The 288,358-nt window shown below is 36.8% G+C and overlaps 1 protein-coding gene and 2 long non-coding RNA genes across 3 annotated transcripts in view; 2 read left to right on the forward strand and 1 right to left on the reverse strand.

Moving 5' to 3' along the window:
• The window catches only part of LOC126828504 (uncharacterized), an 8,347-nt gene extending 5,497 nt beyond the window's left edge, over positions 1-2,850 (forward strand). The window contains exons 8-9 of the mRNA XM_050558295.2: positions 948-1,044; positions 1,522-2,850. Of these exons, the coding sequence (XP_050414252.2) occupies positions 948-1,044; positions 1,522-2,074 (650 nt within the window). The 3' untranslated portion in view covers positions 2,075-2,850. The remainder of the gene's footprint in view (positions 1-947; positions 1,045-1,521) is intronic.
• Positions 2,851-51,360: 48,510 nt separating this feature from the next.
• On the forward strand, positions 51,361-179,081 carry LOC126828533 (uncharacterized). Its single transcript, XR_008787460.1, has 6 exons — positions 51,361-51,544; positions 91,164-91,277; positions 98,683-98,802; positions 112,298-112,417; positions 133,802-133,938; positions 179,000-179,081. It is a non-coding gene; the product is annotated as an uncharacterized LOC126828533 (long non-coding RNA).
• Positions 179,082-222,829: 43,748 nt separating this feature from the next.
• Positions 222,830-278,836, reverse strand: LOC130012144 (uncharacterized). The gene is made up of 3 exons (XR_008787474.1): positions 278,714-278,836; positions 235,039-235,197; positions 222,830-222,951 (listed from the first exon to the last, which is right to left on the reverse strand). It is a non-coding gene; the product is annotated as an uncharacterized LOC130012144 (long non-coding RNA).
• Between the last annotated feature and the right edge of the window lie 9,522 nt (positions 278,837-288,358).

Below are 288,358 nucleotides of genomic sequence, written 5' to 3' on the forward strand. Positions count from 1 at the left end.
TATATCACAAACTGAAATCATCAGTAATATATCCCATTGGCATCAAATTCGACAGTGCATCAGGTAGGCCTACATCATACAGCTTGTGATCCCTTTGCCTTCAAAATACAGAAGTGCTTCAAGGAGAAAATCCTCTAACCCAATATTTTTCATCGAATTGGAAATCAATATTGGCCCATTTCAATCAATATTAATGTTGTTATTTTGACGCGAATTAATATGGGATCCTAATATCAAATATTTAAGACACAATGAACATGTTATAATCAGTGCACGAGTCGGTCGTGTATTCTATGATCATTCGTAATGAACAAAGAAACACATATCCTACAAGGCAATGCAGAAATAATTAGTAATGTCCGATTCACTGACGAGAGAATAATAACAATTCAAAAAACGAGTAAAATAGACTCAGCAGGCGAAAACGACTGTCGTTCAATTTGGACTGTGCACGTATTTCACCGAACATAATTGGTTAGGAAATATAACAATTATTTCAAATAAATTAATATAAATCACTTTACATACATTTATATTACATGAATAATATGCGCTTTTAGACCCATTCCATTGAGGTTTGGTTACATTTATTTTCTTGTTAAAAGTGATTTACCTTTAAACTGGATCTTGTCTTTGGGATATCTTATATACAACATTGATCATTCATATAGTTTTCTTTCAAATTCTAACAAATCTGCGGTCGATCTCAGAAGAGCTATGCCCCCTTTTACGTTATCTAATACTCAAGCATCTCATGTCTGTTAATTCCGAGGATGTCTTTCATTTTTGATACTATTTGCTAATAGTATTTGAATATGTGGGGTGCTATGCGCGAGGTAGCGTATATGTATTGTTAATTGAAGTGGGTTAATCTATTCTCATTTTAACTTATTAATGGGGTTTGGTAAAGGGTTTTTACTTGCCATCTATATATCATTAAATTTCAGGTGTCTCGCAAAAAATAGAACAGTTTCGTAATGGTACAAAAATAAGGAATATTATCAATGATATGAGATATAATTATGATAATCCCATAGTTTACAAGTAAGTTGTTAGATGAACCATTTAAATACTTAGGTTCGGCATAGATTGTTGGCTATGTGAGCAGTGGAAGGCGTTCCATACATTTGGAACACCAACATAGTACCAAAATAAATGTTATATATATAGAGATGAAGACTATACACAAACAAAAGTACAGTTATCTAAAACATACTTTAATCTGAGCGAAGTTATGAATGTTTAAAGATATGACGTAGATCGTTTATTGCAACCTTTCTTGGCAACCGATACTTAGCCTCGATGGTCGATTAATTATGGTTAAAATATTCTCGCGTATATTTAAACCATTTAAATCTCGGCCATCCGATGGACTAGGGAGTTGATTATGGGCTTCATGTGTCCATCAATGTCTAAATAATAACTTATGTAACATTTAAAACCAAACGAAAGACCTTCATTAGGCAGATTTAACTATCCATAATGTATCTTTAACCTTCGGGTGTTTCTGGTCTATTTCAGATTTCAGGAGCCATTGGAACTATTGCCAGGAGATACCATATCCACCACCTGTATCTACAATTCAGTTCACAAAATTGAGGCTACACATTTTGGTGATTCAACAAGTGACGAAATGTGTTTCGGCTTTCTGACATATTATCCTAAAGAACACATAATGTTTTCCTCTTGTACGTCGTGGAAGTCAGTTCCATCCTGTGTCGTTAGCAAAGGAATGACCTACAAAGGGTGCAATTTGTCGAACTTTCTTCGTTTAAGGAATTTTGAATTCATATTACTCTTCCATAAATTCAGAAAATTGTGTGACATTTCTTGTTCAGATACATGTCTTGAGGTCGTCGATGCATTAAGGCTTGTTCCCTGTATGCAAGGTGACTTTCGTGAGTATATCGCTGATCTTACTAAACATATTGAACAGTTTCGTCAGTTTTTCACAATATTAAAACTTTGCTCCAAGGAGTCTCGGGTAGGCGCCTCTATTAGCCATTCCGTGAACTTTTCGTGCAATTCAATATTGATAATCAATTGTTTATTAGTTTGGATTATGACTATCTGAAATTAATTGTGATATATTATTTATCCGCTATGCATATGTCACTCAAAACAACCATTACTTAAAGATACCTTCCCGCATACAAACGGGGTGAGTTGATGATATTTGGACTAAAAGCATATTCAAACTAATTAACCTAAAAAAATTTTGCTTCAAATCCTTCTCAAAACATTGTTTTCGCGAGGGAATACCCCTGCTATTAAAAGTCTTATGAAAAGAAGTCATGTTTGTGTCACGTGACTTAGCTGACGCGCTACCTAGCAACGGGTGCAAAGCCGGAGAAGAATTCATTGCATAGACAAGACGATGCTGTCTTTCTTTAATCGCTGTCCATTTATCATAAATATCGAAGCCTAGTTAAATTCACTGCCCACGTCTTTTTCCGTGGGTTTTATCTCAGAAACTGTTGTACGCTCAAGGTCTTCATCAAGTTTATCAACATAAACATTAAGCGCTTACTAACGCTGGGAGATCAGACGCGACCAGACATTCATAATCGTCGAGCTGCCGGTTACGGAAACCCTTACATTTCTGTTCTGTATGCACTCCATGGGTGTTTTTCAGGGAATCCAGTATTTTTCTAGTATGTTTCTACTTACCTTATATACCAAAACTACCATGCTTTTATTGGAAATAACCACCCGATAAATACCTTATCGGAAAGTATCTTTAAACGTATGTTGTTTGATAAATGCACCTTTATAAGTATGCTTTAATATACGCCTTTTACGTACATTGTTTGATATATCTGCTAAATAATATTTTTTTTTCAAGACTTCTGTTCAGAACTTTACCGTCACTAATACCTGAAACCTCATTGTAACAAGCAAATACATTTATCACCCAATAACACATTCTATAGTAGATATCATAAGGTCTGTCATTGAGTCAACTGGCATGGTTTCGATTCTCCAGTTGTAAGTGACAAAGAGTAGGGTCGCCTGTCCATCCTCGTGGGTTTTCTCCGGGTTTCCCGGTTTGCTCCCATTGCTAAAGACCCCTACACGCAAGCGAATTATTGAAATAAAATTGAACCATATGTTAGTCCCGAAATGATCTGGTTTGTGTCGAGTGTTCGTTAAACCCCATCTCTCTCTCTGTCACTATTCTTAATAGATCTTTTTCAAATTTAATGTTAAGCATTGATGTCTTGAGAGGACAAAAAACAGCGTTCTTATACCATCTGTTCCGGAGTTACCCCCCCACCCCACCTTCCCCATTGCGGCAAAACCTGTGAACGCTATAGAGGTGAAATTTTTATCGGATTTGTTTCAAAGTTGGCGTGGAGCATTGGGACCATAAGAGGGTAAACCCTATCGATATTGAATATTCCTCAAATTTCCTTTTCAGAGACTATAGTTTTTATCAAATTTGGTCAACATCACAGGTTTCCTTTCGGATATGCTACGGACCGTTTGGGCGTATTTAACTTTTTCTCTAAAAGTTGTTTTCTAATATTTCACCAACTCAGTGCTGTGGATATAATCTATTAAAATTTAAATGTCTGCCTTGTATTTTATTACATTATAATTTGTCTTTTAAATAAAGTATAGATACTTTTGTGCTAGACTTCTGAATGGTTATGGGTAGAGAGAGAGAGAGAGAGAGAGAGAGAGAGAGGGGTTTAATGTACACTAGACTCAAACTAGGTAATTTATGGATTAACATATGGTTCAATTTTATTTCAATAATTCGCTTGCACGTAGGGATCTTTAGCAGTGTCAGGCCCCAGAGAAAACCCACTTTCAAGTTTGGTATCGAGACCAAGCCACTTGAGTCAATGGCAGACCTTATGATTTTAAGTGCACGCGTTGGACCATACAGCCCCTCTTATGGTTAATGGACAATTGGTTATTGCTTGACTGAATTTCACATTCACCACCGCATAGATATTTTAAAGGTTTTAATTGTTGGTTATATTTTCATAACTTTGCTCATCAAAATTTGACATTAGAATTGCGCCCGAAAATGGTGTTTATTTAATGTTAGATTTACAGGCGCCATTTTGGGTCCCAAGTATGACGCCATAAAATCTATGACGTCATGGCGTCATATAGCTTTACTTAACAAAACGTTTTATGTTTTTTCTTGGTAGGCCTATATAACGTTTTACGGGCTACAATTTATCCTTAACAAATTGCAAAAGAAACCAATGCAGTTTGGTTCAATGATAAATATGTCAGACGAAATTATACTCAAAATCGGTCAAAAATGACATGATTAACAGAATTCAATTTAGCGTTCTTCAGGAATTATCGGAGACCGATATCTCGTAATCAGTGTCTTTCAGTGGTGTGGGGGGGGGGGGAAATTATTTCTTTTTAAATTCCTCAAACACAGAGTGGTTATGCAAGCGAAATCTGTGGGGAAAATCGAATTTGACAAACATCAATTAAAAAAATGTATTTGTCATTTGGTGGCGGGCATTTCTTTCAATATGACTGCCAAATTTGGTAAAAGAGCACCATTTTAAAAAAAACTAAAAACGAAAAAAAAAAACAACAACATTAATTTGGTAATAAAAGGGCAGCGATAACCTCAAAAATTTAATTTCGAGAAATCTTGATGGTAGAAATTTACAATGGCCGGCAAAATGAAATCCAAAATGGTGGAATTTTAATTAATCGTCATTTCTTTCCGTTGAGTATGACTTGTAATATGTGGTATATTAATCCCGAAATGACATAGTTGCTCTTAAAGCGGAAATTGCAAATTTTTAAGTTATTTTTTTAAAATTTATTAAAATAAAGCCTGAAAATAGATGGTATCCATAAACAGTCCTACCTTGTTAAAGAATAATCCTATTAATCCTATATTTCACTATTGCCAGCTGAGAAATTGGCAAAAATATCATTTTCCTCTTCATTTTTAAACGTTGAAAAAAGCTACTCCATGGTGGAGAATAGAAAACAAGGGAGGTAATTGTGTTATTATTTCCTGTGTAAATGAGTTGTGAGTGTGAGAATGACACCTATGATCGTATAATTGTGAGTTGACAACCTATTGAGCAAAAGACATAGAAATAATTACGTTTTGACTTTCTTAGAAAATTTGCAATTTCCGCTTTAAATGAATATATTGTTAACGCACTTTAAACATCTAGATGCAATAGACTTGGTGTAGAAAATTCTAGGTACATGTACATTGAAATGTTGGCAATAAAGATAATATTATCATAGTTTTTAGTTACACATTGTTAACCAACCACCCATAGATCCTTTAATGATAATAAATCATATCTTTTATTCAGCTCGACGCAATACTTAAAATGAATAGAAGCAGATGCAGTACGTTTAACTGTAGATATTATATATATGTGTTGAATATATAGTACCTTTCGGTTGAATCATATCATAAAAGTATCTTATTTCATAGTTTTACGTATTTGTCGACAAGGTGTACTTTCTATTGTTCCATTTAGCCTATGCATTTTCTTGTTTCACTTGACTAAACAAAACATTTTGTAGGAATGTAGGCTTTTATAGATTGAACAAAAAGCTGATAAATGTTGAGATGTGTGGAACATGTTCGAGCCGATTTGTAATAAATCTCAGACACGATATATATTTGATACTATATAGTTGAGCATCAGAGCAACGTGATTATTTCATTGGAAATGGGGCGCAAATACCCCAAAGAGTCGGACAAAGTCTAAACCAACCGCGTCTCCTTCACTGGGCCCCTTCAATGTCTGTCTACCTGTGGAATAACATGTACATTATTTGTATCTGTTAAATTTGTGCGGTTTATATATTAGATCAATATTATTATTTACACATGGGCTGGGAGTGATAACGTCTTACCCCAAACAAATTGCAAAAGAAACCAGAAAGTTTCGGAGAGCTATATCTCGTATCACATGTCACTGATGAAACATAACATGCCCGAAACACATGTCACGCTAGACACCTTTTATTTATATTACACCGATTTTACACTGATTTTGAGTAAAACTGATTTTAAATGTTTTATCCATTAGTAAATTTTCGAAAAATTGTTGATACAATTAATGATCGATGACCGAAAACTGACACACAATCCGGAATGGCTCCAGACCAAAAAATCATTGAATTTCAGGCATTTATTTTGCCGGCAAGAAGGCAAAAAGGTTAAGTATCTCTCAAATTACTATTTAAATTTTCATTTTTCATTTTACCCGTCTGTACAAAAAATCTGATTTTTAAAGGGTATGCAAGTTAAATATATTGATAGCGCTTTTATCTGGTGTATCTTTTATTTCACTTTCTTATGAATTAGACTATATTTTTATAACAATAATGTGCGCTTTTTGTATAATAATAATAATAATAGTTTGTTCAGCTATACTTTTCGTTTAAAAAATGTATGTTTTATCTCTTTTTCGCGGAATTCTATGACATATCTATATATATAGTACATCCCTGTCGGGGGCAGCCAACTTCGACACAACAATGTGATAGGACATAAAATAGTAAGTAGGTACAAAATTTGTACTACAAATACTTTGGACCCAAGATGGCGTATTTGTACACTTGACGTCATATTTTCATGACGTCATACGCAAAATTTAACGTCATGATGTTATGTAGGAACGGTTCACAGACCATACACAGAGCCTGTAGATCATGTTGTCCGAACCAGGTTTATTGCCGAAAAGTAGAAGTGCAATGTTCTGCCAGGCTAGACACCAAATTGATAAGAATATTGAAGAGTATTGGGAGTTGTTCTAAAATCCCACTGTTTTGAATCGGATTCCTTTGATGAGTCTATTTGACATGTAGATATGATAAAAAGTATATTTTGAAGAATAACTTGTATTTGACTGGACTTCCGTCCGAACCTCAGAAGGTGACACCTGTTAGGTCTCATGGACAACCCCTAGATGGTAACCAGACATTTAAGTTTTCATAGACATACTTCATATACACAGTTCAACAACCTTATTAGCCTAGCGATCCAATCCTAACAGCTAAATGAAAAAAGGGAGGGATATGCACCCTACACTCAGTTATTTGAAATAAATTCGCAGTATCATATATTTGTATTACTTTTTGTCATTTTGTTCGCAAAATGAGGTCATTCTTTAGTAAGCAGCCTTAGGCCTAACAGTACCTTTAATCCGGACCTGCTGGCATGCAACTCCCTTAATTTCTAATTAAATTGTCCCCAAAACTGTAATAAACAATTTACTTTTTTACTTGGCTTTTAACTTCTTTATTAGAACATGAATAATTATGAACAGATTTTCTTCAATGTACTTCAGCATTTATTATTTGAGATACATGATTATATGTTGATTGTATACTATGTTGAAAATTATGTGTTTGAGTTTGGGGTTATTACCTGTACAACTCCTTAGTTTTTCGGCTAGCAGGTACCCCCTCACCCCAACCGGCTGAATTGCTATAAACACGATACCGTGTTGGACGATCAAATATACACATATTATGCATGGTATGTTAGATTCGATTTTCCGAATTAAGTTAAGGTGATCTAAGTAAAAACAAAAATGTCTGTTCTTGCCCTTCATTCGATTAATTCATGCAGTCTCCTTTTATATTATAATGATAGTTACTACTGTTAAATGCTAACATCCATCCAAAACGAGACACATTAACAATCTCTCTCTCTCTCTCTCTCTTTCTCTCTCTCCATTTGTATGGACAGTTTATTTAACGGTTTGGCATAGAATCGAAGAAGAGGGTTTGAATTGAATTTTTTCTGCCAGGTTAAGGTGGGTGATGTTACATGTTTATAGTATACTACTTCAAGTTTGTTTATCTAAAAGAATATGTGGTCAACTGCATAAATATTTGAGCAAGCCCATGCACAACTAAATTATTGAAGAAGTTGGCTAATAGACCAGAATCACCATTAAAGTCAATGGGGAAATTAACACTGGCTGTTCTTCCTCTGGTATAAGCCTAGGATTTCTCTGAAATAATTATGACGGTTATAACAATGCAGCATTAATATATGAACCGCTCTAGGCCTTTACAGGAGCTAAACTTCTCAATTAATATTCAAAACAAAAAAAAACCCCAAACCAATTAGAATTGCCGTTTGGTCAATTTCAATCAATAATGATGTTGTTAACTTACTGTGAAAATATGGGATCCTAACATCAACTATTTAAAATCAGTACACGGGTCGTGTAGTCAATGGATATAATGATTTCGAGTGCCATCTGTAATTGTAATAAACAATGGTAAACATATTTCAGAAGACAATGCGGACGTAGTTAAAAGTGACACGGATACGACAGAACGTATCGAACAGCTTTCATACGGAAAAGATCCGTATAACATCCTCGTCTTTTTACCGTCCTATTTGCTACTTTTAGACGCTGAAATGTTGTGCCATAGCGTTTTTATAAATCTATGTGTATCCTAGAACACGAAGGTGTATAGTTGGTGTGATTTAAACCATGATAAAGACTTGAATTTAATCATTATTTTTCATGAATTCTTCTCTGAATTTTCATATTTCCTGTCTGCCTGCCTGTCTGCATGCTGGTTGATGTACTTTCTAATGAAGTGTCCAGCAAGAGAACTGCGCCTTCTATCATCACAATTAATTAAAATAATTATTCAATATTCTAATATATATATTTTGCATATTAATATAAATCAAACCAAATTATAAAATAGATGCCAATTGATATGTATAATAATTGATTTTTGTAATATGTTGTTATGTTAATTTAATGTCATTGTATATGTTTTTGAACTGCCATGTAGTTCCCCCCATTTTGTTTTGTTACTATGATTTTGACTAGTTGTTTCATGTACATTGGTTAGAGTCATCGTTTTCACTTGCGATCTGGATCGGGCTAAACGTCCGCTACTGATTGCTTGATAGGTATCTAAAACGGTTTAAAAGTATCCGTGTATCAGAAATGAACAGTACTCTTTCTGTACATTGCTGATACACGTATACTTTTAAGCATGTATTGCGATTAAACAGGACAGTTTTATCAAAGGTTACCGGTGGCAACGAGTAGAAGTGGGATGTAAGAGTTATTACACCCATTGTTTTCTATTTTAAGGTTCGAAAGAATAAAGAAAGCTACACGCTTTTAAACGGTACATATTGACTTACATGTAATATAATGATGGAGGACATTGAGGAGAGAGTATGTCGTCTTAAACTTATGGCGACTTGACTTCACGGACTAGAGAAAGAGAAAGAGAGAGAGAGATTAATATCCACTCAACACTATATAGGTCATTTCGGGACTAACATATGGTTCAGTTTTATTACACTAATTCGCTTGCGCGTAGGGGTCTTTAGCAACAAGAGGTGTCACGTATTACAATATCGTTATTAGGCTAAATATAGATAGTTTACAAAAATAGTTTGCCGTTGGTGTACCAAATAACCGCTGTATATTCACGGTGGTATTGCTATGTTTCGAGGTCACATGTATTTGTGCATTAATAAATATAGTATATATGTTATTATTGTTTATTACAGTTTATGACAACTGGTGAGAATGTTTTCGGAATATGGTAATAAAGTTTGATTTATAAACAGTAGTTTATTATTATAAGATGCATGATAGTTAATATTTGCCAAATGTGAGTAATTTACATGTATGGTTGCAGGTATGATTGCTTTGAGTGCACGTGGACTGCCTGTTCTGTTGTCGTTGTTTGATTGGTTGCGAGTGAAACTGTAGTTTACGTGGTGGAAATGAAATAAAATGAAATGTGGTTTAACGGCCTACAGTTCTGCTCCAAACTGGGCTAATGAAGACGGATACAGTGTGCTATGAGGGAAATTTTGCTCGGACAGCGGCACTACGGCCTACTCTTATATCGAATTCCAACTGTCAAGGGATCTTTTACGTGCACGCCAATGTGTACACGGGACCTCGGTCCTTCGTCACATCCGAACGACTAGACAGCTGCCCTTGTCAGGCCCTCCGTCCTGCATCACTGACAAGGGGGAACCACGCCGGAAAATATGGATGAACTTTCTCGGTTTTACGTGGTGGGAGGTATGAATTTATATAGTCACTCTAATGATGGATTTGGGGAGAAACACGCGTATTCATTGATCATATCATTCATGAATCATTCGTATAGATATTTCAACTAAATGGGTCTCGTTAGTTTGGACTGTGTGTTTTATAATGGTAATCTGTCTGATTAATGAGGACTCGGAGAAAGCATACGAGGTTAGACAGGTGACCCTACTTCTTGTCAACCACAATCGAAACCACACCAGTTGACTCAATGGCAGACCTTATGATGCAACGCGCACGCGCTAACTATTCGGCCATCCAACCCCCCATTCACGAACAAGACTTTTAGTGTGTATTTCTATAATTATTAGAAAAAAATCTCGTCACAAAACCCAATTTGGTTGGTCATTAAAAATCTGCTTACAGCTTTGATGCATTAATATGTATAAATCAGCATTGTGTGGCAATCGGATAGAAACATAAAACAAAACTTTTTGTTGTGATCTCAAAAATTCTTTTAAACTTGATGTACTTGATGTATGTAGTTCCATCAAAAACATCCTTTGGGTTAATCTTTTTAGGGCTTATACGGAAAATAGTACAAATGACCTGAACAGAAAGAAAGACACATTGTTATAACTTATCAATTCTCTCTAGAAAACTCTATGTCCGAAATCAAAAACATAGACATAATATCTTCTCTGGAAGGGATGCTTAAGTAAAGAAATTCATTCACGATTTATTTTTGAATGTTACAAAACATGTCAATGACACATTATATGAAATGTGGTGTGGATCAATTGAATTCCACGGTTGTTTTAAATGATTCTTCAAAGTTTCCATTTGAAACTAAAGCTTTGGGAGATCATAACTAAAGAGGTTAATAATTAAAATGTACTACCTATAACGGGCTAGGCATAGTAATTGGATGAGCTAGAAATTGAATTAATGGACGGGGGTGGTACTTGTGATCAAAGTTTTAAGGTCGGATCGGGAGCATACAATAGCAAATTCTGGCATTTTCCAATCTCATCTTATTTGATACCAAATTGTGGTTAGAAGAACTAAAGGTAATTTAGATTAACCGTGAGATGAGTTTTATGGGAGTTTAGTCCGAAGTTTTGAGAAACGCATTCTCATCCATTCTTGAAGGGTTGTTGACATTGCTCCCAACAAGTAAAAGGTCATCCGAACTGGATCGGAATTGGTGTAAATGTGTTTATATTGACACTGTGCGTATGTGTTAGTTATGTGGTAAATATGACATAAAATTAACCAAGCAAGATTGATATGTGTATAAATACGTGTATATTGAGGTATTGTATGTATTATAAAATACGACGCCCGTCAGTTACAAGACTTTTTATTTTACTATTGTTTGGTTGAATACGAAGTATGCGGGTACTTTATATGGGGCTTAGTTCAACTCGATTGATAGTTTCATAACCACTGAGGCGTGAGTTAAAGGGCCATTCATGTACAATTACTGGGATGGCTGATTGTCTTTTTGGAAAAGGCCACAAATTATTTTATTTCAGCAGCCATTTTATGTAGACCATATAACTAAACATAGTGATTTGACGTCATATAACTAGAAAGAAAGTGTTTGGTGAGATGTTTGATCCTACAGTCGAGTCTTGTTTTAGTGTAGTGTTAGTAAAAGGGATAAACTGTACCTAAACGTTCTTAATATTGAACTCGCATCGTTTCTAGATCACGTTTGTATATAGAAGATGGCGTATGAAACTATTTCTGAGACACAAGCATAACCGAACATAACGAGGGAAGGATAATGGAAAAACTCGCAGTTGGAGTATATTACATGTCAAACAGTGCGTGACTTACCCAAGAAATATGGTGATATAATATATTTATTCATACCACTATTTAATAGGTGTGCTTAAATCGGGGGCATAATAATTTAACACCGAGGCATACAGACTGCATATATATAATCCGTCTTCATTAACGTAGAACAGTAGGACGTTAAAACCCCATTTCATTTCAAGGATACTATATATTAGGTCTAAATATGTCAGGAGTCTTCGTCGTGTTTAACATGGGACTTGAATATCTATGTTTGCCCTGAGTTAACCCATATGAAATAACATAAACAAACGGATGTGACTAAATATAATTATTTATTAAAATAAACCTATTATCTAAGTATGTATGTTAGTCTTCGAATATTTTTATGGATTTCAATTTTATCAAGTGGATACGTTTCAGACGATCTTCATCCTGAAGATCCAATTTTATTTGCATGTCGTTTTTTCGAAGACATGTTTGATGAGAAGTGCCAAATCGCACAGGAAAGTAGAAACATGCGTTTGGCTAATCAAGCAATAAGTTCAGACGCTACGACTGAAGAAACTACTTTGGCGGAAACTACAACTCAAGAAATAACTTCAGATGCTACGACTGAAGAAACTACTTTGGCGGAAACTACAACTCAAGAAGTAACTTCAGATGCCACAATTACAGAAACTGCAACCCAAGAAGTCACAACAGGTTTGTTTTTTAAATCCCTATTATCATTTTCTCTGATAACAAGAGATATTCTCGGATATTTTAATAAATAATATCGATTTATAATCATCTATGATAGTTCTTCATTTTTACATTACTTGCTGAAATTTTGAACAACACATGCACATGCTTTATATGCACACTTTTTAAAACTATCCCCATACAGACAGAATTTCTAATAATTGGAACCAGGTAACCACATGAAATAGCTCATACATACAAATCATCCATATCTACAGTTAGATAACGGGATCATAAAGTCAGTATCATGTATCAAAACCAACCTGTTTGTTCGTTAGCATTCGCGTTATCCCTACCTTACTACGATAACACGGAACGCGTTATCCATGCTTACCAACTTAACTTACCAATATCCGTAAACACGATCATGTTTCACTTTCACCTGTTCTTGAAACACTCCATCGGCTTCAATTCAACAGAGAATACACTTTAAGATACCTTTTCAGACCAGCATGATGAATCGCCTGCATAAAAACTTTTCAATCACCATTTACCAAGTAGAACACTTTGATATTCAGACAGGAAACTCCCCAAAATACCAACTCATAAGCTACATCATTTTTTTTATGGAATCCACTACCTCTAGAATTAAGACAATCAAAATCAAAGAAAATCTACAAATTCCACGCCAAAACATATCTGTTTCGAAATCCACTGTGAAAAAATAACCAGTGATAACTCTGGAACCAGTAACGTATGAGAAGTTTTATAATTATTGTGTTTATACGCTTTATAAATATTGATATGTTATTACTATTAACTCTCTTTTGGGGGAATTGTCGAATTAATTAATCCTGGATAATTACAATTCTAAATGATTCGAAGTCCTTATAATTTCCTGTAAATGCGAGAGAGAGAGAGAGAGAGAGAGAGAGAGAGAGAGAAGAGATGGGGTTTAACGTCCACTCGACACAAACTAGGTCATTTCGAGACTAACATATGGTTTAATTTTATTTCAATAATTCGCTTGCGAGTAGGGGGTCTTTAGCAGTGGGAGGAAACCGGAGGACCCGGAGAAAACCCACGAGGTTGGACAGGCAACTCTACTCCTTGTCACGTACAACCGAGGATTAGAAACCACGCCAGTTGACTCAATGACAGACTTTATGATACAGCGCGCACGTGCTAACCATTCGGCCACCCCCCCCCCCCTTCTTGTAAATGCGTTGGCTTTGTTAGTTTGAATAAGAAGTGAGTACAATGTATGTCTATTGATATACTTTGTACCGAGTTAATTTAAACGCGTGAATTCACTTGAAAACAACCGTACCCATGCGGAACCTAATAAAAGAGATGGATATTCAAGATATGTTAAATGAACTATATATAAGACAGAGTTGTGTTTCGTTTTGTTTATCATTTGAATTCTATACGGCATATAACATAACTTACATCTGAAATGGTATTCGGGTTTAATTTAATACTTCAATCATTTTAGACAAACATTCGGTGATTTTATTTGCTAAGATCAAATTTATATAAATTTATTGTTTTTTACATCTTATACATGTTTGATGACATAAAACCCAACTTTATTCATTCATAAATTAAGGTGGGGAAAATTGCAAGGTTAGTGACGTTCAGGACCATCCTTCTTCGATTTCTAAATTCCACTTCTAATTCCACATCAACTTTATTTCCAGTTCATAGTAAACACCCTTTTGTTTTTTATCGGCAGAATATATTTTAAAATAAAATTTGAAATACGTGAGATGCAAGAGATTTTTTTTAAAAACTGTATATTAAATAGGCCTTCCCGCGTACAAACTCTGTGATTTAATGATGCATTTGTACTAAAAACATATTCAAAGGAATTTATCTATCAGAAATATCACTCAAAACATTTTAACCAAGAAACCTACCCAATGCCGCCTTGACCTAAACTATTGGTTGTTTCCCATATCAATACACTCCAGCTTGCATTTGACCTTAATCGCTATCTATTTACTATCAATGTCGAAACCAGAGTAAATTCTTGGATTATCCTGTGTCAACTTAATTTTCCATCGTTTAGTCTACATGGTGCGTAATCTCTCAATCTTCCCACAATGGTTATCCATTAGATCAGCACATATGAAGCATTCCATACGTCACCCGAGCAGACGGGTTGCCGGTTAGTGACACGAGAGACTTTTGGCAATCGTAAAGTCCTAGCCCCTATCGCGTATCTGTATTGATTTTGCGTGTCACGTCATCATTGCGTGTGTATTTCTCATACGTGATACGACACACGTATACGGCAGCACGTATCAAACAGCTTTCATACGGAAAAGGTCCGTATAACAACATCGTCGTTTTTACCGTATCTTTTGCTACTTTTAGACACTGAAATGTTGTGCCATAGCGTTTTTTTGAATCTATGTGTATATTTGATGTGATTTTAATAATGATAAAGACTGGAATTTAATCACTATTTTTGATGAGCTTTTCGCGGAATTTTCATTTTTTTCCTGTCTGTCTGTCTGCATGCTGGTTGATATGCATGTATGTGCTAAATTTATGGAGGTGGGACCGTACAATCTGTAAAAGAGGTATACTTTCTGAAATGATACATTAGTGAAAACAAAAATTGCTGTTGAAGTCGAAGATTTTTTATTAAGATTCGAGTATTCGACACTAATTTTTTTTTTACATAACACAGCGACTTTGCTCCCTTCAGGAATTTGTAGGCCAGACACTTATCCTGGTAGATAACTGCGATCATGCTGTAATGGAACTAAGCTCAGCTCAGCTACTCATACGTCCGTGCGTGAAGAATCTGCCAAAACTCTAAAACTACATTGACGCAACGTATCACGTGACGATACGGATACGTGATACGGATGGAAATAATTCCACTTGCCAAAATTCTCTACTGTCACATTTTTTTCCCGTGGGCGTCAGGTAGATGTTTTCGTGGCATTCAGTAATATTGAGAGTCCCTATACCTTCCAAGGGGCGTTGGATGACCGAAAAGTATCATACGGTCTGTCATTGAGTCAACTGGCGTGGTTTAGATTCCTCGGTTGTACGTGACAGGGAGTAGGGTCGCCTGTCCAACTTCATGGGTTTTCTCCGGGTCCTCCGGTTTCCTCCCACTGCTAAAGACCCCTGCATTTTGAGACTTAAAGGCCCACTTCTTATCCATACAAGCCGGCATCAAACCGATGACCTTCAGACTTATAGAGTTGGAGGCTTTGGTGGAGGGGATGCACCCGGGTTAGATTTTCGCTATTTTAACACATGCCTATTTGACATTTAATTCAATAGGGTGTGGGGAGGACTTTCTTGTCTAAACCTATAAAGTAACTTTGTATCTATATGTGTTGGGTGTTGGGTGGTGGGTGGTGGGGATGAGGGGTGGCCGAATGGTTAGCACGTGCGTGCTGTATCATATGGACTGTCATTGAGTCAACTGGCGTGGTTTCGATTCCCCGATTGTACGTGACAAGGAGTAAGGTCGTCTGTCCAACTTCGTGGGTTTTCTCCGGGTCCTACGGTTTCCTCACACTGCTAAAGACCCATATCCGCAAGCGAATTGTTGAAATAAAAATTGAACCGTGTGTTAGTCCCGAAATGACCTAGTTTGTGTCGAGTGGACGTCAAACCATCTCTCTCTCTCTCTCATATATATATATATATCCAAATTTATTAGCACAACCGCAAAGCTGCACTACTTTGTTTCACGGTAAATGATGAAAAGATACAAAAAGGGTATGCCGACACAAACTGATTTAAACACTGGTTTAATAACATTTTAACATTTTAAAGTACTTTTAGTCCGTCTTGGGACTATTCATAAATAATGTCATTGTATAAAGATGGACAGTATAGTATATTGATACATATTTACATAGTAACACTGTGGTTTTAATTGGCTATTATAGTTACCATTGTCTATGGTTACATAGTATATGGTTAACTAATAGAAAACATGTACACACGTGTGTTAATCTGTAGTGTATGGGTTCAATTTATGAACAATGAGTGGAAGATAATCAAGGGATAGATTTAAGAAAATTAATGAAGCTAATGGCCAATTGTTACTTATTGACTTTTTAGTCGAGGAACGTATTTTTTTAATAAAATGGTTTTCCATTAATTTCCTTTTCGTGGTGTTATCGGCTTTTACTTGTAGGTGCTGTGTACATTTATAGATATGTCTATTTACAAATAAGGGCCAATTTTCAATATTACAATCCCGTCGATGGTTGCGTACTCTATCCCGTAGATGCATAGACGTCTCCCCTATGTAAAAATTTAGACACCCATTGCGAGTCAAGACATATATGAGATTTTTTGTGTCACAATTCATGCTATCATTGACACTAAATGTAAGCTTAGGAAAATTATATATATATATATATATATATATATATATATATATATATATATATATATATATATATATATATATATCTGTGTGTTTGTGTGTGTGTGTGTGGAGGCAGACCACCATTACATTTCACAATCTCGGTACCCACAAATTGTACTTCGTCTATTTATAGCAATTCTCTCTCTGTCTCCTTTCTCCCCTTCTGCATGCCCATTTTTGTTGATTTTTTGGTCTAGAATGGACGAAGAGGGTTTGAATTAACATTTTCAGCCAGAATTTGGTAAATATTCATGATTTTGAGGCGGAAGGATAACGGAGTTATCAGGTTGGCTACGGTGATATGTACGGCAACTAGTTACATGTTTTTAGAATGCTTCTCAAAATTTTGGTGGTCAACCTCATACAAATTTTGTTCCTCTGTCTGTAGTGAAAAACATTCAGCCCAACGAAAATTTAGGGAAAAGTTGGAGGTGGGCAAAGAGGTCAGAATTAACATTGAAGTCGATGGGGAAATTAATGGTGGTCTGCATCCGTGTGTGGTGTGTTACAAAATGTAGTTATCTCCCCTATACCACAAGATTTTTTTATGTTACTTTTCACGTCAATACTATCTCGCCGATTATATCTTATCGCATATTTGGAAGCCTTCCAGTCATGCAGGGAGGTTGGGTGGTCGAATGGTCATTCTCAATACATTTTGATATGCGCAGATCCATGGATTACTTAAGTTTAAGGGAACTCCACTTTCACGTCTGGTATCGGTAGTATCGATGGCCAAATGACCAACTATCAAACCTGATGTTATAGAAAGATAGAAAGGTGGCCAACACCCTGGTTGTCTTCAGGGGCGTACATAACGATTTTGTTTGGGGGGGTGTTTAGCCAAAATGCGACCGACTGGTGCCCATACCCCTAGTACGAGTGACGCAGTCAGGAGGCGAGCACCACAGGTGCCAGTTTTGTAGGGGCCATGTGCAGTAGCGGATCTAGATAGGGGTGTGTGGGGGGGTCCAAATCTAGGGCACCACCCCAGCCACAATCCCACCCCACAATGAATATCAAAAAAATACTGGCTATAACATTAAGCGCCCCGGTAGAACATAGGTTGTATTGTATAATTATAGTTGTTTGCCGATCGTTGTCTTGCTGGAAAGCAGTTTTATTTAAGTTGAGATAAAGTTTATGTCATATATGATTGTGCCTATAAGACTGAGCAACCTGAGAAAATTTTGAAAAATTTAGTCAATATCTTGGCATTTGAGGTCATTGCTGGGAGAAATTATTGTGGACGAGAGGACCAGAAATGTGAGTAAATTAGACAAAATCTCGAGATCTGACCCTGTCAATTCCGCCTGTTTTGCAAAAGTTGACATAACTTTTGTATAGTCTGACGCCCCACGACCCACACAACAGTGTCAGTGGTACTACTAACATAACTAGGCAGTTCAGTATAACCGTGAATATGATAGTGCTGAGACAGTATAAGACAACAGAGGAGTGGAAGAATGATGTTATAATGGAATCGAGCGCCGCAGGCGCGAACAAATTTCAGATGTGTAACCGAGCTTTTAATTTTTGGGACAGGGCCTGACAATTTTAGTCAATGTCATGGCAAATGGATCCAAATTCTCGTTAACGAGAGGATAAGAAATGGGACAGAATCTTGAGGCCTATCTGTCAATGTCGCCTGTTTTGTGAGAGTAGAACTAACAATTCTACAGTCTTTTGACCCACGACTCACTCACTAGTGGTACTACTAACTGGGCGATTCACTGTAACTGTGAATATGATAGTGATGAGATATATAAGGAGTTGAAGAATGGTGGCATAATGGAATTAAGCGCCGATATGTAACTGAGCTTTTAATTTTTGAGGACTGGGCCTGAGGGCACTTTACCTGAATGGGGCGCTTACTTGGTCTCTGAAATGCCCTGGACTTTGGGGAGAGATTTTGCAGAATTCTGATGGTCAGAAAACACCCCATTAATTCATTTAGTCTGAGACCGACTGCGGTGAGCACTTTTTTTTTGAGACCGACTATTTTTTTGCCATTTGGTGAAAAACATTTTTTTCAAACATGATAAGTCGACAACGTTATTTTATACTAAAGTTTTGCGTGAGTAGAGTGGCGTGTGCAGTGAGCACTTATTTTGATACCGACTGCTCATATCTTACGACCGACTGCACTGATTTTGCGACCGACTAGTATTTGGGATCCATTCTGGCATTATTTGTTTACCCCATTAATTCATTAAGACGGCGATGCATAATTTTGAGACCGACTGCAGTGACTGCACTTATTTTGAGACCGACTATTTTTCTCCCTGGGGGAAATTTTGTTCTTAAGACCTACATACTCACAAGCACAACAGAATAAGAGTGAAACACATCATTTTTTCAAACATGATAAGTTGACAAGGTTATTTTATATTAAAGTTTTGCGTGACGTGTGCAGTGAGCACTTATTTTGATACCGACTGCTCTTATTTTGCGACCGACTGCACTGATTTTGCGACCGACTATTTTTTTTCCTTGATATATTTTTTATCCAATCAAGATTAGTATTGAAGTGTCAAGAATATCTTGGCCTACATGATTTCATTGGTAATGACTGTCTGTCTTTCTTTTTCCAACTTTCTAACATTTTGTAAAGAACTGCGACAGACAAATGATGTTTCTGATGACGTAATTGCTAGTTTAGAACAAATGTACGGCCGAAAGGCGATTTACATCAGTAGATGACACTATAAGAAAGATTTTCTTTAGGAATTTTAATTGTGATGAAAAATAACAAACCCTTCTTTCTGTATTACCATCTTGCCTAAGTAGTCTTTTGCTGCACATTAAACGCAACAATTATGTTGCAACAATATGGAGACAGGCTGTAAAACCAATGATCGAACAAGATGATCCTGTGATACAAGGCTGGAATGAAGATTGACAATGTGAATGGGTATATTAAGGATATGTGAGCTGTGATTAGCCATCCAGAACATATCTATCCCACTCATATTCATATTATGAAATTTGATTTTGAATCTTCTGATGTAGATTACGAATAAACTAATATCTAAACCTTATCTGATTTACTGTGTTTTTTTATGTACATTTCCAGATCTCTTAAAAGGTACCGTTATAATTTAATATTTGGAATGACGAAATTGGTACTGAAAGAAAAAACAATCTGATTAAAATACAGATGTATATTTCGTTTCGTTTTTTTATACTTTCGATGGCCTACACTGCCTGAATATCTAACCAGTTGTACTGGGAGGTCGCGTCAGGGGTCATACGAGCGGCTTGTAAAACGAAACATTTTTCAGGTGAATTTTGAACCAAGTGGTTTCGGTCCCCAAAATTAAATTTACGTGAATGACGTCATGTATTTTCGGAAAATTTCGGCTTGGGCTTAGCTCTTAGCACGAATTCTAATCCAACTAATATCTTATAAGCCGTGCCATGGCCTACTAGAGAGTTGATTATGGGGTTGTCATATTTATATATAACATTTGAACATTTGAAGCTTATTTTTAATGAAATCATCAATTGTAAATAACTGGAGTGTAATTATTTCAACACAATACGAATATTTGTTTATTTATTTTGTATGCGGAAAGTATGATAAGTGGTTCTGGTTCATATCTTGGCTTCTATGGGGAATATTCGCGTCCATTCTTACATATTTTTCATTAGCTTGGTTTAAGAAATATTTTATTTCGTTCCATGCAGTGTCAGTGTCGATGTCAGTGTCAGTCATAAATTATACAGTAAGACGGGAACGTTAACCAGTGCTAACCGAATTAAATGGACTATATCAATACCTACTTTCACTGAACTGGAACTATTTAGACAAGAGTCAAATACTATCAGTGAATTAGTTTTTTATATCCTACCAAGTCTTTCACTTTAAATTTACCCCCCCCCCCCCAACAATATAAGATTTTAAAGGCATGTAACTTCTAGTAAATGTAACTTTAAGAAACTAAAAAGAAAAAGAAAAAGGTTCATAAACATTTCACATTTCTACATTCAATAGTAGCAAATATAGTCGGTGATCAGTAGGATGTTAAACCTCATTTCATTTCATAGTCGGTGATGTCACAATGAAGTCGATGACCCCGACGACTCTTAAATGATCTTCATGTCAATATCTATACCCGTGCTAAATTCCACTCTTTCGACAAACTTCCCATAATTCGACCACTTTTAACACGTATCTGGAGTACTAACACAAAAGTAACAATTTTCCAAAGACCGAATTAGTTCAAATCAAACCAATCTACTAATAAATGTAACAGCTGGTGAAATTTGAACTTTCTCGAAAAAATCTAATATTCTAAACACACGTTCTATACCTCTGAATGGTGTGCATAGCCCAAGTCTAGCGGACAAAAGGTGCTCACTGTCGAGGCAAATAAAGGATTTTAAAACAAAATAGTAAAATTAAATTGCAAAGCGATTCTGCGTCGGAATATCATGTCGAATGCATGAAAGGATTTTCTCAATCTCTCTAAAATTCAGGAAAAGAAAACAACTGCTAAACTATACAAAAATAGATTCTCTAATAGGCATGAATATGTGTTGAATTTGTTCAGTTTGTGTGAAATACATGAAGTCGGTTAACTTGCTTTTCTTTTTAAAATATGTCGAACCACCCCACCCCCTAAAACATCTTAAACGACGTCACATCTCACTATGCATAATTTTAGTTGACGACCTTAAGTCCTTCCAAAGCTTAGAAAAGTTTTATATTTAATAACCGAGATATGGAAGCGTATAGGGGTCAATAGCGCGATAGATACCTCAATATTAAGTTGGTAATATGTCAACATATTGTGATTTTTCTCTTGATTTTATCTATGAAAAGACAATTTTTGCCGAGTTAATTGAATCAACGTGCTATGTTATATGTCCCCATTTCGTTTTAAATGTGCACGTGTGCGTTAAGATATCGCTATTCTGAAGCTTTGTCGACATATACCATTCCGCCGTAGTATATGTCGACTTGTTCGCGAAATATCGCCATGCTCTATGTCGACGTGTGCATTTAAAACGAAATGACGATAAACAACAATGCGAGTTATTTAGTTAACTCGGCAAAAATTGTCTTTTCAGAGATAAAATCATCAGAACAATCACAATATGTTGACATATTACCAACTTAATATTGCGGTATCCATCTCGCTATTGACCCCTATACGCTGACCCTGGACACATGCAAAAATGTCAATTAAAGGCTTAAATAGTCACACGATGTTCGAGAATTATCTCTGAGAATAGGCTGATGACGGCATAAGTTTATTTGACAATGACAAAAGAGTCGACTTGTTGCTGATTGGATACATAGTAGTGTATTGAAAGTAGAAACATATGTTGGAATGGTCGTCTAATTATAAAGTAGATGGCAGTGTATGGTGATTACTTTTTGAAAATCACAACATCGAAAATGAACAAATTTTAAATGTATAGACCGTACCCTACCGCGTCGTAAGAGGGTGAAATACATTTGTACTGTCGGGATAAATGCGTCAAAGAAAATTATTTGTGTAGATGAAGAGGACTAGGAAAACGAGGACCCCACTTACGAATGGGCTAATCAAGACGTGCATTGGCGATACAGAGTGCTATGCAATGTCGTGAATGGGACATGTTATGCTTACTCTTTCTATAACACCTGATACCATTTCGCATATGAATATTTCGTATAGCTAACCACGTTTGGTGCATGTGTGTTGTGATTCAATAATACGTTATTGATGTTAATATATATAAGCTGTGTGTAGAAGGTGGGTGTGGCTGACCTGGGCAATGCCCCACTATCTTTAGTTTGATTTTCAAACATACTCTTTCCATGCATGAATATTTATTTCTGAATAAATGATGGCCATATAATATGTTTGATTTTTAGGGCGTTGTCAAGTAGACTTTAGAGTGAACTGACTTGGGGAAGGACCCATCATTTTTGGTTAGATTTGCGAGGGAAAAACATTCATCTTTATTCCAATTAAGCCATGTAACTGGTGACCATATTATACATAGTTTACGATAATGTTTTAGGGCGTGGTCAGGTGGACTTTAGGGTTATTTGACAAGGTGAAAGACTCAACATGTTTGATTCAATTTTAGAAAAATATATTTTCCAAGTATGGATCTTTGTTTCTGTTAAATTTCAGCCATGTCACTGGTGATCATACTATAAGGGCAAGTGTTGGGGCGTGGCAAGATGGATTTTGGGATTATCTGACTTTGGAAAGCCCGAACATATTTGATTAGATGTTTGAAAATTATGTTTTAAAGGTATGGACTTTTGTATTGTTAAGTCAATGATGGTCATATAAGCCCCGAGAGGGGGATAGGGCGTGATCTGGCTTGGGGAACTACTGTATAGTCCATGTCCTGTCGTCAAGGCGATTATGGTTGTAATCAAAAACTTCAAACGTTTGTTTAAAACGTCTGATAACCTAAACGGTAATATATCGTATAATTTTAATTAGACTGACACAAAATCGATGTAAAATATATATAATCATACTGGTCCAAAGTTCATACAACTTTATATGTAGTGATACTTAATGGAAATCACTTAATATAACACCCCATTCCGAAAAATGCCGAAAATCAGACTCACTCTCACCATCCCCTCCACACCACATCATTCAGCTTACACATCCTCATAATGAAAGGTGACCGAATTTTTAAGAAACTGACAGAAATTGTTTTGTAGTTTAAAGCTTGTGAGTTATGCATTAAGAATGCGAAGGCATAACGTGTGCAATTTATGTTATCGTTGCAAGTATCTTGATTTCTATTTCAAGAGAGGGTGGGGTCTCGGGCATTATATCACTGCTAAAAAACTATGAGCAACTGGAATACTAAAATTAACACTCATATACATTCTAGTCGCGAAATGACCTAGTTTGTATTTAGTAGACATATGTCACGCATAACGATTTACTGGTTTGATAAGCGTATATTCATTTTACTCATTTGACTCTATATAGGATCGCACAGCCTGGCGCTTAGCATGACAACTGTGGCGTGTTTTTTCATGTTTACTTATAAGCAAGGAGATAAGATCTTCAATGTCGAAAAATATGTCTGCCTAGTTTTATCTTTATATCGCTTGTATAATAAGGGCAACAATTTAATTGAACGCCAGGGATCTATTCTTTTATATAGATCGGTACATGTACTCCAATTTCTGTAGTTATTTACATGTATTAGTTTAAATATGAATTGGGATTGAGAAGAGAGAAGTAACTTGTAGCTTTGAATTTATTTAGAAAGTTTATTCAACTTATAAACGTTTATAAACCTATAACGGTAAATCCCTTTGATCTTTGGGGTATATTCTATGCCCGGAATAACTTGCTGTCTGAATATATCGAGAGGAATTTTTCTTTAAACCTGTAACAGGTAATTCTTCCAGGGTAGGTTTTTTTCCATAAGAAAACATGATATAAGGTTTTTCTTACGGGAATTCTGGGATATTCTCATTTTACGCACATCTAAACATAGACGGTTTGTAAGCAAGATAAAGTCCTCGACTTCGGTTATGCTGGGGAAGAAAGACTTCAGAGAGAGAGAGAGAAAAAAATAGGGTTTAACGTCCACTCGACACAAACTAGGCCATTTCGGGACTAACATATGGTTTAATTTTATTTCAATAATTCGCTTGCGCGCAGGGGTCTTTAGCAGTGGGAGGAAACCGGAGGACCCAGAGAAAACCCACGAGGTTGGACAGGCGACCCTACTCCTTGTCACGTACAACCGGGGATTCGAAACCACGCCAGTCGACTCAATGACAGACTTTATGATACAGCGCGCGCACGCTAACCATTCAGCCGTCCAACCCCACGAAAGACTTCAGAAAAAACCCTCGAAGAAAAACCTTGGCCTACCGGCCTCGGTTTTTCTTTTTCTCGGGGTTTTTTTCTGAAGTTTTTCTTTCCCCAGCATAACCTCAGTCTCGTGCTTTATCCTACACAGAATATGAAATAGAAGTTGGTTAAGTATTGATAATCCCATTTAACCACAGGAGGGATATTTTTAAGGAATATTTTTATTTGGATATATTTTGTACAAGGATTTGGGAACAGGCAAATGCCCTACTAAACTTATCTCGTTCCTTTTCATTGTGGGTGGCTAATGTTGGGTCATAAGGTTACCACTAATTCAAACGTCGTTTCTATCCCTGGCTTCTGGGCAACAAGGAGTTTTGTCGCATGTCCTAGAGTCTTCTGACTATAAGAAACGCTCAGCAACTATACGCGTCGGGGTGCGCGTACGGCTGCTTAGCAATTGTGTGTGTGTGCGGGGGTGGGGGGGGGTCGGATGACATGAAAAAACCCCAACAAGGTTGGTACTGATAACCCTACTCATTGTAGCCCGGCCTCCAAACCCCATTTTAAGCATTGACATAGTAATATAGCCAACCTAATGTGTTCCAGTGGATTACATTTCTTCAATTTATTATGTGTATATTCGGGTCACAACGCCAAATTCGTGACCATTTCTCGGTGAACAAAGTTTACGATGGTTTCTGATAGAAGTGAACCCAGTGAAGATATTTGTAGTTTGCTACCTCTGAAATCTACAGGCTAATTTTAGGAGAGCCGAAATCCAAGATGGTAGCCCCAAATGGTCTGAAATTGACCATGACAAACATCGTTGGCGAAATGGCTCATGTAATATATCATTTTATAGGTTTTGTTGATCACCCGAGTCATTGTGGACAGTTTCCGATTCATTTCACGAACAGTTAGGGGTTAGATGGTCGAATGGTTAGCGCGTATGCGCTGTATCATAAGGTCTGTCATTGAGTCAACTGGCGTGGTTTCAATTCCCCGATTCTACGTGACAAGGAGTAGGGTCGCCTGTCCAACCTTGTGGGTTTCCTCGGGTCCTCCGTCCCTCCCCCTCCACTGCCAGAGACCCCTACGCGCATGCGAATTATTGAAATAATATCGAACCATATGTTAGTGTCGAAATGATCTACTTTGTGTCGAGTGGACGTTAAACCCATGCTAGTTACGCCTAACCGAAGACACGCATGGTGTAAGTTGGGAACGCCGCCAAGCGAGGTCATTTGTTCTATACTACCATACTGTGGACTTGGCACTTATTGTGGTCTTTAACCTGCAAATAACTACGTTTTTGTCCCCCCCCCCCTTTGACCACACATGGGGAAAAAAAATACAATATAACTGTTTAAAATTGATGTATGGCACAATATCGCGATACAACAGTCATTTATTAATGTGATCATCCGAGGACGAATATTATGTTTTAATACCGACAATTGGTGACTTTGTGTATGTTGAACACCAACAACCGAGTACACACACACTCACATCCGAGGACGTTACAAGTGTATATCAATAATATAAATTGAGTGGGTTCAACATTCTATATCCGAGAACAGGTCACCTTTGACCGCATGATCAGCCCACTGAAAGAACATTTTTTTTTTTGATTCAGCCACTTAAAACTTTTAATTTTCTAAACCAGTCTGACTGAGGTCGTACAGACTGTATGTGAACAATCGAGGACCTGTGTTCTTGACACTTATTGTGGTCTTTAACCCGTAAATAACTACGTTTTTGTTCGCCCTTTGACCACACATGGGAAAAAAGACAACATAACCGTTATAATTCATTTGCGGTGCAATATCGCGATAGAAGAGGGTTTTTTTATTAACGTGACCAACCGAGGACGTACATTATGTTTTAATACGGACAAATGGGGACTTTGTGTATGGTGAACACCAACAACCGAGTACACAGACACTCACATCCGAGGATTTTTGAAGTGTATATCAATAATAAAAATTGGGTGGGTTCTATATCCGAGAACAGGCCCCCTTTGTCCACAGGAGTAGCTCATTGAAAGAATACTGAAACTTCTAATTTTCCGAACCAATATAAGTGAGGTCTTACAGTCTGTATGTGAACAATCGATGACTCGCACACAATCGAATACATGGGAAAATTATTCATGGGAATCTGGATCTCTAATGTGTAATTCCAAAATTTACATTGCGGCAGTAACATAATTCATCATCAGCATCACCATTAACATTATCATCGTCATTATCAGTTTGTAATGGTCTGAAAATGATTGGAGAAGTAGAAGAAAGGCTGGGGCGGTGGGTGAGGGTACACGAGAAAATTATAATCTCTAGTTAACTCCATATTATTAATTAAGGAATTATTTGGTAAATGAGACCAGAAGGACACTGAACTGAAACGGAGGGGAAACGGAAGGAAGACTGGGGAGTGCAGCGAGTGTAGATGGGGGAAATTTAAAGTTAATATCTTAAAATATAACCGTTTAAGATATTAACTTGAGCTTTTAAATTACTAACATTTTCAAATTTCAACTTGAACTTAATCTTTTAAGATATTAACGTAAACTTTTAAGATATGAACGATACATTCTCACGAAAGTATTTATAGGGTAGTTATTTCAAATAGAAGTATGGCAAATTTGGTATATACGCCCAATCTTACTAGAAAAATACTGCATGGGTCAGGCACTGTACAAGAATGTCGGGGTATTACTTACTGTTAGCCCGACGGCTTATTGTCTGCCAGATTAACTTAGGAAGCTGTTATTATTTCTTAATCAAACAGTTAAGTGGTATTTGCAACATTGAGTGGGTTAAACGTACGGAAGGCCCTACAATCAAACGGCGGAAAAATAATTTGGCAGAGAATAATCAAAGAATTTACTTATGTTATCCATTTTGGCCAAAATGGCGGACATATTGAATCCAAGATGGCCGCCATTTCTCGAAACACGTCGGAGTATAATTTTTGGAACTCGGCATACTCGAAAACATATTAAAAGAAATATTGTTACACATATCTGGCCCATTCGAGGATAAAACTCTCGAAAAAGACATTTTTGGTCGCCATTTTGGTCGCAATTTTGAAAAATGCCAATTACCCGACCGAAAAATCAAGATAGAACAAAACTTTTGCCAAAATTGTTTTTTTTTCAATCATTTTCGCCTGAGAAACACCCCTGCAGAATTTTTAGATGGTACAAACGTACACTTGGTCCCATCCCTAATTCTATCGTATATTTATTTTATTATCACCATTGGTTTGGCTTATTTCACAGTTAAGTTATATACATGTAGTAAGAACCTTAGAAAGACATAGTGGGGAATAACATTCATCTTAACCATCTCAATACACACTCTGCCAGCGGCATGTTTGATCTACACTCACTTAACTTTAACCCAAACTTTAAATCTTTCAACGGTTAGTAGGTGCTATATAAATGATTACAGTCACCAGTTGTATGGTTGTGTAGGCCTCCAAGACGTGCAGTAGAACGGACATGAGCAAATCGAGTTTCGGGACTATTTTCCTAATCGAATACCGTGCCGGTTTACGCCAGAATAAATTGACCCGTTATATTCATTACGATAAAATAATCACTTTATAGACGTAGGACTAACTTGATTAATATTGGTTTATTTGAACCAGTTTTTATTTCAATATATCTGATAAATATAAGACGATGCAGGCTCTGTTTCTAATCACGCGTGTTTATAAAGTACGTTAATAAAAATAGAATACAAACGCAGAATAGTATAGTCAAAAGTTAAAGAAATGTAACGAGTTTTTATTGTCAGTTTAAAATACGGAGCTATTCGGATATAACTGCCGACTTGTCATGAGCACGCGGGTTTTTCAGACAAAAGTATAAGCAGAAAATTTATTGTCCTTGCACAATAAAAGTTATATTAATGTTCGTGGCCATCATGATGAGATGGCAACGTTATATGTTTTATATTTATGTTCAAACGAACACGTCATGTGATCAGTTATTTGTGTATAAAACAAATGATAACCTCCCATGTTCAATACTCTAATTGTGGAAAGTATCCTTGCGTTAAAAAGAAATAATTATTGGGAGGTTCTCGCTGCAAATAGTATGCATCAATTGTGTTTGGAAATAAAATCAGTAACTTTTATGTGGTCGTTAATTTTAGATCTAAAGGTTTTAGCTATCAACTTCTTGTCGTAGAATTACTCTTCTGGTCGTGTTTACTATGCATTAACAAGTATGTACATGCACTTCACTCTCGACTCTGTACTAGCAAAGATAACATTTCATAGTTCAAATCCTTGCAGCATTCAATGCGAATTCCGGAGACCGGCCTCCGGAATTCAGATTGGTTTGTCTCGGATTAAAAACTGTCGGTCACATTACAGCTTATTCGGATTGAATTCAAATTAAATCGTGCCACACTGAATGCACGTAACTAGCAGAAGTGAAGGTCATTCATATGCAAGATGGATACGCCAGTCATTCGTATTCGTGATCTTCTGTTGCTAATATTTAATCTTGTCATTGAGCGTCGGGCACGATTTGTCTGCAAGAATTAAAAGCGAATGAGGATGATTACTCTTCTGGTCGTGTTTACTATGCATTAACAAGTATGTACATGCACTTCACTCTCGACTCTGTACTAGCAAAGATAACATTTCATAGTTCAAATCCTTGCAGCACTAAACATGCACAATGCAAAGCAATTGAATTTTGTTGTCATTGTAATCGAACTACATACAATACATGCTAGAGACTGGATTCTACTAGACTCAAGATGTCTGGAACTGGAATGCCCTGCCCTGCCCTGCCCTGCCCTGCCTCAAATGTCTAGACCTTAAAATAAACAGCCGTGACCTGAACACACCATATATTTGTATTTGGATTTTGAACTGGTTATGTTATCTCAGTATATGTTTTAGTGAGGTAGGGCTACGGTTATGTAGGCTATACACCAACTGATTTATTATGTTTGCAATATTAATTTTTATTTATTTGCAGACTATTGGCCCGGAAAATACACACGTTTCCATACAAGCCATAAAATTGAATTAGAATTGAATTAGATCTGAATCAAACACGCCACACTCAAAATTTGACTGCGAATAACCCGATCTGGAATAATTTTGACGCCTAAATCCGGAATAAGACTTTATTCTGAGTTCAATTCAGATTAAACCCCCAGTGTGAACGCGCCTTTATACTCCACATCAACGCTACCCCGTAAAATACTATACTTAAATCCATATATTCTGTGACACTCGGACTATTATTTATGGTAGAGAGATATATAAAAACTAACTATGATCTAAAGCTGTAAAAACGTTTATTGCCTAATTTAAAAATTGGCACTCTATATAAAATAAATATTATGTATATCTTGTTACACACGAAGAACCAAATTAAATTTGAAAAAGCAAAGATAACCAAATGGTGAAATGGAATTAATAAAGTTAGTAAACTTTAATAATGAACCATAACATGTCCCAAATAAATAATCTAATTTGTAGATCTGCAATTTGTCACGTGATGGTCGAAAAATAATTTGTTTGGCTCTGTTTGTTGATAGCAAATACAGCTAATGAGGCATTTTTTACCCTGCCTCGTTCTGGACGAAATACCTGGTTCCAAAAACATGGCAACTACGTTTTGAAACTCCAGATTAACGTGGCATTGTTTTTACCACGTTACAACGTGGCAAAATTGTGGCAAATATTATAACACATTTTTGCCACGTTTGGACAAAATTGCCGAACGAGGCATTCTGAGGTTTACAGTGTTAATTTAAACTTTTAAGAACTTAACTTTTTAAGATATTAAATTTTCTCCCGATGGGTCCCGATGTTTTTGCCCAAAGAAACGAAGTAGTCCCGTGAGAAATAGAACTTATTAAGCATCGGGAGTGGTCTAGTGAATGTGCACTGATGCTAGGGAATGCCCCCACCCCGAGCAATTGCCATGAATCATCGGGGATGGCTCCCAATAATCGGGGGGAAAGCTCCGGGGTACCTTCCCCGGTGTGAAGGGGAAGTCTCTGGGTCATCATGAGCCATGTTGAACCATCAGGAGGACTCAGGAGAACTGCAAAAAATTTAAAAGCTGGCATTGAAATTTTTTCCGATGTGTTCCCGACGTTTTCTCTGGAAAACAGACCGGGAGGGCATGCCGGCAGCTTTCCATATCGACGGGGAAGCTCCGGAGATGCTTCCCTGGAGCAATGAAGCTTCAGCGAAATATTTTGCTTCAAATATACTCAAAGGTCGCCTGATAAGTCAGCAAGACATCGCCGATGCTTCGGAGTCGTCGCGGGCCATATGCAACCATCGGGTGGCCTGGGGATAACTGCGATAAATTTCAAAGCTAGTATTAAAAATTTGGCCGATGTTTACCCGACGGGGAAGCTCCGAGATTCTTCCTTGAAGCTTCCGCGAAATACTTTTTCCCCGAGGCATCCCCGATTTAAATATCCTCAAAGGTCCTCTGATACATCAGCAAGACATCGCTGATGCTTCAGTCATGCCCCGGGGCATATTTCGCGGAAGCTTCCGGGAAACATCCCGGGAATTTCCTTGTGAATCTGGGAAGCTCTGGGGATGCCTCTCGGTCTATTTTCCTGACAATGCAAGCATTGAAACTTTTCGCAGTTCTTCCGTGACCTCTGTAGCACCATGGGCCTTCTGTCAGACTCGGAGAGTGGGAGATCCTAATCGGTCGCCACATCCTACGTACAACCCATGCATCTTTTCTTACTACATATCTTAGTAGCCGTGTGATCGTCTAGAATTTGCCTCTAGCTGTCTTTACTTCTGCTTCACGTTGTGTATTTACTTCTTACTGTTTTCTTAAGACGTTTGTCTTCTCAGTAGTTATAACAACTGTCCGTGTTTACATTTTATATATCAAGCTTGATACATATAAGCATTAGTATAGATTACAATACTAAAGTCAATCCCAAACCCGCCAGCCAGACTGGATATGGGCGAGTCTGCTGAATAGAAACTTCTACATCTTTTCCCTTCTAGAACCAAGCTGCCGTCTAACGAATTCTCACAAATATGATAGTTTTGTAGCTTTTGGCTTTGGGTCTTCAATTATCTAATTGGTCAAATATAATGTAAATAATTACAGAGATTGGTCAAATAAGCCAAATGATGCAATCGTAAATTTCCGTCACATGTTTTTCGACACAATCTATCCTTGAACTTTAAACCCCTTTCCTGTTATTCTCACGCTATTTCACAAACAATTAATTTGCGTTTTAAATAACTCATACTATAGCTACTATTCTGACAATAGAGAATAATTTGTAAAGATAAAAAAAATGTTGTTTAACCGATTTTATTTTTCTATTCCTTGTCTATAAATTTAAAAACAATGTCGCAACGATGATAGTGCTACACCTCCCGATGGGTCCACATGGCTCGCGATGCCCCAGGAGCTCCCTAGGACACCTGAAAACCTGTTCCCGACGCCTTCCATCTTTAGTACATCGGCAAGGCAAAAATTGCCCAGTGGTATCTACGCATTATATAAGACAATTGTAACTAGCTTAATATACTTGAAATTGCGCGACTTATTAATATTTCAACTGTTGATTACTCATTATTTTATCTTTATCATTTCGGCAATAATCTTATACTGGCTTATTACGCCCTAACAAGTGCCACTACTATAAATTGCGCGACATATTAATATTTCAATTGTTGATATTTTATTATTTTATCCTTATTATTTCGGCAATAATCTTATATGTTACGCCAGGTAAAAATCTCGAAATTTCAGTCAGAAGTAATATAATGACTAGATGGCTAGATTTTTAATATGTACGGGTTTAAAACGGTTAAGTTTAGATATGGCATAAATAATAACTTATTTCTCCCACGTGACCACATATGGTGTGTATGGTAGACATCGGTTAACTGAGGATTTGATACACTCGCTGTCCAATAAACACTCACCGCGGACTTGATACACATAATCATATTTTTCCCTTTTCAGATCACACACACGAAAGATACACCCCAACTGTAGAATACCGCCTAACGCGGAAAACCTCAGATCGACCTTAAAATCAAATGGGATATTAAATCCGGGCGTCTGAACACCGTTGCAGTCCTAGATTTAGTTCAAAAAGTCCTGGGTTGAACCGACTAGAAGGTGTGTATTCAGATGTGTGTCCTCGGTATACACCATATACAAACGCATATACCCACACACACGCGACAGAAATTGGCCTGAAAATTTTTCTTTGAGAAGTATTGTTATTTTGGGAGATATCGACTGAGACGTCGTTTTAAACCCTTAGACATAGAGCACCCGATGTGTATCTTATAGACAAACACTTCCTATTCACTACTTTCCATCCATTCCAAAATAGGGCCGGTGGATTCTGAAGTCTGTAATGCAGCATAATGTACATGTACGTTGATAGCTTTTGCATAAAACTATCGCGATGTAGTTGCATACTACACACACAACTAATTGTATGCTTCCAAGTCATTGAATAGATAAGAGTTTATCTGAAAGTTATTGGAGAATTTTGATAACTATTATTTGCATGAATGTTATTTATCGAATGCATTTACTCTACCCCCTAGTTTTGTTGAAACAGCACCTTGATAGGGCAACTTTTCGACCCGTATAAACCTTTTAAATTATGTGATGTTTTGCCAGGACTTTTAAATTGGGCAGGAAATGAACCAGGGGCATGGAATTGGTGGAGGCGAGCAAAGTCATAAAGGATTGACGATAAATTGTTAACCTATGGCTAGAATTATGCAGGAGCAGTTTTAAAGAGAAATTTGTATTGACATATTTAAAATCAAAATGTTCCGTTAAAAGCTGTTCCTGCATAATCCTGGCAATAGGTTCTGAATTTAACCTCAAAACTTGAAACGATATATCACATTACGTGTTTAAACATAGTTTGTGATTTCGTTAAATTTCACTTAATTTGAAAGAAAACACACACTCATTGCTACTCTTACTACACTCATGACGTGTCATACGCATAAACACGTTGCCTGCTATAAAATCAATCCAGTATATCAACGTTAACATGTTTCAAAGTTATATTGTCCATGTAAAAATAATAATAATAAAAAAAACAACAAAAAAACCCAATCGATTATTGCTATAAATCAAGTTGTTTGAAGTATTAAAATACCACAAATAAAACATTTACATGGAATTATTGTTATGTGTACGGCAACAGATTGCCGTATCAATATGAACGACTGATAAATTTTAAAATATTAACTTTCAATAGACATTCCACAATATGTTTGACTTGTATTACATTTTATTATGTTATGAGGCCCAAAAGGGTTCAAAAGAACAGAAAACGTTAGCCAAAAACACGTATTTATCTATTTTTTTTTCAACGTAATTTTCTATATATTTCTCTGGGAGTAGTTCAGAGGAATTCTTTTTGTATGTATATATACATGTACATGTATATATTCAAAATTATTAGCACAGCCGTAAAGCTGCACTTCCTTGTTTCACGATAAACGATTTAAAGACAGAAGGTATGCCGACACAAACTGATTTGAACACTGGTTTAATAACATTTTAAACATTTTAAAGTACTTTTCGTCGTCTTGGGACTATTGTTAAATAATGTTACTGCACAGAGATGGACACCATAGTATATTTATATACTCTTAAAAAAGTAGGGGATGTTAAATGCAAATACCTATGCAGGTTGTGATATGATAAATTTTCATGGACACTTGACATGCTTTGGGAGTATGTTCACAAATGAAACACTTATCGCCCCAACAGAACCACTGAGCTGCATTTGCGACACGCAATAGTGCCATACACGTGGGATGAGTTCGGTGTCAAATATGACACTTCAAGAAAGGGTCAATGAAAACTGCCGCGTGCTGGTTTGCTTTCCAATCGGTTCCTACATTAGATTTACTTGCGTATCTTTTTGCTTTAGTGTGTTCCGATTACTTTGCAATGAGACATCTCCAAATTGATGAACGTCTACGGGCTACTGGCATGCTTTAAATGGGTTCTACATAGCGAAGAGTAGCCAACATGCTTATTGTGTCACAGTTTGTGATCTGCAGACTGTGGAACCGGTACCAACAAACACACAATGTTGATGTAGACCTCGTTCAGGTCGTCCTAGAGCCACTACTCAAGCCCAAGATCGATACATTCGTACACAGGTCCTGCGAAATCGAGGACAAACGGCTAACCAGCTTTCTGTAAACTTGTACCAAGTTACAGGAATTCGGGTTACACCCCAAACGATTAGAAATCGGTTACATGCAGCCCATTTGCATGCGCGACAACCGGGTGTTGAGCCTCCAATAATTCGCGAGCACATGGCAAACAGGCGTCAATGGTGTAGGGAGCGTAGAAATTGGAGTCATCGTCGGTGGGTGCGTGTAATGTTCCCAGATGAGACCAGATTTACTCTGGATTACATCGATAGGCTTGCTCGCGTTTGGAGGCGGGTAAATGAGCGTCATGCTAACGTTAACGTCAGACAGCATGATAGATTCGGGCGTGAGTCAGTTATGGTGTGGGGAGGAATCACCATGACTGACAGAACGGACTTGCATATTGTTCAAGGAAGGGTCACTTGGGTGTACTACCGTGACCACATCCTGCCACCGATAGTTCTCAACGTGCAGGTCGACGTTTCATCTTTCAAGATGATAATGGCCGTACCCACAGCGCTCGTGTCTTGAATAACTACCTCCAGCGTCATCATATTGTCCATATGCCTTGGCCAGACCTTTCCCCTATAGAGCATGTCTGGGACATGATCGGGAGACGTGTTCGTCGACGTCAACCGACAACACTGCAAGAATTGGCCGTGGCACTGCAAGAGTGGGTCAGATTGCCCCAACTCGTGATTGGACGGTTGATTAGGAGCATGCCACGATCAATTGCTGAATATCTGAGGATTGGTGAAGCAATTACTCATTATTACACGACGACCCCGAAGCTCCCCCTGCACACCGGGAGTTCCTTTTCCCGGCGCCTCCCGAGGATCATCAATTTCCATCGGTAGTATATAGGCGATGCAAAAATGCCTAGTAGGACGTGGGCATAAGTGCCGCTGATATGCCACCACGCAAGAGACTGAGATCTCCCGACATGAATATTCACCCGATGATGTTGATTATTGGCGAAGGTTCCCCTGAGCTTTCCCGATTATTGGGAGCCATCTTCGATGGTTCACGGCAATAGCCCGGGGGCATTCCCAGAAGTTTTATGACGATAGCCTAAGCATCAGTGCACATTCACCAGACCAGGGCCGATGCTTAATAATTTCTATTTCTCATGGGACTGCTCCGTTTCTTTGGGTAAAATCATCGGGAGCCATCGGGACAAAATTTGTTTATTTCTATATCGCCGATGATTTTTTCCCAGTGGGACCTAGGCATTTATTCGTGAAATATAGTTAGTGATCCGCCATTTTCCAAATTGTAGAAAAGAACTCAATATGAAAGACTGGGTTTTGTTATTAACATTTTGATCCACACATCTTAAGTTATACTAGATCCTGCTGTATGCCCTTTGCATACTGCAGGAAATGGCTGCTCGTTAAGGACGATCCCACGCTTAACTTAAACAGTGTATTTCATACAAGTAGTATGTCGAATAATCATACATAATAATAAAACTCGTCTTATTATGAACATCCTTTTACCATTTAGATTGATGAATTGTCGTAAAGAGATTTGATCTCAATGTGTTATAAACAAATGTTCCATAAACGGTAATTTTAGTCCAAAAATATTTCGTTTTTATATGAAAGACTACAGGGGTCTTTCTTTTCAAGTAAACACATGAGAATGTAACTTGAAAATTCAAGTTAGTATCTTGAAAATTCAAGTTAGTATCTTGAAAATTCAAGTTAGTATCTTGAAATTCACATTAGTATCTTAGTGTCTTGAAATTCAAGTTAGTATCTTGAAATTCAAGTTAGTATCTTAGTATCTCGAAATTCAAGTTAGTATCTTGAAATTCAAGTTAGTATCTTGAAATTCAAGTTTCTTAGTATCTTGAAATTCAAGTTAGTATCTTGAAAATTAATTTTAGTATCTTGAAAATTCAAGATAATATCAAGTTAGTATCTTGAAAACTCAAGTGAGTATTTTAAAAGTTTAAGTTAATATCTTAAAAGTTTAAGTTAATATATTAAAAATTTTAAGTTCTTAAAACATAATAACTTAAAAATTAAGTTTAAATTTTAAATGTTTAAGTTAGAAATGCCTTCTCATGTATAAACTGTATGATGTGATGATATATTTGGGCTAAAAACGTATTCAAACTAATTAATCAGTTAAAACTTTGCTTCACATGCCTCAGAAAACATTGTATTCGGGATGAACCTCAAGATGTAAAAATCTAATTTTAAAAGCAGCCATGTTTGTCATGTTACTTGATTGAGGGAGGGTCTATTTCAGAATGTATTTGACGTTACTTGCTGTCCATTTACCGTACATATTGAAACCTAAATAAATTCTTTGATTATCATCTGCCAAATTATTTTTCCTCCGATTGATTGCTTGGTCTGTTGTACGTCCAATCCCCTCAATCTTCCCGAAACCACTTAAGTATTCGATTAAGAAATAATAACCGCTTCCTCAGTTTATCTGGATGAAAATAAGCCATCGGGCCGACAGTAAGTAATAGCGTGACATCTTTGTCCAGTGCGTGCCCCATCCAGTATTTTTCTAGTAAGATTGGGCGTCTCTACTTTCCATATATACAACATTTGCAATACTTTTAATGGAAATAACAAGCTTATAAATACCTTCGTGGGAATGTATCTTTCATATTTTAAAAGTTGAAGTTAATATCTTAAAAGATTGAGTTCAAGATGAAATTTAAAAATGTTAGTTAAAAAAGCTCAAGTTACTGAGCGCCATGGAAAACGCATCACTTAGTTTTTCGTATAACAAAATGATCCTGTAAACATATCTTATTTATTTTGCTTCTTATTGTGAACAATATTCAAATGGGAACACATCAATATCAACACAATTGGAAACGGTACAAAGTCAGAGGGGTCAAAACCAAAAGTACGACACAGATGTCAGTAGCGCGTGTGTCCTCCACAGGCTCTTACGCACGCTGTGCAGCGATGTCGCATGGAATTAACCAATGTTTCAAAGAAGAAATGGGGCAAATTGTTCCATTCTTGGACAAGAGCAGCTTCTAAAGCAGCAATGGTGTGCATATGTGGTCTCCGATACAGACTGTGTCCAATCTCATCCCAGACATGTTCTATCGGTGCCATGTCCCTTGACATGGCTTGCCAGTCCAAGACATTGATGCTGTTAGCAGCCAGGTAGTCCATACTAAAACGGGCGGTATGCGGACGTGCATTATCCTGTTGGAACAACAATTGGTTGCAAGACTACAGCATTAACGCGACCCCTGCAAATGTGTAGGGCGGTCCGGTGATGAAATGTGAAACTTCCTCACACCATTACACTTCCCCCACCCCATCGATTCGTTTCGAAGACGCAGCAGTCTGCAAGACGTTCCCCAAGACGTCTCCACACACGTTGACGGCCATCAGCGTGATAAAGATGAAAGCGACTCTTAACACTGAAGAGTACACTTTGCCAGTCTACTCTTCTCCATGTCTGGTTTCCTTGAGCCCATATCAAACGCCGCTGACGGTGATGATCCCCGAGGATAGCTCCAACCTAAGGCCGTCGTGCACGGAGTCCTACTTCCGACGACTGCTGCACCTGTTCGAGTCGCTGGGCGGAATCTGTCACGCATATGAGTGACCCGGATGTAGCGGTCTTGAGCCAGGGTTGTAACGCGTTGTGGACCAGGAGGTTGACGGCCAAGTGTTGGTCCAGTAACTCGAACACGTTCCACCAACCTTACAATAGTGGACTGATGACAATTGAAGTGTCTGGCAATAGCACGTGTAGACATGCCATTCCTTTGATTTTCAGTAAGTCTCGGCATCTCTAGCTCGATTCCTTCACACGTCCAACAACAAATTACGACAGATTGACGTTTCACAGACATGTAATGCACATTAAGTTGAAAACATGCTTTTACAGCGCTCACACACAATGCTGCACGTGAATATTGTGTTTTTCATGTGCATCTCGTGCAATTTTTTTTAGGCACACGGGCCGATATTTTTTGCGTTTGGGAGCATTGTGTGAAACAATAGTTCATAGTATTGCATTATATACATAGAAAACCACCTAGTAATAAAATATTTGGGAAAAAAAGTGATGCGTTTTCCATGGCGCTCAGTATATATTAAACGGTTTTATTGTAAGATATTAACATGAAATTTAAAGATATTAGCTTGACTTTTCAAGATCTCAGATTGGCTTTTAAAGATGTCAACTAGACTTTTCAACAAAAATTAGTTTTATCTACATGCCACAATTCTTAATGAATTGTCTTGGAATTTGATATATGTATTCCTTTTATGGTCGCAACATTCACATCGAAGATCCGGGCATTTGGATACATAAAAACCGGTCCTTGTTGTATGTGGAATGAATTTTGCTTTGGTTAGGAGAACTTTTAGATTCGGTTGCTATCTTTGTAATTTAATGAATTAAATATTGTCAAATCCCCTTCTCTGGTTGCCGTTTGACGCCAGGATTATCCTGCTCTCGTGCATTGTTTTAAAGAAGTTGGGATATTGGCGGCGACGAAGGTGATAAAATTATCAGAACTGTATTTTACTTTAATATCCCTCACAGTTTGGATGTCAATTGCCAAAGCCATATTTATCAAAAATTCTATTACCTCGAGGGTGGGAGGGCGGGGGAATGCTTTTTAGCTCACCTAATCTGACAATCCGGAGGTCTTCATCTATCACAATTGTGCATATTTGTCTAGCTAAGGAAAATAGTATATTATTTTTAGTATAGCGTGGGTGACATGATTTATACGAGAGGTAGTTTTGGGTATCTGTTTCTTTCGTCGGTAGGGGGTCAAAGGGTCGTATCTTGATTTTGCAAAATTTTCCAGGAGAGCCAAAGGTTAAGAATTAAAATGTCTTTTAAAATCGTCACGTCAAAATGTCGTATGTAAAATGTATTTCTGAAGCTTTTCTCAAATATTTATGTACAAAATGTATATGTAGCCATTTAAACAGATGTAACTATCTGTACATAGCAAGCACAACATCTAGTGAAGAAATAAGGAGTGAAAGCTATTTATTTGTAATTTTATACAGCAAAGACTATCTCAGGAAAATATTCACCTTTACCTGCTTCAATTTCACATAGTAGAGGCTCAACAATAATTTCAATAATACGTATTTAACCATATTTCGTTTGATTGCAATGCTTTGGTTAGACACAAAGTTGATTTTTTCAAGGAAATACGACATTTTCGCTCTTAATAAATTTTGTTTGGAACACCCCATATACGACATTTTGAAACAGTATCTATAAAACCTCTTTTTACGACATTTTCGCTCTTAGTAATTTTTTGGGGGGAACACCCCATATACGACATTTTGAAACAGTATATTATTATATAAAACCTCTTTTTATTGGCTTAGAAATATGACAACTAGATCCAAAGATGCGCAAGAAAATTCTCATTCAGAAGAAGCAAAAAAATAATAATTTCGCAAAATATGCCAGATACGACCTTTTGACTCCCCACCGGCGATATTATTTTTAGTATGGCGTCGGTGGCATGATTTATACTAGAGATAGTTTTTGGTATCTAAATCATTCAATATTTATTGCAAATCTGCAATGTTGCCAAGTCATTCATTCCAAATACAGAATACATCGTCTAGGAATCGTTTCAACTGGTTTTATAAATACAATCTGTAATCCACGCCATAGAAATAAAAAAATACGTCCAGGTAACAAATTCACAACTTTACTTCCTTCTGACATATAAAATCTGGCTATAAAACTTAACCTTTCATTAATTTTCATAGTCTTCTTGGTATAATCCGACAATAATACAATACAGGAGTAATGAGATGGAATAAATGTCCATAGATCAATTATGTAATCTGGCAATAAACTTAACCTTTTATTATCATTTCAATTCCATTATCTAATAAACCGATAATTAAAACAAATAATGAATTACAGGGTTTAAGATCTCCTTACTGTCGAGGTAACAAATGTAAAAACATATATTAAGATTTAATTAAATATTATTAGAACATTAACAGGGTGGGGTGGTGGCAAATTAAACATTTATGTCTGGTAAGAACCGCCCGATAAAGTATGATTCCATATTCCGTCTTTTGATAGTATTGTTAATTTTGACTTTATAAAAAGAAAAACATACTAAATTCTTACAAGTATTTAAATGTTTAGAGACTTTCAAAAGAGGATTAGTTTGTATACACTGTTGCTTATGTACTCAGATGTCTGCGCGTAGTTCAGTACCACATGCCCCTATGTAAAATGAATATATTGCATTGCTTACATACAAGAACATAAATTATTTTTATAGTACTACAATTCATATAATCATTAATTCTATAATTAGTATTAGAAAAAGTGAATAATCATATGATTTCAACATTTACAAAGTGGGCTATGGCACCTAGAAGTAGAAAAGTCACATTACTAGAAGCTTAAAATTTGGCTCTAATGAGTAAATTTTTAAGACTAGGAGGCTGACGTTTACTATTAATTCATTCTATGCTATGAAATTGGTTATTATAAGATCAGCATTAGAAAGGAGAACATGCTAAGTATCATAAATATGTTGAAAAAAATTATTGTATCGAGGATTATATGGCGAAATAAATGTTATACAAGTGGAATATTCTTTCTGTTGGCGTTCTTAATGCTTCAGTATATAGTAAAGACCCCTAGCATTTAAAATACCTATATTAATAACCCCAAGTGGATAATCTTTTCTCAATAAATTGGATCTCAATTCATCAAGTGGCCAAATTGTGAGATCTTCGACTTAAATTATAGTGCATAGTTTTCTGGCAAAAGAGAAGGGTATATTATTTTTAATATGACGAGGCTGACATGATTTGTAAGATAAATATTTTTTAGTATCTGTCTCTTTTTGGGTAAATATTAGGTCTCTTAACGAGAACATCTAAATATGCAATTTCATTATAACTAGTTTCAATAGTGAATTAAATATTAATATCTAGGTCATTTAAAAGTTTGTGCTATTTGGCCAAGATTAGCTTTCCAAACGAGAAAAAAAAAACATCGTCCAAACATTTTTTAAATTTATCTTCGATGTTATTTCTATAGTTAATACCAAATGTCTTTTTTAGTTATTGTATATAATTTTTCTTCTAAAAATCCCATAACGATGTTATTAAGGTCTGGCGAACACACTGAGCCCATAGCACGTTTTTCAAATTCGAAATTATTATTCCTGAGAATAATATCGATAGCTTTTAGAATAAAAGTTTTTCAAAAACGGGGATTTTGAATGAGGTAAAATATCTATCCAATAACTGACTGCCCAAGGCACACATAATGTGAGATAATGCTATAGAGACTACAGACATGCGTGTGTGTTCACCCATCACGCTTTGTCGCCACGCTCCATCTCACATGTGGCGTCACATTAGCAAGCATGATACAGCGAATGTTTTATGACATCGTATTTTGGCCCCGAGCGAAGCCGGATACAAAAAAAGTTTTCAGTAAAGTATGTGGTATGATTCTTTCAAGTTTAATATATTTTAATCTGATTTTGAACAGGTAGTGTTTGGTGTTCGGAAGTATAACTTGGCTAGCATTCTGGAGCTCATCATTGAAAACAAAAACAATTTAAACTAGATCTGCAAGCAGCACTGAACCGGCTTTCAGGAATGAGACAGAAAGTGTGTCATACAATAGCCCATTCATCGAGCTACCAAACGATCCGGTCACACCCGACGGTGAAATCACGATTTTTGCAAGAGCACCGATTTTTACTGTTTTTTTACTTTTTTTTTTAATATCGAATATTTTTATGATTACGGTTTCACCGGTGCCACGTTACCCTAAACATATGTCACTTCCGGTACCAATGAAACCATTAAACAGGTTTCCACACAAGCATTGCACACATCAAATAAAATGGACGCCGAATCAACCAAATCCATCAATATCAATTCATTTTATACATTTGTTACATGTAAGTGTACAGTACTTCCGGTGATAATGAAAATGTTCAATTAGTTTTATGAAATCAGAAATGGCATAAGGCATCACATGGTGAAAATTTTTATGTAAATCGAATAATAATTGCCACTTTTATAGACCAAAAACCTTGAAAAGTGACTTGTAGAAAACCGTCAATTTCTCTGCAACCGTACAATTTAGAAATCATTTTCTGGTATCTGTATGATCGTGTGGGTTCAATCTATTTGTTGATTGGAATCAAATATCATAATTTTAAAAACATTACAAATCAGACTCATTTGAATAAAATATCTGTTTTGAAGGCTAAAAATACAGTTCTTGCCGAAATGACGTTACTTCCGGCGATAGTGAAAATATTATGAAAATCGAATAATATTGACACTTTTATGGACCAAAAACCTTGAAAAGTGACCTGTTGAAAATCGCCTATTTCTCCGCAACTGAACAACTTAGAAACAATTTTGTGAAATCTATATGACCTTATGAATTTTATTAATATGTGAAGATTAATATGTGAAAATCTAATAATAATTGACTATTTTACAGGCAAAATAACGAAAACAGTGACTTATGCAAAATTGCCCATTTCTAGGTAACTGCTTATATTACAAACTAATTTTAACATACATTTTCTTCGTATGGTTTATAGCTACAAGTTCATAAAAGTTATGTAGAAATATTTTAAAATCTGAAAAGCCTGAATGGGTTGTAAATAGGTCAATTTTACATTTTACACCTTTTTTCACCTCTTAATCGAATTTGCTCGAAAATGAAATCGAAATTAAAAAAAGTCGATCCCAACATTTTGTGCGTCTTTAAAGGGCACACTGTTTTAGTTATATCAATTTTTTAAAAAAATAATATTTGCTTTCGAAAAACGGTACCTAACTGTCAAAATTGTAGTTTTTGGTAATAATAAACCACCTCCGGTGCCGACAGATATCTCTATTGGTAACAAAAAAAATGACAATTGAGACAACGGAGTATATGAACTTTGTTTTATACAAATCGAGCAATACATAGTTAATCTAGGACTGAAAAACTGAATTAGCCAATGGCGGCCAAGGAAAATTACTGAGACAAAAAAATATCACATTTTTGCCCAAGTCAGATGACTCGTTAATTTTGTGTAAAACACGACTAAAAAATATTCATAAATAAAACAGTTTTTTGTAAAAATTTGAATTTTCAAATTTCGAACGACAAAAGCCATAGATAAATGTTCGAAATTAAAAAATGTGAGATAGCCATTGTCTCGGAAAAGATTCAGGGTTTCCAAAAATGTGAATTGTTTTAAAATAGGTAAAGAATAGGCGAAACCACAGCCGATTTAGCCAAAGTCAAAGAACTGGGATGCAATCAAATGGATTTTTTGAAATGACATTCTTAAATTAATTTCGTGGGCGTAAACATCTGGTTTTAAGAGGAGTTACCTCCCTTGGATAATGTAAAAGACCGGATTATCTAGTGGGAGAAAACCCATGCGTAACCGGGAGTTTGGTTTTTAATGTCGTTGATTATCCAGTCTCTTTAGCCAAAGTCAACTAAGAGTTGCGCCCCTTCCCACAATAAATCCCATAATTCTTGCAAAGATATAAACAAACATGAATCGTGAAGACGAATTAGGATTAATTTTAAAAGCATAGATATGGCCCATGAAGAGAGAACTTTTACAAAAAAAATGATTGTTAGATATTGAACTGGCATGCAATCAAATGGATTTTTTGAAATGACATTCTTAAATTAATTTCGTGGGCGTAAACATCTGGTTTTAAGAGGAGTTACCTCCCTTGGATAATGTAAAAGACCGGATTATCTAGCCAATTTTTCTCAAATATTGACAACGGATCCAGACTAATATTCGTAGAATATTTTTCTGGATGATAGAGACTAATAATTAGTAGCCGGATTCCACCGTGCTTAGAGATAGTTACCTCCCTAATACCCTTATAGTATAGATACAAATATAACGATTTTTCGACTTTTTTTTCAAAGATTGGGGCCCTTTTTGGAACATTTATACTATACTGATGTCCAAAAGAAAGTATACACACTAAAAATATGTCTAAGTTTTGTTTAGATTAAAAACAATTGATAAAACATTACTGAGCTTGTCTCTTGCATCCAAACTCAACATATCTAAGCAACAAAAGGTGAAACAAATTGAAATTGTACCCAAATACAGCATAGAATGGAAAAACGACTTTGGTTGATGCAGTATGAAATGCACAGCGTATACTTTCTTTTGGACATGAGTATATATTGAGGCTAGACCACCCTAGGACTCCAAGTAACATAAGTTTATGAAATGAATTAAAGAGTAGTTTGCGAAATAAAAGCGTCTGAATAGGCTCCAAAACGGAAAATACAAGATTTTCAGCGTCCCATAATGTATTGCCTAACCAGCAAATTTTTACCATTTAGATGTCATAAAATCGTCCATTGATCAGGATATACAATGATACTTTAGTTGTTTTGATTCGGTGAAATGTGGCATAGTAATCACATTTTCACAAGATCACCACTTATTTTACTTTTTACGTTTTTTTTTCAAAAATATCGGATATTTTTTCGTTTCGACTACTTCCGGTTTTTAGATCATTGTCGAGATAGTTTTAACAATTTGTTTAGATACTTAACTTTCTGTCACAGAAGTGTCAGAAACATCTATTCAGTAGTTTCTTGTAAAAAAGATAAATAAAAGAACATTTTCAATAATTTAACGATTTTTCAACTTTTTTCAAAGATTGAGGTCATTTTTGGACCCCTTATATTATTTCAAACCTTTTCCTTTTGGATTGACGCCACAGACTACCGATAGGACTCTGCGTTAAAAAAGTTTCGGAAAAATCGGAGTTGTCGTTTTCGAGAAAATGACGTCTAAAAAGGCTCCAAAAACGGAAAATACTAGATTTTCGGCGTACCACAATTTATTTTCTAACCATCGAAATCGTACCATTGAGATGCCATATAATAGTCCATTAATGGGGCTATCCAAGGACACTTTACTTCTTTTGGTCCGGTAATATCTGACCGAGAAATCCAGCTTTTCGCAAGAGCGACAATTTTTTAACCTTTTTTTTTTCGTTTTTTGAATACTTCCGGTATGGAGATTATTGTCGGAATAGTTTTAACGACCAGTTTGGGCAATTAAATAGCGACAGGGCTCTGTAATGGTATATTACATTATCTGATCAGATTAAATGACCCTGAGAAATCCTATGTTCAAAGGTGCCAAAAATGCAAAAATGTCAAAATATCGAAAATTAAATTTCAATAACTCAATACATATTATGCATCGTTAGAATCGTAATTAGGTCAGCTATCCGAATCTGTAATCTTTTTGTAAAAATTTGTTTAAATAATAAAGTAAATTTAAACAAAATTTTTCATTTTTCGAAAGCTAGAAGTCAGCGACGAAGTTTCGAAATTTCAAAATTTTCAACTGCTATCGTCCGAGAAAAGACTCAGGGTTTCTGAAAATGTCATTTGTATGAAAATAGGTACAGAATTGACGAAGCTACGGCCGTTTTTTAATTTTTATGCACCGCACGAAATTCGGCCACTTCCGGTCGACGCACAAGTTTCAAAAATAGTTTATCAAGTAGCCACCATATGGTTTCCGATAGGAAATTAGGTCCCATATCGGTATCTGTTACAGGCACTGAGAAATAGACTATGGCGAAAAAAAAAAATAATAATAATAAATAACATTTTGTGAAAATCTAATAATAATTGACTATTTTACAGGTAAAATTACGAAAACAGTGACTTATGCAGAATTGCCCATTTCTAGGTAACTGCTTATATTACAAACTAATTTTAACATACATTTTCTTCGTATGGTTTATAGCTACAAGTTTATAAAAGTTACGTAGAAATATTTTAAAATCTGAAAAGCCTGAATGGGTTGTAAATAGGTCAATTTTACACCTTTTTTCACCTCTTAATCGAATTTGCTCGAAAATGAAATCGAAATTAAAAAAAACGATCCCAACATTTTGTGCGCCTTTAAAGGGCACACTCTTTTAGTTATATCAATTTTTGACAAAAATAATATTTGCTTTCGAAAAATGGTACCTAACTGTCAAAATTGTAGTTTTTGGTAAAAATATACCACTTGAGACAACGGAGTATATGAACTTTGTTTTATACAAATCGAGCAATAAATAATTAATCTAGGACTGAAAAACTGAATTAGCAAATGGCGCCCAAGGAAAATTACTGAGACAAAAATATATCACATTTTTGCCCAAGTCAGATGACTCGTTAATTTTGTGTAAAACACGACTAAAAAATATTCATAAATAAAACAGTTTTTTGTAAAAATTTGAATTTTCAAATTTCGAACGACAAAAGCCATAGATGAATGTTCGAAATTAAAAAATGTGAGATAGCCATTGTCTCGAAAAAGATTCAGGGTTTCCAAAAATGTGAATTGTTTTAAAATAGGTAAAGAATAGGCGAAATCACGGTCGATTTAGCCAAAGTCAACTAAGAGTTGCACCCCTTCCCACAATAAATCCCATAATTCTTGCATTGATATAAACAAACCTGAATCGTGACGACGAATTAGGATCAATTTTAAAAGCATAGATATGGCCCATGAAGAGAGAACTTTTACCAAAAAAAATGAGTGTTAGATATTGAACTGGCATGCAATCAAATGGATTTTTTGAAATGACATTCTTAAATTAATTTCGTGGGAGTAAACATCTGGTTTTAAGAGGAGTTACCTCCCTTGGATAATGTAAAAGACCGGATTATCTAGTGGGAGAAAACCCATGCGTAACCGGGAGTTTGGTATTTAATGCGGTTGATTATCCAGTCTCTTTAGCCAAAGTCAACTAAGAGTTGCGCCCCTCCCCACAATAAATCCCATCATTCTTGCAAAGATATAAACAAACATGAATCGTGAAGACGAATTAGGATTAATTTTAAAAGCATAGATATGGCCCATGAAGAGAGAACTTTTACAAAAAAAATTGAGCGTTAGATATTGAACTGGCATGCAATCAAATGGATTTTTTGAAATGACATTCTTAAATTAATTTCGTGGGCGTAAACATCTGGTTTTAAGAGGAGTTACCTCCCTTGGATAATGTAAAAGACCGGATTATCTAGCCAATTTTTCTCAAATATTGACAACGGATCCAGACTAATATTCGTAGAATATTTTTCTGGATGATAGAGACTAATAATTAGTAGCCGGATTCCACCGTGCTTAGAGATAGTTACCTCCCTAATACCCTTATAGTATAGATACAAATATAACGATTTTTCGACTTTTTTTTCAAAGATTGGGGCCCTTTTTGGAACATTTATACTATACTGATGTCCAAAAGAAAGTATACACACTAAAAATATGTCTAAGTTTTGTTTAGATTAAAAACAATTGATAAAACATTACTGAGCTTGTCTCTTGCATCCAAACTCAACATTTCTAAGCAACAAAAGGTGAAACAAATTGAAATTGTACCCAAATACCGCATAGAATGGAAAAACGACTTTAGTTGATGCAGTATGAAATGCACAGCGTATACTTTCTTTTGGACATGAGTATATATTGAGGCTAGACCACCCTAGGACTCCAAGTAACAGAAGTTTATGAAATGAATTAAGAGTAGTTTGCGAAATAAAAGCGTCTGGATAGGCTCCAAAAAGGAAAATACAAGATTTTCAGCGTCCCATAATGTATTGCCTAACCAGCAAATTTTTACCATTTAGATGTCATAAAATCGTCCATTGATCAAGACATACAATGATACTTTAGTTGTTTTGATTCGGTGAAATGTGGCACAGTAACACTTTTTCACAAGATCACCACTTCTTTTACTTTTTACGTTTTGTTTTCAAAACAATCGGATATTTTTTCGACTACTTCCGGTTTTTGGATCATTATCGAGATAGTTTTAACAATTTGTTTAGATACTTAACTTTCTGTCACAGAAGTGTCAGAAACATCTATTCAGTAGTTTTTTGTAAAAAAGATAAATAAAAGAACATTTTCAATAATTTAACGATTTTTCAACTTTTTTCAAAGATTGAGGCCATTTTCGGACCCCTTATATTATTTCAAACCTTTTCCTTTTGGATTTCGGTGTTGTCGTTTTCGAGAAAAAGACGTCTAAAAAGGCTCCAAAAACGGAAAATACTAGATATTCGGCGTACCACAATTTATTTTCTAACCATCGAAATCGTACAATTGAGATGCCATATAATAGTCCATTAATGGGGCTATCCAACGACACTTTACTTCTTTTGGTCCGGTAATATCTGACCGAGAAATCCCGCTTTTCGCAAGAGCGACAATTTTTTAACCTTTTTTTTGGTCATTTTTTGAATACTTCCGGTATGGAGATTATTGTCGGAATAGATTTAATAACCAGTTTGGGCAATGAAATAGCGGCAGGGCTCTGTAATGATATATTACATTATCTGATCAGATAAAATGACCCTGAGAAATCATATGTTCAAAGGTGCCAAAAATGCAAAAATGTCAAAATATCGAAAATTAAATTTCAATAACTCAATACATATTATACATCGTTAGAATCGTAATTAGGTCAGCTATCCGAATCTGTAATCTTTTTGTAAAAATTTGTTTAAAGAATAAAGTAATAGAGCATTTTGCAAAATTTCACGATTTTTCGACTTTTTTCGATTTTCAGTCCCTTTTTTTATCATATTTCAGACATTTCAAAGTCTTATTGGATGGCATAATTCACAAGACTATCGAATGGACTCTCGATAGAGAAAGTTAAAAAAAAGTTGCCGTTAAAATTTCGAGATACAAGCGTCCAAAAACGCCCCAAATCAGAAAATACTTGATTTTCAGCTTGTCATTTTTTGCTGCTTGGTCATAGTATCCGTATAAATTGGGCATCATACGACAGTCCATTCCTCGGGCCACTCAACGAAAGCTTAATTCGTTTAATCCATTGATATTGGACGGAGAAATCGAGTTTTTCCCCAAAACACCCATTTTTTGCTTTTTTTTCGAAATATCTATTATTATTTCGACTACTTCCGGTTCCGGATCGTTTTTGAAATTGCTTTATGCAGCGGTCTGACTATATAGCTTTATGTTCCAGGACTTTCAAAACTATCGATTTATCCTTTCCAAAAAATATAAGGGTTGGGAAATGGGCAGAAAATTCGAAAAAAATCGAAAAATAAAGGGCAATAACTCGGAATGAAACTTATATTTCTGGAATCGGATGGTCTTCAGGTATCCAAAAATGTAGGTCAATTTTGAAAACTTTGAAAAATAACAAAAATTGTCTTTTAAACAAAATTTTTCATTTTTCGAACGCTAGAAGTCAGCGACGAAGTTTCGAAATTTCAAAATTTTCAACTGCTATCGTCCGAGGAAAAGACTCAGGGTTTCTGAAAATGTCATTTGTATGAAAATAGGTACAGAATTGACGAAGCTACGGCCGTTTTTTAATTTTTATGCACCGCACGAAATTCGGCCACTTCCGGTCGACGCAGAAGTTTCAAAAATAGTTTATCAAGCCACCACATGGTTTCCGATAGGAAATTAGGTCCCATATTGGTATCTGTTACAGGCACTGAGAAATAGGCTATGGCGAAAAAAAAAAAAATAATAATAAATAATAATAATTTTAGTAATCACAATAGGCCTTCAGACGAAAGTCTGAAAGCCTAATAATAATTTTAGTAAAAACAATAATAATTTTAGTAATCACAATAGGCTTTCAGATAAACATTAATTTTCTCATAATTAAACATGAATTATGCAAGGGCTAAATCTGCCTATTGCAGGTATTTGGTGAGGCCATAACTGTTATCTAAAATATTAATTAGGCATTAATTAACATATCAAGACTCTAATCCACTCTCGATGCCATCGTTAGCCTGCGATATTTAGTGGGTTTGAATATGTTTTGTGATGGATAATTTAACGTAATTGTGGATAATCGAGACGTTGTTTATTATCGTACCAACGGCAGCCATGAAGATCGTGGCTAATATCTCGGTTCAGACTTATCGTGTATTTCGCCAATATATAACTGATTTGAAATTAGAGTATAAACGGAAACAATTGAATTAATCAGTTTATATAAATTATATTACATTATTATATGCGTTGCGACACATTTATGTCAATTTCTAGTTCACAAATATTAGCGATTTAGCTCATTTAAAATATATCCACCACAACCGTTAACCGCGAGATTTCCTTTTTTAAGGTTTTCGTTTGTTTACTCAGAGATGCGTCGAATTTAGCACCAGTTCAAAGGTTTTGTAACGGAGTAACATATGGTTTACGATGATGTGTTAATTAAGGCACAGTTGGAATAACATACTGAAAATAACCAGAATATCATATAATCCGTATTGATCCACTATACGTCAAAATACATTATCTAACATTTTCTATGCCTTTGTGTGCTTTTTTAGACGATAAATGTTATTAATATAACAAAAGAAGTTTTACAATATGAAATAAACAACATCTGTTTCCATTTCATTCGCTTTATAAGTTATGATATCTTATTTAACAGTTAATACATTTTGATTATTTTAAAGCGTTAAGCAGCAATTTTCCAAAATGCGTCTTCTGTTGTTAGCAGCCTTCTTGGTTACCGTCTTTGTTGTATCAGATGCCCATAACGGAATCCGAAATCGAATACCATGCCGTAAAGTGAAACATTTATGTGAAAAATGTTGTACTCGTAAGTTATTTTCTTTGTGTTATAAATGTAAGCTGTTTAAATCCAGGGAGTCAATAAAGACTGTTGATCAGTGGAATTCGCCGCTGTTACACAAAAGTAATCAATTTGATCAATTAATTTCAGAAAAGAAAATTCTAACAACCATTGAATTGATATATGTTGGCTATAACAGACCCCGAATACAATCTAACTAAAAAATTGCATCTTATTATGATGGCTGAAAAGGGACATGAAAAATAATATCATTTATTTTTTTTAATATTCACCTAAGTCAATTTTAATATAATTTTTTTTTTTATAATTTTCACCCAAGTCAATTATAATATATATATATATATATATACACAAAAATATAAAAGTTTTTGAAAAAAGAACTACATTATTTGTCGATTACTAGCACTTTCGCTTATTTTATTAAGCTCTTCAGATAATCAACGAAAGTGCTAGTAATCGACAAATAATGTAGTTCTTTTTTCAAAAACTTTTATATTTTTGTGTATCTAATACCTAAGAGTAGTTATCTTTAACTTTTTATATATATACTATTCAAAAAAAGTAGGGGATATTTGATTTTGGGGGCATAATACTAAAATATGCAAATGACTACGAAAAAAGTCACTATAGAACCTAACAGAAGAAACATTTCCAGTTACATGTGACGCCCAAACGCACCAATAGCTACCGCATGGAATGCAGGTGATGCTTGGGATCATCATGGGGGTCCAACCCAAGATTTGCACGACTCTGACTTTGAATGTTACAGTCATTGTGGCATTGAATTCCAGGGTGGAAACATCAGTTTAATTGTTTTAGTGACCAGAAAACAAATTTTGATATGCGTCGGCTTACCCAAAATGAAAGGTTACGTGCCCTTGGCATGCTACAGATCGGCACAACACAGGCGGTTGTGGCGCGGACGATGAATGTTTCTCAGTCTGTCATAAGCAGGCTATGGTCCAGATACCGTGATACACAATCTGTACAGGACAGACCACGCTCAGGTCGACCAAGGGCGACAACTCAAGCCCAGGATCGATTTATCCGTACCTTGGCCTTGAGAAATCGTGTCATCACAGCAAATCAGATCAGCGCTCGTCTTCAAACAGACACTGGTGTGAGAGTGAGTGGCCAGACGATTCGGAATCGACTGCATAGGGGTCACCTTCGCGCCCGACGTCCTCGCGTGATCCCTTGTTTGAGAGATCATCACATTCAGGCAAGACGTCGTTGGTGTAGGGATCGTCAACACTGGGATAATCGACGCTGGAGCAATGTGATGTTTTCAGATGAGTCAAGGTTCACTGTTGATTTTTTGGACAGACGTAGGAGGGTGTGGCGTCGTCGAAACGAGCGCTTCCAAGACGTTAACGTCATCAGACATGATCGATTTGGGGGTGGTTCTGTTATGGTGTGGGGAGGCATCACTGTTGCTGGAAGAACCGCTTTACATGTTGTTGCAGGGCGTGTTACAGGCCAGTACTACCGGGACAACATCTTGGCAGTCCATGTTGTGCCGTTCGCACGACGTCATAGCCGCCGTTTCATCTTCCAGGATGACAACGCAAGATGTCACAGGGCCAGGATCGTTACAGGTTACCTCCAACAACAGAACATCACCACATTACCTTGGCCAGCACTGAGTCCCGACCTCTCCCCCATCGAGCATGTCTGGGACATGCTTGGACAGAGGTTATGTCAACGTCAACAACGTCCTGCCAATGTCCAAGAACTTGCTGCTGCGTTGCAACAGGAATGGGACAATCTGGACCAAAATGACCTTAGACGTCTCATTAGGATATGCCACGTCGGATCAATGCTTGTTTGGCAAACAGAGGAGGATTTACCCGTTACTGACTTGGTTGTGATGCTGTGGTAACTTTGCTGTTTGACCCCGGGTATCATTTTACCCTTATAATGGTCAGTCTGTGCCTTACTTAGTCTAACGATCATTTGGAATAAATCGATGAATGTGAACTTCATTTCATTTTGTCATTTGTTTCTTCGTCAGTTTCATTAGGTGACTTTAATAACACTTAAAAATCAAATATCCCCTACTTTTTTTGAATAGTATATATATATATACATATATATATATATATATATATTTAACTTTTACCCATTTTAAAAATTTCACCATGTCAATTTTAATTTCCACCCAAGTCATTTGTAATATAATTTGTTTTTCATAATTTCCACCCAAGTCATTGGGAATATAATTTGTTTTTGACAGTTTTTATGGAAGCGTAAAGGGGTCAGGCAAAATTTTGTAGAAGGTCTCGAGATCCTGCGATCCTGTGATACTTTCTCGAAATCCCGTGATCACCTGGTAATTTTCTCGAGAGCTCAATGTTCTCGAAATCCCGTGATAATTTTCCTGAGATATTGACATCCTGTGTAAATTTTCTTAAGAATTCGAGTTAATGTTCTCGAGATAGTGACATCTTGGGTAAATTTTCTCGAGATCCGAGTTAATATGAAACCTCATATGATAGTGTCTCCGTGTTGTGATGCAACCATTGGCTCAATACTTCGCACCAAATTTGATAAAAAAAAATACTCTAACATTTGTTGCAAAGGAAAACTGCTAACTAATGGAAGAATAAACGGACAGTCGATAGGGTACCCATGATTTACACTAAATTTGAAAAATGATTAAAATCAATACGGTTCATCGTCTAATGGCCCAAATACTTAACACCAAATCGTCCAAATATGAAATTCAAAACCCTACCACGTTAGCTTTGAATTACAGACATGCTTGTTAAATTATTTCAATTTAATGTTTAGGCGACGTTTAATAGAAAATGTCATGTTTTGCATTGTTTTCAGACCATATTTTGTTTTAGAATAAAGCTAGACACAAAGTTTATTGTCTTGTGGCACAAATGCTTCGGGGCTGGTTTTAAATCAAAAAACTTGAAAAACTCTGGGCTCTAACGCGTTCACAGGGTTTTCCGGAAAATAGGAATAACGCCATAACAAAACGCCTGGGATCGCTGCAAATCAATAAGGTTCATTGTTTCGAAGAAAATAAATAGAGTTCCTCTGCTTATGACACTAATGATTCAAAAGAAATTTGAACGATAGCAACGCAAAGTATGGAGATACGCCCACGCAACATCTATGTCTCAACAGCAGATTATTCGAAAGGAAAATAAATTGGATAAGAGTCTAGCATTCTTCAAGAAATCTAATCTCTCGTGTTCACGTGCTTGTTATATTTCTGGGACAAAAAACCTGATATTGCTGAAAATTAACAGGGGTTATCCTTGTCGCGGAACACTGGCTATCGAAAATACGTTAAAAACAAGGTTTTCAAAGAATGGAGAGTAGAACTCCGGAACGGAAGATCGCTAACCATTGAATATCAATAAAGTTCATGACCCCAAAGCTTCATACAAAATTTTAAAGTGAAGCCTCTATGGCGTGAACAATGCTTCCAGGAAACGGGCGGGGAGGGATGTATATTAAGAAACAGAAGGTCACAGAATGCTGAATATCGATAGTGTTCGTCCTCTCATCGTCACATATTTTAAGAATACAAAGTGGGTAACTCTCGAACAGAAGTTTGCGGAGTACTGAAAGGTCCTAGTGCTTCACACCAAATTTGAAAAACAAAATCGGTTAAACACTGTGGCCTCTATTGCGTTAACAAGTTTTCCGGATAAGGGGAATAACTCCAGAACGATAAGGTGCGCTAGAAGCGAAAGGGGCCGTCCTCTCATGGCCCCAGTGCTTTACACTAAATTTGAAACAAATCCGTTAAAAACTGTAGGCTCTATCGTGCTATTAAGGTTTTCGGGAAAGTGTGTGTGTGTGTTTGGGGGGAGAGGGGGCGAAACGACAAGTTGTAGGGCGCTGAAAATACGTTTAAACTACGCGCACACATAAAAATACCCGAGATCTCGAGAACATATACACAGGATGACAAGATCCCGAGAACATTATCCCGAATTCTCGAGATCGTTAACACAGGATGGGAGATTCTCGAGAAAATTATTAGGCGATTTCGAGAATATTAAATTGAGATCTCGAGAAAATATCACGGGATCGCAGGATCTCGAGGTCTTCTAGAAAATTTTGCATGACCCCTATACGCTTCCGTAAGTTTTAACCGAAGTCAATTTTAATTTCAACCTAAGTCATTGGTAATATAATTTTTTTTTTATATTTTCAACCAAGTCATTTGTAATATAATAATGGGCCTATTCTTCTTCAAAATCCCGTTGCTGGTCTTGAAAGTAACAGGGGCGGGGGCTTTCGGGTGGGAAAATAAACGAGCGCGGTCGACACAATCTTAATCGGGATCTAACAGTGAATGTATTGAAATGAAATGAAATGGGGGTTTAACGTCCTAGTGTTCTGTTCCGATTGGGCTAATGAATGCAATGTACCAGAAGTGAAATTTTGCTCTGACAGCGGCACTATGAAATCTCTTATACGAAATTTCAACTGTCAAGAGTTATTTTACTGCATGCCAATGTGTACTAGGGACCTGGGTATTGATATCAGCATGCACCCATCATAGCCAATGCTAACGAACATCCAGACATCGAATTCAGCGCACAGTGTGTTGAAAAGAGATAACAAAAACAACTTGGCCTATGTGCAGTAATGAATGATGGATCACACATATGGCACTTACTACAGGACACAAACACAGAGAGCCTTGCCATGAAGTCAAAATGCCCTTTTCTTACTGGACACAGAGGGTCCCTTTTCTTAAACGTTGGGCCCTTAAACTGGATTCGGCGCTTCCTTTCAGTTTATTTTTTGGAGATTTTCACAAAATTCGTTTATTTCACTTGAATCCAGATTTTGGGGCAAAGCAGTCACTCTACACAAACTAAGTCATTTCAGGACTATCATATGACTCTATTTCATTTCAATAGCCAGCGTGTGCGTAGATGTCTTTAGTAGTGGGAGGAAACTTGACTACCCGGAGAAAACTCACGAGGTTGGACAAACAATCATACTCCTTGTCGCATTTAACTAATTCATCAGTGTTTTATTTCCTGGTAGGCGTGGATCTTTATTTCTCTACATAATACCATTGCTGAATTTGTACGATAAACAGTATATTTTTCACAATGTGAATCCACCTGCATCTACTGATTTTTCTGGCGTTAAACGATTTGAATTATTCTGCATGCGGTAATTAACTCGCTATAGGCTGGCTTTGATAAGTTAAGTTAATTCGCTTATATTAGACATGGTAGACATTGTGTATGCGATACTCTCAAGGTACAAAAACTGAAATACACAATCTATAAAGTGTATTAAATTATTAACAAGCAATTCCAAAAGTAACACTCGAAAGCCAACTGGCACCTGTTTGTCTTCACATCATGAAAGCAATGAACCACCATTTGGCTAAGTAATCCCAGCCAGAATTTTGCTATTTACTAAATTCGCCCAAATTATTAAATACATATCTACAAACGCATTCAAGTAAAATAATGAAGAGATTCCGATAGAACAAGCAGTACATTTACCTCATCACCTGTGATGTATTGATCAAGTGATATGAGCAGTATTCCTACAGACTGTGTCAGAGTCACTTCTCTGCAGGTGGAAGGTTGCTATTGTTCAAATCGGAGCCAAGCAAGTATAAATATATGGAAGAACATAGAGTAATCCTTGTGCAGAGATGGGATTATGCATAAATTTAATTTAAAATGAACCCATTTTATTGGTGCAAATAAAGACGTGTGTACACTATCAACCTATCTGTAACATGTTGACCAATATTTCGTCAACATACCCGGTCAACATAAATTTTGACTGGCTAACCTTTCAGTAACATTGAGCAAAGTTTATTGACGTTTTTTTTTGTTTCCATCCCATCTCCCATTTTTTCTCTACCGTCACATGCTTTCAGGCTGATATCTGATCTGTTAAAGTTAGTCCACTTCTCATCACTTCGCAGCAATGATTGCATTTGCATTCATTGAGCATCGTGTTGACTGGCATGTGTATTTGCATTCTATCGGCAGCATGCTGACCGGAATGTTGACGCACCATTTGCTCTGTTTTCAAAGTCCTGGGCCCCTTCAATCCATGGGGGGTCCGTGTTACCGTGGATATTTGAGAATCTGGTGCAATCCGGAGATGCCGCTTCTTACTTTCGACTGGTATCTATTTATTTAGCAGGAAATAAATGTTTTAAGAAATCGAATTAAATACCTTTTTAGCTGCAATATTTTAGTTACAACTTGTTATGATACTTAAGACATGGAATCAGAGAACCCATTTATATTCGAGTTTGGGACGCAGATTCTGTCACAAATGTCTTTGTTAATCTCCGGTCGATATTTTTCTTTTTACTGCCGGTGCATCGAGGAACGTTGCTTCCTTGACTCGTATTCTTCGATGTTTGGCCTGTAGACTATAATTATTTGATAATTTGGTTTGTATAATATGAGTAGTTTCTGTATAGACTACATTACTTACGATATGTCGCGTATTGGTTCCAACAACACGCATTTAAATTTGAGTTCGGCTAGGGTGGGGATTTTTTGCGGCGACTGTGAACGTTATGATCCTTTTATGAGAGTGTTTGGGCGTTTTTTTTATCGTGTATCACACATCAGCGGTAACTTAGGGGTGTCCCCCGCTGGTAGAGATTATTCTATCGGCGGGGATCATCGCATAGAAGAAATGACATTGAAAGATAACTTGATTTTTAGCTTCATTTGACTCACTCTTCCTGAATATTCATGATAATTTGTACACATAATGAATATGATGTGCTCTTTCCAATAAACATATTCTCTTATCCTTATTTTGTCATAATTCAATGACGTTTAGACTCCCATCTATCATTTTGGTTGCGACAAAGTCGCCCCATTCTGAAGTGAAGAATACTTTAGAGTTGAAGACCCAAAAACAGTAACCCAGAAGTTTATTTGGATAGTGTATGATTTGTGTTCACACATCTCGTATTATCGTTTGGCTCTTACGGTGTTCGACGTATGCCAAAAATCGACTCCAGTCGGTTACTATGTCGTAACATTACGGCCTTCTAGTACATGACTCCCTGTATCAAGGTCTCTCGGTTATTTATCATTGACCAACTTCAAATTAGGTTTGATATAGTTACATTCATATGAATGGAATAATACTGCCCAAGTTATGTCATTTGTGTTAGGTTGGGGACCACCATGGTAAACCCGGCCGGCACTGCGAACATTGTGTTGAGTTTCTAATATTGGTCAACATAATATCAAGTGGTTGATTGTGTGTGTATATACCTTAGTGTTGAATAAACGTAAAATTATTCCAATTTATATTACCGGTGATCTTTTATTATTTACCCCCAAATGTATCACAAGATAGAGATTTTTGGAAATGATCAAATAAATTTCACCCAGTGACCTAACCTCAAAAAACAATTGGAGAGAAAAAACTATATATAAAAGTATATAAAAAATGCGCATCTGTTACAAGGAAATCTTAGCAAGTCAATATGAAATACACATGTTATATGTTTAAGAGACAATCTCGCTGGGGATTAATCTGAGAAAAATTAAGTTCTAATCAATCTTTTGAAAACAAATACAAGCAATAAAACGTTTGAACCAAATTCACAGCATTAAACCTAAAGGTAATTAGATTTGTAGGTTGTCTATGATTCAGTTAAAGATACATTGTGGGAGATTAAATAACGAGCTGGTAGTTCTCGCTATAATACTTAAAAACTAAATAATTTCAGTCAAATTGATCCACTCTGAACCGAGAATTTAGCGATTAAATTTTCGGCCTAACCTCGAACATCATTACTAAAGTCGGTACGATAAAAAAACATTGTCTCGATTATCCAGTTCATGATTTAAACGAAATATAAACGAAAGTATTTATTCGCGCTGACAACATATTTTCATGTAATAAATTTTTCACTTTTGTCTTTTTTCAACTCAAAAATGCAAGTTGTCGTTCAACATAATAATTGCACAAACACTTTTAAAATGTATAATAAACTGAATAAGATTTGCGAAAGATTAATACCTTTTAACATACAGAATAGCGAATAAAACATTCCCGACATTTTAAATTATGCGCATGACTCCCAAACACTCAGATAAAAAGCCAATAAGAAGTGTATATTCAGTAATTAATGCTACTTCTTAGACCAACCATTTCATATATCTACATCGATTTAGATATATGAATTGCAAATGTTTGCTTTCTTGATGAATAACTGTAAAATATTTGAATATGTGTATATTGCTCATCAAGAGTTGGCTTCAGTGTGAAATAGGTATTTCAACCTAAGGATACGTTAATTAAGATTATAAGTAGAGAAAGCAACAATTCTTTAAATGTGTAACAAATTATAACAAATATCTCAAGCGTAACATGTTATTCAAATGTGATTTCTGTACCCAATCAAACATATTAAAAGTAAAATCTTTTTTTAGCAATTGAAACTATTATACATTTCTTTATGGCATATATTTGTGAATATGCAAGTAAATATGCCTAAATGTGTCAGCTTGATTTAAAAGACATGAAAAGTCCATTATCATAAAACCCACTTAAAAACAGAAATATATGTATATAACAGCTATGCCATGGTAGGGTGGTGTATATTATCGTCCCCCGCCTTTCGAAGAACGCAGGGGGGCTATTAAAACGGATATGTCTTTCCGTCCGTCTGTTTGTCTGTCCGCCCTGTCCTTCTGTCTGTCTGTCACTCACACGTTTTGAGACACAATAACTCTGCTTCTAATTGAGCAATAATGTTCAAAATTGGTGTAGGTGTTTATTAGGTGAAGCCTTGATTGAGTTTGAAGATGAGTATTTTCTGCTTAGGGTAAGCTGGAGCTAAGGGCTGCTCAGTGCGTAGGACGTTGACTCGCTAACCTGGAGGTCCCGTGTTTGATCCCTGCGTTGGCCAAGGAAGTTCATCGGGATATTCCGGCGTGGTTCCCCCTTGAAAGTATAGTGTAGGACAACGTATAGTCGTTCGGATGGGACGAAAAACCGAGGCCCGTGTACACATTGGCGTGCACGTAAAAGCATCCTTGACAGTTGTAATTCGATATAAGAAAAGGGCATAGCGCCGCTGTCCCATAGCACACTACGTGGCCCAGTAGGAGCAGAACAGTTCGACGTTAAACCCCATTTCATTTCATTGCTTGGGTAAGCACAGATAAAGAGATAAGCAATTTGATTGGTTGTTGCTTTGGGACACGATAACTTTAGTTGTTATTAAGTGAGAGTGATGAAACTCAGTGTATAGCTTCATTACATCAATACTTTGGCTAACTTCGATTTTCTGCTTAGGGTAAGCATAGCGACAAACAGTTTGATAGGTCGAGACTTGGGAACACAATAACACTCCTTCTAATTGAGATAGATTGCTTAAACTTGGTGTAGGCGTTCATTGGTTGAATACTTAAATGCCTTGGTGGAGTTCGAAGATGAGCATTTTCTGCTCAGGTTAAGCAGAGATAAGAAATTTGATTGGTTAATGCTTTGACATGATAACTTTGGTTCTAATTCAGTGAGAGCGATGAAACTTTGCGTATAGTTTCATCACATCAATACCTTGATTAATAATGAGATTTTATTGTCTCAGGTTAAGCCGAACGATAAGCAATTTGATTGGTCGAGAATTTGGAGCTCGACATCTTTGATTCTAATTGAATGATAGTGGTGAAAATTCGGGTATATAGTTTTATTACATCAAGACCTTTCTGCTTAGGCAATGCACATACTTCAATTTGGTTGGTTGCGACTTTGGAACACCATAACCTACTTTAGTTCTAATGGTGCGAGAGCGTTGAGTGACAGCGGTGGAATTCAGAGTATAGAATCATTAAATTAAAATCTTGACTAAGTTCAATGGTGAGTATTTTCTGCTTAGGCTAAGTAGCAATTTTATTGATCAAGACTCTTGAACATAACAACTCGGCTTTTAATTGAGGTAGAATGTTTAAACTTGATGTAGATGCTCATTAAGTAAATGTCTTGACTGAGTTCAGTGATTAAAATTTCCCACTAAAGCTAAGCCCCGTCTTCATTAGCCCAGTTCGGAGCAGAACAGTAGGGCGTTAAACCCCATTTCATTTCATTTCTAAAGCTAAGCAGAGCTAAGCAGAGCTAAGCAATGCTTTGGGACTAGACAACTTTGATTCTAACTGATAGAGAGTGATGAAATTTAGTGTATCTAAATCTTTACTGGGTTTGATCGTGAGCATTTTATGGATAGACTAAGTATAGATAATAAGTTTGATTGCTCGATACTTTTGAAAACGATAAATGTACAATTAATTAATATGTGCAATTAATTAATATTTATTTTGGGATTTCGGCGGGGAAGACCAGCCTCACTGTTGGCTTGTTGATACAGGAAATGTTACATTACATGTGTAAACAGCCCGGTACATCGCTTGTCGTAACTGCCAAATATGGTGTGTAAACTGGGTTCAGCCCTGGATGTTACATGCATTGTGTAATAGCTAACTTATTACAGGTCCTTCTTTTGGTCTCAAATGTTATATAAATTATAAATTATTAGATATTTATTCTTCACATGACAAGCGCATAATCAACTCTCAATGGATTGAAACACGATCGTCATAATTTAGTAATTTAATTTGAATATGGATAATCCAGACATTGTTTAATAATCGAGACTACGATTTGAACACTTTAATAAAGTCTGATAACGTCTCTCACAAACGAGTAATTAGAAATTTTTAAACTAAAATAGCAAGCACAGTCTGAGGCCGGTTTGCCGTTACATTTAACGAAGGTGTTGAGCATCGTCATCGATTTAAGGGTGGAGTTGTATATAATTTAGCAAAAAGTCCTATATAATACCAGTATAGTTGTCTATCGCGGAAGGTGGGGAGGTGACTATCCTATTTTCTATAGGATGAAATTTTATAGTATTCAACAGAATTTTTACGGGCCCGTTGAAAATAACGACCCCGAATATTCTAGTTTCCGAAGTGCAAATACTATAGTTTTCCCCACAGATTTATGGTAAAATTCTACAAATTGTTCTTATAGTGTTTTGTGTAGGAAATTCTACAGTTATCATTTTGTCTTTAATCAAGTTCTGTGAACATATTGTACAGGTGTCCCAATCTCTTCAGTTTCTTGTTAATAGTAACTTCCATTGAATTTAAATATTTACAATTTAGCCAATGATCAAACAGTATTCTTTTGGATTACCTTTGTTCAGTTCGTTAGCAAATGGATAATAATATTGACTTTCCTGAAAAAGAAATTTAACGGACAGTTAACACAACGACACGTTTGGAAGATAACAACCCATTAAGAGTTTAACGGATCTTTAAACAACCAGCCCCAGCTCTTTATCTAAATCTTATATAATACACCTTGTATGTCAGTGACCAATACATATATTAACCAATCAAAGCTAAACACAATTTAGTATTTTCAATCGATTTGTTTGTAAATGTCCAGAGAACACAGCTGAAATTGATTTATATCTGGATTATAATATAGTTTGCAATTGGCTCTTTTGTGCGTTTTAACAATACCATTTATTTAATACTGTACATGTATGTATGCAAGACTAAATAACAATATTGCTTTAAAATATATATTATATTATAATTTTCTTCGGACCAACGGTCTACTTGGCTGTTAATTTTATTGAATCCTCAGACTAGACAGCCATCCCGAAAACTCGAAAACCAAATGACAGTTGTATTTTCATCTCGAATGCAATGAACCACTATTTGGTTCAATAATCCCAGCCATAATTTGGCTGTTTTCACGATTCGCCCAAATTATATAATACATATCGTATAACGTACAAGTAAAATAATAAAGAGACTCCACCTTTAAGCATTGAGGTGAATTATATATGTTTTGTGACACTCGACCGTAGCACAAAATAGTTCCAAGATGGCAGCCTCCATGAGCAGCGGGTTTCGGGACCCTGTAAAGATTTCCAAGTCAAAGTTAGTGATTAGATGGGTCGGATAGCACTGAAACGACGCTAGTTTTCTGGGTGTCGAGGCCATTTTACTTTGGTTTATTTGGTTAGAAACTGACGTAAATTCCAATAGAAAAATTAGTACGTTGACCTCATGATGTATTGATTAGGTCGTATAAGTGGACTGTATCATAGTCACTTTTCGGTAACATGTTGACCAATATTTCGTCAACATACCTGGTTCAACATAATTTTTGACTGGCCAACTTTTCGGTAACATATTGCGCAAAATCTATCGACGTTTATTTATGTCCATTCCAGCTCTGCCATTCTGTATCACCGACACATGCTTTCAGGCTGATATCTGATTTGTTAAAGTTAGGTAACTTCTCATCAACACGGCAACTAGGATTGTATTTGCATTCTATCGGCAACATGTTGACGAACCGTTTCACTCTGTATACACTTGATAGTGTGTATAAACCTAAATGCTAAATGAACGTAAAATCATTCAAGTTTATATTACCGATGATGTATTCTTTACTCTCAAATGTACTAATGCAATTTTTTTATGCATGTCAACGATACCTTATTGGCAGATTTAATAAAATAAATTTCATTGAATGACCTAACCTGAAAAAATACTATTAGAAAGACGGGCCATCCGAGGAAAACAGCTAGACACATGCACACAACGCCTATATTCGCATCTGTTACAAGGAAATCTTAGCAAGTCGATATAAAATAAACAGTTTATATATGTTTAGGGACAATCTCGCGGAGGATTAATCATAGAAAATCAAATTTATATTCTACCTTCAAATCTATCTTTTGAAAACAAATAAAAGCAATACAAAGGTGTGAACTAAATCCAAAGCATTAAAAATCAAATACGTATATATATTCACTTTAATATATGCACCAGCTTGGCACCCGGTTTTAGATCTATCGAAAATATACGACCGTCTAGACTATATAAGGCTTGAAATGCGACACATTCCTCTATTCGGAAACTGATTGATTTAACGATGAGGTCGTTTCTTGTTCTGTGTTTCGTCGTAATAGCCATTTCACTGGTGGTAGATGGACATTGGGGTTTCCTCAGAAGATATGGACGTGAAAGACGTTGCAAACGGTTACTCGCCCAAAAGAAAATCATTGAAAAACTGATAACCAAGAAGAACTGCAAAGGTATCTAGATGAAAATACGAATTTTCATATAATTACTATAGTTGTTTATTGCTTAAGTTTTCCTGATGCTACACAAAAATTATTGAAAAAGAACTTCTAATATCTCCTTATAACGAAAAAGGTTATTTTGTGGCAATAGCTTTATAATTCTATGCACGATTTAAAAAAAAACATTTACTATAGTAAATCTTAGTTCATGTCAAATATTTCAAGGTTTTATTTTTTATATTAATTTTTTCGGAACTACACCTGCCTAAATTTGAATTATATTAATAGTCGGCATTAGTTGAATCAATGAAACCGACTAACGGAATCTCAGCATTCCGCTGATAATTTTTTGTTAGAAATATTCTTATTTTTAAAACTGAAAAACCCGTTCTTCTATTGATAAACATTGTAATCTCTTTCGGTTTCATATTCTACAAAACGATTAGGTATTATTAAATATTTCAATTAAAAATATACAATCGTAGCTAACTAAAGTGACAGAGTTTTATTTAAAGTTTTCTTTAAGCAAAGTGCTTGACATTCACATAGTTAATTATGTGCCACTCGTGGATGAAATGCAGTGTTCAATGAAATATAATTATACTTATTATGTCTTTTCGTTGCCTTTTTATTTAATACTGTTCATGCATGTAGATTCTAAAGTGTCGCCATTCGACTCAAACAATTTAAATGATTTTTTTTTTCAATTTTCATGTTCCTATTTCTTTATTCTTTAAATTAATGAATGTTTGCTCTGAACATAATCGTTTCAAATATATTAATGTGTTATAGCGCAATGAGTGTCGAAATTTCACCACTTTGGATATGAATAAAATGTTGACAAAAACCTAGTGTATGATTCCCACGATTTTCTAAAGTACACATGTAGGACCCCGAAGTCATAAAGTACAAGGACAGTGAAACATATAATATTATATTACGTCTCATATGAGATACCCAAGTTTGAGATACGAAACTTCAGTTTTCTTCTTATCAGTTAAGGACACGGTAAAGTAATTTTGAAACTAGATTATTTTCCTTATTTTTGGGATATGTACCTTACAATATGTGGTTATTACCTTTGATTTAAAAATAGCATGCACCGCTGCATTTTGTTTATGTCATAGTGACTTTTTGATAAATAATAAAAAAAAAAATATCTTCAAAAATAAAAATGCTTGTAGGCCTATATTTGTATACGATTGGTTAAGTTATTATTTATTTATTTTTTTTTGCATACCATTTTAATCTTGGGTCGTGCAGCCGTAAACAAGCATTTATCTATGCATGTGTATTATCAAAGTAAAATACACTCAAGTGTAACAAAAAACAATATAAATATTATTTCTTTACGCCATTAAAAATATAAAGACCGAAATCTTAAAATTCAAATAAAACTCGTGAACATGCAAGTTAATTAAAATTGGCTCCCATTTGAAAAATAACCGATAAGAAATTAAAGATAGATAAATTCAGAAAATTAGTTTGCAAAATAGTAGCCTACTAAAATACTTTTACTGAACGAACCCATTTTCTTTTATCAAACAGCTTTTTGTGGATATAAAATAGATAAGAATCTAAAAAATTTGTATCAAATATGATTTCTTACAGAGGCGGAGAAAGGGGGAATTCATTAAAAGTACAGAAAGTGTACCAGTGGACGCAATAATAAAAAATAATTCAACTATACACATACTTATGGAAAACAGCTACTGATTTATTTAGGCGACGTTTCGAAGAGTATTCTCTCAACGTTTCCAAGCTAATAGCTTGAAAGCGTTGGGAGAATACTAAGCTAATAGTTTGAAAAGGTTGAGAGAATACTCTTCGAAACGTCACCTAAATACTAAATAGATCAGTAGCTATTTTCCATGAGTATGTGTATAGTTTATTTATCTACCCAGTTACTAAATGCCACTTAAAGAATAATAAAAATAATGTTACGGTTCATATTCATTAGTTGTGAAGAAACCTCCCTAAAACTAAAATTTATATGCTTTGTCTTCTTAAAAAGTAGAACAGGTTATATTAACTCAGATATTAAAAACATTACAAACACAGTGCCACATCCAGTATTACACAAACAATATGTGCTTTCCCCTCTACCCTCTTAAGTCAACACTATGATTCTAATTCTTTTGGTACCCAATACTTTCTTTGCTCAACGTTCTTTTCCATGCGATTCGTCACATATATTGAGTGAAATTCCAAGTGTTTATGGTTCTGTTCCGGTATTTATACTTTCAAAAGCAAACTTAAGACCTACTTTTAAAAATTGCTTTTTACTTCATTGAAGACTAATACTTCATGTAGTCAACGTCCTGGCAATATCAGGATCAACCTTTTTCTATTGTACATTTCATCAGGCCCGACGGGACTCTCATGTCCCATCATATAGTGAATATAATGTTGCAATGCATATGTGTATTATGGTCGTTGTTTCATTATAAGTCAGTTTTAGGTAGGTCTATGGTCGAGTTGAAGTAGTGCAGTCTTAGTGCAAAAAAATCTGTAGAGTGACATTTCAATGTCAAACACAAAATCACGGTGAACAGAGAAAGTTCAAAGTAAGAAAAATGATTGTGAATTTTTTTCATGAAACTTTATCCAAATCAAAACCTTTTTGTAAAGTTTATATATAGATCGGTAATATTTACAATTACTGTCATATTTTTTTCGGTAGGACGTATCAGTCCAGTGAGGCAGATTGTACACCCATATTGGTCCAGGGACTCTGAAGTATTAATGCGTTTTTTTCCAAATTTATGTGACTTTTCCTTTGCGAATTGATTAATATTTCTGAATTTATCCTTTATATAGATGACAAAGAGATTTTAAATTACAACTGGTCTGTGAAACGGTCGATGTGAGGTTTGTTGGGACGAAAACATCGAATCTCACCCTCAGAGTAAATATGTTACATGTAATGTATTTTTATGCTGTAATACATCAAGAGATTTTTTTCTAGATCTCCATGGTGCGGATTGAAATTAACTATGCATTTGTATTTCATGTTATATTATTACGCCTTTAGTTGAATGAATTTAACTATGGATTACTGTTTCAAATTGTTGAGAAAATATAGTTTTCTTTGTTTGAATTGTCTGTTTAGACGGATTAAAGTTATGATGAAAATACAGATTTCAAGAATAATTTAAACTTTTTGTTTTTTTCGTATTGAAAATAATTTACCCCGTTACCGTCCGTCGAGTCCCACCCCCACCCGCTTCAGCAAAATTTGTAAAACTTAAAAATAATTTTGTGGATACCCTAACCAAACCAAAAACATCTATAAAATATTATAAAACAAGAAATTATTTTAAAACTTAACCACTTGGGCCCGAAAGCTTCCGCTTATTGGTAATCTGATGAAATTCAAACCAATCTATTTAAATTCTTGCATGCGATCAAAGATCATGGAAAATTTATTTGTAAATCCATTTATATTTAGAGCATCTATTTTGTTGCGCTGTAATGAATAAAATATTACCATAGATTTAGATTTAATTTTACGATTAAAAGCATTAATAGAATTCAATTACACAATACTTATTTTTTTACAAATATTAAGTCTGTTCTTGACAAATAAGAATCCAACAAAAATTAATTATTAAATTATATATGGACTGGGTTTGTAAAATAGCATTTATCATCTGCGGATTAGCTAACTGACTGTGTTATCGAGTTGGCATACCCGAAGTTATCGGCGTTAACTTGTATTTCAATCAATATTTTAACTGGTTGTCAAATTTACAGATCCAAGATAAGAACTAAAAAATAGGAAAGCACGTACTGGCTGGCTATCGACATGACGAAACATATTATATTAGATACAACTTCACAAGGTGATATTAACTAGATGCTCCGGTTTCTTTGAAATTTATGAAATTGACCCCATTTAAATATCAACCATACGGACTATTATCTCTTTGACATCTGAAAAAGTTTCATTCATGCAATTTATAAAATTTAGAGGAGGGGTCATACATGTATTTCGTTAATTTATTTAATAAATAGCGATATTTTCGTGGAAAAATAATCAGAGTGAAAATGTCATGCTTTGTTGATCAAATTCAAAGACTAGCTGTGGTATATAAAGGCGAATTTCAAAACTATAACTTCATAATAATTTGCTTACCTACCGATAACAAGTGGCAAATATGAGGTTTGAGCTTTTTTTCATTTTTGCGTTATTCGCCATTATGGTTGATGCCCGTCGCAAGAAAATACCACAATGCAAATTGTTGAAAGACAAGGTAACATGTTTGGAAAAGAGAATGAAATCTTTGAAATGTCAAGGTAATGTTACAATTTGAATTCTTTATTGATATTGTTTACACTGGCTGTTCTGTATTATAACAATAGTTAGATAATGGTAACTGCTTCTAGAATTCACTTTTAGAAAGGGGTGGGGATGGATTGCCGAATGGTTAGCACGCGCGTGCTGTATCATAAGGTCTATCAATGAGTCAACAGTCGTGATTTCGATTCTCCGGGTGTACGTGACAAGGAGTAAGGTCGTCTGTCCAACCTCGTTGGTTTAATCCGGGGCCTACGCGCAAGCGAATTATTGAAAAAAAAAATTGAACGATATGTGAGTCCCGAAATGACCTTGATTGTGTCGAGTGGACGTTAAATAAACCCCATTTCTCTCTCACTTTCAAAAACCTTTTGGAAAATGACAGATCAAGAATGCGTTCACAAATTTAAACAAAATAAACGAATCTGACCAATTTACTAAAACCAACCAGTATTTTTAGCTTGTGGTTACAATATCTTAAGGTGGCTATTGGATGGGGCTTGAATAGTTGCACCTAGAAGTTTTCTGAAAGTAACCGTCACCAATATCTGTCTTTTGTTGGCCCGGCTCACACTGACTTTTAATTTTTTTTCCGTAAAAATGGATAATTATTTTTATATAAAAAAAGGTTCAAATTTTTTTCTCGCCAGCTGGAATATTTTTTCCGCTAGCTTGAATATTTTATCTGTCAAAAATGTATGATAACATAATTTTACTTCTCAGATACAGGTAGACATATATATTACAAAATAATTACAGCTATAAATTATACAACAGCAAAATCCGTCTTTACATAATACATTAGCCCATAACATCAGGTTTTATTTTTGGTGTCCTTCGTCTTTTCGCACCAGGGCTCACACTGTCGTTCGCCAAAGTCGCAATTTGCGATAAAAATATGAAAGTGGAGATTCGCACACCGTATTGCACAATATTTTCGGTATTTGCACGTCAAATCTCACCCAAGGATCGCCAATTTTTCTATAAATGTATGTTTTGCGTGTACAATAGGCTTGCTATTTTCAGGTACCGTAACTGTATCGGAATCGGAATCCCTGATAGAATGATAGAAATTTCATTTGTAAGAGATTCCTACAATCCGATTCGTCGTTCAATTTAGGGCATTTTGGCAACGGTAACGAAAAATGACGGACCGTATTCTCACTCGAGAATCGTGGCTATTTCACTCGTTCTGACGTTTCCGACCAATGGTGATAATATAATTGAAAATAATAATATCCGATTGATCATGCTTGTATATTTTACATGCCGTTGAAGCCAAAGTAATGGAGGCGAAACATCAAAAAAATCACCGCTTGGATTAATTATTAGGAGTAAATAATGACTTGACACGGGCTATAGTTGTATCAATGGCAATTATCAATCCAATAATCATTAATCCGAGACAGTTGGTTAGTATTACTCTGGATTATCAGCGAGTTGATTAAATTATAATATTTCGCCACATGATTGTGATTGACACTCAATGTAATTGTCAATCTTGAATATACGATTAGAATTTTACGATTTTTTCCCGCCAGTTCTGAAAAAGAATCGCCAGTATCCCGAAATACGGAAGCTCAAATACGAACTATTTTTGTTTATTTCTTTTCCTATTTTTATTTTTGAAAAAAGTAATTTCGAATTTTTATTTTTAATTTTCGATTTTGTACAATAATTTTCAATTTTGTACAATAATTTTCAATTTTGTACAATAATTTTCAATTTTGTACAATAATTTTCAATTTTGTACAATAATTTCTAATTTTGTAAATTTGTTTTCAGAACCATCAGACCGCCCCGGTTCATTTACATCTTGTCCAACTTCGTGGGTTTTCTCCAGGTCCTCCGGTTTCCTCCCACTGCAAAAGACTCCTCGCAAGCGAATTATTGAAATAAAATTAAACCGTAAGTTAGTCCCGAAATGACCTAGTTTGTGTCAAGTGGACTTTAAACCCGATGGGACAAAAAATTGAGTCCCGTGTACACATAGGAGTGCACGTCAAAGATCTCTTCGCAGTTGGAATTCGATATAAGTTTAGGCCGTAGCGTCGCTGTCGGGATAAAATTTCCTTCATAGTACACTGTACGGCGTATGTCCGTCTTCATTAGTCCAGTCGAAGCAGAACAGTAGGACGTTAAACCACACTTATTTCCCTGTCGCCATGGGACCCACGATGGCTATGCGAGTAAGACACTGTCGGCCGAGAATGTTCATCGATATTTTCAGGCGTGGTTTCCCCTTGTAAATGGTGCAGGGCGGATGACCTAACAACGACAGCTGTTGTGTCGTTTGGATGCGATGAAAACTCGTAAGCCCACACATTGTCGTGCAGGTAAAAGACCCCTTAGCAGTTGAAATTCGATACAAGAGTAGGCCGTAGCGCCGCTGCCCGGGCAAAATTTCCCTCATAGCACACTGAATGGCGTATGCCCGTCTTCATTAGCCCAGTCTTAGCAGAACAATAGGACGTCAAACCCCATTTCATTTCATTTTATTTTATTCAGTGGTCCCATTTCGTTGATAACAGACGCTTGTATATACATGTATTCGGCCTACCTCGTCTATTTGTATACCTTTATTTGACCTCGGCTGCACACCTTCCAAACGCGCTGCCTTTAAAGAAAATTGCGACTACCACGCCTTTTTAAGAACTGTTTTTGTTAAGCGACACGTGTTTATAATCAGTAAACATACGACCACAATCTCAGGCGTATAGCGGAGAGGCATATCAAGCTACGCAACATGACACGATGATGATCAAGGAATCAGTCGAGGTTTGCCGAATGGTCCTCGAGAAAAACAAAATTATAAATTATTTTACAAAATTTAAAATTAATTTACAAAATTAGAAATTAATTTACAAAATTAAAAATTAATTACAAAATTAAAATTTAATTTACAAAATTAAAAATTAATTTACAAAATTAAAAATTAATTTACAAAATTAAAAATTAATTTACAAAATTAAAAATTAATTTACAAAATTAAAAATTAATTTACAAAATTAAAAATTATTCTATAAAATTAAAAATTATTCTACAAAATTAATTTATTCTACAAAATTAAAAATTATTCTACAAAATTAAAAATAGAAATTAGAAATTATTTTTCAAAATAAAAAATTTAAAATAGAAATAGGAAATCGAGAAACAAAAAGTAGTTCGTATTTGAGCTTCCGTACCGAAACGTTATGATAATAATCTCGATTTTCATTTATCGATTTTCGATCAAACACATTTGATAAAATAAGTTTTCTAAAACGTACTAAAGATATCATACCGGTAAATGAGAATGCCTGAGCAGTGGGTCCACACGAAAACTGCACTTTCTATTTGTTTATTGATACGAGCTACTCGTTTTTCGATATTCAGACTTGAAGCTTAAAAAACCCAGATTTGATGGATGTATATCTACAGAATGTCTCCAAAACACATTGGATTAAAACAGTTTTCTAAAACGAACTAAAGATATCATAAGTGAGGATGACTGTGCAGTGGATTCACATTAAAATTGCACTTTCTCCAAGAATCTCAAAAAAGCAGATTTGATGATGTACAGGTACACAATGTCTTCAAAACACATTTGATTAAATACGTTTTCTAAAATGTGGTTTAGCATCTTACTCTTCTGCTCCTATACTGGGCCATCCAGTGTGCTATGAGGGAAATTTTGCCGGGGCAGCGACACTATGGCCTCTACTCTTATATCGAATTCCAAGGGTTTTTTTTTATGTGCACGCCAATGTATACACGGGACCTCGGATTATCATGACATCCGAACGACTACACAACTGTCCTTGTCAGGCCCCCCGTCCTTCACCACTGACAAGGGGAAACCACGTCGGAAAATTCCGATAACTTTCTCGGCCTATGCAGGGATCGAACACGCGATCTCCGGGATAGCGAGCCAGCGTCTGATCCAATTAGACACAAACTAAGATATCATAATAACAACCTGTCTTCTAAAATGAACTAAATACACCATAAATGGGGATGTCTAAGCAATGGATTCAGAATGTCTCAAAAAAACCTTTGATTAAATCAGTTTTCTAAAACTAAATAAGGATATCATAAAAGAGGATGCCTGATGAGCAGTGAATTCATATACAAATACAACTGCTAAAGATCCCTACGCTGAACCATGTTAGTCCCGAAATGACATAGTTTGTGTCCAGTGAACGTTAAACCAAATTTATCTCGCTCTCACCTTCCCTGCGACTTTCTTTTACATGCGACTTTACGGCCAACCTGAACGTATGTTATGCGTATTGATAATGCAAATCGCGATGTGGCTGCTTGGGCGAGCCGGTTTCTACAAGGCGTACGCCGATCAGGTTACCGTATCAAAGCAAATCAAGTGACCCGGCTGATAAACAATATGGTGTCGGATAATATTAAACCGGTTACATGATATGTATTATTATTATTAATACTACCGAGAAAAAATAAATGGCATATGAACATCTGGTTTTACGAAGCTCCAATTCAACTTCAAAACATATGGTTTAAATTTAAAATGTGTGTTTTATGGCATTTTTAAATAACGTGAATTTCATCTGGTTGACATGTTCACGATATTGCGCCGGTGATCGCCACTACCGCTGAAGCCTAACTTGTGTCGACTTCGGTTAAATCAAGTCACCGCGCCGCCGAAACTGCCGAACTGTGGCCAGCCGTTATGCGCCGGAATGGATAAATCAAGCAGGGCCAGTATATTTTAACATTTTTAACAGAATTCCAAAACGCATTACCTCTTATTAAATACTAAGGAAACTGTGTTAGCCAATAAAGTTGAAAAATTGGATATGTTTGGTCATCTGGTGAAAATTTATCCAAGAAAATTGAAACATAAAAACAGTCCAATTAATTGTGTTTTAACAGTTAATGTGTAGTCCATAAAACATGCATTGGAGAATTATTGATCAATTAACAAAGAAATAATATCTAAGTGAAATTGGAATATAAGAAGATATTGGAAGCGCTACTACTTATTTGATGATAATATATTGGATGAAAAACATTTTACCTCAAATTTGTTCAAACTAGACTTCGTGGATCTTTTATTTAACTACACCTTTACAGCTAATTTTTATGCCACACGAAAAGCTTTACTGGTAAACAACAAATATGTGTATGAATCTTTTTATTGCTAACAACCGAAAGACGTTGTCTTATTATCAAACAAAACTCCGAGCTAAGTTTAACTGGTATAAAATGCAAGTTGGTGTATGTCGGTTATTATTAAACGATGCGTAAAGAAAATTCATACCAAACCAAAGGGACATAGATTTGTAAGATTTCATTTTTAAAAAATAGGGTGGGGCTAACCTATTATCCAAGGCGTAGATATTGTATTAGTTTTTAGTTATTATTAAACGAGGCATAAAGAATAAGCGGAAGAATCATACCAAACCAAAGGGACATAGATTTGTAAGACCCCTTTAATTATAATCATTATTTAGTTTTCATATTGTTATCATTTTATTTGATGTTGATCATTTAAAAAAAAACATCCTTACCTTTTTTTTGTGTTCGCCATTTCTCAATAAATATGTCTTTCGAATTTTCTTTAGTCATTTTCTTCATTTACAATGTATGTACCTAATCTTTTAAAGTGTATAATTAATGTGAGAGGTCGCATGATGAGTAAAAAATATTGCTATTTTGTAATTATATGGAATGGATACAGGATTCGATTTAAAAAAATGCGTTTCAAATACAGGCAATCTCAGTAATAATATATTGTGTTAATCAGTTGTTTGCTTCTTCTATAATTCAACTTGATAATCAATCAAATGTGTGCCTCCTTCGACTATCCACCGAAACCAAGTCTAATATAACCAATTCATCAGTGTTTTATTTCCTGGTAGGCGTCGATCCCTAGTTCTCTACATAATACTAATATAATACCATTGCTCAATTTCACACATATCTACTGATTTTTATGGCGTTAAACGATTTAAATTATTGTGCTTTGGGTATTAACACGCTGTAGACTGGCTTCGGTAAGTTCCGTTAATTCGCTATATAGTTATTGGAGGTAGTGTGCATACGAAAGTCTCAAGGTACAAATACTGATGGCTCAAGGTACAAACCATCCTCGGTATCCCCACTATACCCTGGGTTAACCCATAGAGTTTCCACGATTTTAAATTATCGGCCCTGTACGGTGGCTGATTTAGGACACGCAAAAAAAATTAACTCGAGCGCTCGAGATACTAAGACGAGAGCTCGAGATACTGAGTCGAGCACTCGAGATACTACAGTCGAACACGCGTCAACCGATGTTTTAATCTGTATAATTTTGTGCATTATTTAATGATAAACTTGCAGAATAAAGATGTTCATTTGTTCGTTTTTACAGCCCATCCAAGGCTGCAGTGACGGAGCGGACCCCCCCCCCCCACACACACACGCACATACACACGCACACTCCATCCCATGCTCATCACCACTACTAAATATTTCCCGTTATATTGACCCCCTTCCAAATAGGGAGTATATCGCATGTTATTATACGAATCAATAATAGTATATATACAGAGTTTTGCTAGGAGAGACTGACATTTCCTCTTATCTAGAAGCTCAGGTCTGGTCCCCCCGCGCCAAAAATAAATAGTTGCCGCCCTTATGCCATAAGGAATACATAATAATATGCTAAGTTCCAAGCTGATTCATTCAGAATTGCGGCCTGTATACGGTAAACACAAAAATTGTTCGTGGCTCTGTCTCTGGGTGTCGGGACATGCAGTTGTAGTCTTTGGGCTACAAGGAATACATATGCCAAGTTCCAAGACGATCCATTAAGAATCCTGGCCTGTAGGCAACACTCAGATACACAAAGAAAAAATGGGTGTGGCGCTGATCCTGGGAGCCAGGCAATCACCAAAAAAAACCAATAGGGGTCATCCTTAGGGTATAAGGAATAGGTATGCAAAGCTTCAAAAGAATCTGTTAAGAATTGCGCCCTGTAGAAGAAACACACACAAACATTTGGTGTGGCTCTGTCCCAGGGGGATCGGACATGCACCAAAAATAATAGAGGTCATCTTTAGGGTATGAGGAATAAGTATGAAAAGTTTTCAAGATGATCGATTAAGAATTGCGGCCCGTAGGGCGCGGGGATTGAATGTAGAAGCCCGGCACAATCGCGCCAGGGTAAATTAGGCAAAGATCAGTTCCTACATATGAAATAAATAACCTTCGCTCAAACGGTCATCATGTTGAAGATATCTCATTGCCAATTAAACGTAACACACTAAAGCAAAGATACGCTAAACAGTAAAGATACACTAAATAGAAAATTCGGCCGAATGATTCGCCCGAATCAAACAGGTTTGATATATTCGGCCGAATTATATTCGCCTGGTGTGTCCGCTTCGCCGAAGCATTCGGTCGAATATAGAATTTATTAGCCAATCACCACTCATATCGAGAAGTCACGTGATAGATTGAAGACATAGACGCCGCCATGTTTAATCATGTGACGTGAAATGTGATGCAATCGACAGGTTGAATCGGGCGAAGCCTTCGGCTAGTGTGTCCACCCATTCGGCCGAATAAAAATTCGGCGCCGATTGATTCGGCTAATGTGTCCACTGCTTTAGCAAAAAGTCCTATAGAATAACAGTGCAGTTGTCTGTAGAAAATTCTAGTGATTTGTTTTTCTATAGGATCAAGTTCTATAGCATTCTTCAAAATTTTGATAGGCTTGTTGGAAACAACGACCCCAAATATTCTACAATTTCCGAAGTGCAGATACTAAAGGTTTTCCTACAAATTTATGGTAAAATTCTACAGATATTTTTATAGTGGTTTCAGTAGGAAATTCTACAGTTATCATTTTATCTTTTCTTTAATCAAGTTTTGTGAACATACTGCACAGTTGTCCCACTTCTTCAGTTTTTTGTTAATAGTATTGGATTACCTTTAATTAGTCCGTTAGCAAACGGATAATGACATTGACTTTCCATCAAAAGAAATTTAACGATCAATTTAACGATGAGGTCGTTTCTTGTTCTGTGTTTCGCCGTAATAGCCATTTCACTGGTGGTAGATGAACATTGGGGCGTCATCAGAAGATATGTGCGTGAAAGACGTTGCAAACGGTTACTCGACAAAAAGGCACCCATTGAAAACCAGATAACAAAGATCAAATGCAAAGGTATATAGATGAAATGTTGTCTATTGCTTGAGTTTTGTTGGTGCTGAACAAAAATATAATATCTCCTTATATCGAATAGGTTATTGTGCCATTAACTGTATTCGATGCACGATTTAAAAAGGCATTTACTATAGTTTGAAAATAAAGTAATGATATACTATATACCTGCTAAAAGATAAAATGGAAATTAAGTTCGAATAATAGAGGATGCGCCTTTGAATTGTATTGTTATCCAACATATCTTAATAAGAAAATAAACCTTAGTTCATGTCAAATATTTCAAGTTGTTTATATTTAATTACATTTATTTTTGATATTAATTTTTTCTTAAACAAACATTATACAAGAGCTATATCTGCCTATTGCAGGTCTTTCTTTAGGCCTAAAATGTTATCTAAATTATTAATAAGGCATTAATTAACTTATGCAAACCATAATCATGCTATGTTTACTGGCTTGGGATACCATTTGCTGCTCCACTTTAATTTTGATTTAATCATGAAATGGATAATCGAGACAATGTGTTTTTATCGTACCGACTTTAGTAATGATGATCGAGGCTAGGCCGAAAATTCAATCGATAAAATCTCGTTTTAGAGTGGATCAATTTGACTGAAATTTTCAGCAAATTCCCTTTACATTATCTAGTTTTTAACTATTATAGCGAGAAACCAATTGTGGTCGGCATTAGTTGAGTCAATGAAAACGTGTAGCATTCCGCTGATAATTTTTTGTTAGAAATATTGTTAATTTTGAAACTGAAAAACCCGTTCTACCATAGACATACCTTATAATCTCTTTCAGTTTCATATTCTACAACGCGTTTTGCTTATTATTAAATATTTCAATTAAAAATATACAATTGTAGCTAACTAAAATGAGAGAGTTTTATATGTTTTCTTTAAGCAAAGTGTTTGACATTCATAGTTAATTGTGTGCCACTCGTAGATGAAATGCAGTGTTCAATGAAATATAATTATAATCATTATTTTTTTCAATGCAGTTTTCTTTGATAGCGGGTACTGTTGATACATGTAGATTCTGAAGTGTTACCATTCGAGTTAAACATTTTAAATAAAAAATCTTTTCCAATTTTCTTGTACTCTTTATTAAGTTAATGAATGTTTACGTTGAACATAATCGTTTAAAATATATAGTAATTATTTGGTATGAATTAAATAGCAATTAAAATGTTAACAAAACCCAGTTGAATTGATTTGGCCGAGTTATCAAAAGTGTATGATTCCCACGATTTTCTAAAGTACACATATAGGAATCCGAAGCAATAAAGTACGAGGACAGTGAAACATATTATATTACATCTCATATGAGATACCCAAATTTGAGATACGAAAATTCAGTTTGCTTCCTATCAGTTCATGACACGGTCGAAGTAATTTCGAAACTGGATTATTTTCGTTAGACTGGGGATATGTTCCTTAAAATTTGTGTTATTACCTTAATTTCAAAATTCGCATACACCGTTGCATGTTGTTTTTGCCATAGTGATTTCTGTGTAGGCCTATATATTTATTATTGATGCAGTTATTATTTATTTGTTTGCATACTGTTTCAATATCAGCACGTGCAGACGTAAACAAGCATTTATCTATGAACGTTCCGGACTGGCAATCCAGCATCCCTTAAGTCTTTTGACGGGTTAATCCGACAATGCCCCCCCACCCCTAGCCAATCAAACGATGTTATGGCAGAGAGGTGTGAAAACTTAAGTGCGCAAAGGATTATAGCCTGTATCATTATTGTTACTGTTCATCTATTTAACGGTTAACTATGTTAATGATTAAAATATATGAGATAAGTCCATGTGTCATCCGTTGACGTGTATCTTAATATAATTGCATTCAAAATTTACCCATGAATCAAATATTTGGTTAGAATCTCACCATCACTGTAGAAGGATATTTATCACTTAAATTACAAAGCATCTTTAGAAATTGCATGCGGTCAAGTACGTGTATGATTTATTTCTAAGGAGGAAATACAGAAGACTTGAACACCGTATAATTAGTGATCTAATGGGTCTGTCACACATTGACGTATAGCATCAGCGTATGCCGACGTATGAGAAATTTAGCAAACACGCTGGTGTACGTTAAATACGTTATGGGTACGTTTTTAACAAGTATAAGTTGTTATATCTGACCTCACATGGTTGTCGAAGTACGCTCCAACACGTTATGCATGCCATAAGTTAGACTAATGTTGTGCATGAGTTCCGCATAAGTCAAGAACGCTAAAAATTCGTTGGGCACACGCTGTCATATACTTGTATAAGTTATGCCCGTTGGGGATAAGTTATGAATAAGTAACTTATGCGTTAAACATAGGTTATGTATTCGTTCAGCGCGTTAGAAATACGTTATATATGGGTCCAAAAAGAGCGTCCGCTTGATTTTTAAATTCGGCTTCAGCGTATTCCAGCGTGTTTGAACTATTATTTTATACGTCGGAATAAACTGTCTAAAACGTTATAGTGTGACAGGCCCATAAGAATCGGACAGCGGGAGTAAAAAGTCCTATTGAATATGCCGACGCTATTTCGCATTTTGTGAGGTTTTTTTATATTTGTTGTCTATTTCATTTAAATTATGACAAATGTAGTAAACTATAAAGTTGGTCTTTGTCGAGTTTCACTTTTGTTCTAAACCACATTTCCGATAATCCCTTTGCTTGACCGTTCCTACCATAAGAACATTGGCGGGGGGTCATAGCGGGATGAACCATTTTGCTTGTCAAATAACAATGTAACAACATTTAATTGTTACATTAAATATGGACTTTGTAAAATATCATTTATGATATGTGGACTAGTAAAATGGCCGTGTTTTCGAGTTGACATATCCAAAGTTATCGGCGTAACTTGTATTTCAGTCAGTATATGGCGCACTATGATAGCCCAGAACATGACATTCTTGTTTAAAGTTCTTTGTGAACCAACTAAGTGTCACTGTGAACGTCACTAAATAATGACAGCAACTTTAATTTCTACGAGGACAATATATAGGATTTGACTTTGTCAATAAACTGTTTCAGGAAATAAACGAGTAGGAAATGCCTGTAACATTAGATGTCCGTAGTCTCTATAGTAATATTTCACATAATTCGTGTCTGGAGGCAGCCAGTTGTTGGATTGATAGATTACCTCAAGTTCTAACTCCCCGTTTTTCAAAAAGTTTTATTCTAGAAGATATCGATATTATTCTCAGTAATAATACTTTCAAATTAGGAAAGCGTAATTAGGAAAGGCTGTATAATGTGCTCGTTTGTTCACCAGGCCTTAATAACCTCGTAATTGGATTTTTAGAAGAAAAAGTATATACAATAACAAGAAACAGATTTGATATTAACTATAGAAACTTCACCGGACAAAAATTTAAAAGATAATTTATACGACGTATCTCTCATTTGGAAAACTAGTCTTGGCCAAATAACAGATTTGAACAAATTATTAAATGACTTGGAAAATTAATATTAAATTCACTATTAAAACTAATTTTTAAATTACATGGAAATTGCATTTTTATGTTCTTGTCAAGAGACCTAATGATCGATTTATTACAGATATTTTCTCGAAAGAGACAGACATTTAAATATATACTAAACAGCAAAAAAAAACGTCAGTACGATTTCGAAATCAAAGAGGCACTTTAATCAAATCATTCTAGAAAACGACTTACTAAATGGATCAAACCAATTTTTGTGAACAGTATGTTGACCATTAGTGATTAATTCATCACAATTCCAAGACATTACGAGAAGGTTTAGAGTCTGTACACAGTCTATACATCAGTATCTGGCGTGTCCACCGCGAGTGTCAATGACAGCAGCGCAGCGTCTGTACATGGAGTGGACTAAACGATGGATGGACGCCATTGGCACCTAGAATCACACTTTCAGAAAAGCCTGGCACAATCCATCGGCTGTGTTTGGTCTCGGTACGATGGTATTAAGTCTCCTCTGAATTTCATCCCAAAGATGTTCAATCGGGTTTAAGTCCGACTAAGGGCTGGTCAGTGCATAACGTTGACACCGTTCTGCTGTGCTGTAACTCTGGCGATGTGGGCACGGGCGTTGTCATGCCGGAAAACGTTGTTTGGATGACGTGCAAAATGTGGTATGGCGTGGGGTCTGAGAGCTTGATCGGTGTAGCGCACTGCTGTGATGTCGCCTCCTCTCCCTTGAACAAGATTTTGGAACACCACAGGACCCACTCTCTGGCTCAGGCCTATTCCACCCCAAACCATTATGCTTGGACCCCCCCCCCCCCCAAAGTCTCGTTCCATGACACATTGATCAGACTAACGCTGGTCGGGTAGACCCAATATTCTGGTCCTAGCCATATGCAGTTGATAAGTGATACCGACCCTCATCGGTGAACAGAACAGTTCTCCATTGCCTGTGTCACCAGTCCTGGTGTTGTTGGGCAAACTGTAGACGTTCACGTCGATGGCGAGGAGTGAGGATCGGTCCGCGGTAAGGTCTACGGCAATGGATGTTCTCTCTAGTGAGACGTCGGTGCACTGTATCGGCACTGACGGGTCTTCCGTGTGTTCCCACTGCCTAACGTGCTGTCTCCAGATGTCTGTGTGAAGGGATTCTGCACGTGCTGTCGCACAACATGGCGGTCTTATCGCCTTGTGGTAACCCTTGGTCTACCAGTTCGGGGACGGTCATCCGTGGTGTTGGTGGCCCGAAAGCGGTGCTGAAGCCTGTAGATGGTTCGAACATTGACCTGGAAGTGATTGACAACGGCTTGGACAGTGTGGCCAGCGACGAGTCTTCCAAGCGCGTGGTTCCTCTAAGCTGTCGTGAGTCGTTGCATGCTGCTGACGTTGTAGTGTGAATGATTCAACCAGGTGTGGGGGTGCATTTTATAGGGCTGGTCCCGCTAAACAGCACATGCAGCATGAGTTACATGAAAATTATGGAGAGAACACATTACCATCTCAGAAGTCAGGTTGCGTTTTTTGAGAATATTTCCTGGGTTCAATTCTGTGTTTGGGTAGGAGGCTTATTGTCCAGGTAAAGTTGGAGATGTGGTCACAAATATACAATAAAAAGATTTGGCAAGTTTTATGCAATGCGTCTATTCAGAGTAACATACTATCCTGACGTTTCTTTTGCTGCTTAGTATATTTATCTTGATAACTTGATGAACTGAAATCTAACATAACGGAAACTGACTACACACTTGAAGTTATTAACATAGGGATCGACAAGGCTAAGGGTTGACGACTGAAACATTAAACATTATATCTACATGTATTAACCTTTATCTCGACACACAATCCTCGATTGAACAATGTCTTCAACCATAGGCGTAGGATTCGGGACGGGCAATGTATTTCCGTTTTTCAGGCACAGATATCAGTGAATGAGACCATATATCATGGAAATATAATTGTAAAATGAAACCACTCGCGGTGTACAGTTTGAATACTAAAATACATAAGACCTCCACAATAATATTTGTGGAAAATTCTGGTGACAAAATTTAATTTACGGACAAGCAGCCTCAGTCACCACCCCCACCCCCCGCCTTAGACTTTCCCCCACAATCTTAAAAATCAATATCATATGTGGATATTGAAAAATTCCAAAGAATTACTTGATGGTTTGCAATCTAGATCCCTTGCTTCAGTCTCATCTATTCAAACGTTTGACTTTTCTAGTAAATTAAAAGCCCGGTTGAAAGACATTATTCACAGTGTCTTTTCGTCTAAATCAGGTACTGCTAGATATCAATATTTAGTTGTAAATTACAATTCCACATATTTCGTTAAGAATCACAGTGATTCCAAAAACAAATTCACGGCCATCAAGATAATTCAGATGTTGGATTTTTTAATTGATAACATCTTTGTTGAATTTGGAGGGGAAATATATCAGCAAGTGGTTGGCATCCCCATGGGCACCAACTGTGCACCTTTGCTTGCTGATCTGTTTTTCTATTCGTACGAAGCCGATTACATACAGACGCTCGTAAAAACTAATAAACGATCAGTCAGACTTTTTAATTTCACTTATCGATATATCGATGACGTTTTATCACTTAATAATCCTAAATTTAGTGATTATGTAGAATTCATATATCCTGATGAGCTCGAAATTAAAAACACCACTGACAGTGACAATTACGCTTCCTACTTGGATCTGCGTCTCGATTTTGACAATTGCAATAAACTGAGTGTTAAATTGTACGATAAACGTGATGACTTTGACTTTCCGATTGTTAACTTTCCATTTATTAGTAGTAACATTCCAATATCACCAGCTTATGGAGTGTTTGTGTCTCAGCTAATTCGTTACGCGAGAGCTTGTTCCTTTTATTCTGATTTTTTAAGTAGATCGAGGCATTTGTCATCTAAGCTTCAACCACAAGGATACTTGCGCACTAAACTTATTAAAACCTTTAAAAAGTTTTATGGCCGTCATATTGATTTGATTGGTAAATATAACGTGTCTCTCTCGACTATTATTCTAGATATATTTAATTGACACGTATACTATTACTATATCCCTGATAATGTTTACTACATCGTTAACACAGTTCATCACGTGCATTTTGCATACCGATAGTTCATTGGCCAATCACGCTATTTTACCGACATTTCGCCTAATAGTTTGGATGCAGCTATGGCGGGTGTGGCGCCAGGCAGGGTAAGCTTACTCTTCCGGACACCTGTTACCACTGTTTGTCGTGTAGTTTGTGCACGAGGAGCAGTCCATTTGCTGATTACACTATTTTGCTTGAAACCCTATTTTGCCTATAACGTTTTTTAGGACTTCGAATTCTGTCTTATGGTTTGGATTGTTCGTACTTGGTTTTATTTTATTGAATTAATGAATAGTAAACGCCAGCCACTTCTATAGCCTTAAAAACCACAATTGTATTTTGTATATCATGTATATCAAAATTAATTAAAAAGTGGTTGATTTTTAACTGGACGTATTTTTATTATTTATATATAGATATATAGATTATATTGCATAAAGAAAGGATTGACTTTTATTGTTGAAAATTGTAAAGCTTCAACTCTTCGGGTTCATATTTTTTTTATAAAATATAAACTATTTTTAATATATCGATTTTAACTGGTTGCCAGATTTACAGATCGAATATTTTAAACTATAAAAGGGAGGCTCGCAGTGGTTATCGACGTGACTATAAATTTTACATTATACACAAGGTAACATTAACTAGAGGTACTGATCAACCATATATCTCATTCACATCTGAAAAAATGAAATGAAATGAAATGGGGTTGAACATCCTACTGTTCTGCTCCGAACTGGGCTAATGAAGATGGGCATACGCCATACAGTGTGCTATGAGGGAAATTTTTCCCGTATAGCGGCACTACGGCCTACTCTTATACCAAATTCCAACTGTCAAGGGATTTTTTTATATGCACGTCAATGTGTACACGAGACCTCGGCTTTTCGTCCCCTCCGAACGACTAACCGCTGTCCTTGTCAGGCCCTCCGTCCTGCATCACTGACAAGGGAGAACCACGCCGGAGAATCTGGATGAACTTTCTCTGCTAATGCAGTGATCGAACATCCGACCCCCAGGCTAGCGAACCAGCGTCTTACCCACTTAGCCACCGTGATCCCCCCATCTGAAAAAGTTTCATTCATGCGATTTATAAAATTTATAGGAGCGGCCATACATTTATCTAGTTAATTAATTTAATAAATAGCGATTTTAGTGGAAAAATAATCAGAGCGAAAATGTCATACTTTGTTGATTTGAATTTTTATAGATATTGTTTACACTGTTTAAGGAGATGGTCTACCTATTTCTATATTGTAAAAATAGTTAGATAATGGTGACAGCTCCTAGAATTCGCTTTCAAAAACTGTTTGGAAAACCAACCCCATATGATGATATCAAATTAAGAATGCGTTCATAACTTTAAACAAAATAAACAAATCTGATCGACTTATTATGGCTTTTGATGGTGCTTGAAAAATTGCACCTAGAAGTTTTCTGAAACTAGCCGTTACCAATATTGTGACAAAGTGCTCTATAACTTTCAGAAAATTGAACGATCATTCAGGTGCATAGACCTTATTGACACCCAGTTGGTTTTTGATAGTATATGATATTAACTTTTCATAAACATAAGAGTGATTAAATTCAGGTATGTAAATAAATATATAAAAACTAAACCACTTTTCAAAACACATATCAATTATTTACTACATGTATTTATTTCTTCAAACCAATATATATTCTAAAGAATATATGTATACATTATTAATTTGAATAAGTATAAATAGTGTTATAGCACATTGGTGTATCACCTGATGAAATAGTAGTGCTTTTAACAATATTTTGTATGTAAAGGGCCTTAATTACAAACTTTCTACTTCTGCAAGCGCATTTTTTCTTAAATGATATTTACAGAATTTTGTAGTTTGTTGATTTAATCAAATTTGTCTAATAGAATAACTATATATAGCAATCGCCTTCTAACAGAATGTTTATTTAGTAGGCGCAAGTAATAATTTTAATATAAAATAGCTAGGTAACCAATTTGCATATTTTTTATACATATATTTATAATAAAACTGTTTTAAAATGCAAACATCCATATATCTTTACCTCATTATTTAAAAACGATTTTTGGAATAAAACAAAATACATTATGTCCTTTATATGCGTGATCGAATTTAATTTTAGTAAGAAAGTCAATAATTATCTACAATAAAACGTTACTATAAAAACACAATTCAAATTCCTGTTTATAGAGTAAATTCTTTGGGTTACTGTTTATGCGTTTTTGTGATCGATATTGATACTAACAAAATAGATTTGAGTAAATATTTCGTTAAAGTATATGTACACATATGATACGTGTATGAATCGTATAGAAGGAGGCGATTTATTTCCCGATTCCTGTGTAAATTGTACTTTTGAGTTCAAATAATTCGGCTGATAAATCTATGGCTGCTTATTGTCCCTGGATTAGATATATATAAACGACATGGAAATGACAAGAAATCCAAGTATGTTTTAACTAAACTTAGTTAATTTTATAAAGTTTTCATATGTTTAAAGATGGATTCAATTCGCAATTTTAATCTTAAGTTCGTTTTATAAAATATCAAGACACACAACTTAAAAGAATAAATACGTTTACAAAAAAGTAGTTTTCACAAATTAATTAAGTTTAATCTTGGCGGAGCGATTTCATAGTTTGTCCGCCAATTTATACCAAACCGTAAAACTAACTCTTCTGCAGTCCGTCCAAACTTTACCCATTTCATATAATTTCGTATGGTTTGCCATTGTTGTTCCCTGACTTATGTTGACAAGAAACATCTGATGTAACCCTTAGAAATAAACTTGTAATTTTCCAGTAAATCTAGAAGCTGTGAAATGCAAAGGGGTGGGGAGAAGGATATTGTTCAATGCATAAAAGAACACTGAACGCCCCAGTAGAACACAGCTCGTATTGCCTATATACTTGTTCGCACCGATCATTATCTCGACGGAAAGCAGTTGTATGCAAGTTGACATAAAGTTCATGACATACTTGTTAATGATTTTGTGAACCTTAGGGGCCCTTACTTGGCGCCCCCCTTAAATCCGCGCCTGATGTCTACATACACGTTGGTATTCTACAACATAGTGTATATTTACATCCCACGAATTCAAAGATGTACAAATAAAATGAATCTACTGGTAACTAGCGCTGCCAAAGAAATAGGCACGCAGCCAGAATTTCTAGCGTAAATATTTTGCTACATGTTCCTCCTAACTACAATTTCGGATCAGTATAAAATAGATGAGAAAATTTTAAACTATTTCCGATTAATTTCAATCATAATCGGGGAACAAACCGGTGCAATTTTAATTATTTCGCAGTGTTATAAGGGGTGCGTTCGATTAGTAGCGCCGCACTACTGAGCCTTCACGGGTGTATTCTGGTGACCGATGACGTCATTTAAACGGCTTACTCGGGCGAGGCCGAAATAACCGCGATGTTATGCGGACTAGTGAATTGGCGGGTGATTTGATCCTCAAAGATGAATCGCGCCGGAATATTCCCACGGAATTGTTTCGGCCAACACCAGAAGCGACCCGAGATATCATGGTTAGTGAGCCAGAATGTTATTCACTTAGGCACTGCAGCTCCCTTAAATAATTATACATGTACAACTTATATTCCTGTTTCCATGCAAGTGCAAAGGAGCCGCGGTGACCCAGTGTGTAAGGCACTGACTATATGACCGTGTCGGTGGTGCAAGACGGGGGGCTTTGCAAGGGTAGCGACCGAATGGGGCGTAAAACCAAGGTACCGTCCACACGTAAGAGTGCACTTAACAGAAATCTTGACAGTTAGAATTCGAAATATGTCCAAATTTCTCCCATTAGCATAATGCATGCCGTATGCTTGCCTTCATTACCCGGTTTGTGCGTAATATCTGTTGTATTCAATACAATTGACTCTCCCTTTCAGTATTATTCAATTTTTGTTATGAGAACTTTAGCCCCAAATCTTATCTGAAAAAAGGTGCACAGCTATATGCGTAGAAATAATGTTTGGGGAGACTATTGTTCTAGGCCCTTGTGCGCTGTTCAATCTTATTCATTTTATTGATTGACATATTGTTTAAAGTAAATACTGTTATCAATAATTGCTGACATAAAGGAGAAACTCCTTGTACTGTTAATGGATTTCCATAATTCCTTGACTTCCCATGTTGTGGGTATTGTTGTTTAAATCAAAATGTAACCAATACACTTTTTTGTCAAGAAATGAAGGCATTTTCTCTAATATGTAATTATATGTGAAGTTCGGAATTTGGGCTATAACCATAGCATTTACTTGACATTTATGACGATTTTCATCTGGCCTTAAAAGCAGTTGTGCGAAATTGGGTTTCTAATCTGTAGGCTTAAAAAAGGCATTGTTAAAGCAACACAGCTTCATAAGTGTTTTATTAATACAAACAATATTATTTTAAAATATAATTCCGTATTTTAAAGGTCTGATAAACCACTGCTTATTTTCATTTGTCTCTATGTGAATAAAGAAAACCTAGAATTCTAATGTTTCAAGATCGCTGGCTTGCATTACGTTAACAGACGACTGACACAGCTGACCACAATATAATTCCCTATGTGCCCTTTAATGTGACTGTACACATGAGATACCACTATTAAATAAAGAAACAAGGTGCACGTCCAAGGTTTGGAGCCCGAAGTGGGGCAGAGGGGGCGACACCCCCGGTCATCCATTATGGGGTTGAATCCAAACAAAGGGTGAAATTAAAACATAGTTTATTTTTTAGTTTGAAATGCTCGCTTTTATCTCTAGTGTACGTATTGACCTACTTGATTTAAAGTACTTTGTCGTTTTCTATAGTCTTAGTGGAATACGATCAAGGGGATGGCACCGGGCAACACCAAACCTCTATATGCCATTGACAGCTCATAATTGACAGAAGCACCATACTTGCATTTTAATTTATCTACATGCTATCCGTACAAAATACGTCTACAATTTCTTGTTTCTAGCAAAAATATATTCTCGTTAATTTAGAAATAATCTCTTATAAATGTTTACATCTATGTAAATAGAACGTCGAAAAACAATATATTGAAGGCTAGTGATTATCAAAGTGATTTTTACATTTCTGAAAAACTAGTATGAGAGTTTAAATACATGAACAATATAAAATCTATATTTATTTTTACATCTCCAGTTACGCTAGTTAATCCACGGCAATACTATATACCGGAAAACACAGGAAAACACCGGAAAACAACCGGAAAACAACCGGAAAACACCATTTTATACTGAATACCGGAAAACACCAGAAAAACACTAAATACCGGAAAACATCCTAAATACCGGAAAACACCCTAAATAGGTAACCCGGAGCCTGGTCCTCTGTGTGCGGTTTTGGACCCAGTGAGCGCTGATGAAGGAAGGTCAAGGTCATGTTCGATTTACAAATAGCCCCCCCCCCCCCCAAAAAAAAAATAAAAAAAATTAAAAAAAATCCGATTTTTTTTTCTCCCAAATTTTTTTGACGAAAAAAATTTTCTGCCCCCCCCAAAAAATAGAATTTTTCCGAAAAATTGGTTTTACAAAAAAACATTCCGTAGGAAATAATTTTACAGAGAAAAATACTGGAAACAAAATTTGAATTTTTTTTGAAGAGAAATTTGGGAGAAGAAATTCTTTAAAAAAATCTGAAAAGAAATTTTTCTTTGACCGTAGGCGATCACTCGCTTGTATGTTAATGAACTTATTTCATCAGCGCTCACCTGGTCCAAAACCACACACGAGAACCAAACTCCGCATTACTAAATACCTACCGGAAAACTTAGAAGAGTAAACTGTGCCCGAGATTTTTTTTAGAGAGCGGAGGGATCATCGTCAGGGTGGGACGGGGGGTGGAATTGTCCAGTCACGTGACGAACATAGATCTTCCATTCCTCAACCAATATTTTTCCACAGTCATTGTCATTAATCACAAATTACGGGATGATATACGAAAATGCAGGTTTACTTTGAAATAGTGCAAATGATACTTTTCCATCTACAATCTTCAGATCAAAGGATGCAAGTTCTTACACAGTGTAGCATAATTTGTGCAACAGAAGACATCTCGAATATCGATTGTCGGAAAAAACATTTTCTCGGGGACATTTTTTCCCGATTACGCATTCGGTGTAAGTCTTCAGCCACCAGGAAGTGGTTAATATAGTAATGTTTATTACGATAGTAGTACATAAAACAAATTGGTTGCCTGAGGTTCTCGGGGGGAAAGTAGCCTCATCGGCTAGAGTCCTCTATTTCACAAACAAAAACAACAATTGCTTCCCTGAAAATTTATGGATCAACCCTTTTCACAGACGTCCAGCTTACCACTTCCCGTCAATGCAGTAAGATAGAATATGTAGTTTCCTCATGGACAATTGGGCGAAAGTTGGGGTTTTCTCAAGGAAAACTGGTCAACGAGTTGGGGAATAAAGCTCGAAAAGTAATCCAGAAAAAAAAATCCTGTGTGCAGCCCTCGGATTATGATGGAATATGTTGAATATTATTATGGTTCAAGTGATTATATTTGACCCTGGAATGAAAGTAAGCTCAGAAACAAGTAGATTTTTAGCCCTTCCAACGAGATGGATAGCTCTTGGAAAGGATAGACACTTTTCAGATTACAGCCTGTCCGAGAATTGCGTGGCATCCATTTCGTTTGGTGATTAGGACACATAGTGGTTAAACCTGGAACTTCAACTCGAACTATTCAGAGATTTATTAACTCGCTTTTGATGATACTTGCTGTTTTATGATGCGATTTTTTGTTACCTAGGGAGGAGTTGGCCTAATCGTGCCTTCCACTAATTCGTACCACCCTGATGCCAGCGTTACTGGTAAGAATCAGGAGACCGGCGCAACAGGCATATAACGGGGCCCTCAGAGGGCTGTGTTTAATCTACTGAAATACCGAAACACTGAAATCTACTAAAATTTACTGAAAACTAAAATTAAAATACAAAATAAAATATGGTCAATGATGGAGGTAGACTGATTGCGTCTTTTAAAACATTCAAAACATAATAGGCATCAACAAAATTTTGGAGAAAAAAAAATCGGAATTTTTTTTTTTTTTTTTTGGGGGGGGGGGGGCTATTTGTAAAACGAACATCGTAATGACCTTGACCTTCCTTCATCGGCGCTCACTTGGTCCAAAACCGCACACAGAGGACCAGGCTCCGGGTTACCTATTTAGGGTGTTTTCCGGTATTTAGGATGTTTTCCGGTATTTAGTGTTTTTCCGGTGTTTTCCGGTTTTCCGGGTGTTTTCCGGTTGTTTTCCGGTGTTTTCCTGTGTTTTCCGGTATATAGTATGGCCCGTTAATCCATGTAAACAAAATCCTTGTAAATTAAAAATGTATTTTTATATTGAGTGATAGTAGTTAGCTCTTATCCAAGTTATTTTTGCAACTATTATGACAGTTTATACACATGCATAATATTAAAAACTATATTTCTGTTTACAGCTCCTTTTAATCCATGTGACTCGGGTCCTTGTCAGAATTCTGGAACATGTAGCCAAACAGATACTGAGTTTGAGTGCGCCTGCTCAGACGGGTTCACGGGGACAACATGTGAAAGTGAGTATGAATAAAATATTATTTAATGTCTTGAAACTGCCAAACGCATATTTGCAGTTATACTGCTAAACTGAATCGATCTCGTGTCTACACTCTCACAATATCATAGGGCAACGTCAATGGGCCCGAAACTGCTGTAGCTGTTTTTGCATTTCGTAAAGGCCCAATATTTCATAATAACAGTTATTACAAAATATCAGACAATAGTCATTCATAGTAGTATTATAGAAAAAGTATATTAGATCGACACTTATTAAGATCGATCAATCTAAAGTTTACATTACTTTCTGTTCATTTCATTCCGACATTTTCCCTTTCTTGTAAATAGTCTGTCTTAACGACAATTCATTTTTATTGACAGACATCGAGGCATCTAACGCTTTTTGTTTTGTTTAACCGTCTAAATGTCACTCAGGGATTGCACCGTACGTATTACCGTACCAATCCGTATTTGAAAATTATAATGGACTATTTAAGTGAAGCATGAAAATAATGTAAATCAAGATTACGATAAAAATTTACCCAATAATAGCTTATAGATAAAATAGATAATAAAATAACAATAACGGATAACAGAAAAGAAATGTCAGTGGAATCTGATGAAAATTTCGTTAGAAATATTTTGGTTATTCGGGAAACTTTTTTTTTTTGTTATTTTGTAAACACACGTACAAAGACAACGTGTGGGTATGAATAGGCGAAGTCTGTGAGTTAACATACATGTATGGAGTAAATGGCAAGTAGGGATATAAAATTATAGTTTATTAATATTCTGGACATCATTGCTAAGCATTACGCAACAAGATCGCCAAATTCTGGTAAATATTAATATTATTGTGGAAATTTTCTGCTCTCTGCTGTTGGTAAACGTATTTAAACGTGCACAATTAGGTCGTGTTGGACCGGTTCCTATCAAGTAAACCGCACCATTTCTGAAAATCCAGAAAACAATAGAGCCGGGATTATTCAGTCAATAGAGACCTGAACTAATCAGCTAGCTCGGAGGTTGCCTTAAAGCGGTAAAATCTGGTAAATCAAAGATGGCTGACATTTGCCTAACTAATGTACAAGAAAAATCTAAACCTTTTATACCTTTTTATAGGAACCTTTTATACTTTTTGTAGAAACCTATTCCCCCTTAGATTGTTACTTCAAATCACCCGGAAAAAAGTGTTTGTAAACTTAAGATTCATAATTGCTCAAATTTAACTTGTTGTACAATATGATACATAAAAAAAAATCCATTAACATAAAAGAACAATACTATCTCATATTTAAAACTAAGTCATAAATGGAATGCCATTTGGCATGTAAACTTCCAAAACAAAAATTATTTCACCGTGGGCTTCCCATACAGTTGAATAAAATGAAACAGTCACATCCATTATTTCCATGACATTAAGTAAGCACCCCCAAGAGACAAAGTCGCCCAAGGCCTGTGACATTAACAAGAAACTGTCCAATTTTGACAAATTACTACATCGGATTACAACATTTTGAAATATATTGATGTAAAATGTGTATTTGTAATGACATTTATGTAATATGAAATAGAAATGTGAAATATAAATATGTGATGTTGTGTCTTAAAGTGTGAGGTGGCACCAATCATGTTATTATTTTATTTTTAAATTATGGCCCGTTTATAAAGCTAAGATTTGAAAACCCTTACCACTTAACTTTGTGTTACCCAAAGATCTCGGTTCCTTTCGATATTCGCGCATATCGGACAGTAACTTCCTGAATTATGGCCCCTGATTGTACGAAAAATCGCGTTTTTAGCTTGTGGACTCTATAGAGGTCATAATTTTTATCCGATTTAAAAAACCGTATTATTATATCACCGTTACCCTAAGGACGACTAAGTTCGTATTTCGTGAAAATCGACCCAAAATTGACAGACGAAATGGCCGCCGTTCGTTCTCAAATAACGTAAAAATATGGTATATCAAGGTTGTGGACCCTATAGAGGTCACAATTTTTATCCAATTTTGTTGAAACTTGAAATATAAGTTTATAACACAAAGATCTCAGTTCCTTTCGATATTCGCGCATATCGAATTGTAATTTCCTGATTTATGGCCCTTGATTGTAGGAAAAATCACTTTCTTGTTAGCTTATTCTCTATCCATCTCTCGAAAATGTGGGCGTATCCTGCCTGGCAGCGCTGGTCAGGTACCGTAACTGTATCGGAATCCGAATCCCTGATAGAATGATAGAAATTTCATTTGTAAGAGATTCCTACAATCCGACTCGTTGTTCAATTTAGGGCATTTTGGCGGCGGTAACGAAAAATGACAGACCGTTTTCTCACTCGAGAATCGTCGCTATTTCACTCGTTCTGACGTTTTCGACCAATGGTGATAATATACCTGAAAATAATAATATCCGATTGAGCATGCTTGTATATTTAGCAATAATCCATACGAAGAGAATGTATGTCAAAATTAGTTTGTAATGTGAGCGGTTGCCGAGAAATAGGCAATTTTTGCATGTGTCATGTTTTAAATTATTTTGCCTGTAAAAGAGTCAAGTATCATTCGATTTTCAATTTGTTTTTACCATTTGATGCCTTATGCCAATTTAGACTAGGTCAAGCCAATACAACATCTTTCTATCACCGGAAATGACGTCATTTGGTCAAAAACTGTATTTTTAGCCTTCAAATCAGATATTTTATTCAAATGAGTCTGATCTGTAATGTTTTTAAAATTGTGATATTTGATTCCAAAAAAAACAAATAGAATGAACCCATACGATCATACAGATACCATATAAACGTTTCTAACTTGTACGGTTGCAGAGAAATAGACGATTTTCTTCAAGTTACTTTTCAAGGTTTTTGGTCTATAAAAGTGTAAATTATTATTCGATTTTCATACAATTTTCACCATGTGACGCCTTATGCCATGATTTCATAGAACTAATTTAACATTTTCATTATCACCGGAAGTAATGTCATTTGGACAAAAACTGTATTTTTAGCTTTCAAATTTTGAAGTGAGTTATATTTATTATTGGTTTAGCATTATGATATTTGATTCCAATGGACATATAAATTGGATCAATATGATCATATAGATGTCCAAAAATAGCTTCTAGCATCTTCCCTTGTTCAGAAATAACCAATTTTGTCAGGATGACTTTTACAGATTTTTTTCCCATTTTAATTTCCTATTATAAAGTTAGCTAACTTATCGATAATTAGTAACAAATTTTGTCAGGATCACTTTTTTGACATATGTAACACATCGTAACATATGTATAGATGCAATTGATATTGCTAGATTTGCTTGATTCTGCATCTATTTGTGCAATGCTTATGTGGAAATCTGTTTAACGGTTTCATTGATACGGGAAGTGACATAAGTTCAAGGATAACGTGGCACCGGGAGTGACATAAGTTCAAGGGTAACGTGGCACCGGTGAAACCCGTCATTACTGCTTCGCAGTTCTAGTTCTTATTAGGGTTTCACACTGCGTAGCCAGTGTGAAACACTATTTTTTTCGTTCGGATTATTATTAGGGTTTCACACTGCGTAGCTTGTGTGAAACACTATTGTTTTTGTTAAGATTATTATTATTCTTATTATTATTTTTTTTTTCCACTTGAGTATATCTCAGAAACTATTTGTCGGATCAACGCGATGTCTTCGGTTTTACTGGGAAAGTGGGTGTGACTTAGACAATTAAGCTATTTCGAACTTTCTGTGACAATGCGAAATGTCCGAAATCACCGAAGTTTTCGTTTTTTGAAATATTGCCGTAATATTAACAATAATTGTCGGATTTTAACATTTGATACATTTTGACATAGCCTGAGACACGGCAAATAGCTACGATTGTTTAGATTTTTGGTTTTCGATTAATCTTCGAAGATATTAGGCGCCAAATTTTGAAAATTTTAATTTTGACAAAAGACTTGTTTATTTATTAATATTTTTTATAGCGCTTTACCTATAATTAAAGGGTCATGTAATTTGAGCAAAAATATGAAAAATTTTTGTATCGATAATTCACCTTGGCCGCTATTGGCTAATTCAGTTTATGGGTTCTAGGTTAATTATTTATTGCTCGATTTGTATAAAACAAAGTTCATATGCTCAATGGTGCAAAGTCTCAACTTTTTTTTATTACCGATAAAGTTTTCTGTCAGCAGCGGAAATGACGTAATTTTGACCAAAACTACAATTTTGGCGGTTAGGAACGTCTTTTCGAAAGTAAATATTATTTTTTTAAAAATAAGTAAAAAGTAAGAAGTTGCGCCATGTAAAGGCGTAAAAAATGTCGGAAGCCGTTTTTTTAATTTCGATTTCATTTTTGCGCCATTTCGATTTAAATGTGAAAAACGGTGTAAAATTGAGCTATTTACAACCCATTCAGGCCTTTCATATTTTAAAATATTTCTTTGTGACTTTCATAAACTTGTAGCATTAAGAACCCTTGACAGTTGGAATTTGAAATAAGTGTAGCGAGTAGTGCCACAGTCCGTCCAAACTTTCTCGATTTCATATAATTTCGTATGGTTTGCAATTGTTGTTCCCTGACTTATGTTGACAAGAAACATCTGATGTAACCCTTATAGAAATAAATTTATAATTTTCCAGTAAATCTAGAAGCTGTGAAATGCAAGGGGGTGGGGGAAGGATATTGTTCAATGCATAAAAGAACACTGAGCGCCCCAGTAGAACACAGCTCGTATTGCCTATATACTTGTTCGCGCCGATCGTTATCTCGACGCAAAGCAGTTGTATGCAAGTTGACATAAAGGTCATGACATACTTGTTAATGATTGTGTGAACCGTAGGGGCCCTTACTTGGCGCCCCCTTAAATCCGCGCCTGATGTCTACATACAAGTTGGTATTCTATAACATCGTGTATATTTACATCCCACGAAGTCAAAGATGTAAATAAAATGAATCTACTGGTAAATAGCGCTGCTAAAGAAATAGGCACGCAGCCAGAATTTCTAGCGTAAATATTTTGCTACATGTTCCACCTAACTACAATTTCGGATCAGTATAGAATAGATGAGAAAATTTTAAACTATTTCCGATTAATTTCAATCATAAACGGGACACAAACGGGTGCAATTAATTTATTATTTCGCAGTGTTATGAGGGGTGCGTTCGATTAGTAGCGCCGCACTACTGAGCCTTCACGGGTGTATTCTGGTTACCGATGACGTCATTTAAACGGCTTACTCGGGCGAGGCCGAAATAACCGCGATGTTATGCGGCCTAGTGAATTGGCGGGTGATTTGAACCTCAAAGATGAATCGCGCCGGAATATTCCCACGGAATTGTTTCGGCCAACACCAGAAGCGAACCGAGATATCATGGTTAGTGAGCCAGAATGTTATTCACTTAGGCGCTGCAGCTCCCTTAAATAATTATACATGTACAACTTATATTCCTGTTTCCATGCAAGTGCAAAGGAGCCGCGGTGACCCAGTGAGTAAGGCACTGACTATATGACCGTGTCAGTGGTGCAAGACGGGGGGCTTTGCAAGGGTAGCGACCGAATGGGGCGTAAAACCAAGGTACCGTCCACACGTTAGAGTGCACTTAACAGAAATCTTGACGGTTAGAATTCGAAATATGTCCAAATTTCTCCCATTAGCATAATGCATGCCGTATGCTTGCCTTCATTACCCGGTTTGTGCGTAACAATACGACATTACACTCCAATTGATATCTGTTGTATTCAATACAATTGACACTTCCTTTCAGTATTATTCAATTTTTGTTATGAGAACTTTAGCCCCAAATCCTATCTGAAAAAAGGAGACTATTGTTCTAGGCCCTTGTGCGCTGTTCAATCTTATTCATTTTATTGATTGACATATTGTTTAAAGTAGATTCTGTTATCAATAATTGCTGAGATAAAGGAGAAACTCCTTGTACTGTTAATGGATTTCCAAAATTCATTGCCTTCCCATGTTGTGGGTATTGTTGTTTAAATCCAAATGTAACCAATACACTTTTTTTGTCAAGAAATGAAGGCATTTTCTCTAATATGTAATTATATATGAAGTTCGGAATTTGGGCTATAACCATAGCATTTACTTGACATTTATGACGATTTCCATCTGGCCTTAAAAACAGTTGTGCGAAATTGGGTTTCTAATCTGTAGGCTTAAAAAAGACTTTGTTAAAGCAACACAGCTTCATAAGTGTTTTATTAATATAAACAATATTATTTTAAAATATTATTCCGTAATTTAAAGGCCTGATAAACCACTGCTTATTTTCATTTGTCTCTATGTGAATAAAGAAAAATTAGAATTCTAATGTTTCAAGATCGCTGGCTTGCATTACGTTAACAGACGACTGACATAGCTGACCACAATATAATTCCCTATGTGTCCTTTAATGTGACTGTACACATGAGATACCACTATTAAATAAAGAAACAAGGTGCACGTCCAAGGTTTGCAGCCCGCAGTGGGGCAGAGGGAGCGACACCCCCGGGCATCCATTATGGGGTTGAATCCAAACAAAGGGTGAAATTAAAACATAGTTTATTTTTTAGTTTGAAATGCTCGATTTTATCTCTGGTGTACGTACTGACCTACTTGATTTAAATGAAATGAAATGGGGTTTAACGTCCTACTGTTTTGCTCCGGACTGGGCTAATGAAGACGGGCATACGCCACACAGTGTGCTATGAGGGTAATTTTGCCCGGACAGCGGCACTACGGCCTACTCTTATATCGAATTCCAACTGTCAAGGGATCTTTTACGTGCACGCCAATGTGTACACGGGACCTCGGTTTTTCGTCTCATCCGAATGACTAGACAGCTATCCTTGTCAGGCCCTCCGTCCTGCATCACTGACAAGGGGGAACCACGCCGGAAAATCTGTACTTTATTTAAAGTACTTTGTCGTTTTCTATAGTCTTAGTTGAAAACGACCAAGGGGATGGCCCCGGGCAACACCAAACCTCTATATGTCATTGACAGCTCATAATTGACAGAAGCTAGGGTTAGGGTTTGCATTTTAATTTATCTACATGCTATCCGTACAAAATACGTCTACAATTTCTTGTTTCTAGCAAAAATATATTCTCGTTAATTTAGAAATAATCTCTTATAAATGTTTACATCTATGTAAATAGAACGTCGAAAAACAATATATTGAAGGCTAGTGATTATCCAAGTTATTTTTACATTTCTGAAAAACTATTATGAGAGTTTAAATACACGAACAATATAAAATCTATATTTATTTTTACAGCTCCAGTTACGTAAGTTAAACCATGTAAATGAAAATCCTTGTAAATTAAAAATGTATATTATTTATATTGAATGATAGTAGTTATCTCTTATCCAAGTTATTTTTACAACTATTATGACAGTTTATACACATGCATAATATTAAAAACTATATTTCTGTTTACAGCTCCTGTTAGTGTTAATCCATGTGACTCGGGTCCTTGTCGGAATTCGGGAACATGTAGGCAAACAGATAATGGGTTTACCTGCGACTGCTCAGAAGGGTTCACGGGGACAACATGTGAAAGTGAGTATGAATAAAATATTATTTAATGTTTTGAAACTGCCAAACGCATATTTGCAGTTATACTGCTAAACTGAATCGATCTCGTGTCTACACTCTCACAATATCATAGGGCAACGTCAACGTTAGAGTTAAAAAAAATAAATGGGCCCGAAACTGCTGTATCTGTTTTTGCATTTCGTAAAGGCCCAATATTTCATAATAACAGTTATAATAAAATATCAGACAATAGACATTCATAGTAGTATTATAGAAAAAGTATATTAGATCGACACTTATTAAGATCGATCAATCTAAAGTTTACATTACTTTCTTTTCATTTCATTCCGACATTATCCCTTTCTTGTAAATAGTCTGTCTTAAAGACAATTCATTTTTATTAACAGACATTCGGCGAGGCATCTAACGCTTTTTGTTTTGTTTAACCGTCTAAATGTCACTCAGGGATTGCAACGTACGTATTACCGTACCAATCCGTATTTGAAAATAATAATGTAAATCATGTAAATTTACCCAATAATAGTGTATAGATAAAATAGATAATAAAATAATAATAACGGATAACAGAAAATAAGTGTCAGTGGAATCTGATGAAGATTTCGTTAGAAATATTTTGGTTATTCGGGAAACTTTTTTTTTGTTATTTTGTAAACACACGTACAAAGACAACGTGTGGGTATGAATAGGCGAAGTCTGTGAGTTAAAATTGTAGTTAATTAATATTCTGGACATCATTGCTAAGCATTACGAAACAAGATCGCCAAATTCTGGTACATATTAATATTATTGTGGAAATTTTCTGCTCTCTGCTGTTGGTAAACGTATTTAAAAGTGCACAATTAGGTCGTGTTGGACCGGTTCCTATCAAGTAAACAGCACGATTTATGAAAATCCAGAAAACAATAGAGCCGGGATTATTCAGTCAATAGAGACCTGAACTAATGAGCTAGCTCGGAGGTTGCCTCAAAGCGGTAAAATCTGGTAAATCAAAGATGGCTGACATTTGCCTAACTAATGTACAAGAAAAATCTAAACCTTTTATACCTTTTTATAGGAACCGTTTATACTTTTTGTAGAAACCTATTCCCCCTTAGATTGGTACTTCAAATCACCCGAAAAAAAGTATTTGTAAATTTAAGATTCATAATTGCTCAAATTTAACTTGTTGTACAATATGATACATAAAAAAACCCATTAACATAAAAGAACAATACTATCTCATATTTAAAACTAAGCCATAAATGGAATGTCATTTGGCATGTAAACTTCCAAAACAAAAATTATTACACCGTGGGCTTCCCATACAGTTGAATAAAATGAAACTGCTACATCCATTATTTCCATGACATCAAGTAAGCATCCTCGAGAGACAAGTCACCCCAGGCCTGTCCCAAAAAATTAAAAGCTCAGTTATTATAAGTCGCTATCTAAACAGTTGTTGCATCTATGACGCTCGAGTCCATAATGTCTCCATTCTTATACTATCTTATAACTATTAGTCCGGTGGCTGAAGGAGGGGAATCGCCACCTGAGCTGTGAATTTATGAGACGAAGTTGTACTTAGATTCCAAATCTGCTTGGTGATCAAGCGTTTGAGGGGGGGGGGGGGGCGTTTTCGAGATATGTGGGTCCAATGTCTACAATTGGGGGAAAATGTGATCATGTTGACACAAATGATCATGTTTAATATTAATAAAACATATATTACTAGGTGTTTATGATGCCCCTGTTCAACTGTTTTCATTTGTGGCGAGGTGGGGTAGGTGGTTGCAGGTGTGCGTGTGTGTAAGGGGGAGGGCGGGAAATGTGTTCACGTTGATTTAAATGATGATTTTCTTAGAGCTTGATAAAAACATTACTTTTTAATTTCGCTGCACATCTCTAAATATGTGTATCAGATTCCCATTGTATTGGGGGTAAAATGTATTTTTGGGGACAGAAACCACTTAATTCAAAATTGACCTGAAAAGTGGCTTTTCGTTAGCTTTTTTTCGTTAAGTACCAGTTTCGTCATTCAAAATATTAAATTATAATGCAATCTGATTAAAACACAGATGTAGTTCAAAATTTCGTCTTCATAATACTAGGATCTGGAAGAGTTGTTATATAAGCCGCGTTCTGGTTAATGTGGAGGATTAGCCAATGAAACGGTCTGTTACGGCTAATTCTTGCCAACGCTGGTTGATTAATCAATGTCTGACGTCATAGGGTAAAAAACCGATTGTATGACCTCTGACGCCACCCCCACTACAACCGGTCAGATATTCATGTAATGTATTCCATCGAAAGTATAAAAAACGAAACGAAATATAGATCTGTATTTTAATCAGATTGATTATAACAGTACTTTTCAAAAGATCTGGAAAAAACAGTAAACAAGAGACATGTTTAGATGTTAGTTTATTCTAATATTCTTCATCAGAAGATTCAAAATCAAAAGTCATATTATAAGGGGGATAAATATCTTCTTTATGGGTGATCAATAGCTCGCATATATCCTTTGAATATGCTTCAGATACCCATTCGCATAGTAAATCTTCATTCCAGCCTTGTATTGTATCTCAAGGTGATCTTGTTCGATCATTTAATGTGCAGCAAAAGACTACCCAGGCAAGATGGTAATAAAGAAAGAAACAATTAAAATTCCTCCAGTTTTAGAAAATATATTTTTATAGGTCTGTTTTTTTACTTTTTATCTGTCAACACTCTACCTACAGGCCGCATATCTAGATGGACTTTGTTCAAATTTGGCCCAATCATTACTTTCAAAGAACGGATGACACCCTCTGACGTAAATGCATGACCGAACCACTACTGTCATATTGAAAAGTGTTGTTTTTTTTTTTAAAAAAAAGTCTTTTTTCTTCGATCGACTGACTGCTTCCCTTGTTTTCAAGTTAAATGATGATCCATTGGAAGAAACATTTTGAGTAAATGTACGTTATCATTGACACGGATTCAAAATGTAATATTTCTCATTACTACCCTATGTGGTTTAATCAATTTTAGATGTATTATTTTTCAGTGGTATCAAACATCATTGATACCATTTTATTGATTCTGAAATTATTTGTAAAACAAAAAAGAGACGTGGGTGAGGGGAACGTATAGGACTTTTAGAGTGTGTTCATAGTTGAAGGCAATACTGGACCTATTTTTAATTGGTGATGTTAAACGGATGAATATGAGATAAGGTCAATAACAGCTGCAAATCGTTTTCTGCACCTCATAAAAAACCTCTCCTGCAACTATTGGGGTGGCATGCTACATCAATGCGGTGATTTTAAAGAATGTGGCCCCATTTGAGGCTTTCAACAATCCGCTTCCCGCCATGTAATAAAACAAATGTGATATCTTCTGAAATCCCTATCACTATCGCTCTAGTCATCTATAAGTCGTGGGCTGAGGATTAACTGGTTCTATGTCCACGTTTCACTAAAAATGAGATATTTCATAAAAACTATCTTTGAATCAACAGGTGCTATGTACTTTGAGCAAGATTTAATTTAGAGGCGCCCTCTAGGTTAAATTGCCAAAAAAAACCACATAGGCTTTTGTTTAAATTTCAATCCATTCCCCCTCACAGAGTTCTATGTCCACTTTCACCAATATAATTCCTGGGTCTGGTGTCATGTGGTCTTTTAACAAAAAAGAGACACCAGCATGGCTGTATTTCTAGAGCAGAAAACTCGCCGTACGGCCCTCAGAATATTGTCCCAGAATGAAATTCTTAATCTGTTAAAAATGTATTGATTGTTAGGCAATTTAAGACAGCTTAGGCCTAATGTTTTGTTGAAACCCTATTTTTATTTTGAATGATCGTACACAGTAGTTCCGTACATAATGATGGAGATGGAACTAGTTGACATCAAGGCCCAAGGGATCTTTTACGTACATGCCAGACACGGGACCTCGGGTTTTCGTACCATTCGAACGACTAGAGAGCCGCTTCCTCCAGGCTAGCGAGCCAGCGCTTTACCCACTTGGCAACCGTGGCTCCCTACCATCATAGGCTTACAGTGTCAGTGTAATATATTTATGATCTTTATCAAATGTAGGGGAGAGCGGGGCACATTGAACCATTTTTTTCCACATACATGGTTGTCCTCCTTAGAAATAAAATGTTTTTATTAGAAGATCTCTTTACTTTATTGTATTGTTTGAAGACATATCATAGTTGCTATTGTATATCACATTTTAATCCACTTGACTGTAATTGTTCAATGTACCCCGCTGTACAAAATAGTCGGGGCAGGTTCAACCACATAATGGGGCACGTTGAACAGTGGTAAAAATTCCATGTTAAACATAGATGTGAATTTGGATCACAAACCTAGTCACTTGTTTCGTAGTGATCTAATGAATCTGCAAACAATCAGTGTTTAGTTAAGAACAAATCTCCACAGGAGTCCGGATTCCCTAGGCGCCTACAAATCGCCATAAATTGCACTTAAGTTGGCAGTTTGGGGTGATAATGGGATCCCAGTCAACTTTTGCAGTGAAACAAACCAAAATTTGTCCAATATTCTGTCTAAATTTGGACAGCCTGATTTGCTGACAAGCGACTCTTAGTCAGGGAGGCCCATTGCGCCCCTGTATGTCACAGCCATGTTTCGAACACTGCTCCCATGAAGTTTTAATTCCGTTTATATGACAGGCCTACAGAGTTGGGTCAATTGATCTTCTAATATTGTTTTTATTTTCAAAGTTTATATATAAACTATAATGCAATGGGGTACATTGAATCAGTGGTTTAACGTACCTCATTGACAGTGGTTCAATTCAATCTGTCACATCACAGTTTTATGATCAAATTTTGAAAAAATCCAAAATGGATCAAGCCCTTGTTTATCTGGATTGCAAATATGAACTGATTGTAAGTACAATAATTTCCTAGGCTGAGCAAATTATCAAATGATATATAGTCTATAATACACTGGGCTACATTGAACCATGGTTCAAAGTACCCCATTGACAGTGGTTCAATCTGCCCAATCACAGTTTCATGATCAAAATTTAAAAAAAATTAAATATGCCCTCTATGGATCAAGCCCTTTTATCTGGATTGTAGATTAGACATGTATGAACTGATTTTAAGTACAAGAATTTCCTAGACTAAACAGTTAACATGTATGGAAAATGATAAGTGGAAGTAGTGCATTTTCACTTTTAAGAGCTCTTTTGAAAAAATCATTGCCTAAAAAATAATTGACAGCATGTTGTTACTGTCTATTGACGGGGAAATAGGTTTAATAAGTTATTTCACGTCTGTGTAGTCTTGGGTTGCCTATTATTATATACTATTCAAAAAAAGTAGGGGATATTTGATTTTTAAGTGTTATTAAAGTCACCTAATGAAACTGACGAAGAAACAAATGACAAAATGAAATGAAGTTCACATTCATCGATTTATTCCAAATGATCGTTAGACTAAGTAAGGCACAGACTGACCATTATAAGGGTAAAATGATACCCGGGGTCAAACAGCAAAGTTACCACAGCATCACAACCAAGTCAGTAACGGGTAAATCCTCCTCTGTTTGCCAAACAAGCATTGATCCGACGTGGCATACTCCTAATGAGACGTCTAAGGTCATTTTGGTCCAGATTGTCCCATTCCTGTTGCAACGCAGCAGCAAGTTCTTGGACATTGGCAGGACGTTGTTGACGTTGACGTAACCTCTGTCCAAGCATGTCCCAGACATGCTCGATGGGGGAGAGGTCGGGACTCAGTGCTGGCCAAGGTAATGTGGTGATGTTCTGTTGTTGGAGGTAACCTGTAACGATCCTGGCCCTGTGACATCTTGCGTTGTCATCCTGGAAGATGAAACGGCGGCCATGACGTCGTGCGAACGGCACAACATGGACTGCCAAGATGTTGTCCCGGTAGTACTGGCCTGTAACACGCCCTGCAACAACATGTAAAGCCGTTCTTCCAGCAACAGTGATGCCTCCCCACACCATAACAGAACCACCCCCAAATCGATCATGTCTGATGACGTTAACGTCTTGGAAGCGCTCGTTTCGACGACGCCACACCCTCCTACGCCTGTCCAAAAAATCAACAGTGAACCTTGACTCATCTGAAAACATCACATTGCTCCAGCGTCGATTATCCCAGTGTTGACGATCCCTACACCAACGACGTCTTGCCTGAATGTGATGATCTCTCAAACAAGGGATCACGCGAGGACGTCGGGCGCGAAGGTGACCCCTATGCAGTCGATTCCGAATCGTCTGGCCACTCACTCTCACACCAATGTCCGTTTGAAGACGAGCGCTGATCTGATTTGCTGTGATGACACGATTTCTCAAGGCCAAGGTACGGATAAATCGATCCTGGGCTTGAGTTGTCGCCCTTGGCCGACCTGAGCGTGGTCTGTCCTGTACAGATTGTGTATCACGGTATCTGGACCATAGCCTGCTTATGACAGACTGAGAAACATTCATCGTCCGCGCCACAACCGCCTGTGTTGTGCCGATCTGTAGCATGCCAAGGGCACGTAACCTTTCATTTTGGGTAAGCCGACGCATATCAAAATTTGTTTTCTGGTCACTGTTTCCACCCTGGAATTCAATGCCACAATGACTGTAACATTCAAAGTCAGAGTCGTGCAAATCTTGGGTTGGACCCCCATGATGATCCCAAGCATCACCTGCATTCCATGCGGTAGCTATTGGTGCGTTTGGGCGTCACATGTAACTGGAAATGTTTCTTCTGTTAGGTTCTATAGTGACTTTTTTCGTAGTCATTTGCATATTTTAGTATTATGCCCCCAAAATCAAATATCCCCTAGTATATATAAAGGATATATCCGTGGTGGTTCAATGTACACATATTAGGTTCAATGTGCCCCGGTCTCCCCTACATGTGCTTGGCGGTAAGCTAAGAGTGCGGTTAACTGTCGAATCAGTGGACAATGCTTTCTCTTCGTTCAATTTTGGGCCGGAAAAGGCTTTTTGTTATGTTTAATGCTTGAGAGTGTTATGTGTTACTTTTTCCGAAATCATTTTTGTAGCTATTTAATAAATTGACACTCGTGGTTAATCTTCGTCAGGCGAAAATGTATTATGGATTTCAATAGTAATTTTCATGAATTAAACCCATTTTGTTCTCCTGTAAACCAGAGTAACTTTAGACGTAAGGGGTTACTTTGGCATACGCTAAATATGTTTTACACAAATGGAAGGATTCTGAACCTGTGACAATGTAATCCCTGGGCTAGAGTTGCCCCAGTTTACGGGTAGGTTTTTTTTAAACAATGAGGCTGGATATAGAACTATGTGATTCGGATCGTCTTGAGACACAAGGTTCTATCTCCTAGATAGAAATTTGTGCCTGATAAATTCAGAACTTTGTGCCTGATAAATTCATAAAATTTTGTAAGTCACAAAGTCCCATCTCCATTTATAGTATTTCGGTTTGACTAGATCGGATACCACTGCATTAAAAACCACCACACACCCTGTCAGCTGCTTATATTGTCAGCTTCCACAACAGTGAAAATTTGGTAAAAATTCAATGAGTTTCAAAATACAGCGATGCAAAACTTCACACCCATTTTCTCAGTTTGACAAAAAGTGGACATAGAACCAGTTAATCCTCAGCCCACGAAGTATTGTTGGGTGTCGTACACAAGGCAATGTATGCTAACTTGTTCGATACCTCCCGACACCACTTCTAATTCAAGGAAATGACATAGCTAATTTACTTTGGCCCTGCTATTGTAATTCTAGATTTTTGAATATAATAGTAATACCAAATATAATTGACTTTTGGGCGCAAAATGTTTCATTATTTGGAGAAAACAAATAATTAATCAAAGTGTTCCTATTATCTCTTTTGGACGAGTCTTGTTTATATTTATCTAATCTGCTACTTATATGATGTAATGAGTACAGTTGTATTTTTGTGACTTGGAGAAAGAGACTAAGCCGACATCTCGACGTTACGACAAAACTAACACGATGTTACGACAGAGTAAGTGTCGTATGATTGTGTCAATACTGTCGTGTTGTCGCGTTATGAAAAGGTATATCAAGGTTGTGGACCCTATAGAGGTCACAATTTTTATCCGATTTTGTTGAAACTTGAAATATAAGTTTATAACACAAAGATCTCAGTTCCTTTCGATATTCGCGCATATCGAATTGTAATTTCCTGATTTATGGCCCTTGATTGTAGGAAAAATCACTTTCTTGTTAGCTTATTCTCTATCCATCTCTCGAAAATGTGGGCGTATCCTGCCTGGCAGCGCTGGTCAGGTACCGTAACTGTATCGGAATCCGAATCCCTGATAGAATGATAGAAATTTCATTTGTAAGAGATTCCTACAATCCGACTCGTTGTTCAATTTAGGGCATTTTGGCGGCGGTAACGAAAAATGACAGACCGTTTTCTCACTCGAGAATCGTCGCTATTTCACTCGTTCTGACGTTTTCGACCAATGGTGATAATATACCTGAAAATAATAATATCCGATTGAGCATGCTTGTATATTTAGCAATAATCCATACGAAGAGAATGTATGTCAAAATTAGTTTGTAATGTGAGCGGTTGCCGAGAAATAGGCAATTTTTGCATGTGTCATGTTTTAAATTATTTTGCCTGTAAAAGAGTCAAGTATCATTCGATTTTCAATTTGTTTTTACCATTTGATGCCTTATGCCAATTTAGACTAGGTCAAGCCAATACAACATCTTTCTATCACCGGAAATGACGTCATTTGGTCAATATTTTATTCGAATGAGTCTGATCTGTAATGTTTTTAAAATTGTGATATTTGATTCCAAAAAAACAAATAGAATGAACCCATACGATCATACAGATACCATATAAACGTTTCTAACTTGTACGGTTGCAGAGAAATAGACGATTTTCTTCAAGTTACTTTTCAAGGTTTTTGGTCTATAAAAGTGTAAATTATTATTCGATTTTCATACAATTTTCACCATGTGACGCCTTATGCCATGATTTCATAGAACTAATTTAACATTTTCATTATCACCGGAAGTAATGTCATTTGGACAAAAACTGTATTTTTAGCTTTCAAATTTTGAAGTGAGTTATATTTATTATTGGTTTAGCATTATGATATTTGATTCCAATGGACATATAAATTGGATCAATATGATCATATAGATGTCCAAAAATGGCTTCTAGCATCTTCCCTTGTTCAGAAATAACCAATTTTGTCAGGATGACTTTTACAGATTTTTTTCCCATTTTAATTTCCTATTATAAAGTTAGCTAACTTATCGGTAATTAGTAACAAATTTTGTCAGGATCACTTTTTTGACATATGTAACACATCGTAACATATGTATAGATGCAATTGATATTGCTAGATTTGCTTGATTCTGCATCTATTTGTGCAATGCTTATGTGGAAATCTGTTTAACGGTTTCATTGATACGGGAAGTGACATAAGTTCAAGGATAACGTGGCACCGGGAGTGACATAAGTTCAAGGGTAACGTGGCACCGGTGAAACCCGTCATTACTGCTTCGCAGTTCTAGTTCTTATTAGGGTTTCACACTGCGTAGCCAGTGTGAAACACTATTGTTTTCGTTCGGATTATTATTAGGGTTTCACACTGCGTAGCTTGTGTGAAACACTATTGTTTTTGTTAAGATTATTAGGGTTTCACACTGCGTCAGTGTGAAACACTATTGTTTTTGTTAAGATTATTATTATTCTTATTATTATTTTTTTTTTTTCCACTTGAGTATATCTCAGAAACTATTTGTCGGATCAACGCGAAGTCTTCGGTTTGACTGGGAAAGTGGGTGTGACTTAGACATTAAAGCTATTTCGAACTTTCTGTGACAATGCGAAATGTCCGAAATCACCGAAGTTTTCGTTTTTTGAAATATTGCCGTAATATCAACAATAATTGTCGGATTTTAACATTTGATACATTTTGACATAGCCTGACTCACGGCAAATAGCTACGATTGTTTAGATTTTTGGTTTTCGATTAATCTTCGAAGATATTAGGCGCCAAATTTTGAAAATTTTAATTTTGACAAAAGACTTGTTTATTTATTAATATTTTTTATAGCGCTTTACCTATAATTAAAGGGTCATGTAATTTGAGCATGTAATTCACCTTGGCCGCTATTGGCTAATTCAGTTTATGGGTTCTAGGTTAATTATTTATTGCTCGATTTGTATAAAACAAAGTTCATATGCTCAATGGTGCAAAGTCTCAACTTTTTGTATTACCGATAAAGTTTTCTGTCAGCAGCGGAAATGACGTAATTTTGACCAAAACTACAATTTTGGCGGTTAGGAACGTCTTTTCGAAAGTAAATATTATTTTTTTAAAAATAAGTAAAAAGTAAGAAGTTGCGCCATGTAAAGGCGTAAAAAATGTCGGAAGCCGTTTTTTTAATTTCGATTTCATTTTTGCGCCATTTCGATTTAAATGTGAAAAACGGTGTAAAATTGAGCTATTTACAACCCATTCAGGCCTTTCATATTTTAAAATATTTCTTTGTGACTTTCATAAACTTGTAGCATTAAGAACCCTTGACAGTTGGAATTTGAAATAAGTGTAGCGAGTAGTGCCACAGTCCGTCCAAACTTTCTCGATTTCATATAATTTCGTATGGTTTGCAATTGTTGTTCCCTGACTTATGTTGACAAGAAACATCTGATGTAACCCTTATAGAAATAAATTTATAATTTTCCAGTAAATCTAGAAGCTGTGAAATGCAAGGGGGTGGGGGAAGGATATTGTTCAATGCATAAAAGAACACTGAGCGCCCCAGTAGAACACAGCTCGTATTGCCTATATACTTGTTCGCGCCGATCGTTATCTCGACGCAAAGCAGTTGTATGCAAGTTGACATAAAGGTCATGACATACTTGTTAATGATTGTGTGAACCGTAGGGGCCCTTACTTGGCGCCCCCTTGATTCCGCGCCTGATGTCTACATACAAGTTGGTATTCTACAACATCGTGTATATTTACATCCCACGAAGTCAAAGATGTACAAATAAAATGAATCTACTGGTAAATAGCGCTGCTAAAGAAATAGGCACGCAGCCAGAATTTCTAGCGTAAATATTTTGCTACATGTTCCACCTAACTACAATTTCGGATCAGTATAGAATAGATGAGAAAATTTTAAACTATTTCCGATTAATTTCAATCATAAACGGGACACAAACGGGTGCAATTAATTTATTATTTCGCAGTGTTATGAGGGGTGCGTTCGATTAATAGCGCCGCACTACTGAGCCTTCACGGGTGTATTCTGGTTACCGATGACGTCATTTAAACGGCTTACTCGGGCGAGGCCGAAATAACCGCGATGTTATGCGGCCTAGTGAATTGGCGGGTGATTTGAACCTCAAAGATGAATCGCGCCGGAATATTCCCACGGAATTGTTTCGGCCAACACCAGAAGCGAACCGAGATATCATGGTTAGTGAGCCAGAATGTTATTCACTTAGGCGCTGCAGCTCCCTTAAATAATTATACATGTACAACTTATATTCCTGTTTCCATGCAAGTGCAAAGGAGCCGCGGTGACCCAGTGAGTAAGGCACTGACTATATGACCGTGTCAGTGGTGCAAGACGGGGGGCTTTGCAAGGGTAGCGACCGAATGGGGCGTAAAACCAAGGTACCGTCCACACGTTAGAGTGCACTTAACAGAAATCTTGACGGTTAGAATTCGAAATATGTCCAAATTTCTCCCATTAGCATAATGCATGCCGTATGCTTGCCTTCATTACCCGGTTTGTGCGTAACAATACGACATTACACTCCAATTGATATCTGTTGTATTCAATACAATTGACACTTCCTTTCAGTATTATTCAATTTTTGTTATGAGAACTTTAGCCCCAAATCCTATCTGAAAAAAGGAGACTATTGTTCTAGGCCCTTGTGCGCTGTTCAATCTTATTCATTTTATTGATTGACATATTGTTTAAAGTAGATTCTGTTATCAATAATTGCTGAGATAAAGGAGAAACTCCTTGTACTGTTAATGGATTTCCAAAATTCATTGCCTTCCCATGTTGTGGGTATTGTTGTTTAAATCCAAATGTAACCAATACACTTTTTTTGTCAAGAAATGAAGGCATTTTCTCTAATATGTAATTATATGTGAAGTTCGGAATTTGGGCTATAACCATAGCATTTACTTGACATTTATGACGATTTCCATCTGGCCTTAAAAACAGTTGTGCGAAATTGGGTTTCTAATCTGTAGGCTTAAAAAAGACTTTGTTAAAGCAACACAGCTTCATAAGTGTTTTATTAATATAAACAATATTATTTTAAAATATTATTCCGTAATTTAAAGGCCTGATAAACCACTGCTTATTTTCATTTGTCTCTATGTGAATAAAGAAAAATTAGAATTCTAATGTTTCAAGATCGCTGGCTTGCATTACGTTAACAGACGACTGACATAGCTGACCACAATATAATTCCCTATGTGTCCTTTAATGTGACTGTACACATGAGATACCACTATTAAGTAAAGAAACAAGGTGCACGTCCAAGGTTTGCAGCCCGCAGTGGGGCAGAGGGAGCGACACCCCCGGGCATCCATTATGGGGTTGAATCCAAACAAAGGGTGAAATTAAAACATAGTTTATTTTTTAGTTTGAAATGCTCGATTTTATCTCTGGTGTACGTACTGACCTACTTGATTTAAATGAAATGAAATGGGGTTTAACGTCCTACTGTTTTGCTCCGGACTGGGCTAATGAAGACGGGCATACGCCACACAATGTGCTATGAGGGTAATTTTGCCCGGACAGCGGCACTACGGCCTACTCTTATATCGAATTCCAACTGTCAAGGGATCTTTTACGTGCACGCCAATGTGTACACGGGACCTCGGTTTTTCGTCTCATCCGAATGACTAGACAGCTATCCTTGTCAGGCCCTCCGTCCTGCATCACTGACAAGGGGGAACCACGCCGGAAAATCTGTACTTTATTTAAAGTACTTTGTCGTTTTCTATAGTCTTAGTTGAAAACGACCAAGGGGATGGCCCCGGGCAACACCAAACCTCTATATGTCATTGACAGCTCATAATTGACAGAAGCTAGGGTTAGGGTTTGCATTTTAATTTATCTACATGCTATCCGTACAAAATACGTCTACAATTTCTTGTTTCTAGCAAAAATATATTCTCGTTAATTTAGAAATAATCTCTTATAAATGTTTACATCTATGTAAATAGAACGTCGAAAAACAATATATTGAAGGCTAGTGATTATCCAAGTTATTTTTACATTTCTGAAAAACTATTATGAGAGTTTAAATACACGAACAATATAAAATCTATATTTATTTTTACAGCTCCAGTTACGTAAGTTAAACCATGTAAATGAAAATCCTTGTAAATTAAAAATGTATATTATTTATATTGAATGATAGTAGTTAGCTCTTATCCAAGTTATTTTTACAACTATTATGACAGTTTATACACATGCATAATATTAAAAACTATATTTCTGTTTACAGCTCCTGTTAGTGTTAATCCATGTGACTCGGGTCCTTGTCGGAATTCGGGAACATGTAGGCAAACAGATAATGGGTTTACCTGCGACTGCTCAGAAGGGTTCACGGGGACAACATGTGAAAGTGAGTATGAATAAAATATTATTTAATGTTTTGAAACTGCCAAACGCATATTTGCAGTTATACTGCTAAACTGAATCGATCTCGTGTCTACACTCTCACAATATCATAGGGCAACGTCAACGTTAGAGTTAAAAAAAATAAATGGGCCCGAAACTGCTGTATCTGTTTTTGCATTTCGTAAAGGCCCAATATTTCATAATAACAGTTATAATAAAATATCAGACAATAGACATTCATAGTAGTATTATAGAAAAAGTATATTAGATCGACACTTATTAAGATCGATCAATCTAAAGTTTACATTACTTTCTTTTCATTTCATTCCGACATTATCCCTTTCTTGTAAATAGTCTGTCTTAAAGACAATTCATTTTTATTAACAGACATTCGGCGAGGCATCTAACGCTTTTTGTTTTGTTTAACCGTCTAAATGTCACTCAGGGATTGCAACGTACGTATTACCGTACCAATCCGTATTTGAAAATAATAATGTAAATCATGTAAATTTACCCAATAATAGTGTATAGATAAAATAGATAATAAAATAATAATAACGGATAACAGAAAATAAGTGTCAGTGGAATCTGATGAAGATTTCGTTAGAAATATTTTGGTTATTCGGGAAACTTTTTTTTTGTTATTTTGTAAACACACGTACAAAGACAACGTGTGGGTATGAATAGGCGAAGTCTGTGAGTTAAAATTGTAGTTAATTAATATTCTGGACATCATTGCTAAGCATTACGAAACAAGATCGCCAAATTCTGGTACATATTAATATTATTGTGGAAATTTTCTGCTCTCTGCTGTTGGTAAACGTATTTAAACGTGCACAATTAGGTCGTGTTGGACCGGTTCCTATCAAGTAAACAGCACGATTTATGAAAATCCAGAAAACAATAGAGCCGGGATTATTCAGTCAATAGAGACCTGAACTAATGAGCTAGCTCGGAGGTTGCCTCAAAGCGGTAAAATCTGGTAAATCAAAGATGGCTGACATTTGCCTAACTAATGTACAAGAAAAATCTAAACCTTTTATACCTTTTTATAGGAACCGTTTATACTTTTTGTAGAAACCTATTCCCCCTTAGATTGGTACTTCAAATCACCCGAAAAAAAGTATTTGTAAATTTAAGATTCATAATTGCTCAAATTTAACTTGTTGTACAATATGATACATAAAAAAACCCATTAACATAAAAGAACAATACTATCTCATATTTAAAACTAAGCCATAAATGGAATGTCATTTGGCATGTAAACTTCCAAAACAAAAATTATTACACCGTGGGCTTCCCATACAGTTGAATAAAATGAAACTGCTACATCCATTATTTCCATGACATCAAGTAAGCATCCTCGAGAGACAAGTCACCCCAGGCCTGTCCCAAAAAATTAAAAGCTCAGTTATTATAAGTCGCTATCTAAACAGTTGTTGCATCTATGACGCTCGAGTCCATAATGTCTCCATTCTTATACTATCTTATAACTATTAGTCCGGTGGCTGAAGGAGGGGAATCGCCACCTGAGCTGTGAATTTATGAGACGAAGTTGTACTTAGATTCCAAATCTGCTTGGTGATCAAGCGTTTGAGGGGGGGGGGGGGGCGTTTTCGAGATATGTGGGTCCAATGTCTACAATTGGGGGAAAATGTGATCATGTTGACACAAATGATCATGTTAAATATTAATAAAACATATATTACTAGGACTGTCCATCTCTAAGTGTTTATGATGCCCCTGTTCAACTGTTTTCATTTGTGGCGAGGTGGGGTAGGTGGTTGCAGGTGTGCGTGTGTGTAAGGGGGAGGGCGGGAAATGTGTTCACGTTGATTTAAATGATGATTTTCTTAGAGCTTGATAAAAACATTACTTTTTAATTTCGCTGCACATCTCTAAATATGTGTATCAGATTCCCATTGTATTGGGGGTAAAATGTATTTTTGGGGACAGAAACCACTTAATTCAAAATTGACCTGAAAAGTGGCTTTTCGTTAGCTTTTTTTCGTTAAGTACCAGTTTCGTCATTCAAAATATTAAATTATAATGCAATCTGATTAAAACACAGATGTAGTTCAAAATTTCGTCTTCATAATACTAGGATCTGGAAGAGTTGTTATATAAGCCGCGTTCTGGTTAATGTGGAGGATTAGCCAATGAAACGGTCTGTTACGGCTAATTCTTGCCAACGCTGGTTGATTAATCAATGTCTGACGTCATAGGGTAAAAAACCGATTGTATGACCTCTGACGCCACCCCCACTACAACCGGTCAGATATTCATGTAATGTATTCCATCGAAAGTATAAAAAACGAAACGAAATATAGATCTGTATTTTAATCAGATTGATTATAACAGTACTTTTCAAAAGATCTGGAAAAAACAGTAAACAAGAGACATGTTTAGATGTTAGTTTATTCTTATATTCTTCATCAGAAGATTCAAAATCAAAAGTCATATTATAAGGGGGATAAATATCTTCTTTATGGGTGATCAATAGCTCGCATATATCCTTTGAATATGCTTCAGATACCCATTCGCATAGTAAATCTTCATTCCAGCCTTGTATTGTATCTCAAGGTGATCTTGTTCGATCATTTAATGTGCAGCAAAAGACTACCCAGGCAAGATGGTAATAAAGAAAGAAACAATTAAAATTCCTCCAGTTTTAGAAAATATATTTTTATAGGTCTGTTTTTTTACTTTTTATCTGTCAACACTCTACCTACAGGCCGCAAATCTAGATGGACTTTGTTCAAATTTGGCCCAATCATTACTTTCAAAGAACGGATGACACCCTCTGACGTAAATGCATGACCGAACCACTACTGTCATATTGAAAAGTGTTGGGTTTTTTTAAAAAAAAAGTCTTTTTTCTTCGATCGACTGACTGCTTCCCTTGTTTTCAAGTTAAATGATGATCCATTGGAAGAAACATTTTGAGTAAATGTACGTTATCATTGACACGGATTCAAAATGTAATATTTCTCATTACTACCCTATGTGGTTTAATCAATTTTAGATGTATTATTTTTCAGTGGTATCAAACATCATTGATACCATTTTATTGATTCTGAAATTATTTGTAAAACAAAAAAGAGACGTGGGTGAGGGGAACGTATAGGACTTTTAGAGTGTGTTCATAGTTGAAGGCAATACTGGACCTATTTTTAATTGGTGATGTTAAACGGATGAATATGAGATAAGGTCAATAACAGCTGCAAATCGTTTTCTGCACCTCATAAAAAACCTCTCCTGCAACTATTGGGGTGGCATGCTACATCAATGCGGTGATTTTAAAGAATGTGGCCCCATTTGAGGCTTTCAACAATCCGCTTCCCGCCATGTAATAAAACAAATGTGATATCTTCTGAAATCCCTATCACTATCGCTCTAGTCATCTATAAGTCGTGGGCTGAGGATTAACTGGTTCTATGTCCACGTTTCACTAAAAATGAGATATTTCATAAAAACTATCTTTGAATCAACAGGTGCTATGTACTTTGAGCAAGATTTAATTTAGAGGCGCCCTCTAGGTTAAATTGCCAAAAAAAAACACATAGGCTTTTGTTTAAATTTCAACCCATTCCCCCTCACAAAGTTCTATGTCCACTTTCACCAATATAATTCCTGGGTCTGGTGTCATGTGGTCTTTTAACAAAAAAGAGACACCAGCATGGCTGTATTTCTAGAGCAGAAAACTCGCCGTACGGCCCTCAGAATATTGTCCCAGAATGAAATTCTTAATCTGTTAAAAATGTATTGATTGTTAGGCAATTTAAGACAGCTTAGGCCTAATGTTTTGTTGAAACCCTATTTTTATTTTGAATGATCGTACACAGTAGTTCCGTACATAATGATGGAGATGGAACTAGTTGACATCAAGGCCCAAGGGATCTTTTACGTACATGCCAGACACGGGACCTCGGGTTTTCGTACCATCCGAACGACTAGAGAGCCGCTTCCTCCAGGCTAGCGAGCCAGCGCTTTACCCACTTGGCAACCGTGGCTCCCTACCATCATAGGCTTACAGTGTCAGTGTAATATATTTATGATCTTTATCAAATGTAGGGGAGAGCGGGGCACATTGAACCATTTTTTTCCACATACATGGTTGTCCTCCTTAGATATCAAATGTTTTTATTAGAAGATCTCTTTACTTTATTGTATTGTTTGAAGACATATCATAGTTGCTATTGTATATCACATTTTAATCCACTTGACTGTAATTGTTCAATGTACCCCGCTGTACAAAATAGTCGGGGCAGGTTCAACCACATAATGGGGCACGTTGAACAGTGGTAAAAATTCCATGTTAAACATAGATGTGAATTTGGATCACAAACCTAGTCACTTGTTTCGTAGTGATCTAATGAATCTGCAAACAATCAGTGTTTAGTTAAGAACAAATCTCCACAGGAGTCCGGATTCCCTAGGCGCCTACAAATCGCCATAAATTGCACTTAAGTTGGCAGTTTGGGGTGATAATGGGATCCCAGTCAACTTTTGCAGTGAAACAAACCAAAATTTGTCCAATATTCTGTCTAAATTTGGACAGCCTGATTTGCTAACAAGCGACTCTTAGTCAGGGAGGCCCATTGCGCCCCTGTATGTCACAGCCATGTTTCGAACACTGCTCCCATGAAGTTTTAATTCCGTTTATATGACAGGCCTACAGAGTTGGGTCAATTGATCTTCTAATATTGTTTTTATTTTCAAAGTTTATATATAAACTATAATGCAATGGGGTACATTGAACCAGTGGTTTAACGTACCTCATTGACAGTGGTTCAATTCAATCTGTCACATCACAGTTTTATGATCAAATTTTGAAAAAATCCAAAATGGATCAAGCCCTTGTTTATCTGGATTGCAAATATGAACTGATTGTAAGTACAATAATTTCCTAGGCTGAGCAAATTATCAAATGATATATAGTCTATAATACACTGGGCTACATTGAACCATGGTTCAAAGTACCCCATTGACAGTGGTTCAATCTGCCCAATCACAGTTTCATGATCAAAATTTAAAAAAAATTAAATATGCCCTCTATGGATCAAGCCCTTTTATCTGGATTGTAGATTAGACATGTATGAACTGATTTTAAGTACAAGAATTTCCTAGACTAAACAGTTAACATGTATGGAAAATGATAAGTGGAAGTAGTGCATTTTCACTTTTAAGAGCTCTTTTGAAAAAATCATTGCCTAAAAAATAATTGACAGCATGTTGTTACTGTCTATTGACGGGGAAATAGGTTTAATAAGTTATTTCACGTCTGTGTAGTCTTGGGTTGCCTATTATTATATACTATTCAAAAAAAGTAGGGGATATTTGATTTTTAAGTGTTATTAAAGTCACCTAATGAAACTGACGAAGAAACAAATGACAAAATGAAATGAAGTTCACATTCATCGATTTATTCCAAATGATCGTTAGACTAAGTAAGGCACAGACTGACCATTATAAGGGTAAAATGATACCCGGGGTCAAACAGCAAAGTTACCACAGCATCACAACCAAGTCAGTAACGGGTAAATCCTCCTCTGTTTGCCAAACAAGCATTGATCCGACGTGGCATACTCCTAATGAGACGTCTAAGGTCATTTTGGTCCAGATTGTCCCATTCCTGTTGCAACGCAGCAGCAAGTTCTTGGACATTGGCAGGACGTTGTTGACGTTGACGTAACCTCTGTCCAAGCATGTCCCAGACATGCTCGATGGGGGAGAGGTCGGGACTCAGTGCTGGCCAAGGTAATGTGGTGATGTTCTGTTGTTGGAGGTAACCTGTAACGATCCTGGCCCTGTGACATCTTGCGTTGTCATCCTGGAAGATGAAACGACGGCCATGACGTCGTGCGAACGGCACAACATGGACTGCCAAGACGTTGTCCCGGTAGTACTGGCCTGTAACACGCCCTGCAACAACATGTAAAGCCGTTCTTCCAGCAACAGTGATGCCTCCCCACACCATAACAGAACCACCCCCAAATCGATCATGTCTGATGACGTTAACGTCTTGGAAGCGCTCGTTTCGACGACGCCACACCCTCCTACGTCTGTCCAAAAAATCAACAGTGAACCTTGACTCATCTGAAAACATCACATTGCTCCAGCGTCGATTATCCCAGTGTTGACGATCCCTACACCAACGACTTCTTGCCTGAATGTGATGATCTCTCAAACAAGGGATCACGCGAGGACGTCGGGCGCGAAGGTGACCCCTATGCAGTCGATTCCGAATCGTCTGGCCACTCACTCTCACACCAATGTCTGTTTGAAGACGAGCGCTGATCTGATTTGCTGTGATGACACGATTTCTCAAGGCCAAGGTACGGATAAATCGATCCTGGGCTTGAGTTGTCGCCCTTGGCCGACCTGAGCGTGGTCTGTCCTGTACAGATTGTGTATCACGGTATCTGGACCATAGCCTGCTTATGACAGACTGAGAAACATTCATCGTCCGCGCCACAACCGCCTGTGTTGTGCCGATCTGTAGCATGCCAAGGGCACGTAACCTTTCATTTTGGGTAAGCCGACGCATATCAAAATTTGTTTTCTGGTCACTAAAACAATTAAACTGATGTTTCCACCCTGGAATTCAATGCCACAATGACTGTAACATTCAAAGTCAGAGTCGTGCAAATCTTGGGTTGGACCCCCATGATGATCCCAAGCATCACCTGCATTCCATGCGGTAGCTATTGGTGCGTTTGGGCGTCACATGTAACTGGAAATGTTTCTTCTGTTAGGTTCTATAGTGACTTTTTTCGTAGTCATTTGCATATTTTAGTATTATGCCCCCAAAATCAAATATCCCCTACTTTTTTTGAATAGTATATATAAAGGATATATCCGTGGTGGTTCAATGTACACATATTAGGTTCAATGTGCCCCGGTCTCCCCTACATGTGCTTGGCGGTAAGCTAAGAGTGCGGTTAACTGTCGAATCAGTGGACAATGCTTTCTCTTCGTTCAATTTTGGGCCGGAAAAGGCTTTTTGTTATGTTTAATGCTTGAGAGTGTTATGTGTTACTTTTTCCGAAATCATTTTTGTAGCTATTTAATAAATTGACACTCGTGGTTAATCTTCGTCAGGCGAAAATGTAGCATGGATTTCAATAGTAATTTTCATGAATTAAACCCATTTTGTTCTCCTGTAAACCAGAGTAACTTTAGACGTAAGGGGTTACTTTGGCATACGCTAAATATGTTTTACACAAATGGAAGGATTCTGAACCTGTGACAATGTAATCCCTGGGCTAGAGTTGCCCCAGTTTACGGGTAGGTTTTTTTTTAAACAATGAGGCTGGATATAGAACTATGAATATATTAATGTGTTATAGCGCAATGAGTGTCGAAATTTCACCACTTTGGATATGAATAAAATGTTGACAAAAACCTAGTGTATGATTCCCACGATTTTCTAAAGTACACATGTAGGACCCCGAAGTCATAAAGTACAAGGACAGTGAAACATATAATATTATATTACGTCTCATATGAGATACCCAAGTTTGAGATACGAAACTTCAGTTTTCTTCTTATCAGTTAAGGACACGGTAAAGTAATTTTGAAACTAGATTATTTTCCTTATATTTGGGATATGTACCTTACAATATGTGGTTATTACCTTTGATTTAAAAAAAGCATGCACCGCTGCATTTTGTTTATGTCATAGTGACTTTTTGATAAATAATAATAAAAAAAATATCTTCAAAAATAAAAATGCTTGTAGGCCTATATTTGTATACGATTGGTTAAGTTATTATTTATTTATTTTTTTTTGCATACTATTTTAATCTTGGGTCGTGCAGCCGTAAACAAGCATTTATCTATGCATGTGTATTATCAAAGTAAAATACACTCAAGTGTAACAAAAAACAATATAAATATTATTTCTTTACGCCATTAAAAATATAAAGACCGAAATCTTAAAATTCAAATAAAACTCGTGAACATGCAAGTTAATTAAAATTGGCTCCCATTTGAAAAATAACCGATAAGAAATTAAAGATAGATAAATTCAGAAAATTAGTTTGCAAAATAGTAGCCTACTAAAATACTTTTACTGTACGAACCCATTTTCTTTTATCAAACAGCTTTTTGTGGATATAAAATAGATAAGAATCTAAAATTTTTGTATCAAATATGATTTCTTACAGAGGCGGAGAAAGGGGGAATTCATTAAAAGTACAGAAAGTATACCAGTGGACGCAATAATAAAAATAGTTCAACTATACACATACTTATGGAAAACAGCTACTGATTTATTTAGGCGACGTTTCGAAGAGTATTCTCTCAACGTTTCCAAGCTAATAGTATGAAAACGTTGAGAGAATACTCTTCGAAACGTCGCCTAAATACTAAATAAATCAGTAGCTATTTTCCATGAGTATGTGTATAGTTTATTTATCTACCCAGTTACTAAATGCCACTTAAAGAATAATAAAAATAATGTTCGGTCCATGTTCATTAGATGTGAAGAAACCTCCCTAAAACTAAAATTTATATGCTTTGTCTTCTTAAAACGTAGAACAGGTTATATTAACTCTGATATTAAAAACATTAAAAACACAGTTCCACATCCAGTATTACACAAACGATATGTGCTTTCCCCTCTACCCTCTTAAGTCAACACTTTTGGTACCCAATACTTTCTTTGCTCAACGTTCTTTTTCATGCGATTCGTCGCATATATTGAGTGAAAATCCAAATGTTTAATGATCTGTTCCGGTATTTATACTTTCAAAAGCAAACTTAAGACCTACTTTTAAAAATTGCTTTTTACTTCATTGAAGACTAATACTTCATGTAGTCAACGTCCTGGCAATATCAGGATCAACCTTTTTCTATTGTACATTTCATCAGGCCCGACGGGACTCTCATGTCCCATCATATAGTGAATATAATGTTGCAATGCATATGTGTATTATGGTCGTTGTTTCATTATAAGTCAGTTTTAGGTAGGTCTATGGTCGAGTTGAAGTAGTGCAGTCTTAGTGCAAAAAAATCTGTAGAGTGACATTTCAATGTCAAACACAAAATCACGGTGAACAGAGAAAGTTCAAAGTAAGAAAAATGATTGTGAATTTTTTTCATGAAACTTTATCCAAATCAAAACCTTTTTGTAAAGTTTATATATAGATCGGTAATATTTACAATTACTGTCATATTTTTTTCGGTAGGACGTATCAGCCCAGTGAGGCAGATTGTACACCCATATTGGTCCAGGGACTCTGAAGTATTAATGCGTTTTTTTCCAAATTTATGTGACTTTTCCTTTGCGAATTGATTAATATTTCTGAATTTATCCTTTATATAGATGACAAAGAGATTTTAAATTACAACTGGTCTGTGAAACGGTCGATGTGAGGTTTGTTGGGACGAAAACATCGAATCTCACCCTCAGAGTAAATATGTTACATGTAATGTATTTTTATGCTGTAATACATCAAGAGATTTTTTTCTAGATCTCCATGGTGCGGATTGAAATTAACTATGCATTTGTATTTCATGTTATCTATTACGCCTTTAGTTGAATGAATTTAACTATGGATTACTGTTTCAAATTGTTGAGAAAATATAGTTTTCTTTGTTTGAATTGTCTGTTTAGACGGATTAAAGTTATGATGAAAATACAGATTTCAAGAATAATTTAAACTTTTTGTTTTTTTCGTATTGAAAATAATTTACCCCGTTACCGTCCGTCGAGTCCCACCCCCACCCGCTTCAGCAAAATTTGTAAAACTTAAAAATAATTTTGTGGATACCCTAACCAAACCAAAAACATCTATAAAATATTATAAAACAAGAAATTATTTTAAAACTTAACCACTTGGGCCCGAAAGCTTCCGCTTATTGGTAATCTGATGAAATTCAAACCAATCTATTTAAATTCTTGCATGCGATCAAAGATCATGGAAAATTTATTTGTAAATCCATTTATATTTAGAGCATCTATTTTGTTGCGCTGTAATGAATAAAATATTACCATAGATTTAGATTTAATTTTACGATTAAAAGCATTAATAGAATTCAATTACACAATACTTATTTTTTTACAAATATTAAGTCTGTTCTTGACAAATAAGAATCCAACAAAAATTAATTATTAAATTATATATGGACTGGGTTTGTAAAATAGCATTTATCATCTGCGGATTAGCTAACTGACTGTGTTATCGAGTTGGCATACCCGAAGTTATCGGCGTTAACTTGTATTTCAATCAATATTTTAACTGGTTGTCAAATTTACAGATCCAAGATAAGAACTAAAAAATAGGAAAGCACGTACTGGCTGGCTATCGACATGACGAAACATATTATATTAGATACAACTTCACAAGGTGATATTAACTAGATGCTCCGGTTTCTTTGAAATTTATGAAATTGACCCCATTTAAATATCAACCATACGGACTATTATCTCTTTGACATCTGAAAAAGTTTCATTCATGCAATTTATAAAATTTAAAGGAGGGGTCATACATGTATTTCGTTAATTTATTTAATAAATAGCGATATTTTCGTGGAAAAATAATCAGAGTGAAAATGTCATGCTTTGTTGATCAAATTCAAAGACTAGCTGTGGTATATAAAGGCGAATTTCAAAACTATAACTTCATAATAATTTGCTTACCTACCGATAACAAGTGGCAAATATGAGGTTTGAGCTTTTTTTCATTTTTGCGTTATTCGCCATTATGGTTGATGCCCGTCGCAAGAAAATACCACAATGCAAATTGTTGAAAGACAAGGTAACATGTTTGGAAAAGAGAATGAAATCTTTGAAATGTCAAGGTAATGTTACAATTTGAATTCTTTATTGATATTGTTTACACTGGCTGTTCTGTATTATAACAATAGTTAGATAATGGTAACTGCTTCTAGAATTCACTTTTAGAAAGGGGTGGGGATGGATTGCCGAATGGTTAGCACGCGCGTGCTGTATCATAAGGTCTATCAATGAGTCAACAGTCGTGATTTCGATTCTCCGGGTGTACGTGACAAGGAGTAAGGTCGTCTGTCCAACCTCGTTGGTTTAATCCGGGGCCTACGCGCAAGCGAATTATTGAAAAAAAAAATTGAACGATATGTGAGTCCCGAAATGACCTTGATTGTGTCGAGTGGACGTTAAATAAACCCCATTTCTCTCTCACTTTCAAAAACCTTTTGGAAAATGACAGATCAAGAATGCGTTCACAAATTTAAACAAAATAAACGAATCTGACCGATTTACTAAAACCAACCAGTATTTTTAGCTTGTGGTTACAATATCTTAAGGTGGCTATTGGATGGGGCTTGAATAGTTGCACCTAGAAGTTTTCTGAAAGTAACCGTCACCAATATCTGTCTTTTGTTGGCCCGGCTCACACTGACTTTTAATTTTTTTTCCGTAAAAATGGATAATTATTTTTATATAAAAAAATGTTCAAATTTTTTTCTCGCCAGCTGGAATATTTTTTCCGCTAGCTTGAATATTTTATCTGTCAAAAATGTATGATAACATAATTTTACTTCTCAGATACAGGTAGACATATATATTACAAAACAATTACAGCTATAAATTATACAACAGCAAAATCCGTCTTTACATAATACATTAGCCCATAACATCAGGTTTTATTTTTGGTGTCCTTCGTCTTTTCGCACCAGGGCTCACACTGTCGTTCGCCAAAGTCGCAATTTGCGATAAAAATATGAAAGTGGAGATTCGCACACCGTATTGCACAATATTTTCGGTATTTGCACGTCAAATCTCACCCAAGGATCGCCAATTTTTCTATAAATGTATGTTTTGCGCGTACAATAGGCTTGCTATTTTCAGGTACCGTAACTGTATCGGAATCGGAATCCCTGATAGAATGATAGAAATTTCATTTGTAAGAGATTCCTACAATCCGATTCGTCGTTCAATTTAGGGCATTTTGGCAACGGTAACGAAAAATGACGGACCGTATTCTCACTCGAGAATCGTGGCTATTTCACTCGTTCTGACGTTTCCGACCAATGGTGATAATATAATTGAAAATAATAATATCCGATTGATCATGCTTGTATATTTTACATGCCGTTGAAGCCAAAGTAATGGAATTCAACCGTTAAAGGAATTGATGGCCATTTTGATTATTTCCATTTGTTTATTTTTTTTTTTAAACAGGAGGCGAAACATCAAAAAAATCACCGCTTGGATTAATTATTAGGAGTAAATAATGACTTGACACGGGCTATAGTTGTATCAATGGCAATTATCAATCCAATAATCATTAATCCGAGACAATTGGTTAGTATTACTCCGGATTATCAGCGAGTTGATTAAATTATAATATTTCGCCACATGATTATGATTGACACTCAATGTAATTGTCAATCTTGAATATACGATTAGAATTTTACGATTTTTTCCCGCCAGTTCTGAAAAAGAATCGCCAGTATCCCGAAATACGGAAGCTCAAATACGAACTATTTTTGTTTATTTCTTTTCCTATTTTTATTTTTGAGAAAAGTAATTTCGAATTTTTATTTTTAATTTTCGATTTTGTACAATAATTTTCAATTTTGTACAATAATTTTCAATTTTGTACAATAATTTTCAATTTTGTACAATAATTTTCAATTTTGTACAATAATTTTCAATTTTGTACAATAATTTTCAATTTTGTACAATAATTTTCAATTTTGTACAATAATTTTCAATTTTGTAAATTTGTTTTCAGAACCATCAGACCGCCCCGGTTCATTTACATCTTGTCCAACTTCGTGGGTTTTCTCCAGGTCCTCCGGTTTCCTCCCACTGCAAAAGACTCCTCGCAAGCGAATTATTGAAATAAAATTAAACCGTAAGTTAGTCCCGAAATGACCTAGTTTGTGTCAAGTGGACTTTAAACCCCATATCTCTCTCTCTCTCTCTCTCTCTCTCTCTCTCTCACACTCACTTACTGGTAGTAGTTGCGATGGGACAAAAAATTGAGTCCCGTGTACACATAGGAGTGCACGTCAAAGATCTCTTCGCAGTTGGAATTCGATATAAGTTTAGGCCGTAGCGTCGCTGTCGGGATAAAATTTCCTTCATAGTACACTGTACGGCGTATGTCCGTCTTCATTAGTCCAGTCGAAGCAGAACAGTAGGACGTTAAACCACACTTATTTCCCTGTCGCCATGGGACCCACGATGGCTCTGCGAGTAAGACACTGTCGGCCGAGAATGTTCATCGATATTTTCAGGCGTGGTTTCCCCTTGTAAATGGTGCAGGGCGGAGGACCTAACAAAGACACCTGTTGAGTCGTTCGGATGCGACAAAAACTCGAAGGCCCACACATTGGCGTGCAGGTATTTTCAGGTGTGCCCCCCCCCCTTGTAAATGGTGCAGGACGGATGACCTAACAACGACAGCTGTTGTGTCGTTTGGATGCGATGAAAACTCGTAAGCCCACACATTGTCGTGCAGGTAAAAGACCCCTTAGCAGTTGAAATTCGATACAAGAGTAGGGCGTAGCGCCGCTGCCCGGGCAAAATTTCCCTCATAGCACACTGAATGGCGTATGCCCGTCTTCATTAGCCCAGTCTTAGCAGAACAATAGGACGTCAAACCCCATTTCATTTCATTTTATTTTATTCAGTGGTCCCATTTCGTTGATAACAGACGCTTGTATATACATGTATTCGGCCTTCCTCGTCTATTTGTGACCTCGGCTGCACACCTTCCAAACGCGCTGCCTTTAAAGAAAATTGCGACTACCACGCCTTTTTAAGAACTGTTTTTGTTAAGCGACACGTGTTTATAATCAGTAAACCTACGACCACAATCTCAGGCGTATAGCGGAGAGGCATATCAAGCTACGCAACATGACACGATGATGATCAAGGAATCAGTCGAGGTTTGCCGAATGGTCCTCGAGAAAAACAAAATTATAAATTATTTTACAAAATTTAAAATTAATTTACAAAATTAGAAATTAATTTACAAAATTAAAAATTAATTACAAAATTAAAAATTAATTTACAAAATTAAAAATTAATTTACAAAATTAAAAATTAATTTACAAAATTAAAAATTAATTTACAAAATTAAAAATTAATTTTCTATAAAATTAAAAATTAATTTTCTATAAAATTAAAAATTAATTTTCTATAAAATTAAAAATTAATTTTCTATAAAATTAAAAATTATTCTACAAAATTAATTTATTCTACAAAATTAAAAATTATTCTACAAAATTAAAAATAGAAATTAGAAATTATTTTTCAAAATAAAAAATTAAAAATAGAAATAGGAAATCGAAAAACAAAAAGTAGTTCGTATTTGAGCTTCCGTACCGAAACGTTATGATAATAAGCTCGATTTTCATTTATCGATTTTCGATCAAACACATTTGATAAAATAAGTTTTCTAAAACGTACTAAAGATATCATACCGGTAAATGAGAATGCCTGAGCAGTGGGTCCACACGAAAACTGCACTTTCTATTTGTTTATTGATACGAGCTACTCGTTTTTCGATATTCAGACTTGAAGCTTAAAAAAAAAACAGATTTGATGGATGTATATCTACAGAATGTCTCCAAAACACATTGGATTAAAACAGTTTTCTAAAACGAACTAAAGATATCATAAGTGAGGATGACTGTGCAGTGGATTCACATTAAAATTGCACTTTCTCCAAGAATCTCAAAAAAGCAGATTTGATGATGTACAGGTACACAATGTCTTCAAAACACATTTGATTAAATACGTTTTCTAAAATGTGGTTTAGCGTCTTACTCTTCTGCTCCTATACTGGGCCATCCAGTGTGCTATGAGGGAAATTTTGCCGGGGCAGCGACACTATGGCCTCTACTCTTATATCGAATTCCAAGGGTTTTTTTTATGTGCACGCCAATGTATACACGGGACCTCGGATTATCATGACATCCGAACGACTACACAACTGTCCTTGTCAGGCCCCCCGTCCTTCACCACTGACAAGGGGAAACCACGTCGGAAAATTCCGATAACTTTCTCGGCCTATGCAGGGATCGAACACGCGATCTCCGGGCTAGCGAGCCAGCGTCTGATCCAATTAGACACAAACTAAGATATCATAATAACAACCTGTCTTCTAAAATGAACTAAATACACCATAAATGGGGATGTCTAAGCAGTGGATTCAGAATGTCTCTAAAACACATTTGATTAAATCAGTTTTCTAAAACTAAATAAGGATATCATAAAAGAGGATGCCTGATGAGCAGTGAATTCATATACAAATACAACTGTTAAAGACCCCTACGCTGAACCATGTTAGTCCCGAAATGACATAGTTTGTGTCCAGTGAACGTTAAACCAAATTTATCTCGCTCTCACCTTCCCTGCGACTTTCTTTTACATGCGACTTTACGGCCAACCTGAACGTATGTTATGCGTATTGATAATGCAAATCGCGATGTGGCTGCTTGGGCGAGACGGTTTCTACAAGGCGTAAGCCGATCAGGTTACCGTATCAAAGCAAATCAAGTGACCCGGCTGATAAACAATATGGTGTCGGATAATATTAAACCGGTTACATGATATGTATTATTATTATTAATACTACCGAGAAAAAATAAATGGCATATGAACATCTGGTTTTACGAAGCTCCAATTCAACTTCAAAACATATGGTTTAAATTTAAAATGTGTGTTTTATGGCATTTTTAAATAACGTGAATTTCATCTGGTTGACATGTTCACGATATTGCGCCGGTGATCGCCACTACCGCTGAAGCCTAACTTGTGTCGACTTCGGTTAAATCAAGTCACCGCGCCGCCGAAACTGCCGAACTGTGGCCAGCCGTTATGCGCCGGAATGGATAAATCAAGCAGGGCCAGTATATTTTAACATTTTTAACAGAATTCCAAAACGCATTACCTCTTATTAAATACTAAGGAAACTGTGTTAGCCAATAAAGTTGAAAAATTGGATATGTTTGGTCATCTGGTGAAAATTTATCCAAGAAAATTGAAACATAAAAACAGTCCAATTAATTGTGTTTTAACAGTTAATGTGTAGTCCATAAAACATGCATTGGAGAATTATTGATCAATTAACAAAGAAATAATATCTAATATAAGAAATAATATAAGAAGATATTGGAAGCGCTACTACTTATTTGATGATAATATATTGGATGAAAAACATTTTACCTCAAAATTGTTCAAACTAGACTTCGTGGATCTTTTATTTAACTACACCTTTACAGCTAATTTTTATGCCACACGAAAAGCTTTACTGGTAAACAACAAATATGTGTATGAATCTTTTTATGGCTAACAACCGAAAGACGTTGTCTTATTATCAAAACTCCCAGCTAAGTTTAACTGGTATAAAATGCAAGTTGGTGTATGTCGGTTATTATTAAACGATGCGTAAAGAAAATTCATACCAAACCAAAGGGACATAGATTTGAAAGATTTCAATTTTAAAAAATGGGGTGGGGCTAACCTATTATCCAAAGCGTAGATATTGTATTGGTTTATAGTTATTATTAAACGAGGCATAAAGAATAAGCGGAAGAATCATACCAAGCCAAAGGGACATATATTTGTAAGATCCCTTTAATTATAACCATTATTTAGTTTTCATGTTGTTATCATTATTTGATGTTGATCATTTAAAAAGAACGTCCTTACCTTTTGTGTTCGACATTTCTCAATAAATATGTTTTTCGAATTTACTTTAGCCATTTTCTTCTATTCAAATGTATGCTACCTAATCCTTTAAAGTGTATAATAAATGTGAGAGGTCGCGTGTTGAGTAAATAATATTGCTATTTTGTAATTATATGGAATGGATACAGGGTTCGATAAAAAGAATAATGCGTTTCCAATACAGGTAATCCCAGTCATAATATATTATATTATTCAGTTGTTTGCTTTGCTTTATTTCTTCTATATAATCAACTTGATAATCAATCAAATCTCTGCCTGCTTCGACTATCCACCGAAACCAAGTCTGATATAACCAAATGATCAGTGTTTTATTTCCTAGTTGGCGTCGATCTTTATTTCTCTACATAATACTAATACCATTGCTCAATTTGTACGGTAAACAGTATATTTTTCACAATGTGAACCCACATGCCGCTACTGATTTTTATGGCGTTAAACGATTTAAATTATTCTGCGGTATTAACACGCTGTAGACTTGCTTTGGTAATATTACTTACTGGAGGAAGTACACAATCTGTAAAGTGTACTTTTAAAATTATTAACAAGCCATTCCGAAAGTTTCGCTTGAAAGCTAATTGACACCCGTTCTTCTTCGCATGAATGCAATGAACGCAGTTACCTTTTCCAAATCAAGGATATGGATTAAAGGGATTAACTGGGTTGCATAGCATTGAAACAACACCAATTTTATAAGTGTCGAGGCCATTTTACATTGGTTTATTTGTTTACAAACTAAGATTCTGGTAGAAAAAGTAGTACGTTGACCTCATGACCAGTGATAAATTTACCAGGTGGTATGAGTAGTATGCCTACGGACTTGTCAGAGTCACTTCACTGCAGGTGTAAGGTTTCTGTTGTTCAGATGGGATCCAACTAAGTACAGAACATAGTTACTTTAGTAACGAAGTCTTAGAGACCCCTAGTGCTCTCTCTTCGTTACTGGCGCGTCGTAATGACAACCAATATGAAAATAAGGCTTTTCCTCCATCTCGGTTCTAGGGCTATTTTGGAATCTTCACCGTCTATTTTTCACCGTGATCCTTCTTTGTTCGCCAAAAGGAATCAATTCTTGCCAGATCCGACACAAATTTATAATAATCCCACAGGGAAATAAATTGTCGGTCGTAAAATAAGTGCAGTCGATCTCAAAATAAGTACTCACTGAATTAATGAGGTAAACAAACAATGCCAAAATAGAAGGACAAATCCCAATTTTTATGTATTTGCGTGAATCCGTGCACCTAAATTGCATACGTCACGCTACACACATTGTCAATTTATCATGTCTGAAAAAATGTTTTTTACCCTTATTCTGCTGTGAGTTGGTCTAAGAAAAAAAATCCCCCCCCCCCCCCAGGGAGAAAAATAGTCTGTCTCAAAATATAAGTGCAGTCACTGCAGTCGGTCTCAAAATAATGCATCGGCAACTGACGAAATGAATTAAAGGACAATATTGGTGCCAGTCATTATCACATATGTGATAGAGCTGGTTAAACACATTCCAAATGTAATTTTAATACAGAGATCATTGCTACGATAGCTGAGTAATACAGGTTTCCTCAATCGGAAGTGACGAACGCCAGAGGAAAACACGAGTAATCCCTCTATATAACTGACTGATGTGACGAGTGATAACAGATACACGGCCGAATTTCTGCTCACTAATAATTCCTTCCAAGACCAAAATTTGCTATATGGGACTGTAAGAGGATACCTGACAATTCAATAAAGTAACTGAATGTCATTAGATAAGAGCACACGAGAAAAATAGAAATAGTCGATCCGTACATTCCCTTGTTTATATTCAGTCTATACCTTATAAAAACATGGTAATGCACGGACTTTTTCTGTTTTTCTTTCGTGTTCTCTTATCTAGTGGCAGTCAATTCTTTTTATGAATTGTCAGATATCCTCTCACAGTCTAACACATCAACTTTTGGTCTTCGAAGGACATTTTTTAGAGAATGATATACGGGATGATATACGAAAATGCAGATTTACTTTGAAATAGTGCAAATGATACTTTTCCATCTAAAATCTTCAGATCAAAGGATGCAAGTTCTTACACAGTGCAGCATAATTTGTGCAACAGAAGACATCTCGAATATCGATTGTCTGAAAAAACATTTTCTCGGGGACATTTATTTCCGAATACGCATTCGGTGTATGTCTTCAGCCACCAGGAAGTGGTTAACATAGTAATGTTTTATTACGATAGTAGTACATAAAACAAATTGGTTGCCTGAGGTTCTCGGGGGGAAAGTAGATTCATCGGCTAGAGTCCTCTATTTCACAAACAAAAGCAACAATTGCTTCCTTGAAAATTTATCGATCAACCCTTTTCACAGACGTCCAGCTTACCACTTCCCGTCAATGCAGTAAGATAGAATATGTAGTTTTCTCATGGACAATTGGGCGAAAGTTGGGGTTTTCTCAAGGAAAACTGGTCAACAAGTTGGGAAAAAGCTCGAAAAGTAATCCAGAAAAAAATCCTGTGTGCGGCCCTCGGAATATGATGGAATATGTTGAATATTATTATGGTTCAAGTGATTATATTTGACCCTGGAATGAAAGTAAGCTCAGAAACAAGTAGATTTTTAGCCCTTCCAACGAGATGGATAGCTCTTGGAAAGGATAGACACTTTTCAGATTACAGCCTGTCCGAGAATTTCGTGGCATCCATTTCGTTTGGTGATTAGGACACATAGCGGTTAAACCTGGAACTTCAACTGGAACTATTCAGAGATTTATTAACTCGCTTTTGATGATACTTGCTGTTTTATGATGCGATTTTTTGTTACCTAGGGAGGAGTTGGCCTAGTCGTGCCTTCCACTAATTCGTACCACCCTGATGCCAGCGTTACTGGTAAGAATCAGGAGACCGGCGCAACCGCCATATAATGGGGCCCTCCGAGGGCAGTGTTTAATCTACTGAAATACTGAAACACTGAAATCTACTGAAATTTACTGAAAACTAAAATTAAAATACAAAATAAAATATGGTCAATGATGGAGGTAGACTGATTGCGTCTTTTAAAACATTCAAAACATAATAGGCATAATAGGGGGCTATTTGTAAAACGAACATCGTAATGACCTTGACCTTCCTTCATTGGCGCTCACTTGGTCCAAAACTGCACACAGAGGACCAGGCTCCGGGTTACCTATTTATCGTGTTTTCCGGTATTTAGGATGTTTTCCGGTATTTAGTGTTTTTCCGGTGTTTTCCGGTATTCAGTATAAAATGGTGTTTTCCGGTATATAGTATGGCCCACTGGAAGATCAGAATCCGCCGGAACTTGGTCCGGAACTGTATTGCTGGGAGAAGGACATTAAATTGAAAACTGAATATTACCTAGTTTTATGGAGGTGAAGTTCCTGTTTTGCGGGTAGATTTTTTTTTAATGTTCAACAAACAACTTGTGCCTCCCTTTTCAGGACCGACCCACGTGTCCCTGGTAGGGATGTATATGATGTTATCCTATCACTCCTACGCTCCTATGTCCAGAAATATATAATTTGTCTCTAGATATAGTTTGGTTCGGTGAAATAATCGCCCCAACCGCCGCTAACGAGTTAAAGGGCCATATTGTCTGGTATGCTTGATTTTACTATCATCTAATCACCCCAGAACATAATGGACGATTTCAGTGTATTCCTTGGCCCCAAAAACATACGGTAAGACACCAAAGTGATCATTCTCGACTAAATACTCTGGGAGTTATAGGGGATTATTTGAAATGGCGGCCGTCTTAGACGCCATCTTGAATTTCTCAAAACGCTCAAGTGTGACCGAGGTTCACCCAGCAAATTCTGAAAGAGGACACCCTAGGCTACTAAAATCAATCATAAAAAAAACTTTTGTATGCAATTTCAAGGTTCAGCCATAGTTCTGCCGGACTATTCAGAAAACCCCTGAGGCCTGAGGATGAAATTTTGTCGATAATGGTTCTCCATATTGTGCACATAGAGACTATTTACATGTCCCGGTTTTACCCGAAGAAATTTTTTGTACTTATTTTGGCCTCCAGTTTTGTAATGAAGAAATATTTTCTTGTTTGGGCTGTTGGTCATAGCAGCAGTTGCGTAATTTGTGTGCTGTCGCCTTTGTATGGCGGTGAACAGGTTGGGATTTGTCGTCCTAGACCATGTTCATTAGCAATTGTGGACACAAAACATTTGGATTAATACAGTTTTTATTCCGGGTTTTCCAGACGTAGATAATTAGCTCCTATTTCTCAGAGTTAATTATATTTTAATCACCCGAAATTAATTACTTATTATTCGCTACATTTGCCGCCAGTGTACGGCAATGCAAATGTTATAAATTGCTGAATAATAGACGTGACCATAAACTGCTAATACTATATATCCGTATTAAAAGTATATACAATTTTTAAATACAATGTCGTGTTAATTATATTTGAATCACTTGAACTAATTATTCGCTACATTTGCCATCAGTGACCAGAAACTGTCAATATATATCTGCATTAAAAGTATATACAACCTTTAAGTACACTGTATTGTGTAAAATCTTTCTGGCGACAACGAGCACCCTAATAATAAAACTGAACATACAATTTTGAGTTATATTACTTATGTATATTTATAGCTAACTTGTAAAATCCTGAAACAAAATGTAAAAGCATGGGTCATGGGATTTGAAGATTTTATCTTTTTTTATTCCAGCTGAATTACCATGTAGTCTAATTCCTGCCATTTTGGCTTCATGTGTAAATCAAGGCACGTGTATAGCTTTTTCACTTGGCGTCCGTGTTAGCGATGTTGGATTGTGTGAAGATACAAAGGAATGTTGCTCTGGAGTGGTACGTGTGTTTTTTTTATTTATTAATCTGCACCATCCTTTTACTTTGAGGTTTCGAGTATAAACGACTAGTAATAATGCTAAGATGGAGAGGATTACTGTTAAACAAACGTTGTAAGCTTTGTGATATCTCCAGTGATATCAGATGTTCTGAACAGTAAGCGTGACATGTTAGATGATATACTTTACAAAGACATACTATCATCATGTTGAATCTTCTATTTTAAAAGCATTTAGTTGTAATATTTACTAGACTTGTCAAATGGACAACTTTGATAGTTTTATACGGAAATATTACACACTTATACTTGAATTAATAACAACATCTAGTAAATTAATGTATAACGTTGACCTAGGGGATGGCATAGTACCCATTATGTAATAATTAGATAAAGAGCTGACCGTTTTTTCTATAATAAACCGTAAACCTCAAAAAGCCTCGTTTACCATTTTTGTCAAATACTGGTATAATAATTCATCCAATAAAGAAAGTCGCATTTAGAAAACAAGACATCTTTAAAACAAGGTCTGATTTAGAAAATATGCGTCGTTTCAAATACCGGTGTTTGAGAAGCCTTGTTATCGGTTTGTTTAAAACGGGGTGCAACTCTTATCAGTTATTGGATCGATTCTAAAATACTTTATTCTGAGCGAAGTTATGATTCTTTGAAGTTTTGACAAAAAATAGCTTAAATAATCTCGATTGTCGAGTACCATTGCTATGATAATATACGAAATCTGAATTTTCCACTTTAACGTTTAACTAAGATATTCTCTTATACTTTTAATAGCTCAGCCAGACTTGATTTACTATGGGCTTTATGTGTAGATAAAAAATGTCTAAACAATACATTTGAAACCAGTATAAGACCTGCAATTGGCAGATTTTACTTTTACATAATACGTCTTTAATGTTTTTGTGGCTAAGTAGCCGTAAACACAGTTAGAGTCCCGTCACCTGTTAACGACAGTGGCGGTAGAGGGCACTGGGCAGCAACTTGTGCCTCGCCGACCACCTCTGGGCGACACCTGGTCGTAGCCGACCTAACGAGAAGATGCATTCAGGGTCACTTATTGACCTCTCTCACCTAGCTTAAGCTTGCTCGGGATCCCCCTAAGAAGTTGCTTCAACTCGCCCGATGTTCTCCCATGTCGCCCCGCAAGCGGGTCGAGGACGACCAAGAACCACGAGTCGACTATTTAAGAGCGAGGCCTCGCCCGTTAGCGGAATAAACCAGTCTTTTCACTTCACCAGCCACGAACGGCCATGCACCACCACCCATCGAATCGAGAAAGGACTGCACGAGCGTCTGTCAATCCTGACGATGTCCGGACCGGGTAAGTTGCCCCGTGTTGAGTCAAATTAAGCCGCAGACTCAACTCCTTGTGGTGCCCTTCCGTCAATTCCTTCAGGTTTCAGCCTTGCGACCATACTACTCCCGGAACCCGTAAACTCTCAAGTTGCCCGAAGCCGCCACGGACGGGTCCATAACCGCTGTTCTCGATCCTCGTCCGCGGCCCGGGCGGCAGCGTTTACCGTCGGCACTACGACGGTATCTGATCGTCTTTGCTCCACCCACCTTCGTTCTGGATTAAGGAAGACGTCCAGGGCCAGCGCTTTCGCTTCGAGTCGTCTCAAGCGGATCACAAAATTTCACCTCTCCCCGCCCGGTACGCTCGCCCCCCACCGTTCCTCTCGAATCCTAGCTCTCCGGCGACACCGACAGGGAGGCAACGTCAAACAAGTCGGCCGGACCGCCCTCCGGAATAGAGCTTCCCCGCTTGTTCTATGCACGAAATATCCAGGCTCGTAGTTTTAGCCTGCCTTTAGCACTCTAATTTGTTCAAGGTAGACATAAATTGTGGCGGGATCTCTCCCGCGAAGGAGAGAAGCGAGGCAGGACGGTCAAGTCCGCCTCGCCCCGCACACCAGTTAGGAGCGGCCAAGAAATCTCCGAGCCGTCTCCGAGATCCAACGACAAGCTTTTTATTTTAACAGCAGCAACTCCGATATAGGCTATTGGAGCTGGAATTACCGCGGCTGCTGGCACCAGCCTTGCCCTCCAATATATCCTCGCACACTTTTTTTAAGTTGCGCTCATTCCGCCCGGGGCGACCACGAAAGGGCCCCGCCACGTTATTTTTCGTCATTACCTCCCCGTGTCGGGATTGGGTAAGTTGCGCGTCTGCTGCCCTCCATGGAGGTGGTAGCCCGTTACCCGTCAGCACCGTGGTAGGCAGGTCGACGACCATCGCCAATTGATGGGTCAGACACTTCATGGCCAAGTCGTCGAGGACCCTGAAAGACCCCGCGATCGGCACAGTTATTCGGATTTCAACACCCGTCGCTTCGCCCCGTCGCTACTTTTGACGGTAGCTTCGCAGGCTAGGGGGATCTGGTCCAGAGAGGGGGGGGGACCACGGTGTGTCGCATGTATTAGCTCTAGAATTACTTTATCTGACTAATGAGCCGTTCGAAGTTTCGACTCGCTCCCCGAAAGGAACGAGCCTGAAATTAGACTTGCATGGCTTAAGCTTTGAGACAAGCATATGATCACTGGCAGGATCAACCAGATAGCCTTTTCACGAGCTCGAAGAGAACCACGAGGAAACGCCTCTCCCAGTCGCCGCTAAGCGAGAGAGCGAGGGTCGGCAGGGCGGCGAAGAACCTAATTCTGAACCCCGCGCGCCTGCCTCGTTTGCTGCGTAATTCCGGACGAGGAAGGAAGTCCCCGTGGCCAGCGGGGCGGCCGGCGATAGTTCCGTCGCTACTAGGCGTACGGAAGAACCGAGATGAGCCGAGACGGGCCACGCAAGAGACGAGCTCCAGCGGGTGCGCCGAATCGGGATCTCCCCGCGGCGTTTGCCGCAGGGATGGTAGTTGAGACTCGCTGATTTAACAATCGGACGAGCCAGTCTGTCCCGCCGTGTAAGCGTGCACCGGAACTCTTCGGGTCTGCCAGGCGGGCCGAGAAATAAATCTCTGCACTACCGACCGTCACGAGCTGTGACCCGCGCCGAGAAAGAACCGGCGAAGGAGAGAGAAGAAAGAGCGCGCCGCGAGAAAACAGAGCGGCCAAGAAATCTCCGAGCCGTCTCCGAGATCCAACGACAAGCTTTTTATTTTAACAGCAGCAACTCCGATATAGGCTATTGGAGCTGGAATTACCGCGGCTGCTGGCACCAGCCTTGCCCTCCAATATATCCTCGCACACTTTTTTAAAGTTGCGCTCATTCCGCCCGGGGCGACCACGAAAGGGCCCCGCCACGTTATTTTTCGTCATTACCTCCCCGTGTCGGGATTGGGTAAGTTGCGCGTCTGCTGCCCTCCATGGAGGTGGTAGCCCGTTACCCGTCAGCACCGTGGTAGGCAGGTCGGCGACCATCGCCAATTGATGGGTCAGACACTTCATGGCCAAGTCGTCGGGGACCCTGAAAGACCCCGCGATCGGCACAGTTATTCGGATTTCAACACCCGTCGCTTCGCCCCGTCGCTACTTTTGACGGTAGCTTCGCAGGCTAGGGGGATCTGGTCCAGAGAGGGGGGGGGGAACCACGGTGTGTCGCATGTATTAGCTCTAGAATTACTTTATCTGACTAATGAGCCGTTCGAAGTTTCGACTCGCTCCCCGAAAGGAACGAGCCTGAAATTAGACTTGCATGGCTTAAGCTTTGAGACAAGCATATGATCACTGGCAGGATCAACCAGATAGCCGTTTCACGAGCTCGAAGAGAACCACGAGGAAACGCCTCTCCCAGTCGCCGCTAAGCGAGAGAGCGAGGGTCGGCGGGGCGGCGGGGAACCTAATTCTGAACCCCGCGCGCCTGCCTCGTTTGCTGCGTAATTCCGGACGAGGAAGGAAGTCCCCGTGGCCAGCGGGGCGGCCGGCGATAGTTCCGTCGCTACTAGGCGTACGGAAGAACCGAGATGAGCCGAGACGGGCCACGCAAGAGACGAGCTCCAGCGGGTGCGCCGAATCGGGATCTCCCTGCGGCGTTTGCCGCAGGGATGGTAGTCGAGACTCGCTGATTTAACAATCGGACGAGCCAGTCTGTCCCGCCGTGTAAGCGTGCACCGGAACTTTTCGGGTCTGCCAGGCGGGCCGAGAAATAAATCTCTGCACTACCGACCGTCACGAGCTGTGACCCGCGCCGAGAAAGAACCGGCGAAGGAGAGAGAAGAAAGAGCGCGCCGCGAGAAAACAGAGCGGGGACGCGGTCTCGGGTGCCATCCTTCCCCTCGAGCAAGCGTCGCGACGACGTTGACGAGAAGGGTAACCGGGAGCTGCACGAACACACACTCCATAGCCTTCACACCGCGCAAGAGGAGACCGGCCAACCTTCCACCGTAAAGCGCTCGTCTCCAGAAATTCGCCCGACCAATTCTCCGCCAAAGTTCCCTGCCTCGCCGAGTACCGGCTGAGCTTCACCCTCCATGTAAGAGAAAACGCTCTCTTTGGAAAGGTATACACATGCACCGTACCAGGTTCGGTCTCTCACACCTACCTCCTATACTAGTGTTTCGCACTCGTTTGAAAGGTATACCGTCGTGCAAAAGTAGGTTTCGACTCGATTTTTTCGTTTCCATGGCGTTTCTGCCCTTCCAAATTCATCTCTTCGCATCCATTCTGGCCAGGGACCCTCGTTCCAACAACTTTCGCCGAGATATCTCAGCGCATCTCATCGCTAGGGGCGTTTGAATGTCGGGCGCGAAAAGCTCGTCAGCGCGCTAGCCAGCGCTTCTACGCGAGCGCTCACTCGGCAATGTTTGGCCGCCTCTCTCGCCCGGCGGGTAAGAGCGGGGGAGATAGTCTGCTCGCATCTCTCTAGCGAGCACCGACTCGAGCAACAGGCTGGTATCTCTCTGCCGTGCGAATAGGCCGAATTCATGCCTGTGCATCTCTTGTGACCAAGGGACCCTCGCTCAGACAACTTTGGCTGCCCTCCGCTAGCCGCTAGCCGCTAGTCAGCGCGCTAGCCAGCGCTTCTACGCCCGGCTGGTAAGAGCGGGAGAGATAGCCTGCTCGCATCTCTCTAGCGAGCGCCGACTCGGGCAAATGCCGCCTCGGCCCAACAGGCTGGTATCTCTCTGCCGTGCGAACAGTTGCTGTCCGGACTCGCCCGAATTCATGCCTGTGCATCGCTCGTGACCAAGGGACCCTCGCCCAGGCAGCGGCGCCCTGCCGACTGGCAGGGAAAAGCTCGTCAGCGCACTAGCCAGCGCTTCTACGCGAGCGCTCACTCGAGCAATGTTTGGCCGCCTCTCTAGCCCGGCGGGTAAGAGCGGGGGATACAGCCTGCTCGCATCTCTCTAGCGAGCGCCGACTCGAGCAAATGCCGCCTCGGGGGACAGGCAGGTAAGAGCGGGGAGAACGCGCTAGCCAGCCATTCCAGGCGACCGCTGGCCCGAGGAAATCTCGCTTAGCCCTCGATTGATCCTGTTCAAAAGGTGTGTGTGTGGCGTGCGCTCAACGACCAAAAAAAAAAAAAAAAATGCTCGTTAGGGAAAGGCTGTCAGCGGGCTACATCGACACACTGCCTTCGCGGCCCGATGAAAGACGAGAAAATTACGTGAACAGCTCTGCCTTTCTTGTGCAAACAGATCTGCTGTATTCTCTGCCTTTCCTTCGTTTCTCCCAGACAGGGAACCTCTGGCTAGCGCCGTCCTCGCCGGGCGAATGATCAATGTTCGGTAGAAGTTAATTATCGCACTCGGGAAACCGAGTAGCTAAAAAGTATCGGCTCAGTAACATATTATCCTATTAGGGGGGTTGACCTGCATGCAATTCCAGCTGATCCCGGCCGCTGTCAGCCGTCTCTTCGCGCGGGGCAGATGGGGAGTATATTTTCCCGTCCGAAGCGCCCTTCGACCTTCGTGTAGCGTCTCTGGGTTGCGATTTTAGCGGCGTTGCCCTAATTATTCTCTCCCTTGGCCAGATTCTCTCCATTAAATCTTCTTCAAGAGCAAGTGTTCGAACATTTGACAGGATGCTGGCGTGTCGCACAGCACGGGTATCGGGCTGGGCCCGGCCGAAGTTTCAGTCGGTCATCAGTCTCTGGTCATGACGAGGCCGCGTAGGCAGTGCTCTCTCTGTGAGGCTTCAGTCGTACGACTGGCGAGACATGTGTAGACAGAATGCCGTTGCAAAGAGCATACGTACGTACAAGTGCAACTCGGTCAGATACAAGTGCCCCGTAGAAAACTGTCAGGCGCGCGTTGCTCGAGTGGACCTTCACTTGTTAAATTTTCACAAATATCCGGGACGAAAATGCCCGTGCTATCAAAGCGCCTTGCGGCTACACAAGGAGCAAAAGTCGACATTGACCGAGGCTCTCCATCATGCTACGCCACCCCAGCCCGTTTCCACATCGCCGCCCCTGGGTGCGACCGCAAGGCGCCTCTTAGCCAATTTCCGGAAGGAGGTGGCTTTCTCCGAAGGCATCACTCGACGTGGCTATGTCGTGTTTCAGCGTGTCAAGCAGGTCTGGCGTATATGGCAAGCGATCACCAAGGACTGGGACCCCGTTGTCGACTTCGACTCGCACAGAGCGGCGCGAGACCGCTGGATGATACCCATGCTCACCTCGGAGGCGGCCGTTGGTACCGTAAATTCGTATCTGTCCTCGCTCAGACTGTTCATCGAATTTCTCCGCGAACGGTCGAACGTCGTCGATACTAGTTACGACTTGTGGCTGACCAAAATCTCTCGCTGGGGTCGATCTATGCGTAAGAGGTTTAGTGAGCGCAGGCACGCCGTGGAACAGCGCGATAACCTACTTACCGCCACCGACGTCGCTCACATTGACAGCTGCGACGTGACAACAACCGCCCGAGACTTGCTCAGGCGAATCGACACCGATGCCACGCTTCAGATCACCACCGTCCGGTTCCGTACCGTACTAGCCTACCTCTTCGGCCAGATCTTGCTCAACACGGGTCAGCGCAGCCTTGCCGTCTGTAACATGGCCACATGCGAATTTTTGGTTGCAGTACCGTCGACGGGCGCCGACGGCGAATTAATTAGGGTGGTTTCAGTCTACAAGCGCAAGACCGGCTATGCCGGGCCGGCTAAATTCCCGCTCGATGAGATCATGCGGTATTTTCAGTTCATGCGCTGTCTGGCCCAGGCCAGGCACAGCCGTGAGGACATGCTATTCATCAAGTTCAGGTCCGCCTTGCCTTACACGCCTTCCGGGATGGGTGCACTGCTAAATAGCCGCTACGGCAATTTCCTAGGGGAAAAGTTTAACAGTCGGGTCGTACGCAAGTCCATCGTGTGCTCTATGCTCGAGAGGCACCCGACCCTCGCTGCCGATCTGGCGGCACAGATGTCACATTCAGAGGGACCTCAGAAGCGGTACTACCATCTCGGTCTTCAAGTGCGGCGGTCTGCCGAGATCAGCACTGCCCTGAGGTGAGTTCTGCGAGACGAGCAGCCCGGCCCCGTCGCTCTCCAGCACCGACAGCATCTCGTCCACCGTGCCTGAGAACAGGCCCGGCGCCCCGGGTCCCGACCCTATAGAAAAAGTAAACCAGAAAAAAACTCACAAAAAATACCCCGCTGTTCTCCACTCCCGAGCTGGCAGCCACAGCGAAAAGGCGGGGCGCCTGTCCGGCTGCGATAAAATCAACTCCAAAAAAATAAATAAGGTGAACCAAGAGGGGAAGGTTTCCGCGTCGGCGTTCATCGGTAATCACGCGCAGGGCGGCCAGAGCAGCCGACCTTCGCTTGAGCCAACGTTCCCCTCTCAAGTGCCCCGTCTTCCCGAACAAGTCGGCCAACGACAGCCAGCGTCGCTTCTCCACACGGGACCCTAGCGGGAAGTGACGCAGTCAGGGGTCGAGCACCACAGATGTGAACCTTAGGGACAGTAACTATAACAATGAGCAACGTGAGAAAATTTTGAAAAATTGAATCAATATCCTGGCATTTGTGGTCATTGCTGGGAGCAAATTGTTGTGAACAAGAGAACCAGAAATATGAGTAAATGTGACCGAATCTCGAAATGTGCCCCTGTTAATTCCGCCTGTTTTGCAAGAGTTATCAGAACAATTGTACAGTCTGACGGCCCACAACCCACGCACCAGCGGTACTGCTAACTGGGCAGTTCACTATAACTGTGAATATGATAGTACTGAGGAGGCAGTATAAGACCACAGAGCAGTGGAAGAGTGATGTCATAATGAAATCTAGCGGCGCAGGCGCGAACAAATTTCAGATATGTAATTTTTGGGGACCGGGCCTGAAAATTTGTAGTCAATGTCATGACAAATGGGACCAAATTCTCCTTAACGAGAGGATAAGAAATGGGACAGCAATCTTGAGACCCGTCCATCAATTTCGCCTGTTTTGTGAGAGTAGAAATAACAATTCTACAATCTGTCGCCCCACTCACTAGTAGTACTACTAACTGGGCGATTCACTGCAACTGTGCATATGATAGTGATGAGATTGTATAAGACAGAGGAGTTGACGAATAATGATACAAAAGAACTGAGCGCCGTAGGCGCGAAAAAATTAGATTATGTAACTGAGCTTTTAATTTTTTGGGACTGAGCTTGAGGGGACTTTGTCTCACGGGGGCGCTTTCTTGATCTCTGACATGCCATTTACTGGACTTTGGGGTCTGGGGAAAGGTTTTGCAGAATTCTTATGGTCAGAAAATACTTACAACATGAGAAAAAATACGTTTTAATTTCTACTGGGATTAAATATGCAACAAGTAAAACTTCTTAAGTTCAATAGATCGCCTTAACATTTCATAATTTAAAGATTTTTTACGTATTTCTGAAACAAACTATGCTTCCGATAACTTCTTACCAACTGTTCGACTAATGTTATTCGTATGACAATCAATGATATAATTTAAGTTATCGAAATCTTCGTAACAAGCTCTCTCAATTTCTTAGACCAACATACTCATAACAGGGAAATATATATTTTTTTCAAACATGACATATTGACTAGGTTATTTTATACTCTACCGTTGCAATTTAGGTGTACGCATTCATACAAAATTTTTCCCTTCTATTTTGGCATTGTTTACCTCATTAATTCATTTAGTCTGAGACGGACTGTAGTGAGCACTTATTTTTTGAGACCGACTATGTGACGTAAGAAATTTAGGTGCACGTATATTAAGTATTTGAGATTTTTCCCTTCTATTCAGACTGGCATTGTTTGTTTATCTCATTCATTCATTTCGCCAGTCGCCGATGCATAATTTCGAGACCGACTATTTTTCTCCCTGTGGGGGAGGGTGGGGATTTTTTTCTTAGACCAACTCGCATCAGAATAGGGGTAAAAAACATTTTTTCAAACATGACAAGTTGATAATGTTATTTTATTTTATACGTTTTGGATGCGTAGCGTGACGTATGCAATTTAGGTGCACGGATTCACGCAAATACATAAAAGTTGGGATTTTTCCTTCTATTTTGGCAATGTTTGTTTACCTCATTAATTCAGTGAGCACTTATTTTGAGATCGACTGCACTTATTTTGCGACATACAATTTTTTTCGCTGTGGCATATACCCCCTCCCTCCCCCAACACGCACACATTTACACCCCTGATGATGTTGGAGTCTCAATTTTCGACATGATTGTGACAGCACCGACTTTAAAGTACATGTGTTACTTCGTGGTGTAGCGGTGAACTTTAAGCCTTTATGGAGCAATGAAATTTCCTTGTTTAACGTGACACTACCATATGTTTCTGGATCAAGGAATACACAGAAATCGTTCATTGTGTTTTAATTGTGGGATGATTAGATGATAGTAAAATCCAAAATGCCAGACAATATGGCCCGTTAACTCGTTAGCGGCCGTTGAGGTCCATTATTTCACCAAAACAAACTATATCTAGAGACGAATTATATAATTTCTTGATATAGGAGCATATGGATAACACCACATACATGCCTATCGGAAGTTCAAGGGCCACATATGCCGACCGTGAAAAGGGGACACAAACTATTTTTTGAACATTTAAATAATCAAATTCTTCCCACAAACCACAAAAATTACCCACACAAAACTAAGTAAAATTCAGTTTAATCCCTTAGTCGCGTTGCTGGCTGCAACTCGAGACAGCACAAATGCAAAATACTGTACATTCTAAGCCATCCCGAGTTCAGCTACAAACAAGCGTAATACACAGGGTGTCACTCTTGCATCCACATGTGATGAACCACATGACAGACCCCGGAGCAAGTTGGACGATTGTAATGTTCTCAATTTAGTATCCCTCTCCCAGTAATACAGTTCCGGATCAAGTTCCGATAGATTACCATCTTCCAGTAAACACCACATAATAGCTTGATGATGAGCTCTGTTTACGTTCTCTGCAAATATATCATTCGTTGAGCAAGACTACATGGTTTGGGTGGGAATAATGACGATACATTGCCAGTGTTAGATGTCCAAACCAACCAGCGTGTTTCAGACATAGATTTCTAATTCTCTGTCCAACAAGCTGGCATAAATACAGTGGCACGTGTAAGCAATGACTCTATTGGAGTGTCTATTACTCCGACGAGTAAGAAAGAATACAATGAAGCTCTCACCACTTTCAAAGCTGTGCTTTTCCCCACGACGTAGCCGCGTGTAACCGTGTCACATCCAGTAAGAGCATGAGCTGGCAAGATTTCAATGATAATTGACATATGTTTCTCCGTAGTTTGACCAATGTCAACGGTTGTTCCTTCCTCGATTGGCGATTTCACTGTAAGCTTGTTTTGGACAGAGCTCTTGCAAATCGATGCCAGAAACACACTGGGCGGTATAGACATCCCAAACCGGAAATACATCGTCGTCATCCCCACCCAAACCATGTAGTCTTGCTCCAACGAATGATGCATTTGTAGGGAACGTAAAAATATGTCATTACAAGGCTATTGTGTGGCGTTAACTGGAATATCGTAATCCTCCGGAACTCTTTTGCTGGGAGAAGGACACTAAATTGGAAACATTACAACGGGTCAGCTTGCTCCAGCGTCTGCTATGTGACTCAAGAGTGACAGCTCATGTAGTATGTGTACTTGTAGCTGCACTAGGGATGGATTGGCATATACATTTTTTTTTTTTTTTTAAAGTTCAACAAACAGCTTGTGGCTCCCATTTCAGGACCGACCAATGTGGCCATGGAGCCCCTGATAGGGATGTTTGTGCTCCTATGCCCATAAATATATTTTATTTGCCTCTAGATATAGTTTGGTTCCGTGAAATTATCGTCCCCAAGCACCGCTAACGAGTTAAAGGACCATATTCTCCGGCATGTTTTCTTTTACTATCATATAATCACCCCACAACATATTGAACGATTTACGTGTATTCCTTAACCCCCCAAAAATACGGTTAGGCACTAAAATTATCATTCTAGACCAAATGCTATGAGGTTATAGGGGATTATTTGAAATGGCGGCCGTCCTAGACGCCATCTTGAATTTCTCAAAACGCTCAAGGGTGACCGAGGTTCACCTGGCAGATTCTGAAAGAGTACTACTAGGCTACTAAAATCAATCATAAAGAAACTTTGTATACAATTTCCAGGAAGTCTTTGCGTTTTGCTTACTTTACCCGATGAGAGATACTTCCCTTTGTTAACTTTCTTTGCAATTAACGATTGAGAGGATTATTCGATAAAAATAGCACAATCATCAAGGGCAGATAACTTGAAAACGTGTCTCCCCCAAAGATTAACCCATGGGTTAGTGGAGTAGAACGGAATGAGACCACTGGGGATACCGAGGATGGGATTAATGTTACAAGTTCATGAAAGCGGAAGAAATATTTTAAAATATGATGATGTGGAAGAAATTGTTAGTACCTCAATTTTAGAACTTTTGGCACCTTTTAATCGAAGTCGCCCGCAAATGAAAGCGAAAGTTAAAAAACTGTCCCCGACACTGTGCGCCTTTAGTAGGGACATCCATTTTGATCAATTAGATTTGTAAAAATATTTCCTTCGATGCCGACAAAACTTTGTGTTGAAAAAAAAAGAAAAATTAGAAAAAAAAAGTTGATAATTGCAACGACGGAGCATATGAACTTTGTTCTATACATATGGCACAATAAATAAAATAATTCCTGGACCGACAAAATGAATTGACCAAGGCGGCTAGGGCAAATTACGGAAACATTAATTGGTGCCTAATAACTGCAAAGATATGTCGAAAATCAATATTCTAAAGTACAGAAGCTATATGTCTTCTCACCGGTTATGCCACAACTGCTAAAATCACAGCAATATTTTTTTTTAAAAAATGACAACTTCGTTCATTTAGGACATTTCGCATTGTTACAGATCATTCTGTGCACATTTAAGCTCTAAGTCAACCCTAATAAATAACTAAATTTTAAACCTTTTTCCATCTTTTAATCAAAATGGTCGGAATTGAAAGCGAAAGTTAAAAAAAAAAAAACTTAGCCTGACATATTGTGCGCCTTCCGTAGTTATTTCCACCTTGATCTATCAGATTTGTACAAATCAATAAATCAATATCTGCTTCCGAAAAGACGTTACGGCCTGTCAAAATTGTAGTTTTTGTCAACATTATGTAATCTCCGATGCCGACAGAAAACTTTATCTGTAGCAAAAAAAAAAAAAAAAAAAAAAAATGACAATTGGGATCATGGAGTATATGAACTTTCCTTTCATACAACCAGGTCAACCAATAATTATTCCAAGACCTAAAAAAATGAATTATAATAGCCAATGGCGGCTAAAGAAAATTACCGAAACAAAAATAGTTTTTTGTAAAAGTTTAAATCTTCAAAATTTTGCGCCTAATAATTTCGGAGATTTGTCGAAAATAAAAAATCGAAAGTACCGGAGCTATATGCTTTGTCTCCAGATATAGTCCGGACGCCAGGGCCGAGAACCCACTTTTGTTTGATATATAATGTTTCTCGGTGGATTATTATTGGGTAGGGTCCCCTTGATTTTTCCAGGGTGGGTGTGGTCGTGTCACCATTGGGGAAAATTAAATATTCAAGATGGCGGCCCAAAATGGTGAGAAAAATACAAAGAAATCATTTTTCACCATCCTAGGTCGTGTAATTTATCGTTTTAAATGTTTGCGGGGTCGCTAAACACGAAATCGGGCAAATTTTTAACATCCTACCTATTCGGACAAAGATATTCAAAATGGCGGCGGAAGTACAAGAATTTCATATTTCGCCCTACTAGGTCTTGTGATATATCGTTTTATATGTTTTGGGGGTCGCTTAACGCGAATTCGGACATCATATTAACAAAAGACCCGCCATCACGAAGGCGGAAAATAGAAAACAAAAAAACTTCACACAGCTAGATTTATGATAAATCATTCCAGAAATTTCAATTTTGGGTAAGGCTATAAGTAACAAAAAGATACGATATGTAAATCTTATTAATATTAATGTATCATATTGTGTCATCTTCATCATCTTCTTCGTCTTCATCATCACTGTCCTCTGTTCCAATCTCAACTGAGACGGAATTGAAGCATTTGTATGAATTGGAACAGGAACAAAAATCAAAACATGATAAATCTGACTTTTTACAGCCACTGGGTTGCGTTTTTTTCCATTGATAATTACTCCCATTCAAGTCCAATTATTTTAAATGGAAGGTGAAGTAAATATCTTTTACATAGTATATTCACTATATTCGAATTATTGGTAATCAGTAATTGTTTATTCTTAAAAACGCTCAAGGGTGACCGAGATTCATCTGCCAGATTCTAAAAGAGGACACCCATGGCTACTAAAACTAGTCATAAAAAAACCTTTGTATACAATTTTCAGGTTCAGTCATAGTTCTGCTAGACTTTGTGCACAGCGCGGTTGCAATACTGAAATCAATACACCGGATTATCTATCATGTTCTAATGATTGTATTTTCTCTTTCGTGGATCAATATCGTACCCCCCCCCCCCTGTTATTTATATGAATTTGATCAGGAACAAAAAAATCACTAGTGCCCAGATTGGTACCAGATGGTACCGGATGTTCTGATAAAAGTTATAAAATGCGGGTGTCAATCTGAGCCGCTATGTCAAAGCGGCCGTTGTGGCTGTAAAAAGTCAGATTTATCATGTTTTGATTTTTGTTCCTGTTCCCATTCATACAAATGCTTCAATTCCGTCTCAGTTGAGATTGGAACAGAGGACAGTGATGATGTAGACGAAGAAGATGATGAAGATGACACAATATGATACATTAATATTAATACTGCTTTAATCATATGATTTACATTGGAACAGAGGACAGTGATGAAGAAGACGAAGAAGATGATGAAGATGACACAATATGATACATTAATATTAATATTGCTTTAATCATATGATTTACATATCGTATCTTTTTGTTACTTATAGTTTTAGTGAAAATTGAAATTTCTGGGATGATTTATCATAAATCCAGCTGTGTGAACTTTGTATTCTATTTTCCGCCTTCATGATGGGTCTTATGTTAAAAACATGTCCGAATTCGCGTTAGTGGGGCGAAATATGGAATTCTTGTACTTCCGCCGCCATGGCCGTCATTTTAATTATATTGCTCGGAATAAGTCGGATGTTAAAAATATGCCCGATTTCATGTTCAGTGACCCCGAAAACATATAAAACGATATATTACACGACCTAGGATGGTGAAAAATACTTTTTTTGTATTTTTCCCACCATTTTTGGCCGCTATCTTGAATATTTAATTTTCCCCAAGGGTGACACGACCACACCCACCCTGGAAAAATCAAGGGGACCCTACCCAACAATAATCCACCGAGAAACATTATATATCAGGCAAAAGTGGGTTCAGTGATAATTTGGCATTTGACGTCCCGACTAATATGCCAAAATATATCAACTGCTAAAATCCGACAAGTATTTTTAAAATGATGGCGGAGTATTTTTTTTGAAAAAATGACAACATTTCTCATTGTTGCAGAGCATTGGGAATACATTTTACCTCTAAGTCACACCCAATTTCCCAATTCACTCCAAGACGTCGGAACAATCCGACAATTAGTTCCTGAGATATGAGCAAACTGGTAAAATAAAAAGAATATTAAAGGGACAATAACACTCTTGCTGGCTTGACAGCTCCAGAAAATAAAAAAATTAGCCTTATTCTAAGTACTAGATGTGTTAGTGTCCTACCTGTTGTGTAAATTATCCATTAAATCCTATTTTACTTGTCCAGAGGGTTCAAAAATATTTTTAAATCCAATTACGTCAGGCTTTTCAAATCATTTAGTTGAAATTTTCCATTTTTTTAAGCTAGGTGTGAAATTTGTATCATCAATTAATTGGAATATTGTAAAATAGTACAATTAATTTGTTGACCAGAATAAAGATTGGGACATATTATTCAGTTACAACAAGAGTGGTATTGAGCCTTTGAGAAGAATGATAGTCCGAACAAAAATAAGTTTTTCACAAGACTACGCAATGCGAAACCCTCATAATAATTGTAAATAAGAATAGAACATTCTATTTGAATTGATTTACATTGATGTTTTTAGAAAACTTCATGCAACAAATGCAAGCCATCATGGAAATATGTTAAATAGGTGAACAAATCTCGCAAAGAAACTTAAATGGCGGCCATCGTAGAAATATGTTAAATGGGTGAACTTCTGCGCCCCCGAAACATATGTATTGACATCGTTCCGATTTTCCCCGACAAAAAGTGCCGCCATCTTGGAAATATGCATAATCGGTAAATATTGATCATTTTACACAGTTGTAAATGGCAGAAATGGAATCTGCTTCCCCCAAACCCCGACAGCAATTTATATTAATCAAAATAAGTAGATCATCCTATTCTTCCGCCAAGCACAGCTGCCTTCTTTTTGGAAGTAGCTTTCTTACGCGACGGGAAAATATCTAAATTAAATTAGTGCCCAAATCTCAGTTGATATGTTCGTAATAAGTAAGTTGAAAATAAACAATCCAACAGTGGGGACTTATCGTAATTTTTTTTTTTTCAAAATTATCAAGATTATCAACTATACACTACGTTTCCTCACTCTCTATCAGATAGAATCTAAGTTATCTTGTCCTAAATCATCGACCAATGAAATTGCTTAGCTCTGCTTACCTTTAGCTCGAAATGTTAATCATTGAACTCAGTCGAGACATTCGCCTAATAAACATCTACATCAAGTTTAAACATTCTACCTCAATTAAAAGCAGAGTTGTTATGTTCCAAAGTCTTGACCAATCAAATTCCTTATCGCTCCTTAGTCTTAGCAGAAAATTCTCATCACCGAACTTGGTCAAGTTAATGATGTAATGAATCTATACTCACGAGTTTTATCACTCACTTAATTATAACCAAAGTTATCGTGCCCCAAAGCATCAACCAATCAGATTGCTTATCGCTGCTTACCGTAAGCAGACAATGTTTATCATCAAACTATATATAGATCAAGGCATTCACCTAATGAACGCTAACACCACCATGTTTGAACATTCTACCTCAATTAGAAGAAGAGTTATTGTGTTCCAAAGTATCGACCAATCAAATTGCTTATCGCTCTGCTTACCCTGAGCAGAAAGTGCTCATTATTGAACTTAAGTCAAGATATTGATGTGATAAAACAACACACCAAGTGTCCCCACTCTCACTTAATTAGAACTAAAGTTATCGTGTCCCAAAGCATCAACTAGTCAAATTGCTTATCTCTGCTTAGCCTAAGCAGAAAATTCCCATCACATCCCATTAAGGCATTCATCTAATAAACACCTACGCCAAATTTGAACATTCTAGCTCAATTAGAAGGAGAGTTATTGTGTCCCAAAAAGTGTGACGGACAGACAGGCGTCCGGACGGACCTTCGAGCCCATTTGAGTGGTGGATGCTTTGGGTAAAAATAACGCCCCTACTAGTTTAAAGATGGGATACCCTGCTTAGGTTAAGCAGAGATAAACAAAAAATGATTGATCGATGCTTAGGGACACAATAACTCTTCTAGTTGAGCTAGAATGTTCAGGCTTTAAGTGTCGGGGGGTATCCGGTGATTGGCTTGATTAAGTGCGATGATAAAAGTCTGGAAGTGGGAGTGGGGGGGGGGATCAAATGGGCATAAAACCAGACCCATTCTCTAGTATTCGTTTGCTTAGAATACGATGCCGAGTGGTTATCAGTCTTCTGTTGGGTCATTCTTGTATCATTAAATCATGCTGAAAATGATCGATACTACTCACTCTTTCAATAAACCAGCGGCTGCCAGACAGTATACGCCCACATACAAGAGATGGATAGAGAACAAACTAAAAACAAACAGGATTTTTGGTACAATCAGGGGCAATAATCCAGAAAGTTATGGTCTGAAATGCACAAATATCAAAAGGGACTGATATCTTTGTGATATAAAGAGGTTTTGAGTTTCATCAAAATCGGATAAAAATTGTGACCTCTAGAGGGTCCACATCTCTCTTCGTATTGCATCCTTTTACACAATTTGCGTACAAAAAGCTGCCATTTTGTCGGGCAGTTTCATTTCGATTTTCCCGAAATTCGGATTCAACCTTCATTATGGTGGAATGGTGATATATTTAAACGGTTTTTATAATCGGAGAAAAAAGCTGTGACCTCTAGAGAATCTGCAAGCTAAATATACGTCCACATGAAAATGTGGGCGTATAAAAAAAGTAATGTTTCGTACCTTCGGGTGCCATAATCCATGAAGTTATTGTATGAAAAATGGCAATATGGAATGGTAGGGAGATCTTTTTGCAAAAAACCTATATTTTTTGAGGAAATCCGGTATTTTAAGTTTTGTCAAAATCTAATAAAAATTGTGACACAACAAATTGTGGATGGTCGAACTGAGAGACATACGGACATGGGCAACGACAATATTTGTCCACATGAAAATTTGATTGATAAAAAGTCTGTCGGGTGTATTTGAAATAATGAACAAGAATTTATTTTAAAAAGTATGAATGTTCTAAAGATAGATGTAGGTAAAGGTAATATAAAATGGACATTGTGAATATATTAAAATTATCATGAATATCTTTAGTTATTATGTAACTCTGTAATATTTGGTAATTGGCAGTTCTGAAAGAAACAGAAACATATGTATGTAAAGATTTTAATTGGTTATTGTTGGAAATAACGTATTAATTTGATAACAATGAATCATCTGGGCATGGATAAGAAATTTAGAATTTACATGTGTTGTTAGTTTGCAACAATGTTGGTCTAGAATAGCGAAATATGTGTTAATTTGACCTTTTGGATCCATACAAGAGTATGTATCAAAGTAAAATAGATTTTTCCAACTTTATAAAACAATACTTATCTTCAAGACAAACAGTTATTATAATTTTATTTATTCATCAATATGATCTTTTATCTCCATTAATGCAACTAATTACCCATTGTTGTACAATCTGCAATGCATGAGTATAAGAAGCTTTTTTAGGCTGTATTATTATTATTAGTGTAAAAACTATGAGAGCAAAAAGTGTTTAATCTATCTTTCCTAATTGCATTTTTTTTACTGTAATACATAACGAAAACCACAGTCTTGTGGCCATTAAGGGGCACAGTGGGTGAGACGCTGGCTCGCTAGTCTGGAAGTTGCGTGTGTGATCCCTGCATTGGCCGAGAAAAGTCATCTAGATTTTCCGACATGGTTTTCCTTTGTCAGTGGTGCCGGATAGAGTGTCTGACAAGGACTGTTGTCTAGTTGTTCAGATGGGACGAAAAACCGAGTTCGTGTGTACACATTGGCATGCTCGTAAAAGATTCCTTGGCAATTGGAATTCGATATAAGAGTAGACCATAGTGTTGCTACCCGGGCCAATTTCCCTCATAAGTCATAGCACACTGCATGGCGTATGTCCGTCTTAATTAACCCAATTGGAGCAGAACAGTAGGATGTAAACCCAATTTCATTTCTTATGGCCAATGGAGGATCTATACCATATGTATTTGTAATGCTCAACAACTTAATTGCACAGTATTTCACATAGTTATCATTTCCTTCATGTGCTGGCAATAACTACCATATTTTTTCTGTTCTTCAAAAGCAAACATTGAAGGACTAGATTAGTAAACAATATTTTCAAATCAATCTTTAAATACTTATCTTCTCATCAATTAGTGAAATTTCAGCTATTACTCCATACAATTTCCATACCATTTGACCAACCATCCATGTCCAATCTGCATTTTTCGACTACATTGGCCAATAATACATTTGTATTAGGCGCAAATATTTTCTGCTTTATGTACAATGTCATAAGCTTTAGTACGACCATTTTGTACTGTACTGCCTTCATGTGCTGGAGATAAGCAATCTTCGGTATTTTCAGCGGTATCGTTCCGTTTTGCAATTAAATCATCAGCCCTTGATAATTTTGAAAGTGGGAGAAGGGAAGTAACAAGCATTTTATTGCAACTAAGACTGACGAATCAAGGTAACAAACTTTGTTACTTACTTCTTTCCATTCTTCAAAGATAAACCTAATCTGATAAAAAAAGAAGTCGTATTTCGCTTTACTTATCTTTACTACTGTAGGATTTGTATAATCCGCGTTCTGATTGATGTAAGCGATAATCCAATGAAATGGTCCATGTGATGTAGGAACTGTGGTTATCACACTAGGAATATCAATGCTGATTTGTTTATCAAATGTCTGATGCCATAGGGATAAAATCCAATACAACCGATTAGAACTTTATCTGCTGTAGTCCATTAAAGGTGTAAAAGAAAAGAATCGAAATAGAGATATCTGTATTTCAATCAGATTGAGATAAACCTTAAAGAATTAAACATACTTTTCATATAAATAAATAAATATTTATATAGGCAGGCTCCCCGACTCCCCTACACCCGCCAATCTTATACTTTCACGGTCAGTAATACAAGAGTATTAGCCGTTATTAATTGCAATTGCATAGGCAACAACATAGTTCTTGCCACTCCATTATTTCCTTTATGTGGTGGCGGTAACCAGCAGCTTTTTCCTAAACATACTTTTCATATAAATAAATATTTATATAGGCAGGCTCCCCGACTCCCTCCAATCTTACACTTTCACTGCCAGTAATACATGAGTATTAGCCTTTACTTCTTGCATATGCAACAACATAGTTCTTGCCGCTCCTTTATTTCCTTCATGTGCTGGCGATAACCAGCAGCTTTTTCCTAAACATAATCTTAATATAAATAAATAAATATTTATATAGGCAGGCTCCCCGACTCCCTTACACCCGCCAATCTTACACTTTCTTGGCCAGTAATACAGGAGTATTAACCGTTACAACTTTTTGCTTTATGTATAACATAAACTTTTGCATAACCAACAACATAGTTGCTACCATTCCATTATTTCCTTCATGTGCTAGCGATAACCAGCAGCTTTTTCCTATTTCGATTCCGCTGCAAACTACTAATTTCTTAGCCAATAATACAGGCGGCTATACCTTTTTCTGCTTTATGTATAACATAACATCATCATCACCTGGGCTGGCTCCCTTAAACCTGCCACATACTAATTACAATCTTACAAAAGCTGATATCTTACTTTTGCTTTATACACTGTAACTTGTGTATTAGAGCTTTATCTTTCAAAATTGCATTTTTCTACAATATAAAACACCAAGACAACAGCATATATATTTGAAATGACCAAGAGCATAGTTGCCACCACAGTATTTCACATCATTATTATTTCCTTCATGTGCTGGCGATAACCAGCAGCGGTTTTCCTTCTGTTCTTCAAAGATAAACCCTGAAGAATTAAATCAGCAAACATACATACATAAACACCACAGTCATAACTATTATCTTGTATAGTTATGTTTCTTTCCATTATCGTTTTCCATGTGTTTCATCGTACGGTCTCAATCTCATTAATAAAACTGAGCAGTGTGTTCAAACATACAGCAAGTCTACTAAAAATTCCAAGCGAATCAAAGTACTTTATTGTCTTTGATCTCACATATACTACCAACAAGCTCCAGTGACTTGGAGTGTACACTGGAACTAGTATCATATTATATTGTAGAATATTTCTACCTGCATTTCTTAAATTTCTTTCTATTCTGGTGTAACAGAAAATTTCTTCAGCCAATATTTGATTGCCTTCATTTCTTTCTCTTTCTTGTTGGTATTTCATATACACATTTATTACTTGATCATTAAGCCACTGTCTTGGAGCAAGGGTAGCTAGATCTCTTCTGCTTATCTGATAGCCATATTTTCTGACTATTATATTATCAACCTGCATTTCATTTTGAATATCACTTTTTCTTTTCATTTCTTTAGAAATTTGTCTTGCGGGAATATTTTCCCCAAATAGAGAAGACTTTTTATTTTCCTTAACAGTGTGGGATTTCCACATATTTTCATTCCCAACATTACAGGCAGCATTAATGTTGCTGTAAGCTTTATTCTCATCATTACTTAATTTTTCTTTACTGATCATCAAATAGATCACTTTGTGGTCCGAAAAGTAGTTCTCCTGAACACCAGACCTTATGTGAACTTTCGGTAGATCAGTGTATATCAAATCTATCACTGTATCTGAATCAGTGGTAGGTTCATCAATCAACTGGCTCATGCCCTTCAACACTTCATTGACCATCGAAGTCTTACATTTTTCAAATTTCATATTGAAGTCACCAAGAACTTTGGTGAAATCAGTTTCGTTTGACGTTTTGCTCACATCTATAAGAGCTGAACAGAACTGACTCTCTGACACTTTAGGGGGTTTATATAGCCCAAGTATCTTGCAAGATTTCTTTATATTTCCAATTTCAATATCTATCTTTATAACGTTCATCTCAACACCATTCATATTGAATGGTTCAACAACAATATTTTTCAGTTTCATTTTATCATTGACATATACAGCCATCTCAACACCATTCATATTGAATGGTTCAACAACAATATTTTCAGTTTCATTATATCATTGACATATACAGCCATGCCATGATGATTTTTAAATATTTCTGTTACAGCATCATTTCTATACAAGGTATAACCAGGTATGTTATACATATCTGAATTTACACTTGCTTTTACTCTTATCTCTGCCAGTATGACGACAGTAGTATTAATTTTACAAAGACTCGCTTTTACATCTTCAAAATATTTCTGCAGTGATCTAACGTTATGATAAACCACAATTATTTTATCTGAGCTCAAAGAACTCAAATCCCACGTTCTGCATATGACTGTACGTGTGGTACGCAATTCATTCATTTCTACTTTCACATCATTACTGACTGATATTTTGTTTTCATTCAGGTTTATGATGTGTAAACCTTCAATAGTTTTCACCCTGCTTAATCCAACATAATGAATATGTGGAGTTTTCCTACCTTCGAAATCAACGACCACGCTTTCTAAAGTATCCCCTTGGGATTGGTGAACAGTTTTAGCAGCAGCTGGTCTCAAAGGTATCTGCATTCTCATTACTTCTGCATTCTTGTATTTCCCAACTCTAAACTGTCGTGCAACAGCCAGAATAGGTGTCCAAAAGGCATCAATTTCTGCACTGATAAGACTTTTATAATCTTTTCTAGTTAACTTCCCAACATCTGGATTTTCAAACTGGACCTAGACTATGGTGCTACTTGCTAACCTAGAAGCGCCTGTCTGGATTTTTTTACCACGCAAGACGCCCCGTTTGTCAACCCATCATCCAATCTAGCATTTAAAGCTATTTCACACTTTAAGCCAATTACCAATCCTAAAGTGGAATGTAATTGCATGGTTTTTCTCGGATCTTCCGGAACTTTCTCAAGTATACCTTTGCCCACAACTTGCGAAGCAGACCCAACTATGCTATCTTTTGCTAAAATTACAATTTTTTCACCCACCATGTTATCAAAAACTTTGTCATTAAAGTTTTTCAACTTTTCATTACTTAAAAAGAGATGTTGTATGTCAAAGGGATACTCACTCTCTTCATTAACTTTCAACAATCTTGATTTAAGAATGTTGATATCATTACATTTTTCTTCTTCAGATATATAATTACCTTCTCTTAATCTATTCAATAGCTCAGCAAAGGCTTTGCTATCTTTTTGCCTCATAATTTCTGTAAGTTCATACATGCAAAAATTATCTTTCCATATATTACTCGCTAGTGGCCCATAGGCACTATCGAGATTTTCAAATATATAGCTATCAAATACCGGTTTCAACTGAAACAGATCTCCTACACAGATAACATGACATCCGCCAAATAACAGTGGACAGCCTTTGATATCTTGAAATCTTTTATTGACAAAATTCATCATTCCACTTCCTACCATGGATATCTCATCAATAAAAACAACTTTCAAACCCCTTAACGTATTTAATCTGCTACTATCTAAGCTTTTATATTGCAATGACTGGCACACAGGGATCTTGAGCGCGCTGTGGAAAGTACTACCCATGATGTTGTAAGCGGCCTTGCCCGTCGGAGCCAACAATATTTGCTTAATAGTTTCAAAATCATCACCTGCTTTAGTTTTGTAATACCTCAACAAACTTTGATACAAAGCCGTTGTTACAAAACATTTTCCTACACCAGCTCCGCCACTCAAGAATCTGAAAACCTGATTACGTGAGAGTTTTATTTCATTCAAGGTATCATATACAAAATACAGCTGTTTCTGAATCAATGACCTCATCAGAGATCTATAATTTTCATCGGGCATTTCATACAATGCCACCTGTTCAACATTGCTTTCAGTGGGAAGTCCCAGATCCATACCAATATCATACTCGTATTTGGTGGGCTTACCACATTCAGAATCTTTCTTTATATCTAACTTTTCTTCTATTTCATCTTCCTTTTCAACTTGCTGGGTAACAGGTGCCTGTTGTTCCCAGGCATCTTCCAAATTCTGGCCTTCAGCAAGAATAGCTGCATCTACAGCATCCCTATTTGCATCATATTGCTTAATTTGCTCAACTATTTGATCTTTCATATGTTCATATCTGCTTTGGAAGGAATCAAATCCTCCCAATAAATCGACGTCTTCATCCCTCCAGTTGGAATACAACATGAGGAGTTCCCTGTAATGTTTCTCGGGCTCCTTGTCAACATTAAAATTGACATACCTAATGACTCTTGCCACTGCCCTTTTCTTTATCGTAGTCTTTTTAATTCTTTTCTTCTCTCTCTCAAGTCGTCATCGTCCCAATCAGAGTTGTGCTCTATTTGGTCTTCAACTAATGTCTGGTCGTTTTCTACTTGCTTGGATCGTTTTATATAGGTATTTTTTCTATCATACCAAGCAATGAAATCAGCTAGACTTACATTTTCTACTGCTTTGAACGGTTCTTATACTGGATTTGATATTTTCATCTTCATCATCAAGGCCATCCAGTTGATCTTGCGATTTCAACAGATATACCCTTTCACACGGAGGAGACGTGTTAATAAACACAACTTCCCTCGATGCTTTTCTCATAGGAAGTTGCAGTATGATATATGCAGCTTCCTGGGAACTAACTTCTACATTGTTCAGAAACCTATTGCCAATTACCTTGACTTGGTCTCTGATACCATAATTACCGTTTCTGACTTCTTTCATTGCTTGCCTTAGCAAATCACTAATACCTCTTTGTGACTTGGCTATATATGAGGCAATATACATAGCACAAGCATATACATAAAGCACAAATTGGATATCGAGATTTGCTCTCCATGCCTTCAGAAGAAGAGGATTATAGGAATTCATCCTCAATTCATTCGGCGTTCTTTTCAAAAAGACTGTCGCTGATCTAATTGATGAACGCACTGCCATAATATACTGCTCATAAGAGATAGAGACTTTTCCCAAGAAATCTTCAAAAGAAATGTCCTCACCCTCTTTCATTTCATCTAAAACTACCTTCACTTTGTCATAATCACTTTTATGTGAATTAATGTTATTTTCACAACCGTTGCATCCAGCGGTTCTAGAATTACAGTGTTTGGCATTGGTGTTTGGGGGAAACCAAACCTGCAAATCTTTTGGTTCTTCCTTCTACATGTATGAGAATGCTTATGTGTCTGATAATTTACAAGTGTCTGTAAATCATCGTCATCCACAATTCTTCTACATGATATCTTGCTATCAATGTACTCAACAATTCTTCATTTTCACTGCCCCATCAACCCATAACAAGGCATGAATGTGAGGCGAGCCTCTGTGCTGAAACCCAACCCTGTAAAAATAATCACTTATTTTTCCCCAAGGGTGAGTTATCTGCTTTCAGTACATCTCTGAACAACAGATTGACCTGGTAATCAAACTGTCTTACACACGTAACTGGGTCTGACGAAATAAGCTTTCACTTTTTCTCCCAGTCCATGTTATCGATTTCTTCATCAGAATATTCTTCATCATCTTGCAACTTGCCTAAAATTTTAAGCAAATGTTTCCACTTTGTTTCAGCGGCACTAAAACTACAAAAGTAGGTGGCCTCTCCCAACATTCTTATCCCGAAAAGATCGGATTTGGCTTTTTTAAAGTATGGTGGCGAACCTCTCAGAGTTTTTAACACCATATAACCATCATTGAATTGCACTAATTTCTCCAAGTGGCCAGGTGTCCGGAGATCACCAGCCGTCAAATTTTTACCAGCAGTTTTATTTTTTCTAACTGCTATGTTTGCTTGACCAATCATAGTTTTCATTTGCAGCTTTTTCAATTTGAAAAAGATATTGTCAACACAATTTGCAGCTCTTCTATCGTTCCGTCTTAACTCAGACTTACAAAGTTCACTGTAGTAAACTTTTGCTTTCCTTTCCTTTGAATCTACTCTTGCCTTTCCGGGGGGTTGGGTGGCCGAATGGTTAGCACGTGTGTGCTGTATCATACGGCCTGTCATTGAGTCAACTGGCGAGGTTTCGAATCCCCGGTTGTACGTGACAAGGAGTAGGTCGCCTGTCCAACCTCGTGGGTTTTCTCCGTGTCCTCCGGTTTCCTCCCACTGCTAAAGACCCCTAAGCGCAACCGAATTAATGAAATAAAATTAAACCATATGTTAGTCCCGAAATGACCTAGTTTGTGTCGAGTGGACGTTAAACCCCATTTCTCTCTCTCTCCCTCTCTCTCTTGCCTTTCCGGCAAATATTTGTGGAAATGACAGCTCTTCAGAGTATTTGTCCATAATGATACTTAATGGAATATTACCCTGTCCTGGAGCAAAAGAGTATACCCTTTCCTTCTCATCATCTTCAATGAAGTCAGGGGAAGTCAACAATGTATCCTTAGACCCAGGGGCTTGTTCATCTTCATCCTCACTCCAATCCTTAACTTCAGGTTTTCCTGAAGTAGTGGCTTCCTTAACTGAGTTTTCGTTGTCAGTGACACATCTTTCTTTGCTCATTTTCTCATCCTCCGATAAAACATTTGTTTCATCAGAGTTGTCAACATGAATGGTATTTACACCATTTTCTTCTAGAGAGATTTCACTACTTTCATCACAGTGGTCAACATGTTTGACCATGTTTTCATCATCTGCATTATTTGGTATAATTGCTTGTTCAAAGTGAACCCCTTCCCTGTGGAAGAGGTCACCGTTTGCTTCTAACCATGCTACAGCTTCCATAATCTTATATGGTCTGATATTTTCAGTCATAACAGCATGGTTATACTTAAGTTGCCGTTTCAATTTAGCAGCTATTGTGAAGTTTTCATCTGGAGCTCTGGGAAGAGATCTGATGGTACTACACACATTAGCAACATCATTTATAACATTTCCTCTGATTTTCTTTTGTCCACCACGTGGGGCTGCATACACCTTCATGAAAGAAGTTCTAGGTGATAACAGTCTCCACTCTAATGGAAACAGTTTAAACTCTTCTGGTAGCTCTGGTATAGCATTACCATTATAGATAGATAGTGGAGGAATCCTATCTTTTTTGATATACTTTTCACAAGTGCCACATATCCATCCACTACCATTTTCTGTTAAACAGTTAATGGCAGAATCATTCAACTTACTAACTACTGTGGACCGTTTTACACTGTGTTTGTACCATAACTGGTGACAACTTTCACAAGTGTAGGTAGGCCCATTGCTTACCTTCTGATGGAACAGACAAATTAATTCGTTAGTGTCTAAAGATTTCAATTTAGCTCTTTTCTTACGCCTACTAATGGCGGCCTTTCTATTCTGACTAATTCTTGTGTCAGAATTCAATCTCCTTAACTTTTTCAATTTCCTTTCCCTCATTTTTTCTGATACCATGTAGCCAGGGTTTAATCTCTTTACCTTTCTATCAGAGGTTTCCCTCATCTTTTTCTGATTCCCTGTACTCGGGGTTTAACCGCTTCACCTTTCTGTCAGAAGTTTCCTTCGTCTTCTCTGATTCCCTGTACTCAGGATCTAGACGTTTCCTTTTCAGGAAATCAGAGTGTTTTTGCTTATCCCTAGAACAATAGCCAGGGTTTAATCTCTTTACCTTTCTATCAGAGGTTTCCCTCATCTTTTCTGATTCCATGTACTCAGGGTTTAACCTCTTCACTTTTCTATCAGAAGTTTCCTTCGTCTTCTCTGATTCCCTGTACTCAGGATCTAGGCGTTTCCTTTTCAGGAAATCAGAGCGTTTTTGCTTATCCCTAGAACAATAGTCAGGATTTAATCTCTTTATCTTTCTATCAGAGGTTTCCCTCATCTTTTCTGATTCCCTGTAGCCAGGGTTTAATCTCTTTACCTTTCTATCAGAGGTTTCCCTCATCTTTTCTTATTCTCTGTAGCCAGGGTTTAATCTCTTTACCTTTCTATCAGAGGTTTTTCGTTTTACCTGTTTATAAGACCTCCAATATTCACTTCTGCCTGCATTAGCTTTCTTATCGACTGCATGAGTTGTTTTTCGTTTCAACCAATTCTGTTTTTTTTTTAAAATCAAAATATTTGTCAAGCTGTGACAAAGTTAGATTTTTACATTATTTTCTCTACCTGCAAAACTCGGCGCTACATAGTTTTTAATAGTAGCACTCTTTGCATTAACATTACTTTCAGTAACAGATGGCTTTAACACCCCACTGTACTCTTCAATTTCAACATCATCATTTGTACTAATACAACCATGTGCCACATGTTCAGCAACAGCAGCACTAGTTGAATAAGTACTTTTACTTGCATTAAGCTTTTCTTGCATTTCAAAATCATCATTTGTACTAATACAACCATGTGCCACATGTTTTTCAACAGTAACACTAGTTGTATAAGTACTTCTACTTGCAATTGCATTAAGCTTTTTCATTTCTTTCTTTTCATTACTATCCACACTTGGGTCAATATCAGAGCAAAACGACCCTTTGTGATTACCATCCTCAATATCCACAAATGGGTCAATATCAGATCGTTAAGAGACCGTGTTAATGCTACTTTCTATATTTCAGGCGTAGATATGGATCTACACCTCACCATATATTTCTTTCTTTCTTTTTTCTTAACATCTGCTGACTGTTTTTTTAATCTTGGCATTTCAGACGAACAAAAAAATTATTAAGCATGTTTCATAATATTTCATTTACTAAACAATAAACTGTAAATTTTGGGGAGTTGGGGGCATTTTAGTAGGATGGTTACTTTTTTTCAACTTTTGCGGCACAGTGCATTGTGGGCAGAAAATGTGATTCTTTAATTGTTTGGCCCTTATTTAAATTTTTGTGTCTAGCCAAATTAAGAAGATAGTTTACATGTTATTCTTATAGACCTAGCAGGCACTTTAGTTAAATAGTGAATCCAAAAACAGGAACTACATTTCAGCAATTTCCATTGGTGTTAGGGTATGGATTTCTGTTATTCTATTTCATAAAGCACTGCTGTCGCGAACAGGCCATTTTCATGGGAACATCAGGGCAAACTGCAGGTACATCCTGGCCGACAATAATTCCCTGTATCTGTTTTGACTAAATATTATAAGAATAATAAAATAAACAAATTACAATGGAACCAACATGTATAAAGGCTTTGTGTAAGTTCAGGTGATGTGAAAAATTGTGTAGATAGTGTGTGTATCTACCTAGTTATTACTTTCAATCAGTATGTTTCCCTAAAACATAATGTATGTGAAATTTATCCACATGGTGGTGAGTTGGGTAGGGACGGGGGCAGGAGCTTCAATAACACAAACTAGATCATCTCGGGACTAATGGTACAATTCTATATTAATAATTGGATTGCATCTAGAGGTCCTTACCAGTTAGGATAAAAGTCACGATGTCGCAACCATTTAGTCCTTGTGACTTTATGGCCATGTTGGATTGATTCCTTGTTTCTGTTGCAACTGTGGCAATTATATGCAGTAGTGCACATGGTGGGGATTTGATCGAAAAGAAAAACACGTTGAAGAAAGACAAATGTTGTACTGTTTTGATCGAAAAGAAGAAAGTGTCAAAGGCAATGTCGATAAAAGATACATGGGTGTGGATGCGGTGGGAAAGATGCAAGTATCGAAAAAAGGCACACGTGGTGGGGATACGATTGAAAAGAAGAACCTATCGAAGAAAGGCGGACATCTTGGGGATACAATTAAAAAGTATAACATATTGAAGAAAGACATACGTGGTGCTGATTCAATCGAAAAGAAGAAAGTGTCAAAGGAAGACGATCAAAAAGAATAATGTGTAGAAGACAATAGAGACTTTGGCGAGTGGAATTTTCCTCATCCGTATCACGTATCCGTAGTGTCACATGATACGTTGTGTCAATGTAGTTTTAGAGTTTTGGCAGATTTTCGTGCCGCGAACGTAGGGTTGCCTGTCCAACCTCGTGGGTTTTTTCACGGCCCTCCGGTTTCCTTCCACTGCTAAAGAACCCTACGCGCATGCGAATTATTGAAATAAAATTTGTGTCAAGTGGAAGTTAAACCCCATTTCTCTCTCTCTCTCTCTCTCTCTCTCTCTCTCCCTTGCCTACAAATCCCTTAAGGGAGTAAAGTCGCTCGACAGTCGCTGACCTATATAAAATTTTAAAAAACTATAGTGTGGAATCTTATTTAAAAAATCTTCGACTTCGACTCTACCGCAATTTTTGGTTTCACTAATGAATCATTTCAGAAAGTATACTGAGCGCCATTGAAAACGCATCACTTAGTTTTTCGTATAACAAAATGATCCTGTAAACATATCTTATTTATTTTGCTTCTTATTGTGAACAATATTCAAATGGGAACACATCAATAACAACACATTTGTACACTTATGGATGTTTAATCTGTAATCAAGGGTACAAAGTCAGAAGGGTCAAAACCAAAAGTACGACACTGATGTCAGTAGCGCGTGTGTCCTCCACGAGCCATCATCACGGTAGGCTACAGCATTAACGGGACCCCTGCAAATGTGTAGGGCGGTACGGTGATGAAATGTGAAGCCTCCCCACACCATTACACTTCCCCCACCCCATCGATCCGTTTCGAAGACGCAGCAGTCTGCAAGACGTTCCCCAAGACGTCTCCACACACGTTGACGGCCATCAGCGTGATAAAGATGAAAGCAACTCTCATCACGGAAGAGCACACTTTGCCAGTCTACTCTTCTCCATGTCTGATGTCCTTGAGCCCATATCAAACGTCGTGCACTGAGTCCTACTTCTCTTAGACGGTGTTGGCACTTACTGGTCCTTGTCTTCCGAGTCGCTGGGCGGAATCTGTCACGCAGATGAGTGACCCGGATGTAGCGGTCTTGAGCCTGGGTTGTAACGCGTTGTGGACCAGGACGTTGACGGTCACGTGTTGATCCAGTAACTCGAACACGTTCCACCAACCTTACAATAGTGGACTGATGACAATTGAAGTGTCTGGCAATAGCACGTGTAGACATGCCAGCCCTGGACATTCCCATGGCTTCATTCCGTTGATTTTCAGTAAGTCTCGGCATCTCTAGCTCGATTCCTTCACATGTCAAACAACAAATTACGACAGATTGACGCTTCACAGTTGATGTACTGCACATTAAGTTGAAAACATGCTTATAAAGGGCTCACACACAATGCTGCACGTGAATATTGGGTTTTTCATGTGCATCTCGTGCAATTTTTTGTGTTTGGGAGCATTGTGTGAAACAATAGTTCATAGTATTGTATAATATTATACATACAAAACCACCTGGTAATAAAATATTTGGGAAAAAAAAGTGATGCGTTTTCTATGGCGCTCAGTATATATACCCCTTTTACAGATTTGCAAGGCCCCACCTCCCTAAATTTAGCACATAGATCAACCAGCATGCAGACAAACGGGAAAATATGAAAATTCTGTGAAAAGCTCATCAAAAGTAATGATTAAATTCCAGTCTTTATCATGTTTAAAATCACATCAAATATACACCTTCGGGTTCCAGTATACACAAAGATTCATAAAAGTAGCAAAAAATGCGGTAAAAAGACGACGATGTTATACAGACCTTTTCCGTATGAAAGTGTGCACCACGTATGAGAAATACACACGCATTGTTGACGTCACACGCAAAATCAATACTGATACGCGATATGGACCAAGAATTTATGCTTGCCAAGTCTCTAATATCCATGAAAGACGCACATCGCGTGGATTCGATGGGAAAGATGCAAATATCAAAGGCGAGTGGGTGGGGGTGGGGACCATTGAAAAAAGAGAGAGAATTGGGGTTTAACGTCCACTCGACACAAACTAGGTCATTTCGGGACTAAAACATAGTGGGAGGAAACCGGAGGACCCGGAGAAAACCCACGAGTTTGGACAGGTGACCCTACCAGGGAATCGAAACCACGCCAGTTGACTCAATGACAGACTGTATGATACAGCGGACGCGCACGTGCTAACCATTCGGCCATCCACCCCCTCCCCCATTGAAAAGAATGTATCGAAAAAATGAGCAATGTCATTAAGTATGATATTTATGAATGACAAGTTAATTTAATCAAATTATTTATATTTAAATGCTTCAGTGTGGTACCAGTCATTTTGTAAGCCGTGCGTAATTCAGTAAACGGGATAGAATTGGACAACAAAGGAATAGGATGACAATCTCAGCCAATGAAAAAATTGACCACTCAGGGTCACAGTACGATAGTGCATTGCCGTGGCCTTATTTCTTACTGTATTTTCAAAGTTAATGTTCGAGGTGAAAGCAGAGACGACGTCCTTCAGAAAAGATAATTGGGTCAAAGTCGTAGGTCAAGGTCATGTTACAGAAAACTAAACTCAAACTTTTCAAAGTCATTTTTTGGACATTTGACCTTGACTTACGACCTTGACCCCGTAACCGTTTTCGAAGGCTATCACCTTGGCTTGAATCATGGACGTTTACCTTGGTTCTGTCACACACTGCTCGGTCAGAAAAGGGTCAAACGGAGAGGGGCCCGTGTCCGAAAGGAAGTCAATGAGCGTGGTCAATGTGAAAGGTCGTGGTGACCTCCACTAGTCACCGTTAACCATCCGTGACCTTGACCCTGACCTAGTGTCCGAACTTCCCATCCATCTGGGGCCTTTGCGTTAATGCGTGCCGTGACCTTATTTCTTACTGTATTATCAAAGTTAATGTTCGAGGTGAAAGCAGAGACGGCGTCATTCAGAAAAGATAATTGGGTCAAAGTCGTAGGTCAAGGTCATGTTACAGAAAACTAAACTCAAACTTTTCAAAGTCATTTTTGGGACAGGGCCAGGGTAAACGTCGATGGTTCAAGCCAAGATGATGGGCTTTGAAAATGGTTACGGGTCAAGCTCGTAAGTCAAGGTCAAATGTCCAAAAACTGACCTTGAAAAGTTTGAGTTCAGTTTTCTATAAAATGACCTTGACCTACGACTTTGACCCAATTATCTTTTCTGAGGGACGTTGTCTTTGCTTTCACCTCAAGCATTAACTTTGATAATACAGTAAGAAATAGGGTCACGGCAAGCATAAACGAAAAGGGCCCGAGATTGATGGGAAGTTTGGACTCAAGGTCGAAGTCAAGGTCACGGATGGTTAAAGGTGACTAGTGGGGGTCACCAGGAACTTTCACATTGACCACGCCCTTTGACTTCCTTTCGGACACGGGCCCCTCTGCGTTTGACCGTTTTCTGACCGAGCAGTGTGCGACAGGGCCAGGGTAAACGTCGATGGTTCAAGCCAAGATTATGGGCTTTGAAAATGGTTATGGGATCAAGGTCAAATGTCCCAAAACTGAGTTCAGTTTTCTGTAACATGACCTTGACCTACGACTTTGACCCATTTATCTTTTCTGAAGGACGTTGTCTCTGCTTTCACCTCAAGCATTAACTTTGATAATACAGTAAGAAATAGGGTCACGGCAAGCATAAACGAAAAGGGCCCGAGATGGATGGGAAGTTTGGACTCAAGGTCGAAGTCGAGGACACGGATGGTTAAAGGTGACTAGTGGAGGTCACCACGAACTTTCACATTGACCACGCCCATTGACTTCCTTTCGGGCATGGGCCCCTCTGCGTTTGACCGTTTTCTGACCGAGCAGTGTGCGACAGGACCAAGGTAAACGCCCATGATTCAAGCCAAGTTGATAGCCTTTGAAAATGGTTACGGGGTCAAGGTTGTAAGTCAAGGTCAAATGTCCCAAAACTGACTTTGAAAAGTTTGAGTTTAGTTTTCTGTAACATGACCTTGACCTACGACTTTGACCTTTTTAACTTTTCTGAAGGACGTTGTCTCTGCTTTCACCTCAAGCATTAACTTTGATAATACAGTAAGAAATAGGGTCACGGCAAGCATAAACGAAAAGGGCCCGAGATGGATGGGAAGTTTGGACTCAAGGTCAAAGTCAAGGTCACGGATGATTAAAGGTGACTAGTGGAGGTCACCACAACCTTTCACATTGACCACGCCCATTGACTTCCTTTCGGACACGGGTCCTTTGCGTTTGACCCTTTTCTGACCGAACAGTGTGCGACAGGACCAAAGTAAACGTCGATGGTTCAAGCCAAGGTGATAGCCTTCGAAAATGGTTACGAGGTCAAGGCCTTAAGTCAAGGTCAAATGTCCCAAAACTGACTTTGAAAAGTACGAGTTTAGTTTTCTGTAAGATGACCTTGACCTACGACTTTGACCCAATTATCTTTTCTGGAGGACGTCGTCTCTGCTTTCACCTCGAACATTAACTTTGATAATACAGTTAGAAATAAGGCCACGGCAAGCATAAACGCAAAGGGCCCGAGATGGATGGGACGTTTGGCCTCAAGGTCAAAATCAAGGTCACGGCAATATTTACACCTAAAGGCCAATCCACTGATCAACACCAAATAGTATTTTATAGAAAATGGTGGCTTCGCGCAAAAATTAAAGTATACGAAAATTATATTAATTTTTATGAACTGCAGTGTTAGGCAGCTAGTACAGTGTGTCGGTTTCCGTCTAAGTGTCTTGTTATTCGAGTCGGTTTCCGTCTTAGTGTCTTGTTATTAATGTCTGATTAGTAAACAAAGCAAATGGCGTCAAACGGATGAAGTTCTCTCTCGTTAGAAATTAAAAGGTCGGTAAAATAAAAAGTTATTTATCGATTTGGCTGAAATTTGGTGTGTGGTCATTGCTAGCCCCCCTTAACATCCTCTGAAAATTTCAAGTGCCTATGACCACGGGAACTGGTAGAGGTACGAAAGTGGAATAGCGCCGTATCTTGTTCCTGTCTAACCCGAGTGTTTCAGAGACATTATTTGTACTAAACCAAAAGATGCCGCTCTTAACGGTCGGGTTAATGATAAAACGAACGTAATTTCTAAATCTGCTGTAATAACCAAGAAGCTTAATTTTACTGCTATTCAAAATCGTCAACAATAAATTTTTTACGGCTGTAATAGTTGATAGATTTGTAGAAAATTGCACGTGCCATGGCTATTTATAGTATCACCCTGTCAGAAAGTTGGTCTCGATACGGCGAATGTGCACGCTTCAGTGGTAGTCTCGAACTATCAGCGGTGGACTGTATTTCTGTAGAGTGCATGGGTCACCCTACCGTGGGCCTAGACCTCGGCGCGTGAAAAAGGAGAAATAAGGACGCAATTCAGCACGGTACTAATTAAATAAGTTTAATAAATAAGGAGCCTACAATACTTTATGATCTAAAACCCACGAATATGATTGCAAACCCCTTCACTGTTTTAGTAAAATACAAAGTCATATTAGCTTACCGGTCCATCTTTCGTCGAGTCACGACTGGATAGCTTGGAAACCGGGCGCAAAATGTCGGTTAGGAAGTGTGGAATAGCACTCGGCAAACCTCGGCTAATTCCGTTACTCTACATCTAGCCTCGGCTGTCACACTGATCTGCAGTGAATTTTCGCTAGGTACTTAAGCTTATACAATTGCGACGCCACCGCTTTACTTATGAGGAACACTTGTCGCTTTTAAAAAGAAATTATCATAATTGCGTCGTTCGAAGCGTGTGTAGAATTTTCATTGCAAAGTTGTCCTTGTTTGAAGAAAATCCGATAAACTTGAAAGAAATATAGCTTCAGACTTTGAAATATTTGTATGATAAAACATTCTTCAAAGGTGTCGTCATGGGCAACGCCGTAGGTAAACCGGGAATTTGAAAGTAGCACCAATGGCGGATTTCGTCATACAGTCGAGGCTAGATATTGGTATGATAAAACATTCTTCAAAGGTGTCGTCATGGGCAACGCCGTAGGTAAACCGGGAATTTGAAAGTAGCACCAATGGCGGATTTCGTCATACAGTCGAGGGTAGATGTAGGTACTGGAATCTGCCGAGGTTTGCCGAGTGTCTGGAATAGCTGATCAATCAAAACGCTTATTCTGACCTTTCAACCCCGATAATGAAAACAACCCATTCGGACCAAGGTTAGAAAACAATTATGAATTGAAGTATTATTTAAAGTTATTATATGAATTGTATAAACACTAGATATCTCTCAGAAATGTTCTATATATTGTAGTCTAAAATATCCGACCCTTTTTTGTCTCTAAAGTTCTTTTTGTGTAGGCAACTCTGGTTCAAAAGTCGTGTGTATGTTAGATATCACTCTGTGTAGATATGGTTCATTATTTATGTCACGTGATTGATATTATCAAATATGAATTATTGTCATTATTCAGGTTCACTTAAAGGACTAAAAATGATTTTCCTTTTAATCTATATTTCTTTCTGTAACTTTATTTTTCATCAATGCATAAATGAAAATAGCTGATGAATTTCTTTGAAATAGGTCAACTCAAAACAGTAAGAAAATATAAACATGAAACACCTTATTATTAAAAAGGCTCTACCAAACGATAAACGTTAATGTGCGTTGATAATTATAGAGATTCCCATAAATGATAAAAGTTATATATAAAAAAAGGAATATTGTAGTAGTAGGCTAGGCCTATGTTGATAAAGTTTGAAAATATTACACAACACATGGTTATTCAAAGTCTCTACCACTTTAAATGATCAAATGTAAAGTGAACTTCAACATGCTTTCCAGGAGAAGCTTGCAATAAAAGGCAATACAAATCGATTACTATAGTACGCACAAAGAATAGTCTTTTCAGCAGTATAAAGAATTAATAAGTACTCTGTTGTCAATGTTTTTTTTTATTTCTGTGCTTCATGATGGGATAATAACACAAGATAAGTAGGCTACAAAGAAAACAAATGTACTAAAACAAACACAATCATCGATTTATTAAAACAATACTTTATTATTTCAAAAACATTGGTCCGAGTGGTCTTCTGTCTTGGTCCGACTGTAAAAGGAATGGCCAAATTGTCTGGCAGTTTCGGTTTGATTTTCATGAAATTAGAAATCGACCATCATTAGGATGTAACCATGAAATATTTAAACAATTTTTAAAATCGAATAAAAATTGTGACTCTAGAGAGTCAACAGTCAACAAGCTAATATAATGATTTTATCCTACAATCAGGGCCCATAATCCAGGAAATATCAAAAGGAACCGAGATCATTGGGACATAAACACATGTTTTAAGTTTCATCATGGACCTTATAATTCAGGTCCATGGTTTCATCAAAATCAAATCAAAATTGTGACATCTAGCGAAGGTCCACAACCTTAATTTAACATACTATAACACTATTTGCATACATAGAGCGGTCATTTTGTCTGTCAATTTTGGTATGATATTCACTAAATTCAAAGTTGAGCATCAATAGGTTGTAACAGTGATACATTTAAACGTTTTATTGAAATCGGATAAAAATTGTGACCTGTAGAGTGTTCACAAACAATTGTGGATGGACGGACAGGATCGACGACAATACACGTCCACAAGAAAATGTGGGTGTATAAAAACGTGATTTTTTGTCCAATCAAGGGCCATAATTCAGGACGTTATGATGCGATATGCGCGAATATCGAAAGGAACCGAGATCTGTGGGTTAAAATATGCATTTCAAGTTTCATCAAAAACGTTTTTTTTAAATCAGATAAAAATTGTGACCTCTATGGGGTCCATAAACTAAAAACGCGATTTTTCGTACAATCAGGGGCCACAATTCAGGATGTCATTGTCCGATATGCGCAAATATCGACAGGAATCTAGATCTGTGGGTTATTAACATGCATTTCAAATTTCGTCAAAATGAGATGAAAATTGTGATCTTCAGAGGGTCCCCAACCCTGATACACAATATTTTGACACTATCTGCGAACGAGGGGCAGCCATTTTGTCCGTCAGTTTCGGTCCGATTTTTACGAAATTCGAACTCAACCATTTGTAGGATGTAACGGTGATATATTGTACCGGTTTTTTTAAATCGGATAAAAATTATGACCTCTATAGGGTCCACAAGCTAAAAACGCGATTTTTCGCACAATCAGGGGCCATAATTCAGGAAGTTACGTTCCGATATGCGCGAATATCGAAAGGAACCGAGATTTTTGGGATAAAATCATACATTTCAAGTTTAAACTAAATCGGATAAAAATTGTGACCTCTACATTGTTCACAAGCTAAATACGTGATTTTTCGTACAATCAGGGGCCATAATCGATGAAGTTACAGTCCGATACATGCCAATATCGAAAGGAACCGAGATCTTAGGGTGATAAACCTATATTTCAAGTTTCATTGAAATCAGATAAAAATTGTGACCTGTAGACTGTTCACAAACAATTGTGGACGGACGGTCAGACGGACATGGGCGACGACAATATACGTCCACATGAAAATGTGGGCGTATAAAAATGTAAACTTGCCAATTTCACCTTTGTTCTTTTTGACCCCGGAGGGCAAATGGTCATATTTTCCGTTTTTGCTTTATTGTTCGATCAAAGCCCCCAGATCCGTGATAATTTCTCCGGGAACAAGGTTTCTGATAGAAGGGACCCTTGTGAAGATATTTGTAGTTTGCTACCTCTGAAATTTACGGGCGAACTCTAGGAATGCCGAAACTCCAAGAAGGCGGTCAAAACTGGTCTGAAATTGACCTTGACAAACATTTTGTAGGAAAAATGACCCGTGTAATATCTCATTTATAGGTTTTGTTTGACACCCGACTCAATTTTTTCAGTTTCCGATCTATTTCACAAACGGTTGATCCAATATGGCCGTCAAAATCCAACAAGGCGACACATTGACTCGACAAATATTCTTGCAATTCATATAGCGACATACACGTGTTTCAAGGGTTGTGGGGAACGAAAAACACGAATATGCCATTTCTAAGCTGACAGAACTAATTTGAAAAAAAAAACAGCCTACACAAAGTAAGCATTGTCAGGACTACAGACATACACACAACCATAATCATATGAAACATGTCTCAAGAGTCAGATTGAAAAGTAATGTTATTTTGGGAGTTTTATCGACTGAGAAATTGTTTAAACACTTAGACACAGGGCAGCACGCGTGTATCATATACAGGCCAATGTGGATTCCGGGGTCTGTAAAGTAATGCTGCATAATGTAGGATTGATAGTTAGCGCTTTTGACCCTTTGCCTTAAAATATCACAATCTTGTGGTAAACGCGCGATACACAATATAAATCGTATGTTTCCAAGTTAATGACTATTTTTTTTTCAAATATCAGTGACCGCATTTATAGTCTTTTTTTTAACGTGTATGCATGTAGGCACTCAAGTCCCAAAAAATGTCAAATAGAAGTTATATTACCAAATCTGTGTCTTTTCCATAAGGCTCAATAACTGAAACGCAGTAACGATCACCCTAAGATGAGTTAGACTGAAAGCAGTATGCATGTAGGCACTCAATACAAGTCCCAAGTGTCAAATAGAAGTTATATTACCAAATCTGTGTCTTTCCATCATGGCTCAATAACTGAAACGCAGTAACGATCACCCTAAGATGATAAATTTTAGAGTTAGGCTGTAAAAGCACCCACATTAGGCAATATTTGGACCCCTCGTGAACCCTTTAATGGGTTTCAACAAAATTTGGTAGGTATATTGATTGAGTGGTGCTTGTCCAGATCCATTCATGCGCCATGCATCAATTTTATGTTGAAATTTGAAATTATCGCCGTTACCTTTGCTGTGAAAGGTTTATCTCATCTGATTCTACATAATTATGTGAAATGTTTATTTTCTCACATTTCTCAGTAGTCGGCCCTAAACTTGTGCATTGGTTTGGCGGTTGGGACAAATAATGACCCAGGTATCATTAAACCCTTGCACGCTGCCGACATTGGTATCGCGAAGGGAATATTTAGACATTGTGGACTTCTTGATTCTCCTAAAACTCATGATTGCCTTAGCTAAATTTAGAACATATTGCCAGGATTATGCAGGGGCAGCTTTTAACGGAACATGTTGACTTAAAATATTTCAATACAAATTTCTCTTTAAATCTGTTCCTGCATTATCCTGGCAATATGTTATGACTCCATCAAGACGTTTAGCGGAATCACCCCTGCCTCCACGCCTCTGGTCCATCTCCTGCCCTGTTGAAAACCCTCGACAACCATCCCTCAATCAACATACCAATTAAATTATGATTAAACCCATTAAAGGGTTTGGAGGAGTCGAAAATTTGCTCTATCAAGGACTTGTTTCATCAAAACTATGGCATCCAGCAATTGCGTTATGCAATTATTCATTCCAATAATAGTTATCACATTCTCCAATTACTCTCTGACATACTCTTATCTTTATCATCTTAGGGTGATCCTTTACCACATTTTGGAAAAAAATCCATTCATTCATTATGACAAAGAAGCAGATTTTGCATAAAATATCTTCTATTTGACTCTTAATTAATGTGTTTGAACTTGGGTAACTATAACTGTTAAAAGACTGTGAATGCCCCAATTTCGATACGCTCACTATTATTAGAATAAAACTTTTCAGTGACTTGGAAGCATACAATTTGTAGTATGTGCCAAGCGTATGCTAGTAGGTCACTATAGTTTCATGTAAAAGGTCAAATGAGCAAGCTATCAACCCTGCATTATAAAATGTTTTATTACACGGGCCATTTCACCAACAATGTTTTCCAGGGTCAATTTCAGACCATTTTTGGCCGTCATCTTGGATGTTCGACTCTCCGGGAGTTAGCCAGTAAGTTTTGAGGGGTAGAAAACGACAAATATCTTCACTGGGGTCCCTTCTCTCAGAAATCATCGTCAAACCTTGTTTCCTGAGAAATGGTCACAGACTACTAGGAAGGGGTAATACAATACACATCAGCGTAAAATACATGTATAAAAACTATAGAGAAACCTGTTCTAATTAATAAAAGGAACATTTGAATTTTATCTTTAGGGTGTCCATGCACCATACGTTTACATTGGAATGTCGGAAACGATCTTGCATACCAGGACCAAAACACTTCGAAGGTTATCAAAAATACATCAATTGAAATCTCTTCGATTTAGTTTCACAACAATTGCAATACACCATGAAAGTAGTTGTCAGAAAACAATTGAATAGTTTTATGTTTGGACTCCAGTCTGCAGGCAGCGTTGATTTACTGGAATCCCAATCTGGGAAAAGCGACGTTAATCTGCTACCGGGAAAGCCGTATCTGACGACCTGATCAAAAGAGTGGAAATATTTTATGAGTTTTCATGAATTTCACATGAACATAGACACGGATAACACCGGTGGATAGATTGTTCATTATAGCTCACGGAATATAAATGCCGTATTGGTAAATGTTACCGGGGAAAGGCTTGGCAGGCTTCGTGACGCGAAGGAAGAGCGTGTGGAATTGGTCTGGGAACATGAATATAATCAACAGGCACTCAGAATACCTGGCCTGGCCAGTTAACAAGTTCATAATAAACATTACACACAATTTCCTATAGGGATCTCTATTCTCAGTTACCCAGCAACATCAATTGAATTTAAACTTTTGTTACATATGTCAAAAAAGTGATCCTGACAAAATTTATTACTAACTTACCGCTAGGTTAGCTGACTTTCTAATGGGAAATTTCTCGACAAGGGAAGATACTAGACGCAATTTTTTGACATCTATATGATCGTATTGATCCAATCTACATGTCCACTGGAATCTAATATAATGTTAAACGAATGATAAATATAACTCACTTCAAAACAATAAGGCTAATAATACAGTTTTTGCCAAAATTACTTTATTTCTGGTTATAATGAAAATGTTAAATTAATTCTATGAAATCATAAATGGCATCAGGCATCACATGGTGAAAATTTTATGATAATCGAATAATAATTGACTCTTATATAGACCAAAACCTTGAAAAATGACTTGAAGAATATGATCTATTTCTCTGCAAACGAACAAGTTAGAAACCATTTTGTGATATCTGTTTGGTCGTATGGGTTCATTCTATTTGTTAATTGGAATCAAATATCATAATTTTAAAAACATTAAAAATCAGACTCATTTGAATAAAATATCTGTTTTATGGGCTAAAAATACAGTTTTTGCCCAAATGACGTCATTTTCAGTGACAGTGAAAATGTTAAATTGGATTGACCTAGTCAAAAGTGGCATGAGGCATCAAATGGTAAAAAAAATTGAAAATCGAACGATAATTGACTCTTTTACTTGGAAAATAACGTGAAAAGTGACGCATGCAAAATTGCCTATTTCTCGGCAACTGTGCATATTACAAACTAATTTTGACATACATTGGCCTCGTATGGATTAATGCTACAAAATTATGAAAGTTGCGTAGAAATAATTTAAAATATGAAGACGATGAATGGGTTGTAAATAGCTGATTTTTACTCATTTTTTTCACACTTAAATCAAATTGGCGCAAATACAAAATCGATATAAAAAAAACCCCAAAAAATTAAGCCCAACATATTTTGCGCCTGTAGTAGGAGCATTCATCTTCATTGATAAGATTTGTAGAAATTAATATTTTTCCTTAGGAAAACCCTAATGACCCGTCAAAATTTAAGTTTTAAGCAAAATTACGTCAATCCGGGACCGACAGAAAACTTTATTTGTAGAAACGACTTAAGTATTTGCACAAAGGAGTATATGAGCTTTTGTTTTATACAAATCAGGCAATAAATAATTAATTTAGAACTCATAAACTGTAATAAAAATGCGAAAAGTCTTAAAAAGTGATCCTGACGAAATTGGTTATTTCTTGGCAAGGGAAGATGCTAGAAGCTATTTTTTTGACATATTTATGATCGTATTGGTCCAATCTATATTTCCATGGGAATGAAATATCATAATGTTAAACAAATACTAAATATAACTCGCTTCCAAAAATTTGTTTTGAAGGCAAAAAATACAGTTTTTGCTAAAGTGACATTACTTCAGGTGAGAATGAAAATGTTAAATTAGTTTTATGAAATCAGAAATGGCATAAGGCATCACATGGCGAAAATTTTATGAAAATCGAATAATAATTGACAATGTTATTGACCAAAAACCTTGAAAAGTGACTAGTAGAAAATCGTCTATTTCTCTGCAACCTTACAAGTTAGAACCCATTCTGTGGTATCTGTATGGTCGTATGGGTTCATTCTATTTGTTGATTGAAATTAAATATACTTTTCAACAAATAACATATACGACTCATTTGAAAAAAATATCGGTTTTGAAGGCTAAAAATCCAGTTTTTGCCTAAATGACGTCACTTTCGGTGACAGTAAAGGTGTTAAAATGGTTTAACCTCGTCAAACGTGTCATTAGGCATCAAATAGTGAAAGAAAATTGAAAATTGAATAATAATTGATTTTGTAAAGGCAAAATAACGCGAAGTGTGACTCATGAAAAATTGCCTATTTCTCGGCAACTGCTGATATTACAAATTAATTTTGACATACATTCTCTTTGTATAGGTTATTGCTAAGAGGTTATGAAAGTTACAATGAAATATTTTGAAATATGAAGACAGTGGATGGGTTGTAAATATCTTATTTTTATACCTTTTTTCGCCTTTTAATCTAAATGGCCCGAAAACGAAATCGAAATTAAAAAAAAACCGATCCCGATGTTTTGTGCGCCTTTACAGGGCGTACCCTTTCAGTTAAATCATATTTGCAAATGATATTTGCTTTCAAAAAGTTGTACCGAACTGTCAAAATCTGTCAAAATTGTAGTTTTTGCTGATTTTACGTCACTTCCGGTGCCGACAGGAATCTTTACCGGTAACAAAAAAAATTACATTTTGGACCACGCAGCATATGAACTTTCTTTTGTACAAATCGAATAATAAATAATTAATCCAGGACTGCAAAAATGAATTAGCCAATGGCGGCCAAGGAAAATTACTGACACACAAAATGTTGACATTTTTAGTCAAATCGGATAATTCTTCAACCCTGGGTAAAATGCCATATAAAAATATTCATAAATAAAAAAGTTTTTTGTAAAATTTTAAATTTTCGAAATTTGGCACTTAATATCTACGAAGATTCGTCGACAATCAAAAATCAAAAGTAGCACAGCTATGTGCCTGGTCTCCGGCTATGTCAAAATGCATCATATGTTAAAATTCGATGATTATTGTTAATACTACGGCATTTTTTAAAAAAACGACAACTTCGGTGATTTCGGACATTTCGCAATGTCACAGAATGCCCAAAATAGCTTTAATCTCTAAGTCATACCCACTTTCTCAATGAAACCGAAGAAATCGTATCGATCCGACATGTAGTTTCTGAGATACAGTCAAATTGGAAAGTTTTAATTTGCAACAAGTAAAAATTCAATAGATCGCTTTAACATTTCACAATTTAAAGATTTTTTTGTTTACCTCATTAATTCATTTAGTTTGAGACCGAATGCAGTGAGAACATGTTTTGAGTGGTTATAATGTACGCCAACATATGTCCACAAGTCCAGGTGGGGCTATCCGTTAAAAGTCTCAGAAACTTATGTATCTTAATTTACCATGTATTATCTGGGTTTCTGGTCGTGTTTACTGAAATAATGAGAAGTAATTTGAATTTTGTAGTTGAGTTTCAATTTGTTCCGTTTATCTTTATATGTTCATGGTCTTAAGCCTAGGTCACACTTTCCAGGTATTGGCCACGGTTTACCCATGTCCTCTCCCGTCTTCCAAGGTTTACCAACCCGGGCAAGCCGGGCCATTTTGACGAAAAAGACGGTAGTCCACGGCTAGACTACGGTGCCACTACGGTGCCACTACGGTGCAGACACACGTGCTTTCGGTAGTGCTACAGTTATTACCACGGTTTACATCGATTGTTTATGTTCTTACACCAAGGTCACACACCCACGGTTATTAGCCACGGTAGATCCATAATCCTCTACGGTTTAATATCGTTTGCCAAGGTTGCGCTCCGATCTTCAAAGGTGGCAGTACGGTCGCCCCCGATGTTTCCACCGGTAGAATATACAAAGTACAAGTCACACACCTTCTTGGCATTTGCGTTACCGTGGGGATTAGCGTCACGCATTACGAGACCATTGTGAAACCGGAGCGATCCGTGACGAACCGTGTTCAATTGAACTATACTGCTTTTCCATCAAAATGGCCACGGAAAAGCGGTTGTTGGCGGTTCGACACGGTGGTTTTAAACATCCATGTTCGGTTGAATTTTTCTGCTTTCATACCAAAATGGACCCATTTCGTCCCCACCCCCTCCACGCAGCGCCACCCGGGGTCAAATACCCGGAAGGTGTGAATGGGACTGTATTTGGCTTCGCATTCTATCATTTTGTCTCTACAGTTTAATCATTGCTTATATGATACATATCTTTATTATGTTTTTCAGGCATAGGAAGGAAAATTAACGTTAAAAACAAAAGAAAACAAAAGAAAACAAAAAAGTAGAAATTAAAACATTTTATTTCTTGCATTTGTTATTGATTTCAACCCAACGGGCAAAAATGCTTTTGTCATAACCATGTCATTCGTCAGTCCACATTTTTATACGCCAACAATTTTTATCCGATTTCAATGAAACTTGAAGTATAGGTTTATAACCCCAAGCTCTCGGTTCCTTTCGATATGCAGGCCACTATTAAATTTCACCATCTCGGTACCTACGAATTGTAGTTCGTCTATTTATAGCAATTCTCTCTCTCTTTTCTCCCCTTTTGCATGCCCATTTTTGTTGATTTTTTGGTCTGGAATGGACGAACAGGGTTTGAATTAAAATTTTCTGCCAGGGTTTGGTAAATATTCATGATTTTGAGCCGGAAGGATAACAGGGTTATCAGGTTGGCTACGGCCATGTGTATGGCAACTAGTTACATGTTTTTAGTATGCTTCTTTAAGTGTGTGTATCTCAAAATGTTGGTGGTCAACCTTATACAAATTTTAGTGCAAAGACATGACCATTTGTTCCTCTGTCTGTAGTGAAAAGCATTCAGCCCAACGAAAATTTGGCGAAAATTTGGAGGTGGGCAAAGAATTAACATTGAAGTCAATGGGGAAATTAATGGTGGTCTGCCTCCTGTATCGGATTGTAACTTCATAGATTATGACCCTTGATTGTAAGAAAAATCACGTTTTTAGCTTGTGAACACTGTAGAGGTCACAAATTTTTTTATCCGATTTGGTTTAAACTTGAAATGTATGTTTATAACCCACAGATCTCGGTTCCTTTCGATATTCGCGCATGTCGGACTATAACTTCCTGAATTATGGCCCCTGATGTCGGACTATAACTTCCTGAATTATGGCCCCTGATTGTACCCCATAGACCCCATAGAAGTCACAATTTTTATCCGATTTAAAAAAACCGTTACAATATATCACCGTTACACCCTAAGGATGGCGTTACACCCTAAGGATGGTTGAGTTCGAATTTCGTAAAAATCGGACCGAAACTGACAGACCCTCTGGAGGTCACAATTTTCATCTCATGTTAATAACCCACAGATCTAGATTCCTGTCGATATTTGCGCATATCGGACCATGACATCCTGAATTGTGGCCCCTGATTGTACGAAAAATCGCGTTTTTAGTTTGTGTACCTCATAGAGGTCACAATTTTTATCCGATTTAAAAAAACGTTCGAATATATCACCGTTACACCCTAAGGGTGGTTGAGTTCGAATTTCATGAAAATCAGCCCAAAACTTCCGGACAAAAGTGTAAATATCTGGTATATCAAAGGTTTCGACCCTCTAGAGACCACAATTTTGATCCGATTTTGATGAAACTTGAAATGCAAGTTTACAACCCAAAGATATCCGTTCCTATCAATATTCGCGTATATCGGGTCGTAACTTCCTGAATTATGGCCTCTGATTGTACGCAAAATCGCGTTTTTAGCTTGTGGTCCCTCTAGAGGTCACAATTATTATTCGATTAAAAGAAACGTTCGAATATATCACCGTTACACCGTAATGATTGTTGAGTTCGAATTTCATGAAAATCGAGCCAAAACTGCCGGACAAAATGGCCGCCCCTCGTACGCAAATAGTGTAAATATCTGGTAAATCAAGGTTGTGGACCCTCTAGAGGTCACAATTTTGATCCGATTTCGATGAAACTTGAAATACATTGTTATAACCTAAAGATCTTGGTTCCTGTCGATATTCGCGCATATTGGATCGTAACTTCCTGAATTATGACCCTGTTGAGGTCACAATTTTTATCCGATTTAAAAGAAAAACAACGCGTGAATATATCACCATTACACACTAAGATCTTGGTTCTCGCGGATACCCGAAGTGACTTCCTGGATTATGGCCCCTGATTGTTCGAAAAATCGCATTTTTAGCTTGCGGATTCTCTAGATGTCACAATTTTTTTTCCAATTTTATAAACCATTCCACCATAATGAAGGTTGAATTCGTATTTCGGGAAAATCGAAATGAAACTGCAATAGCCGCTCTTTGTACGTAAATTGTGTAGAAGTGTGTAATACGAAGGTTGTGGACCTATAGAGGTCACAATTTGATGAAACTTAAAACATATCTTTATATCCCAAAGATCTCTGTCCCTTTTGATATTTGCACATTTCAGGCAGTAACTTTATGTATTATTGCCCCTGATTGTACAAAAAAATCACATTTGTTTTTAGCTTGTTCTCTATCCATTTCTTGCAAAATGTGGGTGTATCCTGCCTGGTAGCCGCTGGTATATTTTTGAGTAAATTGAATGACGACAGCAATTTGATTGGCCACACGCTAGTAATTCCATAATGCAAAGTGGTATCAGGTGTGTTAAAGGCTTACAGTTTCCGTGTGACTTCTGAACGTAATGTCGCCACCCTAGCAAGAAATCCTTGGGTGACAGTACTGACAGCGGGGAACAGTTATTCTTAAAATTGTATTGTTTCTGGTATATTTATGAAGCTCTTATGGGACACCAGTGCAGGACGCAGGGTATTTTGTTGCACGAGGGATGGTCTCTCCGCCCTAAACATTGTATTCTGGTTATTTCATGGAGCACCTATATAGTACACCAGTGGTGGACGCAGATTATTTGGTTATAGGTAGGGGGATTTCCACAACCCCAGAATTTAGAAAAATCGGGATTTCAATGTCGTGATTTGTGATGCATATGTAACACGTTCGGTTTATAACAGACGACCAACATAAACTTTGTATACATTGTGGAAGAAACAATAGCACTAGACAAAAGTAGATAAAGTACAAAAGTACAAATACGTCTATGTTTGCCGTAGATAAATACATAAATAAATAAAAATAATCCCGATTAAAAAAAAGAAATAAAAAAAACCCCCCAAAACCCCCCCAAAACAATCACTTACATTAAGGTAGAATAATAGATTACCAAGACAATGGATTATAAATAATATGCGGTAAAATGCAACAACAGAGTTATCTCACCTTTATACCTCTCGGTATTAACTGACAAAAGCACAATGCTAATTGGTTTTTCTAACCGGACGTATTATATATATTATAGGATAGAGAATATAATGTGAAATAGATTCAAAAAGGGATAAAAGGATTTTAACGTTAATCAACTATTTAATTGAAAAGGAACGATGCGGATTGAAATAAAATTTAACGATGATGAACTATTTGTAATTAGTAATCCGAATGACTTGACACTGACTCCTCAGGCCGTCCATCCGGCACCACCGACATGGGAAAACTCGAAACCTCGAGGACCTTTCTTGGCGCAATACATGGATCGAAACTGAGGCCCCCTGGTTAGCGAATCAGCGCCCTATTCACTGAGCCACTATCGCTCCCTTTACTGAACGAAGTCTCTGTCACAATCAAGACAGTTTCGCCATAGAAATATATACAGACGGAATGTCCACCCGATGACGTTGTGTTATGTTATGCAGCGCCTGCGCGAAGAGGGGTTTGCACAAGTGACATCTTTCATAAGTCCTGCATTCATTGAGTAATGGAAGAGGCCAGTTATTTTCTGAAATTATACGAGGTGATCGAGCTAAGGTTATCAATGAAAAGATTACCCATTTGCTCTTAAAACTCAAATACTCGATCTTAATTTCATCGAGGAGTATCAGATATCATATAATGATATTTTTAATGTATTATAATGTAAATATTGTGCCGTTCGTAACTTTTCTCTGTGTCGCCATATTTATAAAATAGGCCTAAAAACTCTTGTTTTGTTTTTCTTTCTTTTTTTATGTGTGTCACTATATAACTAATTTCTCCTGTTTATTTATTGTGCTAGGAATTCTTCTCGGAATTTTGTTGAGTCGGTACCTCGGGTTATCATATGAGGGTGGGACAATAGTCGAGGTTTTGGCGCAGTGAGGACGAGCAAAAAAAAAAAAATCCGTAGCGGCGTACCTGTTTTGATTCAAGAAGTAGGTAATTTGTCAATAAAAAATAGACGAATTGATATTAACCATTGAGCGGTTGAGCCAATACTCATACATTGTTCAATAAAATTCAGTAATTTTTTTTTCATTTTATGATTGTGTATATTAGAATGTTAAGAGACCGATCTCGCACAGCATTTTCCAAAAGGCCTACAAATGGTCAGCTGTCAAAATAAAGTGAGCATATATGCAGGCAGAATATCTCACAGCATTTGTGAAGATTTTTAAAAATACAAAAATACTAGGCCCAATGATATAGGCCTACATATTGCTAAGAAAATGACCAGCTGCATTTTGTGAAGATTTGTAAATTTAAAATAATATAGGCCTACTATAAATGAAAATCCTCTAATCACCGGAAATGGTCAAGAAAGGTATTCAAAATTTGACAAAATTCTGAAAAATGGGTGCCTGTGCGCCAATTGCGATGTATCAATTGGTTGTTTACCGAGTACTTAAAGTATTATGTCGTATGATAACCACGTGAATTATCTACAAGATGGTGCTATAGCAACAAGATTTTATTGCCTACTAAAAAATTTATGGGACTCTGAAAAGTAAAGTTAAGTTTAAAACCATGTTTCTCGGAAAAGCCGCCAATGATTTTTTTCAAACTTGCTCAATATAGATTCTACTGGGTAGTGTATTGTGTGAAACCCTTGTACAATTTTTCTAATTGTCATGGGTAGCCGGAAAAAGATATCAAAAATTGAAAACAGCGTATTTTTACGAGTTGGAGCAGGTATATGGGTTAATATCTGAGTTTGTCATATATCTGGCGATCGTGTGACGCCTTGGCGACGGTGAAAGCCTTCAGCATTGCGCGCAATTCTAGTTATTTTTTTTTATTGGGGGAAGCTAGATCTCAGCAACTATAAGAGATAGAGGTTTGAAATTTGATTTTCTGTCGGAAAAGTGGTGTGCAGCTACTGCTTAAAGCTATTTCGAAATTTGTGCGCATAGCGAAAATGCGTCAAATCTTTAACGTGCACGAAAATTGAAAATCGGCCATTATTCTCTTAATTCTCAATGAATTCTTCAGATATTTACATTTTTGGATAGCTGGAGACATTTCTGAGGAGATAGCAGTTCAAAACTGTGGAAATTAGAAACTTTGTCGCTCTCATTTTTTTGGTGAAAAATGGAAAATTTTCAAAATTTTCTAAAAATTTTATTTTTGGGAATTTTGAAATTTCAGTTATATTTTTGGATAGCTGACATCAATCCGATTCCAACAATATAAGTTTTGTTCTGAAATGTTGACTTTGATTTTTCACTTTTTTTCGCATTTTGGTCAAATCGTAGAGTTCTTATTTTTTAAAAACGGCTCCAACGATTTTTCTGAAACTTCAGATATATGAAGTCGGAGGACCAAACCAGTCCATGAACTATAAATGAAAATCCTCTAATCACCGGAAGTAGTCAAGAAAGGTATCCAAACTTTGACAAAATTGTGAAAAATGGGTGCCTGTGCGGAAAATGCGATTTATCAATTGTGTTCTTGTCGATTAGTTCAAGTTTTATATCGTTTAATAGCCAATTGAATTGTCTATTACGATTTCGAGAAACTTTGGACGCATGTTTCTCGGAAAGTCTCCAAACGATTTTTAAAAGCTTTCTCAATCGAGAGGCTAATGGGTACTCTGTTTTGTGAAACCACTGTATCATTTTTTGAAATGTCAGGGGTAGCCGAAAAAAGAGATCGAAAATCGAAAACGTCGTATTTTTACGATTTGGAGCATTTTTAGAGGCCTACTTCTCGAAAAGTCAACATAGTTCTTTTTTGGAACTTCTTCTACAGAGAGGCCTATCGGTAGTGTTATACATAAAGCGATTGTACGACAGTCCCAAATATCAGGAGTAGGAGAACAGAGGTATCGAATATTGAAAACGGCAGCTTTCATTGTTAAGCGAAACATAGGAGGGGATACAATCTGGACGTTTTGTCAACGTATAGAGCCAATTCAAGAGTGCTTTTATCAGTGATGATATTTGAACTGAAATTATTTCAACTATGAGGGTTTTCTTCTATCCAAAATATGGGTTTAGTGACCCTGTAACATAGTTGATTGCTGTGTGTAATAATTAGTCTTTGAATTAATATTGTTGCTTCTTTGTCAAAATTATCTTATACCGGTAACCATCTGGATAGAAATTGACGGCTCGCGCTGTTTATAAGAAAGTCCAATTTGTTAAGCGGTTGCAGTAGTATCGTACAGTAGTATCGAATATTGCACCTGTGATAATAGGCATGACGCTGTTTGAGCATGGGCTCTATCTGTAATTAATATTAAATTTTTATTAGTGACGTCAAATCTTTAATGTGCACGAAACCAGAAAATTGGCGATATTTCATTGAATATTCAATCAATTTTTGAACCAGTTACATATTTGAGTAGCTGACATGAACGCGATTCCGAAGTCACGTGTACACATTGGTGTGGCCGTAAAAGATCCCTTGGCGGTTGGAATTCTATATAAAAGAAGACTAGTGCCGCTGTACGAGCATGTTTAGAGGTCCTTTTTCTCAAAAAGGCAATCTAATATTTTTTGGGGAACTCCTTCTATAGAAAACCTAATTGATATATTTGAATGAAAAGAGAGAGAGAGAGATGGGGTTTAACGTCCACTCGACAGAAACTAGGTCATTTCTGGACTAACATATGGTTTAATTCTTTTATTTCAACAAATCGCTTGCGCGTAGGGGTTTTTAGCAGTGTGAGGAAACCGGAGAACACCCATGAGGTTGGACAGGCGACCATACCCCTTGTCAGGTACAACCTGGGAATTGAAACCCCGCCAGTTGACTCAATGACAGACCGTATGATACAGCGCACGCTGAAACAAAAAGAAGCTTTAAAGGAGCTTCTGTGCCATCGGAAAGTAGCATGTCGAGATCAGCGAGTTCATCGCTGACCTTTCGACCGCAGTCCTAAACGCTAGCCTACAGTGCAACTTCCAGCCAGCATAATGTATCTATATAAGAGACATTTATTCCTACTGGCGATTTACAAATATTGCATGAAGAAATTCAAATCATGAGAACATAAACACGACTAATACACAGTATCATATGGATTATGAAAGTACAATGTAGATATTGGTTACACTATATATGTCACAAAACAACAATCATTAGATAATAATAATTATTTACTAATTATATAAATCATTTTAAGAGGTAGGAGTTATCCGTTGTTTAATTTAACAGTTATATCATTGAAATGAAATGGAGTTTAACGTCCTACTGTTCTGCTACTAACCTGGGCTAATGAGGGAAATTTTGCCCGGACAGCGGCACTACGGCCTACTCTAATATCGAATTCCAACTGCCAAGGGATCTTTTACGTGCAAGCCAATGTATACACGGGACCTCGGTTTTTCGTCCCATCCGAACGACTAGACAGCTTTCCTTGTCAGCCCCTCCGTCCTGCATCACTGACAAGGGAGAATCACGCCGGAAAATCTGGATGAACTTTCTCGGCCAATAGTTAGAAAGGTACGAACAATTAAGGTATTTAAACAAATGGCTACGAACGAACATAACACTATAGACTTCTATGATAAGACATATAATACATGTTTAATATATATATAAATGAAAATGTCCTACGCTAACAAATAATGAAATATGATAGTATCAGTAAATATAAAAAAAACAAAGAAGTTGCGAACATCCTGGCTCTTGACTGCTTCAGTTGTTTGATCCTGGACTCTGTCTGTAATTAATAGTAAACTTTTACATGTTAGTGACGTCAAATCTTTAACGTGCACGAAACCAGAAAATTGGAAATATTTAATTTTTGAACCAGTTACATATTTCAGTAGCTGACATGAACGCGATTCCGAAGTCCCGCATACACATTGGTGTGACTGTAAAAGATCTTTTGGCAGTTGGAATTGTATATAAGAGTAGGCTAGCGCCTCTGTACGTTCAAAACATTCCTCATGGTCCATTCCGATCCGAATGGTGTTAAACTCCATTTCATTTTACTTTGATATTAATATCTATTGCGACATTGCTTTTCGTCCATTTCCATTTCGCGTAGATCAACTTTATTTTTCGATTCCCTTCTATCGTAATGCGCATCCAAAGAACATGTCAATATCTGAGTTATGCAAATGTGTGTTTTTATTTGGGGGGTGGGGAAGTGTGTGTTTGTTTAGGGGGTGAGAGGTGGGGATAGTCTTTTGTCATGGATCTGGCGGTCGTGTGACGCCTTGGCACGGTGAAAGCCTTCAGTCTTGCAATAAGATTAATATTATTTTTTTTTATTGGGGGAAGCTAGATCTCAGCAACTATAAGAGATAGAGGTTTGAAATTTGATTTTCTGTGGGAAAAAAGGTGTGCAGCTACTGCTTAAAACTATTTTGAAATTTGTTCGCATACCGGAAGTGACGTTAAATACGAAAAACGAAAACTGGTCATAACTGTGTTAATTCTCAACCGATATTTCCGATATTTACATTTTTGGATAGCTGGTGACATATCTGGGCAGATAGCAGTTCAAAACCGACGAATTTAGGAACTTTGTCGCTTTCATTTTTTTGGTGAAAATTGGAAAAATTTTCTAAATTTTGGTAAAATTTTTATTTTTTGGAATTTTTAAATTATGATTACATTTTTAGATAGCTAGCGTCGATCCGATTCCAACGATATAAAAAAATATCTGAAATGTCAATTTTGATTTTTCACTTTTTTTCGCATTTTGGTCAAATCGTAGAGTTCTTATTTTTTTAAAACGGCTCCAACGATTTTTCTGAAACCTCAGGAATATGAAGTCGAAGGTCTAATCCAGTCCTTAAACTATAAATGAAAACAATTGAAACCCCGGAAGTAGTCACGAAATGTATCCGAACTTTGACAAAATTTTGAAAAATGGGTGCTTGTGCGGAAATTGCGATGTATCAATTGTGTTTTTGCTGATTAGTAAAATTATTATATCGTTTAATAGCTAATTGAATTGACTATCAGATGGTACTTCAGCGACAAGTTTCTATCAAAAAATAAAAAAGTTATGTGACTTTGAAAAGTAAGGTATTTTGCGATTTCGAGCAACTTTAGACGCATGTTTCTCGGAAACGCCGCAAACGATTTTTTTAAAACTTTCTCAATCGAGAGACTAATGGGTACTCTGTTGTGTGAAACCACTGTATAATTTTTTGAAATGTCAGGGGTAGCCGAAAAAAGAGATCGAAAATCGAAAACGTAGTATTTTTACGATTTGGAGCATTTTTAGAGGTCTATTTCTCGAAAAGTCAACATAATATTTTTTTGGAACTTCTACAGAGAAGCCTATCAGTAGTGTTATATATAAAACCATTGTACAACAGTTTCAAATTTCAGGAGTAGCGGAACAAAGGGATCAAAAATTGAACACGGCAACTTTCATTGTTAAGCGAAACATAAGGCGGGGGGGGGGGGTACAATCTTTACGTTGTGTCAACGTATAGAGTCTATTCAAGAGTGCTTTTATCAGTGATGATATTTGAACTGAAATTATTTCAACTATGAGTGTTTTCTTCTATCCCAAATATGGGTTTAGTGACCCTGTAACAGAAATAGTTGATTGCTGTGTGTAATAATTAATCTTTGAATTAATATTGTTGCTTCTTTGTCAAAATTATCTTATACCGGTAATCATCTGGACAGAAATCGACGGCTCCCGCTGTTTATAAGAAAGTCCAATTTGTTAAACGGTGGCTGTAGTATCGTACAGTAGTATCGAATATTGCACCTATGTTAAAAGGCATGACGTTGTTTGAGCATGGACTCTATCTGTAATTAATATTGCATTTGTATTAGTGACGTCAAATCTTTAACGTGCACGAAACCAGAAAATTGGCGATATTTCATTGAATATTCAATCAATTTTTGAACCAGTTACATATTTGAGTAGCTGACATGAACGCGATTCCGAAGTCCCGTGTACACATTGGTGTGACCGTAAAAGATTCCTTGGCGGTAGGAATTCTATATAAAAGCAGACTAGCGCCGCTGTACGACCATGTTTAGAGGTATTTTTCTCAAAAAGGCAATCTAATATTTTTTGGGGAACTCCTTCTATAGAGAGACTAATTGATATATATACTATTCAAAAAAAGTAGGGGATATTTGATTTTTAAGTGTTATTAAAGTCACCTAATAAAACTGACGAAGAAACAAATGACAAAATGAAATGAAGTTCACATTCATCGATTTATTCCAAATGATCGTTAGACTAAGTAAGGCACAGACTGACCATTATAAGGGTAAAATGATACCCGGGGTCAAACAGCAAAGTTACCAAAGCATCACAACCAAGTCAGTAACGGGTAAATCCTCCTCTGTTTGCCAAACAAGCATTGATCCGACGTGGCATACTCCTAATGAGACGTCTAAGGTCATTTTGGTCCAGATTGTCCCATTCCTGTTGCAACGCAGCAGCAAGTTCTTGGACATTGGCAGGACGTTGTTGACGTTGACGTAACCTCTGTCCAAGCATGTCCCAGACATGCTCGATGGGGGAGAGGTAATGTGGTGATGTTCTGTTGTTGGAGGTAACCTGTAACGATCCTGGCCCTGTGACATCTTGCGTTGTCATCCTGGAAGATGAAACGGCGGCCATGACTGCGTGCGGACGGCACAACATGGACTGCCAAGATGTTGTCCCGGTAGTACTGGCCTGTAACACGCCCTGCAACAACATGTAAAGCCGTTCTTCCAGCAACAGTTATGCCTCCCCACACCATAACAGAACCACCCCCAAATCGATCATGTCTGATGACGTTAACGTCTTGGAAGCGCTCGTTTCGACGACGCCACACCCACCTACGTCTGTCCAAAAAATCAACAGTGAACCTTGACTCATCTGAAAACATCACATTGCTCCAGCGTCGATTATCCCAGTGTTGACGATCCCTACACCAACGACGTCTTGCCTGAATGTGATGATCTCTCAAACAAGGGATCACGCGAGGACGTCGGGCGCGAAGGTGACCCCTATGCAGTCGATTCCGAATCGTCTGGCCACTCACTCTCACACCAGTGTTGATCTGATTTGCTGTGATGACACGATTTCTCAAGGCCAAGGTACGGATAAATCGATCCTGGGCTTGAGTTGTCGCCCTTGGTCGACCTGAGCGTGGTCTGTCCTGTACAGATTGTGTATCACGGTATCTGGACCATAGCCTGCTTATGACAGACTGAGAAACATTCATCGTCCGCGCCACAACCGCCTGTGTTGTGCCGATCTGTAGCATGCCAAGGGCACGTAACCTTTCATTTTGGGTAAGCCGACGCATATCAAAATTTGTTTTCTGGTCACTAAAACAATTAAACTGATGTTTCCACCCTGGAATTCAATGCCACAATGACTGTAACATTCAAAGTCAGAGTCGTGCAAATCTTGGGTTGGACCCCCATGATGATCCCAAGCATCACCTGCATTCCATGCGGTAGCTATTGGTGCGTTTGGGGGTCACATGTAACTGGAAATGTTTCTTCTGTTAGGTTCTATAGTGACTTTTTTCGTAGTCATTTGCATATTTTAGTATTATGCCCCCAAAATCAAATATCCCCTACTTTTTTTGAATAGTGTGTATGGAGAGAGAGAGAGAGTGGGGGGGATAGAAAACTAGGTCATTTCGGGACTAACATATGTTTTTTTCTTTATTTCGCGTAGGGGTCTTTAGCAGTGGGAGGAAACCGGAGGACCCGGAGAAAACCCACGACGTTGGACAGGTGACCCTACTCCTTGTCACGTACAACCGGGTAATCGAATCCCCGCCAGTTGACTCAATGACAGACAGTATGATACAGCGCAGTCCAAAAGGCAAGTCTACTATGCAAATTCCAGCCAGCATAATCTATCTATATAAGAGACATTTATTCCTACTGGCGATTTACAAATATTGCATGAAGAAATTCAAATCATAAGAACATAAAAACGACTAATACACAGTATCATATTGATTATAAAAGTATAATGTATATATTGGTTACACTATATATGTCACAAAACAACAATCATTAGATAATAATAATTATTTACTAATTATGTAAATCATTTTAAGAGGTAGGAGTTATCCGTTGTTTAATTTAACAGTTATATTATTACCCTGGTTAGACAAATACGAAGACCTACAATATTTCTGAAACGTCGGGACTATGAAGCCGACGGACCAAACCAGTTCATGAACTATAAATGAAAATCCTCTAATCACCGGAAGTGGTCAAGAAAGGTATTCAGAATTTGACAAAATTCTGAAAAATGGGTGCCTGTGCGCCAAATGAGATGTATCAATTGGTTGTTTACCGAGTACTTAAAGTATTATGTCGTATGATAGCCACGCGAATTATCTACGAGATGGTGCTATAGCAACAAGATTTTATTGCCAACTAAAAAATTTATGGGACTTTGAAAAGTAAGGTTATTTACGATTTCGATCAAGTTTAAACCCATGTTTCTCGGAAAAACCGCCAATGATTTTTTTCAAACTTGTTCAATCGAGATTCTACTGGGTAGTGTATTGTGTGAAACCCTTGTACAATGTTTCTAATTGTCATGGGTAGCCGAAAAAAGAGATCGAAAATTGAAAACAGCGTATTTTTACGAGTTGGAGCATGTTTAGGGGTCAATATCTGAGTTATGCTAGAGTGTGGGTTTTTTTGGGGGGTGGGGGAGTGGTGGGGATAGTCTTTTGTCATATATCTGGCGATCGTGTGATCCTTTGCGACAGTGAAAGCCTTCAGCATTGCGCGCAATTCTAGTTATTATTATTATTATTATTTACCGCGGGAGCCTTTTTCTCCATGATCGAAAACAGACATCGATCTGGGGTTAAATTTTCTCTCTGGAAACCATGTGGTGGTTACCCGAAAAAGTATTTTTGGAACTTCTGCGTAGACCGGAAGTGGCCGAATTTTGAACGGTAGCAATAAATCAAAAATCGGCCGTGGTTTCGCAATTCTTTATCTATTTTAAAACAATTCACATTTTTGGAAACCCTGAATCTTTTCCGAGACAATGGCTATCTCGCATTTTTCAATTTCGAACATTCGTCTATGGCTTTTGTCGTTCGAAATTTGAAAATACGTAGTTTAGGACACAAATTTTGTAATTTTTCAAAATTTTCAAGATTAACCTACATTTTTGGATACCTGAAGGTAATCCGATTCCAGGAATATAACTTTCATTCAGAGTTATCACCATTTATTTTTCGAATTTTTTCGAATTTTCTGCCCATTTTGTGTGCCCGAGGCTCGTTTTACTGCCGAATTGACGTTTCTGAAACTTATGGAACATGAAGTTATAGTCCAAAACCATCTGATAAAACTATTTCGACAAGAATCCTTAAACCGGAAGTGGTCGAAAAAATGTCCGATATTTTGAAGAAAACGCAAAAAATGGGTGCTTTTGGGAAAAACATGATTTCTTCACCCGATATCAACGAATTAAAAAATTAAGGTATCGTTGGGTGGCCCGGGGATTCGACTGTCATATGATACCCATTTCACGCGGATCCTATGAGAGGGCAGCAAAATATGACATTCTGAAAATCAGGTATTTTCTGATTTGGAGCGTTTTTGGACGCCTGTATCTCGAAAACTGCTCAAAGGATTTTTTTTAAACTTTCCCTATCGAGAGTCCCTCTGGTAGTCTTGTGCATGAATCCTTCCAATAAGACATTAAAATTTCTGGAATAGGTAACATAACGTACTGAAAATCGAAAAAAGTTGAAAAATCGTGAAATTTTGGAAAATGCTCTATTACTTTATTATTTAAAAAAACTTTTACAAAAAAATTACATATTCAGATAGCTGACGTAATTACGATTCTAACGATGTATAATATGTATTAAAATATTCAAATTTTATTTTCGATATATTGACATTTTTGCATTTTTGGCACTATTTAATATAGGATTTCCCAGGGGCATTTTAACTGATCAGACAAGGTAATATATCATTACATAGCCCTGTGGCTATTTGATAAGCCAATCCGGTTATTAAAACTATCCCGACAATAATATCCATACCGGAAGTATGCAAAAAATGAAGAAAAAAGGTTTAAAAAAATAGCGCACTTGCGAAAAACCTGATTTCTCCATCAGATGTTAGCAGACCAAAAGAACTAAAGTATCGCTGGATAGCCCCATTAGTGGACTATCATATGACATCTGAATGATACGATTTAGATGGCTAGAAAATAAATTATGGTACACCAAAAATCTAGTGTTTTCCGTTTTGGAGCATTTTGAGACGCCATTTTCTCGAAAACGAAAACTACGGTTTTTCTTAAACTTCTTTTACTTAGAGTCCTATCGGTGGACTATGGCGAGAGTCCAAAAATGAAAGCATTGAAATAATATAAGTGGTCCAAAAAGAGCCTCAATCTTGGAAAAAAGTTGAAAAATCCTTAAATTACTGAAAATGCTCTTCTATTTTTCTTTCTTTAGAGAACAGCTGAATGGATCTTTCTGAAACTTCTTGTACAGAAGGTTAGGTAACCAAACAACTTGTTAAAACTATCCCGACAATGATCCAAAAACCGGAAGTAGTCGAAAAAATATCCGATATTTTGAGAAAAAAAACCCATAAAAAGTGAAAAAAATGGTGATCTTGCGAAAAAAGTTATTACTACGTAAGATTTCACCAAATCAAAACAACTAAAGTGTCATTGGAGAGCCCGAACTATGGACAATCGTATGACATCTAAATGGTAAAAATTCGCGGGTTAGGGAATATATAATGAAACGCTGAAAATCTATTATTTTCCTTTTTGGACCCTATTCAGACGCTTTTATCTCGAAAACTTCTCTTATTTCCTTTATTATACTTCTGTTACTTAGAGTCCTAACGGTGCTCTATGGTGTGATTCCAAATATAAAAGCCTCAATATAGTATAAATGGTCCAAAAGGGCCACAGTCTTTGAAAAAGTCGAAAAATCGTTATATCTGTAAATCTGCTTCTAATGGTATAAGGGAGGTAAAACTGTCCAATGGATCTTTCTGAAACTTCTGGTATAGGAAGTTAAATTCCCATACCACTTGTTAAATCTATCCCGATAATGATCCGTAAACAGGAAGTAGTCAAAAAAATTATTCGATATTTTTTTTTTTAAAAAAAGACAGTAAAAAATCGGTGCTCTTGCAACAATCGGGATTTCACCGTCGGGTATGACCGGATCAAAACATCTAAAGTATCGTTTGGTAGCTCGATAAATGGGCTATTGTATGAAACACTTCCTGCCTAATTCCTGAAAGCCGGTTCAGTGCTGCTTGCAGGTCTAGTTATTATTATTATTATTATTATTTACCGCGGGAGCCTTTTTCTCCATGATCGAAAACAGATATCGATCTGGGGTTAAATTTTCTCTATGAAAACCATGTGGTGGTTGCTCGAAAAAGTATTTTTGGAACTTCTGCGCAGACCGGAAGTGGCCGAATTTTGAACGGTAGCAATAAATCAAAAATCGGCCGTGGTTTCGCCAATTCTTTACCTATTTTAAAACAATTCACATTTTTGGAAACCCTGAATCTTTTCCGAGAAAATGGCTATCTCACATTTTTCAATTTCGAACATTCATCTATGGCTTTTGTCGTTCGAAATTTGAAAATACGTTGTTTGACCTGACCTACATTTTTGGATACCTGAAGGCAATCCGATTCCAGGAATATAACTTTCATTCAGAGTTATCACCCTTTATTTTTCGAATTTTCTGCCCATTTTGTGTGCCCGAGTTTCGTTTTACGGCCGAATTGACGTTTCTGAAACTTATGGAACATGAAGTTATAGTTCAAAACCAACTGATAAAACTATTTCGACAAGAATCCTTAAACCGGAAGTGGTCGAAAAAATGTCCGATATTTTAAAGAAAACGCAAAAAATTGGTGCTTTTGGGAAAAACATGATTTCTTCACCCGATATCAACGGATTAAAGAAATTAAGGTATCGTTTGGTGGCCCGGGGATTCGACTGTCATATGTCTGAAAGCCTATTGAGATTACTAAAATTATTATTAGGCTTTCAGACTTGTCTGAAAGCGTATTGTTTTTACTAAAATTATTATTATTATTATTATTCCGAGACAATGGCTATCTCACATTTTTCAATTTCGAACATTCAACTATGACTTTTGTCGTTCGAAATTTGAAAAGTTAAATTTTTACAAAAAACTTTTTTATTTATAAATATTTTTTAGTCGTGTTTTACACAAAATTAACGAGTCAACTGACTTGAGCAAAAATCTGAATTTTTTTTGTCTCAGTAATTTTCCTTGGCCGCCATTGGCTAATTCAGTTTTTCAGTCCTAGATTAATTATTTATTGTTCGATTTGTATAAAACAAAGTTCATATGCTCCGTTGTCTCAATTGCCATTTTTTTTTGTTACCGATAGAGTTATCTGTCATCACCGGAAGTGGCGTAATTTTACCAAAAACTACAATTTTGACAGTTAGGTACCATTTTTCGAAAGCAAATATTATTTTTTTTCAAATGTGGTATAACTGAAAGGGTGCGCCCTTTAAAGGCGCACAAAATGTTGGGCCCAGTTTTTTTAATTTCGATTCCGTTTTCGGGCTATTTCGATTAAAAGGTGAAAAAGGTGTACAATTAAGCTATTACAACCCATCCAGCGTTTTCATATTTTAAAATATTACTTCGTAACTTTCATAAACTCGTAGCAATAATCTATACGGAGAGAATGTATGTGAAAATTAATTTGTAATATGCGCAGATGCCGAGAAATGGTCAATTTTGCATGAGTCACTCTTTACGATATTGTCCCCGTAAAAGAGTCAATTATTATTGGATTTTCATAAAAGTGAAACCATTTGATGCATAATGTCAATTGTGAATAGTTCAACTCAATTTAACATTTTCAATGTCACCGGAAATGACAAAATTTGGACAAAAACTGTATTTATAGCCTTCGAAACAAATAATTTATTCAAATGAGTCGTATTTAGTGTTTGTTTAAGATTTTGATATTTGATTCTAATCAACTAAAAGAATGAACCCATACGATCATATAGATATCACAAAATGGTTTCTAACTTGTTCAGTTGCGGAGAAATAGGCAATTTTCAACAGTTCACTTTTCAAAGTTTTTTGTCCACAAAAGTGTCAATTATTATTCGATTTTCATGACATTTTCACTGTGTGATACCTAATGCCATTTACGATTCCATACAATGAATTTAAGATTTCAATTATCACCGGTAGTAACGTCATATTGGCAAAAACTGTATTTTTAGCCTTCAAAACAGATATTTTATTCAAATGAGTCTGATTTGTAATGTTTTTAAAATTATGATATTTGATTCCAATCAGCAAATAGATTGAACCCATACGATCATACAGATACCAGAAAATGGTTTCTAACTTGTACGGTTGCAGAGAAATAGACGATTTTCTACAAGTCACTTTTCAAGGTTTTTGGTCTATAAAATTGGCAATTATTATTCGATTTACATAAAATTTTCACCATGTGATGCCTTATGTCATTTCTAATTTCATAAAACTAATTGAATATTTTCATTATCACCGGAAGTACTGTACACTTACATGTAACAAATGTATAAAATGAATTGATATTTTTGGATTTGGTTGATTCGGCGTCCATTTTATTTGATGTGTGCAATGCTTATGTGGAAACCTGTTTAATGGTTTCATTGGTACCGGAAGTGACATATTTAGGGTAACGTGGCACCGGTGAAACCCGTCATTACTGCATCGCAGTTCTAGTTCTTATTATTATTATTCAAATTCCATTTTGATTAGATCTCAGCAACTGCTTGTCGCATCGTTTCGATTTCTTCGGTTTTACTGGGAAAGTGGGTGTGACTTGGAGGTTAAAGCTATTTTGAACGTTCTGCGACAATGCGAAATGTCCGAAATCACCGAAGCTATCGATTTTAAAAATATTGCAAAATTTTTTTAATAATCGTTGGATTTTAACTTTCGATACATTTTGGCATAGTCGGAGACAGGGCACATCGCTACGCTGCTTTTGATTTTTGATTTTCGACAAATCTTCGCAGATATTAGGCGCCAAATTTAGAAAATTTAAATTTTTACAAAAAACTTTTTTATTTATGAATATTTTTTAGTCGTGTTTTACACAAATATAACGAGTCCTCTGACTTGGGCAAATATGTGAAAAGTTTTTGACTCGGTAATTTTCCTTGGCCCTCATTGGCTAATTCAGTTTTTCAGTCCTAGATTAATTATTCATTGTTCGATTTGTATAAAACAAAGTTCATATGCTCCGTTGTCTCAATTGTCATTTTTTTGTTACCAATAGTGTTATCTGTCGGCACCGGAAGTGGCATAATTTTACAAAAAACTACAATTTTGACAGTTAGGTACCATTTTTCGAAAACAAATATTATTTTTTTCAAATCTGGTATAACTTAAATTGTGCGCCCTTTAAAGGCGCACAAAATGTTGGGATCAGTTTTTTTAATTTCGATTCCGTTTTTGGGCTATTTCGATTAAAAGGTGAAAAAAGGTGTAAAATTAAGCTATTTACAAGCCATCCAGCGTTTTCATATTTTAAAATATTACTTCGTAACTTTCATAAACTCGTAGCAATAATCTATACAAAGAGAATGTATGTGAAAATTAATTTGTAATATGCGCAGTTGCCGAGAAATGGGCAATTTTGCATGGGTCACTCTTTACGCTATTGTGCCTGTAGAAGAGTCAATTATTATTGGATTTTCATAAAAGTGACACCATTTGATGCATAATGTCAATTGTGACTAGTTCAACTCAATTTAACATTTTCAATGTCACCGGACGTAATTTGGGCAAAAACTGTATTTATAGCCTTCGAAACAAATAATGTATTCAAATAAGTCGTATTTGTTGTTTGTTTAAGATTTTGATATTTGATTCTAATCAACTAAAAGAATGAACCCATACGATCATATAGATATCACAAAATGGTTTATAACTTGTTCAGTTGCGGAGAAATAGGCAATTTTCAACAGGTCACTTTTCAAGGTTTTTTGTCCATAAAAGTGTCAATTATTATTCGATTTTCATGAAATTTTCACTGTGTGATACCTAATGCCATTTACGATTTCATACTGGTAATTTAAGATTTTCATTATCACCGGAAGTAACGTCATTTTGGCAAAAACTGTATTTTTAGCCTTCAAAACAGATATTTTATTCAAATGAGCCTGATTTGTAATGTTTTTAAAATTATGATATTTGATTTTCATTATCACCGGAAGTATTGTACGCTTACATGTAACAAATGTATAAAATGAATTGATATTGTTGGATTTGGTTGATTCGGCGTCCATTTTATTTGATGTGTGCAATGCTTATGTGGAAACCTGTTTAATGGTTTCATTGGAACCGGAAGTGACATATGTTTAGGGTAAAGTGGCACAGGTGAAACCCGTCATTACTGCATCGCAGTTCTAGTTATTATTATTATTTACCGAGGGAGCCCTTTTCTCCATGATCGAAAACAGATATCGATCTGGGGTTCAATTTTCTCCCGGGGAAACCATGTGGTGGTTACTCGAAAAAGTATTTTTGAAACTTCTGCGAAGACCGGAAGTGGCCGAATTTTGAACGGTTGCAATAAATAAAACATTGGCAGTGGTTTCGCCAATTCTTTACCTATTTTAAAACAATTCACATTTTTGGAAACCCAGAATCCTTTACGAGACAATGGCTATCTCACATTTTTCAATTTCGAACATTCATCTATGGCTTTTCTCGTTCGAAATTTGAAAATACGTTGTTTAGGAGACAATTTTTGTAATTTTTCAAAATTTTCAAATTTGACCTACATTTTTGGATACCTGAAGGCAATCCGATTCCAGTTATATAACTTTCATTCAGAGTTATCACCCTTTAATTTTCGATTTTTTTCGAATTTTCTGTCCATTTTGTGTGCCCGAGTTTCGTTTTACGGCCGAATTGACGTTTCTGAAACTTATGGAACATGAAGTTATAGTCCAAAACCAACTGATAAAACTAATTCGACAAGAATCCTTAAACCGGAAGTGGTCGAAAAAATGTCCGATATTTTGAAAAAAAAACGCAAAAAATGAGTGCTTTTGGGAAAAACATGATATTTTCACCCGATATCAACGGATTAAAGAAATTAAGGTATCGTTGGGTGGCTCGGGGATTCGACTGTCATATGATACCCATTTCACACGGATCCTATGAGTGGGCAGCAAAATATGACATGCTGAAAATCAGGTATTTTCTGATTTGGAGCGTTTTTGGAAGCCAGTATCTCGAAAACTGCTCAAAGGATTTTTTTTAAACTTTCCTTATGGAGAGTTCCTCTGGTAGTCTTGTGCATGAATCCATCAAATAAGACATTGAAATTTCTGGAATAGGTAAAATAACGTACTGAAAATCGAAAAAAGTTGAAAAATCGTGACATTTTGGAAAATGCTCTATTACTTTATTATTTTAAAAAAAAATTACAAAAAAGTTACATATTCAGATAGCTGACGTAATTACGATTCTAACGATGTATAATATGTATTGAAATATTTAAATTTAATTTTCGATATATTGACATTTTTGCATTTTTGGCACTATTGAACATAGGATTCCCCAGGGGCATTTTATCTGATCAGACAATGTAATATATCATTGCATAGCCCTGTGGCTATTTGATAAGCCAATCCGGTTATTAAAAGTATCCCGACAATAATCTCCATACCGGATGTATGCAAAAAATGAAGAAAAAAGGTTAAAAAAAAATAGCGCTCTTGCGAAAAACTTGATTTCTCCATAAGATGTTAGCAGACAAAAACAACTAAAGCATCGCTGGATAGCCCCATTAATGGACTATCATATGACATCTGAATGATCCGATTTAGATGGCTAGAAAATAAATTATGGTACGCCAAAAATCTAGTATTTTCCGTTTTGGAGCATTTTGAGACGCCATTTTCTCGATAACGAAAACTACGAGTCCTATCGGTGGACTATGGCGTGAGTCCAAAAATAAAAGCATTGAAATAATAATAAGTGGTCCAAAAAGAGCCTCAATCTTGGAAAAAAGTTGTAAAATCCTTAAATTACTGAAAATGCTCTATTTTTCTTTCTTTGGAAAACAGCTAAATGGATTTTTCTGAAACTTCTTGTACAGAAGGTTAGATAACCAAACAACTTGTTAAAACTATCTCGACAATGATCCAAAAACCGGAAGTAGTCGAAAAAAGACCCGATATTTTGAGAAAAAAAACAATAAAAAGTAAAAAAATGGTGATCTTGCGAAAAAGGTTATTACTACGTTAGATTTCACCTAATCAAAACAACTAAAGTGTCATTGGAGAGCCCGAACAATGGACGATCGTATGACATCTAAATGGTAAAAATTCGCGGGTTAGGCAATATATAATGAAACGCTGAAAATCTATTATTGTTCTTTTTTGAGCCTATTCAGACGCTTTTATCTCGAAAAGTTCTCTTATTTCCTTTCTTTAACTTCTGTTACTAAGAGTCCTAACGGTGGTCTATGGTGTGAATCCAAATTCAAAAGCCTCACTATAGTATAAATGGTCCAAAAGGGCCACAATCTTTGAAAAAGTCGAAAAATCGTTATATCTGTAAATCTGCTTCTAATGGTATAAGGGAGGTTAAACTGTCCAATGGATCTTTCTGAAACTTCTGGTGCAGGAAGTTAAGTTCCCATACCACTTGTTAAATCTATCCCGATAATGATCCGTAAACAGGAAGTAGTCAAAAAAATATTCGATATTTTTTTAAAAAAAGACAGTAAAAAATCCGTGCTCTTGCAACAATAGGGATTTCACCGTCGGGTGTGACCGGATCAAAACCTCTAAAGTATCGTTTGGTAGCTCGATATTGTATGACACACTTCCTGTCTGATTCCTGAAAGCCGGTTCAGTGCTGTTTCCAGGTCTAGTTATTATTATTATTTACCGCGGGAGCCCTTTTCTCAATGATCGAAAACAGATATCGATCTGGAGTTCAATTTTCTCTCGGGAAACCATGTGATGGTTACTCGAAAAAGGATTTTCACTCATCTGCGTGACAGATTCCGGCCAGCGACTCGAACAGGTGCAGCAGTCGTCGGAAGACAAGGACCAGTAAGTGCCAACACCGTAAGACGTCGTCTAAGAGAAGTAGGACTCCGTGCACGACGACCTTATTTTGGAGCTATCCTCAGGGATCATCACCGTCAGCGGCGTTTGATATGGGCTCAAGGACACCAGACATGGAGACGAGTTGACTGGCAAAGCGTGTTCTTCAGTGATGAGAGTCGCTTTTATTTTTATCAAACTGATGGCCGTCAACGTGTGTTGAGACGTCTTGCAGACTGCTGCGTCTTCGAAACGAATCGATGGGGTGGGGGAAGTGTAATGGTGTGGGGAGGCTTCACATTTCATCACCGGACCGCCCTACACATTTGCAGGGGTCGCGTTAATGCTGTAGCCTACCGTGATGATGTCTTGCAACCAATTGTTGTTCCGATGTTTCGAGCGCACCCACAACTTCAGCACTTCCAACAGGATAATGCACGTCCGCATACCGCCCGTTTTAGTATGGACTACCTAGCTGCTAACAACATCAATGTCTTGGACTGGCCAGCCATGTCTCCGGACATGGCACCGATAGAACATGTCTAGGATGAGATTGGACGCCGTCTGTATCGGAGACCACAGATGCACACCATTGCTGCTTTAAAAGCTGCTCTTGTCCAAGAATGGAACAATTTGCCCCAGGCCTTCTTTCAAACATTAGTAAATTCCATGCGACGTCGCTGCACAGCGTGCGTAAGAGCCCTTGGAGGACACGCGCGCTACTGACATCTGTGTCGAACTTTTGATTGTGACCCCTCTGACTTTGTAACGTTGATTACAGATTAAACATCCATAAGTGTACAAATGTGCTGTTATTGATGTGTTCCCATTTGAATCTTGTTCACAATAAGAAGCAAAATAAATAAGATATGTTTACAGGATCATTTTTTATACGAAAAACTAAGTGATGCGTTTTCCATGGCGCTCAGTATATCTCTAAGCATGATGGAATCAGGATACCAATTATTGGCTAAATATCTGGTAATTGATGTTTCTGAAATTTCATGAACTGGAAGTTAAGTGCCAACGCCATGTGTTAAAACTATTCCGAAAATGATGCTTAAACCGGAAATAGTCGATAAAATATCGGATATTTAAAAAAAAAAATAAAAAAAATTTGAGATTGAGACTTTTATGGCGGAAGAATACGAGTAAAGTGGTTTTGTTTTTGCACTAACACGGTCATGATATTCTGATCCCAGTCTGCTATGAATTTCAGTTAATTGAAATTTGGGTCGTCAACCCTCATACAGATTGCTGGGGGTTGTGGGTGTCGGAGACAACGCGACTTTATGCAATTACAGACCCTTGTTATATCAGGTGCTTAATAGTAAATTGTGAAAATCGATTTTTTATTCTGACTTTGCTGTTGAAGAAATGTGGTTTAACGTTCTTAGGCATTATGGTTAAATCTTATTTCAATAATATACTTGTGTGTTTGGGTCTGTAGCAGTGGGGGGGAACCAGGAAAAAATTACAAGGTCTTTAGAAGTGGGGGGAAACCAGAGTACCTGGAGAAAAACTACAAGGTGGACAAGCAACCCTACGCCCTGAACACTAAAAACAGGGGTGCAATCCATAGCAGTTTCACTGTGTGACAGAACCTTTTGCAGTTTAAGGAAATCCACAAGGTAGGACAGGCCCTAGTCCTTGTCATTTACAACCAATGACTCGCATCCACAACGTTAATCATTTGGTCACACATCGTCCTTAAACCTTTGAGAAGAACCAAGCTGGAAAATTTGAATATTTCTTGACTAAATGGGGATTGAATATTGGACCTACAGGTTAGCAAGTTACAAGAAGGGCTACCAAAAGGAATGCCTACTAAGAATATTTTAATTTTTGGAGCCTATTCAGACGCTTTTATCTCGAAAACCTCTCTTATTTCCTTTCTTAAACTTCTGCTACTTAGAGTCCTAACGGTGGTCTATGGTGTGAATCCAAATTTAAAAGCCTCAATATAGTATAAATGGTCCAAAAGGGCCACAATCATTGAAAAAAGTCGAAAAATCGTTATATCTGTAAATCTGCTTCTAATGTTTCTGAAACTTCTGGTGCAGGAAGTTAAGTTCCCATACCACTTGTTAAATCTATCCCGATAATGATCCGTAAACAGGAAGTGGTCAAAAAATATTCGATATTTAAAAAAAAGACAGTAAAAAATCGGTGCTCTTGCAACAATCGGGATTTCCCCGTCGGATGTGACCGGAACAAAACATCTAAAGTATCGTTTGGTAGCTCGATAAATGGGCTATTGTATGACACACTTCCTGTCTGATTACTGAAAGCCGGTTCAGTGCTGCTTGCAGGTCTAGTTATTATTATTATTATTAAGTCCTGATATAGCGACCGGCTTGGAATGTAGATATTTTCTCAGCCACTTATTTCCTGAAGTTTTGAATGGGAAGTGTCAGAAGTGGTAAGAATACTGTTTTATTTTATTGCTCAGCAGTAAGTTTTGTGACTATTTGATTTCAAAATAGCCATTATTGGGGGTATCCGTTGGCGGAGTGTGAATTTTGGGGTCAAAATCGTGTGCCCTAACCCTGTTTACATGTTGTGACATGTGACCAAATCTACAGTTGGCCTTAATATTTAGACCTATCCATGTTTTGACATCAAACAACGAAATGTTAAGATCTACACTCAACAATTCACTCTCATGTTGCGACCTTCTACCAAATCTGCAGTTGGCCTTAATATTTAGACCGAACCTTAAAACATGGTGTCTACCTATGAGATTGACTTACATTTTTATTGGTTGTTAACTGGTTTCTTGCTGAAGGGCCAATGATAGGGCGCTAGAAATAGAGACGGAATTTTGTTTATTGCATATTTATTCCCATCTTTCTATCATGTCAGATGCCAGGGTAATGTTTTATAGAGTGGAATGATATAAAAGTGGAGGTGAGATAAATGTGCATTTCGTACACTTTACGAAGTACATCCAACGTGATCCCACTTCTGCTCACTAACGGGCTGGAAATTTTGTACTTTCTCACTTTTTTTATTCCCATCTTTCTAAAATTTCAGGTGCCAGGGTAATGTTTCATACAGTGGAATACAAGTATTTAAAATACTGCAAAACGCGTGAGATAAATGTGCATTTCGTACACTTTACGAAGTACATCCAACATGATCCCCACTTCAGCTCACTAACGGCCTGGAACTGCACAGGCGTTTCTTCTCCCCTTGGCATGTAACTAAATGACAGAATTACACATTTTGGCCATTTTTTTGGATGTCTATGATCCGTTTCCGTCGATAGTATTCGCCCCAGAATTCTCATTCTCATCCAAATTTAACATTTCAGGTCTACATCTCAAAACCCAATGACTTCCCCTAACCGGCTTAAGTAGACCGATGATGCTTATCAGTTTAATCCCTGATCGCTGTGACACCTGTGGAAGTGGAGTGCAAATCGTAATAGGTTTGTGTTCCAACCGAGGACCTCTGTAAACTTTGCTATTTGGCCCTGATTTCATTTCCGAGGTTGAAAGGGACACCCTTGTGTTTAGTATGCCCTCTCATATTGGAAGATAACATAAATGGCTTGTGTGTTGACGGTTGTGCATATCTGTCAGGAAAGCCGTAGGCACCACCGCCATTGTAGATTATTTGTCAGGCCGGAGTGAACAGGGAGACCTATGATTGGTCAGCGATGTATCAGATTCCATACTAGGGGGTGGGGATGAAAAGAAAACTGTTGTAGTGTTACATAATCAGATTATTTCGACTTAAATACAATTATGTAGGAGATACGTTAAAATTCATAGACACTGCATGTTTCAACATCTTCGATTTGACCACAAGTATTTTTTTATTTGATTTATATTTAATTTATCTTATCTTTTTACAGAATGCATTTATGTTCAAAAATAACCAGAGGCTACCAGACAGGATACGCCCACATTTTGCAAGAGATGGATAGAGAACAAGCTAAAAACAAAAGCGATTTTTCGTACAATCAGGGGCCATAATCCAGAAAGTTATAGTCTGAAATGTGCAAATATCAAAAGGGTCTGGGATCTTTGGGATATAAAGATATATCTTAAGTTTCATCAAAATCTTATAAAAATTGTGACCTCTAGAGGGTCCACAACCTTCGTATTACATACTTCATACTTTTACACAATTTGCGTACAAAGAGCAGCCATTTTGTCGTGCGGTTTCATTTCGATTTTCCCGAAATACGAACTCAAACTTCATTATGGTGGGATGGTGATGTATTTAAATTTTGTTTAAATTCGGATAAAAAATTGTGACCTCTAGAGAATCCACAAGCTACAAATACGATTTTTCGTACAATCAGAGGCGAGAATTCAGAAAGTTACGATCCGATATGCGCGAATATCGAAAGAAACCAAGTTTGATCAAAATCGGATCAAAATTGTGACCTCTAGAGGGTCCACAACCTTGATATACTAGATGATTACACTATTAGCGTACGAGGGGCGGCCGTTTAGTCCGGCAGCTTTGGTCCGATGTTTACGAAATTCGAGCTCAACCTTCATTAGGGTGTAACGGTGATATATTTGAACGGTTTTTGAAGTCGGATAATAACTGTGACTTCCAGAAGGACCACAAGCTAAAAATGCAATTTTTCGTACAATCAGGGGACATAATTCAGAAAGTTACAATCCGATATGCGCAAATATTGACAGGGACCAAGATCATTGGGTTATAAACATGCATTTCAAGTTTCATCAAAATCGGTTTAAAATTCTGACCTCAAGAGGGTCCACAAGCTAAACACGTGATTTTTCGTAAAATCAGGGGCCAAGATCCATGCAGTTTCTATCCGATATATGTCAATATCGAAAGCAACCGATATTTCAGGTTTCGTCAAAATCGGATAAAACGAAATGAAATGGGGTTTAACGTCCTACTCCTAAACTGGGCTAATGAAGACGGGCTTACGCCATACAGTGTGCTATGAGGGAAATTTTGCCCGGGCAGTGGCGCTGCGGTCTATTCTTATATCGAATTTCAACTGCCAATATGTACACGACTAGACAGGCCCTCCGTCCTGCATCACTGACAAGGGGAAACAACGCCGGATAATCTGGATGAACTTTCTCGGCCAATGCAGGGATCGAACACCCGACCTCTAGGCTAGCGAGCCAGCGTCATACCCACTTAGCCACGTGATCCCCCCAAAATCGGATAAGAATTGTGACCTGTAGAGTGTCCTCAAACAATTTTGTGGACGGAAGGATATCCGGACGGACAGGTGCGACGACAATATAATGTGGGCGTCTAAATAAAATAAAACCAAGTACGAACAATCCAAACCATTAGGCAAAATTCAAAGTCCTAAAAAAACGGTATAGGCAAAATAGGGTAATCAGCAAATGGACTGTTCACCGACAAACAGTGGTAACAGGTTTCCGGAAGAGTAAGCTTACCCTGCCTGGCGCTGCATCCAAACTATTAGACGAAATCTCGGTAAAATAGCGTGAATGGCCAATGGACTATCGGTATGCAAAATGCACGTGATGAACAGTGTTAACGATGTAGTAGACATAATCAGGGAGATAGTATACGCGTCAATTAAATATATCTAGAATAATAGCCGAGAGAGACCTGTTATATTTACCAATCAAGTCAATATGACGGCCATAAAACTTTTTAAATGTTTTTATAAGTTTAGTGCGCACGTATCCCTGTGGTTGAAGATTAAATGACAAATGCCTCGATCTACTTAAAAAATCAGAATAAAAGGAACAAGCTCTCGCGTAACGATTTAGCTGAGACACAAACACTCTATAAGCTGGTGATATTGGAATGTTACTACCAATAAATGGAAAGTTAACAATATTCTGAGGAATCCAAATTCATGTGCTTTTAAATATCTGTCTGAAATTCCGCAGTTTTCTGATGTATTAAAGTGTTTGCAGAATGCCGCACTGCTCATCTGAAAATGCATGGATTTTCATAATCTTTGGCCAGGGCATTCCATATATGTTTGTTTATTATATAACAACCGATTTGTTCAGACAGCAGCAACATGTGAGGTATATAGGACTACGACTAGTAAATATTTCCCCTTATTTCATGATGGACGAATGTGGTGCGAGTTATAGACAATTTTTCCCTTAATTTTTTCTCTCCCCTCTTCCTGCATATTTTGGTTGACCTTTTGGTCTAAAATTGGAAAAAATGGATCAAATTTGCAATTTCATAGCAGTGTTGGGTAATACTGATGATATTACAGTGTGTGTGTGGGGGGGGGGGGGGGTAGAGGGAATCTTGAGCAAAAAGCTACAGCCTGTGATGTTACAGCCATTTTGTAGATGCCAAACTACATTAGCTGTCTTAGGCGAAGGTGGTGGTCATAGTATGCTATTCTAAAAATGTTTGTTGTTGTACTTGTAGACTACTTGTTGAATGAGAGGAAATAAAATTGTCAATTCTCTTCTAGTTCTAATAGTTGTTAATTAATTGAGTTTCTTTCTTTCTAACCAATTATAACATCATAGTTGAAGAGATTAACCACAAAATAGAAAATAAAATCATAAAAAACTTGGAAAAATTTAGATTATCAACAGACAATTCTATGTATGATAATCGAGACTACCAGGCAGAAGGTAGTCTTTAGGGATCGGGTGATCGAGACTAACCGCGTGGCATGAATGCATAAAATGTACTGACCATAGAAATCTATCTACATTATTAAAAAAAAATTCAATCCTTGGAAGATTGATAAATTACATACTATAATTTTAGACCTTTGTAGACATTCTTAGCTAACTTTTCATAGAAATAGCCGTGTTGAAAAGTCTGACTTAGTTTAATGCAAAGCGGTCGACAATATTGTTAGACATGCGCACAATCAAGATTGACCGAGCAAGACCTTTGAGTGCGGCAACTACATACTGGATTAAAGCCTTTACGATGACGCAAGTACTAATACTTAGGCGAATAATAAATAGACATTATATGACCGTAACACATTTAACATTGAAGTCAATGGGCGTCCATAATGGATGATGCAAGCCAGCGGGAAGCGTACAAAAAGAAAAATAGCGAGCAAATATCGGTCCCAAACTATTTGAAAATTTTTAAGCTCCCCTACAGATACTCCGTTAAATGATTTAATAGTCCTGTCACACAGTAAACGGACATTCCATGACGACAAACCGTATATACTGCTAGTTTAAGGTCTCATTTCGTCGTTTCTTTGTGAAAGGCTAAATGTAAACAAGACATCGGCTACTGCTAACGGTATGGCTGCAGTTTCGAGCGAAAGGGACGGTGACGCGTTTCAATACCGCTTTATCGAGTTTACGGCCATCATATAACCTTCAGTGTGAATCATTGCGATCGTGAGAGGAGGAAACCATGTTGATATTCAGCGTTCCGAGGCCTTGCGTCCTGAAATCGCCTTGCACTGTTCGAAATCGTTTTTTTATGCAAAAGAGTATGTTCTATAACGGATTTGGTTTTGAAATTTGGCTGGTGAGACGACGATCCTCATCGTTATTCAGCGTTCATCGACCTTCATTTATTGAGCCTCGCCTTCTTCCGTTCCAGCCAAGTGTTATGTATCTAGGTCGGTCAACCCTTCCTTTCGGATAGGCTACTGTATTTGGCTATTACAGAAAATCTTGTGCACGCAAAATAGGTCATAGTTTTTCAAGCACCCTATTCAAATTTAGTGTGAAGTATTGTGGCCATAAGAGGACCAATCTTATTAATACTCCCGCCCCCTTGCCAAAAATCAAATTTGCTAAACATTTAATTTAAGTTTTTCTTTCGGATGACCTGTTGTCGACACATTGCTGTTGTGTGGTTGTATTTCCACGTCTTGCGTTGCTATCTTCGATCATTCAAACATCAAAAACACAAGCACGAGAGTTTTAATATAGTATTTGATATCTAAGGATTTCAATAAACTATATAAGGATTTTAACCAAAAATTTGGGACGATCACATCATGCGTTTTCACTATGTTCCACTATTTTATTCTGCAGTATTTACTGTCCATGGTCGGTAGCAATTTCATCAAAATTAATAGCCCAAAACTTATACTTTTGAATACAGTTTAGATTGTGTTAGTCCTTGTTCAATGTTGTTTGTTGTTTAGCATTGTTTAATCGCTGAAGATTGCCACAGACTCTAAAAAGCCAAGCAGTGAATTCTATGTCTTTGGTGTACAAACGGGTTTAACAGTTTCCGAATAGTTGACGTCTACAAAAGATAATACAAATCTGATAATTATAAAAGCTTATATTATCAAGGTGGAATGTAGTACATGACAAAATACATAATTAAATTGATATACTACTTCTGAATGTATTAACATGCTACGTTTCGATACACATACATGTATCGTTATGAACAAATAATGATTTGTAACATCGATCGTTCGTTCCTGATGTTTTACGGGGGGTTGGGTCGTTGAATGGTTAGCACGTGCGCGCTGTACCATATCCACTGCAGATGGCAGGACCAGAATATGGCGTTATTCTGACAGACCAATATGTCACTGAACGAGATTCATGGGAAGGTCCAAGCATAATGGTTTGGGGTGGAATCGGCCTGAACCAGAGAGTGGGTCCTGTGATGTTCCAAAATCTTGGTCCAGGGAGAGGAGGCGGCATCACAGCAGTGCGCTACACCGATCGAAACAACGTTTTCCAGCATGAAAACGCCCGTGCCCACACCGCCAGAGTTACTCGGGACATTTTGCAGCAGAACGGTGTCAACGTTATGCACTGGTCAGCCCTTAGTCCGGACTTAGACCCGATTGAACATCTTTCGGATAAATTCAGAGTAGACTTAATAACGTCGTACCGAGACCAAACACAGCCGATGAATTGCGCCAGACTTTTCTGGGCGTGTGGTTCCCGGTGCCAATGGCGTTTATCAATCGTCTGGTCCACTCCATGTACAGACGCTGCGTTGCTGTTACTGACACCCGCCCGCGGTGGACACACCGGATACTGATGTATAGACTTGTACAGGCTCTAAATCTTCTCGTAATGTCTTTATATTGTGATGAATTAATAACCAATGTGTCAACATACTGTTCACAAAAAATTGCTTTGATCCATTTAGTAAGTCGTTTTCTAGAATGATTTGATTAAAGTGCTTCTCTGATTTTGAAATCGTACTGACGTTTTTTTTGTTTTGTTTTTTGCTGTTTATTATATATCATTTTATATTTGGACAGTTTTCGATTCATTTCACTAACATTTGATACAATATGGGCGCCAAAATCCAAAATGGCGACAGAAATTTGCTCGAAACGTATTCCTCCAATACCAATAGCAACGTACACATGTGATAAGTCGTTACAGAGGTTGTCGGGGTGAGAAACATGAATATGCCATTTCCAAGGTGATAGAACTAAATTGAAAGGAGATAGCATACAAAAGCTAAACATTTTCACGACTACAGACCTACACATGTAATAATAACGACCATAAATTTTTCCAGATGTCTATGAATCCTATCCTACATATATTACAGCTATCGTAATACATTATAATACACTATATAACAATGTATTCCACATTATGACTCCTTAATCTCAGAAAACAGGTGCCAAGCGTCTGAGTATCTTGAGTCATCTATCGGACTTGCGCACTAAGATTGAGAAATAATGTTATTTTAGAAGTTATCGACTGAAAAGTTGTTTAGACACGGTGCATCGGGTGTGTATCATATACTTTCCAGCCAAGCCCAAGAGACCAATGTCGATTCTGGAGTCTGTAATGCAGCATTGACGGTAAGATCTTTTGACCTATTGCCTTGAACTATCACGATCTTGGGGTAAACACGTGGAACACAATATAAATCGTATGCTTCCAAGTTACTGAATAGATTTTTTTCCCAAATATTAGTGATCGCTTCCTAATTGGGGCATTTATTGTCTTTTCAAAGGGTATATATTTATGCACGGAAGTGCCAGCGCATTTGAGGGTCAAATAGAAGTTGTTCTGTTTAATGTTACAAATCATCAGTGGTCTGATTCCAAACTCTCTCGCTCTCTCTCTTTGTGTTGATGTACGTACTGTTTCTGCTGTTAAGAAAGCGGCCTGCGTGTCACTTATTATTTTGTGTAAAACCGTTCTTTTAGCAGAAGGGAGCAGTCCCACCCTAGAAGTAACTATATAATTTACTGAATTCCAATTTATTTGACATATTTAATATACCGGATTTAAACTTAATTGAAGTTAACAGTTGCATATGTATATCTGTTTTTTGGTGTAACTTATATTATTTATGTGTCAGTTTGTAAGCTAGATATATTTTGTTCTATTTTAGATCAAATAACCAACCAATAAAACCAAATAACCATGTAACCATGCAATGTTGTATAGTAACTACCATTAAATATATAAAAGAATCAGAAAAGTGTTTTTTTTTTAAAACAAACTAATCCTTTATACGATTAGTCGGGACCCTGCAAGCGCACCCCCATTTCCGTCTTTTTCAACGGTCCATACAAATTTGATTTCTTTCTGACGAATGAAGCCAGTTACTTCTGTCTGCTAACCTGTTATAAATGAATCCTGCTACGTAAGTTTTTTACAGTCTGGGAATCTGCTAATTCGTAATACTGTGTGTTCAAGGCCTGTAAACCAGCCTGATCAATTCTGCTAACCTGTGATTAAACATTTTATTATCTGTATTTTTTAACTGAACCGTGAATAAAATGTGTGAATCGGAGGGAATAAAAAATTTAGTCTCCGAAGCAAAGAGGAAGGGACGAAACTGTAAAGCTGCTATATTACTAGATTAGGAAACGTGCTTGATAGATTACTTAATGAACATCGAGATAAAGAAGAAATTACTGAAATTGTTTTGAAAATTTACACAGCGTTTGATAATCTTGTACAAAAACATAGGGATTACACGCAAGTGTTAGATGATGATAATGAATTTGTTTTCGCCGAAGCATGGTTAGATGAAGTGTAACATTCAAAATATATGCCAAAGACTTCTTTAGGGCATTGGAATTAAAGACAGCGAATACAGATTCTGATAACAAATACTGATTCTGTAGAGAATGTTCATAGTCTCGGTCAATTATCTGCTTCGCCACACACAACGCCTGTTAGTAATCGACCTGATTCGGTTTATATTAATGTTTCTGATCCTGTTTTACAAAATGTGCCTTCCTCCGCTAACCTGGTTGTCGATGTTTTTGGTGACACGAATAAAAGTCCTAATAATGTTGCTAACTTGACAAACAAAACTGCTGCTGTTATCCTGAGTAATGAAAATCCTGCTGTTATTCCGAGTGATTATGACAGCATTCCACAAGATATTCCCGTTTACAATGAACCGAGAAATGGACGTTCTGTCAGTGATTCAGTATATAATATACCTGTCCAACACACTGATACCTGTAGTTTTAATATGGAGAAACCGAAAATGCCGAAATTCAGTAGAGATTTTCGAGAATATTTTACATTCAAGTCCGATATTTTGCACATGATCGGTTCGAGATGCAGTAAACGAGATGCAATAACTTTGTTACGCTCTTGTCTGATGAACAAACCCTTTGATTTAATTAAGGGAATCAGTTGTGATTCCGATGCTACGTTTGAATAATTCGATTCTATTTATGGAGATCCTACATTTATTACCGATACTATTACACAAGATATAAACTGCTTCCGTCCACTACGAGATGGTGAAGATAACCGCTTTGTGATTTAATTCATCTAGTAAGAAGAAGTTATAACACCCCAAAAGAAATTGGTCGCCCTAATGACGTGAATAATAACCACATGTTAGCAATCACTGAACAAAAGATGAACATTAAAGATAGAAAAGTTTGGTTTCGTCATTTAGAGGAAGAAAAACAGACTGCGTCTTTAGAAGATTTATGAGATTGGATGAATACAGAAATGAAGTACAGAATAAGAGCCAATGCACCCATCAGGACCAATGTCAGAAATTTACAGCTATGAAAATGGAGGACCGTCTAAAGGCAGTGAAGAATAACCATGCATGTTTTAGTTGTCTAAACATCGCTGGTAGGGACAACAATTTACCTACCTGTTCAAGAAGACGTCAATGTACAAAAGAATACAACGGTAATCCGTGTAAAAACAGTCACAATGTCGGAGTCGCATCTGTTGTAAACAGGAAAGAATTACCAATTTTAATGGTCGAACTTGTGGGATATCAAAACTACCTTCTTAAAGCAAATCTACTATTTGATTCTGCAGAACAAATACGTCTTATTAGATTTTCTTTGGCTGAAGAACTACAACTGAATGGAAAGGATATTAGTATTACTTTAACAAAAGTCGGAGGTGATGTAGAAATGACGACTAAACTGTTTCGAGTAACTATAATATACGTTCCATGGAAAACAATACACTTCACACTGTAACAGCTGTAGGAATTCAATCTATTAGGGGAGATATACAAGGAATTAATCTACTAGACATTGTCGGTCAGTTTGGGCTTAAAGCAGATTATCTGTTTAGAGGTGAAGGAACATTTGATTTTCTGATAGGTATTAATCATGCACGGATGCACGATGGTGAAATATGGGAATGTGATAACCTCATAGCAAGATATTCACCTTTAGGCTGGGTAATATTTAGTGCTACAATGTCTGATAAACGTATCTACGAAAACCACATTTACCACGTAGCAATGTCGTTTCAGATTAATATGGCAGAGTTTTGGTCTACTGAATCTATGGAGTTACTAGAAATACCTGTAATTGTAAACTTAGTCCAGATGAACTTGAAGATTCCTGTCAAAGGATTGGAAACCAATGGTTAGTTCCTTATCCATGTAAAAATGACCCCAAACTGATACCAGACAACCGATCACAAGCTGAATGCAAATCAACCGAACAACGTTTACTTAAGTCACCTGAACATGCTAGAATCTATGTTGAGCAAATGACGGAACTGGTTGAAATGAACTTTGCAAAACAACTGACTGAAACTGAAGTAGAAAATTATCACGACCCCGTTCACTATATTTCACATCATGCTGTAATTAGATCAGAAAAGAAAAGTATTGTGTTCAACACATCTGCAAATTACCATGGTCACTGTTTAAATGAATACTGGATGAAAGGCCCTGATTTACTGAATAATTTGTTCGGGGCAATTTTTAGATTCCGACAACACGGAGTTGTTTTTCCAGACATTTCCAAGATGTACCACAGAGTCCTAATACCGGAAGCTGATCAGCATGTACACCGTTTCTTGTGGAAAAACTTGAAGATTGAAAATAAACCGGATGTTTATATAAAGACTGTCTTAACTTTTGGAGATAAACCAGTCCCTGCCATGGCCAAGATAGCTTTGAAGAAAACTGCCGTAGAAGCTGAAACCTTATCCCCAAAAGCAGCCCAGGTTCTAAAGGAGAATGATATATGTTCTTCTGTCACAAACATAGAAGAAGCCAGTAAACTGGCGTTTGATGTTGATCAGGTTTTAGCTCAAGGTGGGTTTAAAGTAAAGGGTTGGACATCTAATAAAATTCTGTTTCCTGCAACATAAACTGAGTCAACTGAATTAAAACTACTGGAAAGCATGAGTGAAGAAAGGGTTCTGGGTGTTGTATGGAACTACATCAAGGATGTTTTCACATTTAAAGTTAATAACAGCCCGATAAATATTCATCAGTGGATACGAGGACACCAGCAATTCTAACAAAACGAAGAATCCTCAGTCAGTTAGCGAAGATATTTGACCCGATTAGTTTAGCTGCCGCTTTTTAAATCCGCATGAAGATTGGTATGCAAAAACTTTGGCAAATGGGTCTGGATTGGGATGAAAGCCTGCCTCAATCTGTTCACACTGAATGGATCAGTCTCTTTACTGAAATGAATGAACTCAACTGTGTTGAATTTGAAAGGTGCTTAACACCTATGGAATCCGTTGGCTTACCTGTACTTTGTATATTTTCCGATGCTTCCGATGAAGCATTCGGTGCTTCTGCTTACCTGAGATGGAATATTGATTTTGGATATGCTGTTCGATTTGTTGCTACTATGTCACGTGGAGTGCCGTTGAAAAAATTGACAATATCACGACTCGAGTTACAAGCAGCTGTAATGTCTGCTCGATTGTATAAATTTATCTTGGAAGAAATTCGGATGAACATAGAAAAGACAATGTTCTTTGTAGACAGTACGATAGTTCTTGCTTGGATTCAAGGTCATGCCCGGAAGTCCAAACTCTTTGTATCAGCAAGAATTGGTGAAATTCAAGACATAACGGATTCATCCTAGTGGTTACATATTCGTTCCGAAGATAATATAGCAGTTGATATTTTCCGACGAATATCAGTTCAACAACTTACGAAAAGATGGAAACACGGACCTGACTTCCTATACACAGAAGAAGAAGACTGGCGAACTGATACAATTACACCCACAGTAGAAACACAATTAGAAACTCGTAAAATTATCTGTGTCAATGCTGTCAGTGTCACTGTTAAAGAAAATATTATGGATAGCCATAATTTCTCCAGCTAGCATAAGATGCCGAGAGTCACTGCCTATGTTAAAAGGTTTATTTACAATCTACTGGGTAACATGCGAAACAAAGATGCCCGTAAAAAGCCCCTATCTGCTGAAGAAATTGCCGCATCTGAAAATTACTGGATAAAACAAGGGCAAACTGGGTTACATGATCGTCACCTGAAAGGGAAATTCAAATCATTAAGTCCATTTACAGATGAAAATGGAATAATTCATAATCACGGTAATTTAGGAATTACCGCTACTGCCGCGAAAATTAGAAGAAAATATTGGATATTCAAGGTTCATAAACTTTCAAAAACTGTCAAATTTAGACGTGTTACCTGTCGAGAACACCGGACTGAAAGTCAATTTATGACGGACTTGCCTAAGTTTCGATTGCCGCCGTTTACCCCTCCTTTTTACAATACCACAGTCGAATATTTTAGACCGTACATTGTTAAATTCGGCAGTAATAAGACAACTAAACATTACGGAGTTTTGTTTACATGTTTAAACACTCGATCTGCCCACTTGGAACTGGCCGTCGATTATTCAACTCAAGCTTTTCTTCAGGTTTTAAGAATATTTTTTCTATTAGAGGAACACGTGCGTTAATGATTAGCGATAATGGTTCTCAGCTCGTCGGAGCTGAAAAGGAATTGAGAGACATGATGAAAGGAATAAACACTGAGACTTTGCTCTTTTAATGGAATACACTGGAGGTTTTCTACGCCTGCCGCCCCACATCAACATGGCTGCACTGAATCAACGGTTAAAGTGTGTAAAACAGCATTAAGGCACCGTTTGAACTCTATGCTTATCTGTTGGAATGACTTATCTGTTGGAATGCGCAAATTTATTCAACGCCCGATTGGTAGAATCCCGAAGGACCCAAATGATGGTTCGTATTTGTGTCCAAATGATATTCTGCTCGGTCGCGCCTCGAGTCATGTGGCACAAAGACCCTTTAGAAACACTCGAAACCCGAGTAGAATTTGTTCAGAAACTTGAAGAATCTTTTTGGAAACAATGGTCAAGTGGACAATCGGTAGAGTTATCGAAGTTTATCCAGGAGCTGACAAAGTTAAAGTTAAATAAAAACAATCAATATACAAGATCGATTACCAAAATAGCTGTTTTATTGCCTGCAAACGGTTATGAATTTGATAGGAATAATTCCCCATCCGGGGGGGGGGGGGGTGTTCTGTTTACTGTTACAAATCATCAGTGGTTTGATTCCAAACTGTTTCTCTTTTTGTTGTTGTTGCATGTGCTTTTTCTGCTGTTAAGAAAGCGGCCTGCGTGTCACTTATTATTTTATGTAAAACCGTTCTCGTAGCAGGGTCGCGCAGTCCCGCCATAGAAGTAACTATATAATTTACTGAATTCTTATTTATTTGACATATTTGATATATCGGATTTAAACTTAATTGAAGTTAACAGTTGCATATGTATATCTGGTTTTTAGTGTAACTTATATTTATGTGTCAGTTTGTAAGCTTGATATATTTTGTTCTATTTTAGTTTTAGATCAAACAAGCCAACAGTGAGGCTGATGTCCCCCGCCGAAATAGGAAAATAATTAGAGGACACATATAAATTTATCACAAATTATCTTTTACAAAGTATTGAACAATCAAACAGTATATCTTTACTTATAGTCTAAGCATACAATGTTTTTGATGGAATAATTATAGCATATTAAGGGGAAAACATGCTCTATGCCTACAGATCTAGAGTTTGGTTGTATCAACGGGTCTATTTTCCATCTTGCTGCAAGTTGTGCAAAGTTCACTGTTTTCTTTCTGTCATTAAATGTCAATTCATTATTGCATACTACATATTTAATTAATTTATAATAGTTTCTTTTTCAATTTGTTTTTTCCATTTTTTTGTTTATTTACCTTGCCTATATTCATTGTATTGGATTGTATTGGAATTGCTCAATTGATGCTTTTATCAATACCTGGTTATAATATTATGACATGTAATGTGGCAAGTTGAGTCGGACATGTAGGCTATAATGTAACCTAAATGTATACATAAGTGGATTTCGTTTCATTTTTTTCGAAAATATTGTACAGATAAAAGAGGAGGAATTACAGGGGTAATACATTGGAAAGCTTCTTCAAGAACTAAAGCATAAACTATATAAACGAGCTTATAAAAAGGAAAAGTTTGTATAAAGACGTTTCGTTTGCACAACTGGGTGATTTTAATAGTTCCCTGCTTTCTTCGAAAGGCGGGGGACAATCAAAGTAGGAGAGTTATTGTTTTCCAAAGTCTCGACCAATCAAATTGCGTATCGCTCTGCTTACCCTGAGCAGAAAATGCTCATTATCAAACTTAGTCAAGGTATTACTGTAATGAAACTATACACCAAGCTTCATCAATCTCACTTAATTAGAACTAAAGTTATCGTGTCCCAAAGCATCAACCAATCAAATTGCTTATCTCTGCTTACCCTAAGCGGAAAATGCTCATCTTCGAACTCCATCAAGGCATTGACCTAATCAACACATACACCAAGTTTGAACATTCTAGCTCAATTAGGAAGAGAGTTATCGTGCCCCAAAGTATCAACCAATCAAATTGCTTATCTCTGCTTACCCTAAGCGGAAAATGCTCATCTTCGAACTCCATCAAGGCATTGACCTAATAAACACATACACCAAGTTTGAACATTCTAGCTCAATTAAAAGTTATCGTGTCCCAAAGCATCAACCAATCAAATTGCTTATCTCTGCTTACCCTAAGCGGAAAATGCTCATCTTCGAACTCCATCAAGGCATTGACCTAATCAACACATACACCAAGTTTGAACATTCTAGCTCAATTAGGAAGAGAGTTATCGTGCCCCAAAGTATCAACCAATCAAATTGCTTATCTCTGCTTACCCTAAGCGGAAAATGCTCATCTTCGAACTCCATCAAGGCATTGACCTAATAAACACATACACCAAGTTTGAACATTCTAGCTCAATTAAAAGTTATCGTGTCCCAAAGCATCAACCAATCAAATTGCTTATCTCTGCTTACCCTAAGCGGAAAATGCTCATCTTCGAACTCCATCAAGGCATTGACCTAATCAACACATACACCAAGTTTGAACATTCTAGCCCAATTAGGAAGAGAGTTATCGTGTCCCAAAGCATCAACCAATCAAATTGCTTATCTCTGCTTACCCTAAGCGGAAAATGCTCATCTTCGAACTCCATCAAGGCATTGACCTAATAAACACATACACCAAGTTTGAACATTCTAGCTCAATTAGGAAGAGAGTTATTGTGTCCCAAAAAGTGTGACGGACAGACAGACGGACGGACAGACAGACGGACGAACCCATTTTAATAGTCCCCTGCTTTCTTCGAAAGGCGGGGGACAATAACCAACCAATAAAACCATGTAACCATGCAATGCTGTATAGCAACTACCATTAATTAAATGATCAGAACAGTGTTTTCAAAAATAAACCTAATCCGGTTATACCATTAGTTTGTTAGTTTGGACCCTGCAAGCTCCCCCATTTCCGTCTTCTTCAACGGTACAGAAGTTATATTACCAAATCTGCGTCTTTTCCATAATGGCTGAATGGATAACTCTGAAATGCGGTAAGGGTCACCCTAATAAGATAAAGTTAAAAGATAATCTGAAAGTAGTTGAAGAATTTTGATAAATAGTTGAAGAATTTTGATAAATAGTGACATGAATTGTACTTAGCTAGCGGTTATTGTGATTTAGTCTACTGCCATTGCTCGATCCCATACCTTTTGGTGCAAAAGCACCTTAACTGAGCAAAGGTCCTCTCGTGAACCCTTTTAATGGGTTTCAACACATGCACCAGGCATCCATTTCAATGGGAACCCAATCTAAGAGTGAATTCAAAAGTTTGTTGAAATTTGAAACTATCGCTGCTACCTTTGTTGTGAAAGGTTTATTTGATCTGATTTTACATAATTATATGAAATGTTTCTTTTCTCACATTTCTCAGTAGTAGGCCCTAACTTGGGTTTTGGATTGACGGTCGGGCCAAATAATGATCCCGGCATCACCAAACCTCTACACACCGCCGATATTGGCACCGTTAAGGGACATATTTAGACATTGTGGACTTCTTGATTCCATTAAAACTCATGATGGACAGCAGCTAAATTCGGAACTTATTGTCAGAATTACGCAGGAGCAGCTTTTAACGGAACATAACGACTTTAAATACATACATTTCATTTTCAATAGCTTATGAATTTATCTGCAATCCATCACCACCCTCTCTCCTTTCTTCCTCCAATTCCACGACGCTTGTCCATTTCCTGCCCAGTTGAAAAATCTTGGACAACCACTTCTCAATCAATTTTATTTAAAACCATTAAAGGGTTTGGAGGAGTTGAAAATTTGCCCTATCAAAGTGTTGCTTCACTAAAAACGATGGAATCGAGCAATTGTATTCGATAAGTAACATTCATGCCAATAATAGTTATCAAAATTCTCCAATTACTTTCAGACAAACTCTGATTTGTACTATCTTTGGGTGGTCCTTATCACATTTCAGAAAAATCCATTCAGCCAATTAGAAAAGAAGCAGATTTTGTATAAATTATCTTCTGTTTGACCCTTAAATGTATTGCGACTTCAGTGCCTATACCCTTTTAAAAGACTATGAATACCCCAATTCCGATGCTGTTCACTACTATTAGAAAATAAACTATTCAGTGACTTGGAAACAAACAATTTGTAGTGTTACCACGCGTAAGCCACTAGATCGCGATAGTTTTATGTAAAAGGTCAAAAGAGCTAACTATCATTTCTACATTATGCTGTATTACAGACCCAGAATCAAACATCGCCTCTTTGGAATGAATATGAGGTTTTGTCTATGATACACACCCGGTGCTCTATGTCTAAGTGTTTAAAACAACCTTTTTCAGTCGATATCTCTCAAAATAACAATCTAAGTTCGCAAGTCCGATAATGACTCAAAACACATGTTTTCGAGATCTGAGAGTCATATTGCGGAATACGTTATTATACATTGATTTATAATGTATTATGAAAGTTGAAATATATGTAGGATAATATTCACGGATGCCTGGAACAATTTATGACTGTTTGTATTACACGTGTAGGACTGTAGTCGCGAAAATGCTTAATTTATGTATGTTATCTCCTTTCAAATCAGTTATATCAGCTTGGAAATGGCATATTCGCGTTTCTCGTAACCAATAACCCCTGACACGACATACTACAAGTTTATGTTGCTATTTTGGATTTTGGTATCCATATTGGATCAATCGTTTGTGAAATTAATCGGGAAGTGTCCAAAATTGGTCGGGTTACCAACAAAACCTATAAAATTGTATATTACACGGGTCATTTCGCCAACAATGTTTGCCATGGGCAATTTCAAACCATTTTGGCCGCAATCTTGGATCTTCGGCTCTCCTGGAGTTAGCTCGAAGATTTCAGAGGTAGCAAACTACATATATCTTCCCTATGGTCAATTCTATCAGAAACCATCGTCAAACCTTGTTCCCCGAGAAATGGTCACGGATCTGGTGTTTGTGACCCCGACTACCATGTTTGATGTTATTCGTAAGGATGGAAATAGTGTGTTAATTCAGAGTGAAAATGCACCGTATAATCAATATCTTAGAAATGGTATCATGGAAAAGTATCTAATAGTAACAGTGAAAATCAAATAGAAACTTCAGAGTTGCTTATTATGGAAAGTTAGTCAAATGAGTGTGATCCGTGATAGGTTGAAGTACATGTACAATTACCTGATGCTTTTGCAACTGAATTAAGATTTCGAAGAAAACAAAAATGCCAGAAAAGTACAAAGACTATGAGTGTTATATTAACTCCATTTAAATAAAACTTTAGGTATAGATGTGTGTTTTAATTTGTGATGATTTACTAAAAAAAAGTTTTAATTTAATACTCTAATGGTACTATAAACATTTAAAGTGATAGTAATATTTTAAAAATATTAGTTCAGATTTCAACGAAGAAAATTTTGAACACTCAGAATAAAGAAAGGGATTGTAGTATCTGTAGATATAAATAATACTAATGTACATGTATGTCCGCGCCTACATGGTGATTATAGACAGAGTTGCCTGTTATTGATTAGTTGTAAAGTTGAGTTCAGGTTGAATAATACGTGGTCAAATTAAATTCGTCTGCCAGATTATTTTATATGGTTAACTCCAAAAGTAAAGAAACTGTCCCTTGGCCATCTAACTCTATAGAATCCAGTCTTTCTCTGTGAGCTACAGCAATTTCTAAATGATTGCCTATGCTAAGTTTTTCTTTTATCTTACCAGTTCAGTACGATTTTCACCAGCCCCAAATACCCGTAAATTATGTTATAGGCCTTTCGTGTGTATTGTTCCGAGATTATTCATTTTATTTTTCAGGGCCGATAATTCTTCGTTCTAGTGCTTTAGTGTCTTCCCAATTAATTTAAACCTATTATGGGAGCTATAAAAGGTTTAGTATACTTTAATTAAAACGACTGTATTGCACACTAAACATGTATTAACACTTTTACTTTGTCAGCGTGAGTTCGTATTCACTATTCATAAGAAAATAGTCTGATAGAGAATATCAATATATTTACCATATTTGTGTCCTTATATCATTCGCATGATAATTTTAATCTGATTAGACATACGTAGTCACTTGTTTAAACAATTTGATTTAATGTTGACATGGTTACACGTGATTAATTTATCTGAAGTATCTTTAGAACAACTTTCTAAAGTCGCTATCTTGTTGAAAACCCACTGTTTAGATGTAAACAATGATAATTTTAATCAAGTTCATAATTTTATTGATATGTCAAATAGATTTTAATCTCGATCCAATTATTATTTTCTTTTCAATTTTATGCATATCTTTGGCCTGTTCTCCCACGTTGTTGGCTTTCACCAGTTCACCAGTAGGCACCTTGTTATTCTGGCATAATCCGGATGTATGGGTGTGCATGTATGTATACTATAACCTACAATTTTTAGTACACATTTTCATCCATTTTATTATATATACATGTGTGTATGTTTACCATTTTAAATATTATATACAGCCTTTGTTCTAGGCTACTATATGGTACTTGATTTCACCTTCATTCGAATAAGCAGCATACCTAATAAATTATGTTGAAATCCATTAGTCGGAGAAATCGAAAATGTATCTAAACATGACCAGACGGGCATATGTCACTTCGTGCTGATAAAAGATTAGTGATAAATTCGATTTGATTATTCTTATACCTGTGTCATTTGCAAGAGCCAACTTTCCCAGGCCTGAAATATAACATGTTTTTCCACAAACAGTGCAAATTCCTGTAACCACTTGGTCATTATTTGAGTAAACGCTAGTTCCGCCAACGAGCACCTAGAAAGAAATACAAATTATTTATTTCAAAGTCTCCTATATGTTTTAAAAGTCGGTTGATATTGTTTACACTCCTCAAATAGTAACAGGGTTTCTATGTCTGTACTAAGGTTTACGATGGTTGCCTTCCACAGGAGAGTTGAAACAACTGATTATGCCTAACATGGCAGTTTGTGACTTTGATCTAGAAAATGAAATGAAATGGGGTTTAACGTTCTACTGTTCTGCTCCGAACTGGGCTAATAAAGACAGGCATACGCCATACAGTGTGCTATGAGAGAAATTTTACCCGGATAGCGGCACTAAGGCCTACTCATATATCGAATTCCAACTGCCAAGGGATCTTTTACGTGCACGTCAATGTATACACGGGACCTCGGTTTTTCGTCCCATCCGAACGACTAGACAACTGTCCTTATCAGGCCCTCCGTCCTGCATGCTTTGGTCTAGGGTCTATTAGATGTGATAAAAGATGGTGAAATGTTGTTCGTCTGCTGCGTGGTCCAACAGATGCTAAACATGGTAATTACCCAATGTTTATATTTGCAGCTATTTATATGAACATTTAGAAATATTTTAAAATATGAAAAGCCTGAATGAAATGTAAATCGAAATGGCGCAAACAACCCCCCCCCCCTCCAAAAAAAAAAAAACCAAATAAAAAAAACCAAATAAAAAAAACCAAAAAAAACCCCAATAATAATAATAAATAATAGAGCATTCTTCTTAAACTATCAGATTTGTAAAAAATAATATCTGCATCTGCTTGCGAAAGAACGTTCCGACCGGTCAAAATTACGTCACTTACGAGAATTTGCACCCTGAAACATATGAATTCTGTATTATACATATCGGGCAATAAATACATGTAATTAACCCAGAATCCATAAACTGAAATTAAAAAGGCAAAAAATCGTAAAAAGTGATCCTGCTAGAAGCAATTTTTGACATCTATATGATCCTATTGATCCAATCTATATGTCCATTGGAATCATAAATCATACTAAATATAACTTGACTTTAAAAAAAAAAAAAAAAAAGTTTTGAAGGCTTAAAATACAGGTTTTGCCAAAATGACATTACTTCCGCATATAATGAAAATCTACGATTAAGCATCGCATGGTGAAAATTGTATGAAAATCGAATAATAATTGAAAATTCTATGGACCAAAAACCATGACAAGTGAATTGTAGAAAATCGTCAATTTTCTCGGCATACGATCGCATGGTTTCATTCTATTCGTTGATTGGAAGCAAATATCTTAATTATAAACAACTTACAAATACGACTCAGTTGAATAAAATATTTGTTTTGAGGCTAAAAATATATTTTTTGCCCAAATGACGCCATTTCCGGTTATATTGAAAATGTTAAATTAGTTTGACTCATTTACAGGCAAAACAATAAAATAAAAATAAAAGTGGCCCATGCAAAAGTGACTATTTCTCGGCAAATGCTCATATTACAAACTAATTTTGACATGCATTTTCTTCGTATGGATTAATACGACAAGGGTATGAAAGTTTCCAAGAAATATTTTAAAAAATGAAAAGCTTGAATGAGTTGTAAATAGCTCAGTTTTGTCCTTTTTCATCCTTAAATCGAAATGGCACAAATACGAATCCGAAATTTAAAAAAAACTGAGCGCAAGATATTTTTACGCCCTTAGCATGAGCAATCATCTTTTGTAAAAATTAATATTTGCTTTCGAAAAATGTTACCGAACTGTCGAAATTGTAGTTTTTGTTAAAGCTTCCGGTGCCGACAGGAGCATATGAACTTTGTTTTATACAAATAACACAATAAATAATTATTCTAGGACCGAAAAACTAAATTAGCCAATAGTGACTAACAATATTTTCTGAGATAAAAAATCGTAAACATTTTTACTCAAGTCAAATGACCCTTTAATCCTTTGTAAAACACCATCCAAAAATTTTCATGAATAAAAAAGTTTTTGTAAAAATATAAATTTTCAAAATTTGGCGCGTAACATCTTCGAAGATTTGTCGAAAATCAAAAATCAAAAGTAGCATAGCTATGTGTCCTATCTACGGCTATGTAAAAATGCATCATATGTTATAATCTTATAATTATTGTTAATAATAATATTACGGCAATATTTTAAAAACAACAAACAACAACAACTTCGATGGTTTCGGACATTTCGCATTGTCGCAGAAATCGTATCGACCCGGTAAGTAGTTTCCGAGATACAATCAACTTGGAAAAACAATATTAATAATAATAATAAGAAGAGGAAGAATAACTAGATCTGCTACTGTGCCATGCAGATATGAAAGTGGATTATATCAAGAATATTAAAAGAAAAAATAACTATTAAAATCGATCAAAAACTTGCGAAGTTATAAGCCTAAATATAACGAGAAACATTTCACCCGGGCGAAATAATAATCTGGAAATAACTGAGACTTGTATTGCTGTAATCGGATTGAATTCCCGTTTCAGAAGTTTGAGAAAAATGGATCAGAAAATGAAATGAAAATGTCGGAAAAGAACTAAAAAAATGGCAGAAAAATTAAATTAGATAACTTTGAATGGAATATATTTTGGGAATCAGATTGCCCTCAGCTACTCGAATATATAGGTCAAGTTTGTAAATTTTGAAAATTAAGGACATAAATTGTCCTGTTAAGAACTCTATCGGCACGAAAAAGGTCAAAGGCGAAATTCGAAATTTTCAAATTCCAAAAATTTGACCCTGATCTCGGCTATCCAGAACTGTATTCATTTCGGAAATAGGAGACGAATTCTCCAAACTAAGGCCTACTGTGTTTATTTTCACGCCCGTTGATTTTTCCCTTTTTTTCATATTTAACTCTCACGTCTGTAAGTGAAATATCGCAAAAGCCTTGGGGATTTTTCGCGTTTCAAGATGGTGGCACTTCGGATTCGATTGACAAACTGCATATTTTGTGTACCCACCATTAATGTCTTAGCTAGTACAGAAAGAAGAATTCAAGGCAATCTTACCTATATTTTGTCGATAGTTTTGAAAAATCTGATCCTTAATTTCTCAAAGGGGAGATAAGTTATGAAATTTCTAATGACATCTTTCAAGTCGCATCAGTAAGATCTAATTACATTCCAAATTTCATGAAAATCTTGCAAATATTAAATCACAGCGACGTATTTTAAAGAATTAGTAAAATAGGTGAAATAGTCACAAAGTCACAGCTTTGTAGGTCATTTTTTTTGTTCGAAAAATTCGCTGATTTCGAATTCGTAAAGTATTTTGAAAATAGTTTTAATCCATAGCCACCATCCATTCTTCGGAAGGTAGGTCAAAGCTCCAGTGAGATCCCATGGTTAGAATCTGAGATATAAGATTTATGGGGGAAAAATAGACATGATACTGCCCTATGCAGATATGAAAGTTTTCATATGCACCGTCATGTATCATGGAATATATTATGAATTTAAAAAATACAAGCAAAAGTAATTATCAATGGCGGAAAAATATCGAAAAATTAAATGAGATAACTTTCAATGGAACGTATATTTTTGGAATCAGTCTGACTTCAGCTGTTCTAATATTTAGGTTAAATTTTTTGTAAATTTTGAAAAATAAGAACATAAATTGTCCTGTAAACAACTTTGTCGGCACATAAAAGGTCAAAGGCGAAATTTTCAAATACCAAAAATTGAACCCCGACCCCATCAATACAGAAAAGTAATCATTTCGCAAATCGGAGACGAATTCTCCAAACTACTGCCTATTGTTTTTATTTTCACGTCCGTTAAAGTGGATTTTTCACTGTTTTTCATATTCAATTCACCAGCAGCTGCCAGGCAGGATACGCCCACATTTTCGAGAGATGGATAGAGAACAAGCTAAAAATAAAGTGATTTTTCCTACACTCAAGGGCCATAATTCAGGAAATTACAATTCGATATGCGCAAATATCGAAAGGAACCGAGATCTTTCAAGTTTCAACAAAATCGGATTAAAATTGTGACCTCTATAGGATCCACAGCCTTGATATACCATATTTTTACGCTATTTGAGAACGAAGGGCGGCCATTTTGTCTGTCAGTTTTGTGTCGATTTTCACGAAATTCGAACTCAGCCGTCCTTAGGGTGTAACGGTGATATCATAATACGTTTTTTTTTTAAATCGGATAATAATTGTGACCTCTAGAGGTAGCACAAGCTAAAAACGCAATTTGTCGTACAATCAGGGGCCATAATTCAGGAAATGGAAAGGAACCAAGATAAAAAAAAATTGTGACCTATACATGGGGTCCACAAGCTAAAAACGAGATTTTTCGTACAATCAGGGGCCATAATTCAGGAAGTTATGGTCCGATATGCGCGAATTTCGAAGGAACCGAGATCTGTGCGTTATAAACATACATTTCAAGTTTAAACCAAATCGGATAAAAAAAAAATGTGACCTCTACAGTGTTGAAAAGCTAAAAACGTGATTTTTCGTACAATCAGGGGCCATAATCCGTGAAGTTACAGTCCGATACATGTCAATATCGATAAGAACCGAGATCTTAGGGTGATAAACCTACATTTAAGGTTTCAGTGAAATCGGATAAAAAGATCTGCAGAGTGTGTCTACGGACGGGTAGTCTGTTGTATGAAACCATTGTACAAATTTTTTAAATGTCAGGGGAAGCAGAAAAAAGAGATCGAATATTGAAAACGGCGTATTTTTACTATTTGGAGCATGTTTAGAGGTCATTTTCTCGAAAAGTCAACCTAATATTGTTTTGTAACTTCTTCTACAGAGAGTTTAATCGGTAGTTTTATGTATGAAACCATTGCACAATAGTCCGAAATATCAGGAGTAGGAAAACAAAGAGATCGAAAGAGTGGATAAAATCTGTAGGTATTACCAACGTATAGTGCCAATATCTGAACTAAGAATGGTTTGCTGGTAACCAAAATCTGGTGCTTCTAGGGTGAAAATTAGTCATTTTAGCAAGTAACAATTGCGAGTTTGCCCTGCAATTAATACGACAGGATTTTTGTCTACATGACGTCATCACTTAATGCCAGTGAAAACAAAGCGCTCCTCTGCAGCTGTTTATAAAGAAGTCGAATTTCTTCTTAATGTCTGCGATATAACTTCGGTGGAAGCGGACGTTAAATAAAGCTATTTCACAAACATTTCTTCTTACATAAAGAAATACTAATGCTTGTAAGTATGATATAGGTTGTGGTAGTTATTTTCTTTCGGAATTTTGTTTTTTATTCCTTTTCCAATTCGTGTAGATCTCTGAAACTATACCAGATAGAGTTCTGGATATTGATTTTTCCCAGGGAAAAATCAGAACTTCTACCCATGTGACTGTTAAAGTTTTGAAAGATGGCATTAATATGTTGGGTGGTTTATTTATCCAAGAATAGAAATGTCTGTGAACGTCAGAACTGGGATAGTAGAATAGTTAAAATTCGTAATATATTTAATATGAGAAGGTTATCTATTCAAGGAAGATGTTCTGTTATACAATGTTTAGTAGTTTCCCAGTTGTAGTATACGATGGCTGTCCACCCATTACCTGCATGGGTTGAACAGGATATTAATAGCATGATTTTAAAGTTCTTATGGATGAATACACCGTCTGCAATTTAATATAACACAATTATTGGTGGCAAAAAATCTGGTGGGTAAGATATTCCCAATTTAAAGCTTAAAGGTCATCCTCTTACCCGTAAGTGGCTTAAGAAGTTTTTCTGTCCAGAGTATTGCTGTAACTGGAAAGCGACTATGTGCTATTTCTTATGATAATTTAGAGTTAGATTATGCATTATTTAATGTTCATTTTGTACAATCATTATTAGAAAAACTGCCAGTATTTTATAGTTTTTTTATTAACTTCATGGGATCTTCTTAAAAATCATGAGCGTAGTGGACCTGAAACTTTTGCAGACGTTTGTAATGAACCTTTTTCAATAATCTAGCTATAATGTCAAATGATGGGAAAGTGTTATATTCTGATATTTATGAGAAGGCTGGAATTCGTAAAAATTTTGATATTGTGTATTATGTAAAGACTGGAATATTGCCTCTACATAGCATCTATGATATTATTAGCACTCATTTTGAAGATACTGAAATTAGAGAAGCTACAGCAGAAAGATGTTATACAACCATTATAAATTGTATTCCATTATAGTGGGAAAGTATTATTGATCATGATTGTTTTGATGGGTCAGTAAAAGAGCCAAAATTGGCGTTGGAATATGATGATAAAGTATACAATAGTTATGATTTTAAAACCAAACTTTTATATTCTATTTTATTAGAAACTCATTTTATTCCCCCTGCTAGTATAGGTTTGTGGACAAATCTGGGTTTTAATGTTAACTGGAAATTACTTATATCGTGTGTTTAAAAATCCAGATTTAATTCAGATTTTGCACAACATTTTATAGACAAAAGAAAAATTGTTTTTAATTAATAAAGTAAATGATAATATTTGTCCCGTATGTAATAATTCTGTTGAAACGTTGCTCCATTTATTTGTTGATTGTCTAGAACTCAGGGTTTTATTTGAATTTACTGAAGATAAGATAATAGATATTTTTAGGGATGGTACGTTATACTGTTGAGCAGTTTAAGTATTGGGTTTTATTTGGGGTACATAACAAGTATAAACCTGTACAATTGTGTGGTGTTATTTTTAGTACTCTAATCATTCAGAGTGTAATAATATTGAGAGAGAGAGAGAGAGAGTGAGAGAGAGAAACTGTACTAAAATTGTTATTTCTTGGAATTTGGAGTTTTCAATCACATAATAGTTATTTTTAGGGACGGTACGTTATACCGTTGAGCAGTTTAAGTATTGGGATTTATTTGGGGTACATAACAAGTATAAACCTGTACAATTGTGTGGTGTTATTTTTAGTACTCTAACCATTCAGAGTGTAATAATATTGAGAGAGACAGAGAGAGAGAGAGAGAGAGAGAGTGAGAGAGTGATCGGATCCAAGAGTAAATTACAGAAGCTTAATTTGTCAAACCAAACCATCACGATCGGCACTAGCACCATCCAGCCCACAGATAAAGTGAACAATCTTGGTGTATACATTGACAAACATCTGAAACTTAACGAACAAGTATCAAACATCTGTAGAACTACATACTACCAGCTCTGCAACATCAGTAAACTACGTGAATGTTTAACCACCGACGCAACCAAAAAGCTAACAAGTGCTCTTGTCTTATCACGACTAGACTACTGCAATGGACTTCTGGCAAATTCAAATCAGGAACAACTTAAACGGCTTCAAAATATTCAGAATACGGCAGCAAGAATTGTCACCAGGACTAAAAAGTTTGATCAGTATCCGCTCGAATAAATTTCAAAATTTTGACTACTGCATACAAGTGTTTTCATGGAAACTCTCCAATATATCTTCAGGAACTACTCACGTTCTACAACCCAAAACGCCAACTTCGATCACAAAATTTGATGTTTTTTACACTTCCACAAATTTACTTCAAGACATATGGGATGCGATCCTTCCAATATGCTGCAGCCATCAAATGGAATGAGTTACCTATTGACATTAAATCATATTCAAGTCTCAACATATTCAAAACTAAATTGAAAACTTTTCGTTTTCAAATCTGCTATTAGTATTGAACAACCAGCGCACAGAGCACTATCAGTAGTGAATGTAAGCGCAATATAAATGCATATTGAATATTTCCCACCAACTGCTCATACATTCTCTTCGTATGGACTAGTGCTACGAGTTTATGAAAGTTATCGGTAAAAAAAGTTGACAATTTGCACCACAGAGCATATGAGCTTTTCTTTTATACAAATCGGGCAATAAATAATTAACGGGCCATACTATATACCGAAAAACACCGGAAAACACCATTTTATACTGAATACCGGAAAACACCGGAAAAACACTAAATACCGGAAAACATCCTAAATACCGGAAAACACCCTAAATAGGTAACCCAGGGCCTGGTACTCTGTGTGCGGTTTTGGACCAAGTGAGCGCCGATGAAGGAAGGTCAAGGTCATTACGATGTTCATTTTACAAATAGCCTATTACCTTTTTGAATGTTTTAAAAGACGCAATCAGTCTACCTCCACCATTGACCATATTTTATTTTGTATTTTAATATTAGTTTTCAGTAGATTTCAGTGTTTCAGTATTTCAGTAGATTAAACACTGCCCTCGGAGGGCCCCATTATATGCCGGTTGCGCCGGTCTCCTAATTCTTACCAGTAACGCTGGCATCAGGGTGGTACGAATTAGTGGAAGGCACGACTATGCCTACTCCTCCCTGGATAACAAAAAATCGCATCATAAAACAGGAAGTATCATCAAAAGCGAGTTAATAAATCTCTGAATAGTTCGAGTTGAAGTTCCAGGTTTAACCGCTATGCGTCCTTATCACCAAACGAAATGGATGCCACGCAATTCTCGGGACAGGCTGTAATCTGAAAAGTGTCTATCCTTTCCAAGAGCTATCCATCTCGTTGGAAGGGCTAAAAATCTACTTGTTTCTGAGCTTACTTTCACTCCAGGGTCAAATATAATCACTTGAGCCATAATAATATTCAACATATTCCATCAAATTCCGAGGGCCTCACACAGGATTTTTTTCTGGATTACTTTTCGAGCTTTGAAAAGGGTTGATCGATAAATTTTCAAGGAAGCAATTGTTGTTTTTGTTTGTGAAATAGAGGACTCTAGCCGATGAGGCTACTTTCCCCCCGAGAACCTCAGGCAACCAATTTGTTTTATGTACTACTATCGTAATAAAACATTACTATGTTAACCACATCCTGGTGGCTGAAGACTTACACCGAATGCGTATTCGGAAAAAAATGTCCCCGAGAAAATGTTTTTTCCGACAATCGATATTCGAGATGTCTTCTGTTGCACAAATTATGCTGCACTGTATAAGAACTTGCATCCTTTGATCTGAAGATTATAGATGGAAAAGTATCATTTGCACTATTTCAAAGTAAACATGCATTTTCGTATATCATCCCGTAATTTGTGATTAATGACAATGACTGTGAAAATAATATGGGTTGAGGAACGGAAGATCTATGTTCGTCACGTGACTGGACAATTCCACCCCCATCCCACCCTGACGATGATCCCTCCCGGAGCGGCGCGGCGCGGCGCGGCGTGCTCTCTAAAAAAAATCTCGGGCACAGTTTACTCTTCTAAGTTTTCCGGTAGCTATTTAGTAACCCGGAGTTTGGTCCTCGTGTGTGGTTTTGGACCAGGTGAGCGCTGATGAAATAAGTTCATTAACATACAAGCGAGCAATCGCCTACGGTCAAAGAAAAAAAATTTTTAAGATTTTTTTAAACAATTTCTTCTCCCATATTTTTCTCTGTAAAATTATTTTCTTCGGAATGTTTTTTTGTAAAACCAAATTCTCGGAAAAATTCCATTTTTTTTTTGTGACAGTTCAAAAAAATTTGGGAGAAAAAATAAATCGGAAATTTTTTTGGGGGGTGGGGGGCTATTTGTTAAACAAACATCGTAATGACCTTGACCTTCCTTCATCGGCGCTCACTTGGTCCAAAACCGCACACAGAGGACCAGGCTCCGGGTTACCTATTTAAGGTGTTTTCCGGTATTTAGGGTGTTTCCGGTGTTTTCCGGTATTCAGTATAAAATTGTGTTTTCCGGTTGTTTTCCTGTGTTTTTCGGTTGTTTTCCGGTATATAGTATTGCCGATAATTAACCTAGAACCCCAAAACTGAAATTAAAATGGGAATAATCTTAAAAAGTGATCCTGACAAAATTGGTTATTTCGAGGCAAGAGAAGATGTTAGAAACACGTTTTTGATATATATATATCTGATCGTATTGATTTATTCTATTTGTCCACTAGAATCGAATATCAAACTTTTATAGGAAAAATGAACATCGCTCACTTCAAGAGAGAGAGAGAGATGAGAGAGAGAGAGAGATTTAACGTCCACTCGACACAAAATAGGTCATTTCGGGATTAACATATGGTTCAATTTTATTTCGATAATTCGCTTGCGCGTAGGGGTCTTTAGCAGTTAGCAGTGGGAGGACCCGGAAAAAACCAACGGGGTTGGACAGGCGAGCCTACTCTTTGTCAGGCACAACTGGGAAATTGAAACCACGCCAGTTGACTTAATGAGAGACCTTATGATACAGCGCGCGCGTGTTAACCATTCGGCCTTCGGGGCAGATCAGTGGGACTTTAAACCCCATTTCATTTCATTTAATTGTCCTATTTTTCTGCGCCAATCGGATCGTAAAGATAGACATACGTTATGCAGAGTGCTATGACGGAAATTTTCTAGTGACATTGGCATTTCTCCATCGAATTCCAACCGTGAAGGGTTCTTTAGGTGCACGCTAATGTGTACACACTAGCTTGTATTTGTGTCCCATCTACACAACTAGGCACTGTTCATTGCCATGCCCTTCGTCCTGCACTACCGACAGGGATAACCACTCTGCAAAATCCCGGAACTTTCTTGAACAACACCTGGATCAATGCTGTATAATGTGAAGAAGGTGGCCGACAACCCGAAATCACAATATTTTAACCCGACATTTTTACGCGACATTACGACATTTCTAATGCCGTAGTGTCGCCTTATAAATCACGCCACCAGATAAAGAGCCGACAGTTCTCGCCATAATAGTTTTAAAATAGATAATGAAAAAAGAATATATTGAAAATGCTAGTAAAATTACTCCATTCTGACCTAAGTCATGGCTGTTTGGAGAATAGTGGAGTCTCGATTAGTATTGCTACCGTTGCTACGACAGGACACACAGTCTCGATTATCCTTTTTTTTTCAGTGGGTTATCAAATGACGATCTTGTTTCAATAGTAAGGGGGGATCACGTGGCTAAGGGGGTAAGACGCTAGCTCGCTAGCCTGGAGGTCGGGTGTTCAATCCCTGCATTGGCCGAGAAAGTTTATCCAGATTTTCCGGCGTGGTTTCCCCTTGTCAGTGATGCAGGACGGAGGGCCTGACAAGGACAGCTGTCTAGTCTTTCGGATGGGACGAAAAACCGAGGTCCCGTGTACAAATTGGCGTGCACGTAAAAGATCCTTTGGCAGTTGGAATTTGATATAAGAGTAGGCCGTAGCGCCGCTGCCCGGGCAAAATTTCCCTCATAGCACACTGTATGGCGTATGCCCGTCTTCATTAGCCCAGTTTAGGAGCAAAACAGTAGGACGTTAAATCCCATTTCATTTCATTTCATTTCATTTCAATAGTAAGCTTCTAATGATCTAGACAGTTGATTGTGGTCTTGGCGTGTTAATACATGTATAATTAATGGTTTATATAACATCTGAGGTCAAAAGAAAGACCTGCGACGGGCAAAAATAGCTCTTGCATAATGCATCTTTAATAAATCATTAGTTTTTTTTATTACTTGTTCCACGCCAAAATTCTAATAAGACTACTTGCCGATCGAGGATCGACATCTTACAGGTAAGGGAGAAAGCCTTAGTATTGAATAAATAGGTCTGAAATTATTGAACTATCTGATGCGAAATTTCAATTCTAAGTTGGGGGGTTGAGTGACCCAGTTATTTAACGCGTGCGCGTTCGATCATAAGGTTTGCCACTGAGTTAAGTGGCGCGGTTTCGAATCCTAGCTTGTAAGGTACAATGAGTATAATCACCTGCCCAACCTTCGAATTATTGAAGTAAAACTGAACCATACGTTAGTCCCGAAATAACATAGTTTGTGTCAAGCAGACGTTAATCCCCATTATCTATCTTTCTCTCTCAATTCTAAGGTACAAATACTGCATTTAATATATACGGCTATGTATAAACACCCGAAACATGGCTAATGGTTTTGCTGTTGACTTTTGTCCCCGACATTACCTTCTATTCGAAATCTGACGTCGATATCCAAACAACCCCAATTGGAGAAATTCACGTATTAAATAAAAAGACGTGCGATTTAATTTTGAAATTTAGCCAATGTTGGATCCTGAAATTTCAGACTAACACCCATTTAGAGAAAATAAGGTAGACCTCCGAACGAACCGAAAATATTTATTGATATAAAAGTGATCGGAAAATAAAGATTCACAAGATATTCTTACCTGCCTTTCAAGCTTCATCCCACTACCCCTTACGTCTACTTGAAATTCCCCATTCGAGGATTCGATACAATCTGCCTCACAATTTTTACCAGCCTGATGTAGACGTGGCCCATCACAATCAGTCGAACTCCGCGGGGATTCTTGAATATAATAATTTTCCTAAGTAAAATACATAATTAGGTTAACAATGTAATAAATGTGCCTGCGAACATTTATCGATATGAAAAACACATATTTTAGTGACTATCGTTATATAAAGAGTCACGGCGTGCGTAAGAGCACGTGGAGGACACACGCGCTACTGACATCTGTGTCGTACTTTTGGTTTTGACCCCTCTGACTTTGTACCGTTGATTACAGATTAAACATCCATAAGTGTACAAATGTGTTGTTATTGATGTGTTCCCATTTGAATATTGTTCACATTAAGAAGCAAAATAAATAAGATATGTTTACAGGATCATTTTGTTATACGAAAAACTATCAGTATATATTATTATGCAGAATTACAAAAATCCCATGACCTACATTAAGGTGACTTTCTCTTGCTTATCAAATGAAATATGGTTTAATATCCTACCTTTCTGTGTTATTATGGTAATTCTGACCTACAACCTACTCTTTTATCAAATATTTCAAAGGTTTCTTTAAAATAAACACAGGAAGCGATGGGTGGCGGAATGGTTAACATGCGCACAATGGATCAGATCTGGCATTGAGTAAAATATTTAAATTGTCATGGTTTCTTTAAAGTGAACATATTGTGGGTGGTTTCGATTCCCCGCTTGTTCATGACAAGGAGTAGGCGCACATCGCAGGTTTTCTCCGGGTCCTTTTGTTTCCTTCCACTACTAAAGACCCCTATGTTCAAGTGAATTATTGAAATAATATTGAACCTTATGTTAATCCCTATTTGACCCAGTTTGTGTCGAGTGGAAACTGAACCCCATTTCTATCTTGCTTTAAATACACACCAAGGTGTTTATGAGACCTAGGTTTATTGTCCTATGCGAACAACTATATCATCTCTTGCCATGTCCTACACCACTGACATGGGGGAACTATGCCGGTGAATCCAGATGAAATTTCTCGGCCAACGCCTTATACTCGCTGAACCAATGTAGCTCCCCCTTGCTTATGACTTTTATATAAATATTTTGTACATATTATTTAATATTTGCCATTTTCTCTGATATTTTTATTTCGTTTATTTTACAAAAACCTGTAATCTTGGGGCTTTCATTATTCAATGGACGCTCCTTTTATGTACAAAAGATTCATTTTGTGTGTTTTTAATGAGGAAAGGGTTCTACATAATTTTATAACTTCTGCAATAGTGCATTTTTCTTTAGTTAGTTATTTTGTGTATGCTACTTATTTCTAGATGCCTCACAAATCACTTGTAAAATGACTTTGATGCACTTTTCAGTGTTTGAAAGTATTTCAATTTGATGCATAATTATATGTCATTATATAACATAATTTCATTAGTATTGGAATTAATTTTCTGTTAACATTCCAAATGTCTATATAGTTTTGATTTGACAGTATTAATTTACTTTTTCCTATCATTTTTAAATAAATAATAATTTAACAAACAAATTTATTGTTCCGTCATTTATTAAACCTTACAGGTGAACTGATCAAAAGAAGGGGTGCTGCATGGGAAAGATTGCTATACTTTATATAAATAGGGGCAAATACAACACAAGTTTTTGTTAATGGTTATACACAAGTTTGTATGAAACCACACAAGTTTCATAAATTTCAACACATGTTTCGTAAATTTCAACACAAGTTTCATAAATTTCAACACAAGTAATGTGTAGATTTTCACACAAGTTTCAAAACAAGTTTGTGTTGTGTGATAAATTTTAACACAAGTTTTGTGTTGTGTCAACATTTAACACAAGTTTGTGTTGTTAAATAGAGACACCTAACTTGTGTTGTGTCAACATTTAACACAAGTTTGTGTTGTTTCAACACAAGTTTGTGTTGTTAAATAGAGACACCTAACTTGTGTTGAAAACAACACAAGTTTGTGTTATTTAAAGACAATTTTTTTTTCAGTGTACCAAAATTTTCAATAAAACTACAAATTAACAACCCCGGTTTTAAGCAAAGCAATAGCAAGTGTTCAAATATATATGGCGACAATCCGTACATGCCGAATTCAATTTCGAGCTTAAATCGCATGGAGGCACGCCCCGACAAACAGTTACTGAAAGTCACCACTACCTATCGCAGAATAAGAAAAGACCCTATCACCTTAAACATACATTATGCAAGAGGTAAATCTGCCGATTGCGGATCTTTCTTTAGGCCTGAAATGTTATCTAAATGATTACTTAGACATTAATTAACTTATCTAGACCATAATCAACTCTCGGTGTCATCACTAGCCTGCGATATTTACTGGATTGGAATCCGATCTGCTGCTCAACGCGCATTGATTATTAAATCAAAAAATGGATATTCCAGACTATGTATTTTATCGTACCGACTTTAGTAATGATGATCGAGGCTAGGCCCAAAATTCAATCGCTAAATTCTCGGTTCAGAGTGAATCGATTTGACTGAAATTTTCATCAAATTCCTTTTACATCATCTAGTTTTTAACTATTATAGTGAGAATTAACTGCCGGCTCTTTATCTAATCTCCCATAATGAATCTTTAAGAAAAGAACACACGAAAAAGCTAAACGAACTAAAAGAACAGAACCAAATACACCTAATTACAGGCTGCGTTAAACTTACAACAACTAGAGCGATCAATTGTACCAACAGATATATGGCCTACTATTGGGAAGCCCCCAATCCCAGCTACTGACCGAAGTATACATGACCTACCTGGAAGACAAGGCACTGCAGTCCACGTCTATAGAAAGATCGATGATACTTGTGGGATGCTTGGAGAAATTCTGCAGGAGCTTAGCTATCTGCGGTAAATGTGGAAATACCCATAAAACAGAAGAATGCAGGGCCGCGCAGCCAAAATGTTCAAACTGTACAGGGAATCGCGGGGCTGATTCGCCGAAATGCCCCCAATATTTAAATACAAAATTTAAATACAAAATTTATCTTAACCATGCAATACACGCGTGGAATATCCCACAAAGAGGCAAAACTATGCCCCAAAGAGCAGCGGAAACAGCTGCAAAAGATACTAACAAATATTTCACCCCCCCCCCAACTTAAAAGCGCAGAAAATTTTGTCCGCGTCTGTCAAGACATCGCTAGATTGAGTTTAGTTACGGAGGGAGAACAAAGGATTGCCGAAATAGGGAAACCATACAAAAATAACTCAAACACCGAAAAGTACGTAAGGGAAACCTCCTCAAGCAGAGAAGGCCCATGTGAAAGATACAAAAGAAATGTCCCTTCCCATCACATCTGCTGCAATAGATAGAAGTAGAAGCTGGTCTAAATCAACCTCAAAGAGATCAATAGAAAATGTTGTTTCAGAAAAGGAAGTCAATTCACTCAGGCATTGAGTTAATCCCATGATCACTGAACAAGAGATAATTAATCCCACAAAAAGTGTAGGTAATAGCGACGAGGTATTATAAGCAAGTCAATAATACTAAAACAATGTGTTACGACCTCGTTTGATGGATCTCAAACAATATATCTTTAAAAACAATGCTGATATACTGTGTATACAATAAACCATACTGTCCCCTAGAAACAATGACATAAAAATTGATAGCTTCACAATGTCGAGGCATGATCGACCAGGTGCAATAAAGGGAGTTGCCGATGGGCTTGCCATCTATGTAAAAGATAATATCCCTTTCATTCGACTGAAAGTAAGTCAGACAAATAAAGTAGAAACAATGGCAAGTCATAAATAATACGGTGGGTAGTAATCAACTAATAGTCAAAACTGAAATAAACTCAAACGTAAATAAAGAACCAGTCACGTGCAAACAAAGATGGAACCTTGAACAAGAGATTGCACTCTTCTTCAACACTATTGTGAAGAAATCGATCCAAGTGCAGTTAGGCACTATATTATAAATATATTAACCGAGTATATTTCGCGTGCGATCTTTAATGTAGCAGAAGCCTAATCCCCAGAACAACAGGCGGGAAAACCCAAGGCGCCCCAAAAACCTTGATGGTCCCCAGAATGTCAAAAATCACTTAAAAAACCTATTTCGTGTATGGTCCGCATATAATAAATCTTTGTATAAGCAGCGTGATGCAAACGCCAAACAGGTCATTTCAGAGGCAAAAGAAAAGCATTGGATGGCATTCTGTGATAGTACGAATGATAAAACTAAAATTTCGAATGTCTGGAAAAAATACACACAATAAGAGGCAAATGTTTTTCTAGAAATATCCCTGCTCTTAATTATGAATCCCAGGCAGCCATGACAAATAGCGAAAAGGCAGAGCTATTAGCGAAAAACGTTTGCTGATGGCAGTAGCGATAAAAATCATAGAGACAAATTCTTAAAACGAAAGTCGCGTAACCATTGCGTAACCTAGTAGACGAACATAAAGTCATTAACTTACCCTTTGCCCTAGAAGAAAAGGTTTAGGTAGTAAAATTTAATCGGCGACTGGCGAAGATCAAATAAAATATAGTATGTTAAGAAAACTCTCGGGGTCATTACGTAATTTACTTCTAGAATTATTCAATAAATCATGGTCAGAAGGAACAACCCCATTGATTAAACCATTAAAAGATAAAAATGAAGTTAATGTAGGTCTCTCAATAAGCAATAAATATGAATTCGAAAATGGCACACCCCAGGGGTTCCGTTATTAGCCCGACACATTTCAATATCATGATTAATGAACTTCAGTCTAATAACTACACTAAGAAACTTATTGACGTAGCCGTCTATGCAGACGACAGCCCAGTCTGTCATTTAGCGAATAACTACGGTACGGTTAGAACGAGAATGCAAGAAGCTTTAGACAAATTGTCGAAATGGTCCAATGACTAGGGATTTCGCATATCTTAAAATAAATTAAAACCGTAGGTATGCTCTTCTGTATGGATCATAGGGAAGAGTCGTCTTTGAAACTTGAATTGAACAACATCCGAATTGAATTCAAAGATCAATCAAAGCTTCTAGGGGCGACCTTTGATCGCATTATGACTTTTATACCACATATTAAACAAATTGTTAAAAGAGGACGGAATGTTCTGAATGTAATGCGATGCCTGAAGGGCAGGTCCTGGGGAGCAAATAAACCACCGTGCTAATGATATATAGGTCCATCACAAGATCAATATGTGTCTGTGACTGTGTTGCGTTTGCGAGTGCAAATAAAACAGCTCTTGCTAAACTAGACAGTTTACAATATGAGGCAATAACGATAGCAACGAAGGCTTCATCTGGCACAAAACGGGAAAGCCTGTTGCAAGAAGCAGGTGAAATGTCCTTCGCATTGAGGCGCAACGAATTAACATTGAGATACTGCGCTAAGATACAATATCTTGGGGACAGCTATCCACCATCTAAGTGTACAAAAACCTCAAGGAAAAAAATCAAAATAAATGTTAAATCAGAGACTCAACCGTTCGGTCACAGTACAAATGATCTATTAAAATACCTAAGATTAAATCACTATTAGATTACTGATAAGGTATTTTTGTATCAAGCCCCATGGACTTTATTAAACCCACACTATGACATAAGCCTAAACAATATTGTTAAGAAGAAAAAAAATCCACAACACGCTCCAATGCTACCGAGGGAATTCTTGAACGAAAAATGGTCATCTCATGTGAAAATATACACAGCGGATCTCGTGATCCAAACACAACCAAAACTGCATTAGTTGTTGTCATTCCTGAATTTAATGTTAATATATAAAAAGGCTACCAGATGGATGCTCCAACAATACCACAGAATTGAAGGCAATATCCACAGCTCTTAGTGGCTTGTGTCATCCACCGCTCAAAGCGCAGTCATTGTGTCAGACTCTCTTAGCACCATAAAGTCAATAAAACATGATAAAACAACATCTAGACCAGAAACTGTTCAGAATATTCGAGCAAGTGTCTGTTCCCTCCGAAACAAATATAAAACCTTAGAATTTACATGGTTACAATAACATGTTGGCATAGTAGGCAATGAATCTGCAGACAATCTGGCCCACAAAGGGCTCAGCCTCTGCGAGACAGAAGACTTAAAATATAATGTTCAGGAATTTAACAGCATTGTTAAAATTAAGATTAAATCAGACTGGAAAACGGGGAAGGCCAGAGCAAATACTTCTAGATTCAAATTAAATAACGACCTGATTGTAAAGGCTGAGGTCAATCACCCATCTCGCACAATTTGTCGCTTAATTAAAAGACTGAGAACTAAAGATTTAATTACCGACCATAAATATAAACCCGTGAGGTGCGAATGCGGCCAAATTTTGAATGTTAGTCAGGTAGTCATTGTGTGCAATAAATTGGAAGAGAAAAGGCCCCAAGTAAGATGTTTAAAGGAAGATACCAAACTTCAATATACCCATCAAAATATACCACCCCCTCCTCGGAATATGTCATAAAATTTATGAAGCGATCTCAAAATTCATAGCAGAATCAGGAATTAACTGTTAAGTAAGTTCCAAAAAAAAGCACTAGTCATGTGTAGACCAGGTTGGCGGCTAAGCCAGTTGAATTCTTTAATAATATCAGAATAAATTGACATTAAGAGAGGGAACTACATATCTAGTTAGAAAGGGACAATAATGGCAAAACGAATAGGGACCTACACAGCCATAATTATTAAAAATTACAATGCATATTAATCAATTTAATTTAAGTCTAAAAATTTAATGCCGTGTATTATTTCTGTTAATGTTTTAATTTTTAAGCTTAATATTTTTGTTACGATTATTATGAAAGCTTATTGTTTTTGTTAAGATTATTATTAAGCTTTCATATGAAATATGAAAGCTTATTGTTTCCGTTAAGATTATTATTAAGATTTCATATGAAAGCTTATTGTTTTTCTTAAGATTATTATTATAAAACTTTTATATTCATATACTCAGCCAAATTAAAAACTTGATACTGATGAATTTCAACAATTTTTTTTCTGGTAAGTCAAATAAATTTTAAAGTTGTTTCTAACGATAGTAAGTAGTAAGAAGCCTTTAATTTCAAAAAAATTGTAAAGTCACGTGGATCACGTGACTTTTGAGCATATAAAGATGAAAAACCTGAAAAACACGTGCAAACACAAACTCGTGAGGTCAATCGATGCAAGTTTGCTTAAACTGAACACGCACACGTAACTTGAACTGGAAAAACAAACTAAAATTGCTATTTTCATCTTTGTTAGAAAATGCCGCGCCTTTCAAATGTAGAACGTCTACGTGCTATAGGTAGGCTCTATGCTGGTCAGTCTGTGGTCACTGTTGCAAGAGCCTTTAATTGTTCACGCCAGACAATAATTAATCTTAGAATGAGAGTGCTTCAAAGTGGAACTATTGCCGACCGCCCAACCTCCACAAGTAGAGAGATGTTTGGTGGAAGGGTAACTGCACAAACTGTTCGAAATCGCTTGCAGGCTGCTGGTCTTCGAGCTCGGAGGCCCTATAATGGACCAATATTGACACCTCTTCATCGCCGTAACCGACTTGTGTGGGCCACAAGAGACATAAAATTTACTCAAAGACAGTGGAATTCGCTTGTCTTTAGTGACGAATCTCGATTCACTTTGAGATTTGCCGATGGCAGGGTCCGAGTGTACCGCAGACGAGGTGAACGTTACGCTCAAGTATGCATTAGAGAAGTTGACCGATTTGGTGGCGGCAGCGTCATGGTTTGGGGTTCTTTTTGTGCACATGGACGTTCTCCTCTTGTTGTCCAAGGGAAATTAAATGCTGTCCAGTACAGGGATCAGATTTTGCAACCTGTTCTTCTTCCGTTTATGCAGAAACATGGGCCTGGACTAACGTTTCAACAAGACAATGCTCGACCCCATACAGCAATTGCTACCCAGAATTTTTTAAGAAATACCGGTGTCCAAGTCCTGGATTGGCCGTCGCTTAGCCCCGACCTTAATCCTATTGAACACATCTGGGACGAACTGGGTCGACGTGTTCGTCAGCAAGTGAATCCACCACTGACGTTGCAGGACCTTCAACATGCTCTTGCTGAGCAGTGGCGACGTCTTCCTCGGGTAGTGTTTACTAATGTTCTGAGATCCATGAGAAGACGTTGTGTGGCCGTACGAGACGCTAGAGGAGGCCACAACCGTTACTAAACACTTTATTCCGATTGTTCTCCAAATCTGTGAATTTCATTTTGGGGGGTACTGTGACATCACGAACGTTATCAATGCCAAGGACTTCCGGCGAGCCGTATTCTTTCTTTCTGTTGATGTCAAGGTCGTTTGTGCACAACATAACACTAAAATAGTTGCCTTAAACCAAATATTAAAAATCTAGTCCCAAAAATCACGAGTGTCAAGTTTTTAATTTGGCTGAATATATTTCATATGAAAGCAAATTGTTTTTGTTAAGATTATTAATATTTTTTTATGTGTGTGTTTTCTGCAAATCGGATTTCTCAGAATCTAACCATAGGATGTTACAGAAACTTTGACCTACGCCCCCCCCCCCCAAAAAAAAATGGGTGGTGAGTATTGTTTAAATATATTTTCAAAACGTTTTACGAATTCGAAATCACCGAAATTTACGACCGAAAAAAATTGACAATACATGGGCTATACTATATACAGGAAAACTACCGGAAAACACCATGTTATACTGAATACCGGAAACACCGGAAAAACACTAAATACCGGAAAACACATTAAATAGGTAACCCAGAGATGGGCTATACTATAAACCGGAAACTAACCCTAACCTTAACACAGGCATACAGAGGACCAGGCTCTCGGTTACCTATATAGGGTGCCAGTCTCCGGGTTACCAATTTAGGGTGCCAGTCTCCGGGTTACCAATTTAGGGTATTTTCCGGTATTTAGTGTTTTTCCGGTGTTTTCCGGTATTCATTATAAAATGGTGTTTTCGGGTGGTTTTCCGGTATATAGTATTGCCGCAATGCATAGTCTTAACTTTGTGGATTATTGGCCCATTTTAATAATTCTTTTTTCTTTGAGTACCTTGAAAAAATCATTTTTGCAATTTCACATTTTCGAATTTCGAAAATTCATCGCTGTGATTTCGTTCCGGAAGTTAAGACCAATTTTACAACTTCTTTAATAGTTGCACGATTTTCATGAAATTCGAAATGCAAGTAGATTATACGGATGCGACTTGAAAGATGTCATTAGTAACTATCTAACTTATATCCCCTTGGAGAAATTAAGGATCAAAGTTTCCAAAAAAATCGAAGAAATATAGGTCAGATCACCTTGAATTATCTTTTATGTACTAGCTACGACACTAATGATTCGTACACAAAAAATGGAGTTCGTAGCTCAATCCGGAATGCCACCATGTGAAATATGCCTAAGGCTTTTTTGATATTTTATCACAGACACGGGAATTATATTTTCTGAATCCTTCAAGGAATGCTTAAAAAACGTTCAGAGCAGAAATTTGATTTAGGTCAACTGGTAGACACCATTTTGAATTGAATTTGAAAAATAGTGAAAAATCTACATTAACGGGCTTGTAAATAAACACAATAGGCCGTAGCATGTTCAACGCATCTCCTATTTCTGAAATTAATACATTTCAGGATAACGTGGCTCATGGTCGAATCTGTGGTATTTGAATATTTCAAAAATTCTTGACGTTTTTCGTGTTGTTTACGAGTGAAAAATTCCCATTAATGGCTTGAAAATAATCGAAATCGACCCAAGTTTCTTGAATTCGTCTCATATTTCCGAAATTAATACATTTCTGGTTAGCCTCCTTCCAAGAATGGCTGATGGCTTTGGAATCAATATATTTTCAAAACGTTGTACGAGTCCGAAATAACTGAAATTTACTGATGAAAAAATTGACATACATAGCTGTAACTTTGTGACTTTTTGTTCTATTTTACTAATTCTTTTTTCTTTGAGTACCTTAAAACATTTACTTTAAATCTTCTATTTCCAATTTTTGAAATTAGAATATTACGTCACTGACATCTCGTCATGGAAGTAAAACCAACATGACAACTTCTTGAATATTATTACGATTTTTATGAAATTAGGAATGTAAATAGATCTGGTTAATCCAACTTCAACGATGTAATTAGAGAAATTTTCTAAGTTATATCTCCTTGGAGAAATTAAGGATCAACATTTTCTAAAAAAAATCGACAAAAGGTAGGTCAGATTGCCTTCAAAATTTATTTTTGTACTAGCTAAGTAATTACAGATGCGTACATATAATATGGAGTTTGTTCATCGAACCGGGAGTGCCACCATCTGGAAACGTTATTGTACCTGATAGAATGCCTAAAAAACGTTCAGAGTAATATTTTGCTTCCGGCTATTTGGAATTGAATATGGGGGACAGTGCAACATCCACCTTAACAGACTTCAAAATAAACTTAAGCCGTAGTTTGGAAAATTCGTCTCCTATTTCCCAAAAGTTTACGTTTCGTGATAGCCGGGATCAGGGTCGAATTTTTGGTGTTTGAAAATTTCAACATTTCGAATTTCGCCTTTGATGATTTACGTACCGATAAAGTTCTTTACAGAAAAATTTATGTCCTTAACTTTCAAAATTTACAAATTTAACCATAATATTCCAACAGCTGAGGTCAATATGATACCAAAAATATTAGGTCGATTCAAATTTATCTCATTTAATTTTTCGATATTCTTACCTGCCATTTTCATTTTATTTTCTCATCCGTCCCGTTTTTAAACGGTTTGATCTATTTTTCTGAAACTTATGGAACGGGATGTCATTCCGATTACAGTTATACAAGTCTCAGTTATTTTCCTTTAGTTTTCAGATTATTTTTTTTGCCCGGGTGCAATGTTTCTTAGTATATATAGAACTGTAACTTCGCGAGTTTTTGACCGATTTTGATAATTATTTTTTCCAGTTCATTTTTCTTTTAAAATACTTGATATAATCCATGACACGTGACAATGAATATGAAAGCATTCATATCTGCATGGGACAGTAGCAGATCAAGTTAAGCTTTCATATTTCATATGAAAGTTTATTGTTTCTGTTAAGCTTATTGGGCTTTTGTATTTTATATGAAAGCTTATTGCTTTTGCTAAGATGATTATTATTAAGCTTTCATATTTCATATGAAAGCTTATTGTTTTTATTAAGATTATTAAGCTTTCATATTTCATATGAAAGCATATTGTTTTTGTTAAGAGTATTAATAAGGTTTCATATGAAAACTTATTGTTTTTGTTAAGATTATTATTATTATTATTATTATTTTCTTTGTGTACTTTCTGCAAATCGGATTTCTCATAATCTAACCATAGGATCTTTCTGAAATTTTGACCTACCCCACCCAAAAATGGGTGGCAGCTTTTGCTTAAATATATTTTCAAAACGTTTTACGAATCCGAAATCACCAAATTTTACGAACGAAGAAATTGACCTACATACCCATAACTCTGTGACTATGTGACCTATTTTACTAATTCTTTTTTCATTGGGTACCTTGAAATATTGACTTCAAATCCGCTATTTCCGATTTTCGAATTTCGAAAATTACGTCATTGACATTTCGTCCCGGAAGTAAAACAGAATTGACAATTTCTTTAATAGTGGTACAATTTTCAACGATACCATACAAAATGCCCAAAGTTTTCCAAAAAATCGACTAAATATAGGTCAGATTGCTTTGAATCTTTTTTTCTGTACTAGCTACACTTCTGATTTGTTCACAGAAAATGGAGTTTTTAGCCCATTCCGGAAGTGCCACCATCTTGAAATGTGAAATATCGCTAAGGCTTTTTTGATATTTTACTTACAGACAAGAGAATTATATTTTCCGAATCCTTGAAGGAAAGCCCATGAATTATATGAATTAGAATTTTGATTTCCTGCAAATGATGGACGCCAATATGAATTGAAAATGAAAAATAGTGAAAATCCACATGAATGGGCTTAAAAACATACACAATTGGTCGTGGCTTAAAGAATCTGTCTCCTATTACCGAAATTAATACATTTTAGGATAGTCTGGCTCATGGCCGAATGTTTGGTATTTGAATATTTCAAAAATTCGAATTTCGCCTCTGATGTTTTCCGTGCCGACAAGGTGTTTTTGTGTTTTGTCCACGAATCGGATTTCTCAGAATCTAACCATAGGATCTTTCTGAAATCTTTACCTATCCCCCTCCCAAAAAAAAAAAAAAAAAATTGGCGGTGGCTGTTGATTAAATATATTTTCGAAACGTTTTTCGAATCCGAAATAACGGAATTTTACGAACCAATGCATTTGACCTACATTTCTGTAACTTTGTGACTATTTGACCTATTTTACTAATTCCTTTTTCTTTGAGTAGCTTGAAACCTTCAAATCTGCAATTTCGGATTTTCGAATTTCGAATATTCGTCGCTGTGATTTCGAATCGGAAGTTGACAACTTCTTTAATATTTGGACACTTTTCCTAAAATTTAGTAGATCTTACTGATGCGACTTGAAAAATGTTATTAGAAATTTTCTAAATCATCTCCCCTTGATGAAATTAAGGATCACAGTTTTCAAAAAAATCGACGAAATGTAGGCCAGATTGCCTTGAAATTTTTATTCTGTACTAGCTGGGGAATTCCTGATGCATACACAAAATATGAAGTCTATCGATACAACTGGAAGTGCCACCATCTTGAAACGTGAAAAGTCCTAAGGCTTTTTTGATATTTTACTTACAGACAAGAAAATTATATTTTCAGAATCCTTGAAGGAAAGCTTAGAAAATGCAGGGCTTAGAATTTTGATTTCTGGCAAATGATGGACGCCATTTTAAATTGAAACTGGAAAATAGTGAAAAATCCTCATTAATGGGCTTGAAAACATACACAATAGGTCATGGTTTAGAGAATCCGTCTCCTATGACCGAAATTATTACATTTCTGGAAAGCCCGGCTCAGGCACGAATGTTTGGTATTTCAAATTTTCGAAATTCCACTTTGACGTTTTTCTTGCCGACAAAGTTGTTTACAGGACAATTTCTTTCTTAAGATTCTGTCAAGGTTATATCCAAGAATCTAATCTTTGAATCTTTCTAAATCTTAACCTGTCTCCCAGAATGGATGTTGGCTTTGAAAGACATATTTTCGAAACGCCTTACAAATCCGAAATCACCAAATGTTAATAACGAGAGAATTAACCTACATATGTGTATCTTTGTGAATATTTGACCTATTTTACATATTTATTCACATTTCTTTGGGTACTTTGAAATATTGATTTAGGTCAACTGATGGTCACAATTTTGAATTGAATATGGAAAACGGTGAAAAACCTACATTAACGGGTCATAGTTTGTTCAATTCCTCCTACAGGTCTAACAGGAGAGATGAAGTTGTTTTGTGTCGCTCTCGCATTGATCATACTTTTTTAACTCATATTTTCATTTTGAAGCGAGAGCCTCAACCGGAATGTGTTCACTGTCATGTTCCTTTGACAGTGAGCCACATCTTGATTGAGTGCAAACATCTCAAGTATATTAGATCTAAATACTACCGTTGCCAGTCATTACGTCAGCTATTTGCTCAACCGGAGCTATATGATAAAGTGCTAACATTTTTAAAAGAGACAAACTTTTATTCTCAATTTTAATTGTATATATTTAATCATGTATATTGTTTTAAATATTTATATATGTAAAAGATTTGTTATATTTATTCTTAATTATATATTTTCTGTGATATTTGTTTTTATTTACATATATAAATTCAATTATGTGATATTGTTTTAATTTGTCTCGTTAGATTCATCATATGTTTGGCGCAATATAGCCCGGTTGGAGCTGACGTGCCATTAAACAACATTTCATTTCATTTCATTTGTTCAATTCGTCTCCTATTTCTGAAATTAATACATTTGAAGATAGCCTGGCTCATGTTAATATCATTGGTATTTGAATATGTCAAAATTACGAATTTCGCCTTTGATGTCTTTTGTACCGACAAAGGTGTTTACGAGTGAAAAAAATCCCATTCACGACTTGAAAATAATCGAAATCGACCGCCGTTTCGTGAATTCGTCTCATATTTCCTGAAATTAATACATTTCTGGTTAGCCCCCTTCCAAGAATGGTTGTGGCTTTGGAATCAGTATATTTTCAAAACGTTTTACGAATCCGAAATTACCGAAATTTACTGATAAAAAAATTGACATACATAGCTGTAACTTTGTGATTTTCTGATCTATTTTACTAATTCTTTTTTGTTTGAGTACCTTAAAACATTTATTTTAAATCTTCTATTTCCGATTTTCGAAATTCGAATATTACGTCATTGATTACAACTTCTTGAACATTAATACGATTTTCATGAAATTAGGAATGTAAGTAGATCAATTTGATCCAACTTCATCGATGTCATTAGAAATGTTCTAAGTTATCTCCCCATGGAGACGACAAGGATCAAATTTGTTCAAAAAATCGATAAAACATAGGTCAGATTGCCTTGAATTTTTTTCTCTACTAGCAAAATGCGGAAGTGACACCATCTTGAAATGTGAAAAAATCACTAAGGCCTTTTCGATATTTTACTTACAGACTTCACTGAGGAGTCACGGCCGTTTTATCCCGGTTCAATTCTTGTTGGAGCTTAGCGATCTAAAATGTAAAATTTGGAAAGATATCCACTTTACAAAGCCACCACCTTTAATTAATCGATGTTTCACCTTTTAACCAAATCAAAACTGTGGCTTGGTCATTTTAGATTAAACCTCGAAACTGTGGTAATCTGACGGATAAAAGTAACTTCTCTAAAATAAAACCAATGCAATATGTTTATGTTACATTTAAACAGTTCGTAACAATTCATTTCGGTTTCATGTTTGCGCAATTTTATCCGTTGTTTTCATTTCGTTCGATATGTCGAAACAACTGACCTGGTTAGATAACTGATATATGCAAATATACGTTTTATGTTTGCATATAAAGAACACGATGGTTGTGCCTTTTGAGTCTTTAACAAATCAGAAGTAAGTTAATTACATATTTATTTTTGCCCAACTAGTCGAGCAATGTTCGTATATAAAACAATAATTAAATTCCTTCTAAGCAAGAAATGTGCATTTTATGTTTATATTTATATAAATATTTTTTAATCGTTACACCCCCAGTGTTCAAACAGCCCAGGTAGAAGAATAGAGATATTGCAAGTTTATAGAGAATCGACAAATAAATTTGACGACAAAATTTGACGACAATGTCGTAAACAATGTTAATGCCGAAAGGCGTTTATCTTGTAAGATTGGCTAATGAAGACGGTCGTTTATTTTGTTGTGAAGGCGTATTTGAATTGACAAATAAATAGACGAGGATGATAAGGTGGACAGGGCTAATCCCAAGGGGCGTTGCTATTGTAAGGACGGGTAAAATAGGGTTTAAGATTCTACATTTCTGCTCCAGTTGGGTTAATGAGAACGGGCTTCTACTCTGTAGTGAAGGCGTATTTTTTTTACAAAGTGAATCACTGCCAATATTAAATGCCCTACCCCCCCCCCCCCCGACCCCAATCACAACCATGTTACATTAGTTGTAACGGCCATTTGTCTGGAATCAATCAAAAAGGGTCCTTTAAAATTGTCATAAGTGTATCTAAAATGAAATGAAATGGGGTTTAATGTCCTATTGTTCTGCTCCAACTGGGCTAATGTACCGAAATCCAACTGCCAAGGGACCTTTTACTTGCACGCCAGTATATACACAGGGCCACATTTTTTGTCCGATGGGATTGATGCTTCTAGAGTGAAAATAATTCATTTGAGTAAATAACAGTTACCCCTGAAATTAATATCCCAGTTTTTTTGTCTACATGACGTCATCACTTGACACCAGTGAAAATAAAGCGCTACGCTGCAGCTGTTTATAAGGAAGTCGCCCCTCTTTTTTAATAATGAAAAATTAATACTGGTGAGTATGATGTAGCGTTTTGATTATTAGCTGAGACTACAGATACCTTTTTTGTCCCATTCGGAAAACTTATTGTTTTATTGCTTTTACAATTCGTGTAGATCTCTAAAACTATAACAGATAGAGTTCTAAATATTGACTTGTCCCATGTTTTAAACAGTTTGGTACTTATAACTATCGCGAAAGATGTGAACAGACCGGAAGTGATGTAAATCTTTAACGTGCACGAAAATTGAAATGAAAATCGGCCCTAATTATGTCAATTCTCGACTGATTTTCGAAAAGATATATTTTTGTACAGCCGGGTATATTGCGGATACGATTACGGTCGAATTGAGATACCATGCGGTTCTCATTTTTTCTTGAAAATTTACGGAAATTGTAATTTTTGGAATTTTGAGTTTTCAATTACATATTTGGATTGCCGGCGTCTGTCCGATTGTACCGATCTAGATCATTTTTCAATTCCCTTCTATTGTAGTGCGCATGCAAAGAACATGTCAATATCTGAGTTATGCAAGTGTGTTTTTTAGGGGGGGGGGGATAGTCTTTGTCTTTTGACGTCTTTGGTATGGTGAAAGCCTTCAGTCTAACTCTAAAACTAAATGCAAGGAACGGGCCTGCTTACATTGAAGCACAACTACTTCATGTCCTGCGTACGAGAAACTACTAAAAGGACTATTCAAGAGTTAACATACTCAGTATATAATATACGGTTTTCTAAATATGCCTTGAGGGTAGCCACAATACGACAATTTTTGTTTTATATTTTTCCCCATCTTGTTCATAAGGTAAATGTAATTTTTCAGATACCTGCTGACATTTATACTTATTGTTTCAATATATTATAATAATCCCTTTTGCAGTTATCTGCTTTGATATCTGCTATGCAGCTCTAGTTATTAAGCTTTCATATGTATTACATATGAAAGCTTATTGTTTCTGTTAAGATTATTATTTTTTTGTGTGTTTTGTCCACAAATCGGATTTCTCCGAATCTAACCATAGGATCTTTCCTATCCCCTCAAAAATTGGTGGTGGCTGTTGATTAAATATATTTTCAAAACGTTTTACAAATTCGATATCACCGAATTTTACGAACGTAAAAAATTATAATGCAATGTCGTAACTTTGTGACTTTTTGACCAATTTTACTAATTCTTTTTTCTTTGAGTACCTTGAAAAAAATAATTTTCGTCTGCAATTTCAGATTTTCGAATTTCGAAAATTTGTCGCTGTCATTTTGAACCAGAGGTTGAGACCAACTTGACAACTTCTTTAATAGTTTCTCGATTTTCATGAAATTTAATATGTAAGTAGATCTTGCTGATGCGACTTGAAAAATGACTTTAGAAATTGTCTAACTTATCTCCCGTTGGAGAAATTAAGGATCAAAGTTTTCAAAAAAATCGTCGAAATATAGATCAGGCTGCCTTGAATTTTTTTTTCTATACTAGTTAAGGAATTACGGATAATTGCACAAAATATGAAGTTTGTCGATCGAACCGGAAGTGCCACCATCTTGAAACGTGAAAAATACCTAAGGTTTTTTCGATATTTTACTTACAGCTATGGCAGTTACATTTTCTGAATCCTTGAAGGAATGCCTAAAAAATGTTCCAGCCAGAATTTTGATTTAGGTCAACTGATGGTCACCATTTTGAATTGAATATGGAAAACGATGAAAAGTCTACATTAACGGGTTTGTAAATAAACACAATTGACCGTAGTTTGTTGAATTCGTCTCCTATTTCTGAAATTAATATATGTGTACATAGCCTGGCACATGGTCAAATTTTTGTTATTTGAAACATTTAAAATTTCCAATTTTACCTTTGACCTTTTTCGTGCCGACGAAGTTGTTTACGAGTAAAAAATACGCATTAACGTCTTAGCGATGCAAGGTAGATAACTCTGGTAAATGACGTGAAGTGTGTATCCCATGTAAGGACCGTCAAGAATATAATTACCATATTGTCCGTGGATATCTTTCTTTCAGCTTACTTTCAGTTCAGTGTTTAAAAGTTGATGTTTTTGGTCTGGGTTAGGGTTGGGATTACCGCTAGCCCTGCTTACATCTCTTGACCTTTCACCAAATTTGAAGTTGGCTTTATCCAGTAGATCTAACAGTCTATTTATAGCAATTCTCTCTCTCTCTTTTCTCCCTTTTTGTCTGTCCATTTTTGGTCAAGAATGGACGAAGAGGGTTTGAATTAATATTGTCTGCCAGGTTTCGGTGAATATTCATGATTTAGAGGTAGGATAACATAGTTAATAGGTTTTACGGTGATATGATTCAAAATTGTAACATGCTATCGTCTAATTTCTAACTTCTATTTATGTAATTTCTAACTTCTGTTCATGTAATTTCTAAATTAAGACAATGTATAATCCAACTTCATTATTTGTTCAGTGAAAATTTTAATTCTGTTTCATCCTATATCTATTATTAAGACGAAAATGTCTACTTCATTGCCGCTTTATATGTTAATCATGGGCGGCGAACTAATTTAGAATTTTGATACTTCTACCTAGCAATCATCATTATCTTGCGTTTGATGTCGCCACCGAGTGCTCAATTTGCACCTGATCTGGACCATTATGCTGATACAGACAACTCGCTCTTCGTCAGGTTGAAAGGTTTAAATTGAAAACAACATTGAACATGATGGTTTGCAAATACTATTTCAAATATAAGCTAAACAGCATTTGTTAATTTTTTGTTAAAGACAAGTGTGTAGGATATGGAGAATTTTATTTGATTTTTATTTACAGTTAAGCCAATTAATATTTATATACTGTTGGTCTATATTCTTGTACTGCTCCAAAAATATGTCTCTTTATACCATTAAAAAGACTAGCCACTGTCCGTGCCAGACCCCCTTCCTGCATCAATAACAAGGAGGGGGTGGGGTGGGAGAAACACGCCGGAAGATATCGGTTATATCATAGAAATATATCTATGGGTTTTATAACATCGTCAGCGAGTATAGTATACACACTGGCATAACTAAGATTTATAATATTTCTGACATTAAATTTCCGCTCCTGTGATTTGCAGAGGCTGTCGTTATAGTAGACAGGGGCAGTGTCTAGTCTTTCGGATCGGACGAAAACCCTTGGTTGCTGTAATTCGTAAAAAAATGTATAATATTTCTGACATTATTAGTCCCCAGGGACAGTGTTTAGTCGTTCGGATCGTACGAAAACCCCTGGCAGCTGTAATTCGTAATAAAAGTAGACCGCTAAATTTCACAGATGGCACACTGTATGGCATAAGTCCGTCTTCATTATCCCAGTTGGTGTAGAAACATAGGACGATAAACCCCATTACATTTTGGTTTAATTTCGTCAAGAACACCGCTATCTATGAAATTCTGTATCGCTTTATGAAACTTGAATAAATATTGTTGGAAATGAAATGGGGTTTAACGTCCTACTGTTTTGCTCCGAACTGGGCTAATGAAGACGGGAATACGCCCAAGGGATCTTTTACGTGCATGCCATTGTGTACACGGGGCCTGGGTTTTTCGTACCATCCGAATGACTAGACAGCTGTCCTTGTCAGACTCTCCGTCCTGCATCACTGACAAGGTAGAACTATTGTTATTTTATTATGATCCGAGGACGAATCATTTTCACCCTAGAGGAAATTATAATGGTGATAGATTTATGAACTGTTTCTATTGTATTCTTTCAATAATTCCTTCGTTCATTTTTCATTCATTCAATTAAACGTTTCTATTATTCTTATATTTCTGGTAATCCCTCATTTTAATTAGACGTTAAGCTACTAATCTATTGACAGACAGTTGACAGCTGACACATTAATGAGTTTAATTACTACCTTATTATTTTATTTTATTACAATGTCTTTTATATTTTAATCTTTCATCTTTAATTGTTATTAATATAGTTGGGGTATATTGCTAATTCCTTAGATACCATTTTATTATAAATACCGATTTGTACATTTATATAGCATTCTAGGTTTCATCCCGTTTCCAGGACAGTTACTCTGCTTGTCGGACGTGCTGTTCTCCGTACATGATGTTTAATGTTTTCCGGTAATAAATAGTCTCAAGGATAGTTCCAGTCTTTAGTTATTATCGAAGATTTACACTGCTACAGATTGGTGGAGTGCTTTGTGAGGCAAGATCTCGGAACCTCTTGCAAGCGAGTAAGGTAAACCTATACAATATGGAAAATTTAGTCATCTCTGATGAACTGACAAAGATTTTGAAAGCGATGGGAATGAATACTAAGGCCAACCAATGGAGAATTGATCGACGAGAAAATAATACTTCAGTTGTTTTAACTTGGTCCAGTTTTAATTCAGTGGACAGTAGAAAATCAACAAGTAAGCAAACAAGAGATTTTATAAGAGGACAGCGGTTCAAACAGATGCTTGCTGCCAAAGAATCCACGGTACCCCCAGTAAATGTTATTGCTACTCAAAGTAATATAGCTGTTCAGACGAACGAGATAAAACCAAAAATATCTAGTTGGTGTCAAACAAAGTGTCCAGAACGGTCAGATAAAAGTTCCACAGCAGTACCGACTACCTACACTAAAAGTATACATACTGTTAGCGTGGCCACAGAACTAAGAGAACCAGAAGCCATGACTGTGACCACCCCAAAGACACAAGCAACAGCCAAGGTATTAAAACGGCGCGTGAAAAATGATAAACTTGAGTACTTGATTAGATGGCAAAATATGCCGGCAACAAGGAACACTTGGGTTTCAGGTGACAAGCTTGACAAAAATGCCATTTCGTACATTGCGGCATACCCAAATAAGATTTCGGGCCCAGAACCGTGGTTGTTGGAAAATCGAAACCAGGCTGATATCTGTGTGTTTCCAACAGGGGTGTGGACATAACCCCGCAAAGAAAACTTAAAACTTTCAAACGTCTTCCATTTCCAGGTAAACGCAAAAACTGGGAAAGTCCAACTAAAGGTAGAACGAGAAGGCTCGGGACCGCAAAATGGAGATCGATAAACAAGAATAGATTGGGAAGACTGGGGTGTGATTGCCAAGGAAAACCCAATATTCTTTAAGAGTATAAAGCATACGTTACCTCCAGGTAATTATTGCTTAAAGTGATGATTTTTTTTATAAAAAATGTGTTTTCATCGGAAGTTTAACAGAACAACTTTTACATTTTGTTTTAATCTTAAGTTATCACCATTATTATGTAGACATTTTGAAAAAGTATTTAAGCGTTGTTTAATTTTGTTATTTTATTATGATCCGAGGACGAATCATTTTCACCCTAGAGGAAATTATAATGGTGATAAATTTATGAACTGTTTCTATTGTATTCTTTCAATAATTCCTTCGTTCATTTTTCATTCATTCAATTAAAAGTTTCTATTATTCTTATATTTCTGTTAATCCCTCATTTTAATTAGACGTTAAGCTACTAATCTATTGACAGACGGTTGACAGCTGACACATTAATGAGATTAATTACTACCTAATTATTTTATTTTATTGCAATGTCTTTTATATTTTAATCTTTCCTCTTTAATTGCTATTAATATAGTGCGGGTATATTGTTAATTCCTTAGATACCATTTTATTATAAATACCGATTTGTACATTAATATAGCATTCTAGGTTTCATCCCGTTTCCAGGACAGTTACTCTGCTTGTCGGACGTGCTGTTCTCCGTATATGATGTTTAATGTTTTCCGGTAATAAATAGTCTGAAGGATAGTTCCAGTCTTTAGTTATTATCGAAGATTTACACTGCTACAGAACCACGCCGGAAAATCTGGATGAACTTTCTCGGCCAATGCAGGGATCGAACACCCGACCTCCAGGCTAGCGAGCCAGCGTCTTACCCACTTAGACATCGTGATCCCCAATATTGTTTGAAAAACACTACCATAAAGTTGGTCTGGTCGGTAAATGAAGGAATCAAAAAGAATGAAATAGTATTTGCCAACCGTATCACGCCCGATATTGTTTTCAATTTCAGCATCGATTCCCCGGTTGTACGTGACAAGGAGTAGGGTCGCCCGTCTACATAAAATTGAACCACACGTTAGTCCCGAAATGACCTAGTTTGTGTCGAGTAGTCGATAAAACCCCATTTTGCTCTCTCTAAATTTCAGCACTCCTTACTCTAAAACTAAATGCAAGGAACGGGCCTGTTTACACTGAAGCACAAGTATACATATAATAATTGTATTAAACATTTCTGAAATTGTTTGCTTAAATTATACCTTTGTCTCAGATTTGCAGCAATATGTTTTATGTTACATTTAAACAGTTCGTGACAATTCATTTCGGTTTCATGTTTGCGCAATATTTTCCGCAGCGTAGTTTTCATTTCGTTCGATATGTGGAAACACCATACCTGGTTAGATAACTTTATTCTAAATCTTTCAAACTTGATGTATGCAAATATACGTTTTACGTTTGCATATAAAGAACACGCTGGTTGTGCCCTTGAGTCTTTAACAAATCAGAAGTAAGCAATGTTCGTATATAAAACCATAATTATATTCCTTGCAAGCAAGAAATGTGCATTTTATGTTTATATATTGACATAATTAGGATCGATTTTCGTGCACGTTAAACATTCTGCACAAAAATATCCCCTTTTGCAGTTAATATGAAAGCTTTGATATCTGCAATGCAGATCTAGTTAAGCTTTCATATTTCATATGAAAGCTTATTGTTTTTGTTAAGATTATTGTAAAACATATGAAAGCTTATTGTTTCTGTTAAGATTATTATTAATATTTTTGTGTGTATTTCCTGCAAATCTTATATCTCAGAATCTAACCATAGGATCTTTCTGAAACTTGGACCTACCCCCCAAAAAAATGGGGTGCGGCTGTGGATTAAATATATTTTCAAAACATTTTACGAATCCGAAATCACCGAATTTTAAGTACGAAAAAACTGACAATGCATAGTCGTAACTTTGTGGATTTTTGGCCTATTTTAATAAAAAAAAATTCTTTGAGTACCTTGAAAAAAATCATTTTCATCTGCAATTTCAGATTTTCAAATTTCGAAAATTCGTCGCTGTGATTTCGAATCGGAAGTTGAGACCAACTTGGCAACTTCTTTAATAGTTGCAGGATTTTCATGAAATTTAGTACGTAAGTAGATCTTACTGATGCGACTTGAAAAATATCTTCAGAAATTTGTAACTTATCTCCCCTTGGAGATATTAAGGATCAAATTTTTAAAAATAATCGACGAAATATAGGTCAGATTGCCATGATTTTTTATTTCTGTACTAGTTAAGTAATTACGGATGAGTACACAAAATATGGAGTTTGTCGATCGAACCGAAAGTGCCACCATCTTAAAACGTGAAAAATCCCTAAGGCTTTGGCGATATTTTACTTACAGCCACGGTAGTTATATTTTCTGAATCCTCGCAGGAATGCCTACAAAATCATCCAAGCAGAATTTTGATTTAGGTCAATTGATAGTCACCATTTTGAATTGAATTTTGGAAACGGTGAAAAGTCTACATCAACGGGCTTGTAAATAAACCAATCTAATTAAAATATAGATCTTTATTTCGTTTCGTTTTTTATACTTTCGATGGCCTACACTACATGTAGATCTAACAAGTTATAGTGAGAGTTCACGTTCTATGACGTCAGGTACCAAGCAAGCGACATTTGACTAGATAACGTCAGTCAATCGATTAACCAATTAGCGAACGCCATGTATTTTTTTTATCTACTTTTGCTTTGTTTTGATTTCTATTGCCGCTAATGTCTACCCACAGTTCCGCGCAAAAAAGGTAAAACGCTCGATTCGACAGAACATTTGATTAGCTGACCCCTCATTTCCAGCAGAACACGAGTTAAATAACAACTCTTCCAGATCCAAGTGTAATAAAGACAAGTAAAATTGAAATTTTGAACTATAAAAACGAAACGAAATTGGATCTGTGTTTTAATCAGATTGGTAAATAAACATAAAAGGCCGTAGTTTGTTGAATTTGTCTCCTATTTCTGAAATAATTATATGTGTGCATAGCCTGGCGCATGGTCGAATTTTTGTTATTTGAAACATTTAAAATTTCCAATTTCGCCTTTTACCTTTTTCGTGCCGACAAAGTTGTTTACGAGTGAAAAATACACATTAACGTAATACGCATTAATGTAAGGTAGATGACTCTGGTAAATGGCGAGAAATGTGTATCCCATGTAAGGGCCGTCAAGAATATAATTACCATATTGTCCGTGGATATCTTTCTTTCAGCATACTTTCAGTTCAGTCTTTAAAAGTTGATGTTTTTGGTCTGGGTTAGAGTTGGGGTTGGGATTACCGCTAGCCCTGCTTACATCACTTGACCTTTCACCAAACTTGAAGTTGGCTTTATCCAGTAGATCTGACCGGCAGACAAACAATAAAATGTAGTTCGTCTATTTATAGCAATTATCTCTCTTTCTCTTTTCTCCCCTTTTGTGTGTCCATATTTGGTCAAGAATGGGCGAAGAGGTTTTAAATTAATATTTTCTGCCAGAGGTAGCGGTGGGATAACAGAGTTAATACATTTACGGTGATTTGTATGGCGGTATATTAGATTAAAAATTCTAACATGCTGTCGTCCAATTTCTAACTTCTATTCATGTTATTTCTAACTTCTGTTCGTGTAATTTCTAAATTAAGACAATGTATAATCCAACTTCATTATTTGTTCAGTGTTAATTTTAATTCTGTTTCATCTTATTTCTATTATTAAGACGAATAATGTCTACTTCATTGTCGCTTTACATGTTAATCATGGGCGTCGAACTTATTTAGAATTTTGATACTTCTACCTAGCAATCATCAGTATGTTGCGCTTGGCGTCGCCACCGTGTGTTCAATTTGGCGATTGAGCACCTGATCGGGACCATTATGTTGATACAGACGACTCGCTTTTCGGCAGGTTGAAAGGTTAAAATTGAAAACATCGAATGTGATGGTTTGCAAATACTATTTCAAATATAAGCTAAACAGCATTTGTTAATTTTTTGTTGAAGACAAGTGTGTAGGATATGGAGAATTTTATTTGATTTTTATTTACAGTTAAGCCAATTAATATTTATATACTGTTGGTCTATAATAGTTTACTGCTCTAAAAATATGTATATATATATATATATATATATATAATATATATATATATATACCAGCCTCTGTCTGTGCCAGACCCCCTTCCTGCATCAATAACAAGGGGGGGGGGGCACGCCGGAAGATATCGGTTATACCATAGAAATATATCTATGGGTTTTATAACATCGTCAGCTAGTATACACACTGGCAAAATTAAGCTTTATAATATTTTTGACATTAAATTTCCGCCCCTGTGATTTGCAGAGGATGTCGTTATTGTAGACACGGGCAGTGTCTAGTTTTTTGGATCGGACAAAAACCCTTGGCTGCTATAATAAGTAATAAAAGTATAATGTTTCTGTCATTATTAGTTCCCATGGACAGTGTTTAGTCGTTCGGATCGTACGAAAACCCCTGGCAGCTTTTATTCGTAATAAAAGTAGACCGTCATGGCGCCGCTATCCGGGCTAAATTTCACAGATGGCACACTGTATGGCATAAGTCCGTCTTCGTTATCCCAGTTGGTGTAGAAAAGTAGGACGATAAACCCCATTACATTTTGGTTTAATTTCATCAAGAACACCGCTATGTATGAAATTCTGTATCTCTTTATGCAACTTGAAAAAATATTGTTGGAAAAACACTACCATAAAGTTAGCCAGGTCGGTAAATGAAGGAATCATAAAGAATGAAAAATTGTTGTTTAGCTTATATTTGAAATAGTATTTGCCAACTGTATCACGCCCGATGTTGTTTTCAATTTCAGCATCGATTCCCCGGTTGTACGTGACAAGGAGTAGGTCGCCCGTCCAACCTCGTGGGTTTTCTGAGGGTCCTCCAGTTCCCCCCCACTGCTAGGCCCCTACGCGCAAGCGAATTATTGAAATAAAATTGAACCATACGTTAGTCCCGAAATGACCTAGTTTGTGTCGAGTGGTCGATAAACCCTATTTCGCTCTCTCTAAATTTCAGCACTCCTAACTCTAAAACTAACGGGCCTGTTTACATTGAAGCACATGTATAAATATAATAATTGTATTAAACATTTCTGAAATTGTTTGCTTGAATTATATCTTTGTCCCAGATTTGCAGTCTGAACAAAACAATGAATGTTTCGGTGCACGCGTTGTAATTACACATGCATAATGATTCCACTCAGTCTTGCAACTGATGGAATCACATGCTAGCATTTGTCCAAAACTAGGTCTTGACAGGAGCAATATACTTTACGTGCATTTTCAGTGTCATCATTGGCTCTAGAGACAATTTGATTCTCAGATCTTTCAGTAGATTTTCCAAAAAAGGAATGATTACGACCCACTTGAGATCCTATGCTGGAAGAAGGGTCAGAGGGGTTAAATATAAAAAAAAGTCACCAATATCAACATTAGATATTATGTTAAGTTGCAATTGAATTTTGTAGTAATATGGTCACAATTTTAATCCGATTTCAACGAAACTTGAAATATAGGTTTCTCTCCCCAAGATCTTGGTTCCTTTCGATATTGGCATGTATCTGACCGTAACTACATGGATTATGGCCCCTGATTGTACAAAAAATCATGTTTTTAGCTTGTGCACACCGTAGAGGTCACAATCTTATCCGATTTTGTTGAAACTTGAAATCGAAGTATATAAACCACAGATGTCAGTTCCTGTAGATATTCGCGGATATCGGACCATAACTTCCTGAATTATGGCCGCTGATTGTAAGAAAAATCGCGTTTTTAGCTCGTAGACCCCATAGAGGTCACGATTGTTATCCGTTCGAATATGTCACCGTTACACCCTAAGGATGGCTGAGTTCGAATTTCGTAAAAATCGGACCGAAAGTGACGAACAAAATGGTTGCCCCTCGTACGCAAATAGTGTAACTATATGATATATCAAGGTTGTGGGCTCATGTTTACAATCCAAAGATCTTGGTTCCTTTCGATATTCATACATATCGGATCGTAACTTCCTGAAATATGTGGCCCCTGATTTTACGAAAAATCGTGCTTTTAGCTTTTGGACCCTATACAGGTCACAATTTTTATCAAATTTTAAAAACCGTTTTAATATATCACAGGTACATTGTAATGAACGTTAAGTTTTGAATTTGTACGAAAAATCGCTTCTTTTTTTTAGCTTGGTCTCTGTCAATCTCTTGCAAAATACGGGCCTATCTTGCATGGCAAGCGCTTGTGTGAATTTGAAGTGACAACCAGTCCATAGGTCTACCTAGAGGTCAATGTTTTCATTCAGTTACTGTTGAATTTTTAAATATTTCAAGAATGAATGAATAAAATTCTGCACTAACCGGAATGAAGTGTTCTATGTGGGAAATTTTGCACGGACAACGGCGCTACGACCTACTCACATTTCCGTTCTGATCGACCAGACACTGTTCCTAACTGCCAGGCCCACCCTCCACTGACACCAAGAAATCACACTTAATATTTAAAAAATATCTAGTTCTAATAATCACTGACTGAGAGTACAACCAATCTAATAAAGTATACTGCCATGCCGCGTGTTATAAGACATATATATATATATATATACAAGATGTCTCTATGAAGGAGAAACCGACAAACAACGACATCCTCTCATAGAATCGTTTTGTCTATTTTGCACTGCAATTAAAGAGAAACATGTACAGCTGACTAAGTCATATGTTCAAATTGTTTCTAAAGATAGAAGGTATTGAAGTCATCGGTTATCGAAATTGCCAACTGAAGTTTAGACTTTCGACTCAGTATCCACAACTTGAATTTGTCCATACAAAATCCAACAGTTGCAAGTTTGTTTCTATAATAGTAATGGCATGAATACATCTATCTTACGTATTCCTAGCAATGAACTTGAAAATGACGGCGAATCGGGTTCTCGATATTGCAACGGAATATGAATTGACGTGTCCAATTCCTGGCACTTCTAAACTGGGCACCTTTGCACAGCTATACAAGTCGGCTATCATAATTCAGACTGCTACTTCATCATTCAGAGTAGTTGAAACATGACCACCACTTTTTAATTTTATAATATGGTGCAGCAGTATGTCTGATTTATTTTCAACAAAAAAATCTACCGACACTTGAAAACAAAAAGAAAGTACTTTTTCTCACTCAGGATGTCGTAATATTGAAGAAAACATATTCCGAAACACTTAGGATTGACAATTTGACACATCACGGGTACAGGTAATACTTTTGTTCATTCTTGTTCTATAGAGATAGTCTGCATCATACGACAAAACTGTCCGTCAGCTTTTTATAAAAGGAGCTTGAGACAATACATTTCTGCACCAGGTCCTGCGGAAAGTTGTTGCAGTTTCTTGTCGACTTGTCTAATCTTGTGAAATGATAACTGTGTATTATTGTGCTGGATATAGCCACTGCAGATAGGATACATATTTTGCGAGTTAGGTGCTACAATACGATCTGGTCAATATTTACCAAGAAAACAACTGGATAAATGAATAATTGATATTTTTAGTCACGAAGACAAGCATATGTCATGCATTGTGCTATGAGGGAGATTTTGCTCGTACAGCGGTGCTACAACCTACTCTTATCTCGAATTCCAACTGTCAATGGATCTTTACGTGTCATCCAGACAACTAGAAAACTGTCCTTGTCAGGCCCCCCTTTCTGCATTACCGACAAGGAGAAACTATGCTGGAAGATACTGATGAACTTTCTCGGCCAACACTCGAAGTGCCAGAGTTATGACCCTTGTGTAGCAATATCGTCGTCGCGACATTGTTTTTAAATTTATAGACAAGGAATGGAGAAATAAGATGGTTTAAACAATATTTTTATCTTTACAAATTATTGTCTATTGTCAGTATATTAGCTATAGTATGAGTTTATTTAAAACGCAAAATAGTGCGAGAATAACAGAAAAGAGGGTCTAAGTTCAAGGATAGATTGTGTCGAAAAACATGTGATAGAAAAATCACGATTGCATCATTTGGCTTAATTACATCATATTTGACCAATTAGATAATTGAACGTCTAAAACCCATAGCTACAAAACTATCATACTTGTGAAGCTTATTGATTTTCAGCGATTTCCGATCGAATCCTTTGAAAATCACACCTAAGGTCTGTTCCAGGTGATACCCCGACTCGAAAAATGCTTGCCATACCTTCTCAGAACATAAACATTTCGACTACGCGTGCGTTAAATGGGGCACTTGCATTTCGCATTAAGGTAGACAGGTACTTCACAAACTCGGTGCATTCGGTTAGAAATGTCTAGTGAAGAAGAATTGTTTCGCGACAATAATACTTATTAGGTTTTCACAATTTGAAGCTTGTTTGAAACAATATCAGATTGATATGTTTTTTTTTCTGTTTCCACCATGCTTATTTCGCACAAAAATTCTCACTGGATTATTTTTGAAAAGTCGGCACATGTCAGAAACATGCGAACTTTCGGAAATAAGTAAATTGGTGTAAAAGGTTAGCCCTTATTTAAATTTGAATAAATATGTCGAGTAAAATGATTCCAAATTTTGTTTTCTGAGACTTTATAGCTCTGATTGAGAGAAACGAGCATTTTTTTTTTACCTTTTTCAGAACACTTTTAGGGGTTAAAATGAACTGCTGTTGTAAGACAGAAACCAATTTTCGAATTTCGTTTTCCTGCAATTTAGATCTTAAGGCTGAAACACAACTATTTTCAAAGGCATATATAAATCATATATAAGAGCAAAAAATAAATCCATAGATCATTTCAAATTTTTGACATGTTCGGGAAATAAGCAATTTTGTGGGAATCACTTTTCAACTTTTTATGAAAATAAAAGAAAAAATAGTTGTTTGATATTCATAAAAAAAATTGCAGCATTCTGTGAATATTCCTTAGATGTAACCAATTAGTCACTGAAAATGACGTCATTCTGGCAAAAATTATATTTTTGCCAATATATACATCAACAGATTTTAACATTCCCCACTGTTCATTACATTATCGATATTCATAGAATTGCATTGCAGCAGATTGAATGGCAATCTGATTAAAACACAGATTCTATTTAGGGTTTCACGCTATTGTTTTTGTTAAGATTATTATTATTATTAATTTTTTTTTCCACTTGAGCATATCTCAGAAACTACTTGTCGGATCGATTCGATGTCTTCGATAATGTACCTTGGCCGCTATTGGCTAATCCAGTTTGTAGGTTGTAGGTTAATTATTTATTGCTCGATTTGTATAAAACAAAGTTCATATGCTCAATGCTGCAAAGTCTAAACTTTTTTATTACCGACAAAGTTTTCTGTCGGCACCGGAAATGACGTAATTTTGACAAAAACCATAATTTTGGCGATTAGGAACGTCTTTTCGCAAGCAAATATTATTTTTTTTTTAAATAAGTAAAAAGATATGTCTTGTAAAGGCGAAAAAAAAGTTGAAAGCAGTTTTTTTAATTTTGATTTCATTTTACGCCATTTCAATTTAAAGGTGAAAAGGCGTAATTTTGACAAAAACCATAATTTTGGCGATTAGGAACGTCTTTTCGCAAGCAAATATTTTTTTTCTTAAAATAAGTAAAAAGTAAAAAAGATGTGTCATGTAAAGGCGAAAAAAAATGTCCTAAGCAGTTTTTTTAATTTTGATTTCATTTTACGCCATTTCAATTTAAAGGTGAAAAAGGCGTAAAATGGTCTATTCGCAACCCATTAAGGCTTTTCATATTTTAAAATATTTCTTCGCAGCTTTCATAAAGGTGTAGCAATAATCCATACGCAGAGAATGTATGTGAAAATTAGTTTGTAATATGAGCAGTTGCCGAGAAATGGGCAATTTTGCATGAGTCACTTTTTACGCTATTTCGCCTGTAAACGAGTCAATTGTTATTGGATTTTCATAAAAGTGACACCATTTGATGCATAAGGTCAATTTTGACTAGGTCAAACCAATTTAACATTTTCGATGTCACCGGAAATGACGTAATTTGGGCAAAACAAAAACTGTATTTATAGCCTTCGAAACAAATAATTTATTCAAATGAGTCGTTTTTGTTACTTGTTTAAAATTTTGATATTTGATTCCAATCAACTAATAGAATGAACCCATACGATCATATAGATATCACAAAATGGTTTCTAACTTGTACGGTTGCAGAGAAATAGACGATTTTCAACAGGTCACTTTTCAACGTTTTTGATCCATAAAAGTGTCAATTATTATTCGATTTTCATAAAATGTTCACCATGTGATGCCTAAAGCTATTTAGGATTTAATATAAGTAATTTAAGATTTTCATTATCACCGGAAGTAACGTCATTTTTGCAAGAACTGTATTTTGAGCCTTCAAAACAGATATTTTATTCAAATGAGTCTGATTTGTATTGTATTTAAAATTACGATATTTGATTCCAATCAACAAATAGAATTAACCCATGCGATCATACAGATACCAAAAAAGATTTCTAACTTATACGGTTGCAGAGAAATAAACGATTTTCTACAAGTCACTTTTCAAGGTTTTTGGTCTATAAAAGTGGCAATTATTATTCGATTTACATAAAATTTTCACCATGGGATGCCTTATCCCATTTCTGATTTCATAAAACTAATTGAACATTTTCATTATCACCGGAAGTACTGTACACTTACATGTAACAAATGTATAAAATAAATTGATATTGCTAGATTTGGTTGATTCTGCGTCCATTTGATTTGATGTGTGCAATGCTTATGCGCAAACCTGTTTAACGGTTTCATTGGTATGTTTAGAGCAACGTTGCACCGGTGAAACCCGTCATTACTGCATCGCAGTTCTAGTTTGTTTCGTTTTTATAGTTCAAAATTTCGTTTTTATTGTGTTTCCTACCCTAGAATCTGGAAGAGTTGTTATTATTGACGTGTTCTGGATGATGTGAGGGATTAGCCATTGAAACGGTTGTTACGGCGAGTTCTTGGGCTGTGGATAAACCACTAGAAGCTTAACACTGATTGATTAATCAATGTCTGATGTCATAAGATCAAAAGTCGCGCTGTTGACCCCCGACGTGAACTTCAACTATAACTTGTCAGATCTTAAGGTAGTGTAGACCATCGAAGAGTATAAAAAACAAAACGAAATATAGATCTGTATTTTAATCGGATTGGAATAGTAACCTTTGCGATAAAGTGTAAAATATTTGTAAGATATCTTTAAAAAATTTGGATTTACAATAGTTTCACAGTAGTAGAAAAGAAAACAAAAATAAACGAATGTTAGGAAAATATAGTCCCTTAAATAATGGAATATTGTTATGCACAATTTCAAGATGAAAAACAGCGGCTGCCAGGCAGGATACGCCCATATTTTCGAGAGATGGATAGAGAACAAGCTAAAAAGAAAGTGATTCTTCCTACAATCAAGGGCCATAATTCAGGAAATTACAATTAGATATGCGCAAATATCGACATGAACCGAGATCTTTGTGTTATAAACTTACATTTCAAGTTTCAACAAAATCGGATAAAAATAGTGACATCTATAGGGTCCACAACCTTGATATACCATATTTTTACGCTATTTGAGAACGAACAGCGGCCATTTTATCTGTCAATTTTGGGCCGATTTACACGAAATTCGAACTCAGCCATCCTTAGGGTGTAACGGTGATATAATAATACGGTTTTTTTTTTAATCGGATAAAAATTATGACCTCTATAGGGTCCACAAGCTAAAAACGCGATTTTTCGTACAATCAGGGGCCATAATTCAAGAAGTTACGGTACGATATGCGCGAATATCAAAAGAAATCGAGATGTTTCGGTTATCAACTTACATTTCAAGTTTCAACAAAATCGGATAAAAATTGTGACCTCTATAGGGTCCACAACCTTGATATACCATATTTTTACGCTATTTGAGAACGAACGGCGGCCATTTTGTCTGTCAATTTTTGGCCGATTTTCACGAAATTCAAACTCAGCCATCCTTAGGGTGTAACGGTGATATAATAATACGGTTTTTAAAATCGGATAAAAATTATGACCTCTATAGGGTCCACAAGCTAAAAACGCGATTTTTCGTACAATCAGGGGCCATAATTCAAGAAGTTAAGGTACGATATGCGCGAATATCAAAAGAAATCGAGATGTTTCGATTATCAACTTACATTTCAAGTTTCACGAAATTCGAACTCAGCCGTCCTTAGGGTGTAACGGTGATATAATAATACGGTTTTTTTAATCGGATAAAAATTATGACCTCTATAGTGTCCAGAAGCTAAAAACGCGATTTTTCGTACAATCAGGGGCCATAATTCAGGAAATCACGGTCCGATATGCGCGAATATCGAAAGGACCTGAGATCTTTTGGTTATAAACTTACATTTCAAATTTCAACAAAATCGGATTAAAATTGTGACCTCTATAGGGTCCACAACCTTGATATACCATATTTTTACGCTATTTGAGAACGAACGGCAGCTATTTTGTCTGTCAGTTTTCGGTCGATTTTCACGAAATTCGAACTCAGCAGTCGTCCTAAGGGTGTAACGGTGATATAATAATGCGGTTTTTTTTAAATAAGATAAAAAATTATGACCTCTATAGGGTCCACAAGCTAAAAACGCGATTTTTCGTACAATCAGGGGCCATAAATCAGGAAGTTACAGTCCGATATGCGCGAATATCGAAAGGAACCGAGATATTTGGGTTATAAACTTACATTTCAAGTTTAAACAAAATCGGATAAAAATTGTGACCTCTATAGTGTCCACAAGCTAAAAACGTGATTTTTCGTACACACAGGGGCCATAATCCATGAAGTTTCGATCCGATACATGCCAATATCGAAAGGAATCGAGATCTTTTGGAGATAAACCTATATTTCAAGTTTCGTCAAAATCGGATAAGAATTGTGACCTGTAGAGTGTCCACAAACAAATTGTGGACGGGCGGACGGACAGGGGCGACGACAATATACGTCCACATGAAAATGTGGGCATATAATGTGCCAAACAATTATATTACTGTAGTTATTTGAGAAACATAATACAGTGAATTATAAACCAATGAAAATTTTAAAAAAGAAATACTGCCTACGTTCTAAATATACACGTAAATTCTGTGTACGGGCTCTACAAAGCCGGGTCGCAAATTAAGGTCGGTTAAAAACTGTTTACCAAAATTAGATACATTTGACCTGACCAGTTAGCGACCATTCTTAATCTACACAGTAATGGCTCGTATGTAAGTGAATTTCTTTTAAAGATCCATTATGTAAGAGCCACATTTGCCTATTGCATGTCTTCCTTTAGGCCCTAAATATTATTTAAATTATTAATTAGACATTTATTCTCATGACCAGTAGGCCTACATAATCAACTCTCTAAAGCATCGGATGGTCGTGATTTTTAATGGAGTGAAATGGATAATCGAGAATATTGTTATTATCGTAAAAATGGTAGCAATGGAAATCGAGACTGCGATTTTCTTATTATATCAAAACTCCCAACATTTATAGCTTCGCTCAGAATTATGTAATTTGACTGAAGTGTCAATATATTCCTTTATCATTATCTATTTTTAAACTATAATATTTAAACTATCAGCTCTTTATCTTAATCTTTAGATAACAGTCACATGTCATGTTATTGATGTAATAACTGTCTAAATGATCTTATATAATACATAGTAGTATTATTTTTGTTGAACGTTTCATTAGGAATTGCGCTACATAGAAAATTAGTTGATCACCATGCCAGTCTTGGCTCAATTTTAAAATTTCCAACAGTTCTCAAGGCAAATTTTAAGCCACTGAATAATGCAAACCGCCATAACCAATGGACATTGTGGACCGAGTAACGTTTGAGTAGGTCTTGCAGCCTCCTTCCACAATTCCATCACATGTCAGCGGGTTAAAATTTGCATGTAGCTTATATCGATATAAAAAAATTACAACTTTCGGACGGAGGGAAATTAAATATTCAAGTTAGTGGGACAAACAACCGTGGTCTGGGATTCAGTAAATAACTCTTTGAAAAGAGTTATATTCTACTGGACCGAAACAACCACCAATACATCCAAGTAGGGTGAAACGACTTAAAGCAAACCCAGCACCCCTTGTCCACTTAGGCTCGTCCAGATAACTAGGCCAAACATGGCTGTTTCCAGTAGTAAGATGTCAACAAACTTCGATTTTACGAAGGAGAAAGGCTATAAAACTTGACCTGAACTTAGTTCTCACAAGAAAGAAAGCAATGGGGTGACCATTCGAGGTATTTCATGAAATTTGGAATAAAAGTAGACTTGATTCATTTAACTTAAACGATGTCTTTAGAAATTTTCATGATATTTGGAATGAAAGTAGATTGATTCATTTAACTCGACAAAGTTATTTACGAGTACGAGTGAAAAATCCGCATTAACGGCTTGGAAATACTCGGAATAAGCCGTCGTTTCCTTAATTGGTTTCCTTTTTTTATGTTAATTTTTAAAACTTACGGGAGCCACGGTGGCTAGGTGGGTTAGACGCTGGCTCGCTAGCCTGGAGGTCGGGTGTTCGATCCCTGCATTGGCCGAGAAAGTTCATCGGGATTTTCCGACGTGGTTTTCCCTTGTCAGTGGTGCAGAACGGAGGGCCTGGCAAGAACAGCTGTCTAGTCCTTCGGATGAGACGAAAAACCGAGGTCCCATGTATAGATTGGAATGCACGTAAAAGATCCCTTGGCAATTTTAATTCGATATAAGAGTAGGCAAAATTTCCCTCATAGCACACTGTATGGCGTATGCCCGTCTTCATTAGCCCAGTATAGGAGCAGAACAGTAGGACGTTAAACCCCATTTCATTTCATTTTAAAACTTACAACCTTGATCTAAATATTCGAATAGCTGAGATCAATCCGATTCCAAAAATATAAGATTCATTGGAAGTTATCTCAGTTTATTGTTCGATATTTTCTCGCCATTTTCCCAACCATTTTCTAATCATTTTCTGATGCTTCTGGGTTTTGAACGACTTAATCGATTTTTTGCAACGGAAAGTAAATCTGATTCAAGCAATACAGTCTCAACAATATCTTTTTTATTTTTAGATTACCTTTTGATCAGGGGGAATGGTTCTCGTTATATTTTAGCAGTATGTTAGTTGACTCGACTTCACACTTCAGCCCGTTTCATTACTTGTTACGTTAAATCTTAGCAAGTTAATTTAAAACGTAGACAGATATCCAGATCATAAAGCCATCGCCGTTAATTATATTTGTGTCCACTTTAAAGATCACTTGGCAGTTGGAATTCGATATAAGAGTAGGCCTATTTAATTTCGTATTAATAACCGTGCAATTGAAGGTTGTATAATTTTCCAAATAATCATTCCATGACACAAGGGGATCACGATGGCTAAGTGGGTAAGATGCTGGCTCACTAGCCTGGAGGTCGGGTGTTCGATCGCTGAATTGGCCGAGAAAGTTCATCCAGATTTCCCAGCGTGGTTCCCCATTGTCAGTGATGCAGAACGGAGGGCCTGACAAGGACAGCTGTCTAGTCGTTCGGATGGGACGAAAAACCGAGGTCCCGTGTATACATTGGCGTGCACTTAAAAGATCCCTTGACAGTTGGAATTCGATATAAGAGTAGGCCGTAGTGCCGCTGTCCGGGCCAAATTTCCTTCATAGCACACAGTATGGCGTATGCCCGTCTTCATTAGTCCAGTTCGGAGCAGAACAGTAGGACGTTAAACCACATTTCATTTCATTTCATTTAATTTCCACGACACAATTTACTTGTTCGACATTTTCCTGCCATTTTTGAGTTATTTCCCGATATTTTCATTTCATTTTCTCATCTGTCCCGTTTTTCAACATCTAGACCCGCATTTTAAAGTTCTGGAACGGGGAGTCAATTCGATTACAGCAATACAAGTCTTAGTTATTTCCCAGATTTTTACTCAATATATATACATGTACCTATATAACTTCGAGTTTTGATCGATATTATTAATTCCTTTTCCTTGTTGAGATTCTTTATATAACCCATGACATGTGACAGAAACTGAAAGTGAATATGAAAGCTTTTTAAAATATCTGCCTAGCAGATTTAGTTATTATTAATTTTTGTGTGTGTGTGTGTGTGTATTTTCTGCAAATCGGATTTCCCAGAATCTAACCATAGGATCTTTATGAAACTTTGACCTACCTCCCCCAAAATGGGGTGGGAACGTTGATTAAATATATTTTCAAAACGTTTTACGAATCCGAAATCACCGAATTTTACGAACGAAGAAATTGGCCTACATACCCATAACTCTGTGATTATGTGACCTATTCTTCTGATTCTTTTTTCTTTGAGTACCTGGAGGTCGGGTGTTCGATCCCTGCATTGGCCGAGAAAGTTTATCTGGATTTCCGACGTGGTTTCCCCTTGTCAGTGGTGCAGAACGGAGGGCCTGACAAGGACAGCTGTCTAGTCATTCGGATGAGACGAAAAACCGAGGTCCCGTGTATACATTGGAATGCATGTAAAAGATCCCTGGGCAGTTGGAATTCGATATAAGAGTAGGCGATAGTGCCGGTGCCCGGGCAAAATTTCCCTGTATGGCGTATGCCCGTCTTCATTAGCCCAGTATAGGAGCAGAACAGTAGGACGTTAAACCCCATTTCAATCATTTCATTTCACCTTGAAATATTTACTTCAAATCTGCTATTTCCGATTTTCGAATTTCGAAAATTACATCCTTGACATTTCGTCCCGGAAGTAAAAATGAATTGACAACTTCTTTAATTTTGGTACGATTTTCATGAAATTTGGTATGTATATAGATCTCATTGACCTAACTTCAACGATACCATTAGATATGTCATAACTAGGAGAAATTAAGGATCAAAATTTAAAACAAAATCGACTAAATATAGGTCAGATTGTCATGCATTTTTTTTTCTGCACTAGCTGAGGAATTCCTGTTGCGTACACAAAATATGAAGTCTATCGATAGAACCGGAAGTGCCACCATCTTAAAACGTGAAACGTCCCTAAGGCTTTTGCGATATTATACTTACAGACATGGTAGTTACATTTTCAGAATCCTTGAAGGAATGCCTATTACTTTCAGAGCTGAAATTTGATTTAGGTCAACTGATGGTCACCATTTTGAAGTGAATATGATGAATAGTGAAAAATCTACATTAACGGGCTTGTAAATAAATACAATAGGCCGTAGTATGTTAAATGCGTCTTCTATTTCTGAAATTAATACATTTCAGGATAGCCTGGCTCATGGTCGAATGTTTGGTATTTGAATATTTCAAAAATTAACGTTTTTCGTGCCGACAAAGTTGTTTAGGAGTGAAAAATTCCAATTAACGGCATGAAAATAATTGAAATCGGTCGGCGTTTCTTGAATTCGTATCCTATTTCAGAAATTAATACATTTTTGGTTAGCCTACTTCCAAGAATGGGTGCTGGCCTTGGAATCGATATATTTTCAAAACGTTTTACGAATCCGAAATCACCGAAATTTACTGATGAAAAAATTGACCTACAGAGCGGCAATTTTGTGATTTTGTGATCTATTTTTACTTATTCTTAAAACATTTACTTTAAATCTGATATTTCCGATTTTCGAAATTCGAATATTGACAGCTCATCCCGGAAGTAAAACAAACATGATAACTTCTTGACTATTAGTACGATTTTCATAAAATTTAGAATGTAAGAAGACCTGGTTGATCCAACTTCAACGAAGTCATTAGACATTTTCTAACTTTTCTCCCCCTTGAGAAAATAAGGATCAAATTTTTCATTAAAATCGACAAAAATTATGTCCGATTGCCCTGGATTTTTTTTTCTATACTAGGTAAGAAATTAATGATGCGTACACAAAATATGAAGTCTATCGATCGAACCGGAAGTGCCACCATCTTGAAACGTGAAAAATCCCTGAAGCTTTTGCGATATTATACTTAAAGACATTAACGGGCTTGTAAATAAACACAATAGACCGTAGTAATGGCATAGTATGTTCAATGCGTCTCCTATTTCTGAAATTAATAAATTTCAGGATAGCCTGGCTCATGGTCGAATGTTTGGTATTTAAATATTTCCAAAAATTCGAATATTGCCCTTTGCGTTTATCGTGCCGACAAAGTTGTTTAGGAGTAAAAAATTCCAAATAACGGCTTGAATATAATCGAAATCAGCCGGCGTTTCGTGAATTCGTCTCCTATTTCCGAAATTAATACATTTCTGGTTAGCCTTGGAATCAATATATTTTCAAAACGTTTTACGAATCCGAAATCACCGGATTTTAGGAACGAAGAATTTGACCTACACACCCATAACTCTGTGACTATGTAATCTTTGTTACTAATTTTTTTTTTCTTTGAGTACCTTTAAATATTTACTTCAAATCTGCTATTTCCGATTTTCGAGAGAGAGAGAGAGAGAGAGAGAGAGAGAGAGAGAGAAATGAGGTTCAACGTCCACTCGACACAAACTAGGTCATTTTGGGACTAACATATGGTTTAATTTTATTTCAATAATTCGCTTGCGCGTAGGGGTCTTTAGCAGTGGGAGGAAACCGGAGGACCCGGAGAAAACCCTCGAGGTTGGACAGGCGACCCTACTCCTTGTCACGTACAACCGGGGATTCGAAACCACCCCAGTTGACTCAATGACGGGCTTTATGATACAGCATGCACGTGCTAACCATTCGGCCATCCACCCCTGCCCCTCCCCCCCATTTTCGAATTTCGAAAATTACGTCATTAACATTTCGTCCAGGATGTAAAACAGAACTGACAACTTCTTTGATATTTGTACGATTTTCATGAAATTGGAATGTATGTACATCTCATTGACCCAACTTCAACGATACCATTAGATATGCCCTAACGTATCTCCCTTTGGAGAAATTAAGGATCAAATTTTTAAAAAAATCGACTAAATATAGATCAGATTGCCTTGAATTTTTTTTTTCTATACTAGATAAGAAATTACTGATGCGTACACAAAATATGATGTCTATCGATACAACATTACAACCGGAAGTGCCACCATCTTGAAACGTGAAAAATCCATCAGGCTTTTGCGATATTATACTTACAGACATGGGTGTTATATTTTCTGAATCCCTGAAGGAATGTCCAAAAAAGGTTCAGAACAGAATTTTGATTTCGGTCAACTGATGGTCTCCATTTGGAATTTAATATGAAGAACAGTGAAAAATCCACTTTAACGGGTGTGAAAATAAACACAATAGGCTGTAGTATGTTCAGTGCGTCTCCTATTTCGGAAATTAGTACATTTCAGGATAGTCCTCGATCAAGGTCGAATTTTTGCTGTTTGAAAATTTCAAAATTTTGAATTTCGCCTTTGACCTTTAACGTGCCGACAAAGTTGTTTGCAGGACAATTTATGTCTTTAATTTTCAAAATTTACAAATTTATCCTAAATATTCGAACAGCTGAGGTCAATCTGATTCAAAAAATATAAGTTCCGTTCAAAGTTATCTCATTTATTTTTTCGATATTTACCTGCCATTTTTTTAGTTCTTTCCCGCCATTTTCTCATCCGTCCAGTTTTTAAACGGCTTGATCCATTTTTCTGAAACTTCTGGAACGGGAGATCATTCCAATTACAGCAATCCAAGTCCCAATTATTTCCCTTTACTTTTCAGATTTTTTTTTTTTTTTTGCTCGGGTGCAATGTTTTTCAGTATGTTTAGAGTTGTTCACCGTTTTTGATAATTATTTTTTTCTTGTTCTTTTTTCTTCTAAGATACTTGATATAATCCATGTCACGTGACGATGAATATGAAAGCTTTCATATCTGCATGAGACAGTAGCAGATCTAGTTATTATTATTTTTTTTTTCTTTTGTGTGTGTAGTTTCTGCAAATCGGATTTCTCAGAATCTAACCATAGGATCTTTCTGAATCTTTGCCCCCCCCCCCCCACAAAAAAAAATATGGGGTGCGGTTGTTGATTAAATATATTTCCAAAACGTTTTAGGAATCCGAAATCACCGAATTTTACGAACGAGGAAATTGACCTACATACCTATAACTCGGTGACTATTTGACTTATGTTACTAATTTATGTTTCTTTGAGTACCATTGACATTTCATCCCGGAAGTAAAACAGAACTGACAACCGGAAGTGCACCATCTTGAAACGTGAAAAGTCTTTAAAGCTTTTGTGATATTATACTTACAGACATGGGAGTTACATTTTCTGAATCCTGGCGTCGTTTCTATTTCCCGGTAGTACGTGACAAGGAGTAGGGTCGCCTGTCCAACCTCGTGGGTTTTCTTCGGGTCCTCCGGTTTTCTCCCTCAGCTAAAGACCCCTACGCGCAAGCGAATTATTGAAATAAAATTCAACCATGTGTTAGTCCCGTAATGACCTAGTTTGTGTCGAGTGGACGTTAAATCGCATTTCTCTCTCTTTTGCCGATTTTAATAATTCTTTTTCCTTTTTGAGATTCTTTATATAACCCATCGACATGTGACCGTGAATATGTAAAAACGAGGAATTTTACCCGTTTGAAATGTTTAGTACCGTTATTATACTTTAGTCAATAATACTTTCATCATTTTGACAAAGTCAGTAACACCTGATGTTAAGTGATGTCTGGTTGAAACATTCCTCTTTTTAACCCGGTCAGATTTTAGCCGATTTTGTTTTTATTAAATTCACGTTATTCAATTTAATGTCTTTAAAAACTGAAGAAATTCAAATCACAAGTTGATCGCAAACGATTAAGCTGGTCAGTAAGAGCTTATTTGTCAAGTTTTGTAAAAATCGGTTGCTAATCACAGGTACTGGGCAAATTAACTGTTAAAACAGAAAATCTTGCCTGTTGAAATGTTTACCCTGATAACCAAATTAATAATTCTGTTCTCTTTAAGATTGTTGACAAGATCAATGACAACTGATTTGAAGTCCATTCCTGGTTGTCATTACTTAGGCAGTTTTTGACCGATTTAATTCGTAACAAATAACGGCAAATTTTGCCCGGTTGAAATGTTTTTCGTTATAACTCAGCAAGTTTTTTGCTGATTTTAATAATTATTTTTCCTTTTTATACACCCACATTGAAATGTGGTCGTATATTGTCGTCGCCCCCGTCCGTCGGTCCGGCGTCTACAATTGATTGTGGACGCTCTAGAGGCTAAAGTTAATATCCGATTGACTTTATATTTATACACAGTTTTTAAGGTCATGCGACGAAGAAGCCTATTGATTTTCACTTGATCACTTTGAAAAAGCTTGTGGACGCTCTAGAGGCTAAAGTTAATATCCGATTGACCTTGAATTTATACACAGTGTTTAAGGTCATCAGACGAAAAAGCTATTGATTTTCAACGATTTCCGATAATTATGGCCAGAGTTGTGGCCCTTGAGAACTGCTTTAAAGACCAAAGTTATCATCTGATTGATTTCATATTTATACACCGTGTTTACGCCTATATATAATCATTTCGATAGACTTTCGATTGATACATAGAGTTTGAGGTCTTGAGACGAACAAGTATATTTATTTTCAATGAATTTTGGTAACTTGAAATGTTTTGTATACAAAACGTTAGCATGAGCTAAACAATTTCTAGTGAATTATAAATCTTTCATTACCATCAAAAGCAAGAATATACAACTCATGTTGTCTTCCCGGGCGATTTAGCTGCTGTGGGCGTATGTTTCGGTGCCTGGCAACCTATCTTTGAGATTATTTATGTCACCAATGACATGTAACAGGAAGTGACCGTGAATATATGTAAATACGGGAAATTTTACCCGGTTGAAATGTTTAGTACCGTTATACACTAGTCAATAATACTTTCACCATTTTGACAAAGTTAGTAACACCTGACGTGAAGTTTTGTAAAAATATGTGACGATGAATATGAAAGCTTTCATATCTGCATGGGACAGTAGCAGATCTAGCTTTTTTTGTTTTTGTTTTTTTTTTGTTATTTTCCCATAAATCTTATATCTCAGAATCAAACTATGGGATCTTTCTGAAACTTTGACCTACCCCCCCCCCCCCAAGAATGGTTGGTGGCTGCGGATTAAAAATATTTTCAAAACGTTTTACGAATTCGAAATCGCCGAATTTTACGAACGAAAGAAACTTACAAACTTTGTGGTTTTTTGACCGATTTTACTAATTCTTTTTTCTTTGAGTACCTTGAAAAAAATTATTTTCATCTGCAATTTCAGATTTTCGAATTTCGAAAATTCGTCGCTGTCATTTCGTCCCGGAAGTTGAGACCAACTTGGCAACTTCTTTAATATAAGCACGATTTTCATGAAATTTATAATGTAAGTAGATATTACTGATGCGACTTGAAAAAAGGTCATTAGAAATGTTCAAACTTATCTCCCCTTGGAGTAATTATCCATCACCAATTTCCTATTGACGGTTAGGGTTGTCATTACGGTTTTTACAAGCTCTAATTTAATTTCTCCGACACCTCATTATTTTATTACACCAATCACCTTCATTTGAACAAATCTGCATAGCACTACCAAGACAAAATATATACCTATTGAACTCAGTTGAGATCCATGACATGGTCTACATTTGCCGCCTTAAGAAGCCCCAAGATGGATCAATTATTTGAAAAAAAAATGTATTTAAAATATACTTACCGAACTGGCGAAAACCACACGAAATGTTGTGAACACTCGTCGACCGCAGGTGTTCGGCACAGAGTGACATGTATTGGTGTACTGAGTAGAGTAATAACTGAACGTTGAATTAGCGTATAAACGCAGGTAAGTATGGCTTGAATTTGTGTAACATGTTATTGCCACATCGTACTCTGTTTCTAAAATAAAATGGTAAGACTCATTGCACATTGAAAGTAGATATAATTTGATTCTGTACAAGTTATTTTGCCTGCAGCCAAAATTTCTAGCTTGCTTAGAAACACAATTCCACTACATGGTCCTCCCAAAAAAACAAACTATACATTTTTGGAAAGCTTTGAACACCAGGAACACAAATCCAGAGAGTTCCAAGCAAAAGTCTGCACTAACTCGATTTAGGGCCAGATGAAAATTGTGACAATTGTTAAATAAATGCTATATTTTTACTAATAATTGTGAAGTTGATATAAAATTAAATAGTGACGAAAACACCCGATGCCTTCATCCTAGGCAAAGAATATGCTATTGGTTAAATTTTGATTTAAACCAAAATGCAGAAAACATAATGGACAAGGGAACATACAGAATTTTGGAAATCTATTAACGGTAATAGAGAGTTATCTCCCTTTCTGTCAAATGTTTGCAATTGGTAACAGTATTTCAGGTGCGTGTTGACTGCTGATGCTGTATGACACACAAGACCATGTGTGAGTACACAAGCCCAATATTTATGGGGTCACAGGGGACTGCAAGGGTTGGGGAGCGGGTGTTTACCCAGATATTATGGGCAGAGCGCCTAGTCTGATGAGCAAGGAGATATGTTTGACATTGGTTGAGCAATATGTCTATGAAGTAATGGAGACCAGACTATGTCCGTAGTTGTGTAAATCGCATTGAAACCACGTGATTTTTTCCACTAAAACATAAACCCACACCAACATACCCTTTCAATTAGACCCTACATTATTTTTACTACAGGTAGCTGTAAACCTCTAGTTTAGATATTTAAGGCCCAATTACAAACATTTAAACTGAAACCATATCTATAATTGTGTAATTTGCTAACAAATATAGATTTAAGACAAACTATTTATTGAAGTAAATCAATTATTGAAAATGAAAAGCAATGCCCAGTCGCTCGATGGGAGAGAACACAATAGTTTAAACAATTTTTGATTCAACAAACTGAATCGGATTGAACAGGTAAGGGGCTACATGGTGTAGGGGGCTAATCTCAGTTGGGTGTGGGGGGTTGAGCCTATTTGCCTGAAAAATTTGTCACCCAAATTTTCTGAATGAATCAATATTTAACTAAAATGAATTTACCACAAAGCTGTGATGATTGTTTATTTTGAATTAATTACACAAATCAATCTGGTTAAAACACAGATCCTATTTCGTTTCGTTTTTATAGTTCAAAATTTCGTTTTACTTGTCTTTACTACACTTGGTTCTGGAAGAGTTGTTATTTAACTCGTGTTCGGAATGGTGTCAGGGATAAACCAATGAAACAGTCTGTTACGGCTAGCTTTAGGCGTGTTTTTCACGGAACTGTGGGTAATCCACTAGTAACATCAATGCTGATTGGTTAATCAAATGTCTGACGTCAAAAGGGTCATAAGTCGGTGCTTTGACTCCTGGCGTGACCTATCGTTATAACTTGTCAGATCTTCATGTAGTGTAGGCCATCGAAAGTATAAAAAACGAAACGAAATATAGATCTGTATTTTAATCAGATTGTTACACAAATATACAATTATATTTCCATGTGATTTGTTCGCATTCTTCATTCTCTGAAGCTTGTGCCCGAAAAACTGAAATACATGGCCCGAAAAATGGACGGTTCAAAGAATCTGGGAGGGTGGGCGGTCATTTTTGTAAGTTTTCCCAAAACAGTATTTCTACAAATATATTTGTAAACTTTTAGTTCAGATTAGATTTGGGGCTAAATTCCTAACAAATATTTGAATTCAAACAAAGCATCAATATGTAATTTTCTCACTAAAATAGATATATGTCAAAACCTAAATAATACTGTAGGTGAGTGGGAATTGTAATGAAGAGAGAAAAAAATCAACCGTCATAATGAAGATGTACATACGCCCGCCATACATTACGGTCTACTCTTTATTTCGGATTTAAAGTCCTTTTGCGTGCACGTCAAACGTGTGCACGGGACCTCAGTTTTATATTCCATCCGAATAACTGGACGCTGCCCATCACCCCCCCCCCCCGCTTCCTGCACCACTGACATGGGGAAACAACGCTGGAAAGTTTCTGGAAATGTCTAGAGTAACACAGGAATCGAACCCCAGACCTCCTAATTAGTGAGTCACGGACAAGGGGAAACATACTAGTTGTACACGTACAATGCCCCCCCCCCCCACTCAAACAATAATGTATTATACGGGTTGATGGAGAACAGTAAGATATTGTATTCCATTTGATTTCTTTTTTCTTCATTACAATGTTGTCACTCCATTTACAGTATTATTTAGTTTTGGCCATATCTTTTTTAGTGAGAAAACTAAATATCAGTAGATGCTATGTTTCAGGTTAAATATGTGTTAGACCTTTAGCTTCAAATTCTAACTGAAAAAAAAAAGATTGAACTTATATAGGCTCTTGTCTGTAGTTAAATCCCTTTACTGTTGTCAATAATTATTAATATTTTCCATAAAGGGAGATAACTCCTTTTACCATAAATTGATTTCCAAAATTCTGTATGTTTCCTTGTCTTATGTTTTCTGCATTTTGGTTTAAATCAAAATTTAACCAACAGCATATTCTTTGCCTAGGATGGAGGCATCGGGTGTTTTCGTCAATATTTAATTTTATGTCAACTTCACAATTATTATTATTTACTTGTCAATTATCACAATTTTCATCTGGCCCTCAATCGAGTTAGTGCAGACTTTTTGCTTGAAACTCTCTGGATTTGTGTTCCTGGTGTTAAAACCTAATTTTCGAAGCACGGCGTTCAAATAATATTGTGGGCAATGTATGTTCTGAAAATAATATTCGGAAAATGGACGATCAGCTGAATATTCGAAATTCAACAATGACACAAATCATGTGCACGATAGCACATGGGAAGTACTGAGGGCATATTGCCGAGGTCACATCATTTGTGTACAGCATTGCTACAAAACGAGGTAATTAGTACTAGAATTAACAATTGCGGACATTATAGATGAGACAAATTGCTTTTATGTAGTTCAAATCCTATTATAACTTGACAATAAGATATGGCAGATGATATCACCCTTTAATAATACTACCATGGAAAAATGTTGGCATACATCTATTAGAATACTATGAACTAGGGACATCAAAACCAAAACATTTACCCACATGTGAAAAGAATTGTAAACATGGTCACGAATAAAATAGTCATCACATGATAAAATGTATTATTCTGTCTGGTAATCTTCAAATGTGCCTGTTTTAAAATTACTACAGTTAGAGTACATATTATTGTATTCTTTCATTAACAACTGTGGATGTTGTACTGGTAACTAATCATTATTGATGGGTATGCCCATGTCAGATATCACTAAACACATTGATATTAAACATCGATACCCTAATCGTGGACATTATTGTCCCCCGCCTTTCGAAGAAAGCAGGGTCTATTAAAATGGGTTCGTCCGTTTGTCTGGCCGTCACACTTTTTGGGACACAATAAACATCCTTCTAATTGACCTAGAATGTTCAAACTTGGTGTAGGTGTTTATTAGGTCAATGCCTTGATGGAGTTCGAAGATGATCATTTTCTGCTTAGGGTAAGCAGAGATAAGCGATTTGATTGGTTGATGCTTTGGGACACGATAACTTTAGTTCTAATTAAGTGAAAGTGATAAAAATTGGTGTATAGTTTCATTACATCAATACCGTGACTAAGTTCGATAATGAGCATTTTCTGCTCAGGGTAAGCAGAGCGATAAGCAATTTGATTGGCCGAGACTTTGGAACACAATAAATCTCTTTCTAATTGAGCTAAAATGTTCAAACTTGGTGTATGTATTTATTAGGTCAATACCTTGATGGAGTGTGAATATGAGCATTTTCTGCTTAGGGTAAGTAGAGATAAGCAATTTGATTGGTTGATGCTTTGGGACATGATAACTTTATTTCCAATTAAGTGAGAGTGATAAAACTTGGGGTATAGTTTCATTACATCAATACCTTGACTAAGTTCGATATTGAGTATATTCTGCTCAGGGTAAGCAGGGCGATAAGCAATTTGATTGGCCGAGACTTTGGAACACAATAACTCTCCTTCTAATTGAGCTAGAATGTTCAAACTTGGTTTTTATGAGGTCAATGCCTTGATAGAGTGCAAAGATGGGCATTTTCTGCTTATGGTAAGTAGAGATAAGCAATTTGATTGGTTGTTTCTTTGGGACACGATGTCGATAACTTTAGTTCTCATTAATTGAGAGTGATGAAACTTGGTGTATAGTTTCATTACATCAATACCTTGACTAAGTTCGATGATGAAAATTGTCTGCTTAGGCTAAGGAGCAAGAAGCATTTTGATTGGTCAAGACTTTGGAACATAACAACTCTGCTTCTAATTTATGTAGATGTTCGCCTTGACTGAGTTCAATGATTAACATATCGAGCTAAAGCTAAGCAGAGATAAGCAATTTCCTTGGTCGATGCTTTGGGACAAGATAACTTTGATTCTACCTGATAGAGAGTGATGGAACTTAGTGTATAGTTGATTATCAGTTTGATTACTCGATACTTTTGAAAAAAAATAGGTGTGTGATTAATTAATATGTGTCATCTATTTATTTGGGGATTTCGGCGGGGGACATCAGCTTCACTGTTGGCTTGTTTAATAACTATCTGGTAGTTCCGTTATCAGTTTTTTTTTATGAAAACAAGATCGGAAGGTCGTCAGTATAGTAAAAATCTTTCATGACCAAAAGGTCGTCAGTATAGCAGAAATCTTATATTTTCAAATATATTAAGGGCTTTGCTGTGTGTAGGGTTATTATAGATAGGAGATGTACCGGTATCTCATTAACAGAGAGAGAAAAATGGGATTATCGTCCACTCGACACAAACTAGATCATTTTCGGACTAACATATGGTTCAATTTTATTTTAAGAATTCGCTTGCCCGTAGGGGACTTTAGCAGTGGGGGAAAACCGGGGGACCGGAAGAAAACCCAAGAGGTTGAACAGGCCACCCTACTCCTTGTTACGTACAAGCGCGGAATCGAATCACGGCACTTGACTCAATGACAGACTTTCTGATCCAACGCGCACACGTTAACCATTCGACCACCCCACCCCCTTATTTCATTATCATTTGTAGACGATGTCAGTCTGACGTCTTCGATTGGTGAGGACGATTTCAGATGACATTAAGCACATTTACATTCACCATCGGTCCGTCTAATCCACGACATTATTTACAAAATGGTTGAATTGGTCTGTTATCGGTGTTCTGTTAAACTATCAAGATTAGAATGGGATTAATGTCGTTGATAGAGTGTCAAATACACAAAGGAATGAATGAATGAAATCAGAAATTGTAACCTCTAGAGTGTCCACAAACTAAAAACGTATTTTTTCTGTAGTTACGGTCCGATTCATACCAATATCGAAATGAACCGAGTTCTTTTGGAGCTAAACCAATATTTCAAGTTTCGTCAACATCGGATAAAATTGTGGCCTGTTGGGTGCCTACAAACATTTGCCGACGCACGTCCGGAAGTATGAAGTCATATTTTGGTTAACATATTTTGTGCCATATTTTTTAAAGTTGCACAAAAATCTTTGATTACAAATGAATTTTGATGAAATGTTTCGATTAAGCACCAACATTTTAAATGATTTTAAAGTTTTACACTTAAAAATAACAAAAAACTCAATTTTATGATGTCGCTTTTTAAAATTTCTAAGTCAAATATCAAAATTCTAATTGCGCCGATCGATTCCGAATTGTTAATGATTTCTAAAACTGGGGTTTAACGTCCTTCTGTTTTCCCCTATCTGGACTAATGAAGGTGGGGATATGAATTGTAGGACGAGATAGATTTTGAAGATTGACTTACATTTTCAAAATAGTAGCACTTCCGGGGAATTTTAACTTCATGGAAATACTCTTAAAAAGTTGATAGACGACTCCTGTTGACAAGACAGAGAATCAGTAAAGATGACGTGCTGTAAAAAAATTGATGGCTGAATGACCTCCAGTGCATATAGAAAGACCTGGAGCCTGCAGTAAAATAGAAGCAGCAGGTGGAAGGCAGACAGAAATTGTTACAGACGGTGTCAAGGTAGCCGAACTATATGTATAAATTGGAGCATAATCACCATATTTAGACCTTAACTCCCAAAAGAGAGACCGAAACACCGTGGAGCTAGGATATTTTTTTATACTGTGTAAAAGGGTGTTCGCAATACTGGCATAGCTGATACCAGCCTCAAACAAACGGGGTTGAATTTGAATACCGAATGATGGAACAACCTTAGTTTTAAGCAGATATAATTGGAGGGTCTAGAGCACAAGTGATCTAACTACCAACCATTTTAGTTGGTTGTTAGATCACTTGTGCTCTAGACCCTCCAATTGCTCACGATATGGTCTAAATATGGTGTTACATGAAATATGATTAGGAAGTGATGCAATTTTCGTAGAATACTGCAGGGCTAGTTTATCACGCCCGTTGTGCAACGAGGGCTCGTGCAACCAAACGCATAAACTGTCAACTGGAGATGTACGAAATATCTGCTAAACTCTAAACTATATCCTTGGTTGTGTATAGTGTCCAGCTCTTTGAGGCAAGAATCACGAGCAGACCCATACACAATACATCCATAATGGAGTTAGGATCGTCTTAAAGCTCGATATGATCTAAGAAGGACCTTACGGTCTGCTCCCCACTCGGTGTTTGATAAGACTCTCAATATGTTTAGGGCTTTCAGACATTTCTTTATTAAGCTTTTAATGTACGGGATAAATCATAACAAGAGGGCGGACTGTGATACTATGCAGGCTACCCTTGCAGGATTCCTTCAACTTCCTTGGACTGACTCACGGTTGCTGCCACCATTTATTTCTGGTAGCGGGCTACTGTTGTGGCACGGTTCGTTAAAAATATCTTATTACGTTAATGATCAGACATCAGGTCAGAGATCCCCGCACCTTTGGTGCAGTACAGAATAAATTTGGGGTTGACATAACGGCGTGCTCAAATGAAAACACTTTCCCAAATATGGTCAAGGATCCGCCCTGATAGTTGACGTCCCTAAACTTTTTATATATATATTAAATTAGCGCCTTTTCCTCGAGAGATGGTTGGGCGAAATAGCCAGGGTAGATATCATAAGATCTACTCGTGATTAACGTTTCAATACCTATAGAACAGTTGGTGTTGTAGAATATATCTTCGTATCATATAAAGATATCTCCAACATACAGGAAGGAGTTTTAAGTTTTATTGCACAACTGAAAAGAAGCCCTACCCAGACACACGACAGTGTGACATTGAAGATTTAGCTGACCGGACATAGGATACGTGTCATATGGTCTTTTTGGTGCCGTTACTTTCTGTTTCTACTGGTCTCGGAAACAAAACAAAAACAATGGCTGAAGAATTTTATCAAAATTTAAAGTGAGAGAGAGAGCGAAATGGGGTTTAACGTCCACTCGACACAACTAGGTTATTTCGGGACTAACATATGGTTTAATTTTATTTCAACAATTCGCTTGCGCATAGGGGTCTTTAGCAGTGGGAGGAAACCGGAGGACCCGGAGAAAACCCACGAGGTTGGACAGGCGACCCTACTCCTTGTCACGTACAACCGGGGATTCGAAACCACGCCAGTCGACTCAATGACAGACTTTATGATACAGCGCGGGCACGCTGGATATTCAGCCATCCAACTCCACAAAATTTAAAGTAGCTAAGTCTCTAACTCATTATCATCCAAAGTCTTCCACATTGAAAACACGAATTATTTGTCAATTTAAATCAACATTGATGTTGTGATCTTACCGTGAAAGTTGGGTTTCTGAAATCCAATATTTAAGACAAAATAAACATTTTACCATTTGTACACGAATCGTGTATCATAGTGCGTTTCAGCACCATTTGTAGCAAGGGACTTGAAGAACGAAGCTAAACATATTCCGCGAGATATGTCAAGCGGTGGCGCCATATTCTTATCTGGAGAGCATGCGCAATAAATAGTTTCGGTGTAGATTGGAATAACCAGACGCTAGAGATTGTCATTCGATTGAGACCTCTGGCGTATTTCGCCGAACATAAATGGTTTAAAATTAGAGTAAAAACGGAAACGATTGAATTACTATATTCGTTGCGACCCATTTGTGTCAATTTCTAGGTCCCAAATATTAGCGATTGAGCTCCTTTAACTGATGAATTGGTGGGTTTGTTTTCATCGAACTCAATTAATTCAGTTGTCAATATTATTGAACCGTATACTGGCAATACAAGAATTATAGAATAATATACCCTTTTGGAAACAAAATAGGGTTGGCGCAAATTAGGGTTAATCTTGCAGGGGATGGTAAGTAGTTTCATCTAGAGAAACCTGACTGCAACCCCAGATGCGACATGGGATCAGCTAAAATCAGAGTTGACAAATACATTCGCCGAAATAACCGATCCGCAACAAGCCCTATGGATGCTAATAGTCCGGTGGATGAAAGACGAGGGTGGGGGGGATTTGCTACCAGAGCTGTGAATTTATGAGACCAAGTTTTTTTTAAACCAGTTTATTACATAGATTCCGTGTCGTGGTGGTGATTAGGTGTTTGAGGGGGCGTTTTCGGGATATGGGGGTGGGGGGTGGTGTCCAATATCTACAATTGGGGGGAAATGTCATTATGTTGACATAAATGATGATCATGTTATATATTAATAAAACATAAATATCTAGGACTGTCCACCTCTAAAGATGTGTATGTAATGCCCCTGGACAACTTTTTTGATTTGTTGGGAGGTGGTGTTGGGGTAGCAGATGTGCGTGTGTGGAGGGGGGGGGGTAAATTGGCGGGAAATGTGTTCACGTTGATTTAAATGATGATTTTCTTAGAGCTTGGTAAAAATTGGTAAAAACATTACTTTTTGATTCCGCTGCACATCTCTATGTGTATAAGATCTCCATTGTATGGTGTTTTTCACGTTTGCCTTTTCGTTCAGTATTAATTTCGTCATACAAAATATTAAATTATAATGGTACTTTTCAATCTTATAATCTTCACCAGAAGATTCAAAATCAAAGTTCCTAATATGGGCGGGATAGATATCTTCTTCATGGCTGATCAACAGCTCGCATATATCCTTTGAATATGCTTCAGAAACCCATTCACATTGTAAATCTTCATTCCAGCCTTTATCGCAGGGTCATCTTGTTCGATCATTGGTTTTGCAGCATATGTCCATATTGTTGTAACATAATTGTTGCGTTTAATGTGCAGCAAAAGACTACCCAGGCAAGATGGTAATAAAGAAAGAAGGTTTGTTATATTTCATCACAATTACAATTCCTCAAAAAAATCTTTCTTCTAGTGTCATCTACTGATGTAAGTCGCCTTTCGCTGTCCATGGTGCAAACCATTATTTCTAAATCCGCAATTGTGTCATCAGAAACATCG

This window comes from Patella vulgata, chromosome 1 (assembly GCF_932274485.2).
Source record: "Patella vulgata chromosome 1, xgPatVulg1.2, whole genome shotgun sequence".
In the NCBI taxonomy this organism is placed as follows: domain Eukaryota; kingdom Metazoa; phylum Mollusca; class Gastropoda; family Patellidae; genus Patella; species Patella vulgata.